The 230,037-nt window shown below is 50.0% G+C and overlaps 2 protein-coding genes, 1 long non-coding RNA gene and 2 other non-coding genes across 7 annotated transcripts; 1 reads left to right on the top strand and 4 right to left on the bottom strand.

The window, feature by feature from the left end:
* Positions 1-15,757: 15,757 nt before the first annotated feature.
* On the bottom strand, positions 15,758-27,674 carry LOC122701774. The gene is made up of 4 exons (XR_006343120.1): positions 27,445-27,674; positions 26,882-27,360; positions 25,124-25,406; positions 15,758-21,328 (listed from the first exon to the last, which is right to left on the bottom strand). It is a non-coding gene; the product is annotated as an uncharacterized LOC122701774 (long non-coding RNA).
* Positions 27,675-31,731: 4,057 nt separating this feature from the next.
* Positions 31,732-36,472, bottom strand: IFT22 (intraflagellar transport 22). Its single transcript, XM_043915067.1, has 5 exons — positions 36,332-36,472; positions 34,247-34,323; positions 34,032-34,121; positions 32,986-33,188; positions 31,732-32,207 (listed from the first exon to the last, which is right to left on the bottom strand). The coding sequence occupies exons 1-5, from the start codon at positions 36,368-36,370 to the stop codon at positions 32,059-32,061; spliced, it is 558 nt and encodes a 185-aa protein (XP_043771002.1). The 5' UTR covers positions 36,371-36,472; the 3' UTR covers positions 31,732-32,058.
* Positions 36,473-50,593: 14,121 nt separating this feature from the next.
* On the bottom strand, positions 50,594-50,666 carry TRNAE-CUC. Its single transcript has one exon. It is a non-coding gene; the product is annotated as a tRNA-Glu (tRNA).
* A 12,409-nt stretch (positions 50,667-63,075) lies between these two features.
* COL26A1 (collagen type XXVI alpha 1 chain) lies at positions 63,076-228,582 on the top strand. Of its 3 annotated transcripts, none has more exons than XM_043915066.1 (13): positions 63,076-63,470; positions 104,848-104,970; positions 132,518-132,615; positions 204,730-204,791; positions 212,729-212,885; positions 215,116-215,214; positions 215,852-216,004; positions 218,113-218,196; positions 219,975-220,027; positions 222,910-222,945; positions 224,249-224,296; positions 226,102-226,186; positions 226,955-228,582. In XM_043915066.1, exons 1-13 carry the CDS (start codon positions 63,313-63,315, stop codon positions 227,113-227,115), a joined length of 1,317 nt encoding a protein of 438 aa, XP_043771001.1. In that variant the 5' UTR covers positions 63,076-63,312; the 3' UTR covers positions 227,116-228,582. The 3 variants fall into 3 exon arrangements, with proteins under 3 accessions (XP_043771001.1, XP_043770999.1, XP_043771000.1); XM_043915064.1 differs by having other exon boundaries at positions 132,512-132,615; XM_043915065.1 differs by having other exon boundaries at positions 132,512-132,615; positions 215,852-216,008; positions 218,117-218,196.
* Positions 160,269-160,375, bottom strand: LOC122702387. Its single transcript, XR_006343247.1, has one exon. It is a non-coding gene; the product is annotated as a U6 spliceosomal RNA (small nuclear RNA).
* Positions 228,583-230,037: the final 1,455 nt, after the last annotated feature.

The raw sequence follows: 230,037 nt of genomic DNA, 5'->3' as shown, positions 1-230,037 counted from the left end.
GAGGACACTGATGCTGTGCCTTCTCTAACACACTTTGAGGAGCAAAGGTGTGAAACAGTGGTTCTTAGAGGTGGTCCCCGGACTAGCAGCTTGGACATCACCTGAGAATTGTTTAGAAATGCACATTATTGAGCCCGGCTCCACACCTGCGTAGCAGTCTGGGGTTGGGGCCCCGGCAGTCGGCTGTTTTTACAAGCCCTGTGGGTGATTCTGGTGCTCAGGCTCACCAGACTTTGAGAACCACTGAACAACAACAAAAAAATTGAGCCTCATTTCTCAACAGACTGTGACTGTGTTAGTTTGCTTTATCTAGTTAAGTCTCTTCAGCCGAAAACTCAGGGTGAAAATACTGGTGCCTTCCTAGTGAATCTCTTAGGAGGAAACGTGAGAATGACTGTAAATCACTTGGCGCACATAATAAACATTTTATAACGGTTATCAGAACATTAGTGTGAGGGGACAGAAAAAGCCTTTAAAAGGAATAAGGGATAGGGGGAGATCTCCTAAGCATATGCAGAAATGATTTTATTCTTGCAGGCCACTAAAGCGGAAAAGACGGCTGCAATGGTAGTTAACACAACAGTGATACCTCTCAACCGTGGTGATTATCCATAAAACCTTTCGTTTGGACAGCGAATAAATTCACTTATTTGGAGTGCCTCTTTCAGATGAGTGAATTTTAGAGAGCAATAACAGACAAAAAGAAAATTTTTGCTTTTGTTGGTTGTGTGCATGTGTGTGTTTTCAAACAACAGATGTGCCTTAAACTATCTAGGTGTGATTTTCCTATTTGTCTATTCTATCACCATTTACCGCTTTGGTTATAGGATGTAAAAAGGGGAATAAGGCAAAATCAGAAACAGGCAAGATAAATTTCTGGATCAGTTTTTATTCAGCAATGAATACAAGCTGCCAAAAGAACTAAAATATCTGTCATCCCTGCCTCATACACTGCTCTCATCCAACCATGAGCTGCCAGAGTACTGACTCTAGGAATGCTTTCAGAACTCATTGACCTTCCAGGATAAAGCTGTATACATTACCAAAGATGAATAGAGTTTCTTGGAACAGGGTCAGAGGGCCTCTTTCTAGACTGTCATGCTGCTGCTACACTGGAGTGGGTTGCTGTTTCCTTCTTCAAGGCATGAAAGTGAAAAGTGAAAGTGAAGTCGCTCAGTCATGTCTGACTCAGGGACCCCATGGACTGCAGCCTACCAGGTTCCTCCCTCAGTGGGATTTTCCAGGCAAGAGTACTAGAGTGGGGTACTATTGCCTTCTCCGAGACTGTCATGCTAAAGAATTTTAAAAATGTGGTTTTAGTTGGTAGGGATTCTGCCTTGTAGAGAGGAGGCCTTTTGAGTTTTTGTTCTAGTGAAGACATTGCTCTAATGACCACAACTCTTAATTTAGCCATTATGTGCATGTGCATGTAAATTCCATTTTGTTAATATTAGTGGGGGAGGTAAGGTAGCATCGTTCCTATGAAACTAGAAATCAATTACAAGAAAAATATGGGGAAATCACAAAAATGTGGGAATTAAACAACATGCTACTGATCAGCCAGTGTTATCAAAGTAGTCAAAGGAGATATCAAAACATACCTAGAGACAAATGAAAACCGAAATATAGCATACTAAAATTTATGGAGGAGGGGTACTTCCCTGGCAATCCAGTGGTTAGGATTTGGCGCTTTCACTATGACCCAGCTTTGGTCCCTGGTTGGGAAACTAAGATCCTGTAAGCTGTGCAGCCAAAAAATAAAGAGCAAAAAAAAAAAAAAAAAAAAGGGAATATTTGAGATGAGCAGTAGCTGGTAACTCTGCTGAAGGTCACAATTTAATCTGTATTTTTAGGGTAAATTAGGAGGATGCCAGTGTGATGAAAGCTGCATGTTTGTTTTACATCAAACCTTTAGAAAGGACTGAAGACCTTTAATTTAGCCACTCACGTTTTTTAAGTGAAAAACCAGGATTAAAGAAGTGAAGTAGCATTCTCAGTTCCTCGGTCTTCCGGTTCTTGATCCATAGCAGTTTTTCTATGCGCTACTATCTCTTTTGATATGTGGTAGATCAGCTTTTCTAAAAAAGTAATTCTGATGCACAATCATCAGTGTCTGGTAGAAAGTTAGGTAGCTTGATCATTCATGAAGAAGAATGTCTGCGTGAGCTAGATTACTCAAAATGTTCCGGTCTCAAAAACATCCCCTCCCACCACTTGGAAGTGTTCAGATGCTAGAAGGGATGTTGCAGAAGGTCAGCTGTGACTAAGAGCTGAACAGAGGCTGCTTCCTCTGAAAAAAATGATATCAAGCTCGCACATCTGAGAGCCAGCTAAGACACCAAACCTTCCTAAATGTCAAAATTGTTTAGGTATTTTTTAAAACGTTAAGACTTTTACTGACTTAATGGCTGAGACCAGATGAAAGCAGTGAAAGAGCCCAAGGAAACAGGAAGTTTAGATAAATCTGTGCTTGGAAGGTTTTTTTGTTCAATGTTGAATTGCCTGAGCTTTATGGACTGAAGGGTGAGCCCCCAAATTCCTGTGTTGAAAGCCTAACCTCCAGGCTCAAAGAATAAATGTATTTGGAGACAAGATCTTTAAAGAAGTAATTAATTTAAAATGAGGCCATTAGCCAGTATGACTGGTGTCCTCAGAAGACGAGGAAATTAGGACACAGACACACAGGGGGAAGGTCGTGTGAGGACGCAGGGGGAAGACACCCAACAGTGACTCAAGACGAGAAGCCTCAGACACCTGTGACCCCTTGATCTTGGACTTCCAGCCTCTAGAACTAGGAGGGAATAAACTATCGTTGTTTAAGACTCCCCCCTCCTCCCACCTCATTACACTCCCCTAGTTTGTGATGCTTTGTTAGGGCAGCCCTAGCAAAATAATACAACGTGCAAAAGTCATTTTGCATGAGAAAACTCATTTCTTTTTTCCAATCCTACAGAAATATTCTTTACACAATATTGGTAAATGCACAATGCAATCCTCCCTTGGGTTCTGTTCCAGAACTTTGTGGATCAGACTCCCAGGCAAGCCTTGTGCCTTCCTGGCCTCTCTGACAGCTTCTGCCATTTTCTCTGAGTCTGGAATGCAGAGAGTTTTTCAGATGTTGTTCAGACACTAAGTGGTGTCTGACTCTTTGGAACCCCATGGACGGTAGCCCGCCAGGCTCCTCGTCCATGGAACTTCCCAGGCAAGAATAGTGAGTGGGTTGCCATTTCCTCCTCCAGGGGATCTTCTTGACCCAGGAATCTGGGTCTCCTGCATTGGCAGGTGGATTCTTTACCACTGAGCCACTGGGAAAGCCCAGTCTTTCAGATACTGGAGCTTAACTCCAAAAGGCCCTGAGATAAAGGTCTTTGCATACCTCTTGTGATTGCCAGGGGTCTCCTGGCTTGCCCCGTTCCCATAACCATACACTTGGTGTTCTGCTGCATGGATTTGCAGTGTGGGAGGTGTCCCTCACTTGGTGAGTCTGGAGGGACGAGCCCAAAGCTGGGCTTCAGTGCCCTTCCTGAAGCAGGTGGGGTGGTAGTGCCCGTGCTCAGTGAGGGGCTAGACTTGAGGACCTGTGAGGCCCAACACACTTTCCTCCCATGCTCTGACCAGACCTGGGTCATCCTACTCCCCCTCAGCTGGCCCTTCGAGCCCTCCAGGGAGCTGGAGGGGTCTTTCTTCTGACTGCACAGCCTGCAGCCTCACAGTGCTGGTGGGGCAGGAGCCAGGTCCCTGTTGATTCAGATGAAATGTTAATTAAAATGTTTAGCCCTAAGGTGGGGTGGAGAGATCAACCTCCACGAACTATTACAGTCTAATAACAGGCATCATGTACTGAGCACTTAGTGTGTGCCAGCCTAGAGATAAATTCTCCCTGCATCCTTCCAGCAGCTCTCCATGGTGGCTCTTATTATACCCATTTTCCAGATAAGGACACAAACTCAAGATTAGAACATTGAGGCACAGAGAGGAGAAATAACTTTGCTAGGTCTCCACAAGCTAGCAGGTAGCAGAGTCAGGACCCAGCACATACCTGGTACAACGTCAGGTGGGAGAACTACAAAGGTAAAGAAAAATCCAGACCCTTCTCATGGGAAAGTCATTGATTTATGAGGGAACATGGGAAAGAAATTATTGCAAAATGATGGGCAGGGTATTCTCTTTCAATTATGCTGATGATGAGAGCACAGAGGGGAGGAGTCTTGAAGGCAAGACTGCAAAGTTGAAGATAAGTTTTGAAGAAGTGATGGCAGAACTGAGTTTTGAAAGCTGAGGAGTAGCTGGCCAGGCAGAGAAAAGGATGAAGCAGAGTTTAGGGCAAAAGCTAAGAATATGTCTTTGGAGTCCTGCCCCTACTTGGATACAGGTCCAGTACCTAATAGTTGAAAGACCTTGATCAAGTTTCTCAACATCTCTGCCTCTTTTTAAATCATATTTAAGATGAAAATAATAATAATAACCAGTTGATACTGTTGCTCTGAAGATCAAATGAAATAATGAGTTCTGCCTAAAAAAAAATAAAGTGAAAGTGTTAGTTGATCAGTTGTGTCCCGCTCTTTGCAATCCCATGGACTATAGCCCACCAGGTTCCTCTATCCATGGAATTCTCCAGGCAAGAATACTGGAGTGGATTGCTATGCCCTTCTCCAGGGGATCTTCCCAACCCATGGATCAAACCCGGGTTTCCCACATCGCAGGGAGATTCTTTATTGTCTGAGCCACCAAGAAAGCCCGAGGGGGAAAAAAAGGTGCTCAATAGATCATAAAGGGTTTCCATAAAAGACTGTTATAGGGGTATGGTAGGGGATGAGGGATGAAGCTAAAAGACAGCAAGGTCCAGAGAATGCAGGACCTGTGTGCTAAGTTAAAGGAGTTGGGCCTTCATCCCGTGGGCGGTGGGGAGCTGTTGAAAGTTTTAAGCAGGAGAATAGCATGATCATATATATGTCTTAACAGTCTCAGTCTGGCAGCACAAGGGAGAATGATATTGAGGGTAAGACCAGGAGATGCTTTGATCCTGGTGAGGCATGATTTAGGGAGGGTCTGGATTAAGCAGGGGATGAAGAATGGATGCCAGGGATATTTGATCATAGGATCACCAGGTCTGCTAAATAGAATGGATGCAGAGAGCAGAGGGAGGGGAATGTGCAGAGGAAGAAGAGCAAGAGGCCCAGTGCTGGGGATGATGGGCTTAACGATCAGGAGGATGTGCAGGGTGTGGGGATCCGAGGGGTATCAGCATCAGGATGGGCGAGAAAGCAGTTGCTCCCTTAGACTGGAGAGTGAGGAAAAGGTGAGCTTAGGGAAATATTCAGAAACCCATTTAAGAGAAGGTTGAAGAATAGCCTAAGAGGTGGGAGGCGAACAAGGAAGATGTGTGCCTACACCAAGGAAATAGAGTTTTAAGAAGAGCTGAGGACTTCCTGGTGGTCCAGTGGCTACTCTGCACTCCCAGTGCAGGGAGCCCCGGTTCGATCCCTGGTCAGGGAACTAGATCCCACATCCTGCAACTAAGACCCAGCTCAGCCAAATAAATAAACAAGTAAAAAGAAGAAGGGAAGGGTCCGTATTACCACACGCCGTGGAGATAGGTGAGAAACGAGATAGGAGAAATGAGATAGGTGGCGGGACACGTGGTTACAGGTTTGTATATGTACTTATTATAGTTAGTTGATTAATATCATTAATAAGTAATTGAAAGAGACCTGCACATGGTTAAGTCCCAGCTGGGAAGGTGGCAGCAGAGATGAGAGTGGCATACAGGACAGAAATGATTAATAACTTCCGCAGCACTTCTGCTATCGACTTGGTCTTTGTCTTGGGTCCCTTCCCGCCATACCTTGGGCTGTCTGCTCCCTGCTATCAGAAAAATCTCAATGGCAGACCTGTTCCTGACACAAATCAGTTTAAGATTTTCTTAGTCCTGTCTCACCTCTCACAGCTATTCTTCTTACACCAAGGTCTCTCACACTTCTGGGCCTCTGCATGGATAACTCCCATTGCTGAAGATGCTCGATTCCCTCTTTAGCCTGTTAACTCATAGACATCTTCCTAGATTCAACTCAAGCACCTTCTCCTAGACCCTTTTGGTCTCAGTGAAGTGTCTCTTCTGTGGATTTTGGCAGCCTCTTCTGCTCCCAACCCTCCTGGCTCTTATTGTGTATAATTATAAACCTATTTCTCCCTTAAAATTTATGACTTCTTTGAGGTAGGGGACTAAAGGTCATGTTTATATGTCCTCAACCAAACCCAGTGCCTGATGTATGCCGGCACTCAAGAAATATTTTATGAATGAAGAAGACACAGACTGCACTTCTTGAGACTCAATAAAAACAATAAAGACAAAACCTCTAATGGTGAAGTGTGTGCAGTGCTTTGGGAACTCTTCTTAGAAGATGTGGGTTTGATCCCTGAGTCGGGAAGATCCCTTGGAGAATGAAATGGGAACCCACGCCAGTGTTCTTGCTGGGAGAATCCCATGGACAGAGGAGCCTGGCAGGTTACAGTCCATGGGGTTTCAGAGTTGGATACAACTGAGGTTGACTAAGTGCACGCATGCACACACACACACACACATCACAGCTTCTTTATCCATTCATCCATCAAGGGACACTTTGGTTGTTTCCATGTCTTGGCTGTTGTAAATAATGCTGCAATGAACTTGGGGGTGTAGACATATTTTCAGGTTAGTGGTTTGTTTGTTTGTTTGTTTTTTCCAGATAAAGACCTAGAAGTGGAATTGCTGGATAATATAGTAGCTTTATTTTTAATTTTTTGAGGAACCACCATACTGTTTTCCATAGTGGCTGTACCAACTTACATTCTCCATAATGGTGCATGAGTGTTCACTTTTCTCCACATCCTTGCCAGCACTTGTTGTCTCTCATCTTTTTAATAATAACTATCTGACAGGTGTCAGATAATATCTCATTGTAGTTTTGATTTGCATTTTCCTGATATTGAGAAGTTTTTCATGTACCTGTTGGCCATTTGTTCTCTTGTTTGGAAAAATGTCTGATCAGGTCCTTTGTCCATTTTTTGATCAGTTTCTTTGCTTTTTGCAGTTGAGTTGTATAAGTAATTTATATATTTTGGGCATTAACCCCTTATCAGATACATGATTTGCAAATATTTTCTTCCATTCCATAGGTTGCCTTTTCATTTTGATAATGATTTCATTTGTTGTACAGAAACTTTTTACTTTGATGTAGTCTTGTTTATTTTTGCTTTCACTGCCTTTGCTTTAGTGTGTGAATGAGCTCTTAAAACTACTTTTGCCCTGAAGGCATTTACCAACTCAGCAGGGAACTGTTATGAAACTGATTACAGTTTCGATTACCTCATGGCTTGAGAGGGACAGAAGTGAAAGTCCAAGGGACATCTAAGGTGAGCGATAAGAGAAAGCCAACTCTCCCTAATCCAACTCATGTACTCAAGGTCAGGTTAGACAGAAGAGATGTAAACCTATGTTCTTACAGGGGTAAGATTCATGTGAGATGATAAACCAAACCTAGCCTCTCTGAGAAATGGTAGACTAAATTTGCATTTCAGAGATGATACAAGAAAACTCAAGCAGGAAATTTAGCTGAAAGTGGTTCCGGTTTTGATAGTGCTCCAGAGATATGGCAAAAGGGAATGTTCTATTGGAACAGTAGGGGAGATCTAGTTTCTTTGCATTCTTTCCTGTATTTGTTATATCAGTACTTTCATTTTAGTCATTCTAATGTTATTTGATATCATTGTATACATGTATTGTAATTTTGTATGTTGATCTTATATCCTGAGATCTTGTTGAAGTCACTTATTTTAGAAAGTTTTTTAAATTGTTGATTTTTTGAGGTTTTTTTTTTTGGTAGACAGTCATGTGTCATCTGAAAATAGGTATAATTTAATTTCTTCTTTTCCAATCTGTATGCTTTTAATTTCCTTTTCTTGCCTTATTGCATTGGTTATGGCTTATAGTATATTGAATAAGAGTGGTGAGAGCAGAAATCTTTGTTTTGTTCCCAGTATGAGGAGGAAAGCATTCAACGTTTCACTACTTAGGATAATGTTAACTGTAGGTCTTTAGTAGATGCTACTTTTTGGGTTGAAGAAGTTCCCTTCTATTCCTAGTTTGTGGAGAGTTTTTTTTTTTTAATCATGAATGGGTGTTGAATTTTGTCAAACACTTTTCTACATTGGTTGATATGATCATATGGCTTTTCTTCTTTAGCCTGTTAATGTGGTAGATTAAATTTTTAAAATTGAAGTATAGTTGATTTCAATGTTGTATTAATTTCTGCTATATATATATATATATATGAAAATGAAAGTGTTAGTTGCTCAGTCGTGTCCAACTCTTTGCAACCCCATGGACTGTAGCCCTCAACTTTTGCCTCCGAATGTTATTTTCCTGCTGTTCCTGCATTGCCTCCTTTGCTATAATAAATCTTAACCTTGAATATAACTTTATATGGCATCCTGGGAATCTGTTCAATGAGTCATCAAACTAGTTGTGGGAGCACTGAGACAGGAAGCTGTTTTTTTTTTTTTTTTGAAATTACAAATTCTATTTTTTTTAATTGTTACAAGATTAAAAACATAAACCATTTATGTGTGGCTGCACTGGGCCTTCGTTGCTGCGCAGGCTTCCTCCAGTCTTGGTGACCGGGGGCTGCTCTCTAGTTGTGGTGCATGGACTTCTCACTGCGGCGGCTGCTCTTGTTGCGGAGCACCGGCTCTAGACCTGTGGGCTTCAGTAGCGTCACGCGGGCTCTAGAGTGTGAGTTCAGTAGTTGTGGCTTAGTTGCTCTGAGGCATGTGGAATCTTCCTGAACCAGGGATTGGACCCATGTCCCCTGCATTGGCAGGCAGATTCTTCTCCACTGAGCCACCAGGGAAGTCCAAGATATATACTTTAAAAACACAAAAACAAAACTGAAATATAGTTGACATATGACGTTATGTTAGTTTTAGGTGTAAAACATAATGATTCAACATTTAAATATAATAAAAAGTGATTACCATGATAAGCCTAGTAACCGTCTGTCACCATACGGTTACTGTAGTATTATTGATTATATTCCTTATGTTATATATTCCCTCCCTGTGACTATTTTAAAACCGGAAGTTGGTATCTCTTAATCCCCTTCACCTATTTTGCCCATCCCCCACCCTCCTCTCTGTGGACAACCACCAATTTGTTCTCTGTATCTATGGGTCTGTTCCTGTAGGAAGACTATGTGGATAGGGAATTGCAGAGTTAATGTTAGAGCGCAGGGTTCCTATCTCCAAGTTTTTCTGTTGATAATAAGGTTCAGATATCACTCCCAAGGAGTTCTGTTTCCTTCCATACCGATCTCTCAGCTCTTGCTTAACTGGTTTCTTTATTCTCCACCTAACTTACCATGTCATGCTTTTCTTCTTCCCCCCCTTTTTTTTTTAAAAGCAAATCCTATCTTAGAGATCTTTTCCTTATTCTTTTCCAGACCTTCTTACTCCTGGCCCTCTCCTCTCTCTAGGTCAAATCATAACTTGCTCTTTTTGGAGACCCCAGCGTACTAATGTCTAACCCAGTGGTTCTCAACAGGGGAGATTTGTTCCCCTCAAGGGATACTGGGCAGTGCTTGGAGACGTTTTAAAAAATATCTTTTTGGCTACTTGAGTGGCATGTGGGATCTTAGTTCCCCGACCAGGGATCAAACCCACGCCCCCCTGCATTGAAGGCTCAGAGTCTTAACCACTGGACCACCAGAGAAGTCCCTGGAGGCATTTTCGACTGTCATAACTACAGGTTACTATTGGCATTTAATGGGAAGAGGCCAGAGATGCTGTTAAATATCCTACCATGCACAAGTCAGCCTTCCACGAGAGGGAATTATCCAACCCATAATGTCATAGCGCCAAAGTGAAGCAACCCTACTTTAAGCCTACGCCTGGGGAGACGGCATCTGACTCCTGACCGGCTCTTTGTAGTTGGAGCAGTTGTGCCAGGCCAGTCAAGGCTGAATTGTTTTGAATTTGTGGTGAATGACTTGACAATCCATGGCTTTGTGGGCTACATGGAGGGGAGTGGCTTCCTGCCACACAGCCAAAGGATAGGGCTGTGAACCTCTTTAGAATTCCACGGAGATTGAATTATAGTTGCCAGGATCTCACTGTGGGACGTGAAACCCAACAGCCTGGGTGGGTCACAGCCTTACCCACATGCTGGCCTGAGGCTTCAGTGGAGTGCTGGAGTGACAGGCGTCGTGATGATGGTGGTGATGGTTTCTTTCCCCGAATACTGGCCATCTGCTGCTTGTCCAGCATCGGCTGCCTGGTGCTTATGTTTTTACTGCTGGGTTTTGTGGCTGTGATTCTCATGTGTGTGCTTTGCAAATGACCTGGTTCGGTACAACTTGGATGAGATGATGACTGACCGGGGTGACAATGGCTGGAAAACTATCTATACAGATGTCTTCCGCTTTCCGCCATACTGTGGTCGGCTCTGTGTTGAGTTTGGCGTGGGTGCCCAGAAGTGTGGGGCATTGATTTCCTGATCTTTCTCTGGTGAAATGATGAGAATTTTTTAATTAAAATTTTTGGCTTCACTGGGTCTTCATTGCTTTGCGAGGGCATTCTATAGTTGCAGCGAGTGAGGGCTACTCTCTAAATGGCTGTGTGCTGGCTTCCCATTGCAGTGGCTTCGCTTTCAGAGCATAGATTCTACAATGCCTGGGCTTCAGTAGTTGCGGTACATGGGGTTAATTGCCCCTCAACATGTGGAATCTTCCCGGACCATGGATCAAACCTGTGTCCCCTGCATTGGTAGGCAGATTCCTTGTTGTTGTTATTTATTTACTTTGGCAGGCAGATTCTTAACCACTGGACCACCAGGGTAGACCGGTGATGAGAATTAATCAGGAATTTCTCTCAAGGGGTAGAAGTAAGTAGGTAGTTTGTTCAGAAAAGATTTGTGGATCTTCTTTTCCACCCAAGGTGAAGGGCAGACCTAAGACCATCACTCCAGCGGTGACAAGTATTATTTCATTTTAGGTTTTCTGTACCAAAGAACTGGGTGAGATCATTTTACTGGAATCCTGGCTCTGGGAGAATTGGGCTAATTCCTCTGAAATTGGTGGAAGCGGGACGTGTGACCTAATAAACTTTCCACTACTACCCCCAGGGTGCTGTATGGCTTGGTGTGTGTATCGTCAGGGGGCCGTTAGCTTGACACCATCTAGTTGTAGGTCCCAATTTGCTGCTTCTCTGGCTACACGTTCAGCCATCTCTTTTGGCAGACGGTAGGCCAGCGTTGGATGTGGTTCATCAATCTCTCCATTCATCAGTCTCTTCTCTGATGAGGATTTCTGGTTCCCTGGTGGGTAGGCCTTGACGTAGGAACTTAGAAATGTCATAGAACCTGGAAGAGAGTCAGTGTGAGGCTTCCTGCCTGGACCCTCACATGCCTGCTGGCTTGTCCAGGATCCACCATCCATCCAATGTCTTGTTCTTTTATTAAAAAAATTTTTTTTGGCTATGCTGCTGCGTGGCATATGGGATTGAGTCCATGCCCCCTACAGCACAAGTGTGGAGTCGTAACCCCTGGATTGTCAATGAAGTCCCCAATGTTTTATTCTTTATTTTTTTAAAAAAATTTATATTTATCTATTTATTTGATAAACAGTGCCAGGTCTTATTTGTGCCAGGTCTTAGTTGGGGCACACGGGGTCTTCTTTTAGTTGTGGCATGCAAACTCTTGTTGCAGCATGTGGGATCTAGTTCCCTGACCAGGGATTGAGCCCATGTCCCCTGCACTGCAAGGGGAATTCTTAACCGCTGGACCACCAAGGAGTCCCTCCCTGGCTTATTCTTAAATAAAGTTTTTATTTTATAATAGTTGTAGGTTTATAGAAAAGTTGCAAAGGTAGAGAATTCCCATATGCCCACACGTAGTTTCCCCTATTATTAACATTTAATGGTGCACTTGTTATAGTAACGAAACAATGCGCTGTGTTGTGCTAAGTGGCTTCAGGCATGTCCGACTCTTTGTGACTGATGGACTGTAGCCCGCCAGGCTCCTCTGTCCATGGTATTCTCCAGACAAGAATCCTGGAGTGGGTTGCCATGCCCTTCTCCAGGGGATCTTCCCAAGCCAGGGATCAAACCCACGTCTCTTGTGTCTTCTGTGTCGGCAGGCAGGTTCTTTACCACTAGCGCCACCTGGCAAACTCCAATGAACCAATACTAACATATTAGTAAATAAAGTTCATACTTCATCTAGATTCCCTTAGTTTTTACCCTGTGTTCTAAGATGCCATCCAGAGTAATTGCATTTCTTCATGTTTCTCAGGCTCTTCTTAGATATGACAGTTTCTCAGACTTCTCTTGTTTTTGATGACCTTGACAGTTGAGGACTCAAGACACTTTGCAGAATGTCCTCATCTGGGGTTTGTCTGAAGTTCTTCTCATGATAAGACTGGGGTTATGGACTTGGGGGGTAAAGGCCACAGACAGAGGCAAAGTACCGCTGTCATGACGTCATATCAAGGGCATCTCCTCTCAACATGTTGAATCACTGGTGATGTTGACCGTCACCTGGCTGAAGTCATGTATGTCCGGCTTCTCCACTATGAAGTCCCCCAACCCGTCCCATTTCCACACTGTGCTTTTTGGAAGGAAGTCACTATGTGCAGCCAACATAGTATCCTTTTTAACACATCAGATCTCGCTTTTCCTCTTATAAATTCTCACTTATTAGAGGCATTAATTGCTACTGAGTCCATATTTTCCCAAACATTTGATTTTAATGTTCTTTACACCAATACCAAACATTTATATAGCAAAGATGAATAATAAAGGCATGATTTGAGAGGCTAGTTCTCTTAATACTTCTGAGAACTCAAAACTAATGTCCTAAGAAGGCCTTTAAATACCATAATAGCCATTTTTTAGGAAAAACTTAAAACCATATTGCAGCTATAAGACCAAGGGAATTATTCTGAATGCTTCCCTTTGTCTCAAGGAAAGTTATCAGAAGAAATAGGATCATTTCAGTTCTCTTTAGAAAGCTTATTTTAAGAAGAGTCTTGGATCTTAAATATAATTTCCTCACGACTCTCTGAAGTTCCAAAAAGGGAAGCATGATTGTTAATGTTATATTTGTCCCTTTGTCATAGACAGGGCTATTTTCAGACTAGATAGAATGATCTGTGCTTTGTGCAGACTTCACAGTACATTGAGGGCTGTGGAAGAACCACCCTGAGTGCACACGTGGCCATATAATAGGACTTGAAACATGTTGTTACGCTTGTGTAGTACTGAAGACCATCTGAAGTTTTCTATTTTTGCTCTTATGACCTACTTATTAGAACCATGAGTTGTTTGATGCTGAGTTTCTGGACATGAGTAGTTATTAAGAGAAAATATGACTTTTTTTTTTTTTAACAAAATGGTTCCAGGAATACATTGTAGGGGAAAAGGATAAGTGTTTAAAATATATTGTTAAAATGCTCCCTGTGTTGAGAAACCTTTGTGCAATCCCTGACTTCATAATAAATAGGACATTTTGTGAGGATGTTCCATTGTTCTCCTTTTGCCCTTTTCCCTTTGATCAAATGCCACGGTCATATATGTGACTGGCCACATTGAGTCCAACATCTCTTGAGGACAGTGTTCCATCTCTGAGTGACTCTCACCAGCTCCAACTTACCCACCTTATTTTTACCCATGAGCATTTTGAAAAAGAAGAGTAATGAGGGAAGTAACCTTATCAGATGTTGAAACAACTTATACAGTAAAATAATTAAGATAATGATGTATTGGTGGAGATACAGACCGATAAATAGATTCAAGAAAGAACTCCAATTCAAATGGAATTTCACACATGATAAAGGTAGCATTTCAAAACAGCTGGGGAAAGATAGTTATTCACTAGACAATGTTGAGAGGTGGTGGGAGGGAGAAACCTGGATCTTGACCTAATTCCTTACACATAGTATTGAATTCCACTTGGATCCAAAATTTAAACTTAATAAAATGAAACCATGAGATACCATTATAAAGAGTTAGCATTTTAACAGTTCTGGAATGGAAAAGGTATAAAATTATGCAACATTTAGAAGCTAAAAAACAAAAATGCAGTAACCTCTGTTTGATTTAAAGACACACGTGCATGCACACACACAAACTCAAAAGACAAACGCCAAATCTGAAAGGCTTTCTGCAACCTTTTCATACACGAAGGGCTAACATTTTCAGAGGGTACAGATGTTCTTTGAGTGGGGAAAATAAAACAAAAAGGCAAAAAACACAGGAAAAGATGCCTAACCGTACAGTCAAATGTAAATCATTTCTGTCCCTCTAGGCTAAAAACAATGAAACTTCTGGAGGTGAGAAGTTCAAGGCCACCTGGGCCAGGCACCTTCTTAGGTTCACTGTGCCCTCTTTGGCATGTGGCCGTCCTCCTCCACGTGTTTATAGAATAGCTGCTGTAGCTCCAGGCATCATGACCACGATCTGGCAGAAACAAGGGGGCAGGTAGGGAAAAGGCCAAAGGCTCTTGCTCCAGAGTCTGCTCCTTGTCACATGTGTTTCTTGGAAGCCCAATTCTGATCCCATCTCCTTTGCTAGAACTGTCCTGGGGCTGCCTGGAAGGATGGGGAAGTGATTTTTTTTTTTAATTTTATACTAAAAAGTATACCACTTAGGGATTTTCACTAGGTGAACATGCCTGTCTGACCAGCACCCAGATCAAGAAACAGTGGCTCCTTGCAACTGCCCACATGCTCTCTCCCAGTCACTAGAGAAGGTGAGCATTTTTAATGGGCACCTTCGCACTGTGGCCAAAATTGGGTTAAGAAAGAAGACACCATGGAATATTACTCAGCCATTAAAAAGAATTCATTTGAATCAGTTCTAATGAGATGGATGAAACTGGAGCCCATTATACAGGGTGAAGTAAGCCAGAAAGATAAAGAACATTACAGCATACTAACACACATATATGGAATTTAGAAAGATGGTAATGATAACCCTATATGCAAAACAGAAAAAGAGACACAGAAATACAGAACAGACTTTTGAACTCTGTGGGAGAAGGTGAGGGTGGGATGTTTCGAAAGAACAGCATGTATACTATCTATGGTGAAACAGATCACCAGCCCAGGTGGGATGCATGAGACAAGTGCTCGGGCCTGGTGCACTGGGAAGACCCAGAGGAATCAGGTGGAGAGGGAGGTGGGAGGCGGGATCGGGATGGGGAATACGTGTAACTCTATGGCTGATTCATATCAATGTATGACAAAACCCACTGAAATGTTGTGAAGTAATTAGCCTCCAACTAATAAAAAAAAAAAAAACTATTAAAAAAAGAAAAGAACAAAAGAATATCAGAGACCAGCAGTCTGTCACACCCATCACTTTATATATTCGCCCCAAAGGCACTCTTATCATCGATCTACTCAAATCTTTCATTCTCAGTCCAAGAAATTTTATATTTTAAGAGACAATGGCTGAAATTTACATTTCCTCTAATTTCATAATGTGAGCCTGGGACCAGGAACACCTGGCCTGAATGGGAACTTTCTGCAGTCTTAGATTCATAGGCAGCTGCATCGAGATGGTCCCTGGGGGACACTGACCAGGTCTGAGTTTTGAGGTGTCCGTGAATACAGAGACATCCTGGAGAACCCGTCCCATGAATGGGATGAACATGAGAACATTTGCAATTCATACACATTTTTTAAGAGGTGAGAAAACCCACAAGTAAGATAGGTATGGCCAAATCTTAGAACAGAATTCAGAATTTATTCCTTATTACAGTACACATATTGGAGAAAACATCTTTCTTATGAAACAGAGGCCACTTTTCTCCGGGCACCCCACCTCCCCAACATTCTGATGTTCATCTTGGAGAGAATCCGTTTGCAGGAGGCATCCAGCAGCATCCTGATACCAGCTAATTCACATGCAGCAGAAACTCTACAAATGCCGTAACTGTAAGGGCTTTCGGGAAAAGCAAAGCCCATTCAACGTCAGAGAATTCACACTGGAGAAAAACCACATGCGCGTCATAGCTGTGAAAGCGCTTTTAGATGGTGCTCAGAGCTAATTAGACATCTGGGATTTCAGAGTGGATAGGAGCCCTGGGAGCAGAAGGGATGAGGAAGAACCTTCAATCAGAGTTCCAGCCTCGGACAATGTCGGCTGATTCACGGGGACGGGAAGCAGGCGTGTGTGCTGAATGGGGGAGGCCGTCCGGGGGAGGTGTGGGGTACACTGAACTCATTCACGCTGGAGAGCAGCCTGTGAGTGGAACCAACGTGGAGCATCATCTTTGGGGAATTTACAGGAAAGAAACACTCTTATTGGAAAGATTGTGGGAGAGCTTTTAGCCAGTAATCAGACTAATTCATTCTGGAGAAAAGCCTTGATTGTGGAGAATGAGGAAAAGCCTTCAGGTCTTTTCTTTATTGGATTTCAGAGAATCTTCAGTGATAAATGGGGAAACTTTGAGGAGGGGAGGGGGTTCAGGGTTTATTGTCAATTAAAGCATTAAGTAGGGGCTTAAACTTTATTGCTTCTTTCACTGCAACCAAGATTTCCATTTCATTCTCTGTCTCATAGAATATATATATATATTTTTTTTATTTATTTATTTATCTCTAATGACTTAGGAAGATAAGCTTATAAACTTGCTTTTATAAGCTTAACTTCTATTCCTGGTAGGTATTTAGTCCAGTTTTGCTGAATGAATGAGGTAATACAACAGGCAAACAGCAGAGTCAGCCTAGTCTGAACCTTCAAGGGCAGGACTCCATAAATTGTGGAGGGTGTGAAAGGACTGTGTGGAGGGGGCGAGGCTTACTGGCAGGATCTGGAGGTTGCAAATTCTACCCTAATTGCAACACATTCGTGTTCAGCCCCCATTAGCTTGAGAAACTTCTATGGGCCACGTCTCTTTACTGCTGAAGACTATTTTGAGATGGGAAAAGAGGGGGGCCAATTTTTTCTCCAGTTCTGAATGCATCTGACAGCTACATGAGGAGAATACCAGTTTCACTTTGTTTTATATTTAAAACTAGACATTTAAAGAGGAAGGGCTAGAGTTCATAAGTTCAATTTCTCTTTTCATGAAGCAAGGGTCAGGCACATTTTCTTGTGTTGAAGCAACACAAAAACCACATAGTGATGAAAATTGGATCAGAAGAAAGCTTCATCTAGTCCTTATCCACCGACTGCGTTCTCACCTCCCAACCAAACTCCTTATCCCTAGCCTGGGATTCTAAGTCTTCTAGGAGACATCCTTGCTCTTGCCACTATATCCATTCCCCAGTTGAGGAAGAAGTGATTCAGGTCCTGTGCGTTTCTGGCTCCTGACTTTGCTTAGAGAAGATAGGAAGGAAAGGTAAAGAAAAAAGGGCCAGGTGGCAAAGGGACAAAACATGGAGAATGTGGGAAGTGGCCTCAAGTCAGGGCACCCTATTCCCCAAAGGACATGAAATGTCACTTAGGCTGGCTGGAGAGTAACGAAAAAGCCTGGTTTTCCATCAGTTAAGTTCTGGCTGCCATACATTTCCTTTATCTAGTACATGGGGCTCATAAAACCCTGCTGTATGACAATGGCCTCCTCTAGAATTCATCCAACCTAACTCACCATTTGCCAATTCCAGCTTGCTTCTCCTTCTGCCACGGCCTTCTGACCCATGCTCAGGCTCTGCATCCAGAGACTAACACCCACCCCCCACCCCTTCCATGCTGATTTGTTGTAAAGTTCCTCATGGAGCCGCAATTTAGAAGACCCAGGCTCATACATCTGAAACTGTCCTGAATCTATCTTTCCTCATCAGTGCCCTGAAGGCTCTGGGAATCAGAAGTGCTCAAGCTGCTTGCCGGTGTGGGCTATGACCAATCTTGACCTGTATTTCCTACCATACAATTAAGGTTTCCAGCGGCTAAATTGGGCTGATTTTCCATTTGGAGCTGTACCAAGAGTCGTGGGGGCTCTGAGGAGTTGATGACAGGGAAGTTCAGAGGAGCACCATGTTGGCTAAGAATGCCTTAGGCTGCAAATAGCAGAAATGTGCTTAGAAAATAAAGACAGTTCAATTTAAAGATCAGTAAGACTGGAAGTAGGTGGTTCCAGGCTAGGTGTGGTGGCTCAGCGGTATCATCGAGGTCCTAGCCTTTTTTGGTCTGTCTACTCGGCCAACCTTGGTATGTTGGCTTTCTCCCTTGGTCTTGTTGACACCTGGTCTCAAAATGGCTGCCACAGCTCCAAGTATCAAATCTCAAACATCCCTGTTCAAAGCAGGAGGAAGAGACGGGCCTCTTCATTCTCCTTTAATCAGGAAGCAAAATCTTCCCAGAAGGTCCCCCAGCCACTTCCCTGTAAGTCATGTTGGCAGAACTGTCGCATGCCTGATTCTGAGCCGACAGACAGCAGAGGGACTAAGTCAGGAGTCTGCTGCAATGATACACATGGGGGAGGCAGGCCTGGCGAGCCCTGGGGAGGCTCTAGGGCTGGCTCCTCTCTCTGCCTTTCCTGGAGCCCTGCCTCTAATCTGGACATCCTTTGTCTTCTTCCCAAAGAGGCTCATTAATCCCCCAGCGATAAGTATTGTTTTGCCTTTCTTCAATCTCCAACCTTCCACCTCAATGTACTTCTGGCCTTACTTGCCCTCGAGACCTCCTGTCACACACTGCCTATGCAGTCTGATTTGGAGGTTCAAATTTCCTAAAAGAGGAATCTGCCTGGCCTGACTGGCTTTCCAAATATTCACTGAGTCAGGGGACTTCAAAAGTTGTTGACCAGTGTACACAGATCCTGGGTCACTGACCTGCATGAGTGTGTGAGTGTGTGTGTGAGTGTGTGTGTGTGTGTTTGTGTGTGTGGTTCGAGGAGGACAGAGGCAGAGTCATGTGATGCAACACAGCCACCTGGGCTGAACGAGGTGGGGTATGGGGGTGGGGCAGGACAGAGGGCGTGGACAGTGGCTCCTGGAGCCCAGGGCAACAAGATAAGGAAATTAGGCCAGTCTACTAGAGAGATGCCAGGTGGACACAAGAGGGAAAAGGCCATTTTGCACATTTCAGTCCCGTTTCAGTGGTTGCCAAGTGGAGAAGAGAGGAATCCGGCTGGCAGACGAAATCAAGGCCCTTGACCTGTGGCTGCAGCTGAACCTGCCCAGCTGGATCCAGTTGTTCAGGTCACTCACTCTGAGGGCCCGTTACTTGACTTACAGAATGAACAACATAATCAGTTTCTTGAGTCTGCCCTGATATATCCCCTGAATTCCCACAGGAGAAATTCCAGGGACTGCTAGTAGGAAGCCAGGCTTTCTCATGAACATGGCTTTAATAGGGCCTGGCAGCATCTGGTACCCGCTGGACTTAGAGCTTAGAAACCATTTTGTGGCTTTGGCAGGCCACGGAAGAGACTGGAGAAGCAGGACTAACTCAACATGATACCACGTAACGGGGACAGAAAATGGACTGGTGATTCCAGCAAAGGGAGTGAAAAGTCCCACAACACGAAAATGAGAACATGCAAGACCTGGGAAGCCTCGCTCCTCTACTTCTTAGTTGCATGCCCTTGGGCAGGTTACTGCACCTCTCTAGGTCTTAGTTTCTTCATCTGTAACGTGAGGATAGAAACATCCCATTTCAAGGGTTGTTGGGAGGATTAAATGAGACCCTGTGTGTAAAGCACTAAACGCATGTGAGTGACTGCTGTCCTCAGAGCCTGTCACATGCTCGGGTGGGGCCGAGCCCCAGGGGAGAGCCCGCTGGCTGGCACCCATCAAAAGAGCTGGCGTGGCGTGGCGGTTCTGATGGGGAGCTCCACTGGGGCCCTCCATGGTGGCGAGTGGGGCTGGGGGTGACTGGTGCACCCCATGAAGCACTTGACAGCTTTCCTTCTAGTTTCTTGAGCGATTTCCTAGAGGCCTTTGGAACAGCTTTCACCCAGCCCCCCAGGAGTTAAGAGTCTCTAACTTCGCAGAGCTTACAGTCCCTGTCCCTCCAGTCCCCTCTCTCCCAACAGCCTTCCCTGGTTTAGCCATTTCAATCTCCTCTGCCTGTTTCTATCACTTCCTACTCTATTTGTTCCTTGGATAGGCCCTTCAAGGAGTGATCTGAGAGGGTATCTGGAGATCTACTATAAGTGACGTTCCAGCTCTAAACTCCCAGGACAGGAGCACAGAAATCCAGTGACCAGCTGTCCTCCTGCCCAGAGACCGCCATGTGAGCTCATGAGCCTCTGGTACGCAGGCAAAGAGGCGGCTGGCAAGGACCCTCCCTTTTTCTCCTTAATTCTCCATGATCTACTCATCCTTTCACCGGGTTCAAGGCTTTACTGGGTTCAAGTTTCAGCTGTTCAGAGCAGCCTTGCCTTTCTAGGAAATGCAGTTCTGATGGGCAATGCCAGATCTAGGGACTAGCTCTTATCATCTCCACCTCCAACATTTCTAACTTACTAGATTTGAAAGACATTTAGAAGAGCACGCCATGGCTATATAAATCCATGGATATATACACAGAGTCTGTCCCTGTTTTGTTTTGTTTGTAGGGGAGATAGAGATTTTGCAGTTGACAAAAGACAAGAGATGTTCCTGCATTTTGTGCTTGGGACCCAGCGCTCTGTTTTATGGTAAAGGATGATACATTTGTGGCGGCCAGCACAGGTGGGACCTTTCAGTACAGTCGCTAACATCTGTTCTCCTGTTACCTCCTTGCTGGTAACTCTGGTTGCTGGCAGCTACAGGAGCGCCCAGTGTCGGATGAATAACTGCTACGTGCCAGGTGTTAATTGAGGCACTATGAATATAGAGATGCTTCAGACATAGGTCTTGATCTCAAAGAGCTCCAAGTTCATCTTCGGGGTGGACCCTGAGCCAGCTACCCTTAACCAGGACACTAGCCAGCTCTCCAACATACTAATTTCTTGCTTGTTCCCACCTCCCCAGTCAAGGTCACTCCCAAGGTTAGTGCAATGCATGACAGCCAGCAGTGCCCCCCAGACAGAGCCAAGGGCCTCTGCCACCTTATGGACATCAGCGCTAATCCAGCTTTCAGGTCAGGGATGGGGGAAGAGGTGGCAATAAAGATGAGATCACCTTCCTCCTGTGTGACCCGGAAGAGAATGGCCGACAGCCATCCCCGAGAAGGCAGGTCATGTCTTCAGTCAAGGGTAAGCGTGTCTCCATGCGTGATGACCCTGAGCCACAAATCCATCTGTCTGCGTCCACAGCTGTATGCAGTCACCGATCCCCATGGCATCCCAAGTCCCTCGGCGCTCAGAGGTGCTGTGAGTCCAAGGGACACTGGGTGGTTCTTCCTCAAAGAGCTTTACATCTGTCTGAGGAGGAAAATGCATGAGAAGGTCAGGAAGGACCAGAGCTTGGCTGGGTGCAAGAGGGGGCTCGGGGCCCAGTGGACCCAGTGAGCAGAGTGCAGGCTGGGAGCCCAACTGCAGGCCCGCAGGGTCCCAGGAAGCCTTCATGGAAGAGGTGGGCTTTGGGCCGTGTTTGGCAGGTGGGAAGCACTCCTGGGGTAGCTTCTTGTGAGCCAGAACTGTGGGTGCTCCAAACACAGTTCCTCTGTTGCCCCCTTGGGAAACAGAGGATCCAACCAGTGGTTCTGCTTCTGGCTGCTGTAATCCCAACAGCCAGAGGCTCAAGGGTCCGTGCCGGCACAGAGCTACAGAGCTTGGTTTGCCTGAACGGAGGTGCCTGTGACACTCTCATTTCCGACGGCGTCAACACAGTGTGAGGCCAGGGCCACGGCATGCTGTCGGAACCTATGCCCAGCCATTCTGCCAGAGCAGCATGGTGGGGGCTGTCCTGGGGGGACCGCCGCTCCTCAGAGGCCAGGATCTGGAGCCTTTACGCGGAAGGTAGCACGCTGGGACAGCACAGGCTCTAAGCCTGGCACAACGCACGTGGCCAAACACTTGCATCCGATTCTGGCAGAAGATCAATGAATTCACACGGCAGAGGAAATCTTTGAACATTCTGAATACGGGGAAATTTCCATTCATCTCGTAACTCATACTAGAGAGATTCCCCCATGAATGGCGTCAATGTAGGAAAATCCTCCGAGTGCGGCAGCAGCTATCAGAACTCACGGGGGAGGGACGGGGGCACGGACGCAGAGAGCGCGTTAACAAAGAGCTCAGCCTGGAGCCCAAAACACCGAAAAACCTGTATCTTCATTAGCGCAGTGGCGCTTTGAGAAAGCACAACTTGGCCGAGTCATTCTGGAGCTAAGTCTTTCACAGGTGATGAATCGGGGGTGATGATCAGTTCAGGAGAAATCAGCCCTCATTCATCACTCGAGGGCTCGGGCTGGAGAGAGGGCAGATGCTCATCGTGAATGAGGGGGACTCTTGGGAGTCCTCTGGCCTCGGGAAACTGGGAGGCCATGCAGGGCCCATGGGAGGACAGTCAGCGGTACCTCAGAGCACAGGTTGTATACAATGGTCATGGATGAGAAAGACATGGTGAGAGGGCCAATTTAGATAACGATTTTGTTGGAACTTGCACTTTTAGCACCTGTAATGGAACGACAGGCTTGGCCTAGAAGGAACGCAAACACCCTGTGGGGGAGGCTGGTTCGGTGACAAGGTCATGCCCCTGCGCCCCTGGGGTCCACTTGCCCCTGGGGGACCTGGTGCCTTTTGCAAGAGACAAGCAGAGGGGCTCCCAAGCTCTCAGCAGTATACTTTCCCACAGGGCCTCCGTGTCCCTGTTTCTTCACAGTCCCGCCTCCTTCCTCTCCTGGCAGGCAGTAAGTCCTGGCCTTGTGTCTGCCATGTGCCCACCTGACTCTGGTGTTTCCCAGGGGACAGCAGGCCACCTGCCCACGAAGAGGCTGGTGACCACCATTACCTTTGACAACTCACGAATGTGCCCCAGGGATGCTGCTGTACCTGGACCATTCATCCATCCATTCTACAAGTATCTTTCGAGCATCTGCTCAACTCTGTAGCTGGCACATTGTTTGTGCTGGGATCAAGGACAGGGGAGAAAGGAAGTGTCAGTCACAAGGGGCTTGGGCTACCCAGGGAAAGAGGGGAGTCAGGAAAACAGGAGTACCTTCGAGACTGCAGGGGTGTCTGTGTCCTGGCTTTCGGATGGGCCTTTGGAGAGAGTGCTGGGAAGGGAGGAGGAAGAACTCTGATCTAACGACTGCCTCCCACACGACAGGCTACCATGTGCTTCTCTGAGACCCCTGCCTGTGTGACCTGTGATCTCTACTTTGTAAAGAAAAGATGAGTGCACGGCTAGCAGGCGGCACAGCCGGTCTAGGTCTGTCTCACTCCTGATGCCACTGTCTGTCCATCAGCGCTGGGAGAGAAAGGGTCCTTTAGCACCACTGTTCCTTGGGTAATGTTTCCAGAGGCTTCAGGGACAGTGAGAGGCCCCTGGTGAAACAGGAAGAGAGGGGACGGAAGCGGGGAAGGGCATTGGCTTTTGTAGACTCTAGTGGGCAGGGAAAGACATTCATTCATTCACTCCTCTGTTCATCCATTAGGAAAATCTTCACTGAGCCCTATGGAGGGCCAGGTGCTGTGCTTCGGTGCTGGGGACGTGAGTGAGCAAGATGGACACACTCCTGCCTTCATGGAACTTCTAGGAGGAGGCAGGCGATCCAACAGGCTACGTGTTTGGAAAGGGGGAGCCCAGAGGAGAATCCTGACCCTTACTCGCATCACTGAGGCTGACTTCTGGGAAGGGGCGACATGTCAGGGAAGACCTGAAAGATAAGCATCAACCTGGTGTGTGCTGGGGAGCGTCTTCCAGAGAACGACGATGGCAGGTCTGTGGATGAGGAGCAGGACGGGACGGAGCTGACGTGGAGGGAGGGAGGCGAGGAGGGACCAGGTCACCTGGGGCTCCTAGAAGGCGCTCAGACTGGACCCAGCGAACAATAGGAAGCCGCGGAGAATGTTAATCTTGGGGAGGCCCTGGGCAGTCTTAGTCCATCCCTTCCCTGCAAGCCCGGGCCGTCCAAGGATTCTTCACACCAGGGCAGATATAGTCGGTGTGTGGGTTCTGTCCTTTTTCTTCACTAACTAAGGAGGTTTTCCATGAGGCGCCGCTAGCAGAGTGAGCGATAAAGCTCGAACTAAGTGCCGGTGCCTTGATCCCAAGGAGGAAACCTTTGGTGCGTGAAGGGCGGACCTGAGAGTCCAACGGATCTTCCGGGCAGACGTGCGTGGGTGGGCACTCCCCTCTTGTGGCCGAAGCGGGTACTGCACCCGTGTTCCCAAACAGGCCCGGCTCTAGGCTCTCCCTGGGGAAGCCCGGAAACAGGCCGCGGCGGCGGCACAGAGCTGGGGACTCCGGGAAGTTTCCCACCTGAAACCTTTTTTTGTTTGTTTGTTTTTGTTTTGCTTTTTAAATGAGAAACCTGAACGGTGGAGAAAATGTGTGTGTATATATATATATGTGTGTGTGTGTGTGTGTATATATATGCTTAAAATCACTGGTAACGCTGAGTGTCTTTCTAGCATTTTCTTTCTAAGCATAAAAAAAGACACTCAGCGTTATCAGTGATTCTGGAATACGTGACTAAAAATTTTCAATGTTGTTTATATGTATTTTAAAACTTGGACGTGTACTACTTTTGTTGATTAGAGGGTTGGGGGGGGGAAGTATTTTGTTGTTTTTAAAAAGAGCAGAAGTGACAGAAAAGTGCCCCAAGACGGGGGCTGAAGTGGAGGCCAGGTGGCTGAGAGCCGAGCCGAGCCACTGCCCCGGCAGCCCTGTGTCTTTCCGCAGCTGCAAAGCGCCAGCGTGGCTGCCGGGGACCAGGCTGCCTGGGGGCTGCCCGCCCGGCCGTTTCTGTCTAGCTGAGCCCTTCGGCTCACACAGACCTGGGCTCCGGGTGCCTGCCCCTCTGTCTTTGTCTCACGCGCTTGCCCTTCTCCCGTCAGGGTCGCACCCTCCCAGTCTGGTCTCACAGTGGCCCCGACCGCCCGCCGGGTTCTGGGTGACCCGGACGCATATTCCTCAGGCTCACCCTAGAGGATTCTCTGCTGTGTGAGCTCTGACGCAGGATGAGGGCTGGGTCGGCTCAGAAACTATAGAGCCACGCCTGATCCATCCACGGGGTCTCTGCCTTTGCCCGCCGAGGGCAAGGAGCTCACCTGGCTGGCTGTTCTGGTCTCTCTGGTCACCTTCCCGGCTCCTCTCTTGTCTCTCCTGCTCGAAACTCTTCTCTGGGGCAGGCCAGCTGCTCAACCTCCCCTCTGGGAGGTTCCCCGGACGCCGGTCTATGGGACTGGATCTGGGCGGAGGCCAAGGACACAGACCCCGCCATTGCTGGGGTCATTCATTCTTGACTGGAGAAGTCCCCAAGGAGGCTTAACTTGTGCCGTGGGAGGGTTATGTTTCAGATAAACTCTTCATGAGCTTAATTTCAGAAATGTTCTGAAATACACAAGTTTTTTGAAAAAAATAAAAGTCTCTTGATTATGGAAAATTTCAATCCCACTTTCTAGTTGGAGATACAATACTGTAGACTATTGTACAATATTACAACAAACTCTCATGTTCCCATCCCCCGACCTCCGTATTCATTTCCTGCCGTTCCTGTTTCTAGCTCGCCGCACCATACTTTTGTGTGTGTGTGTGTGTGTAGTATTTTTTTTTTCCCTTTCAGTATTTATTTATTTGGCTGCACTGGGTCTTAGCTGCAGCACATGGGATCTTTGATCTTGATTGCAGCATGAGAGATTTGTTTTAGTTTCGGCATTTGAACTTAGAGATCTACTTCCCTGACCAGGGATTGAACTTGGGCCCCTTGCATTGGGATCCTGGTTTTAGCTACTGGACCAGGGAAGTAGGGAACTCCATAGGGAAGTCCCTATGGAGTATTTTAAAAATAAATCTTAGACAGTATATCTTTTTGCCCCCCTGATATATAACTCAGTATGTATCTCTAGTAGATTCAAATTATATTACACTTGATGTTTTGGGGAATATATATAACAGAATAGTAATCTCCTGGACCTATCTCCATCTCCAGTAATTATATGGTGGTTTAGTCTCAAAGTCGCATCCACCTCTTGCGATCCCGTGGACTACATATAGCCTGCGAGGCTCCTCTGTCCATGGAATTCTCCAGGGAAGAATACTGGGGTGGGTAGCCACTTCCTTCTCCAGGGGATCTTCCCAACCCAGGAATTGAATCCTGGTCTCCTGCATTCCAGGAAGATTCTTTACCAACTGAGCTGGGAGGAAAGTAATCATGCCAATCTCCTTTCATCTACTGTCCCCTACCCCACCAGATCTGATGTTTTTCAAGGAAACCTCAGGCATCATTTCACCCATAAGATCTGCAGTGTGTGTCTTCAAAACACTTTTTCTTTGTAAAGAATAAACCCCAATAGCATTATCACAACTAAAAATTTTGAACAGTAATTCCTTAATATCATTCATGTTCACATTTCCTTGATTTAAAAAAAAAAAAAATCTTCAATTGGTTGTTAGAATCATGACCCAAATCAGGTCTACAGGTTGCATTTAGTTGACAGTCTCTTCAGGTTTACTTCCCTCTTAAAATTTTTTTTCCCATTTTTATCTTGTAATTTGTTGAAGTATTTCAGCAGTTTGTCCTTAGTACGAAGTGATACAAGTGATACTTAACAGACGCTCGAGCGCCAACTCTGTGCCAGGCACTGTGCTTTGTGCTGGAAATAAAGGCGTGAGCAGATCCGGGGCAAATCACTTGACACTCTCTGGACTTGGCTACCCCCTTCTCTAACAGTAAAGAGGGTTGGACTAGATGCTGTCTCTAAAGGCTCCAATCTGATCCACTCGGATCCCCCCTCTCATCACTACGATCCACTGTGTGAGTCTCCGCAAATTTCAACCAAACTTATTCCCAGGGGGCGGCCGCCCACCTGCCTGGGTGATCAGAGGCCAAGGTGACGGCGGGACGACGTCGCCCGGATGCCGCAAAGTCGTTCTGCCCGCGGTGGCCAGCGGCATAACAGCAACCCTTCTGACCTTGAGTACTGGCCGGCCCTGCCCAACTACACTTCCCACAGTTCTCTGCGGCCAGCCGGTTACCACGGAAACAGGCTGGGCTCGTCGGTTCACCAACCGTCGGGGGTCTGGGCCTGCGGGTGATCGTGTGCAGATGAGCCTCCACTCTCCGTGGCTTCCGAACGCCGGTCACGCGCCCTCGCCCCTTGGTTCTGGTGCCCGAGGAGGCCGAGCCATTTGACTGGGCCGCGGCCGTCGGGAGGCTGAACTACACTTCCCAGGAGTCTCCGGGCACACCCCGCTTCCGGTCGCGGGCCGCCGAAAAGATAACAAGGAGTTGTCAAGGAGACCGGTCCGGGGGTATTTGGGGCCCTTAAGTCCGTGGACAAAGGAGCTGGAGACAGAGAAGGACAAAAGAAATGAGGAGGATGGGAAAACTGGTTATAAAGCAACATAAGGTACACTCCCTCCTGTTTACCTTTTTAGTGTCCACGAATGCTCAGGGTCAACGCGGGCGTCGCACAGCCCTCTGGGAAGTGTGGGTGGTGCTGCCCTAAGGGCTATGGGAAATGTAGTCATTGATTAACAGCCACTACCTGGAGCATTCACAGTCGAGGATGTGGGATTGAGTCCTCCCTACCTCTCCCGTTTCCGCTCAAACACGTTTGTCTGGCCAATACTTACAGAATCTTTCCCTTTCTCTTCTTGCCAACCCTCAGTGCTGTATTTTAGACACACCTTTAAATCTATTCCCCGCGCGGCCACCAAAGTAATTGTCCCTGCTCGGCTTAGGACTCTTACACAGACAATAAAATCAAGTCCATGTTAACCGGCTGGCATGATATATTTGACCTCTCACCTATTGTCTCCCACAAGTCTCCTCATAGATAAGAACTGTTTTCTCTAGATTGTTCATCTCATTTGTGTTGATATCTTAAAGCCATTGCCACTTTTTTTCTTTTTTAATGCAGAGCACAACTTTTTGCTTTTAACAGTTGCCCTCCCAAAGAGGGTGATAAATTTCAAGAGTAGCTGGATTTGCAAAATATTCTTGAAAAAAGTACTTGAGTAGGTTTCTATCTGTAGAAACCATGTTCTTCATACTTTGATAAAATTAGAGTTTTATTTTTCCAAACAAAATATTTTATTACATGATCTGATTAACTCACACCTAGATGTTTTTCCAAGTCTTGTAAAGTCACCTGAAAGATTTATAAGATTTATTAAAAAAAAAAACAAAACATGATGGTTCTTACATAAATTACTTTACAAAGCTCTGATAAGACTCTAAATATAAAATAGATGTGTTTCTCCCCCCCGCCCCCCCAAACACTTTGAAAGTCTTAGGTTCTATATTTACGCTTGATCCAAAGAGCTGTAAGTGTGGAGTAAATCTGCCTGAGGCTTTAGAGAAAGGAGGCATACTTTTAAAGGCTATCAGAAAGCCTAGATAGGAATGAACTCTGTGGTGTAAAATGACAGATGAGGTGTTACTCACATCAAAGCACCAAGAACTTGCCTTTTGAAGTGGGAATACTTGGCAGACACAATATTTCCATTAGCTTTTAACTTTGGTAGGAAGAATGGCTCAGATCATAAACGTAGAGAGCTATTTACCTGATAAAGCAATTTAGAAGTCACAGTAAAAAATATGTAATCTCTTCTTAACATTCAAAAACAGAGAGTTTCCTCCTTCCTCATTTATTTAATTTCTTTGGTTTTGGTTTTTAAAACATAGACGCCTTCATGTCTTGCCTGAGGAAAGAGTACATTTGTTGAAAAAGCATCAGCCAAGGTCAGGATGATGCTGGGAAAGATTGAGGGCAGAAGGAGAATGGGGTGACAGGATGAGACAGTCAGATGGCATCACTGGCTCAATGGACATAAGTCTGAGCAAACTCTGAGAGATAGTGAAGGACAGGGAAGCCTGGCATGCTGCAGATCATCGGGTCACTGAGAGTCAGACATGACTTAGCAACTAAACAACAAGGCCAAGATGTTCATGTACTTCTCAGGAATCAGATGGGGAAGGCTGAAGTCAAGATCTAAAAGAACCATAATTCAGAATGGTTTTGAGTGGTGCAAATGCAGTTAGTTACCTTTTCCATGGATATCGGAGTACCGCTCTCATTAACTTTTACATGTTCCGAGTTGCCAGCAAAATTCTACTTGTTGTTATAGCCTACACTATGGATATAAGGGTCTTCTGGTGTTCCAGAAAACATATAATGATCTCCAGGAACATTCCTGGGCAATTTCAAGTTATGGACATTCAGGTTACAATGTGAGTTGTAGTTTTCTTTACAACCGAGAAAGCTTCAGAATGCTACTCGGTCATTTGATTGGTTTCAAGAAATATGATGCTAGATCTATGTGCCACATACTTGCAAACCATTTTCTGGATGGTTTAGCTTCAAAAGTGGTTGTTTTCCCTGCCGTTGTTGCCGTAGTTGTTGCTTTACTAAGTTCAGTCTCAAAGGGTGGCACTCTTGGCCAGGTCCACTTGTGGAACTCATCTGCCCAGTTACACGGGATAGTGGAAAGAGTTGGGGCATGGGGTCCAGTTCTGAGTCACTTGCTGAGTCACCTTGACCTAGTCATTTGCCACTACCCCCAAACCTACTCCTTTTCTTCCATAACGCCTCCTTTTTAGTCACTCAGTCAAGTCCAACTCTTGTGACCCCATGGACTGTAGTCCGCCAGGCTCCTCTGTCCATAGGATTTTTCCAGATAAGAATACTGGAGTGGGTTGCCGTGCCCTTCCCCAGGGGGTCTTCCAGACCTAAGGATCGAACCCGGGTCTCCTGCATTGCAGGCAATTCTTTACCATCTGATCCACCAGGGAAGCTCCCATAATGCCTCAGTGAACAGCGTATGTGGTAGGCTGAGTAATGGCCCCCAAAATATCAGACGTGACTCCCTGTAATGCACATATACTTTACTTGGAAAAAGCATCTTTGTAGATGTGACTAAATTAAGGATCTTTAGATGGGGAGATTATCCTTGATTTCATGGGTGGGCCCTAAATGCAATTGTAAGTGTCCTAATAAGAGTGCGGTAGAGGGAGATCTGAGTCAGGTACACAGGGGATTAGGCGATGTGAAGAAGGAGCAGAGAGAGATTTGAAGATGCTGGCCTTCAAGACTGGAGTGACCGCAGCTACAAATCAAGGAATGACGGCAGCCGCCTCTACACTTGTCTGCCTTCTGATCCAGCCCTCCTGCTGTGGTCAGAGGGGCTTTTCTACCATGGAGATCCTACATTGATCTGCAGTGATCATCCTTCAGCGGTGCCTCAAAGCCTGACTCCTTGGTCGGGTCTGAGAATCCTTTCACCATCTGACCCCTTGTCTGCTCACCCACACACGCACACCCAGCCACCTCCACACACTCCATCTCACTCACACACTCCCTTCTCCACCCACTGAGTGATGCTCCCACATGTCTAGGCTGTTTCACACATCTGTGGCTCCTCACATCTGTGATACAGAGAAAGGGATCTTTTTTAAATAGTATTTATTTTTGGCCATGTCAGTTCTTAGTTGCGGGATCTTTCACTGATGCATGTGGGGCTGAGTGGCGGCACCTGGGGCTTAGTTCCCTGACCAGGGATCGAACCCGCATCCTCTGCACCAGGAGGTGGCTTCTTAACCACTGGACCTTCAGGGAAGTTCCGATCAATTAGTATTATTGCAGTATTGCAGTTATGTAAATTAGTATTATTATGTAAATTAGTATTATTGCAGTATTACTGTTATGTAAAGAAGATTTAACTACAGTTTGAGTTAGTGTAATCCCCTGTTTGTGTTCTTGCAAAAGTTCCAACTGAGAGCAGGCCAGGAAGAAGGAACTCAAGCTAGGCTTAAAATGTGCTCAAGGATGATCCGGGCAGTTTACTACAAGTTTTGTTGTTGTTTAGTCGCTAAGTCGTGTCTGACTTTTTTGTGACCCTCATGGACTGTAGTCCGCCAGGCTCCTCTGTCCATGGGATTTCCCAGGCAAAAATACTGAAGTGAGTTGCTATTTCCTTCTCCAGGGGATCTTCCCAACCCAGGGATCGAACCCACATCTCCTGCATTAGTAGGTGGATTTTTTTTTTTTTTACCACTGAGCCACTAGGGAAGCCCTGAGTTACCAGAACTTTCATTATCTGCCAGTCTCACTCTCTCAACCAGACCACCCACATGGCCACATTTTATCCCCCTTCATTGTGAGAGTGAAACGCAGCCAAGCATATTTATTCACCTCTTAAGTGTCTCTACTTTTCTTCTACTTTGAGTTGAAATGATATACATTTAACTTTTGATCTACTTAATATATTTTTAGGTTGGCTATATTAAAAAATTCAGGAAGTAAAAATTATGAAAGAACAGTAATTCCCAAGATCATTAAAACACACTCACTGGTACAAATAAGCTGTAAACTCGCCATTATTTGGTTATTCTGAGCATTAACTCCTTTAACCATTTTTATAGATTAGGTGTTATGACAGCATAACATAGTTTTCCCCTGTATTACACAAAGTAATATTTAAGAAGTAAATTCCCCTAAGAAAATAAAAAACTTTTTAGAGACTGTATATGTATTCTACCATCCAATGTGATATGGTGTCCAGATAGCAAGGACATTGAAGTAAAAATACAATCTTGGAGGGGTTAAATGCTAGTATTTTTCTAAAATGTCCCTAGGCAAATTGTACAGATTAAGGAATGAAAATCATATTTAAACCAATTCACGTGAATTAAACTATGGTTATATCACTGGGCTATGACAGGTACAATTCCACAACTTTAATGATGTGACATATGGAAGGAGGCAAAAAAAAAAAAAAAGAAACCACCTTGGTTTTTCAGCTCTTTGGAGAGATCTGGGGCAAAGGAATCAGAATTCAACAACAGGATTTTCTCAGCTGAACTAAGGATGGAGAACAGATAGTACGGAGTCAATTCCCTGGCTGACTGGTCTTTGGGGCAAATAAAGAAAATGCCTTCTACAGCCAAAGGGCAATGAGAACCTTCTTAGGTGGATGGACTTCAGGCTCTGCACTGACATTAACTTCATTTGGGATGTGGAAGCTTCCAGATGGAGGCCGGTCAGGTAATAATGGACATCTCTTCCCGGTCTCTGCTCTCGGACACTGAGTTGATTATGCTTCTTAAATACTTTATGAATTCCATCCTGATCTCTTCCGGGTCGTCCTCAAGATTTGAGTGTACCAGCTTCAGCTTGTTCAAGGGTGGTGCTTAAAAAGGAAAATAATGTAATTAGGCATAAACTTTTAAAAAATGAATTACTTTATTTAGCTGCACCAGGTCTTAGTTGCAGCGTGGGGGATCTTTGATCTTGCTTGCAGCATGTGGGATCTCTAGTTCCCTGACCAGGCATCAAACCTGGGCCCTCTGCATTGGGAGCGCGGAGTCTTAGCCACTGGACCACCAGGGAAGTCCCTAGGCCATGAGCTTTCAATGAGGGGCTATTTCTAGCTCCAAAGGACCTGAGTCTTCCAGGAGCCAATTTATTTAACTTTCCCAAGTCCAAAAATAAAGTGGGGCCTCCGTGACACAATTTCACAGAGAAAGGTTTCATTACCCCCAGCAATAGGCTCACAGCTCTGCAAGCCACTTTTAGGCCCTCCTGGTTCTTATACCAGAGAGGAAGGTATTTCTGAATTTTCTGAGTTGTTTTCCATGATTACTTTGACACCTCTCTAATGGGTCTGTCGCATGCAGATTGGAGCTTAAAGGCAAGTCAGGAAAGAGTGTCCCTAATAGTATGGATGAGGGGTTAAAACCAGGTTTTTCTCCCCTCTTAGTGTCTTTCTGCTTTTAGTGTCTGCATCCTGGCCTGGGTGGTCTAGCAGATCTACTAACCCGGCAATTCTGGTTTACGTGGTGAGGAAGACAAATGGCTAGGGCACAGCAGGTGCTCAAACTACACAGAGCTGTTGGCTTCCAGGACACAGAGCAACATACAAATGCCCAGAGCATTTCAGACAAAAGCCAGAACTCCTGGCTCCTTACCCAAAGCTGGGTTTTCTTTGTCACTTCCGGAGCCTGGCTTGTGGTGTGCAATTAACAGACACTGAGTATTCTGTAGGAACTGCTGCTGGACGAAGCAGGAATACCACGTCTCAATTTCCTTCAGGTGACTTGGGATGTCGGCGTTGAAGACGATCACCACTCCGTGAGAGTCCTTCATCAGGGCTGGCCAGCAAGACTCGAACCTGCGTGGGGTGAAGGGTAGGTGGCTCTGGTTTCTGTGTCTTGTTTTTAATGTTTTATTAGAGTCTAGTTAATTTACACTGTTAAGTTTATGCTGTACAGAGAAGTGAATCAGTAATAAATATACCTATGTCCACTTTGTGTTAGATTCTTTTCCCATATAGGTCATTACAGAATATTGAGTTTCCTGTGCTAATACAGTAGGTCCTTGTTAGTTGATCTATTTTTTTTTTTTTTTTAGTTGATCTATTTTATATATGCACATTAAGTTGCTTTAGTCGTGTCTGACTCTTTGCGACCCTATGGACTGTAACCCGCCAGGTTTCTCTGTCCATGGGATTCTCCAGGCAAGAATAGTGGAGTGGATTGCTGTGCCCTCCTCCAGGGGGATCTTCACGACTCAGGGATGGAACCCGAGTCTCTTATGTCTTCTGCACTGGCAGGAGGGTTCTTTACCACTAGTGCCACCTGGGAAGCCCATTTTAGTGTGGGTATGTCAATCCCCAGCTCTCAACTTATCCAGCCCTCTTTCCCCACCTGCTAACCCTAAGTTTGTTTTTTCACATATGTGAATCTATTTTGTAAGTAAGTTCATTTGTACTTTTTTTTTTTTTTTTGGTAAGATTCCACATATAAACAGCAGTTCGAGTTTCTAATCATAGACTTTGAAAATAATGTCTAAGAACTAATCATGGATAGATGACCTCTCACTGTATCATAACCCCGTCACCGACATTTCAAGAGCAATGCATGTTACCAGTCATTGATCAAGCCCCAGACACATGCTAGGAAGGGTGCTAGGCCTTGAATCATTTGATGGAGCCAGTGCTCTAAAGGAAACGTACTTTGGATCGCCGCCACAATCCCAGAGCTCAATTTCACACCCCGTGCCTTTGTTGTTGCTGGTAACTTGTGGGTTCTCGAATTCCAGGATCCTAAAGATAAAACAAGAGCAGCACCTCTCCTTAGGAAACACTGTGCTTTGGGGATGCCACTGCCACCAAAGTCAGGAGGCGAGTGAGGAGCAGGGACTCTGGGACACGGGTTTGTCAGGGCTCACCTCACTCCTTGGGTTGGGTTGTATTCAGTGATGTCAGAAGATTCTGTCAGAAAGTTGGCCAACACGGTTTTTCCACTCTATGAAAACAAAGACAGTAAAAGATCTTGGACAGTAAAAGAAGAGCAGAAAAGTCAACCATAAGCAAGTCCTCCAAAAGCCAGCCTGGACCCAGGTGGGATGGAGTAGAGGCCACAGCCACCCTGAGATCACCCAGGGCAAGGGGTTCTCTCTGGTTGGGTGCCGTGCCCACTCTGGGTCGTGGGGAGCACAGATTTCAGTGCTGGCTCTGATGCTAGGTGACTTTACTCACTACCAAGCAGGGGGAATAGCTAGTTTAAAGGCAGCAGGGCAGGAATGGATGTGACACGTTTAAGGAACAGAAAGGCTGGTAAATTTGGAGAGCAGCAAGGGAGAAGGAGATACATAAATGCAGAAAGATATTTTGTTGTTGAAGTGAGATGATGGGTACTAGGATTCGTCATTCTTTCTCCCCTTGTATATGTTTGGGAATTTCCTTTAAAAAATGATATATCTATGCTTGTTTTGCTTTTCATAATTCTGAGCATATGTTATGACCTGCCTATTTAATAGTTGACGTCTTGGAGAGTTCTCTGTGTCAGTTTATTTGCCTTACTTTGTTTCACTCTTGCAGTATCTTCCAAAGTAAGAATGTACCTTAGTTTATTTAGACATTCTCTGATTTATGGGCACCTGGGGTGTTTCCACCTGTTCAATATTGTATAGACTCATGGGGAATGTGGATGGATCTTTAGTTTCAGAGATTGAGAAATGTAACTACTACACTATAAGCTATGCACATTTTAAACCTTAATAATTTGATCTCAGAAAAAAAAAGGTGTTATCAATTTATAGTCACATCCACAGAATCCTAGAATACTCCTTTCTCTCAAAGCATCCTAAGATTGCATGTTGCATGCCTGTGTGCTCGGTTGCTTCATTTATGTCCGACTCCCTGCAACCCCATGGACTGGAACCCACCAGGCTCCTCTGTCCATGGTGATTCTCCCGGCAAGAATCCTGGAGTGGGTTGTCAAGCCCTCCTCCACGGGGTCTTCCTGACCCAGGGATCAAACCTGCATTAGCAGGCAGGTTCTTTACCACTGGCACTACCGGGGGAGCCTGATGGGCAAACAAGTGTCATCTTTTTGTTTTGTGTTCCTGTGACTCTGAAGTCTTTTCATACTTCTCAGTCAGTTGTATTTCTTACACACAGACTTTGCTAGATTATCTATTGAGTTGCTTCTTACTTTCTTTACTGATTCTTAAACTTTCCTGTTTTTTTTTTGTCACGCATTCTGCTAATATGTTCCCCTGGCTTTAACTTTGCTGTCATTTCTTCTACAGTTTCTTCATGTTTGTGTTGTGTTTAAGACAACCTTCCCTGACTCCAGATTAAAAACATGTCTTTCCATATATTCACCTACTATCATGGTTCCCAGCGAGTGGTCCCTTGACAACCCGCATGGACAAAATACAAATTCTCAAGTCCCTCCCAGACCTACTGAATCAAGATAGGATAGGATAGGATCAGCAACTTGTACTTGTAACAGGCCTACCAGGCAGTTTTGACGGGTGCTGAAGTTGGAGAGTTATTTATTTACAACTTCCACAGTTGTTTTACACATTTAGCGTTTCAGTCCATCTTAATTTTATTCTTGTGTACGATGTGACCTACACATAGATTTAAACCCCGCCATCACCACCCACGTTAAAGGCTAATTGTTCCAAGACCAGGTAATGGTTCTGTCCTTCCTCCTGGTTTTCTTGTTCCGCTGATGTATTTCATTAGGGAAAGCCACAGGCGCAAAGCAAAGTCGTGAGATCTAGGCTCTGATCACAAACGCCACTCACTACCATGGGCCTTTGGGCCTCAGTCCAACAGGGTCAAGGTCTGGGAACGCTGAATTCCTGGTAAAGCCAGCAGCACACACCAGGGTGGGCGCGGTGGGAATGGGCTCCCAGCTCCTGGGGGGCTCCGGGTGCCAGGCACAACCCCGGGGGCGACCCCGTGCCCGCCCCCCCGCCCCCAGGCCCTGCTTGCCTCCCCGCCGGCCCTGGCCTCACCTCGCAGGGCCCCACAAAGAGGATCTTCGCCTTCAGCATCTCTCCCCGGGGCCCACTCAGGCGCCGCTCGAGCCCGCGCCGTAGTCTGGGCGGAGCGGAAGTCACCGCGCCGGTTGGCTACCTTCGTTCCCATGGAGACGGGAGCGGCCCCGGGGGCCGACGGGAGTGGGCGGGTTCTTGCCGGGGGCCGGGCGCCTAGAGGGCTCTGGGGTGGTATGCCGCCAGCGTGAAGCGAGGCGTGGGCTTTGGGTTAGAAGTGAGCAGCAAGGCAAGAAGGTAGGAGAGAAGCAGAAAATCCGGATGCAGATTCTCTTCTGAGTGGGGAAGCCCGTAGAGCTTGCGAGTCTGACCTCTCTTTGTGGGGAGGAGATCGACTGCAGGTCCCCGATCTCCTTTATTCCTCCTTGTAACCCCCAGAGCTCAAACGGGTCAAGTAGCTGGTGAGGTGGGGTTGGAACCAGGTATCTGACGCCTGTATCGCTCTGGCATGATACTGTCCATGTTGAGAACGGATTTATCATATCCCTAGCCCAGTCCAGGAAAGGTCAGGGAAAAAACGAATCTCTGTAAGGGGCCACTCACTGTCATTTGGATGATCTGGGAGAAACCAAAAGGCCCTGGCCTGACTTTCTGATAGTGCGGGGGTCGGAAGGCATTGCTGCTACATTCAGTTTATTTTTGGTGAGGTTTATTTCAGGTCAGTTTATTTTTGTCTGTGCTGGGTCTTTGTTCCTGCGCGGTCTTTCCTCTCCTTGCTGTGAGCAGGGGCTACTTACTCTTCCTTGCAGTGGGATGGCTCCTCTTATCATGCAACATAGGCTCTAGGGTCTCTGCTTCAGTAGTTTCAGCTCCAAGACTCTAGAGCTCAGGCTCAATAGTTGTGGCGCTCAGGGCTTAGTTGCTGGGCTGCATGTGGGATCTTCTCAGTTCAGGGATTGAACCCACGTCTCCTGCATTGGCAGGTAAAGTCTTTACCACTTAGCTACTAGGGGAGCCCCTTAGGTCAGTTTTAAATTACAGAGCCCTCCAGAATTTTGAGTGAGGCCCTGAAATTGTGTCTATATGCGGAGAGCGTCAATACAAAATATGCTAGTCCCCCGAAAGTGCTGTTAATAGTATGACAACAACAATAAAACCAAAATAAGTCCAATACCAAACTGCTTTCTTTTGCAATACAGGATGAACTGTAAAGAAGAGTCTACCTTAATTTTAAGATGTGGTACAGGTCTTCCTTGGCGGTCCAGCGGCTAAGACTCCGTGCTCTCAAGGCAGAGGCCTGGGTTCCATCCCTGGCCCAACAGTTGGATCCCACATGCCACAACTAAAGATCAGCTAAAGATTCCACATGCCACCAGGAAGATCGAAGATCCCAAGTGCTACAACTGGAAAGAAAAGAAAAAAGAACTCAGAAAGATGTCATTCAGTAAATATATTTTGAATACCTGCTGTCTTCTTCTAGATCTTAGGGATGTGCAGGTACCTCTTGAAGCTTTGATTCCAGTGGAGTAGATGGATATTAAGTAAAACAAAACTGTCTGCTCTCAGATAGAGACAATTTTAGATATTGACAAGTGCTATGAATAAAAATAAATCACTAAAGAGTTAAATTTTCCAAGTGTGGCTCAGTGATAAAGAATCTGCCTGCTCCAGGAGACGTGGGTTCGATCCCTGGGTCGGAAAGATCCCCTGGAGGAGGAAATGGCAACCACTCCAGTATTCTTAGCTGGGAAATCCCATGGACAGAGAAGCCTGGCAGGCTACAGTCCATGGGGTCGCAAACAGTCGGACACGGTGTAGCAACTCAACAACAACAACAAAGGAGTTAAAGTGTGTAAAGGAGCCAGTTTTGGATGGAGTAGTTAAGGCAAGACCTTGGTGCAGAGGTGACATTAGAGCAGAAAACTGGGTGAAGAGATGTCTCAAACGAAGCATATGAAAGATCTAGGGTAAGAACACTCCAGCAGAAGAAGAAGGGCAAAGCCATGGAGGTGGAAATACACTTGGCATGTTCCAAAAATAGCCGGGAACCTGGCTGGAACCCCGGTGCAGGAAGAAATAAGGGGAGAGTGGTAGGAGATGCTTTTGGAGAGACCATGTCAGACTTTGGGAATTCATCCTAAGGGTGATTGGAAGCCTGCGCCAGGGTTGTATTTGGCTCCGTGTCATAGAAACTTCACCACAGCGACTTAACCAAATAAGGGATTTATTATTTTCTCGCGTAACCAGGAGTCCAGGGACGGGCACACAGGGGCTGAGGCAGCTGCCTTCTCCTTACTTTGCTGACATCCTTGTTGTGGCTGCTCTCCTATTGTGTATCTGCTTTCTCGGCAGGAACAAAGGAGAAGAGCAAAGGTCGAAAGATACAGAGTGGGACTTCCCTGTGTAGCGCAGTGGATGGGAATCCGCCTGCAATGCAGGGGACCCGGGATCACTTTCTGGTCCAGGAGGATCCCACATGCCTTGGAGCAACTAGACCCTTGAGCCCCAACTATTGAGCCCATACTCTAGAGCCCATGAGTTGCAACTACTGAGCCCATGCTCTAGAGTCTGTGTTCTGCAACTGCTGAGCCCCTATGCCACAACTGCTGAAGCCCATATGCCCTGGAGTCAGCATGTTGCAACTACTGAGCCTGCAACTACTTCAGTGCTGCAACTACTGAAACCCATGCACCTAGAGCCTGCGCTCCACACCCAGAGAAGCCCGAGCACCGCAACTAGAGAGTAGACCCTGCTCTCTGCAACTAGAGAAAGCCCACATGCAGCATCGAAGACCCAGTGCAGCTAAAAATAAATAAATAAATAGTAAACAGATACAGCGGTGTGTACATATCCAAAAAAAGGTTAAAGCCAAATGAACTTTAAAAAAAAAATACAAAGGACAACAGACTCTGCTTTTCTAAGGAAAATAGTGGCTTCCTTAGAATCCCTATCCAGTAATTTCTCATGTCTCATTGGTCAGAACTGTGTCACGTGGCCTCCCTCACTGCAAAGGAAACTGGGAAATAGAGGTTGTAGCTTTGCACATTTCTCTTCCCAAGAAGTGGGGCACAGAATGGGAGTGAGGGTGGGCATGGGGATATGGGCTTGGTATTGGCTAGGAAACTGGCCAGCCAAAAAAGTCGTCATGGAGGATTCTGAGCAGTGGATTGACATGATCTGATTTATGTTTTGAAAGTGATCACTGGCTGCCGTGTGGAGCAGAGGGGTCAAATGTGACCGCACACATGACAATTAGGAGGGTATTCAGGTAGCTTAAGAGCGAGATGATGGTGGTTTGGCTAGGGTAGCAGTGGTGGTTGAATCTGTGACACATTTTTTTTTTAAAATTAATTAATTTATTTTTTCAGTGGGTTTTGTCATACATTGACATGAATCAGCAATAGATTTACACGTATTCCCCATCCCGATCCCCCCTCCCCCCTCCCTCTCTGTGACACATTTTCAAGGTAGAACTAACAGGAGCTGCTGGTAGATTAGATGTCAGGGAAAGAGGAGTTAAGAATGAGTCCCAGGACATTGACTCATGTGGTTGTGTGACTAATGTGCCATTTCCAGACTTGGGAAGGCTGGGGGAGGATTTGTGGTGTGAGATTGAAAGTTCTGTTTTGGTTGTGTTAGTTTTGAGATGCCCATTAGTTGTTGAGGGAAAAATGGGAGATAAGATTCTGTACCTGATGGGTGAGGTGAGGATTGGAGCTCGAATCTGGATGAGATATCAGTCAGCATGTGGAATGCCACTGAAGCCACGGGCTGTGGATGAGAACAAGTAGGGGGTAAGTGTCGGCAGAGAAGATAAGTGTAGACAGAGAGTGCCCTGGGACACTCTGCTATTTAGAGGAGAATCTAGCAAAGAAAGCTGAAGAAGAATGTCCAGAGAGGTAGGAAGAAAACTAGGAGGGTACGCCATCATGCAAGCCACGTCAGGACCGTGTTGCAAGACAGGGAGTGATCCATGTTATCAGATGCTGCCGAGAGATCCAGGGAAGTCAAGGAAGGTGAAGAATTGACCATTAGATGCAGTGACAGTCATGGATCACTTTTTAAAGCTACTTTTCACTTAATATCTTTGAACATGTGAACACACGCACACATATAGTTTTATAAAAATGGCTCAATGTGATCATGTGTTTCCTTTCATTTGGGGTAACTTCTTTTTCTTTGTTTGGCTCCCTTGGGCTTCCCTGGTGGCTCAGATGGTAAAGAATCCGCCTGCAATGCAGGAGACCTGGGTTTGATCCCTGGGTCAGGAAGATCCCCTAGAGAAGGAAATGGAAACCCACTCCAGTATTCTTGCCTGGGAAATCCCATGGACAGAGGAGCCTGGTGGGCTACAGTCCATGGAGTCAAAAAGAGTTGGACACAACTGAGCAACGAATACTTTGGCTCCCTTACCTCACCTTTGACCTCTCCTTTCCCCTCCTTACCTCTTGAAGTTTTCATTCTAGTGAAGAGATAGACAAAGAGTAAACTCCCAATGGAGAGGCTATGATTCCACCCTGGGGTGTATCCTTCACTGTTTTTCTCATACATCCCCATTCTACAAGACTCTAAGTACATAGAGATCCATAACAGGTTGCTAAAAGGTGACTCCAATTTTGGCTGAGGCTTTAAAGTCTGACAACAGGTGTTGAGTGTCTCCCAGAATCTAGTCCATTCTGTAGGACTTAGCATGTCACCTGGAAGTTATCAAAGTGTCATGAGGTTGCAGAGGGAGAGAGGGAGAATTTCTTTGGAGACTGTGCTGTTCGCTCATCTTGGGTCAAGTGAGAGATGGGGCTTCAGAGAACTTGTTCCCTGGCATTTGGACAGCCCTTGTTTTCTTTCCTTTTAAAATTTATTTATTTATTTATTTTTGGCAACACTGGGTCTTTGTTGCTGTGTGTGGACTTTCTCCAGTTGTGATGAGCAACTCTACTGTCTAGATGCTGTGCGAGGGCTTCTCATTGCGGTGGCTTCTCTTGTTGTGGAACACGGGCTCTAGTCTTGGGTGTCAGTAGTCGTGGCACATGGGCTTAGTTGCCCCGAGGCATGTGGAATCTTCCTGGACCAGGGATTGAACCCCTGTTCCCTGTGTTGGCAGGCAGACTCTCAACCACTGGACCACCAGACAAGTCCAACCCTCGTTTTCAAAATGCACCTTTGGAGATGATGTGCTTGAATTCTTAGTTTGGGGTTCTGGAGGAGGAGGGATGTATTCTCAGTTGATGAAAAAATGAAGATGAAGTGGAAATAATCTGGATGGAAGGACTTTGTATTCTGGGTGCAAATTAATTTGACTGAAATGACAAAATCCTATTCTAGTGGCAACAAGACAGTGTGAAGGTTGACAGTCTAGAGATGGTGTGGCAGCTGAAAAATGGCCTCATGGACCAGGATCTTTATACCTTTATGTCTCTGCTCTCCTAAGGTTTAGTCTTCGTCCTCATGCTTGTCACCTCATAGTCAGAAGGTGGCATTATGCTCGAAATTAAAGAAAGAAGAAGAGGGAAGAACAAGTGGCAGTTAGGAAGATATTCAGGTAGAAAGATGATGGTGATTTTCTGCTTGAGTCTGCATTTTTTAAAAAGTTAATATTATTTGATTATAATGTAACTGTAATAGATTGTAAGGCTTTGAGTTTTGAAAAATGCATAGACTCATATACATTTATCATCCTACCAACTTACACAAGATACAGAGCATTTCCATTACCCCCAAAGTCCCCTCATGTTTCTCTGAAGTTGACTCTTTCCTACCCCTCGTTCCCGGAAAACTGTTATACTTTGTGTCACTATAAATTAGTTTGCCTGTTCTAGAATTTTATACAAACAAAATCACACAACATTTACTCTTTTGTGTCTGGTTTCTTTCACTTAGGATAATATTTTTGATATTTATTCATATTGTGAGTAGGAATAGTTCATTCCTTTCTATTGCTGAGATGTATTTCATGTATAATTATACCAGGACTTGTGTATCTGCTCATCTGTTGATGGTGAATTTGGGTCGGGCTGTTTCTAGTCTGAGCCTATTATAAACATGACTGCTAGAAATAAAACGTTGTGTGGACATATGTTTACATATATGTTGGGTGAATACTTAGGAGTGGCCTTGCTGTGTAATATGGATATATATTTGTATTTCTATGTCTGTATCTATTGTCTATATCGGTATCTGTGTCTACATCTTGCACATACATAGTCTCTCTTAGTTCCTGGTTTCCTGTTTTTCTCTTTTTTAACTTTTTCTTTTATATTGGAGTGTAGCGAATTAACAGTGTTGTCACAATTTCAGGTACAGCATAGGGACTCAGCCATACATATCTATGTATCCATTCGCCCCCAAACTCCCCTCCCATCCAGGCTGTCACGTAGCATTGCTGATTTCCTGTTTTATTCAGTTGGTTATAATCTGTTATCATTATTGTTTAATTCTGATGTTCCAATTGTCCTTCCTTTGGTCATTGGGGCCCCATGAAACTGTGTCCTTTTGGCTACCTCTCTCCTTCTCTGAGTTCTGCCTTACTTTTTGAGCGCCATGACATGTTCCCTAGTGCTTATTTTGCTAATACTACTTCATAACCATCAAATATTACACACCTTCTTTTGTGTGTATTAAAAAAAACAACTAAAAGTCCAGGGAACCTCAAAGAAGTTGTTTCTTTTCGCACCTGAAAAATTGAGGGGAATTTCACACCGACCTCCTGGCTTTTGGGGGCACGTCTTAGATCTCTGGGTGGGGCTTTGGAAGAACCAATGCCTGGCACTTGGGTAGGCGCTGGGTTTCAGGGATGCATCTGTACAGTCCCTCTCCACCCAGGGAGCTCCAGTCTAGGTACGGAGACCATCCTGTCTACTGCTTTTTATATTGTGCTTTACCAAATATAATCATCTCATTTTAATTCACAACTGGAGCCATTATTAAAAGGCAGATGATGAGTCCATACCCTAAACTGATGTCAGGCAGGAGGCAGGAACCACGAGGCTTTATAGCAGTTCTCCTTCCCGTGTGAAGAGACGCTGTGTCTCCTCTGTGCGCAGAAAATGGCCTTGCCTCTCAGTCTGCACCAGCTGCGTTGGGTCCTGAGCCAGGGCTTCCTCAGCCTCCGCGTTTCCTGAGCCTCTCTGGGAGGTGCTCCATCCCTTTACAACCCGTGACTTCTCTGAAGAGTCTTCTTCGCATTTGGGTCCAGTGGACCCAGTTCAAAGCCTGGTACCCAGTAGGTACTCAATAAATTTCAGCTCTGTCTCCCTCTCTCCTGGCACATGCATGCAGACACACATACAAACACACATTCATTTACTCTGTAAATATGTAAGTTAATGAAAGTTCCCTTATACTTGCCTTGGGGGCTTTAGTTTCTGTTTCCAGGTGAGAGAAATAAAAAATGTGAACTGCTTTAGATTTCTTGGGTATAAGTACTATATAAATTTGGGATTATTATTATTATGGTAGATTATTGAAATACGTTGCTTTATGACTTTCATTTTAATTAGGGGAGGTTGACTTCAGATGGCTTAATATCTGGTCTTTGGTCCTGAAGGGAGCAATATGACATTGGCAGGGGCCAGGCCTGGATGACCTAAGAGTAATTTTTCTCCTGATTCTGTGACTTGATGCAATAAAACCTCTCAGTTGAAAAAACTTAAAGAAATACACTTGACATACTTCAAATCCTTTCTATAAATTGTTGAAAAGATTTAATATAACCGCCAGTCATAAAATCTTTAATTTGACTTGACCTTCCATGGTCTCAATTCTTACACATGCAGTTTTTATTACCAAAGAGTAAATGATGGATTTCTTGTTATTCGAGGGAATAAAAATGCCCTTCAATCACCTCCTCCTACAACACAGAGATCTGAACATGTTTGGTTCAACTCTAAAAGATAGGAATGATCACAAAATGGATTGTAATCTGGAAGTATTTTGTCTTCTATGAATGCAGGCATCCCTTATTTTTATTATTGTCTTTTAAAAAGCTCTAGCCAAGGATAAGGTTCAGCAAGTTTGGTTTAGGGCAAGATCAATAAAATAAAATTATTTTTCATCAATCCCCATTAGAAAGCCTGAGCTATGCTTTCAATATAAAAAAGTATTTCCCAGCGGGTTGAAGATAAAACTTTTGGCAAAAACAATGAAACAGGGATGTGGCTTAACTAGGACCTTTTGTCTTCATTTGGCAATGTCCTGCATGCAGGCTTTGGGGAGGCAGTTGTGTGGTGGAAAGAGCACTGATTTTGAAGTAGGGCGGAATTTGAAATTAGCTGACCGATCTTAAGAAGAATACTTATACTCTTGGGCTTAGTGGGAGCCAACATTCAAGATGGCCCCATGATGTTCACGTCTTGGTTTTCATACTCTTGGGTAGTTCCTCTGGCACTGAAGAGAGCTGACCTATGTAACCAACAGGATAGTAAGGGATATGTGACTTTCTGAAACTGGGTCATAAAAAAAGAGACATCGTAACTTCTGCCCTCCATTCTCGTTGACCAGTCATTCTGGGGCAGGTCAGCTGCCGTGTCTTAAGGACACAAGCCACCCTGTGCAGAACCTCATGGGGTAAGAAACTGAAGCCTCCTGTCTACCGACTGGCATCAACCTGCCAGCCACTGTGAGTGGAGCACCATCCTGGGTGGGTCCCCCCAGCTCCGATCCAGCCTTCAAATGACTTGCACCCTGGCCAACATCTTGTCTACAACCTCCTGCGAGATTCTGAACCAGAAACACCCAGCTAAGCTTCTCTCAAATCCCCAGCCCGCAGAAACAGATAGCAAGTGTTTATTGTTTTAAGTTTTGGGGTAATTTGTCATGTAGCAATAGATAGCACAGAACCTTAGTGTCTCACCCAGTGGAAGGATTCTAGACCAGTCCTCTAGGGTTGTAGAAAGTGAAAGTGGAAGTCGCTCAGTTATGTCTGACTCTTTGCAACGCCATGGATTATACAGTCCATGGAATTCTCCAGGCCAGAATACTAGAGTGGGTAGCCTTTCCCTTCTCCAAGGGATCTTCCCAACCCAGGGGTCGAACCCAGGTCTCCTGCATTGCAGGCAGATTCTTTACCAGCTGAGCCATAAGGGAAGCCCAAGAATACTGGAGTGGGTATCCCTTCTCCAGCGGATCTTCCCAACCCAGGAATAGAACCGGGGTCTCCTGTGTTGCAGGCGGATTCTTTACCAACTGAACTATCAGGGAAGCCCTGATAGGGTTGCTAGGAGGATTGAATGAGATGAGACATACAGGCAATCCAGTCTAGTTCCTGGTATGTTAGATGGTTGATAATGGACAATTACCATTACTTCTAATACTTTCAAATCTTTGTAACACGTGTGATGCCTTTTAAAAAATATTATTTCTTTGGCTGTGCTGGGTCTTAGTTGAGGCGTATGAGATATTTTAGTTTTGGCATGTGGGCTCTAGTTTCCTGACCAGGGAGCAAACCCAGGCCCCAGCTTTAGGAGCACCAGAGTCTTAGCCACTGGACCACCGAGAAAGTCCCTTGTGATACTTTTGATGCACTCTTTCCATCCCATTGATCACAAGAGTTTTCCCACTACACCAGTTGTACCTTTTGAACATTGATTTACCTTTTGAACTTTGCTGAGCCCCCTCTGCCCCTGTCTTTTGGAGGAAAGAGCATTCATATGCTTAACCTGTTGCAAATAAGTTAATGCCTTGACTAACACTTCTGATACACTTCGGATATACTTCTGTTAAAATTTCTTCTTAGAGAGTTACTTCACTCTTGCTGAACTTAGCTGGTTTCCTGCTTTTTTGTTCCAAATTCTGTATGTTTGCTGAAAATGAAGGCTACTGTTCATTCTAAAGGCTGGAGGGTGGAGGGGGATGGAGAAGAGAAAGTTCAGGAGACCTTGCGTTAAATGGGATACTCTGCTACCTGCTCACCAACTTTCTTCCAAAAAACCCTCAAGGCTAACTTTTGTTTTGTTTGTGCTTATTTGTGTGTTTAAACAGGTAACAAATTCACATGGTTAAAAATAAGAATGTTAGAAAAAGAAAATTCCTGAGGAAGTCTCTCTCCCACCTGTTCTCATCCACACCTCTCTGGGCCTCCTCCCCCAGATACAGAACCACTTTTCTTGGTTTTTCATGCATCGTATAAGCAAATATTATCAATAGCATGTGACCTTATTTCTCCCTTTATTGCAAAAAGGCATTAAGCTCTATATCTCCTCCTCTATGCCTTCCTCGTCTTCGCTTAGCAGAAGAGCCTGGAGATCTTTCCATATCAGTGTAGTGAGAGCTTTCATCTCCTTTTCTTGGATTCATCGTGTTCTGCCATGTGGATGTACCATACTTTAATTAACCAGATCCATTTTGATATATACTTGGTGGTTTCCAGCATGATATTATTGCAAACCGAGCCGCAATGAATAACACTGTATGTGTGCATCTCATTTCTGAAACATGCTCTAGGATAAATTCCCAGAAGTGTGATTACTGCTCAAAGGGTATATGGACTTTTGAATTGAATAAAGAGAGCTAATTTGACCTTTACCTAGACTGTGCCACTTTGTATTTCCATCAGCAATGTATAACAGCCTCTGTGTTCCTTCAGTGTCAACCACAGAGTATATTATAAAGTTAGTTTACAAAGGTCCCACCTTAATGATGCCTATGGCTTGGGAATAGGGATATTTATGTTGCAAACATCAGCTAATTTCTATGATGTGTTTCTTCTCTTACTTATCATCAGGGTAGTAATTCATATACCACCTGCTCAGTGGGCAAGGTGTTCAGATACAGGCTGGTGACTGCTTGACATGGAAGAGGGGAATAGACCACGGATGGGGCTGGACTAGGGCTTCACCAGTGGTTCAGTAAAGAATCGCCTGCAACGCAGGAGACACAGGAGACGCGGGTTCGATCTCAGGGTCAGGAAGATTCCCTGGAGGAGGGCATGGCAACCCACTCCAGTATTCTTGCCTGGAGAATCCCATGGACAGAAGAGCCTGGCGGGCTACCGTCCATGGGGTCACAAAGAGTCGACGTGACTGAAGCGACTGATCACAAATTTTGGGGTTGGACTAAATGTCCTGAGATGCTCCTTCCATCCTAATTATCTAGTCTGATGCTCTGTCTCATCCATTGATCTCATCTTCTTTTCTCCCAATAAAACTTACATATTGGAGTCGTGTTCTAAAAACATTTGGTAATTGTTTTCTCCAAAGGCATACTTTGATGTCTTAAGTACGCGTCAACATTTCACATACAAGCCCATGGTGGACCTGACCGTATGAGTTTCCTTTTCCTCGGGTGATGGCTAGGCTGGAGGAAGACTTGCCTGGGCGTGGAGCTGAGCCGGGTGATTTTGGCAGTCCCTCCAGGAGATGTGTTTGGGGAAACAATTTCTTTCCTACAAGAAACAGCCCAGCCACCAGAGCAGATCCAATTCATTGGCCTTAAGCACTGTCTAAAAGTCCTTTGGGAATCAACCCAAACACAAATACAAGATGTTTCCTCCTTTGCTTCCCTTCAAAGCTCTTTGCTCCTATTATCTAATCAATCTTCAGAGCAGGTTTGGAAAGGGAGATGGTTTTCCTCCTGTCATGGGGACTGCAAGTCCGGAAGCAGGAGGAGAAGGAGGCGGGTTTCCTGTAACTGTCCTCCCATTGGGGCCTCTGGGCGAGTCCTGGTCTGTGTCGACCTCTGCCTTCTCTGTCTCTGGGTGGATGTTTGGGGCTCATAGTCATGTTCTCGGGTCAAGTGGTCCCCAACCTTTTTGGCACCGGGGAGCAGTTTTGTTGAAAACCGTTTTTCCATGAACCAGAGGGTGGCGGGCGGTAATGGTTTCAGGATGATTCTCATAAGGAACAGGCAACTGAGATCCTCACATGCACGGTTCACAGCAGAGTTCGTGCTCCTGTGAGAATCTAATGCCACCACTGATCTGACAAAGAGGTGAAGCTCAGGTGGTTATTCGAGCAATGAGGAGTGGCTGCAGATACAGATGAAGCTTCTCTCACCGGCCTGCTGCTTACCTGCTATGCGGCCCAGTTCCTACCAGGCCATGGACCAGTACCAGTCTGTGGCCTGGGGGTTGGGAACCCCTGACCTACTCCATGAACTGAAGGCCCTCTCCCATTGCCGTTGGCAACTCAACTTTGTGAATTCTGTCTAAATGCTAGTAAGATGACTTTGGGTAAGCATGTCTTTGAGGCTCTGTTAGATAGGAATAGTAATCTGCATGTCATGGGATAATTGGGAAGATAAAATGAGATCATGTACATGAAGATGCTTGACATATCATAGCCAGGATTCATTGTCAGGGAAAATAACCGACCAACCAACCAAATAAACAAACACCATCATTATCATCGTCAACAACAAAATGATTTGATCCAATCAGTTCAGTAGCCCTCACGAAAACATCGCAGCCAATCAGACGAGACCTTTACAGTCCCTGGCTGTCCCTATTGGGTGAGTCACTGTTTGAAGCAGGGATACAAGGAGTTTGGGCTCTGCAGCTGGCTGGTCTGAGTTCAAAGCTTGGCTCCACCACTTCCTGGGTGGGTGACCTTGGAGGGGTTACTTAACTGCTTTGTGCTCCAGTATCCTTGCCTGTAAAATGGCCATAATAATAGCGACCTGCTTTGAAGGACTCTTGTGAGGATCAATGTGCTAACTCACCCCAGGAACTCAGCTCAGTTCCTGGTACCTGCCCTTGTTGAGCTCCATCACCATCAGATTTTAGAACTGTGCAAAGTTGGCCCAGCTCTAGGGTAATGCTGTTTCGTGGACTGGCCTTTATTCATAGCATGAAAAATTGCTAAGAAAGGTAGTTAAGATTACTATGAATTAGGACCACAAGAGGAGCCAGGAAGAGGCTTGATTGTGTTATGTAATGCCATCAAATGTAAACCGACTAGTTATGCATCTGTCCTGCAAAGAGCTGTTATGCTCAGATGAGGACCAATGGGTCAGCAGAAGACTCCTTTTAATGTCTTTCATGGACTTTCAGCTCACAGCACAGCAGTCATGCAAAGGCTGGACAGGAAGCTGGGCTGTAGGATAGCAGAGCAGATCATAAATCAGGCATGCTCACTCCTACACAGACGGCGGGAGAGCCTGGTGCCACAAGACGTGAAGTCCCTGCTCCCCCAGGAAAATGAAGTATCAAGGATCAACCATCACATCGCTTCTGTCATCAGCTAGTTATAAGGAAAGGTCAGAGAGTTTGGCAAATTCCTACTTGAAAAGAGATCTCTTTGACCCATCTGAAGACTCTCAAAATGGTGAAGGGGATTAATCAAATTGTTTCTGACAAAGACCATGAAAACAAGAGAATTTAATTTGAAAATTAGGAGCATGTGAAAACTAAAAGGCACAGTTCGAGCCAAACAATTTGAGGTGATTCTCAGCATTCATATGGATTACATTACGAAGTCCAGGAGAGTCTGGGGAGCAGGAGGCAGAAACACGATGGTCACCAAGTTATCATGGCTGGGGAATGCATGTTAATGGTGATGAAATCACCTAATGTGCGCTGAGTCCTTACAAGGTGCCACAAGGGAAGCCCAAAAATACTGTACTGGAAGGGGTAGCCTATCCCTTCTCCAGGGGATCTTCCAGACCCAGGAATCAAACTGGGGTCTCCTGCATTGCAGGTGGATTCTTTACCAACTGAGCTATCAGGGAAGCCCATACTGAGTGCCCCTTCTCAACAACCTCATAGGTACGTGCATGCTAAGTTGCTTTATTCATGTCTGACTTTTTGCGACTCTATGGACTGTAACCCACCAGACTCCTCTTTCCATGGGATTCTCCAGGCAGGAATATTGGAGTGGGTTGCCATGCCCTCTTTCAGGGGATCTTCCCCACCCAGGGATCAAACCTGGATCTCTTATGACTCTCCTGAACTGGCAGGCAAGTTCTTTACCACTAGCACCGCCTGGGGAGCAGCTAACAACAACCTCTTAGGTAGGTACTCTTTTTACCTTCATTTCTATTTTATAGAAGCTAGAACCAAGACACAGAGACTGACCTGGTAGAAGTCATCCATGATTTGAATGAAGGTTATGTGAGGCTGGGACCCAGCTCTCTGCCACTACCCTGCCCTGCTCCCTTGCTGGTGCCATCATTATGGTGGGATGTGTGTTGCTCGGTGGCTTGGCAATGAGTTTTTTTGTGGTATTTATTTATTTGAACATTCCGGTCTTAGTTGCAGCATGCAGGATCTTTGATCTTCATTGCCGCTTTCGGGATCTACATGATCTTTTAGTCGCTGCATGCGAACTCTTAGTTGTGGCATGTGGGATCTAGTTCCCTGACCAGGGATCGAACCTGGGCCCCCTGCATTGAGGGTTCAGAGTCTTAGCCACTGGACCACCAGGGAAGTCCCTTGGCAAGGAATCTTGATCTTGATCATTGACAATTTCTTGATCATTTCCCTTGATCAGGGAAACAAAGCAAGTTGGTGACCAGACTGTTGCATTTCAGGGGGATACCTCTAAACCCATTAACAGGGAAGAGAGGGTACAGACATCCTCCCCCCATCTCCTCCCCTGACCCTTGTCATCTTCCTTCCCTGCCCCTCCTTCCCCCTTCCTTCCTCTTCTTAACTTGTCAGTATGGACAACTTAAAATGCATACTCGTCATCTGCTTTAACCATTATCGACCATTTTCGACCTCATTTTATCTACCATCACCACTTTTTTTTTTCCTGGAGTATTTTACACTAAATCCCAGAAATCATATCATTTCACCAGTACATACATATGTTTAACAGATAGGGGCTTTTTAAAAAGCGTAACCACTATGTCATTATCACACCTAATAAAATGAACAACTAATCCTGAAAACATCATCTAATCTCCAGTCCATATTCAATTTTCCTCTATTATCTTAAAGACTTTTTTTTTTTAATGGATTTGTTCAAACCAGGATCCAAACAAGGGCCATCCATTGTATTTGGCTCTTGAACTTTCAAAGCCTCTCTCTCTCTTTTTTAAAAATTTATTTGTTTATTTGTCTGCCCTGCTCCAAGGATCCTAGTTCCCCAACCAGGGATCGAACATGCACCCTCTGCCTTGCAAGGTGGATTCTAAACCACTGGACCACCAGGGAAGTCCCAACCTTTTTATTTTGGAATAATTTTAGGTTTATAAAGAAGTTAAAAAGCTTGTATAAGAGTTCCTGTATATCCCTCACATCATTTTGCTTAATGTTAATCTCTTAGGCAAGCATGGTGCATTTGTCGAAAGTAAATTAATGTGAATACATTACTATTAACTAAATCTCAGAGTTAATTAAGATTTCATAATTTTTCCCCCCAACATCTTTTTTTTTTTTCCTGCCCCAGGATCCAATCCAAGATACCATATTGCATTTGGCAAATCTCTTTAATCTAATCTAAATTTTGACCTAATTTAATCACCTCATTTTTTTTTTTCCTTCTCATGCCAATTATGTTGGGAAGAAAGCAGGTTAATTGACCCAGGGAATGTCCTGCATTTGTACTTGGCTGATTGCCTCTGGTGTTTTTAAAAAGTATTTATTTTAATTTATTTATGTCACTTAGTTGTGGTATGCAGGATCTAGTTCCCTGACCAGGGTTCAAACTCAGGCTCCCTGCAGTGGAAGCCCCAGAGTCTTAACCACTGGACCACCAGAGAAGTCCGGGAATGAATTTTTCCGTATTTCTTTATATTGAAGGCAGTTGAACTGAGCTGTAATTTACATCAAGTGAAATCCATCCCTTTTAAAAAAACATAATGATTTTTATTTATTTATTTAGCTGTGGTGAGTCTTAGTTGTGGCACACAGGATCTTCAATCTTAGTTGCAGCACGTAGAATCTTGCTCCCTGAGCAAGGATCAAACCTGGGCCCCCTGCATTGGCAGTGCCAGAGGCTTAACCACTAGACCACAGGGAAGTCCTGCTCTCATATTGTTAAACATGTTCCTCTGTCTCGCATATTTCCTATAAATTCGTGATTAGACTTCGAGGCTTCATTAGATTGAGGTTCCATGTCTTTTCAAGACAGGGCTTCTTCGTGGATGATGCTGTGTATTTCCCATTACATCATCTTACGAGGCACATAATGACTGGAGGTCCCAATTTCAGTGATTTTTGGAGGGGCTTTTTGAACCCACATAGCATATTTACTTTATTTTCCAATGTACTTAAAAAAAAAAAAACCCATTTGCTCTCTTTGGATTAGTATCATTTGCATTAGACAGAGTTTCTTCTTCTTTTTTTAAGTCTTCATTGAATTTAGTGCAATATTGCTTCTGTTTTTTTTTTAATTTTTATTTTTTTTATTTATTTTTATTAGTTGGAGGCTAATTACTTCACAACATTGCAGTGGGTTTTGTCATACATTGACATGAATCAGCCATGGAGTTACATGTATTCCCCATCCCGGTGCTTCTGTTTTATGTTTTGGTTTTTTGGCTGAAAGGTATGTTGGATCTTAACCTCCGACCAGGGGTCAAACCCATATCTTCTGCATTGGAAGGTGAAGTCTTAACCACTGGACCACCGGTTCTCCTTAAGATGTTTTTCTAACCAGCTGTCACCGGAGGCAGAGGACCAGTGTGAGTCATTCTACTCTTAAGGATCTCCCCATTGTCAATGGGTTTCCCAGGTGGCTCTGTGGTAAAGAATCCGCCTGCCAATGCAGGAGATGCAGGAGATGCAAGTTCGATCCCTGGGTCAGGAAGATCCCCTGGAGGAGGATCTGGCAACCCACTCCATTATCCTTGCCTGGAAAATTCCATGGACAGAGGAGCCTGGCGGGCTACAGTCCATGGGGTCACAGAGTCAGACGCGACTGAGCACACACACGCTGTCAACGGCAAGAAGGCCCTCTTTGAACTGGCATTCAAAGCCTTCACGATGCGTCTGTGGCAGTCCAGCTATACTGGCCTCATCTTCTGCCCTCGCCCACGTCCTCTCTGTTCAGCCCGCCTCTGCTCCTTCTCCTTCTTTCCCCTTCTGGGCACTGCCCCCACTTTCTCTCCGGCGAACTCCTCCTCATCTCTCAGTCTTAGCTCTCAAAGGGCTCTTCTGTGACCTGTGACATCTTTAACTCCCACAGGCTGGTCTAGCCATCGGTCCCTCTCTTGGGACTCCCTACACACCCCTTGCAGGTGTCACACTGCTTGTACCTGTGGGTTTGCTTATTTGTCTACCCAAGTCCTCTGGGTCCTGGGCACCAAACCATGCACAATCCCATCTTAGCTCATGCAATTTCCCCACCCTGTGTATATGGCTTGCTCTGGGATATGTGCATGTAAGGAAGTAAGGAGTGAGAGATGATTCCAGAAGGGTAGTGAGGCCAGTTCATGAAGGGCTTTGAATGCCAGTTCAAAGAGAGTTCAGACTTTGTTCTGTAGGCAGTGTGGCGCCATAGCAGGTGTTTGAAGGAGACCAGCCAGGACAAGGGCTGAGGCCAAGAGGGCCGTTAGCTCTGAGTGTCAGGCTCAAAGCGAGGTCCAGTCTAAATCCTTGACATTCTCTGCAAAGTCCTGGAGGGCAATGGCATGATCTGCATTCTAGAACCATCTTTTCTGAATGTCACTTAGGGAAGAATTGGAGACAAAGTGAGGAAGAGAACCAACACACATGGAGCTTCCATAGACCTGTGTGCACGTGTGTGCTCTGTTGTGTCTGATTCTTTGCAACCCATGAACTATAGGCCACCAGTCTCCTCTGTGCATGGGAATCTCAGGCGAGAATACTGGAGTGGGTCCATATTTCCTCCTCTAGAGGATCTTCCCAACCCAGGGACTGAATCTGCATCTCCTGTGTCTCCTGCATTGCAGTCAGATTCTTCACCTGCTGAGCCATCATATTATATGTTGGAATGTAAATAGGTGTGGATGTTCCGACTGACCCTCAGTGGGAATATTCTTTCCGCCTCACAGAGAGAGTAGGAAACTGAAGTTCAGGGAGGTGAAGAAAGTTGCCTGAGGCACCCTGTAGTCAGTGTGAGCCGGGGTTCTGTTGGGCCTGGAGGCTTGCTGGAGGGTCGGGAGGCAGTGGTGGAATATCAGGGAGAGATTGAAGCAGGCCGGACTGGGGCGGCACCCTGAGCCCCACCCCCACACCAGCTGGATGGCAGTCTCTGGGGAGCACCAAGGGGTGCACGCTGGACTCGGGGGCCTGCTTCCCCATGGCAGGGCCCCTCTGGGTGGCTCTGTGAGGGGGCCCAGGCCAGCCTGAAAAATGCCCATGCAAGGAACCAGACAGCCGCACAGGCTTTGAAACAAAACGGGTCACTTACTTTGTCCCCCTCCTCCCCATAAGATTTTGATTAAATTGACAGGGTCATCTGGTCACCACCAACGCCTTAGCTTTAATAGTGCCTTAATGTTAAAACCCTTGAAATAATTTTTGGCTCTCCTTAAGCATGAAAAGATTTTCCCCCAAAGCCTTTAATTCTGCACTCATCTATTTTTCCAATCAAAGGCAACTCCGTGGCCTTTCATGGTCTTAATTAATGGCTCTGTAATCAGAGTTCCACTCCGGCTGCCTTCTCTCCCCCCTCCCCCCTTTATCCTGGTTTCTCAATGAAGAGCTTATCTAGAACTTGTCCCGACTTCAAACAGACACTTCATGATAGTAAATTGCAGTGAGGTTTTATCAAGTGGAACAACCTTTTCATTCTCTTTCTTTTGGGTCTGGGTATTGGTGCAAAACCTCCTTTAGGGCACATGGTCTGTCTTCCTCTCTGCTTTTCAGCAAAACATGCCTTCCAAGAAGTATGGGGAAGGTGTTTTTGATTATGTACAACAAAGACCTCATAAGATGTTGGTAAATCCTTATAAGACGTTGGCGGGCTGGTGTTTATGGGGTTATCTGGAGCCTTTTGGTTTGAAGGTTGTACCTGACAGCCCTTTATGAAGTACTAAACTCAATTTTGGATAGAGATGTGAGTAGGGAAGATATCAATCTCTCTTGAAATGAATGTCAAGTTCCTTCTTTGGTCTGGCCATCTATAGGACCCACCTGGCATTTTAATTTATGATTCTCTCTTTTTCTTTCCAACCTTTTTTTTTTTTTTTTTTTTAATGTATTAGACTGTGCTGGGTCTCAGTTGTGGCATGTGAGATCTTCAACCTTTGTTGCAGCATGTGAGATCTAGTTCCCTGACCAGGGATCGAGCCTGGGCCCCTTGCATTGAAAATATGGAGTTTTAGCCACTGGATCGCCAGAAAAGTCCCCATTTGTGGTTCTCTCCTTTGCTTTGTCACCTACAAGGAAGAAAGAATACAGAGTAAACAGCTGTGTTGCTCAGGTCCCCAACTTTAATGAATGTCCTCCAGAAACCACCCCTTGGAGGGCAGCTCTGTCCTTTGTTCTCTTCCTGGGGACTTTGGAGAACAAACCAAGTGGTTCACAGATTTACTCAGAAGCCCAGCCAATATTTATTAAGCTCGGACTGAGTGTGATGCTGTTAGGTCCAGGGAGACAGAAATGGGCGGGAAACTCCCCCTTGTTCTTAGAGTGTGTCGTATGGGAAATAAAAAATATGTTAAGAGGTAAGCACGGCAGGTGGAAGTGGGTGTGGACATAGAAGGATCTCTGGGAGCACAGCACGGGTATCAATCCTAGTTGGGGATTTGGTGAAGAGCTGTGTCCTGAAGAACGCTCACCAGGGGGAGCCTGGGTGAGGCAGGAAGAGTGTCTTTGTTCATTTGTGCTGAGATAATACCATGAATTGAGGTGGGTTTACAAGCAACAAAAGTGTATTTCTCATGGTTTCTGGAGGCTGGGAAGTCCAAGATCTAGGAGCCAGCAGATTTGGTGTCTGGCGAGGGCCTGGTTCTTGATTCATAGAGGGTCATCTTCTTGCTGTGTCCTCACATGGCCAAAGAGGGGAGGGAGCTCTCTGGGGTCTCTTTATTGGAGCACTAATCCCATTCATGAGGGCTCCACCCTCATGGCCTAATCATCTCCCAAAGGCGCCACCTCTAAATACCATCACACTGCTGATGTTCAGTTGCTCAGTCATGTCCGACTCTTTGCGACCCTGTGGACTGCTGCATGCCAGGCTTCCCTGTCCTTCACTATCTCCTGGAGTTTGCTCAAATTCAGGCTCATTGAGTTGGTGATGCCATCCAACCATCTCTTCCTCCGTTGCCCTGTTCTCCTCCTGCCATCAATCTTTCCCAGCATCAGTGTCTTTTCCAATGAGTCGGCTCTTCGCATCAGGTGGTCCAAGTATTGGAGTTTCAGCTTCAGCAACAGTCTTTCCAATGAATAGTCAGGGTTGATTTCCATTAGGATTGACTGGAGACAAACTAAGACATTTCCTTTCTTCATTGTTTCACCTAGTAATCTCATTAAAGGGGGCTTCCATGGTGGCTCAGATGGTAAAGAATCTGCCTGCAATGTGGGAGACCTGGGTTCGATCCGTGAGTTGGGAAGATCCCCTGGAGGAGGGCATGGCAACCCACTCCGGTATTCTTGCCTGGAGAATCCTCATGGACAGAGGAGCCTGGAGGGCTAGAGTCCAGGGGGTCGCAAAGAGTTGGACATGACTGAGCACGCACACACACACACACAATCTCATTAAGTTTTTAGGGGAGCGTTTATTTAGCTGTGGCTATCTCAGTCAGCAGTTTCTTCTTATCACCATATTTGAGTTGGGCCTTTGGTGTTGGCAGCTGGGCAGACTCCATGTTTTTAAGTGTTTTATTGTTGCTGTTGTGTTAGTTGGTCACTAGGGAAGCGTATTTTAGGTTTTGCTTTTTTTTTTTTTTTGGCCTCATTGCATGGTGGCATGTGGACCAGGGATGGGACCCGAGCTTCCTTGCAGTGGAAGTGTGGAGTCTTAACCACTGGACCACCAGGGAAGACCTAACTTTCACTTTTAATACTACTTTTTCCCCTTTCAAGCTTGTGTTTGTTTAAGATCCTGGGCTACTGTGGTAGCCATCTAATTTGCTGTTGTCCTTGTGTGTCTGATTATTTCTTTACTCCTTGTAAGAGAACACAGAGTTGACTCACTAAAGCCGTATGTAAATGTTAACAATGCTAAAAAGACCTAGATGTCTGCAGTTTTCTCCTAAACGTCTGTTTCACCGCCAATGTTTAGGGAAACCAGTAAGCTTACACTTGTATGTATGCTGAGCAAGGAGGTGTTCCCTTTTATGGGAGTGGGTGGAATGTTGTGGGTGTCCAGGTAAAGAAGAAAACAGAGTCAGCATCTTCCGTTCTACCCATGCTCTGCTCGTATTTTGCCCCTGGCGAAGCACAGAGAGCTTGGAACAAAACAAAGAAGCCCCTTTGTTGCGACTGTATAGCCACCTTGAGTCAATCCAGACCGGCACAGGAGCGGGATCTGGAACAGCTGGGAGGGAGGGCTGTTGGAGCAATCAGTATGAAAACCAGCCGGTCTCTACCATTGCTTCCCTGAACTTCTGGGAGAATTACAGGATCTGTGTCCTAGAAGGGGACTGGTGGGGGAGGGGGAGATTTCTGTTTTAGATTAACAGGAGGATTTATCATGCCAGAAGGTCAATATTTACCTTGGCTTCAGCTTGATGAGTATTTACTTCTCTGTTCAGTTGGTCTCTTTGCTGACTTCAGCAGAAGCGAAGCTCTGCTTTTTGTCTGCCCAAGAGGATGCTGACTGATATTTTCTTATCAGAAAGGCCTGGAAACATAGTTGCAGAGGAGCCCACTTCTCAAGGGTGTGTGTGTTTGTGTGTGTGTGTGTGTGTGTGTGTGTGTGTTGGGGGGCTTGTCTACTTCCACCAAGAAATCTGATCCCTCTTTGTACAAACAAGCCAGTTTCTAAGGCTCTTTTGAACTTACAGACCGGCGAGAGAGCACAAAATCACAGACAAATCACTTCTCTCGTCTCCTCGTATGAAAAATGGGGAGATTATGAGAAGCCTGATGGTCTGTGCCAGAGTTGTGGTGAGTGGTCAAGGAGTTAAGGGCTCAGTGGCACCCCGATGACCCTTATCTGTTCAGTTCCCATTTTATTGAGGTCCTGTTGGGGAGGGGCTAGGTGATGCCCCAAGATTGCCATGGCACTAGGGAGAGGGAGCCAGCAGTACGGGCTGGATGCCGACTCCAAGGCTTTCATGCATGACTTCTCGGACTCTCGGGAACAGTGGCTTCTGCCTCTCGTGAGACTTTAACACGTATTCGGTGAGTGCCGTGGGCATAGTTTAGAAATACAGAGATGAGTACTTGTGTGGAGTGTGAACCAGAGTCCCGCTGGGGTGGCTAGAATCTGAGGAGTCACTGGATCTTTCTGAGGACACCAGAAGGCCCTTTATTTCAAGGCTGCTCAAACTTCCCCACTTTTGCCGCCACCCACAATTATGTTTAAGCTTGAAAAATAATGCAAATATCACATTCTACTCAATGATGTTCCCGTATTTGTTTTAAAATGAAGTTTTGCTTTAAATTATTGACCACAGAGAACGATATACCAGATTTATTCCAGGCTCCAGATTCTTCTAAGAAAGCTCCCATCACTCCTGGGTTATGAGCCCACTTGGGAGTTTGAGAAGGGCAGGGGGGCATAGTTTAATTTTAATCTCTCACCAAAGCTCTGCAAATAATAACCATTAACATTTATTGAACATTGCAATGCATCAGACACATGATTCCAAGAACTTTGTGTAAAGAATTCATTGAATTCTTTTAGCAAACCCATACATTGGGTACCGTTATTCTGATTTTACAGATGTAGAAGCTCAGAGAGGTTAAGTAACTTGTCCAAGGTCACATAGCTGGTACCCTTTGGAATTGAACCCTATTACCTGGTGTCCTCTGGAGGTGAGGGAGGGGTTAGAATGTGATACCACACATTCCATGTGATACCACACGTTCTAAGAATGGAGAATTCTTCTCCGTTCTTCTTGGGTCCCATGCCCTCTTTGGAGGGGGGCCGGGTACTGGAAAAGACTTTAGAGACAAGCCAGTCCACTCTTCATTTTCCAAATGAAGATGCTGGGGAGGACCAGAGAGGGAAGGGATTTACTCCAGGTCACCCAGCAAGTCAGCAGGGGCACCAGGAGTAGACTTGTGTGATATCACATTTCTTTTCTTGATTTTCGGCATCTTTGCATTTTTATCCCTTGCCCTCTAAATGGAATCTCCTCTTGTTATCAGAGCATTTGTCCAGACTTCCAGCTGGCTTAAAAAGAGTTATTTATTTACTCATGGCTGTGCTGGATCTTCGTTGCTGCTCATCAGCTTTCATTAGTTGCTGCGGGTGCGGGCTCCTCTCTAGTTGCGGTACACGGGCTTCTCATCGTGGGGGCTTCTCTTGTTGCGGAGCACGGGATCTAGGGTGCATGGACTTAGTTGCTCCGCGGCATGTGGGATCTTCCTGGACTAGGAATTGAATCTGTGTTCTCTGCATTAGCAAGCAGATTCTTAACCACTAGACCACCAGGGAAGTCCATGCTGTTGAAGGGGAAAAAAAAAAGGTTATTTTAACTCTTCCTAAAAAATAATGTAAGCACCCTGAGGGTGAGAAATATGTTACTTGCTTCTCTTAGAGCATTCACTGCACCCAGCAGAGTGCTGCTGGGCATGCAGAAGTTTCTCAATATACATTCACGGGGCCAGAGTGAACTTTTTGTCTTAGAGGTGAAACAGAGGACCAAATTCAACCAACCGCCTTAGTCCTGAAGTTTCTGGGATGTATTAATTCTTTCCCTAAAGCTTTTCCTCCTAAAAGAATCATGCAGTTACAGAAGAGTGTTATCCCTTTCTCTCCTTGGTCCCTCTAGCTTGGGTGCTGCCCATGGCACTGGAAAAATGAGTTTAAGATAAAAAGTGAACTCTTGTTCCTCTACTGCAATGCCTACAGCATAAAGCCAATTTATAGCAACGTGGAATTCCTCTGGTCTTTAAGGTCTCATTATGCAAGTGAAGGAGGGAGAGGAGGAAGACAGATGCTCACAAATTCCTGGCGGGGGGGAGAAGAGGCGAGGGATGACCTCATCATTTATTGGGTGTTGGAAAACAGCCCAAGGAACACAGTTCAGATTCCTTTTGGGGGAGGCACTGAAAATCCCCTGATAACCCAAATTCTGCAAATCTTTTAGGCCTTGAGAAAGGGATGGAGGGCAAGATGAAGAAAGTGGTCCTTTGTCCAAGTGATGTTTCCCATTAGGGGGCTGTCCATTCGGAGATGGACTCTGTGCATCCTTATTCCTAGGTGCAAACTCCAGACTTGGGAAGTGTGGAAGTCCCATTTGAAAGGCTGAGGCATGGGGCTTCCCTGGTGGCCCAGTGTTAAGAATCCACCTTCCAATACAGGGGACACGGGTTTGATCCCTAGGTGGGGAACTAAGACCTCACAAGTGAGGGGCAACTAAGCCCGTGTGCCACAACTAGAGAAGCCCATGTGCCACATGTAAGACCTAATGCAGCCAAGGAAATAAATAAAATAAACCTGTATGCAGGTCAAGAAGCAACAGTTAGAACTGGACATGGAACAACAGACTGGTTCCAAATCGGGAAAGGAATACGTCAAGGCTGTATATTGTCACCCTGCTTTTTTAACTTAAATGCAGAGTACATCATGTGAAATGCTGGGCTGGATGAAGCACAAGCTAGAATCAAGATTGCTGGGAGAAATATCAATAACCTCGGATATGCAAATGACACCACCCTTATGTCAGAAAGTGAAGAAGAACTAAAGAGCCTCTTGGTGAAAGTGAAAGAAGAGAGTGAAAAAGTTGGTTTAAAGCTCAACATTCAGAAAACTAAGATCATGGCACTGAGTCCCATCACTTCATGGCAAATAGATGGGGAAACAGTGGAAACAGTGAGAGAAGATTTTAAAACTTCTTTATTTTGGGAGGCTCCAAAATCACTGCAGATGGTGACTGCAGCCATGAAATTAAGACGTTTGCTTCTTGGAAGAAAAGCTATAACCAACCTAGACAGCATTTTAAAAAGCAGAGACATTACTTTACCAACAAAGGTCCATCTAGTCAAAGCTATAGTTTTTCCAGTGGTCATGTATGGATGTGAGAGTTGAACTATAAAGAAATCTGAGCACTGAAGAATTGATGCTTTTGAGCTATGGTGTTGGAGAAGACTCTTGAGAGTCCCTTGGACTGCAAGGAGATCCAACCAGTCCATCCTAAAGGAAATCAGTCCTGAATATTCATTGGAAGGACTGATGCTGAAGCTGAAACTCCAATACTTTGGCCACCTGATTCGAAGAACCAACTCATTGGAAAAGACCCTGATGCTGGGAAAGATTGAAGGCGGGAGGAGAAGGGGACAACAGAGGATGAGATGGTTGGATGGCATCACCAACACGATAGACATGAGTCTTAGTAGGCTCCAGGAGTTGGTGATGGACAGGGAAGCCTGGTGTGTTGCAGTCCATGGGGTCGCCAAGAGCCGGACACGATTGAGTGACTGAACTGAACTGAACTGAAATAGTAAAAATAAATAAATAAATAAAAAGCCCAGGCAGGATTTGAGGGAATTGAGTGGATAAGGATGGGCAGTTTGGGGAAAGGGTGAAGGGGACTGGATATGAAATCTTGGGACTTGTACTCATGAGAGTGGTGGTGGTGGTTTAGTCGCTAAGTTGTGTCTGACTCTTGCCATCCCATGGACTGTAGCCTGCCAAGCTCCTCTGTCCATGGGATTCTCCAGGCGAGAATACTGGAGTGGGTTGCCATTTCCTTCTCCAGAGGATCTTCTGGACCCAGGAATAGAACCTGGGTCTCCTGCATTGCAGGCAGATTCTTTACCGACTGAGCTATGAGGGAAGCCCTCAAGAAGGTACATATGGGAATTGTATATATGGATATACACTTAGGTATGTAACAGGAGGGTAAGAGCCTTGGAGCCTGCGCTTTCCCTCCACATTTTCAACAGCATCTTCCTGTTCTTCTTCTAAAAACAATGCCACAGTTCTTCTATAAAATGGGTTGCAGTCCACCAAGCATTTCCACACTTGATGGCTTCTCTCCGGTTCTACCTGCATTTTAGGAACTAGGAGCTTCCCACTGTTAGCAGGCACAGAGCTGGCCTCAGGGCCTCTGCCAGCCCCTAGGATGCTGTGGGGAGAACTGGAAAAAGATGTTAACCTGGGGAGTGGGGCACAGGCTGGATTTCAGCTCCCACTGGCCCTTTGTGCTGGGTACAAGCCCCGAGGGGATAACACGGTCCAGAAAACACCTACTTGGGGTCAGGCTGGCCTTGGGCTCACTGTGTAGTCTGGGAACCCAGTTCTCACACCCGTAAAAGGTGGGATTGTGTCACGTCTTCCCCCAGCTCCTTCCCAGATATGGTGCTTCACAAATCTGTGAGTCTAGGGACAACTTTGCACCCCATACGGAATGCCTCTTCCTTCGAAGCATCTTCTTGACTTAGACAGCTGGTAGGTGACAGAGTCTGGAGGTAAAAATGGGAGATGATTCTGCAGACATCTGGGTGTGCAACGATTTGGTTCAAAGAGCCTTGGACAAGGAGCGTGTATCTTTCTTGCTTAACTTTTTTGAGCATCAGTTTCTACCTCTGAAAAATGGGAATGGCACCACCTAATACAGACAGCCATGCTGTAGGGATAAAGCCACGTTACCCAGGTGAGCATGCCCGGAACAGGGTGGGTGCTCCAGAAGGCTTGCGACCTGAAGAAGGTTTGGCTGGGAGCTTTCTAAAGAGCTTGTGTGCGGGGACCCAGGCACAAGGTCTGGCTTTCGGGGCGCGCGGCTCCCGGGACCCCCAGCGGAGCAGGAACCCCGCCCCTCCCGCCCCCCTCTCCCGGCTCGGCCTCCACTGCTGCCTCCTCGGCCCCGGACCGCCGAGGGTTAATGAGAAAGCCCCACGCCCCCTTTGACGGCGCAGAGCCCACCTCGCCGAATTTGAAAAGGCGGCCCTGAGAGGCGTGGGCGCCCCCCAGGCACTTCCAGCTCGGACCCGGGCTCAGCTCGCTTGTAGGCGCGTTCGCTCGGCTCCGGCGGGGGCCGCCGGTGCGCTGCCGACAGTCCTCCCGCCCGGGACTCCGGGTCCCAGCGGGCTGCCGCGCAAGATGAAGCTGGCTCTGCTCCTGCCCTGGGCGTGCTGCTGCCTCTGCGGGTCGGCGCTGGCCACCGGCTTCCTCTACCCCTTCCCGGCCGCGGCCCTGCAGCAGCACGGCTATCCTGACCCAGGCGCCGGCTCCCCCGGCAGCGGCTACGGGGGCCGCCGGTGAGTAGCCGGGGGGTGGGCGGCGGGCCCGGGGGGCTCGGGGAAGCCGGGGTCTGGAGGCGCGCGGGGGTGCGGGCTTAGGGGCTGCGGATCAAGGGGTTGGGGGGTTGGGGGCGCGGGCGGCCGGGGCTGGGGACGCCGGGGGTCGAGAACTGGTGGCCTAGGGACTCGGGGCGGTCCGGGGCTGGGGGCGCGGAGGTGGAGTTTGGGGCTTGGGAGGGTGGGATTGGGGGCTGGGGGCGCAGGACGGTCGAGGACTGGGGGGCTGAGGACATGGGGTGATCGCGTGCTAGGGGCACAGACTGTGGGGGCTGAGGGCGCGGGGCCTCGGGACCGGAGGTGCGGGGCTGAGACTGGGGTGGTCTCTGGCCGCGCCCCCCACCCCCGCTCCTTCGTTTCCTTGCTCTCCGAACCTTCGCCCCTTCGGCTCCCGAATCCGAGCGGAGGCGGCTCAAACCTGCGGCAGGGGTGCGCGGAGGGGGGCGACCGTGGCTGGCTGGGGCTCGCTGGCCCAGTTCCTGCAAGTTCACCGGCTCACGTGGCTCCGCCGCGCTCACCTGCGCGGCCGCGGCTTTGTGTTGGGGAGCAGGTTCCCGCGACGCCAAGGCCTTGCATCCGGGCCCCCCACTCGCATGCCGGCCGCCAGAGACACCGGAGGGCCGACTTCGTCCGGCCTTTGGGGCTGGGCCCGCGGAGCAGCCTGGGCTGCGGCTCCCCGGCCGTCCGGGGAACGAGGACCCGGCTCGGATCGCAAGAGTCGGCGGCGGGCTGGGAGAAGGGAGCTGGGTTCCCGAGCCCGCGGTGCCGGGACCCCCCCGCGGCCACCTCCTCCGCCGGCAGGTGGCGCTCTGGCCACCCCAGGAAGGTTCGGGCAGCGTCTCCTCAATCCATGATTGAATCCCCCCAGAAAACGCGTGAGCCCTCGAGTAGAAGTTGCCAAGTCTTTTCGTTTGCGCAGCTCGCTCGAATTTAGCCTTTCCCATTTACGACTGGCACAACTGTGTTACTGTTCTTGAACACATCCTGCGTTGGTGCCATCCGTCTCTTTTGATCCTAAAACCACGCCAGGGTTAGCTATTAGAATATCATATTGTCTTTTCTTTAACCGAGGAAACATGGGCTCTGAGAGAGGTCCCCAGGTTCAGCGGCAACTCAGGACTCACCTCCTGTCTTCTTTCTCCAAATCCTGTGCTTTCTAGGGTACCAAGGGGCTTATTGTTTACGGGGCTAGGCAAGTAGGGACAGGTCCTGGTTCTTTTGTCCTCCTTGGTGTTTACCAAGCCTGGCAGGGCTACCAGGGTGAATTCCGGCAGCGCCTTGTATTGAGGAGACCGGGATGTTTTTGTGTCGGTACACTGCATGGCTAGTTCAATCGGTTCTCAGAAAAGCATATAAAAAGTACTTCTGGAAAATTTTGCATGCAATTTTATTTCCTTCATTTTGTTTGGAAATGCTCCCCCAAGGCTTTTATCAGTATTTTTCTCCAAACGCCCAGAGTAGTGTGGAAATCTGCACACTTCCATAGGAGAATATTTTAAAAACTAAGTTTTTCAAGTTGAAAAATGGTATGTTTAAGATCTCACTTATGAAAAATTCAATCTATATGTAGATATATATATATATATATATATATATATATATGTATACAACTGGTAATACTTAATAATACTGTGTGTGCTCAGTCATGTCCGACTCTTTGCAACTCCGTGAACTGTAGCCTGCCAGGCTCCTCTGTCCATGGGATTTTTCAGGCCAGAATACTGGAGTGGGTTGCCATTTCCTCCTCCAGGGGATTTTCCCCACCCAGGGATTGAACCCACCTCTCCTGTGTCTCCTGCTTAAGCAGGTGGATCTTTTACCACTGTGCCACCTCGGGAACCTGTATAAAGTTGGTAGGAAACCATTTTTGGCAGTTTCCTGTATGGAGAGACCTGGCCTTGACCAGGTCCTAAGAGAGAGTGAAAGAGAACTCCCATTCCCTCCACCCCCCTCCTGGCTCTGTCTGCTTGTGTCTTGTTTGCATATTTTACACGTATACCCAGGTCTTACTTTTGTAATTCAAAAGTGTGTTTGTGTGTACTGGGGGTGGGGAGGGAGGTGGAAAAGGCTCCTACAGCCTGGACTGTGTGTGCTGAGAGGGACCAGATGGGAAGTCCATGCAGGGAGCCGGTGAATGGGGGATGCGGGTTCTGGCATTTGGTAGATTGGAACTCGGGGACTTCCAGAGATAATTTGGAAAGGATGGTTTTGGCACAAATAAAAAGAGTCCCCAACAAATGTCATCTCGCAGAACTCTTTCTACCAGGATGGGAGCAGGGAGAAGGTGTATTAAGTTCAGGGACGAACTGGATGAATGTGTAGAAAATGGGTTTCCAAATGGGATACTGGGAGGTGTTAAGGAGGCTTGGGGCAGGTTGAGGTAGATGCTTTGGAGCCTGACTGAGCCTTTCCACCCAAAGGCCTGTGTGGGCACTGCAGGCGTGAGATTCGGGTCTGGGCGAGTTGTGGGCTGGTGTCACACAGTCCCGAGTCTGATTCACTCCAGAAGCAGAAGGCTTGGGGACAGCGTTTGGCACCCGGCTCTTCACAGTGCTGGCCTCTGCTTGGCTCCAGCATGTGTTTATAGTGGCTTGGTTTCAGTTGATGGGCAGGATGACAGGGCTGTTTCTTGACAAGTGGTCTTCTCTTATTTCACCGTTATTGGTCCTGTGTTCTCTTTTCTCTGTGTGTATATGTGCCTGTGCCTGCCCTCCTGGACTGGGCATCTGGGTCTGACACGTTCTGGGTGCATCTTGCTTTTTACACAGGGATGCTCTGCTCTGGTCACCTCCATCACAAGCCCAGCGTGGGCCCCTCTGATGAAGCTATTTTGGCAGAAAGAAGAGGACATCAATTCCTTAGAGACCCATTTCCAGTAAAATCTTGCAGCCCTGTGTTTGGGCCACTAATGACTTTTGTCAGCCACAGAGGGTTCAGATGCCAAGTAAAAGCTAAAGGGAAATATAACATTAATTGACCGGGAGGGTTGCATAAGGATGGAGCCCCCAGCTCCACACCCTAGTCCTTCCATTGTACCTGAATAAGGCTAACACGTTGGTGAAGCTCTTTGAAGTGAAAATGAAAGTCACTCAGTCGTGTCTGCCTCTTCATGACCCCGTGGGCTATACAGTTCAAGAATTCTCCAGGCCAGAATACTGGAGTGGGTGACTGTTCCCTTCTCCAGGGTGTCTTCCCAACTCGGGGATTGAACCCAGGTCTCCCCCATGGCAGGTGGTTTCTTCACCATGGGGCCACCGGCATGTGTATTTCATTCTTCTTCCTGCCTCCCTCCCCGATCCTCCCCTCCCTCCCTTTCACAGATGGTGATTAGATGTCTCATCTGTTGTCACCTCCTCATCTCTGTATCCAACTCTAAAGGGTCCAACACAGCAGTGAGTGATCAGAGCGTGAGGAGTGAAAACCAGAGAAAGGGCCCCTCCACCCCATTCTGGATGCACAGTTCTCAGCTGGGGAGGGAGAGGTTTTAATTTGAATAAGAGTTTTAATATTCATTCTTGGAGTGAGAATGTTCTGCTAAGAGAAACCAGAAGAGTGGTGAAGATCTGCCCAGATTTTAGGCAGAGGAAGGAATGAATACACCCACAGAGTGGGGTCATGGGGCAGGGGTGAGGGACAGAGTTGCTTTTGCTTCTGCCCTGAAGAATGGCTCGCGTTCCATAAACCTGTTCCTTCTGTACAGGGTGTGAGGCTTGGGAGAGGACAAAGGGAGACCACATGCTGAATGTCTACCGGTTACACAGTAAGCTAATGGACGGTTAAATAAGTAGGTTTGATCTTCCAACCTTGATGAGTAATTACTCCGTATACTCAAAGGTCCGGATCGTCAAAGCTATGGTTTTTCCAGTAGTCATGTACAGATGTGAGAGTTGGTCCATAAAGAAGGCTGAGCGCCAAAGAATTGATGCTTTTGAATTGTGGTGCTGGAAAAGACTCTTGAGAGTTCCTTGGACTACAAGGGATCAAACCAGTTAATCCTGAAGGAAATCAACCTGGAAAGCCAAGTCCAAAGAGGAATTCTCAGATACTTTAGAATTTGCTGCTCTGGAAAATGGTGGTAGGAGGAAGGCTTCTCATGGACCAACTGTCTTCACTGCCTTTTTTTCTTAAACTTTTTGGGAGGGAGGCCTGGTGTGTGGCAGTCCATGGGGTCAGAAAGAGTCGGACAGGACCGAGAGACAGAACAACCTCTCCTTTGTTGTTTGGTCACTAAGTCATACCCAACTGTTTTCGAGGTCATGGACTGCAGCACGCCAGGCTCCTCTGTCTTCCACTGTCTCCTGGAGTTTGCTTAAATTCATGTCCATTGAGCTAGTGATGCTTTCTAACCGTCTCGTGCTCTGCCACCCTGTTCTCCTTTTGGTTCAGTCTTTCCCAGCATCAGGGTCTTTTCTAATGAGTGGGCTCTTCACATCAGGCACCCAAAGTATTGGAGCTTCAGCTACAGCAACAGTCCTTCCAATGAATAGTCAGGGTTAATTTCCTTTAGGATTGACTGGTTTGATTTCATTGCTCTCCAAGGGATTCTCAAGAGTCTTCTCCAGCACCACAACTTGAAAACATCAATTCTTTGGCATTCAGCCTTTTTTATGGACCAACTCACTCACATCCGTACATGACTACTGGAAAAACCAAAGCTTTGACTAGATGGGCTTTTGTCAGCAAAGTGATGTCTCTGCTTTTTGATATGCTGTCTAGGTTTGTCATAGCTTTTCTTCCAAGGAGCAAACATCTTCTAATTTCATGGCTGCAGTCACCATCCACAGTGATTTTGAAGCCCAAGAAAATAAAATCTGTCACTGCTTCCACTTTCCCCCCCTTCTGTTTGTCATGAAGTAATGGGACCAAATGCCATGATCTTAGTTTTTTTAATGTTGAGTTTCAAACCAGCTTTTTCACTCTCCTCTTTCACAGTCATCAAGAGACTCTTTAGTTCCTCTTCACTTTCTTCCATTAGAGTGGGATCATTTGCCTATATGTGAGGTTGTTGATATTTCTTCTGGCAATCTCGAGTCCAGCTTGTGATTCATCCAGCCCAGCATTTGGCATGATGTACATCACTGACTCGATGGGCATGAGTTTGAGTAAACTCCGGGAGTTTGTGATGGACAGGGAGGCCTGGCGTGCTGCGATTCACGGGGTCGCAGAGTTGGACACAACTGAGCGACTGAACTGAACTGAACTGAACTGAACTCGGCATATAAGTTAAATAAGCAGGCTGACAATATACTCCTTTTGCAGTTTTGAACCAGTCAGTTGTTCCATGTCTAGTTCTAACAGGAGGCAGTGACCAAAATTATCCTCTTCTTTAAAAGAAGGCTTTTCCCCTTCTGCCATTAACTTGGTGAAGAAGGCCAGTTGTCCTCTAGGATCCCAAGTTCTAGACTTGGCTGGCTACTCCTGAGTGGTGTAAATAATTTGATCCACTATCCCCTGTATCTCATCAATATTAGAGATTAGGTGTGAATGCTTGATTAGATTTAGGATCTTTTATTTGGGAGAATGGGGGAGGGCAAGAATGCTTCATAGTTGGTCCGGTGGATCTTGTTAGATCATGTGTTATGGATTGAATGTTTATGTTCCCTCCACCCCCCAATTCATATGTTGAAGCCCTAAATTTCAATGTGATGGTATTTAGAGGTGGGGCCTTTGGAAGATAATTATGAAGATGAAGATTTAGATGAGGTCATGAGAGTCGAGTCCCCATGATGGGAATAGTGTCCTTATAAGAAGAGGAAGAGAGACTAGAGTACCCTCTCTCACTTTCCCTTCCCATGTGTAGACACCGAAGTCGGCTGTCCACAAGCCAAAAAGATAGTCCTTATCAGGAACTGAATCGGGCACCTTGATCTTGGACTTCCCAGCCTCCAGATCTGAGAAATAAACGTCTGGAGTCTAAGCCACTCAGCCTATGGTATTTTGATAAGGCAGCCCGAGCTGACTAGTACTGGTGGACATGACTTTTTTTTCTCCTGGAGAATTGGGTTTTAAACCTCCACCAGAATACCACTCTCTACAGGTCCCCACTTCTTCCTCTCTCTTTTCTTCTCAATTCATTTTGAAGAAACTAGGCCTTGATAACATTCTCCTTGTTTAAGGTTTTGTTGATTATAGGGTTTCCCCGCTGGCTCAGTGGTAAAAAAAATCCGCCTGCAATGCAGGAGACTTGTGGGAGACGAGGGTTTGATCCCTGGGTCAGGAAGATCCCCCCGTGAAGAAAATAGCAACCCACTCCAGTAGTCTTGCCTGGAAATCCCCATGGACAGAGGAGCCTGGTGGGCTGCAGTCCATGGGGTCACAATGAGTAGGACATGACTGAGCAACTAAGTCTTATCCAGAGGTGGTGTACTAGTTATACTGTTCTGCACTTAGCTTCGTTGTTTCACGATGGACTGTGGAGATTGCTCTAGATCAGGGCATAGGTAGCTTTCTGCATTCATTTTGTTTTTCACAATTAAAAAATTTGTGATTAAAATTTTTTTAGCTACATAAACCATAAAATTTACCATCTTAACCATCTTGAAGTATAGCGTTCAGTGGCATTAAAAAGGTTGAGTATTGTCTACCCGTCACCACCATCCATCTCCAGAATGTTCATCTCGCCTGCATTCATTTTTGTAGCCCTATAGTTCTTGGTGGTGCCCACGACTGTAGTTTTTTTCAGCGAGTCCCCTGCTAATAGACATTGTGTTATTCTAACATTTTGTGTCACATGTAATGCCACAGTAAATAGCCTTGTGAGTCATTCATTTCATATTTTTAAATTTTTTTAAAACACTTTATTTTATTTTTGGCTGTGCTGGGTCCTCATTGCCGCACAGGCTTTTCTCTAGTTGCGGCGGGCGGAGGCGACTCGAGTTGTGGGGCGAGGACTTCTCATTGCAGTGGCTTCTCTAGATGCTGCACAAGCTCCAGGGTGTTTAGACTCAGTCGTTGTGGCTCCCAAGCCCTAAGGCACAGGCTTAGTAGCTCCCCGGCATGTGGGATCTTTGCAGACCAGGGATCGAACCCGTGTCTCCTGCATGGGCAGGGGATAAGCCGCTCCACTAGGGAAGCCCTCATTTCATATTTCTGCCAATGCCTCTTTAAGATACATTTTAAAAAGTGGGCTTTCGGAGTGAGAAGGTAAATACATGCATAATTCTGCCAGATTGGATCATAGAAGTTATACTGTTTTGTATTCCCATCAGCAGGTTTTTCTTGGGGTGTATTTGAAGATGACAGTTCAGTGATGCTGGGTCAAAATGCCCTTGGGGAGGGGATGAAAACGGCCTTCCCTGGCCAATACCCCCTGTCAGCTCCGCCCACCCCTCACATTTGTGAGGTCACAGATGGAAGGCTGAACATTTTATGTCTAAATGTTTAAAAGATAGAGTGGGCTTCCCTGGTGGCTCAGATGGTAAAGAATCTGCCTCCAGTGCAAGAGACCTGGGTTCAATCCCTGGGTCAGGAAGATCCCCTGGAGAAGGGAATGGCAACCCACTCCAGTATTCTTGCCTGGAGAATCCCATGGAAAGAGGAGCCTGGTGGGCCACAGTCCATGGGGTTGCAAAGAGTTGGACACCGAGGGTCTAAAAGTGTAAATCGTTAAAATAAATTCTGTCATTGACCTTGACAAACACACCCTCTTAATGACCTGGGGGTGGGGGTTGGGGCTCACGTTTAGAAATCTTGCCTCCGTGAATTTTGTGCGGGGACTTGGCGGTGCAGGAAAAACCACCCTTGTCTTCCCTCCTTGTGCCCTGGATACCTCACCCTGGTCTGGCCTCACCCACACACCCTGGACACTCCTGTCCATCCAGCCCGCCACCTGCTTCTCACCCAACCACTGCCAGCTGGCCATATCTCCTGCCTGAGTGTGTCTGGGGAGGAAGTTCTGGACTCCTGGGTACCCACACTTGCTTTCAGGGGGGCTGTGGGCTCTGGGGGTCATACCCCCTCAGCCCCATGGTCTCCTTGCCCTGTGGGGTGGGATGTGGCCAGAGGGGGCCAGCTTGGGGCTGCAATAGCTCACTGCCTAGGATGGGGCTCCTCTTGCCCAGGTTTAAGGCAGATCTGGGGGGATGTGGAGTGAGTCTTGGGGATGGAGCAAGGATGCATGTACCCCAAATCCTCAAAAGTTGGATGGCCTTTCCCCAGATGACCATGGCCACAAAAGGTTGCGGTGACTGAGCTAAGCTGTCTGTGTCCAGATATTCCCGTCCCATGCCTCTCTGCCTGGTCCCCTGTTAGACTGTGAGGGCCACAGGGGATGTCACCTGACTGCTGCGGGCCTGGGCCAGGGTCAGGAATAGGGTCGGACCCTGCCAGTTGTGTAGAGTGAACCAGATCGCATCCACCAAGGACCCGCTGAGGCTGTGAATTCAGAGCGGATGCGGGTCCTGCCAGGGGTCACTGTGCAGGCGAGTGGCATGGGACACGCAGTAGCTGGGAATGAAAAGATCCAGAGCTGACGGGGAGCTTCTGGGAAGGAGGGTCCAAGGTGGCTCACAGGGATTTTGTTCTGGCTCTTTTAGAAACACATCTGTATTCTGGCCTGACCTTCAGAGCCTTTACCGATTTTCACACTGTTCTAAGAAGTGACAGGATGGAATTCAAAACTTGTGACTGCTTTTGGTTTTAGAAACTCTGTGGCCAGTCAAGGTTTTGGAAAGGGTCTGATCCCTGATATGCTGACAGTGCTGGACCTGGGCTATTTCTTCCTTCTTCGCCCGGGCCTCCCACCTGCCTCCCTCCCGCCGGCTTCTCAGGCAGGGCCCTTGGACCAGTGCAGGGGCCCAGGTGCAGTGCCCAGCAGGGTCCACACTTGGAGTTCAGTGCTTTATGCTTACTGTCGCCCACTTGTCAATACTCATAGCCTTGAACGCGTGCTTTGTAAGGGAAGTCTGATGGGACCGTGAGGCAGCAGGGACTTGATCCTTAGCGCTGACCATGACCCACCTCTCAACGCCTCCTGCCACCTCCCTGGTGTTTGTTCTCCGCAGCCCACTCCCCACCCGCTGGCACCCCAGGTCCACCTGGCCGCCCCCTCTTCACTCCTGCGCAGTGACCACTGCCTCCCTCTGCCTCTGGCTGGAGCCTGGATGTGGGCTCCGAGAGGGCTGGGATCGGGCGCGTGCACCCTGTGACACCCTGGAGTGGGGCATGGCAGCTGTGTTGCCCGCCCTGGGCTGGCAAGAACATAGCGTGCTCAGCGGGTGACTCAGCAGGGCAGAGCCTCTGGCTACCCTGATCCTGGCATGTCCTGGGGAGAGATGGTAATACCCTGGAAGGGTGCCCATCCGCCGTATGATGATGGGCCCTTGGTAGGGGGAGATGCCTGGCTTGACTTCCCTGCCCCTGACCTGGGCAATGCTACAGCCTGCTGGCTAGCGGGAAGGATGGCGTGCGTGTGCATTTATACCCCGTGGAGTTGCAGGGAGGGGTCTGCCCTTGCTAACCACGAAGATCTCTGTGCATGAGGGAACACATGTGAAACACTAAACAAGTGACAGGTCGAGAAAGAGAGAGACAGAACTGCAGAAGAGAGGAAAACACTTTGTATTCTACTATCTTTACTGGTCCAGCTTTTTGAATGAGGGGTCCCGTAACTTCAGTTTGCACTGCATCCCACAGATTATTTAGCTGGTCTTCGATAGAGCATCCCTTACATAGCAGGGCACCGACTGGCTCATCAGGATGAACTGGGGAGATTGAAGAATTGGATAACCAGACCCATGCAGACTCTAAGGCCTGGAGAGCTGCTATCTAATGGCCTCCTGTATCTAATGGCCTCCCCAAGTGTTTTATTTTTCTTTTCTTTGATGCAGCCAGGTTTGAGGAGCACTGCATGGAGAACAGTTTTTTTTTTAGATTCTTTTATCATGAACCATAGTAGGAAATACCTTTTATATGGTGCTTGAGTCTGTGCGTGTGCACTTACACATGCACACACACACACCCACCCTTGAAATAAGTTTCACAAAATCGTGCTTACTGTTACCATATGTGATCCTTTCTTTTTTATCGTAGTCTATCTAGTTCATGAAAAACTGCTTGCCAAGACTCAGAAAATTGATCCCACAGCCCCTCTGACTTAGGGCCTGCAGTGAAAGACCTCTTGCTCTGGGGAAATGCAGAGATCTTTTGGCTTCCCACCCACCTCATCCCAGTTCCTGTGCCTTGTCCTCTAGGCTCATCTCTGGCTCTGAAATCTCTTTCTTGTTTCTGCTGAGCTGAGGTGCTTGTCCTGTCCACTCCCCACCTCATACCTTGGCTCCACCCTCTTCTGGGGTGGTCACAAAACCCCCTCCTTCAGGAAGTCTTCCAGGATTGCTTTGTTCCCCTCTCTTTGGATGGTTTCCTTTGCCTCCTGTATCTGTGGTTGCCTGTGGGCTTTGTACCAAGAACTCACTTCCTGTTCTCCTTTCCTGAAGATAGAATCATTTCTCCTAACTGTTTCCTCCGGAGCATGGCTCTGACTGGTCCACCAGGGACCAGAATGCGTGAGCCAGCCTGTGCCCTGAGCCCGGGCTGTCTACACACACCCATGTGAGTTTATCCAAGCTGGGAGTTTAACCACCCAACCTTCTCAGCCCATGGTCGGGGTCAGTCAGCAGGCTGGAGCTGGGGGGCTGAGCCTTGGGGGCAGGGGCTCTCTGCCCTGACCCTTGATTGGGAGAGGCTTTCTGCTGATTCCACAGGAGTGGATGGTCCTTTCCGCCTGCTCATGGGCCTCGTCCCTGCCACTGGATCCATGGTGCCTGGAGCCTTACCTTAAAGAAGTTACTAGCAAGTACCTACTGCATGCTTAGTGCTGGGGTAGTGAGATGACTGCTGATTCAGACTTAGCCTTTGCCCTTGAGGAGTTCAGAGGCTGGTTGGGGAAGCCCCCAGAGCAAGTCATGGAATTTGCTGTGACACAGATGTGTGCAAAGTGGGTCAGGTAGGCAAGGGGCATATGAGCAAGTACCCGTTTAAGGAAGCTAGGTGTGTGGGCGTTTGGGCATCTTTATGTCTAAGTTTTCTCCTCTATAAAATGGGGGTGATCAGATCTGCTTTGTGAGGTTGTTGTAGGCTTAGATGAGTGAAAGTTAAAAGTGCTTTGAGAAATATGTCATAAACGTTCTGTTCATGCTTGTAATGTGTATAGTGCGCTAACCTTGCAAAGAGTGCCAAGAAGGGGGGTGGTTCACAAACCTAGGAGGCCACAGACTCCTTTGGCTGGGATGGTGTTCCAGGCTCTGCTTGTGTGTGTGCTCAGTCACGTCTGACTGTCTGCCACCCCGTGGACTGTGGCCCACCAGGTTTCTCTGTCCGTGGGATTTCCCAGGCAAGAATACCAGAGTGGGTTAACATGCCGTCCTCCAGGGGATCTTCCCCAACCAGGGATCGAACCCTTGTCTCCTACAAGGCAGTCAGATTCTTTATGCAGTCATCAGGGAAGCCCGTTCCAGACTCCACACCTTGGGAGACGCTGGCCTGGTGGACCAGGGCTACGCGAGCGACTGGAAAGGGCGTTTCGGGTGACAGAACAGCTGCCTGAGGGCTGGGAGTGTGAGGCAGTTGGGGCCTTCAGAGTCTGAGGGCGAAGCCTCTTTTCTGCCACCCTAAGGAGCCTGGCGGAGAAGGCAATGGCACCCCACTCCAGTACTCTTGCCTGGAAAATCCCATGGATGGAAGAGCCTGGTAGGCTGAAGTCCATGGGGTCGCTAAGAGTCGGACATGACTGAGCGACTTCCCTTTCACTTGTCACTTTCATGCATTGGAGAAGGAAATGGCAACCTACTCCAGTGTTCTTGCCTGGAGAATCCCAGGGACGGGGGAGCCTGGTGGGCTGCCGTCTATGGGGTCGCACAGAGTCAGACATGACTGAAGCGACTTAGCAGCAGCAGCAGCAGCAAGGAGCCTTGGCTTTGTGTCAAGACTTGGTCACGGTGGGTCCCATGCCAGCTTCACTGGTGTGGAGGAGACAGGCAGAAGAAGGAGAATCAGAGGAGAGGAGCAGCTCACGGGCAGTGTCAGGAACCCTGAAACAGGGCTGGGGCGGTAGGGATGGAGTAGAGACAGGAGTGCTCCGAGTCTGTGCGGTTGGCAGCATCAAGCCCCTTGGTGGACGGAGGATCAGCAGGAGCAGATTGTGGCCTTGAGCTCCTGGCCTTTCCCAGAGCCCGAGGGAGGCCAGTAGCTGGCTGTTTAGCTCCCTGGGACCTGGCAAAGGCTCCACGGTGTTTTCTCAGCTTTGAAAAGCAACACGGCATGGTGTTCACGTACCTTGTGTTTTTGTCAAATACTTGTATTTGACAGGCTTGCACGCATCAGGTGTTCCACGGTTGCTTTTCGAGCAAGTGAATGAACAAGTGTCTTGATCTCCATCCTCCGGGAAGCTGAGGGGGTGGCCTCTGCCCCCGTGCAGGTCTGTCATTCTAAGAGGTCCTGGCGTGAGGTCCTTGTCTGCGCTTTGCCCCCACCAGACCAGTGCTAGAAGCCATGTTTAGGGGAGCCACAGAGGTCACCCTGCTTTAGGGGGTCCTGCTTCTTCCTTTGAAGTACGAAAGTGAAAAAGTGAAAGAGTTAGTCACTCAGTCATGTCCAACTCTTTGCGACCTCAGGGACAGTAGCCCACCGGGATCCTCTATCCATGGGATTCTCCAGGCAAGAATATTGGGGTGGGTTGCCAGTCTCTTCTCCAGGGGATCTTCCCGACCTAGAGATCCAACCTGGGTCTCCTGCATTGTAGGCAGATTCTTTACCATCTGAGCCAACTTTGAAGTAGGAGTGGGTGGAAATCACACAGAATGGCCTGAATGTGAATATCTGGTGAGGCCTTCCCCTCAGACCCCCGGGTTTTCTGCATCTCCTTGCCCTTCATCTCTCCTGTCCGGTCTCCCCCCTGCCCCCACCCACCCACCCCCCGCCCCGCCAGCCTCTCTGTTATTTTAAAATCCATTCCCAGAGAAACAATTCCTATGGCAATAAGAACACGACTCCAGGCTTCTCTTGGCTTGAACTGGTCCGACACTTCATTGCCGCTTCGAGTGTGCGAGCTGGACACGGACCAACTCTGCCTGGGGCGGGGGAATCGAGTAACAATAACTAACTGTTAGAGGATTTTCGGGAATCCTGCAGCGGATCCTGGGGTAGGAGACACACAGCACACTGTTCTCCTCTCTGAAGAATCAGGGGGTCCCCAGCCTCCTTGCCTGGTCCTTCCTTGCCCTGCCTCCCAGAAACATCCCAGGGTCGAGATGGTTCTTTGGTGGCCTGGACGAGACCACCTTGAGAGGAGCTGGATCCAGTCCAGGTTAATTCTGTAACACTCGGGTGAGAGGCAGGGGGCCCCCACCTCCTGGGCCTCCGTCTGCCCCACCCCTAGCCACCCCCAGAGTGATGGGTGGGAAGGTCAGAGCTGGCCACGCTGACTGCTGACCTCTGCCAGCTCCCCTGCCGCCCGTAGTGATGTTGCCAAGCTTGTTCTGTCAGGTGTTAATGGAAGTTATGAGAAGCAGCCTGGGAAGTGCTCGTGAACCAAGCTTGAGAGTTTCCTTCAGAATGAGGGAGGGAGTGAAGAGCAGGCTCTGAAGCCAGGCAGCCTGGCTCTGAATTCCGACTCTGGGTGGCCCTGACTGAATCACCTGACCTCTCTGTGCCTCAGTCTCCTTATCTGTAAAATGGGTCCTTCCTTGGGTCGTTCTGGGGCTTCAATGAGTTTATATTCACAAAGGGCTTGGAACAATATCTAGTAAATGCTCTGTGCAGCCCCATGAAGCGATAAAGGCTTTCCCAGAGGGAGCAGTGGACTGCTGGGCCTTGCAGAGCTTGGGAAGAAGTAGGGGTTTGCAGACATCTATGGCCACCAGATCCTTTTTTGGGGAGCATGTTTTTTGGGTGGGGTCCCAGATGCTGTGCTCTGGGGAAGGCTGGCCTAGTGGGTCAAGGTTAAATGCCTCAGTGGTTGTGGCAGCTTCCACCTTTTGCAGAGGACCTCTTTCGGGGGGTCATTTGCAACCTCACCCTGCAGTCGCCTCCATTGATGCTGTAGGGGAGCCAGAGAAATACAGAAGGGAGAAGCCAGTTGGTTTTTCTGAATGCCTTAGACCCCACTCAGGTTTTCACGACCAAGAGTGAAGGATGGGGGCCCATCTCCTCACTCCCAGCAGAACCTCAGCCACGAGTGGGGAGTGAGCACTGAGGTTTGCCCTTGAAATATGACTGGAATATTCCAAGGGCCCTTGGAATATGACTGGGGAGCAGGTTGGAGGATCTGGGGTCCTGAGATGCCCATGGTGAGTCAGAGGCAGAGGAGTTCTGAGGAGCTTCTTGTCCCGGGACTGTGACAGCTGAGGGGGCCTCATGTGGCCCCAGGATGGGGGAGAAGGGACCAGGGGATCCACAGTCAAGCCGGCCCTTCCCTTCATTGACTCAGTGCCTCACTTGTAACGTGAAAGTAACAGGATCGGGCTGAGATCAAATGAGGAACGTGTTTGTGAAATATGCAGACTAATTATTACTCAGTGTGGCCTGCTTACTGGCCGAGGGCCCCAGCTCTGCAGCTCTGTCTGGCCCAAGTCCACCCTCTGAATAAGACCAGGGGAACCAACACTTGCGGGAGGATGGATGTTTACTGTGTGTGTGTGTGTGTGTGTGTGTGCGCGCGCGGGCGTGCATCCGCGTGGTGTTTGCGGCCTTGCCTGGCTGCGGTTTGCAGTGGAAACATCTTTTGTCTTTGAAAGTATCTGGTCCCCTCCCCTTTCCTCCTCTGGAAGGTATGGGACTCTGTGGCATTTACCGGGAAGCCCCCTAGTTCCTAACACTTGGGAGGCCCAGCTGAAGGGCTGCTCTGCTTTGGAGCCCTTGTGAAGACTCAGGTTTTCCTCTTCCCCAGAAGGTAGCTTCTGGAATCCGGCCCTACTGCAGGCTGCAGGCTGCCTGCTGACCCTGCCACTCCTGCTGGCCCCCAGAGGCGCCAGGGCCTTTGGGGAGAAGGGTGGCAGTTTCCTTCTGATTTGGCTCCAGCTGTCTGCACCCCCACCAGTTGCCTCTGGCGTCTGACATTTTTGTCATTCCTGCAAGGGCTTATCTGGGGAGTCAGCATGTACCTCTTCCTGCCCCTCTGTGATGGACTTGGCTATGTGGCTGATTCTCCCTTCTGAGAGGTCTCAACCTGCCCAGACACTCTCTGTATGGGGGGGGGGGGGTCATGAGTTCCTGGGTCTCTTCGGGCTTTGCCAGGCTCCTTCTCTCTTTTGTCCCTTGGGTGATGATAATTAGCTCAGATCCTGAAAGTCTTCATGTAAGAAGTCTGAACATGTGCCTTCCTGGAGAGGCAGCTGAACAAGTGGGAGAGACCCCTGTATCAGGGGCTTGGAGGGAGCACAGTCTGACCCTGCCTAGCCTGCTTCTTGTCTCTCTGGGTGCTCCGCTCACCTCTGGCTACCCTTTAATCTCAAGCTGCTTCCTGCCCCTCAGCCTTTGCACTGCCTTGACCAGTCTTTGCTTTCTCTTAGCCTGGTTAGTTCCTGCCCAAAGCTTAGAGATCAACTTAAACATCACATCTTCAGGGAACCTTTTGCTGCCACCCCTTCAAGGTAAAGGTCAGGACCTTTTGTTAAATGCCCTCAGAGCTTACTCTCATACTTAGAATCTCATGATAACTGTAAGTCAATCCTACAATTAATTGATTGATAATTAGTTAATAGCTGTCCAAGACTATAAGTCCTCTGAGGACAGGGGTCCCTGCTGTATCTCTAGGTTCTTGCAGAGTGCCCAGGTTACAGAGAGCATCCAGGAAAGGACTAACTAACCACTTTGCAAGCTGTACTAGTTTCTTACTGGCTGGTGTAACAAATGACCATGAACTTTGTGACTTAAAACAGCCCAAATTTATTATCTTAGAGTTCCCAAGGTTAGACGTCTGAAGTGGGTCTCACTGGGATGAAAGGTATTCGCAGGATTGGTCCTTCTGGAAAAGAATCCATTTCCTTACTTTTTCCAGTTTCTGATCTCAGGTGGCCTCAGCCTGCAGCACCTTGGAGCAGGGCTCAGGTTCCTAGCCAAAGACTGAGGCTGGGTTGAGGTGCTCAGAATGCCAAATCTTAACCACTAGACCAGTGGTCAGTGACAAGGGCCCTGGCTCTTGGACTTTGCAGAAAAGAATTCCACAAAGACAGAAAGTAGTGAAACAAGTAAAGTGTTTATTAAAAGGGAAAAAAGGTACAGCATGTGTGCATGGACGCATGGGTAGATTCAGAGAGAGAGAGTTGCTGAGTTGTGCCCTCATGGCAGTTTGAATTACTTTTATGGGGCATTTCTTCAGTTTTCCTTTGGCCAATCATTTTGATTTGCCTGGTTCACAGCCCATATTTCGTTCATCTCAGGATCCTCCCATGTGTGTGCACACGTCTGTTAGCTAAGATGGATTTTACCAGAAAGGTGTCTGGGTAGGACGTGCCTCGGCATCATTTCCCTTTTGACCTCCAAGGAGCCTTTTCCAACCACATGTGTGGTTTGGGAGATCTCCTGACTTGGAGAATGAGAAATACATGGTCTGGGCGGGGCCCAGCCACCTCCCTTAACTGTCCTGCTGTTCTCATCTTGGAGTTTCAGGCCACAGAGAGTGAGTCTCCAGTGGCTTTACACTGGTGGTAGTGGTGGTGGTGGGGGGCCCATCTACCTCCTGCCTCAGTTCTAGAGGCTTCTGGCATTCCTTGACTTCTGGCTCCTTCCTCCATCTTCAAAAGTCATTCTCCAGCCCCTCTCTCTGGTTCTGATCCTCCTGCCTCCGTTATATAGCATCTTTGTGATTAGGTTGGGCCCACCTGGGTAACTGAGGCTCACTCCCCACTTCAAGATCCTCAATTTCATCACAGCTGCCAAGTCTCTTTCACCACGTGAGATAACATATTTGCAGGTTCCCAGGGTTAAGATAAGTACATCTTTTGGGCTGGGCATTATTTTGCCCCCCCACCACACAATGGAAATGAAAAGGGAATGATACGCCAGACAGTTGGAGCCTTGGAGAGTTGTATTGATCCTAGATTTCAGACAGTATTAAGATTGAAAGTGTCTTTGAGCTTCAAAAGCCTGTTAAGACTCAGCCTTGTGGGAAGAGTTGTGATAAAGACATGGCTTCCCACCTAAGTTTTTACATAGGTTGTGGGGTAGGGATTTAATTGTAGTTTTTTTCCCCCCCAAATCTCCCCTCACACTTCTACTGAATAATCCATCTATTCCCAATAATTTGAAATGCTTTTTTTTTAATCGCATACTAAATTTCGCTATATACACAGCTTTTTTTTTTCTGAACTCTTAATCTAATCTGGTGCCAAAAATCACACTATTTTAATTACTGTATCTTTATTCATTGTTTTGTTAGTTGATAGAGCAATTCCTCTTTCGCTGTTCATCTTTATCAAAATATTCTTAGCATGTGTTGTACATTTTTCTTTTGGGTGAATTTTAGAATCATGTTGTCTAGTTCTATAAAACATGCTGTTGGAGTTTTGATCTAGACTGTGTTGACTTAGTGGATTAATAGAATTCAATGTTTATAATATCGCATGTTTTTCGGGAACAAGGAACACTGCTCCATTTATCCAGACCTTGTTAGATTTATTCCGAGGCATTTTGTAGTTTTTATTGCTGTCATGAATGTGTTCTGTTTGTTCCTGACACTTGTAAATGTTTATATCTGGCAAATAGGAAAACTTGATTTGGAGCAGGTTGGTTGTATATGCTGCTACCTTCAGGCATTAAAACATGTTTTAATGGTTTTTCAGGTGGTCCTCTAGGATTTCTGAGGTAGAGAACCCTGTTGTCTTCCAGTGGGTATGTGTGTGTATTTGTTTGTTGGTCATGTGCAGGTCAGCATCTTGGTTGAGTTGGAAGAATGGGGATGATGAGGTCGAGGGCTCTGAGGAGAGAGAAGAGAAAGTGGGTTGTGGTTTGGTCTCACCCAGAATCATCTTCTCTGCTCCCTCTTCTCCTCCTTGTCTACAAAGATGATGATATATTCGCCTCACTTCTTGGTTTATAGGTAGAATGTTTTTGGAGTCAGAGGACCCAGGATTCACCTACCTTTCCCTCCACTTCACCCCCCTGTTTATTAAACAAACAGCCTAATAATGGACTGTGGTTTCTCGACTCCTTGTAGGGTCAATCATTCTGATTTGAGGCTAAATTTTTCTGCCATTATCACCCATCTGTCCTTTCCTCCCCCATCAGCAACAACTTATTCTTCCTGAGGACAGCCCTGGTCAGCTTCTGTTTGGTCTATATCTTTTTCTCTAACAAAGCCAGCATCTGTTTGAAGTGGGAGAGGAGGTGAATGCTAAGCTGGGGGTGGAGAGTATGTGAATTCCTCCCTTCCCCTGCCCAACTTGTCCTGTGCTGGGAAATTTGGTTACAAGGAAAACCAAAGGCCATCTTGATTAACAGAGGCAAGAACATGAACCTATGTCCTTCCACACAGGTATCCCAGGTATATGGTGTCCACTCCCCCCACCCCAAACCTCAGTTGTCGCAAAGCATTCCTAAGGGCCAGAGGGCAGTGTTTCAGACTGGCATGACATTCTCCTACAGACCGAAGCCAGCTGTATTTTAGTCTCTGTCCAGTTGCTTCATATGGACTACGGGCTGGCTGTGTGTGCCAGCTCTGGTCCCTCCATGACCATTGGTGATGAAATCACAGGGATAGGTAAGACTGAGTCGCAGCTGTGTCTCAGATAATACAGAAGGCCAAATCATCAATGCTTCAGATCTTGGCATGCCCTAGCAGGGAAGCTTCCGGGAGCCTGGGGTTGTCTGCCTTGGTTATCACAATATCCCTGGAATCTGTCCATTTAGAGTCAGAAATAGGTGATAAAGCCAAATAGGTTCATGCTGGGTGGGCATCGGCCATCTGTGAGTAGTTGGGCAGGTCAGTTTATAAAGTTTCAGCCAAGTTGGACTGTGGTGGATAGTCCCAAAAGCATAGACCTAATACTTTGGAGAAAGGCAAATTGATGTCAGAACCTTGGCCCCTCATCTAGCTGTGGGCAAGTTCCAATTACCTTGCATCAGTTTACACATCTGTGAGATGGGGCCAGTCCTAACCAGTTCCCGTGGAAGCTTTCAATGAGCCGTTTGAATCAGGGCCATGTGTTCCGCTTGGACTCTAGTGTGAACAGTGGCCCCTGGGGTGGGATGTGCTGCCTTCTGGATGCAGAGCACCTGGCCACGTGTCTGCTATGGGCTGTTTTCCCCAGGTTCTGTCTGGCTTGCTTTATTCTTATTTCATGCTCTTGTTCTGCAACTGGGCTCTGAGCCTCTTGGGGTCAGGAACCCCATCCTTGGTGGCTTTGTCTGCCCCAGCAAGTAACCCATGGCTGAGCATTTATTCAACCTGATTCAAGTGGCAGACCCAACTTGGACATTGCAGAGTTTACCTTCCAGGCTGAGAAGTTTAAGTCGCTCTGGAACTCAGGATCCTGGAGTTACATTCTAGCCTGGAATGAACCAGGGAGTGAACAGGGGGGCCCGGTGGACCCTAATGTGGTGTGAGGGTCCAGGCATTGCATGAGCAAGGCGTTTGGCAGGAAAAAGATCAATTCCCTGCCTGGCTGTTGGCAGGGAGGTGGGAGGGCTGGAAGTTGTCTGCCTGCAGGCCTGGGGCAGCTGCACGTGGGGACAGCTGTCTCAGCTTTGGACATAGGATCTGCCCCAAGATTAATAACAGAGCCTGGACCGTGCCCGTGGGGAGCGGAGAAGGGCTTGGGTTACCACGCACCAGGAAATTCGCCTGCCCCGCTGACAGTGGGTGGGTAGCCCGGCAGGATGGATGGGCTCTGGGGGTTCAGGGGGTGTCTGGGCAAGACAGCTCAGGGCTGGCCCAGCCAAATGCACCCCCATGGGATGCAAGCTGACCCTCCCAAGGGCCGCTCTCTTTCCGCTGGACCCGAAACCGGCAGGAGCCGATCTCCAAGAATTATGTGAAGAGTTGAGAATGGAAACCAAATGTTGGTGTCAGGTAGAGAGAGCTGATGGAAGCCCGGGGCCTGGCAGGCCTGGGAGCAGCAGGGTTGGGGCTCCAGTGGCCAGCACAGATGTTTAGGTGAAAGGAGCCTGACACATCTTCTTTCAAAAAAGCTTTATTTTTTTTCCCACTTGATTATATTTATCATAGATCATTTGGGAAATATGGAAAAATAGAAAGAAAGAAATCATTTATAGCTCTCTTTTTTTTTTTAGGTTTTGAATTTTTAATTCTTTATATTGTGATGGAATTCACACAACTTAAAACTTACCACCTTAACCACGTTTAAGTGTACAGTTCAGCGGCATTAAGTGTATTCACATTATTGTGCAACCATCAACGCCATCCATCTCCAGACCCTTTTTATCTTGCAGAAGAGAAACTATACACCCGCTAGACACTTAACTCCCTATTTCCCCCTGCCCGCATGCCCCAGCCCTTGGCGACTGCCATTCTGCTTTCTGTGTCCATGGTTTTGACTACTCTGGGTTCCTTGTGTAAGTGAAATCACACAGGATTGGTCCTTTGGTGACTGACTTATTTCACTCGGGCTTCTGTGATGGCTCAGATGGTAGAGAATCTGCATGCAATGCAGGAGACCCCTTTATTATTTTATTTTTTTTAAATGTCCTCAAAGCTCATCCATGCTATAGTGAGTGTCAAAATTTCTTCATTTTTTTAAAGACAGAATAATATTCCATTGTGTAGATGACCATATTTTGTGTATCCATTTACCTGTTGATGGACACTTGGGTTTCTTCCAAACCTTCTGCCTGTTGTAAATAATGCTGTTAAGGGACATGGGTGTACACATTTCTTTTTTTTTTTTTTTTACACATTTCTTTTGGCTAGATACTTGGAAGTAGAATTGCTGGGTCATATGGTGGTTCTATTTTTAACTTTTCTGAGGAAATATCACACTGTTTTCCATAGTGGCTGCACCATTTTACATTCCCAACAACAGTGTGAAAGGGTTCCAATTTCTCCACACCCTTGCCAACACTTGTTATTTTGTAGTTTTTTTTGTGTGTGATAATAGTTATCCTAATGGGTGTGAAATGGTATCTCATTGTGGTTTTAGTTTTTATTTGTCCAATGATTAGTGATAGTTAGCATCTCTTCATGCGCTTATTGTCCACTTGTTTGTCAACTTCAGAGACATGTCTAAGTCCTTTGCCGAATTTTTTTGCCTCTCTTTTTTAAAAAAGATATTTATTTTTGTATTTGACTGTGCCAGGTCTTAGTTGCTGCATGCAAACTCTGAGTGGTGGCATATGTGGGATCTAGTTCCCTGACCAGAGACCCAGTTTGGGCCCCCTGCCTTGGGAGCGTGGCGTTTTATATTGTGATGGAATTCACACAACTTAAAACTTACCACCTTAACCACGTTTAAGTGTACAGTTCAGCGGCATTAAGTGTATTCACATTATTGTGCAACCATCAACGCCATCCATCTCCAGACCCTTTTCATCTTGCAGAAGAGAAACTATACACCCCCTAGACCGCCAGGGCAGTCCCTTTGGCCCAATTTTGAATCACGATTCTCATGGTTGTTTTTGTTCCCTTAGCTTTTCTGAGTTTTTACCGAGTCATCTCCAAACTCTCCCCCACTTTGGGCAGATTTCCTCCTGACCCTGTACGAGCTGCTCCACAGCTCTCGCCTTCTGGGAGCAGCCGCCCCTGGAGCCTCTGACCCGCTGTGACCTGTTATCCTTGCAAGCCTGTGCTCCCTCTCCGTTTTCTCAGTTCAGTTCAGTTCAGTCGCTCAGTCGTGTCTGACTCTTCACGACCCCATAGACTGCGGCACACTGGGCTTCCCTGTCCATCACCAGCTCCCGGAGCCTACTCAAACTCGTGTCCATCAGGTTGGTGATGCCATCCCACCATCTTATCTTCTGTCATCCCCTTCTCCTGACCTCAATCTTTTCCAGCATCAGGGTCTTTTCTTAGGAGTTCTTTGCATCAGGTGGCCAAAGTATTGGAGTTTCAGCTTCAGCATCAGTCCTTCCAATGACTATTCAGGACTGATTTCCTTTAGGATGGACTGGTCTGATATTCTTGCAATCCAAGGGACTCTCAAGAGTCTCCTCCAACACCACAGTTCAAAAGCATCAATTCTTTGGTGCTCAGTTTTCTTTGTAGTCCAACTTTCACATCCATACATGACTACTGGAAAAACCATAGCTTTGACTAGATGGACCTTTGTCGGCAAAGTAATGTCTCTGCTTTTTAATATGCTGTCTAGGTTGGTCATAGCTTTCCTTCCAAGGAGCAAGCATCTTTTCATTTCATGACTGCAGTCAACATCTGCAATGATTAGTTTCTCGCCTCTTGTATAAATCCCTTTCCTTTCTCTCCAACTTAGCCATGCACTCAATAATATAATACATAGTTTTGATATTTTAGCCAGTCTGATCAGTTGTCCTGAACTGGAAAGGATTTTGTGAGCAAGAGAAGGGCCTCGGGTGAGGAAGGGAAAGAGGACCATTCAGGGAAGATGAGAACCAGAGCCTTTCTCCAGAGTCCCCAGAGCAGGGAGAAGACTGTGAATTCACACTCAGATGCTCTAAGTGGGCCCGTGAGTGCCAGGAACTGTGCGGTCGACTGAGGCAAAGTCAGCCTTGCCTGACTACAAGTCTACAGGTCAGACACCCATTGGGAGCAAAGACCCAAACTTCAGCCAGTCATGGGTGCAGATAACTGGGGACAAGAGCAAGGGACAAAAGTGAACCCACGAGCGAGTGCCTGATCCACCCTCTTCCGGGAAACTGAGGCATTGGCCTCCCCCCTCCCTCCAGGGCTGGTCTGGAATTCCGAGGGGTCCTGGAGCAGAGGCCTCTTCTGTGCTTTGTTCCCATCAGACCCACTTTCCAGAAGCCACTTTAAAGGAGCCACAGAGGCCACCAGCTTTAGGGGTCTGGCTTCTTCCTTTGAAGTGGGAGTGGGCGGAGAAGGAGGAGTTTTCCAGAAAATTCCTTGTGGCAGCCTCAATATAAATATCTGGTGAGGTCTCAGGAACTGGGAACTGCTTCTCTAGGGCTGAGAAGCTGCAGGGGGCTGTTCTGGGGTGGAGTGGGGGCTGATGGGGGTGGGGGGAAGGGCCTGGCCAGCTGGGGGTCCCCCAAAACCGCCCCCCAGAGCTCCTTACCCTTCTCTCTCTTCCCCTGTGGCTCCAGGGTTCCCTCCTAGAGCATCCCCCTCCATAGGTCTCCTCTTGGGCCTGTGCCCTTTGCCCCCCGCCCTGCGTCTCCAGCCTGACCCGCTAACCAAAGCCTTCTGTGCGTAGGTCAGCGCTGCCTGGCGGTGGTAACAGAAGCCACATGGGGGATGGGGCAGCGGAAGGAAAGGGGGAGGGGGAGGAGGGGAGAGCCCCAGCCTTGGGAGCCGGAGCAGATGGAGCAGATGGCGAAGAAAAGAAGCTTGTTTGCTTCGCCGGGGGCGTCCGGTTCCAGCACAAGATGGGAGCTTCTCCGGTCTTGGGTGTTTGCTTACACACAAGCCCACGTGGGAATGTGTGTGTGGGTCACTCCCTTTTTGCTGGAAGTGCTGGGGTCTGCTGGGGATCCTGGTTGTTGCTTACCTTCCTGAAGGGCTGACTGGGTCTGAGCCGTGAGCTCATCCCAGGCAGGGGCCATGACACGCCCCGCCCAAGGCCCTGCATATCCTGGGTGTGTGTTCACCCATCTGGCTGAGTGACAGCTGGACCCAGGAAACTGGAGAAGGACAGGAGAGTCTGCGTCCTCCTCTCCATCCTCCTCGGTGGTGCTCCTCAGATCTCCTCTAAGGCTCTCTGGGGCAGGGAGCCATCTCTGCATTTGGACCCAATTCTAGAGGCCTGAGAGCTTAGACACGGTCTCTCTTGCCCACTGCAGTTCCTGGAACATCCTTGACAACCAGTTACAATGGCAAAGCCTTCATTGATGCTTATTCTGGGCCAGCTGATCTACCTGTATCTCAACTCATTTATTCCCCACAGTGACCTACAGGTTGCGCTGTGCTAAGCCGCTTCAGTTGTGTCCTACTCTGCGACCCTATGGACTGTAGCCCACCAGGCTCCTCTGTCCATGGGGATTCTCCAGACAAGAATACTGGAGTGGGTTGCCATGCCCTCCTCCAGGGGATCTTCCTGACTCAGGAATCAAGCCTGTATCTTCTTAGGTCTCCTGCATTAACAGGTAGCTTCTTTACCTCTAGCGCTGCCTGGAAAGACCCACAAGTTAGGTGCTGGTATTATCTCCATTTTTTTAGGTAGGGAAACTGAGGCATTGGAAGAAGTGATGGATGTATTTGTGGCAGAGATTGTAGTGATCGTTTCCCTAACATATACTTGTCTCTGAATTCATCCGGTTGTATCCATTAGATAATGTACAGCTTTTCGTATGTCCATTGTACCTCAATAAAATGGTTTAGAGAAAAGAAAAGCAGTGGGTCTGCAGGCCTCGCCGTCATTTGATCCCCAGTGTCCTGTTGTGAGGTCTCTTTTGGAGAGGAGAAACCCTTATTCTGAGGAATTCTAACCAAAAGCTCAGCCATCCCACCACAGACCTGATGAAAAGAAACCTTTCTAGCAGGGAAACTGCAAGTCATTAGTTTTCAGCTTTGTCTCATGTGACCGACCGTTGGGTGGCCTGCTTCCTCGCATCCTGCAGCTTGTGATGGCTTTAATTTTCTGTCGCGATCTCACGGTAAAGCCCGCCTGTAGGAGTGCACTAGCCAGGCCAGCCCCTGAGGCCGTGCTCCCAGGACAGATGAGGTGCAGACGGAAGGGCCCTCCTGGGGGGCTCTGTGGGAGCCGCCTGTCTGCAGGGGTTCCTGGGAGGAAAGGCCTTTCATCAGCGGGACAGTGGGGGAATGGCTCTGCAGAAACAAACCAAGAACTTGAAAGAGTCTGTCTCCGCCGGGTTCCAGGGGAGAGGGGCAGTTCTTCTCCGGTGATCCTGTCTCTTTTTTTGTGGCTGACCCCACGGTGCCTGGAGGACTTGGGCAGAACAGCGGCGTGAGAGGGGAAAGGTGAGGGGAAGGTGGGCTGCCCGACGGGGGGGACATCTGCCTTCAGTCACAGTGGAGAACAAAGCGGGGCTGAGGGATTGCCTTCCACCCGGCTTCTCTGGAGGCTGCCGTCTTGGGGTGGGGTCTCAGCCCTGGGGTCGCGCATGCAGGGGCTGCTGGAGAAAACCTTCTGGAACTTAGCTGTGTTCACATCCTGCCCTGGCTTGCAGACTGTTTCGAGGGCTTCCCTGTACTCAGGCCAAGGCTGGAACCACATGACCCCTCCAGCCCCACGCAGCCGTTTCTCTGGCAGTTCTAGAACCTCCAGGCTTCTGCAAATGCCCGTCCTCCTCACGAACATTCCTCAGGCCTGACTGATGCTGATGCTGGATGCTAAGGATCATTTCCTGCCCCGGTGTTGGGGTGGGGGGCACTGGAGGAAGCAGAATAGTGTCCTGGGAGGGACCAGGAGGCGGGGACCAATGGCAGCAGGAGCCAGCAGGGGAGGCCCAGTGGGTGCTAAGGAGACAGCATAAAGCCCTGGTGCAGGCGAGGTGGCTGAGATGCCGGGGGACGTTTGCTGAGTGAAGGGCCGAGTCATGGGGAAGGGGAGCCGGTTTGGTGTGCAGGACGCTGGGTTCGCTTTTGAGCTTGGGAACAGTCCAGTGCCCGGATGGCCTGGAGACGATGACCAGGGGCCTTCCGTCTAGACACCTGGAGTAGACGAGCTCCCTAAAGGCGGGCATAGAGGGAGTGGGATGGATTCATGGGACCTGGGGGACCCCAACGTCTAGATGAGGCTCAGAGAGGAAGGAGGAAGAGGAGGTGTTGATGGGGCTCAGAGAGTCAGGAGGGAAGACTCGGGAGGCCGGGGCGTTGGGACTCCTCTTTTGAGAACTGTGGCCCCAAAGAAGCGAAGGAGAGAGAAGGATGAGCCTGGGCGTGGGGACTGGGGTCTGATGCGAGAGCCCGGAGCCTGTGGGTCGCTGGACGAAGATCCAGCGGAGGATGGACGTGAAAGCCTGGACTATATGGAGCTTGGGAGGCGGGGGGGACGGCTGGCACAGCCTCCTGATCCCAGGTGAGCTGAGAGGCGCAGAGGCCACCTCTTCCGGGTGAGTGGGAGGGGGAGGATGAGCCGGGTAAGCCTGGAGGAGGCTGGCGGGGGAGCCGAGGGAGTGCACACCGGGGGCCTCAGCATTCTCCGTGGATTGGGAGGTGGGCGGCCTGCAGGTGACAGGAAAGGAGGGGAGGGGGAGGCCAGCAGAACATCCTGGGGCGGGGGGACCAGGGAAGATGAACTGCCACCAGCAGGAGGGCCCCCGCCCAGGTGGGTGTGGTTCGAGGGGATCAGAGTCCCTGTGGGGTGGTGTGGGGGATTCTGCAGACTCAGGTGTTTGCAGAACTACCTGCCCGGAGAGGGTGTAGGTCAAGGCTTTCCCCGACACCGCCAGCCCCGTGGGCAGTAGAAGCCTGGCCCTGGCCGACTGGAGAATGTGGTACCTCTCTTGGCCAGTCTGGATTCCCAGCTGTCTGACTTCTAGGCGAGGGGCAGTGTTTCTCGGGCCCTTCTGCTGAGGTGAAGGGTGATGGCCTCGATAACAATCCCCCAGCTCGGAGGCTGTCTTGTCTGTTCCATCTGCTGCTGAGGAGGAGGTGGCGGCCCAGAGAGGGATGGGGCCCGAACAAGTCACACAGCAATTCCTGCAGCTGGATCCCCAAGTCAGGGCCCTGGAGGCTCCTGTGAGGAAGGTCCCTGGAACCCACTGGCTTGTCTTGGATGAAAAGTGCAGGATCCACTGGTTTTAACCCCTGTTTCCCTGCTGCCTGCTGGAGGGGGTGATGAGCTGCCAGTGAAGGGTGCTGAGAGCAAGAGACCGCTAAGAGATTAGGAAGCAAAGGCAGGTTTGAGAAGTGGGGATCCCAAAGAAAAGGCAGAGTTCACAAACAGCGGGATTTAATTCGGAAGGCGGCATTCCTTCTCCCGAATTCTGCCCTTTGCAGGGGAATTGAGGAATCCCTTAGAGGCTCCGACAACTGCAGGTTTCTGGGGTGTCATGGGCCACCCAGCTGGGCCCGGAGTTGAGAGCCCAAACCCTGTTCCTTTGGAAATGGATGCAGGTCCAGAAGGTGTTTGGCGCACGGGAGACTCGCTTGGTCGTGATTGTGTGTGATCCTCGGGCGGGTATCAAATGCAGATTCCACAGTCAGTCCCTTTCAGCCGTCACATTCTTCAGATTCTTATCAGCTTTTTTTTTTTCTTTTCCCTCAAGTGAACACTGGGAACCACTCGCCTGGCTGATTGTAGGAGGATGGGAGAAAATTAAAAACAGGAGTCCTGGCTTTTGTCCAGGCTCTGCCACCAGCATGCCATCCATCTTGGGTCCTTCCCTTTTCTTCTCACCTGTAAAGAGCCGGGGTAGGGACAGGATGATCTTTGCAAAACTTCTTGAGGGTACAAAGCTTTCTTAATCCTCCATCTAAGTCCATAGCAAGACGCTGTCCAGAAAAACACACCTAAACCACATTCCGACTACGTCACCAAGTGGGAGAGCCTTCCAGCACATCTACAGTGGTGGGGGTTGAGGAGAGGTGGGCTTCCCATGTGTCCGCTCCCTCGCGGGGTGCTGTTCCTCCCCCTGAACATTGCAGCAGGGATTCTCAGAGACGGGCACTCTTGAGTTCCAAGGGGCTGGGCCGTCAGGGAAGGCTCCAGTGAGTTTGCAGCCGCCGTCTTCCCAACAGTCTCGGTGATAATAACCATGGCAGTCACTCTTACTGATGCTCCTTAACAAGTGACAAACGGCTCTCACATTCATTTATTTTTTGTGGATCCCAGGCTGCATGTTATTATTCCCATTTTATAAAGGAGGTCACAGAGGCTCGGATGCCATGAAGCCTGTTCAGCGAGGCGGAACTGTAGCCTGATTCTCTTGACTCCCCAGGACCTGGGCATTTCCTGCATCCCAGAGTGCACAGGGCCACACGCAGCTCACTGGGGGACTTTGCATGAGGCAGGGGGCTCCATGGACATTGGTGGGATCAGCGAGTGATGCCCACTTGGGCCCACCAGGCAGAGTCAGCACCGTGGCTGGCACTCAGCTGTGGGAATCTTGGGGCATGTGCTACACTGATGTTTATGGAAGTGAAGCATTTACATCCCAGGGATCCTAAGACCCCAAACCAAGGTTGGTCAAACCACAGCAATGTAACCCTCACAGACCTAGACACAGCCTCTGAGACTGTTCATCATCTAGTGGAGGAAAAAAATGCAGATTCCAGGGACTTCCCTGATGGTTCAGTGGTTAAGAATTCACCTTCAGATGGGAGAGGAGTTTGGGGGAGTGGATACATGTATGGCTGAGTCCCTTCGCTGTTCACCTGAAACTGTCACAATATTGTTTGTTAGTCGGCTATACCTCAATACAAAATAAGAGGTTAAAAAACCAAAAGGATTTGTCTTCCAATGCAGGGGAGGCGGGTTTGATCCTTGGTCGGGGAAATAAGATCCCACATACCGAAAGGCAACTAAGTCCATGTGCCACAGCAAAAACTCAGCACAGCAAAAAAAATAAGCACATAAATATTTTTAAAATGCAGATACCACTGGGTAAAGAGCAAAGTCTTCTTTCATCCCAGAAGAGATCAAGCTAGTTCAGGACCATGATTTGCATTACGAAGTAAATCTTTATAGTTTGAAAGTAACACCTATTACCTCCCTAGAGGTTTGCAGTCTGCAGATTACATTCATACAGATGTTATTCCTCTTGAGACTTCTGGCAGTCCTTGGAAGGTGGGCTCCCATTTGCAGATGAGAAACTGAGACTCTGAAGTTGAGACTTGCCCAAGGTCACGCAGGTGGTAAGTGGTGCAGGTCGAGCACAAACTGGGCCTCCTGGTCTCATATTCTTATGTCTCAACAGTGTTGTTTGATAGCAGGTTTCCATTAGGTTGCTTTTAGGTGGTTGTAAAAAGCTACATGTTGTGTGATATGGGCTCACACAACAAGGTGATTTAATATTTTGAGTATTAAGAAGTGGGTGGCTCCAAGGTTAGCTGATTCAACAGCATCACATGCTCAAGGGCCCTGTCCTTTATAATGCCTTCCCCGGGCTATCTTTCCTCATGGCTCTAATATGGCTGCCACAGCTCCAGGCATCACGTTCTCATACAACTCTGTCTAGAAATAAGGATAAGCTTCCCTTCTTGCACTCCCTGCTTTCTCCCATAGGGGATAATGTTTTCCAGAAGCCCTTTAGCCAACTTCCTCTTGTCATTGACCAGAACTGGGTGAACGTGCCTGTGCCTCAACCAATGAGATTATGATTTTGCCTACTTTCCTTACTGATGCCCAGAGTCTGAAGAAACCCAGAGGTCTATGCCTAAGGAAGGAGGAGGAGGAGGAGATGATTACTTGGGACACACGTGTCACCTATGAGAGGTCAGCTTGGGCCTGCCTGTCTCAGAGTCTGTTCTAAAGGGACACAGTTCCCCAGAGTACCTGCTGTCGTGGTCCTGGGCCCCCTTGTTTTGTACCATGTAACTCCCCCTCCCCCGCAGCCACCTAGGAGTGAGCATCTGACCCAAAGCAACTAGACCTACTGGGGCGTGGTGTGGGTGAAGGAACTGGGCCAATCCGCGTCTCTCCAACCCAGGAAAGAGACTAGGGGAGAAAGAAGACTTTCTCGTTAGTGCCACTCCTTCCTACTCAGCATCACCTGGGAACCCATTACACCTGCCTGTTCCTGGGCCTGTCCCCACAGAATCTGAGTCAGGAGGTGGTTTTGAGAGATGATGCACTTGAGAAAGACGACAAAGGACTATGTCTTCTGAGAAAAACACTGCTGGGTCCATCCTGATCTTGGACACGAGAAGGCTCTACTCTCCACAGAGATCACTCACTGACCAAATGCATCCTGGTCCCCTGTGGATACCTAGGACCATTGGGAGGTCCAGAATGAATGAACAGCACCTTGTTGATGCACTGTGGGCACTCAGGAAAAGTGCTGGTCAGTTCCAGTGCTGGTCACTGGGGGGTTTCTTTGTGGCCAGAGAGCGTCTCAGCATGTGGTCCCCCTAAACATGTGCAGGAACGCTGATCCCACACAACGCATTTGGCCCCATCTTCTCACAACTCGCTGATTCTGGTGCTCCCATTAAGGGGAGTAGATGCGGATCGATATAAATGCTCAAAAACCACACGGTCGGTTCGGCCAAATCATATACTCCCTTAGCTGCCCTCCTCTGAATGAGAAATTCAACTCCTAAGTAGCTGATGTTCCGTGCAGGGCTCTCTCCAGCTTCCCTTCTGGTGGGGGAGGCCTCAAGAATTCCCCGCTGTGGAAGGTGCTAGAGGATGAGTGTAGACAATAATGAAGTGGGAGGAAGCCCAGAGGCTGCCTGCAGCACAGCCGAGATCCCCGGGGTCTGCTGGCTCTCCAGCACACCCCCCACCCGCCCATGAATCTGAATTACCCCTCGAAGTCTCTGTTTGGCACCCTGGAGTCTGTGCCAGCACGCTCCTTTCTTGCAGAAACATTTGGTCAGTTGCCACGGGACTTTCCGATCAGCATCCTTTCCCTCTGAAAGCCAGTGACCTCACATGTACTTAAATTCCTCCCCAGTGTTGCCTTGAAACGGAGAGTTCCAGTAAAAACGATTGGGAGGAGATGCATGCAAATTGATCTGCTTATCCAAACACTCCTATTGGTTTTTGTGCCCTGAAAACCCATCAGGCCTTAGTGTAACACACATTCAATTATCCTTACACAAACAAAGCCCTAACTCCAGACAGTGGTTTACGTGGATGAGAGATGAGAGATGGAGAGAAATGTCAGCCAGTTTCTTGGACGATTATTTGTTGCAAGATGCTGCATGGTAGCCCATGGATGGGCCCGGTTTCGACCTAGGTGGTAAAGGCCATTTCAGGGGGCTTCCGTGGGGCCTTGGCTGATGCTTTCAAGGACTGTGCCTGTTTATCCCGAATGGGCTCAGCCTCTGGCCTCTGCCACCAGCTGGTCTTCCTGGAACCCCACTGACCAGGTTCCCATCTCATTTGAAAATCTTCTGTGTCTTACCTCCTCTTTTCCAATAGGGTGAGTCTCCTCCAAGCTCTTTGAGGGCCAGTTGTGTATGTTCACCCTCCATCCACTGAGTGCGGGTCCTGCCTCTGCTCACCCATCACCTCTTAGGACAGGGCACCCACTACAACTATATGGGCAGCTCATTGCACCGTGGCCCACCCTTCTGGGAGCAGACACCTTTCCAGCCTGAGTGGAAGTCTACCTTCTGATGGTCTCCATATTCTGACCCTGCTCTGGGCCCTTGGTGGCCCCGCGAGCAAGGGTCATCTGGTTCCCCTGTACTTATCTCTGGGTGCAGAGCTGGGCTCCCAAGCTACCCCACTGTGGCCTTCAGCTTGTTTCTGCTCAATATATCTGAAGTCTTAGTTGCTCAGTCGTGTCTGACTCTTTGCAACCCCATGGACTATAACCCGCCAGGCTCCTTTGTCCAAGGGATTCTTCAGGCAAGAATACTGGAGTGGGTTGCCATGCCCTTCTCCAGGAGCTCTTTGCGACCCAGAGATTGAACCTGGGTCTCCTGCATTGCAGGAGGATTCTTTACCAACTGAACCTCCAGGGAAGCCCATATATCTGAATATGTCTGAATGATCCATTGCCAACAGGTCTCACCTACTGGAGAGGGCAGGTGGGAGCCTGGGGGGCATGGGGCCTTCCCCTCTCCCTCCCCAGATCGTGGGCCTCTGACCTGTCCTCTTCCCGTGGATGCTCACTGATCCTCAGCCCCGCCTCGCTCCCAGCCCTGTCGTCTCCTGCTCGCAGGACAGCGGCCAGCAGCCCTCTCCTCCCAGCGCACCGCCTCTCAATTTGCTCCTCTCCATGGGGGTCCAAGAGGGAGGATGTGTCTTAGGGCGGCTCTTAAGATTGATGCCTGTGGAAGCTGGGGCGGGGGGTGGGGTGGGCTGAAGCAGGAGTTAGAGGCAGAAGTTGAGCTGTGATGTGGACCCTGTACCTCCAATGGCCCTCCCACTTGTCCTGCGGTCCATATGACTGGGCCTTTCATCTTGTGCAGGGACCAGACACTGGATGGGGCCCCAGGAAGACCTGGGACCTGGGGGAGGTGGTTCTGGGCAGCCGAGGCTGAATGACCCCTGGCAGTGTTTCTAGCACCTGGGGCTAAAGGCCCTGCATTGAGGGGCTCTGGGTGGTGCAGCCCAGGGTCCGCCGTATTTGGGCCGGTGCAGAGGCGAGCAGGGATGTTCTCAACATTATTCTGCTGTTCAGACGGCCTGAGATCGCCTTTGCCTGCTGTGGACCGCACACTCTGCTGACTCATAGTGAACTTATTGTTGGCGAGAACCACTGCACCCCATCTGGGGCTCGTCCGCTGGGTTTTGGGGCTGCAGTGCTGGACTCCACGTTTGCCTGGTCGTGTTTCCTCTTGTTAGATTTGGCTCCTCGCTATGGGCTGGGGAGATCTAGCTTGGATCCCGACTCCCTCCCAGGACCTAGGCCTCTGCAAATGCCAGCTCCCGGGCTTCCACAGTTTCCGTCAGCAGCACGACCCCCACCCCCCAAGCCCCCCCGCCCACCCCGCTGCCTCTGTCTGGCCCTGTCCCCTCCTGGCAGCATGGCCCCAGGTGGACAGACCCCTGTATGCAGAGACCCACGCTCTCAGGGCGAGCTTCAGGTCAAGCCAGCAGGGTAGCCAGGTGACTAAGGGCTGCGCTTGAATCTGGGTTGTCCGTTGATTTGTTGGGTGGCCTTGGATATGCCTTGGCTTCCTTACCTGGAAAACTGGCGTGATAGCAGGTCTGACTGCCCAGGGTTGTGTGAGGAGGTCCCGATTAGGTAACCGCAGAGGGGAGGGGGCAGGGGACAGGACCCGCTCGGAGCCCACCCCGTGGGCTCTGCTGTGGCCCGAATCACCCTCAGCAATTGTCCCGATGGTTTCACACATGAGGCAGGGGCTGGCCCCTCTGCCTGCTGTTTGGCGTGTGAGGTGGTCCCCTGAGGGCCTGCCGGAGTATGCTGTATTTGCTAACAGTATGCGGTATTTACTAACTCTCCGTTGTCCTTCATGGCCACGTGGATACCAAACATGAGGTTTGGAATTAGAAGGCTGCCCTTCAAGACCCAAGATAAAAGGGATGAACTTACAGTTACAAAATAAATGAATCTCAGGGATAGAATGTACAGTCCGGAGAATATAATTCATGATATCGTGAAAACTTTGTATAGTGACAGATGGTCACAAGACTTATTATGGTGATCATTTTGTGAGGTGTAGAAATATTGAACCGCTCTGTTGTAAGCCGGAAACACATAGTATTGTAGGTTAATTATATTTCAATTAAAAAAAAAAAAGAAGAACCTACACTGATCACTTATCACTGCGTGACCTTGAATCTCCCCTGCAGTCTGGGTTCCTTCTTGGTAGAATTCCTACCTGAGACTTATTGAGAAGTTGAACGAAAGTAGAAGTTGAACAAGGTCATGTACGCGAGTGAGTTGACCGGGACAGCCATAACCGAGTACTGCACAGGGGGCAGCTGAAACAACAGAAATTACTTTCCTTATGGTTCTGGAAGCTGGAAGTCCAAGATCAGGGTCCTGGCAAAGGTACTTTCTCCTGAGGCCTCCTTCCCTCTGTTCATGAAAGTCAACAGTCGGGTCTGACTCTTTGAGACCCCTTGGACGGTAGCCCGCCAGGCCCCTTGGTCCATGGGGTTCTCCAGACAAGAACACTGGAGTGGGTTGCTGTTCCCTTCTCCAGGGGGTCTTCCTGACGCCGGGATCGAACCTGGGTCTCCCTCATTGCAGGCGGATTCTTTACCGTCTGAGCCACCAGAGAAACACCCCCCCCCACCCCGCCTCTGTTCATATCACATCCAAATTTCCTCTTTTGATAAAGACACCAGTCATATTGGATTAGAACCCACTGTAAGGACCTCACTTTAATGTAATTATCTCTTTAAAAGACCCTGTTGCCAATAGTCAGATTTTGAGGTAACTAGGGTTAGGGCTTCAGCATACGAATTTGGGGGGATACAAGTCATCCTATGACAATGTATGTGAAACTGCTTTGTCAACCAGGAAACCAGTCTTGAGGGGCTGGGCCCGACTCTGCAGGAGAAGGTCTCTATGTGCTCAGGACCCATGGGTTGTGGTTTAGGGATCGCCCTCTGGTGGCACCTGGAGGAGACTGCAGGGAGACTGGCAGACCAGCAGGGGCTGGACTGTGGGTATCAGGACCATGGGCCCAGGGCCAGGGTGCAGGTAGGACTCTGCTGATGCAGGGCTGGTCAGCCATGGAGCGTGAGGGAGGGAAAAGATGGAGGGTGGGGCAGCTTCCCCCTGGGGATTCTGGGTCAGGGGACCAGAAGCTTAGTGCAACTGGTCACCAAGATGGAGCGACAAGGGTTTGGAGAGCAATGGTCTCAGTCGTGGATAGGTTGCAGTGGTGTGTCTTGAGGTGTTCCATGGGCTGTGACGAGGTGTGTCCGTGCAAGTGGGGCACATATGTTGGGAGTTCAAGAGGAAGCATTGAGGTGATGCCACATGGAAGTGGAGCAGAGCGTGGGCCAGGAACATGGGGGCAGACTGTGTGGTCCTTGTGGGAAGGAGGGCACTGTCAATGCCCCCAGGCTTGGGTCAGGCTCAGGAGTCGGTGGGGGAGGCGAGATTAGGTCCCAAAGCAAAGCTCAGACAGGACTGGGGCTCAGGGGTCGGTGGGGGAGGCGGTCCCGGGGCTAAGGCGGGGAGGACTGCTGCAGTGGCATCTCCTGGGTAAAATAACATCAGAGACGGGTTAGTTAGTCCTGTTCAGAGGAGGGCATGGGCTGGGGGTGTTCTGAAGACCTCTCCGTTTCATCATGACATGGTTTCCTAAAGCCACTTAGCACTGGTTTTTCCCAAAGGACTCAACGAAGGATTTCACGATTCACCAAGTCAGAGAGCCAGACACTTAGTGTGGTGAAAGCTGCTTGGGAGCAGCCCCTCTGGGGGCCAGGTGGAGCAGGGCCACATCAGTTGCTCTTCTCCATTAGGGGTAGATTGGGCTTCCCTGGTGGCTCAGATGGTAAAGAATTCGCCTGCGATGTGGGAGACCTGGGTTCGATCCCAGGGTCAGGAAGATCCCTTGGAGGAGGGCATGGCAACCCACTCCAGTATTCTTGCCTGGAGAATCCCCATGGACAGAGGAGTCTGGCGGGCTACAGTCCATGGGGTCATAAAGAGCCGGACACGACTGAGAGACTAACACACATCAGAGGTGCAGTGTGTCTGTGTGTGTGTGTGTGTGTGTGTGTGCGTGCATGCTAATTCGCTTCAGTTGTGTCCTACTCTGTGTGACACCCTATAGACTGTAGCCCTGGGCCTCTCCTCCTAAGGAAACAAGCGTGGAGGAGAGCAGATTTGTTCCCAAATCTGGGAGTCAGTTTCCCATCCTGGACCCACCATGAAAGCTCAATTGGAGGGCGGGTGGCAATGGTGAACGGATATTGCTGAGATGATGTCCCCAAATAATGCCAGTCATCCCCCCTCCCCCGATCCTGATGGAGGCTGCTGAGGCCACCCTCACTTCCTAGGCAGTTTGAAGACCACCCCTGCCACTCCCAAATTCTGCGCCCCTGGCCAGTCCTTCCAGTGCAGTCCTTCCAGTGCAATCACGAGCTGTACTTCCACTGTCAAGCCGGTCTCTGGGTGGAGTCATTCTGTAGCCCATATAGCCTTGTTCACCAACCATTGTGCACTCATCATGGTCAGGGGTGGGGGTGAGGGTGGGCGGTGGTGTGATGCCACCTAGCAAGCAGAAGACATAGGTGTGATACCCAGGACCTGGGGATTCTAAGGGGGACCCCATGTGAGGGCAGAGTGTCTTCTCCCAAAATTCCCCAGAACCTCGGGAGCCTGGGGATGAACAGGGTTTAGAATTCCATCTGAAAAGACCCGGAGCCCTCCTTCCTTGTCTCTGCCTGCCTTCTTGGTTGTTTTTGGCCAGGTTTTGATTTTGGGAGGCCATTTACAGCCCATTAAAAGATCAAGTGTCTGGAGATGATGAATCGAGGCATTTGAAAATGTTTTCCAATTCATAGCTCATTTCCCTATAGAAAGCGCTGACCCAGAAGTGGCTGGACTTTGTTCCAGATCGCCAGGGGCAACTCTCGGGGTGGAGCATGGGCCTTGGAATGGGCAGCAGTTCGTCCCTCGAGATTCTTGCTGATGCCCCCTGGTAGACGTGGAGGAAGGGTCCAGGCCCGGCTTCCCTGCGTAACTGGCAGAGACAGTTGTTTGTACTGTGTAGGTACAAGCCCGGGCAGGAGAACTGGATTCCCTTCCCAACTCGGCCTCTGATTTGAGTCATGGGCAGTGGAAATTCACCTCCCACTACTTATTTTCCCATCTGTAAAAGTAGGAAGGACAATTCTTACACTTTTATGAACATTGTGGGGTTCAAGTGGCCAGCTAATCAGTCATGACACCTTGGGGTAGGTAGTGCCATGTCGTTCACACACCAGTAGCCTGGACCTGCTCATTTAATCCTCACAATGACCTTGAGAGGTAGACTTTATTTCACTGAGGCTCGGTTCAAGTTACGCAGCAGACTGGTGGCAGAACCAGGTTAATTGGTGCCTTTGGGGAAAGGGGTCGACTTCTGACTGCTTTTTCATGTTCTTTCATGGTATTTTTGACAGTGCCAATATATTTTCCTAGAAAATTGTCCAGTTGCCGAGATTTTGAAAAATTTTGATGTTACGATCAGACACAATATTTATTTACAATGTCTAATCTCTGTATGAAATTTTTTTCTTGTCCTCAGTGTCTACTTATGTATTTTGTTTGTCTCTCAACAATAATTATCCAAATTTTGTCTATTTGATTTTTTAAAAGCCTGTGTTTGATTTTGTTGATTCACTTTCATTCATTTCTTTGTTAATCTTGCTTAGCACTCAGTGGGCCCTTTCGAATTAAGAACTTATGTCTTATAAATATCATAGGATATCACTCATATGTAGAATCTAACAGCATTATATGAATGAACTTCTTAACAAAACAGTAATAGACTCACAGACATAGAAAACAAACTTGTGATTACCCAAACAGAAAGATAGGAGGGGGATAAATTAGGAATCTGGAATTAACAGATACACACTACTATACATAAATGAACTAAATAGTAAAGACCTACTATATAGCACAGGGAACTGTATTCAGTATCTGGTAATCACCTATAACGGAAAAGAATCTGAAAAAGAATATATATGTATGTATGTGTATATATATATATGTGTATATATATATATATAATACTGAATCCCTTTGCTGTGCCCTGAAACATTGTAAATCAACTGTACTTCAATAAAAATATTTAAAAATGAAAAAATTATTCACACACACACACACACAAGAATTCATGTCTTTTTCCAGCTCTGGGATGTATTCTTTATTATCGCTTCAAGTCTGTACATTCCTGTGCTGTCTCTGGTCTCCCCTCATAGATGTGTGTTGGAACTTGGTCTGTCCTCTGGGTACCTCACCTTTGCTCACACATTTTCCATCTCTGTGTCCCTTTGCAGTGCATCCTTGGAGAGGTCGTGGCTCACGTTATCCCTTCATCAGCTCATTCATTAATTTGTCTACTCTGTATTTTCAGCCCACCTGTTGAGCCTTTTTTCTTTTCCCAGTCATATTTCATTTCCAAGGTATCTAACTTTTTCATTTCATAGTATTTCTTATGTGTGAAAGATTATGTCTCCTTGAGGACATGAATTACACTGGAGACAACCATCTCCATAGGCAGCATCTCCAATTGCTTCATTCATTGTTTTTTCTTGAAGTGTGATTTATTCTCTGTTGAGTCAGTGCCTTTCAGGGTATTGGCCTTTTTTTCTTAAATAGTTTGAAATTCTTGGCATTTGGGGTTTTCCATTAGCTGTTTCTGTTTCCCGGTTCATTGCTGCTTTGCCTCTTGGTGGGTTGGTGGAATAGGTAGAGGATAAAGAATGTTCAAGAATTCAGCGGTCTGACCTTGAGAGAGTCCCAGTTTTTCCTGCAGGTCATCAGCCTCTGAGGCACCCATTCTGATCACACCCGCCATGAAACAGGAGAGTTCAATGCCTGATTCTTTTTTTTTTAATTAATTTTTTATTGAAGTATTGCTTTACAATGTTGTGTGAATTTCTACTGAACAGCAAGGTGAATCAGCCATATTTATACCTGCATCCCCTCCTTTTTGGACTTCCTTCCCGTTCAGGTCACCACAGTGCGTTAGAACTCCCCGCTCGTGGAGAGGGAGGTGGGAGGGGGGATCGGGATGGGGAATACGTGTAAATCTATGGCTGATTCATATCAATGTATGACAAAACCCACTGCAATGTTGTGAAGTAATTAGCCTCCAACTAATAAAAAAAAAAAAAAAAGATTGAAATAAAAAAAAAAGATTGAAATAAAAAAAGAGCTCCCCTCTCTGTACAGTATGTTCTCATTAGTCATCTATTTTATACCCAGTAGCAACAGTGTCTGTGTGTCAATTCTAGTCTCCCAATTCCAGCCCCCCCACCCCTCCGCTTTCCCCCTGGGTATCCGTGTATTTGTTCTCCACGTCTGTGTCTCTTTTTCTGCTTTGCAGATAAAATCATCTATATGCCGTTTTTCCAGATCCCACATACATGCGTTAATATACGTACTTGTTTTTCTCTTTCTAACTTACTTCATCTGTATGACACCAATGCCTGATTCTTGACACCAGCAAGGCTAGGAATCCTGGTCCTCCCTGTCTGGCTCCTTCTACTGTGGTCCTCTGATAGTCACCTCTGCACCCTTCCCCTCTCCCATTAGCCACATTTGCTGCTCCTACAGTGCGCCCACCTTGAGCCCATTCTTCCCTGTGTGTTTTGGACTGTGTTTCCTCCTTCCATTAAGTCCCTGGTGCTTTTAGCTCCTCAAATTCCTCAAAGTACCTGTCCCACTGCTTTTTGTTTTCCAAGGCTCCTAGGGACTTTTTTATTTGTATTATCTGCTTTATTGAATTCTGATTGACAAATTTAAAAAGTATTTAGATTGTACAACTTGATTTCTTTCAGTTTACAATGTGATGATTTAATTGCATATGCATTGTGAAATGATTACCATGGATTATTAACACACCTATCATTTCACATAGCTCCTTTCTTTATGTGTATAAGAGCATAAGTACAAACACTGAAGATCTATTCTCTTAGCAAACTTCAAGTGTATAGCATGGTATTATGAACCATAATCACCCTGTACAGATCTAAACTGTACATTAGATCCCCAGAACTTATTCATCTTATAAATGGAATTTTGTATCCTTTGACCAACATCTCCCCATCTCTCCCATCCCCCTCTCCCCTGACAACCACTGTCCTACTCTCTGGTTCTATGAGTTTGACATTTTCAGATTCTTCTTATAAATGAGATCATACAGATTTGTCTTTCTCTGTCTGACTTACACCCTTAGCATAATGTCCTCTAGATTCATCCATGTTGTCACAAATGGTAAGGTTTCCGTTCTTTTTTATGGTTGAATAATTGTATTCCCTTGTAAATGTACACTACATTTTCTTTATCCATTTATCTGTTGATGGACACTTACGTTGTTTCCATCTTGGCTATTGTGAATAATGCTGCAATGAACAAGGAGGTACAGATATTTCTTTGAGATACTGATTTTGTTTCCTTTGGATAGAAGTGACTGAGCTGAACTGAACTGGATAGATAAACCAGAAGTGAGATTCCTGGATCATATAATAATCCTATTTTTAATTTTTTTGAGGAACCTACCATAATGGGTGCACCGATTTACCTTCCTACCAACACTGTACCATGGTTCCCTTATTTCCCCACCTTCAACAATCCTTGTTGTCTCATGTCTTTTTGATAACAGCCATCCTAACAGGTGTGAGGTGATACCTTATTTTGATTTGCATTTCCCTGATGAGGCGTCCCTGGTAGCTCAGCTGGTAGAGAATCCGCCTGCAATGCAGAAGACCTGGGTTAGGATGATCTCCTGGACAAGGGAACTGCTACCCATTCCAGTATTCTTCCCTGGAGAATTCCATGGACTGTATAGTTCATAGGATCATGTCACAAAGAGTCGGACATGACTGAGCGACTTACACAAACTGATGTTGAGTACCTTTTCATGTGTCTGTTGGCCATCTGTATGTATTCTACATGTATTCTTTGGGAAAATGTCTATTCAGATTCTTTGGCCATTTTTTATGGATTGTTATTAATTTTTGCTATTGAGTTTTATGAGTTCCTTATATATTTTGATATCAATCCTTATCAGATAAATAGTTTGCAAAAATCCCAAAGCTCCCACAAAGGCATTTTTGTCTGAGGACAACTGCCAAATTATTGTTACTGGGGGGGTACTGAGTAAGGGACCTCCTCTGCCACTGTCTTGATGATTTCATGGGGGACTTACTTTTAGATTTTCAATTTCTAGGATCTGGAGATGGGAGGGGGGAGATGTCTGCCTTCTTGATCCAATCACCATATTGTTTGCACATGTTCTGCACCCCGAGCTCCCTGGGTCCCAGCTCAGGCCTCCTCAGCTCTTACACACTGTACCAGAGGGGCTTTTCTAAAATCAGAGCCATCTGAGTCATTGCCCACAGCTCAGAGTCTTTCAGTGGCTCCCACCAACGTCAGGATGAGACCCACTTCTAGCCTGGCAGCTTCCAGGCCTCTTCCTGTCTCCTGGCTCCTCCCCTTCCTCCAGTCTTCTGGCCGCAGGCAGGTCTCTGAACCCACGACGGTCCGTCTCAGCTCCTTGCCTTTGCTCACTCTGCTGTCTCTTCTGCGGATTGTCCCCACTCTTTGCCCCTACACTTAGGGTTGGCTGACTTGGATCTTTCAGTTCTCAGCCAGAGCCCTTTCTTAGGACCTGGGTTGGGGGCCCTGCTGGGTTCCCACAGTTTCATAGCCCAATGCTCATCCTGTGATTCTCCCTATGACCCCGCGTTCCATTGTGTTCTAATCATCTCCCCGACAGTCTTCCCTTCCAGAGGGGGATTTCCTGGCAGGGGTACAGCCCCATCCTGATTTCACACGGAGTTGTTGGAAGACTGGAATGATGCGGGGGGTGGGGCGGGGGGGGGGGCTTGATGGCTAAGGGGTGTGGCTACTCTCTCCCTTTGACCGGGCAGAGGGTCTCAGTGGGCCCCTTGCCCAGCAGCAGTGGCCCTGCAGGCATGTGGAGGGGCCCCTTCTGGCCTCGGACGGCCTTTTGATCCCCAGTCAGACGCCTGGGGAACGGGCGGGACTGACGTGACTGTTGCTCTCCCCACAGGCACTGGTGCCATCACACGGTGACACGCACGGTGTCCTGCCAGGTGCAGAACGGCTCGGAGACGGTGGTCCAGCGCGTGTACCAGAGCTGCCGGTGGCCTGGCCCCTGCGCGAACCTCGTGAGGTAACGGCCGCAGGGCTGGCCAGCTCTGCCTTTCCTTTCACTTCCTCTGGGTAAACCCAGCTCTAGCAGAGCTGCTGGGGTAGGAGGGCTGACGCCTGGAAACAGAGTCAGGCACGCATACATGGAGCACCTTTTGTGTTTGGGATATGGGGACAAGGTGTGTGCGAAGATGAAAGGGACTTACTCCCCAGCTGAAAGATCCTCATAATCCAGTGGATATTTGATGAGCAAAAGGGCCAGGCGAGGCCATTCACACACACACACACACACACAAAACCCCACAAGCCCCTCTTCTACACACACACACACACACACACACACAAAACCCCACAAGCCCCTCTTCTCAAGAGCTGCCCACCTCAAGCCCCACCTCTCACAACCCCACCCACCGCAAGCCCCGCCCAACTCACAGCCCCGCCCCTCAGGTCCCACCACACCACAGCCCCCGCCCCTTTCAAGCCACACCCACCCAAGCCCCGCCTCTGCCCAGCCCCACCCCACCACGCCCTGCCCCTTTCATGGCCCTGCCCACCTCAAGCCCCGCCCCCTCCACCGACTTGCTTCTGTCTCCAGTGTCCTCGGCATTCACAGAGAGAGGTCTGAATGGGTGACTAGACTCCAGGGACTCTGAGACCCAGCCTTGCCTGCCTCCTTGTCCTTCAGGTCTTGCTCCAGCTCCAGGAACTGGACTCCTTATCCCCTCACCCCTACTCCTCTCCAGCCCTAGGTTTCTGTTTCAAAGACCCTTCCTCATCTTCTGCCTGGGACCATCCTCCTCAAACTGCAAATCCCTCTCCTTTCTGTGTTAAGAGAACACTTTGTGCCCTCCAATAAGAGGACATTTGCATGGGGGGTCTGTTTTAGGCAAGGTTCTTCAAAGAAGCAGAACCAGTAATGTGTGGTAGTAGATTATATGGGAGATTTTTGAGGAATTGGCTAATGTGGTGGAGTGGGTTGGCACCCCCAAAAGCTGCAGGGTAGGCTCCAGAGACCCAGGGAAGAATTGCTGTTGCAGCTGGGGTCAGAAGGCAATCCACTGACAGAATTTCCTCTTTCTCAGGGGAGGTCAGTCTTTTTCTAAAGGCCTTCACCTGATTGAATGAGGCCCATCATATTATGGAGGGGTAATCTGCTTTACTCAAAGTTTACTCCCTCAGTGTTAATCTCATCTAAAGAAATACTTTCATGGCAACATCCATTCACATTTGACCAAAAAGCTAGGTACTGTGACTCTACCAAGTTGACACATAAAATTAACCATCACAGGGTCATCTTGAGTTGGATAAGTTTTCATCACCAAAGATGAAGAGTGAGCCCCTGAGTTGGGGCCTGTGCCCACACAGTGCTGCCCACTATAGGACTCAGCATGGAGCTGAACCCAGAATCAGCCTGCCGCATGAATTGGTGGGACCCACAGGAGTATGCTCCTAGGCCAGAATTATTATTGTTTGTTTTTATTATGAAGATAGTGATATATCCTTACTGCTAAAAAGAAGTTCAAGCATTTGGTAATAACTGAGTAAAGTAAAAAATGAACATTCTCTCCTCTTCCAGTGTCACCTCCATAATCCCATTGTTAAAATGTCATTCCAGATTTTTTCTCCACATATATGTATATCTGTGAATATATTTTCTTTTTCTTTTTTTGTGTTTTATTGAAGTATAGTTGAATTACAATGTGTTTGTTACTGCTGTGCAGCAAAGTGACTCAGTTATGCATATACATATATATATATATTCTTTTTCATATTCTTTTCCATTTTGGTTTATCACAGGATATTGAATATAGTTCCCTATGTGAAACAGTAGAACCTTGTTGTTTATCCTTTCTGTATATACCAGTTGGCATCTGCTAATCCCAAACTCCCAAGGCTCCCCACCCTTGGCTGCTACTATTCTCTTTGTCCCTGATTGTAAACATATTTTCTTAAACAAATATTAAATGATGTTATTTTGTTATATAACTTGGTTTTCCCCCAAGAAAATATTTTGCGATATATTCCCATAGAGACACCTCCTTTTTTTTTTTTTTTTTGAGACCCCTCCTTTTTAACAGCTGTGTAGTATTCCACTGTAGAAAAGCATAATTTATTTCCCATTCCCTCAATTGATGGATATTTAGGTGGTTTCCTAATATAGCCATTCCAGACCATGTTTCAATCACATTATCATACATATATATTTTAATAATTTTACAGGCTTTTTTCAAACTTTGTTTAAAGTTTAATTTTATATTTATATAAGTGTTACAAAAACTAGTAAATAGAGTTTTTGTGTAGCTTTTCCTTTCACCAACTTCCCTGTCTTAGTCCATTTTTTGGGCTGTTGTATCAAACCACCATAGACTGGGGGGCTTAAATGACAGACATTTATTTCTCACAGTTCTGGAGGCTGAGAAGTTTAAGATCAATGTGTTGCCAGATTCTTTATCTGGAGAGAGCTCTCTTCCTTGTTCATAGACAGCCCTCTTCTCAATGTATCTTCCCTGGGGTCTTTAAAGAGTGCTAATCCCATTCATGAGGGCTCCACCTTTATGACCTAATCACTTCCCCGAAGGCCCCACCTTTAAATACCATCACACTGGGGATTAGGTTTCAACATAAGAATTTAGAGGTGCGGTTGGGAGAAACACAGACATTGAATCTATAACATTTTCCTAAGGTTAATATCTTTTACAACCATAGTACAATTATCCAAGCCAGGAAATTAACCATGATATAATACTCTAAACTAAGACATTGTTTAAATTTTACCAACCATCCTATTCATCTCATTTTTCTGGTTTTATTTTCCCCATTTTACATATAAGTTGTCATATCTCCTTAGTTTCCTCCAGTCTGGGGCCATATCTTGGTCTTACTTTGTCTTTCATGACTTCAGCACTTGTGAAAGTACTAGCCAGTTATTTGATGGAGATTATGCATTCTTGGGAAGGAGATTGTGAAAGGCATGTTGTACCTCTCTTGGGGCACATATTAAGAGGTACATAGAATCAATACTGCTGATGTTAACTTTGATCACTTGGTTAAGGTGGTGTCTTAGCCAGGTTTCTCCCCTGTTGTGTAATTATTTCTCCCTTTGTCATTAATAAGTATATTGTGGGGAGATATTTGGAGTCTAGACAAATATGCTGTTCCTCCTCCTACTTTCTCCCAGTAATTTTAACATCCATTGATGATTCTTGCTTGCTATAATTATTATTATGGTGTTTGCCAATAGTGATTTTTGATTTTCATCGCTTTTTTAGTAGTAGAGGTTCTTTAATTGGGGTCTGCGTTGTATACAAGTGTTTTGATATACTCATTCTTCAGGAGGAATGGCTAAGTAAATGGATTCTGCTGCTGCTCCTTAGTTACTAGGTCATGTCCAACTCTTTGTGACCCCATGGACTGTATCCCACCAGGCCCCTCTGTTCATAGGATTCCCCAGGCAAGAATACTGGAGTGGGTAGCCATTTCCTTCTCCAGGGGAATCTTCCCGACTCAAGGATTGAACCTGCATCTGCTGCTTGGCAGGCAGATTCTTTACCACTGAGCCACCTGGGAAGCCCAAGTAAATGGATACATCCACTAAAAATCGAAGGCAAAAGGCTACTTTTAAATGTTGTGCTAGAGGATGACCAACGGATCGATAATGAAAAAAAGATTCTAGCCCCCCTTTCCTCTTTTAAACTATTATTTGTTTATTTACTTGGCTGCACTGAGTCGTAGTTGTGGCATGTGGGATCTAGTTCCCTGACCAGGGATCAAACCCCGGGCCCTCTGCATTGGGGGCACAGAGTCTTACCCATTGAACCACCAGGGAAGTTACCCCTAACTCCCTTTCCTTTTCAGCAGAGGGCACAGGGACCCCATTTTCCCTCCCTCCCTCACGTCCCAGGACCCAAATTCCAAGACTCTTCTGCCTTTCTCATCATCAGGGATCATCTGAGGACCAGGTCATCATCTCCCGATCCTGGGAGCATCTTCTGAGAAGAAGGGTCTTTGGAGTCTAATCTATAAGTGACCCTGACAGTGAGCGTCCTGCTCAGTGTGAAGAGTGACCACTCCAACAGGGAAGCTGCTGGTTGGGGCCGGAATTCAGGCCATGAGGAGCGAGGCTATACCTGTCTCACAGTGCCAACCCCACTAGTCTCTATTTCTGCAAGTAGGGAGCCAAGCTCGGAAACGGCTCTTTACAAGACATGGGATTTGACTTCAGGAAACTCATATTGTCTTCAGAGTTGAGGCGTAAACATGAGCAGTTGTATTTTTGTTTTTCCAAATTGGGCTTTAACTGCAGTCCCCTGTGTTGGGTACACTCCACGGTCAGCTCCCATGGTGGAAGCAAGGGCTTCCCAAGTGGCACTAGTGGTAAAGAATCCACCTGCCAATGCAGGAGACCCAAGAGACAGAGGTTCAATCCCTGGGTCGGGAAGACCCCATGGAGTGGGTCACTCCAGTATTTCTTGCCTGGAAAATCCCACGGACAAAGAAGCCTGGTGGGCTACAGTCCATGGGGTCACAAAGAATCAGACGTGACTGAGCACTTAGTGGGCTATGCATCAGAAAATCTGGAAAAACGCAGAGCACTGGAGGTGGAACAAAAAAGTTCATGCATGCAGACACACACACTTCACTGTGTTGTATTTGGGTTCAGAGAATGAACTGTCAGGATTGCCTTTACTAGAAAACCTTGGAAGGAAGGAAGCAGTGGGCTGGCTTTCTTAATGTCAAAATTACAGCCTGAGGTTTTTATATTTTCTAAATACATTAAGGCACCTTTCAGAAAAGCCAAGTGAGCTAAGTACTGAATCACTGACCTCAACTGAAAAAATGTCAAATGTTCATTGATTTTCACAAGGGCCCTTTGCTTTATGACTGAAGAAATAACAGGAACAATGGTTCAGGAGCATCAGGGCCTTGTCTTTGGAGTGGGTGTTTACAGGCCTTTCAGGGAGGGGTCTCCCTCCCCTTGGCATCAGGAGTCAAGAACAGGATGTTCAATCATGCGTCTGTCATGGGCCTGCCCTCTGTCTTCAAAACTTCAGCCAGCAGGAGCTTTGTGAAGTAAAACTCAATTCTCATTCTTTCAAGAAATACAGCATTTCTGTTGTAATTGTCCTCGCTACTTCTGTCACTGTTGTTTGTTAAGGAGGGAGGGTTTAACACCCTTTTCTTCCTCACCAGTAACTCATGTCTGAGTTAGAACTGGGGTGCACGCCCTCTGTGACCTCGGACTGCTGGCCGGGCAGGAGGGGTGGTGGGTCGCTGCCTGGTGACCTGGGGAACCAAGTGCAACCTGCATTCAGGTCCCAGTTCTGCAGTTTTCGCATCTAAGAGGCATAGTCCTGGTAGCAGCCACCACACTTGTGTCCCCTTCTAGCTCCTTCTGGCTGATCATGGCATGGCCCTCTTCCAGATCTTCCAGGAGCTCCCATCTCACTTAAAAGCCCATCCCCCTCTCTGTGGCTGACCATTCTCTTCCTGACGCCTTGAACGGTCTCGCTCCCTGGGCTCTGGGCACATGGACCAGGCTGGCCTGGAGGCTCCAGCTCTCCCCGGGGCATCACCTTTGCCATCCTTTAGTTTGGACTGTTTTCACTCTGGAGCAGCTGGAAACGCTGGATCGCCTTACGGGATTCCGTCCTCTGTTCCAGCATCTCTCTTCTCTCTCCCCTCCTTAACTTTCCAGCCCTTTATCCCACTTAATCTCATTCTTAGCATTTGCTGCTCTCTGACCCACAGCGTTCATTCCGTGGTCAGCCTGGTCATCGTCTGCCCAGCCCACCAGCCTGGGGGCCACCAGAGAGGGGGCTGTCTCAGTGCCTCTAGGCTCCCAGTGCCTGGCGTTTGGGGGCTCAAGAAACATAACCAAATTGACGATGCGATGTCGGGAGGATGAAATGAGATCAGAGTTGTCAGGACACTTAGAATTCGCGCACAGTGAGCTCGTGATGTTGAGCTGTGAATGCAGATCATTATGGAGCCAAGTTCTTGTCTGATAAACTGGTCCACAAACTTGCAATGAGGCAATGGAGGCTCAGAAAGGCAAAGTGATTTGCCCACGGTCACAGGGAGTCACAGGGTCTGGGTTGGGTTTGACTCTGGCCCATCAAACAGGCCCCATTGGGATGCTCCTGTGGTCTCAAGGCCCAGCTCCCCTTTCCTCCCAAATGAACATCTGTTGATCTCCTCCTTTGTACATGCCCCAAAGCTCCCGGGAGAGTGCAGGTGAGAACACAGACCAGTCCTTGACTTGGGGAGATGACAGTGGGGTGGGAAGGGAGGATGTTAGTCAAAGCACCACAGTAATAAGTGTAGTTACATCGTCACTGATGCTGTGTGGATACAGTGTGGGGGCCCAGACCCGTGGTGGGGGGGTGCTTTCCTGAGCTGGGGCTTTCTTCGAGGGGCATTTACCAAGGTAAGAAAAAGCTCCAGGGATGTCCCTGGTGGCCCAGTGGTTAAGACTCCAAGCTTCCAATTCGGGTGTGTGTGTGTTCGATTCCTGGTTGGGGAGCTGAGATCCCACATGCTGCACAGTGTGGCCAAAAAATTAGAAGAAAGAAAAAGCTCCAGATTGTATGGTGCTGTCTCGAGGTGCTTATTGTTTCTTAGACTAATTTTTCTAAAAACTTAAACATTTTATTTATTTATTTATTTTGGCTGCTCCGAGTCTTCATTGTGGCGTGGACTCTCTCTGGTTGCAGTGAGCGGAGGCTGTGATACAAGGGCCTCTCATTACGGTGGCCTCCCTTGTTGTGGAGCTTGGGCTTCAGCAGTAAGGGTATGTGGGCTTAGTTGCTCCTTGGCATGTGGGATCTTCCCGGACCAGGGATTGAACCAGTGTTCCCTGCATTGGCAGGTGGATTCTTAATCACTGGACCACCAGGGAAGTCCTGTAAAGCATCATTTTATAGTTTTCTTAAGAGTCTGCATGGTCACCCTCAGCAGAGCGGGCAGGAGGAGCCTGGGAGGTTCCTGGGGGCCTTTTGGGGCAGGCGCTATGTCTTATGTGTGTGTCCTCCCGTGTCTCTCGACACCTTGGGTCGAACGCAGGAGCCGGCGTTTGCAGCGTTTGCCAAAAGAGGCTTCAGTAACAGGAGCCTATTAACCTCACAGCAGTCTGGAAGAGGTGCTTCCACGTGGGGCCAACGATATGCTCGAGATCTCGGCCTCCTTTGACTTCCTCTCTGCCAGGTACCTCATCCTGATTGGGGGGGGATCTGGAAGTCTTCTGGGATGAGGTGACGTCGGAGCTGAGTCAGGGACTCACAGCAAAGAAGCAGTAACAGCTGGTGGTCATGATGGGAGGATCGCAGAGGCTCCGGGCCCCTGCATGGGGCTGGGTGATGACAGAAGGGACCTCTGCGCTGTCACACAGCTGAGGAGTTGGGGCTTAGCTGGTCCTTCCATAGATTTTGCAGCGTCTAGTCCAGGAGCCTTTGGTTAAATAGATTTATCTCCCCTACCCTTCCTGCCAAGACAACTGGCTGAGGCATTTCTTTCTCTTTGATGGGAGCACTTTGAGCAGTGAAGACCCAAAGCAGGAGGCTGGAGGCGGAAAGAAGGGTGAGCTGAGTGGAGCCCTCCACCTATCACTTTGTGCCTGGGAGTGTCCTGCTGGCTCAGAGCTCTGGGTTTTTTTCAGAGCAGCAGTCTCGCCATGTTCTCTTGCACCTGTGGAGCCGTAGGAGATGGACAGGCCTGAAGGGGGGGCCTGCCTGCACCCCTCCGCCACCCTGAGAGCAGAGTGCCTGGGGCAGATGGCCTTTCCACTCAGGTCAAGGGGACCCTTCAGGGAGGCCACTCTGGCCCTGCAGCCATGCCCATCCTCATGGAGTACAGAGTCCATGAGGCCAGGGGGACGTGTCCACGGAGCCCACGGCCTCTCCTAGACCATTCTCTGGGCACCTGGCTAAATAGCCTTGACTGGCTTCCAGGCCTGCACTGGCCTCTCCCTTGAATCTGGAGGACAGTGCCTATGCAAGCCTTAAGGGGGGTGCTGAAGGATGGCTCTTTGTGGGAATGAGAAGCATGGTTGGCGCATGAATGGAACTGGTGCATGCGGGCTGGCCCACACACCCTGCGTGGGATGGACTGAGGGTAGGAAGAGAAGGGAAGGGCGTTGGGGTTTGGCTTGATTCTTCTGTAAAAATGATGCGTCGTATGAAGTTATTGGGGGGATTTGGTGTTGGGGTGACAGCACGTCCAGGCCAGTCTTGCTGGTGGTATGCCCTTGGTACGTTGGCTCCGACGCCCAGAGAAGAGGTGTAAATATCCAGTGACTCATGAGCTGATGCGGAGCTGTTTTGCTGCCGAGTGCTTGGGGCACCTGCACTAGCCCCTCCTGCCGCCCAGCCGGCTCCGTGTGAAGTCTGGGCTGGGGCCACGGCAGGGAGGAGGGGTCTCCGCACGTCTGCAGAATGAGATTTGGGGATCAGCGGGGCTGTAATCCTTGGTGGGGCCTCTCTTTGCTGAGCACTATGAAGTCATCACATTATTTCATTACACCCTGATGACATTTTTATGACAAAACTGCGCAGGTGGGGGAAGGGAGGGTGTGGTTGTGAAAACATGAGTGTAACTGAATCTGGGCACAGTGAGGCTGATTTGGAATGCACCGGGGGACTGGCCTGTGTGTCCCCAGTCCCTCCCTGTGCCCCCACCCTCTCCCCCAGGAGCCCCGCGTAGGCCTCTTTCTCTGTGTTTGTTCATGCACTCAAGGGTCGCAGCAAATGTTTATAAAGGAACTTACTTTGTGCCAGGGGACAGGGGTGGAATATGATGGTGAATAAGACTAAATCCTCTCTCTGATGGAGTTGGAAAAAGTGAAAGCGAAAGTCGCTCAGTCATATCCGACTTTTTGCGACCCCACGGACTGTAGCTGCCAGGCTCCTCTGTCCGTGGGATTCTCCCAGCAAGAATACTGGAGTGGGTTGCTATGCCCTTCTCCAGGGGATCTTCCCAACCCAGGGATCAAACCTGGGTCCTCCTGCATTGCAGGCAGGTTCTTTACTGTCTGACCACCAGGGAAGTCCCCCAGTGGAGTTTATATTCACCTAAATATGAAAACAAGAAAAAAATATACCCTCCTAATGAGTTCAGGAAATTTAAAAAGGGTATCGTGACTGATTAAGACTCAGGAACTTTAGAGGACGTGGGAGAGATTCTTTGAAGAGATGACGTGAATGCTGAGTCATGAATGGGGAGAAAGAGCCTCCGTGTGAAGATGGGGTGGAAACAGTTGGTGCCAAGGCCCTAAGGCAGCAAGGTCCTGGATGAAGGACCTTGAGAGAGAAAGGTCCGTGTCCAGAAGCAGAGCAGGTGAGGACAGTACAGAGGCAGAGACTGATCTCAGCAAGGGTCAGTGTGGAATTTATTGTAAGAGAGTGTTGGGAAGCCACTGAAGGTTTTATTTTTAACACATTTATTATTGATTTATTTGGCTGGGTCTGGTCTTAGTTGTGGCCTGCAGGATCTGTGTTGTGTTGTGCAGGCTCTTTCATTGCAGCGCCTGGACTCTGTAGTTGCGGTGCTTGGGCTCACAAGGCACTGTTGCCGTGAGCTTAGACGCTCCGCAGCATGTGGGATCTTAGTTCCCTGACCTGGGATCGAACCTGCATCCCATGCATTGGAAGGTGGATTCTTCACTACTGAACTACCAGGGAAGTCCCCATTGAAAGTTTAGGTAGTGATGATAAATGACTTGCTTTAGAATTTTCTTTTACATTAAACTTTATTTCAAGGTCATTGTAAATTCACATTGTGTTAAGATACACATAATATAAAGTTTGCCATCTTAACCATTTTAAGTGTACAAATCAGAAGTATTTGTACACAGTATCTATACTGTGTAACAGGATCTATACTGTCGTGTCAAGATCCCACACGCTGTGCTCAGTACAAAAAAAAAAAAAAGGACTTCTTCCTTTTTATAGCTGAGTAGTATTTTGTAATATGGATGTGCCGCAGTTAGTTTAACCATTTGTCTGTTAATTTAAAAAACAACTGGGTCATTTCCAGTTTGGGGCTGTAATGAATTAAGCTGCTATAAACATTTGTGTACATTCAAGTTTTTGTGTGAACATCGGTGTTTACTTCTCTGGGTAGATGCCCAGGAGTGTAATTGTTGGGTCATGTGGTACTTGCATGCTTAGTTTTTAAAGAAACTGCCAGACCGTTTCCAGAGTGACTGTACCATTTTACATTCCCACCAGCAATGTCTGAGTGATCCAGTTTCGTGTATCCTGGCCAGCATTTGGTGTTGTCACTGCATTTTATTTTAGCCATTCTGTGTAGTCTGTTTCACTGTGGTTTTAATTTGCATTTCCCTAGGGGCTAATAATGTTGAACATCTTTTCATGTGCTTGTTTGCCATCTGTGTATCTTCTTAAATTAACTGTCTCTTCATGTCACTTGCCCACTTTCTAGTTGGATTTTTTTCTTTACTGTAGAGGTTTGAGGTGTCTTTATATATTCTAGGTGCTAACACAGTGTCAGGTATATGGTTTGCAAATATCTTCTCCCTCTCTGTGGCTTGCCTTTTCATCCTCTTATGACAGTCTTTTGCAGAGCAAAAGTTTTTAATTTCAACGAAGTCCAGTGGATCAGTTTTTCATTTTATGGACTGTGCTTTTGGTGTCAAGTCTAAGAAGATTTTCTCCTATGTTTTTTTCTAGAAATTTTATAGTTTTTTACTTGGCACAGGAGTCTGTGGTCCAGGTTAGATTGATTTTTGCACAACGTGTGTAATTTAGGGCAAGCTTCATTTTACTGGTCTATGGGATGTCCCAGCTATTTTGGTACCATTTGTTGAAAACATCCTTCCTTCATCAAGTTGCTTTTGTATGTTTGTCAAAAATCATTTGGGTACAGTCAAGTCCGGCTCTTTCTAGGTTCTATTTTCTATTCTATTGATATGTGTGTCTATAGTTCTGCCAATATCACACAGTCTCGATTTCTGTAGCTGTGTAAGACTTGGAATCAGGTTGACTGATTTCTTCCACTTTCTTCTTCTCTCTCTTTTTAAATTTTTTTTTGGGGGTTGGGGGCTGGGCCATGTGGAATCTTAGTTCCCCAACCAGGGATGGAACCTGTGCCCCTTGCATTGGAAGCTTGGAGTCTTAACCACTGGATAGCAGGGAAGTCCCTGTTCTTCTCTTTTGAAACTGTTTTAGCTACTGTAGTTCCTATGTCTTTTCATATAAACTTTAGATTAATTTTGTCTCTATCTACCAAAAATCTTGATGAAATTTTAATAGAAATTGCGTTAAACCTGTATATCCAAGTGAGGAAAATTGATATCTTTACTATGTTGACTGTTCCAATCCAGAAATATGGATTTCATTTATTTAGATAATTTTTGATTTCTTTCATCTTTCTTCATTGATTTCTTGGATTTCTTATAGGTTTTTGGCATATAAATTTTCTTCTTTTTTTTGGAATGCTTGTAAATAGGGTTTTTTAAAAAATACATTTGGTAAAATTGAGTTTAAAATTTTGATATCCATGTGTTCACGGATAGTACATAGAAACACAATTACTCTTCTGGGATCCTATAACCTTGCTGAACCCATGCATTGGTTCTGGGAGTTTGGGTATAGATTCCTGGAGATTTTCTACAAAGACAATCATGTCATCTGTAAATAGAAACACTCCTGTTTATTCCTTTCTAACCTGTATGTCTGTTATTTCCTTTTCTTGCCCTTTCACTGGCGAGAACTTCCAGAACTCATAAATAAGAGTGGAGAGAATGCTTTGTTCCCAATTATAGAGGGAAAGCATTTCACCTTCAACTGTAATATTTACTGTAAAATTTTTGTATCATCCATGTTCTTTATCAGATTGAGGAAGTTCTCTCTATTACTGTTTTTATCAGAGTTTTTATCATGGGCACTGAATTTGGTAAAAAAAAATTTTCTTTTGCATTGATTGACATGGTCATGGGATGTCTTTAGCTGGTGAATATGGTGATTACATTGAGTGGTTTTGGGATATTGAACTAACATCACATCCCTGGAATAAACTCCAGTTGGCTGTGATGTATAATTTTTAAAAATGTAATACAAATTCTGTTTGCTAATATTTTGCTAAGGATTTTTGTGTCTATATTCATGATGGATATTGGTCTGCAGGCTTCTGGTTTTGTACTGTCTTTGTCTGACGTTGGTATCAAGGTCTCATATAAGTTGGGAAGTGCTCCCTCCTCTTTTATTTTCTGGAAGAGATTATGTACAATTGCTATTAATTCTTCTGAAACATTTGGAAGAAGTCTCCAGTGAACATCTGGGCCTGGAGATTTCTTTATGGGGAGTTTTTCAGCTACAAATTCAATTTCCTTAATAGTTATGGGGCTATTCAAATGATCTATTTCATATTGAGTCAGTTGGGGGTAATTTGTGTTTTTTGATGAACTGGTCCCTTTTTTCTAAGTTGTTAAATTGATGTGTGTCATGCTCTTCTCTGTGTCATTCCTGATATTAATCATTTGTGTCTTCTTTCCTTTTTTCTTTGTCAGTCTTGCTAGAGGTTTGTCATTTTTGTGAACTTTACAGAAAACCGGCTTTTTGGTTTCATTGATTTTTCTCTATCGTTTTTCTCTTTTCCATTTGATTCCTGCTCTTCTGTATACTTTGTCTTTCCTTGTGCTTGCTGTTAAGTCGCTCAGTTGTGTCTAGCTCTTTGCGACCCCGTGAACTGCAACACACCAGGCTTCCCTGTCCTTCTGTCTCCCAGAGTTTGTTCAAACTCATATCCACTGAGTCAGTGATGCCATCCAACCATCTCATCCTCTGCTGTCCCCTTCTCCTTTTGTCTTCGATCTTTTCCAGCGTCAGGGTCTTTTTCAGTGAGTCGGCTCTTCGCTTCAGGTGGCCAAAGTATTGGAGCTTCAGCTTCAGCATCAGTCCTTCCAATGAATATTCAGGGTTGATCTCCCTTAGGATTGACTGGTTTGGTCCCCTTGCTGTCCAAGAAACTCTCAAGAGTCTTCTCCAGCACCACAATTCAAAAGCATCAGTTATTCATTGATGCATTCAGCCTTCTTTATGGTCCAAGTCTCACATCCATACATGACTATGGGAAAAACCACCATAGCTTTAACTATATGGACCTTTGTTGGCAAAGTGATGTTTCTGCTTTTTTGTAGGCTGTCTAGGTTTGTCATAGCTTTCCTTCTAAGAAGCAAGCATCTTTTAATTTCACATCCGAGTGACTTTGGACCCCAGGAAAATACAGTCGGTCACTATTTCCTTTCCTTGTGCTTGCTTTGGGTTTATAGTTTCTCTGCTTTTTGGAGGTCCCTGAGATGGGTTGATTTAGGTTCTGAAATGATCGCTGGCTGCTGAGGGAAAAATGGACACAGGCTCAAGATGAGAGTGGGTGAGAGCTGGGGAAGTGAAGAGAAGTGGGTGGATTCAGGGGGTGCTCTGGAAGCTGAGATGACCAGAGTGTCTGATCACTTATGGGTGGGAGCAACTAGGGATAACCCTAAATTTTTGGTGTGAGAGGCTTGCTGGTTGGGCATGCCATTCACTGAACTGGGGACACTGACCAGAGATCATCCCCAGGAGGTAGAAACTAACAGCTCTACTTGGGCCAAGTGAGGTCTGAGATGCCTGTGGGGGATCCATGGGGAGCAGGGTATCAGGTAAGTGGTTGAGTAAGGAAGTTTGGAGTCCCAGGAAGACTCTGGAGCCATATTGAATTTCAGGGATTCTCATATGCCATTGGTAGGAAGAAATGCATTATACTATGACCCCTAAGAATGTTTCAAATTAAGCCATAGCACACTATCAACTGTTACATGAATTTCAGTATCAGAGGTGTTAAAATGTAACAGTATGGGCGAACTTCCCTGGCAGCTCAATGGTAAAGAATCCGCCTGCCAATGGAGGAGCCGCAGAACACGTGGGTTCGATTGCTGGGTCAGGAAGATCCCCTGGAGGCGGGCATGGCAACCCACTCCAGTTTTCTTGCCTGGAGAATCCCATGGACAGAAGGGCCTGGCAGGCTACACAGTCCATGGGGTTGCAAAGAGTTGGTTGGACACGACTGAGGCGACTTAGCATGCATGTGCAATGGCATGTGCATGTGAACATGATATAATTGAGAATCACAAGCATTCTGATGGTATTTAAAGCTATGAGGCTGGAGGTGAACTTAGGGATGAATAGATGGAGAAGGGGTGGTGATCCCAGAAGAGTCTGGGAGGTAGGGCTAAGGATATGAGAAGCAGCAGCCAGGTCAGAAGGGACATCAGAAAACCCGGCGTCCTGGGAGGAGAGTTTTGGGAGGGAGAGTAGGAGTCTCTCAGTGCTTCTGGGTGGCCGATGGGATGAGGGCCAAGGAGTGACCATTGGGTTTGGCAACATGAAGTCACTGGGGACCGTGGCAAGGGCAGTTTTGGGGAGTGGTAAGGATGGATGCTGAGATGGCATGGGTGGAGGAGGAAAATGAGAGGTGAGGGAATGAAGACTGGAGAACAGAACACTCTTTCCAGAAGTTTTGCTGTGAGGGAAGCAAGAAATGGGGCATGGATGCTGGAGGCGGAGCACGAGGCCCAGGCAGGTGTATGTTTGGTTTTTAAGACAGGAGACACAGGAGCATGTTTGTAAACTGCCAGCAATGAGTGGGGAGAGCGGGGAGGCGGCTGGTGAAGATGGGCAGACAGCCACAGGAGTAAAAGTGCTGAGGAGCCCGGGGCGGGGGGTGGGTGGCAGTGGGGGAGGTGGGGAAATGAGAGAGTGGGGGGGTTGGGGTTTGGACCCCAGAAGGGAGTGGGGGCGCCTTGTCAGAGCAGCACTAGGCGAGAAGGCCAGGGCAGGGGGCACCCATCCCCCGAGCAGGTCCAAGCACGTGACCAAGCCAGGCGGTCTGATTTCAGGGCTGACTTTCCCAGCCACCCACGAATGCATCACTGTGGCAGGACCACAGTGTCCTCATCCCAGAGCCTGGGCACATGAAGGTGCTCAGCAAATATTCAGTAAAGAAACGAATCCATCCTCTTAAATGAAGGAAAAAAATTGTATTACAACTGTGTCCGGTGGATTTTCCCATTCTATGATTTTTCTATGTAGGATTTTTGTAATGTGTGTGTGTTGGGGGGGGGTGGCACCCGAAACTAATGTTCACAGACAAACGTGAGGCCTGGAGGACTGAGCCTGGGGCCCAGTCTGTCCACGCTAGTGTGGAGCCGGGTCCTGTGATGCCTGCTTTGGCTTCGTGACCCGCAGGCCTGACTCAGGTTTCTCTGATCCTGTGTTTGGTCTGTTCAGCTGTTTGGGTATGAGTGAGCACTTAAGTGCCAGGCACTAGTGTGCAAAAAGATCAGGACCCCTCCCTCTCAGAGATGGGGGTGGGGCGGGGGCGTGAGGGCCATGTCCATCCAAGACTCACAGACAATGGAGGGAAGGCTGTCTCTGCTGTGAGCCCTGGTTCTGGGGCTTCCCTGGGGGACACTTGAGCTGAGATCTGGGGAAGCAGGATGGGGAGAGGGAACAGCAGGACCGAAGACCCTGGAGGCGGGCAGCCTCCTCCCTCGTGGCCTTTCCTTCTGGCTTGTAATGAGGGGGCTGGACCCGGACCCTTGCCCACGGAGGGCCCTCAGAACCAGTCCAGAGGACGAGGGGTGCTGCCAGCTCCCCGTGCCTCAGTTTCCCTACCTGGGAAATGGGGATAAACGGCCCCATCTTGCTCCCGGGTGGGAATCACAGCCCTGGCCTGCAGCCGGATGTCGGGGTGTTGTCAGCCACCGCCCTCCCGCCCTCCAGAGTCCCTGGTCAGAGGCTGGACGGGGTGGTCGCAGGGCCAGACAGATTCGGAAGGAGGAGCCCCGGGGCTGTGGGGGTTAAGTTTTCCTCGGCCTGCCCTCAACTCTCTGCCTGGCCCCTCCGAGCTCTTTGATGGCATTAGAGCCAACCTCTTCCAGATGTGCTGAGCCGAGGGGTTTGCCGGAACTTCTGCCTCCTTCATTCCTCTCGGCCAGACGGCCCCCTGCCAGCCAGCCTCCCACCTCGGGCTGGGCTGCCTGCAGCCCACAAGGCCACAGGAAGTCCTGGACCTAGCGCTTTCTTAGAACACGGCCTTCTTCCCTGCCCCTCCTCAGCCGGCCTGGGCGGGTCTAGAAGCTTGGATGTGTCCACCTCCCCCGCCTGGGCGACCCCCACCATCTCCCCGTCCCCCACCAGTGGACTCTGGCCCCAGGCTCAAGTGCGAGGGACGAGGGATGACCTGGGGGGGGGACACTGCCCTCTGGGCCTGCTGTTCCTCCCGTCTGCACTTGGGAACGCCTGGCGGGGACTGTGGCGGGGCCAGCGCCGGGAGGACCCTGCCTCCTGCGGAAGAACTGCGGTGGGACCGCCCCTGCCCCGCCTCCTCCCCGCCGGCCCCGCTGCTATTAATCAAGAGATTAATAATCTCCTGCCTCCCTTTCTGAAACCCCCACTCCCGTTTCCTGTTGAGTCTCCAGTCTGTCTCGGTACCTCCCAGTCTGGTCCTCCTCGTGGTGGTCCCCGGTGACGAAGCGGGGTCGGGGCAGGAGCTGCGGTGCCCAGTGAGGGAGGGGGCGCCTGCCTCCCCCAGATGAGGTCATTGGTAGAGTCATTCCCAGCGGACCCTGTCCAGGACGATGGCCCTGTCGTCGCACCCACTCAAGGACCTCACGGTGCTGTAGGGACATTGCCTTTGGAGGCCAGAGAGCCATGACCTTGGCTTGCACACCTCCAGTGATGGGCATCTCATCCCTCTCTGGAGCTCTTCCTTCATATTCCCTCTCGTGTGATCTTGGGCACCCAGGGCCACCTTTGGGGACACACAGGACTCATCTGCCCCCTATCCAGGACAGTCTTTGAGTGGCTGCTGAAGGACTGTGGCCAGGTGTCTCCAAGGACCTCATGACTGCTCTGCTCACTGAGTGGGTCCCGGGGGGCTGCAGAGGGCAAGGCCCTCCTCCAATTCCTGGGAGAGAACATGGGGTCCCTTCAGGAGATCAGGTTTGGTCCAGCCTCTGCCACTTTATAACCTGGAATCTGACCCCGTGCTCCTCTTTGGCCTCAGTTTCCTCTCTGTCACCTGCAGTCATTCATCCCTGCCGGCCCCACCCTCTTTCTTGGCCATCAGCCTCCTGGCTCGCCCCCCCACCTCCCATCTCTTCTGTCCCATCCGGCTGCCTTGCCAACGCAGGTGGGGTCTCTCTTGATAGCAGATCTGATCACGATGTTCCTCTGAGCCACAGTGCCTGGGTGGCTTCCCCACAGTCTGGAAGGGTGGTCTCCCTGTGGGTACACAAGACTCTCTTGTCGAGGGGTGGAAAAACCACATCAAACCTCCTGTTTATTTTTTAATCTACAAAATAAGAGAGAAATTAAGCTTTACTGTTTTTTTTATGTATGCAAAGATGGTAAATAATACGTGTTTATGTACATGTATAAATTAATATGATCTCATGCAGGCTCAGAAATATTTTCCTGATCAGCATCCTTGGATGCCTGGAGAGCATGGCCAGTCTCCAGGGACACAGTCCAGACTCCTTGCCTGCACTCCAGGCTTTCACAGCCGCCCCGAGTGCTGTCTGCCTGTCAAAGCCTTCTGCCCCCGAACGTCATCCAAATCTCCTAGTTCTGCTGATGCTGGCTGCCTCCTCACCTTGTCAGCTCAGCAGGCCTCCCTCCAGTCTCCCCTCACGTGGGCAGTCTGTTCTGGGCCCTCCTGGTGGGTGGAAGTGGCCATGCCCTGTTCCCCATCCCTGCACCCATCAGTTTCCACGAATGTCACCCTGGGCTCCTCCCGGGGGCTACCCTGTCTTGGTTAACACTGAAGTTCCCAGCCTGGGACTCCATCTGGTGCAAATTATTCATGGATTGTTTCATTCATTCCACCAATTTTTACTGAGCACATATGATATGCCAAACCCTGAACTAGGCCTGGGGGTTAGTGGAGGAGACTGATGTCAGACAAGTGATCGCCCAGGTAGGTGTATACTTATAAGGGTGATAAGAGTTTAGGAGAGAAGTCAGGGCTCTATAAAGGTTCTATGACGTGAAAGTCAAAGGGGTTCAGCCTGTGGTGGAGTGTGCGGAACTGAGGGGTGGACTGATCAAGGAGGGCTTCTCAGGAGGCAACACTGGGGGCTGCATTGGTGTTAGTGGGTGTCTTGGGCAGAAGGAACAGTGGATGCTGAGCCCTGATGTGGGAAAGAGCCCTGTGGGTTCAGAAATTCAAAAGCCAGTGACTGCTGGAGTTCCTGGGGAGGGGAGAGGGTGGGGAGGTGGTGGATGTGGGCATGAGCAAGGGCGGGCAGCCAGGAAGCACAGTGGCCGGATCTTAGAAGTCTATGTGGTCATACTAAGGATTTGGTTTTTGTCCTGAGATTGAAGGGAAGCTGGGAAGGGTTCATGGAGGAGACCTGTGCTTTGAAAACATCACTGGAGCCAGCTGCTGAGTGGAAGGTGGAATACCAGGGGTGGGGGTGGAAACTGGGGCACCAGTCAGGGCCCATTGCTGCTATCTGGGAGGGTGTTGATGGAGGCTGGGCCAGGGCAGGGTGAGGGAGTGCAGTGGGAAGGTAGGATCTACTTGGTGGAACTAATCTCCCTGGACTTGTTGATAGGAGGGGCCAGAGAAGGGTAGGGTCAAGGTTTCCATGGATATCTGTTGAGTGAATAACCACCCCCTGGAAAATGTATGTCCTTGAATGTGCCGAGTGGCAGTGAAGGAACTCCAAGGATGTGCCCTATGAAGGGAGTGAAAATAGAGAGACCAGAAGTCCCTAGAATTAGTCTGTCTTGGGAAAAAACAGCAACAGCAACTACCAGGGTCAGTGAGACATAGATGGGAGACTCCACATCATATTTGGAGAGTCTCAGGGTAGCAAGAGATCTGTATGCCGCTGCATCTTAGCCCAGACTTCACAGGGGGCTCAGAGAGGCAAGGACAGACTTCATAGGGGGCTCAGAGAGGCAGGACTTGCTCAATCAGTGGCTCACAGATGGGCAGGGATATATTGGGATCAAGTGTTGGTGAGGATGTTTTAAACCATCCAGTCTACTATATTTTAATATGGCAGCCTGAGCAGAGGAGTACAAATACCTAGGGGTAAATTTAACAAAAGATGGTACTCTGCTGAGAAAAATTAAAGAAGACTTATATTAATGGAAACTTATGCTGTGTTTGGGCTTCTCTTGTGACTCAGATGAAGAATCCATCTGCAATGCAGGAGACCTGGGTTCGATCCCTGGGTTGGGAAGATCCCCTGGAGGAGGACATGGCAACCCACTCCAGTGTTCTTGCCTGGAGAATCCCCATGGACAGAGGAGCCTGGCGGGCTAGAGTCTATGGGGTTGCAAAGAGTCAAACATGACTGATCGACTAAGCACAGCACAGCATGTGCTATATTTATAGATAAGAAGACTGGAATTATTAAGATGTCAATTCCCTACAAATTGATCTATAGATTCCATATAATCGTATCAACATTATAGTGGGTTTTTTTTTTTTTTTTTGCAGAAATTGATAAGACAATTTAAAAAGGCAATGGGAATATAAAGGACCTAGGTGCCAAGACAACCTTGAAGGAGAACAAGATTGGAGGATTTACATGACCATATTTCAAGACTTATTAGTAAGCTACATTAATTTAGACAATGTGGTTTTGGTGCAAGAATGGACAAACGGATCAATGGAACAGAACAGAGTCAAGAAATAGACTCACATTTAAACACTCGTTTGATTTTTTTCAACAAGGCACTGCTGCTGCTGCTGCTAAGTCACTTCAGCCGTGTCTGACTCTGTGCGACCCCATAGACGGCAGCCCACCAGGCTCCCCCATCCCTGGGATTCTCCAGGCAAGAACACTGGAGTGGGTTGCCATTTCCTTCTCCAGTGCATGAAAGTGAAAAGTGAAAGTTTAGTCTCTCAGTCGTGTCCGACCGACTCTTTGCGACCCCATGGACTGCAGCCTACCAGGCTCCTCCGTCCATGAGATTTTCCAGGCAAGAGTACTGGAGTGGGGTGCCATTGCCTTCTCCACAACAAGGCACTAAGATAATTTAATTTTAGTGGGAAAATTTGGGCAAAAAGAAGGTCTTTTCAACAACTGGTGCTGTAGCAAGTGGACATTCAAATGGAAAATGATGAACTTTGACTCCTGCCCAGCAGATAGTAAAAATTTTAAAATGATAATTGAACTTGATAAAAATTTACAACTGATCAGTAAAGATATACTTTAAGAAAATGAAAAGGCAAACCACGGGTTGGGGAAAAAACATTCAGAATACATACATTTGAAAAAGGTCTCTCTTGTATATCTTACAAACCGATAAAAAAGACCCAAAACCCAATTTAAAAGTGGGCAAAAGACCTGAGCAGACACTTCACAAAAGGAGATATCTAAATGGCAAACATGAAAAACGGGTTCAACTGTGGTTAAAACTATAATGAAAGAGTTCTGCATACGCCTTAGAATGACTGAAATGAAAATGACTGACAACATCAAATGTTAGCAAGGTTATGGAGAAACTGGAACTCATATACTATTGCTGGGCATGTGAATCTTGTTCATTCAAATAGGTTTGGGACATGTGTTTGTAGCATCTACTAAAGTTAAACATATATCCGTCCTATGGCCCATCAATTCTATTTCTAAGTACATACCTTAGCGAAGTGGAAATTTGTCCACAAAGACTTGTATAAAAACACTCATAGCATGTTTATTCACCAACAGTGAGACTGGAAATAACCCCAAGTCCATGAACAGGAGAACAGATACACTGTGGTATGTTTATATAATGAAGTATTTTTTAGGAATAAAAAGAAACAAAAGAGTGCTACCCTTAACAATATAGACGAACCTCACAGACATGATGGTTGAGAGAAAGAATGCAGACAAACGAGTGCATGCTGTATGATTCCATTCATATGAAATTCTACAACCGGCAAAGCTAATCTCTAGTGAGAAGTCAGAATGGTTATGCCTGGGGGCTAGAGAATCAACTTGGAAGGGGTTCAAAAGGACTTTGGAGCAATAGAAATGTTGGGGTATACATAGGTTCAGAGTTCATTGAGCTAAACACTAGATTTATCTACAGATCCTCCTTGACTTACAATGGGGTTACATCACCATAAACCCATTGCAAGTTGAAAATACCTTAAGTCAAAAATGCATTAGATGCACCTAACCTATTGAACATTGTAGCTTTGCCTAGTCTACCTGAAACATGCTGAGGACACTTCCATTAGCCTACAGTTGGGCAAACTCACCTAACACAAAGCCTGTTTTATAATGAAATGTTGGCCATCTCATGTAATTTATTACACGAGGGTGAGAAGGTGAAAAGTGAGAAGCAGCATGGGAGGGTACTCACCGTTAGCCTACCCCACTGAAGGCACATTGAAGAATGATTGCAGTGCTGAACTAAGGTTAATCGCTGGATGATGGGGAAGCTACAGAGACAGGGTCGTCCATTCCTCTCTTCGGATGAGGCTCAAGAATAGCTTGGGAGAAGGCACCAGGTCATCAACAGTTGATGGCTCAGCAGGTGGAGTGTTCTTGGGGAAGATACCAAGTTTTGACTATACAGCGAGTTTCTTCTCTCCATTGTATATTTCTCTAGAGCAAGCAAGAACATCTTGTATCTGCCTGTCAGCTCTTGGGGACCTCCCGTAATTGACATGCATTTCTTCTAACATCCTTCCACCACTGCTGATGGCAGCAAACATCTCTGCCAGTTTCTTTGCTGTGAACTTTCCTGGTGCCCCGGGCATAACTTCTTCCTCTGCCTCAACTTCTCTCCCTCTTTCTTTCTCCAGTTCAAACAGCTCCTCATTGGAGAGTTCTTCACCCTCGGTACCAACAACGAATATCCTCTTCTTCAAATGTCCAATTCTAGGTGTTTCCCAAGCACTCATATCTCAGGACTGTTTCATCCACAAGAGAATTCTTGGTTAAAACTTTTGAACGTGTTCACATATGTCTTTAAAACTCTCTGCAAAATGCAGTTCACTGTTCACTCACTGCTGTGTGACTTCTTCCCATGGACAGTAATGGATGGTCTGGGTAGCATTTTTATGTTAAAACCTTTCCAAAACTCTCAGAGCGTTCGACCAGTTCCCGTTGCTTCAAGGGCCTGCACAGACATTTGGTGTCAAGAGTATGGTTTGGACGTGGCTGTGGTGCCTTGGTCCTTGGGTGCAATGAGTGCACTTGTGTTCAGTGGCAGCTACACAACCTTGACATCAGGATGCCTGTCCTGATAGGCTGTGGATGCCCGGGAGCCTCGTCTGAGATCAGCCGAATCTTGAATGGGATGTTGTTTTGCCTCCAGTATTCTCTTGCCTGAGGGATAAAACACTTAAAGAAGCCAGGCTTCAAACAATGTTAATGTCATCCAGGCTTTCTTGTTACGGCCATAACAAACGGGAAGTGAGTACCTGGCTCACATACTTGAATGTTCTGGGGTTCTCCCACTGGTGGATTAGGAAAAACTTTCATTTGAGCCCTGTAACATATCCACCCCCAAAGCAGCCTTCCTCACGGTCTCTGAAAGCCTTGAATCCTGGCATTGTCCTGGACTCCTGATGAATGTATGTTCGCTCCAGCACACACTTCCAGAACAAGCTCATTTCATCGACATTCAATATTTGTTCTGGCAAATATTTCTCATCCACAATTATCCTCTGCAGCTCTTCTTTAAAAGCTTTGGCACCTTCAGTATTGGCACTTGCTGCCTCACTGCTGACTTTCACATTATGAAAATTATGATCCCTTTTGAAGCATTGGAACCAGCCATGACTTGGTATAAACATGTGTGTTACTTATAGGATCATGGGCATGCTTTTTTAGTGTATTGAAAGACGTCTTGCCTTAGCCTGGATTGTCAGTTTGCTAAGTGGTATGAGCTTCTGAACCTGGTCTTCCATCCACATGGCAAGATATTTTTGTTTCTTTCCTTTTTAAATATTCATTTGTTTATTTGGCTGCACCAGGTCTTAGTTGCATCATGCAGGATCTTTGATCTTTGTTGCGGCATGAGGGAACTAGTTGCCTGATTAGGGATGGAACCCCCTTCTTTGGGAGCTTGGAGTCTTAGCCACACTGGACCACCAGGGAAGTCCCTGTAAATTATATTTTAATTTAAAAAAAAGAAAACTAATCCATTGCAATGTGAGGAGTGAACTCAGTGCTTTCTTCCCTGGCACTTACCATCCTGTGTGTGTTAGTGGTTCAGTTGTATCTGACTCTTTGCGACCCCATGGACTGTAGCCTGCCAGGCTCTTCTGCCTGTGGAATTCTCCAGGCGAGAATACTGGAGCGAGTTGCCATTTCCTTCTCCAGGGGATCTTCCCGGATCCCCTGAATTGCAGGCAGATTCTTTACCATCTGAAACACCAGGGAAGCACCGTGCATAGGCACGTATTCACACCTATGATCCAGAAGTTGTGCCGCCAGCTCTAGCCCCGTGAGAGCTCTTGCAGCCTCCTTTATTCTTGTAATTCCAGTGCTTGGTATACAGCGGGCACCCTGCATGAAAAGCCAAGCTCTGTACAGGGTGTGGGGGTGCTGGTAAGGGAGCCCATCCACTCTGGCCAGGACTGGGGGTGCTTCACAGGGAGGAGGATGTTGGCATCACGCCCTGAAGGCTCTTGGGGGCTTTTCTCTGCCGAGTACAGGAGGAAGGGCCAGTAGGCAGAGGAACCTGCACGTGCAAAGGCCGGGAGGCAGGAAGAGCTGCTTGTTGTGTTGTGGTGGGAGGAGCCTTGCTGCTGGTTGTGCAGGGAGGGGAGGGGAGGACGCTAGGTGGGGCCTTACTCGCTGACCTGGAGAGTGTGGTCTTTGGTCTATGGGAGCCGCGGAAAGTTTTGAGAGAGGTCAGCCACAAAACAGAATCATTTTAGAAAGATCAATGGATCTGTGGACTGGACCCCAGTGGAAGGGCTGGGAGTTCTTCATGGATGTAGGAGGGCAAAGTGGTGGGAATAAGCCCATGGACACTTGCACCTGCCCTGGCCATTCAGGGGAGGGCGGAGGGTCTGAGCCCTGGCCTGCTGGGCTGGTGAAGCAGCGCCACCTACTGGCGGACCCTGCTCCTGGACTTCACAGCCACCCAGATGCTTCTGGTCCCACAGGGGACAGACCAGCCCATGGCCCTCGCTCGGAAAGAGGGGCAGAACAAGACCTTCTCTGGGGACTGAGCTCGCTCTCTGGTTCAGGGGCCACGTCTCAGTACCTTGGCCAGATGCAGAGAGGAACAGGGTGCCCTGGTACTGCATGCACACAAGTTAGTATTCCTAGGTTCTGCCAGTTCTGCCTGGGTTTGGAATCTAGTTCCACCACCTTCTCGCAGTGTGACCCTGATAGAGTTACTGAAGCTCTCAGTAAATTAGGAATGGTGGTAGCATCCCCCTGTTAGGGTTGTTATATGTCAGAACCGTGCCTGCCACATGGCAAGTACTCAAAGCTCTCATTGTATCTGCTATCGCTTTGTCACCATCACCACTCAAGGCAGAGTGAAGAGCCCTTTGGAGGGCGCCTGGCCTGGAGGCCGAGGGGCAGCCAATGGCACAAGGGGCCTGGGGGCAGCCATGGCAGCTGGGGAAGGGCTGGCCCCTGGGGCTAAATAGCTCAGACCCTCTCCTGGCCACAGTGGGGATGGCCAAAGGGTGCGGGCTAGGAGGAATGAGGTCAGGTCTGTATTTTGCAAACCTAGCGTCTACACACCCCTTTCTGCTCTCACACTTGCCCTTCCACCGAGCCTCACGCCCAGCATCCTGGTCCTCAGCGTGCAAACCAGGAAACAGGCTCAGGGAGGTTCAGGAACATGAGCAACTCCATTGTGAATTAGGGTCAGGACCCTGAATTCTCAGCTGGTGCCCCCACCGCCCGGGGCTCCATCTACTCCATGGTGCTGTGGTTATGGGAGGGGTTCCGTCGCTTTCCCGGCCCCTCTTAGCCAGAGCAACAACCTGCCTTTAAGAATTGATTTTAGAACTGAGATTGGGATTGGCATGCAGGCGTGTGTGCCAAGCCACTTCAGTTGTGCCCGACTCTTTGAGACCCCATGGACTGTAGTTCACCAGGCTCCTCTGTCCGTGGGATTCTCCAGGCAAGAATACTGGAGTGGATTGCCATGCCCTCCTCTGGGGGGATTGGCATATATACACTATTAATGTGTAAAATAGATAACTAATGAGAACCGAGGGACTTCCCTGGCAGTTCAGTGGTTAAGACTCTGCACTTTCAATTCGGGGGACATGGTCAGGGAACTAAGATCCGGTATGCCATGCAGTGTGGCCAAAAAAAAAAAAAAAAAAGGGAGAACCAATTGTGTAGCCCAGGGAACTCTACTCAATGTTCTGTCATGACCTAAATGGGAAGGAAATCCAAGGAAGAGGGGATGTATGTTTACATATATATGGATCAGTGTGGCTGATTTCACTTTGCTATATAGCAGAAACTAACACAACTTTGTAAAGCAACTGTGGTGGTCAGTTTAGTAGCTCAGTTGTGTCCAACTCTTGTGACCCCATGGACTGTATGTAGCCGGCCAGGCTCCTCTGTCCATGGGATTCTCCAGGCAAGAATACTGGAGTGGGTTGCCATTTCCTTCTCCAAGGGATCTTCCAGACCCAGGAATCAAACCCAGGTTTCCTGCATTGCAGGCAGATTCTTTACCTACTGAGCTATGAGGGAAGTCCCAGAGCAACTATATACTCCAATTTTTAAAAAAATGACATTTTAAATAGATATTAAAGCATCTTCCTTTTCCCAGCTGGGCCTGTTTCTGGCTGGGAGAGCTGCAGCAAGAAGCAGCTGTGAGCGTGTGAGTGTGTATGTGTGTGTGTGTGAGCATGTGAGTGAACGCGTGGGTGAGAAATGGTGTATGTTTCTTATCAGTTCAGTTCAGTCGCTCAGTCGTGTCTGACTGTTTGCGACCCCATGGACTGCAGCACGCTAGGCCTCCCTGTCCATCACCGACTCCCAGAGTCTGCTCAGACTCATGTCCGTTGAGTCAGTGATGCCATGTTGCTTATGCAGACAGTCTATTCGGACTCCTTGGACCCAGGCTCACCTACCCCGCTGTGTCTCATCAGGTCCCTTGCTGTGAGGGGTGGTGACAATGACTGGTCCTCTGCCCTCCCACCCCCCACCCCAGTGGCCTGTGCCAGCTGCTTCCTGAGATCTTCCTGCCATGGATCTGAGAGTCCCCAAGGCCTGGGTTTGCCCCTGGGCACCGCTCCCTGCAGACTCCCATCCCCTCACTTTGAAGGTTCTAGCCCTTGGCTGTGCTGCGCCCTGCCAACCCTTCCTCCTCCCCCATCCCCAGCTTAGAGCTCCAGGGGGAAGCGGCTTTGCTGGAATGTTTACGAAACACAAGGGAGAGGATTTTTTTTTTTTTTTTAAAGAAAAATTAGTGTAACAGGATTTTTCAGATTTAGCATACTATTTCTGAAATTCAAAACATGACTTATGTGTTTTCCTGTCAACAGTGCGCCTAAAAACATCACGCCTGCTGCTCTCAATTAATTCATAATTTTCCCATTCATGATTAAGTTGCTTGGTGTCAGCAGACGCAAGTTCTGTGAAGTCATGCAGTTTTGCTTTCAAGAGGAAGCTGTGCAGACTTGATCAAGCAGTGATGGAAATTGAATAATAAAGCTGGATTTTTGCCCCTTGTGAAAATCAATCATATGTATGTTTTCCTTTTTTAAACTATAGTTGATTTCCAGTGTGTAAATTACAATATGTTAGTTTCAGGTATATAGCAAAGTGATTCAGTTTTATATGTATGTGTGTGTGCTCAGCCATGTCTGACTCTGCGATCCCATTGTAGTCTGCCAGGCTTCTTTTTCCATAGGATTTCCCAGGCAGGAATGCTGGAGTGGATTGCCATTTCCTGCTCTGTGGGATCTTCCCAACCCAGGGATTGAACCCCCGTCTCCTGTGTCTCCTGCATTGGCAGGTGAAGTCTTTACCGCTGTGCCACTTGGGAAGCCCGTACATACATTCTTTTTCAGATTCTTTTCCCTTAGAAGTTATTACAAAATATTGAGTGTAGTTCCCTGTGCTATAAAGTAGCTCCTTGTTGGTTATCTATTTTATTTGTAGTAGTGTGTATCTGTTAATCCTAAACTCCTAATTTATCCCTCCATCCCCTTTGTGTGTGTGTATGTGTATTAGTTGCTTTGTTATGTCCAACTCTTTGTGACCCCATGGACTGTAACCCACCAGGTTCCTCTGTCCATAGGGTTCTCTGAGCAAGAATATTGGCGTGGATTGCCAGATCCTTCTCCAGGCAATCTTCCTGTCCCAGGGATCGAAGCTGGGTCTCCCACATTTCAGGCAGATTTCTTACCGTCTGAGCCAACCGTAAATTTAGTTTCTATGCGTGTGGGTCTGTTTCTGTTTTATAAATAAGTTCATTTCTTTTAGATTCCATATAAAAGCGATATCATATGATATTTGTGTTTCTGTATCTGGATGGGCTGGGTGGTCTCTGCAGGAGTGGGGTCTGTGGTGGGCGGAGGGGGGTCCTCACACTGTCCTGATGCTGCCCTTGTGTTAGTTACAGGACTCTGATCAGACCCACGTACAGAGTGTCCTACCGCACGGTGACGGCGCTGGAATGGAGGTGCTGCCCTGGCTTTACCGGGAGCAACTGTGATGAAGGTGAGTCTCTGGGGAAAATTTGGGTTTGGAGAAAATAAAATTGATAAAAATTCTGGGATGCCAGAAGACTTTGACTACATGGACTAAAATGATCGATGTTGATGAAGGAGCTATATGCTTGTGAATATGTAAATTTTTATATTATCCAGCTAAATGTACTGAATTGTCATTTACCTGTAACTGTGTTTATCATTTTATTAATTTTAAATAAGGGGGTTGGGGGATGGCTGCTGGCCAGGCTGGTCCTCAGAGTCTCTGGATGCTCCTCTCCCGCCTGCCCTCCTCTGGGGAGGAGTTCCTCTCTTTTTCACATTCTTTCTTTCTCCCAAGCTTCTCTGAACTAAACACTCGGGACCGGCCAGCTGGGGTGAGCCTGACACCCTTCCCCGGGAGGCACCGAGGTGGGGTCTGTGTGTGCACTGCTCGGGCCAGGCCTGGAGGAGAATTGTAAGCCCCAGCCTGGGGAGGAAATTCAATGCACAGCCTATTTCTTCTGCTCTGGCTCCGACTCACGCAGCAGCTGGGGCAGGCAGGGCTGGGTATGTGCTCTGAGTAAAGGCAGATGAGCGCGTGTGAGCCGTGAAGCCGCACCTGTTGTAGAAGAAGGCAGATGGACCTGGTAGGTGGAAGGAGCAGGAGGGCCTCACCCCACTGACCCCTCTGCCCGGCCGGTGCTCAGAGGAGGGCGGGGCCCAGGGCCAGGTGTCCCTTCCGAGCCCCGGGCCCTGGGCTCAGTCTGGCTCTGGAGCCCGAAGGGGCCGGACAGCAGTGCTCAGGCGGGAATCAAAGCGGGTGACAGAGCCCACTGCCACGCCGCTCATGTCCAGCGAAGGTTGGGTCCAGCCTGATGAGCAGGTTTGCAGCTCACCCAGTTCTCCAGAAGAGCTGGGCTGTCCCCCCGCTCAGGGGTCGGTTTTGTATTTGGAAACAGTAGCTGTCCTCAACCTTGACTTTCTGACATGATCCTCCCTTGTCTTTTTTCTTATTCCCTGACTTACTGATTTTAGTTTTGTGTGTATGCACTGTCACTCCAGTCGTGTCTGGCTCTTTGTGACCCCATGGACTGTAGCCCGCCAGGCTCCTCTGTCCCTGGAGATTCTCCAGGCAAGAATACTGGAGTGGAAGCCCATGCCCTTCTCCAGGGGATCTTCCTGGCCCAGGGATTGAACCCGAGTCTCTTGCATCTCTTTCATTGTAGGTGGATTCTTTACCCACTGAACCACCAGGAAGCCTGATTTTAGTTACATGTATGTTAAAATACTATTTGTTGTTGTTTCGTCACTAAGTTGTGTCCGACTCTTTGTGACCCCATGGACTGTAGCTTGCCAAGTTCCTCTGTCTCTTGTACTGTCAAGCGGGTTCTTTACCACCAAGCTACCTGGGAAGCCCAAGTTAGATCCTACAGAATAATAAAAACAAAACCCTTGGGCTTTTCCTCTCTACTGAGAAATCGTTTACGTCTCTACAGTTTTGTACAAGTTAACATCCAACTTCCCAGAACCTGAGCTATAACCTGTGGTAAATGGCAAGGAAACAAAGTGACCTTCTCCCAGGATGACCCGTGGCCCTGAAATGGGCTCCATGACATTGAAAGGTTGGGCCATCACCTTTTGGGCCCACGCGCATGTTTTGGGTAATTCTTGCAGACTGCACAGACGAAGCACAACATTTGGCAAGCGGCAGCAGGCCAGGGGTGTTTGAGGGTCGAGCTTTGTTCTCAGGGAGGTTCTGCCCACCAGGACAGCAGTAGGTTCAAGCAGGGCCAGGGGCCCCCCCTTCCTGGGAGAGGAGATGGGGTGACTCTGACCTGGGCAAATGCCCCCAGAGGCGCCTGCCCTTGAGAGCACGTGGCACCTCCCCTCCGGAAGAAAGATCATCCCTGGTCAACCGCACCGATGTGGGTTATCAGCGCGCTCACCAGAAACATCTGGGTGTCCTGAGCTAATTAGTAAGAGGTGCTGGCACCTTGCAAGACACTCTCAGCCTCAGAGCCTCTGCCAGAGCTCTGGAAGGATCTTCCAGACTTGCCTATCTCGATGAGGACATGTGTGCGTCTTAGGACTTGGGATGAGGCTTGCCTTTTTCAGGGAGACTTGGGGTTGAGCAGTTCCTATCCATCTGTGAGTGTGAGGGTCCTGGGAACGCTATGGGCTTGAGGGGTTTCTGGGAGCAGGAGGCCCCCGGCTGAGGTTGGGACTGGCTCCTGGAAGCCCTGGTAACGACTTTACATTCCCAAGGAGGAACCCATAATGACCGAAGGCAAAGCCAGGGCGGTGTCTGTGACGTCAGACACATTCCTGAGATGGTTATGGAGGGGCCTGGACCGTGACCTCCCCCTCGGCTCCCAGGCTGACCTCTCTGGAAAGCCCGCAGGTCAGAGAGGCCCTCCTCCGTGGTTTCGCTTTGCCTCAGATGAGATTCCCCAGGAGGAGCATCTTTTTTTCTGATGCGTCTGGCCTTCCTTCCAAGCTGTCGGGTCTCTGGTTTTACGACTTGGGCTGGGATTGCCGGGGGGTAGCTGGCTCCCGCCTCCCTGATGGCCTGTCTCTGGACCTGTTTCCCTCTCCTCGGTCTCCGCTTCTATTTCCTCCCTGGATGCCCCAGGAGTGCTGGCCCGAGGCTTGAGAATGCTCTCCTTCATAGACGTGTCTCCTACATCGCAGGAGAATTCTTTACCGACTGAACCACCAGGGAAGCCTCATGTCTATATACCGTCGATCCTAATTATTTAAAAATATGTATTTTTATTTAATTATTTGCCTGTGCCGGATCTTAGTTTCAGCATGTGGGATCTTTAGTTGCAGCATGCAAACTCTCACTTGTGGCATGTGGGATCTAGTTCCCTTGCCAAGAATTGAACCCAGGCCCCCTTCTTTGGGAGCGTGGAATCTTAGCCACCCAGACCACCAGGGAACTCCCCCATCCTAATTATTTGATGAGTCTGCATTTGTGAATCTTACTAAAATTTACTTGTAACCCAAATTAATACCTGAAGCACTTTTGTGGCCATTCAGAGCTGTGTGCAGAGAGAGAAAAAATTTGAGTCGCCTCATGTGTGTTCCCATGTTAGGAGGTTGAACCAAATGGCTCCCTGCGTCTTGGTTTCAATTCTCATGCAAACAAGCATCCTTTTCACAGCCTGTTTAATGCCGTGTTTTTCGCATTTTTGTGCCTTTCTTTTTTGGGTGGAGGGGAGTGATATTCTTGTCTAAAATGTCCCCAAGCATAGTGGGCCAATGTTCTTAGTGCAAAAAGACGCTGATGTGACCTCCTGAGAAAATAACATGTGTTAAGTAAGCTTTGTTTGGCATGAGTTATAGTGCTGCTATTGGCTGTGGGTTAAATGTTAACGAATCTACAATGTAGATTCAATAAGATGTCTTTAGATGGAAGCCCACATAAAACAAGCTTATGTATTGATCGTATTGATCCGTTGACGAACATGTTGTGACCTGATATTCACAGGAATCTAATCCTGTATTTCCCCCACAAGCGATGGTTCAGTGGTCACTGATTCAGGATTCCCTGGGGACTTGATGAAATGTGGCTACCCTGAATAAGGAGAATTAACTGTAATATCTGCATCTATCTAGAAATATTTTTTTCTTATTGCACAAGCAAGTACGTGTTGGGTGTAGAAAAGTGAAAACATCCAGAATTTTACCTCTCAAGGTGACCCCCAGTCTCACTTTGAAGGAAAACCTCCAGATCCTTTATTTTGTTGGGGAAGGACTGCACTGGGTCTTTGCTGTGGCACGCAGGCTTCTCTTATTGCAGAGCGGGGCTCTCTAGTTGTGGTGTGGGCTTAGTTGCCCAGAGGCTTGTGAGATCTTAGTTCCCGGACCAGGGGAACACCCTGGGTCCCACACCCCCTGCATTGGAAGGCGAATCTCAACCACTGGACTGCCAGGGTAGTTCCACAGACCTTTTTCTGTGCTTTCGTGTCTGTTATACTCTGCACACCATTCGATAACTTTTTTTTTTCACATCAATTGTCATGAACACGTCTCCTTGTCAATAGATTGCTTTCTCTATTATCATTTTCAATGGCTGTGGAATTTGGGTACACACTTTATTAACTAACCCCCTACTAGAAAATATTTAACTTGTTTCCGTTTAAAAATTTTTCATAATCTTGCTGCAAGCATCTCTCTCTGACTGACATAAAATTTACATATACCAGCGGATACCCATTTTAAGTGTACAATTTGATGAATTTTGATACATGCATATATCACCTCACAGAAAATCCCCACCCCTTAACAACCTCTGTTCTGATTTCTAACATCATAGCTCAGTTTTATCCATGCTTGAACTTCATGTAAAAGGAGTCCTACAGTATATACTCCTTTGGGCATGCTTTCTTTCACTTAGGATAATGTTTTTGAGATTTATTCATGTCCTTATATGTGTATCAGTAGTTTCTTTGTTACTGAGGATTGTTCCATTGTATGCGTGTGTACGTGCTAAGTCACTTCAGTTGTGTCCGACTCTTTGTGACCCTGTGGATGGTAGCCCATCAGGCTCCTCTGACCATGGGATTCTCCAGGCAAGAATGCTGGAGTGGGTTGCCATTCCCTTCTCCAGGGTACCTTTCTGACCCAGGTGATGAACCCACGTCTCTTATGTCTCCTTCACTGGCAGGCAGACTCCTCACTACTACTGCCACCTGGGAAGCCCATCCAATTGTAAAAATAACCGGTTTTATTCACCCATTTTCCTGTGGATAGATGTTTGAGTTGTTTATAGTTTTGCCTTTATGAAGAAAGCTTCTGTCAACAGTCTTGTTTATGTCTTTCTATCAACATGTCTGTTTTTATTTCCCTTGGGTAGATCGCTAGAAGTGGAATTGCTAGGTTGCGATGTATGCTTAACTTTTTAAGAGTCAACCTGTTTTCTAAAGTGGTTTTACCATGTTACACTCTTATCAGCAAAGTATGTTCTAATTGCTCCACATCCTTGTCAACAGTTGGTGGTGTCAGCGTTTAATTTTAGCCATTTTAGTGGGTATGAAGCGAGGCTTCCCCAGTAGCTCAGCTGGTAAAGAATCCACCTACAATGCAGGAGACCCTGGTTCTATTCCTGAGTTGGGAAGATCCCCTGGAGAATGGATAGGCTACCCACTCCAGTATTCTTGGGCTTCCCTGGAGGCCCAGATGGTAGAGAATCCGTCTGCAATGCAGGAGACCTGGGTTTGATCCCTGGGTTGGGAAGATCTCTTGGAGTAGGGCATGGCAACCCACTCCAGTATTCTTGCCTGGAGAATCCCCATGGACAGAGGAGCCTGGCGGGCTACAGTCCATGAGTTCACACAGAGTCAGACACGACTGAAGCGACTAAGCAGCAGCAGCAATGGGTATGAAACGCTTTCTAATTTGCTCTTGCCTGTTGACTTATGATGTTGAGCATCTTTCCGTATGCCTATCTGAGTGCTTACTAACCATTCTTAGATCTTCTTTTGTGTCTCTTCAAGACTTTTGCTCATTTTTGAGTTGTTTAATAATAATAATAAAACCAGCCAAACTGTTTCCAAAGAAGTGTTAACACGTTGTACTCCTACAAGCAGAGTGTTTTCCAATTGTCCCCCTTTCTCACCAACATTTGGTGGTGTTAGTTTTTTTTAACCTGAACTGTTCTAGTAAGGATGGAATGATATGTAATTCTAGTTTTCTTCTTTTTTAAGTCTGTTTTGGCCACTCTGGTTCTTTTGCATTTCCGTAAAAATTTTACAGTCCATTTATTAATGTCTACAAAAATGTCTACTGGGTTGAGATTAGGATTGTGATGAATTTGCAGACCCAGTTTGGGGAGAATGGATCTCTTACTGGTGAATCTTCTGATTCATGAACATGATATTGCTCTGCATTTATATAAGGCTTTAATTTTTCTAGCAATATTTTGTAGTTTTCACAGTAGATGGCTTTCTTATCTTTTATTAGATGTGTTTATAAGTATTTCTATTTTTTTGGTGCTTCTAAAAAATGGGATTAAAGTTTTCGTGTTATAATTATTTTGCTGATAGTATATAGAAACATATTTGATTTTTTATTATTGACTTTGTGTCTGAAACCCATGCTAAATCCATTTTTTAATTCTTATATATTGATTAGCTTATATATTGATTATAGCTTACATATTGATTTGTTTGGATTTTCTACATAAACTCTCATGTCTTCTGTGACTAAAAACATTTTTGCTTTTTCTTTTCAAATATTTTGCTTTTAATTCCTTTTTCTTGTCTTATTGGACTGACTAGAATGTCTAATAAAATGTTTAATAGAAGTTGTGAGAATAGATATACTTGTTCCTGATCATAGGGGAGAAGTTCTCAATATTTAAAAATTTATTATTAAATATGTTATTAGCAGTAGGTTTTCTATGTATTGGAGAAGGAAATGGCAACACACTCTAGTATTCTTGCCTGGAGAGTTCCGTGGATGGAGGAGGCTGGCGGGCTATCCATGGGGTCACAAAGAGTTGGACACGACTGAGCGACTAATACTTTCTATGTGTGCTATTTATCAGATGAGGACAGTCACTTCCAAGTTGGTTGAGAGTATTCATCAGGAATAGGAATAGGTGCTAAATCTTATCAAATGCTTTTTCTGCATCTATATTCAGGTGATTATATTTTTATCCTTTGTTATGTTAATGCAGCACATTGATTAATTTGGAATACTAAACCAATCTTTTGTTCCTGGGAGTAGCCTTATTATTACTGGAATGAACTTCGTTTGGATACTTTATTCTTTTTTATATTTCCATATTTGATGTCTATCTGTAGTTTTCTTTCCTTCTACTATGTATCAATTTTTAACTATGAGGGTTAAGCTGTTCTCATAAAAGGAATTGGGAAATTTTCCCTCCTCTGTTTTCTGAAAGCTCTTTTTTTTTGAAGATCGTATTGCTTTTTCAAGTGTTTAATTAAACTTTGAATTCACAGGGAAACCATCTGGACCTGTAGTTTTATTTGTGGGGAAATTTTTGATAACAAATTCATTCCCTTTCATCTATATAGGGCCACACATGTTTTCTATTTCTTATGTTAATAATTATTTGCACATTTTAAATCAACTTTATAGAAGTGTAATTTACATACAACTCATTACATGTATTTAATTCACATACACCAGAAGTATACAGTTCAATAACTTTTGACCCCCATGAATGAATAATTGTCTGTATAATTCTCTTTTCTCCGGTATTCCACCCACCAGATTTGCCTTAGCCTGGCCGTACTCTCATTTCTCTTTCTTCAGTTCAGACGGATTGCTGTGTGCTACTTGTTACCACCATCATGCGCTCCAGTCCAGAAAGTGCTCCCAGGAATCACCTTGTTTGTTTTCCTTCTCTCAGGAATCACTGCTCCACGTGGTTCCATGTCTGTGAACATTCATTTCATAAATTTCATCTCATGTTCTAGTTGTTCATGATGGGAGGGCAAGTTCAATATGACTTAGTCTATCATGACTGGAATCAGAAGTTGCATATTTTCCTTTACCGGCTTTTAGTTATACTTCTTCGTATGATATACTAGTGCTCCAAAGGGTTACAATCTGTAGCCTTAACTTATCATAGCAAACTTAGCGTAAATATGGGACTATTCCATGTACAGTGAAAGAAAATTTTAACAGTTCATTTATCTACTCCCTCCATTCTTTGTGCTATTGTTGTCATATGCTTTAAATGTGAATGTGTTAGAAATTTTACAATTCAACATTGTGCTTTTTGCATTAACAGTCAGATTACTATTTAAGAAATGAAGAGAAGGAAAAACAGTCTTCCCTTTGTTCTGTAGTTATCATTTCCAATGATCTTTATTTCTTCCTGAAGCTCTGAGCTTTCTTCTAGATTCCTTTTTCCTCAGCGCCAAGAAGTTCTTTCAGCAATTCTCATAGTACAGATCTACTTGTGGTGAATTCTCTGAACTCAAAAAGAATGTTTTAGTATCTATTTTGTGTTAATGTTTATCTTTCTATCATCTATCTGTCTATAAAGCTATAGATATTTGTATCTATAGAAACATACATTTGTTGTTGTTTGGTTGCTAAGCAATGTTTGATTCTTCATGACCCCATGGACTGTAGCATGCCAGGCTCCTCTGTCCTCCATTATCCCCAGAGTTTGCTTAAATTCATGTCCATTGAATCAGTGACTTAACATAAAATTTACCATTTCAGCCATTTTAAAGCATATGATTCAGTGGTATTAAATATGTTCACAGTGTTTTGCAACCATCATGCTATCTAATTCCAGAATTTTTTATCACCCCAAAGGGAAACCCTACACCCATTAAGCAGTCATTCCTCATTGTCTCCTTCCCTTAGTGCTTGGCAACCACGAATCTGCTTCCTGTCTCTACTGCTTTACCTATTCTAGATATTTCATATAAATGGAATCATTCAATATGAGGCCTTTGTGTCTGGCTTCTTTTACTTAACATAATGTTTTGAAGCTTCATCCAAGTTGTGGCATGTATCTGAATAATGAATAATATTCCATTAGATGGATACACTGCTTTTGTTTATTCATTCATCAGTTGATGGACAATTTGGGTTGTTTCCAACTTTCGACTATTGTGATTAGTGCTGCTATGCACATTCACGTACAAGTTTTTGTTTGAACACCTGTTTTCGATTCTTTTTGATATATAGTTAGGATTGGGGTTTCTGAGTCATATGGTAATTTTCTGTTTAACTAGCTGAGGGACTGCAAGACTGTTTTCATAGTGGCTGCACCATTTCACATTTCCACCTGCAATGTACAAGGGCTGTAGTTTCTCCATATCATCTACCATACTTCATTTTCCATTAATTTTTTGAATATTTTTATTGAGCTTATAATTGTGGATTGATCTTTTTTTCTTTCAGTTATTTTAAACAGCTTGGTCATTCTATTGTCTTCTTGCATCCATTATTTCAGGTGAGAAGTCTGCTGTCATCAGGTTTCCCCACTAAGAATGCTTCCTTTTTTCCTTTGGTCATTTTCAAGATTTTTCTTCATCTTTGCCTTTTAGCAGTTTGACTATGGTGTTACCAAGTGAGATCTTAAAAGTCTTGCTTGGGTTTCTTTGAACATCTTGGATCTGTAAGTCCGTGTTTCTGACCAAGTTTGGAAAATTTTTGTCCATTATTTCTTCAAATGTATTTTTCTGCCTTATTCTCTCCCCTCCTCTTACGATTCCATTTGCATCCATGTTAGATTGCTTGAGACTGTCATTGAGGATCTGTGTTTTTTCCCCTCTTTTCTTCAGGTTGGATAATTCTACTGATCTGTCGTCAAGTTCATTGACTCTTTCTTATGACTTTACAAGCTTCTGTTAAGCCCTCCAGTGAAATTTTCACTTCAGATATTATGCTTTTCAGTTCTGAAATTTCCATGTGGGTATATATGTGTGGTTTTTTGTTTTGTTTATATTTCCCTGATAAGCTTTCCCCATCTGTTCACTCATTATGACCATAATTTATTTTTGTATCCAAGGATGTGTATGTAATAGCTGCTTTTAAGTCCCTGTCTTCTATTTCCAACATCTGGGTCATCTTATGGTTTGTTTGTATTGACACTTTTGACTTGAGTAGCGTTTACTTCTTTCTCTATCTCTTTCTCTTTCATTCCCCTTCCTTCCTTCCATGTTAATAGCTTTTGCTTGTCTCTGGACACTTTGAAAAATATACTTCAGAGATTAAGATTTTTGGGGGAGAGTGTGGACTTCTGTGTAGCAAACTGTTAAATCACTGTACATTTGTGAAAGCTTGGTTTTTTTAACTTTATTGGGGTGGATATGTAAATCAGACTTGGGATACAGCTTTTTCACCTAAGGTGTAGCCTTTCTGTGGTTTCAAAGGCAAGCTATAATAATAAACACCTAACTGAGGTTTTTATTAAGCCCCCTAACTTGGAGAGACTGAAGCTCTAGATCACCTTCCTTTTATTAGACAGCAGCTGATACATCTGCTCAGCTTTTGTAGCTTTCCCACTGTTGTTTTCTGCTAAGCTCATTGGAATCTCCCCTACACATGCACAGTTCAGGGGTCAGCCAAGGATTTCAGGGTAGTTTGTACACAGAGTTTAAGGCTCTCAGCTCCGTGTTGTTCTTCTCTAATTAGATTTCTTCCCCCAGTTTCCAGGTTCTCTGGCAGCCTTAAGACTCAACAACTGCAGTTTTTGATTTGCATTCTGGCCACCCTGCATTGCCTGAACTGGGGTATGACCTTGAGGGAAAAACCATGTAATGTGGTATTCACTCAGTGGTGTTCTCTTGTTTGCAAGTTTTGGATTCCCACCAGTTTCTGCTGGCTTTTTGTTATTCTCTAGTGCCTCCAAATAGTTGTTTAAAATTTTTATCTAGAATGTGTTGTTTTTATCTTAAGTGGAATTAGTCTGACACAAGCTACTCCATCCGGCTGGCACTCGGAACTTTGTGACCATCTTTTTAGTTAGATCTTTGTCCACATCTTTAGTGATTTCCTTAGAATAAACTCCTAAGCAGAATTATTGGGTCAAGGAGCATGTACACCACATCAAGGTTTATGAATCATACTGCCAAACAAGTCCCTAGAAAGGTTGCTTATTACAGTGTTGTGGACAGGTTGAGAAATTCTGGAGGGTAGTGTTGTCATGACTAACTTCCCATTGTGGTACCCGACACAGTGCTGACACTTAGTATCTGCAAAGGCCGTTGACCAGCTTTGTACCTGGAATATGATTGCTGCCAGTGCTGATCAAAGGAGTCGGCTGTAATCTTGGGACAGAGGACCATTACTTCATCACTAGAGGTACATTTAAAAGTGTTCCTTCAGCCACCTTCTGCCAACAGATGGCCCTTTAAGTGAGTTCAACTGGCTGGCAGCAGAGATGATACCAACACCTTTATCAACATCATATAATCACGTCAGTATTCCTCACGTCTGAAATTTTATACTTTCAGAAGGCCTTTCAGTCATGTTATTTTATATTTCCACAGTACAGACGCTGCTACAGACCATCTGTGTCTACCCCCCAGATGTATATGTTGAAATCTATTCCTCAAGATATAGGTATATTAGGGGCCTTTGGAAGGTAATTGAGAGAAGCCTGGTGGGCTTTGGTCTATAGGGTTGCAGAGAGTCAGACACCACTGAAGCAATCTAGCATGGGAGGTAATTAGGTCATGAAGGTAGAGCCCTTATGAATGGTATTGTTGTTGGTTGTTGTTGAGTTGCTAAGTTGTGTCTGACTCTTTTGCAACCCTATGGACTGTAGCTCACCAGGCTCCTCTGTCCATGGGATTTCCCAAGCAAGAATACTGGGGTGGGTTGCCATTTCCTTCTCCACAGGATCTTCCTGACCCAGGGATCGAACCCATGTCTCCTGCATTGGCAGGAGGATTCTTTACCGCTGAGCCACCTGGGAAGCCCTGTGAATGGGATTAGTGACCTTATAAGAGACTCCAGAGAGCTCCCTCACCCTTTCTGCCACGTGAGGACACGTGAAGAAGACAGATGCCTGCGAACCAGGAACTTGGCCAAGGTCATCCAGCTGAGCAGTTGCTGATACAGAGCTGAAACCTGAATCTTGTGCTCCTGATTAAATGCTCCTTACTCTAAATTACCCGCGACCTTTAAGGTACTGGGAAATCCCACTCAAAGCTTCCCCAGCACAAAGGACAGATCAGCCGGACTCTCACCTGGCTCCTTCACGCAATACCTGCTGTGTGTGGTCTGGTCCCTGGTGTTTTATAGGCGAGATCTCATGTTGCTTTGGTGTCATGGAGGAGCTTTGCCACAAACTCATCAGGAGATGACAAGTTTAATTCAACCAGGGAATGCTTCCTGTGTGTGGTGGTGTGTGTGTGTGTGTGTGTGTGCATGCGTGCACATGCGTGTTGGAGTCCTGGCCAGGACAGGAAATGAATCCTCTGGGCCTCCATATGGGCTAGGGCAGGCCCGGGGCGAGGTAGCTCAGCTAGTGCATCCAAGCACTGAACTGACTGATTTGAGTCCAAGACGATGCTGACATTTCACCTCTGGCTAGAGCTCTGTGTATGAGTGTGTTTGTGTTTTAAATGGCTGAGTGTTCAAAGCCAGAAGGAGTTCTCCTGGGAGAAGGCTGTAGCCTCCTGGCTAATTTGCAGAGCTCAGCATTTTAGGGAAATGATTCTTAGTGAATCTGATGATGTTTCCAAGACCTGCTACCACGGCTGCCATTAAAGGGAGGGGGACAAGCCATATATTCAAATTAGCCTGGGGGTTCTAGACACTGTGCAAGATGCTTGGGTCACATTGACGAAAAGGAGACCTGAGGAGCTCCTAAATGGAGGGGGCAGGAGTATGTTGGAGGGTGCTGGGGATAGAGGTGTGAGCAGATCATCATAATACTGCCAAGTAAAGGGCTTTGCTAAAGGCGTGTTAGGGACTTCCCTGGTGGCTCAGTGGTAAAGAATCCGTCTGCCGATGTAGGAGACGTGGGCTAAATCCCTGGGTTGGGAAGATCCCCTGGAGGAGGAAAGGGCAACCCACTCCAAGTATTCTTGCCTGGGAAATCCCATGGACAGAGGAGCCTGGTGGACTACAGTCCATGGGGGTCACAAAAGAGTGGGCCACGACTAAAAAACAACAGCAAAAGGCAAGTTAGAGGTGCTGTGTGACCCCCAGAGGGTAGAAATTGGGGAGGGAGTCTTCCTCCAGCTCACGACCTCACCCTCTATGTCCAGCTCGGCTCACTTTCTCAGATCTACACTCCGCTGAGCATCCCCTCGCCCTCATAAGCTCCATCCTTCTCACCCACTGGTTTCTTCCCATCAGCACATGAAGCATCTCTCATCTTTGAGAAAACAGTCTTACTGAATCTGCGTCACCCTTTAGCCACAGTCCCGTTTTGGGCTTCCTTTCTTGGCCAAGCCTTTTGGGAGAACTACCTTCCCATCCTCAGCTTCCTTGCTTCCAGGGTCTTCTGGCAACTTGCAAGGTAAAGCCTTAGCCCCACTTACCACTCAGAGGGTCTTTTCACCATCCACTGGCCAGGAGCTGGAACCCAATACATTTCTTGAATGAATGAATGAAAGATTAGAAAGGCAGTTTTCACAGGTGTGTGATAAGAGGTTCAGATGATGGATGGCTGATTCTCCCCATTGTAGAGACGAGTAACTGAGGCTTAGAGAAATGTTATTATCTATGTGAGGCCTTGCTGGAGCCCATGGGGAAGCAGAAGACCAAGTGATGGAAAGAAGAAAGGGCCACTGCTTTCCGACTGGCTGAGCTGGAGAGGACCGCTTGGGCACTGACCACTTAGCCGCTTCTAACACCTGCTTCTTTGCTGGCCTCTTTGGTAGACTTCTGACCCTGGCCTGTTGGGGAGAGTGAGCTGAGAATCTGTTCTGTTCAGCATCTGCTCCTGCTCACAGCCTCAACAGACAGCGTGGCCTCACTGATGAGATTCGGGGCCCTTTGATACTCCGTCCCAGCCTGGAGTGGTTCCAGCCGTCGAGATGGGTTTTGTTGTCAGGCAAGCATCTTTCGGCACCTCCCGTCATGCTGTGTGGGGCTGTAAATATCCACAGATGTCACCTGCCTGTTCTTTCTCTGGAAAGCGCTTGCACGGGGGCTGGCCCAGGTCGCAGGCGCAGCGCTCAGCTGCTGGGCTCTCTGCACGTCCAGAGGGCTCCCAGCACTCCCTGTGGCCGCTGCCGGTGGCGGGCACTTTGCAGGGCGTGGCTGGGGCCACCATGGTGCCACGGGAGATGGTTGCTAAGCTGGTTAATTTTCTGAGACTCTCCTGGCTGGAGTTACATGACCTCTAGGGGAACCCGGATGTTTCCCCCTGGCCGCAGAGGTCCAGAGTCTCTCCAGGGCAGAGGCTCCGGGTGCAAGACAAGGCTCTCCTGTCACTCCCTCTGATGTGCTGAACACGAGGAGGGAGATGGGGGCCTCCACAGAGATCTAGGAAAGGCTGGTAGAGCCCAGGACAGTCAGGCTCTGTCTCTCTGCAGTCAGTCACCTCCTCAAGAGGTGAGTATCGGCCAGCCCAGAGACCAGGGGGTGGGCCACGTGTGCCTGGAATGGCACAAACACGCTGCAGTGAGATGCCATGCTAGAGGGGGCTGTGCATGGGTGAGGAGGAGGGGCTGAGCAAAGGATAGCAGATGTGCGTTCCACCCGCCGGGCGCAGCCTTTGGCGGGGGGTGGGGGGAGGACCGGGTCCCTCAATTAGTGTCTGATGCTCCAGGGAGAACATGTTCATCCCCTAAGCGACCTGAGAGATGCCAGTGGGCTTCTTTCCAGAGCACTCAGGAAAGGAGTGGAAGGGCTGTCTAGCACATGGCCTGCGTGTTGGCGGGGAGACGTCAGCAGTGCGGGTGGGTGCTGATGTTAAGAGAAGAGGGGAAAGTATAAGGAGAGGAGGAGTCTCATGAATTCAGCAGATCCAGGAGCTGGTCTTCCTCTTCCTCCTGCTTTGCGTTAGGATCCTCTCTGGGGCCAAGTTCACACACCAGGGCTCAAGGTCACACACTTCGGCTTTGGGTGACTGGGGGCGGCTCCAGTGCCCTGGAGAGGATGGGTGGGCCATCAGCCTGCTGCAGGAAAGCATTTCCAGAACCTTCCAGCTGGGGCTGGGGTCTCAGGGACTGAGCACATCACACCCATGCTGTGGCCGGGAGAGAGGAAGCGGGGCCTTGGCCAATGTCATCAACTGTAAACTCATCCACATGATACTAGCTCAGACTGGGTGGAGCCAGTGGCTGGCAGAGGCGACTGGTCTACCCCAGTCCCACCCACAGAGTCTATGCAGTTGACTGTTTGGGACGTACCTGTGCTTGGCAGAAGCCTTGGCCTGTCATGGTGGGTGGTGCTGGATGGGCCCCATTCAGGGATCCCTTTCAACTCGACAGCCTCGTCTTCTAGATACTTCTGCTTCTCTCCCCGGGACCTCCAGGACTGCAGTATTATCAACAGCTCCTCATGTTCTCATCTCATGCTCTCATCCCTCTGTGTCTTGACCCCAGGTGACAGACGGGGAGGGTGGGGGAGGTCTGGACCCATCACGACAGTCCTAGAACCGGGATGTACTGAGGACTGGAGAATGTAGGCGTCTGCTGGGTGAGACGGAGTGAAGCAAACCAGGAGCCTCCCGCTGAGGAGGGGCTTCCAGGGAGGGTGTCCCACGTGACCCAGGTGCTTAAGGAGTGACATGACCCTGCTACCATCCTCTCCTTCCCCAGGAGAGTGGACCGGACAGCTCTGCAGACAGCAAGGACAGACCAGGATTGACAGGCAGAAATGAGTTCCCTGGACCAGGCTTTCTCTGCTGAAGCCTGCTGCCGTCCTGATTCTCAGCTCAGTCTTTTCCCGAAAGAGGATGGAGGTGGGTGGGATCCAGCCCTTCCGAAGACTGGACAGGACATTTTCTCACAGTTGCTCCTAAGGTGGGGCTGAGAGAGCCCAGCTCTCAGGATGGGAGGTTGAGAGCCTTCCTGGAGAGGAAGGGGTGGTGGGCGCTGAGTCTCCTGGAATCACGGGAGCAGCTGCCCTGTGCAAAGCACCGGCAGAGCTTGCAGGAGTCCGTGCTCAGGGCCTCGCCGTAATCCTCACCGGCCACACTAGAGCCATGGCAGGAGGTGGTGCGGGTGCCAGGGTCCTGCCCGGCGTCTCCAGGCTCACTCTTCCCACCTCCGCAGGCAATGTCCAGGGTCCCCCAAGGAGGCACGAGGCTGCCCCCCGCCCCCAGGCACTGTTCTGTGAGCTGTGGCCAGGCTGTTCTCCTCCATGCGGCCACCCTTGGGCTGCATGCGTGCCCCAGAGATAGGCTGGACCCACTTTACCTGTACGAGCTGACGGCACACTTTGTGTTCTCATGTCCTCGATGACGGGCTCATTGGATCTGCTTGCTTAGCTCAGACTGTTGTAACAGAATTCCACAGACTGGGGGCATTAGTGAAAGTGAAAGTCGCTCAGTCATGTCCAGCTCTTTGCCACCCCATGGACTGCAGCCTGCCAGGCTCCTCTGTTCATGGAATTCTCCAGGCCAGAATACTGGAGTGGGTAGTGATTCCCTTCTCTAGGGGATCCTCCCGAACCAGGGATCAAGCCCCAGATCTCCCGCATTGCAGGCAGATTCTTTACTGTCTGAGCCACCAGGGAAACAAGGGGACTTAAACCACAGACATTTGTTTTACAAATGTTCTGGAAGCCGTGCAGTCCAAGATCAAGATACTGGCAGATTTGGTTTCCAGTGAAAGCTGTCTTTCTGATCACCTTCTCGCTGTGTCCCCAAAGGGAGGTGGGGACACAGGGACAAGGAGAGAGCTCTCCGGTGTCTCTTTATGTGAAAGTCGCTCAGTCGTGTCCAACTCTTTGCGACCCCATGGACTGTAGCCCGCCAGGCTCCTCTGTCCATGGGATTCTCCAGGCAAGAATACTGGAGTGGGTTGCCATGCCTTCTTCCAGGGAATCTTTCCAACCCAGGGATAGAACCTGGGTCTCCTGCATTGAAGGCAGATTTTTTACCATCTGAGCCACCAGGGAAGCCCCTCTTCTTGTAAAGGCACTCACTAATCCCATCATGGGGCCCACCCCCAAGATTTGCTTGGTGACGTATCTACCCATTCCTCTATCCCTCTCTCCATCTTACTTTTTGGTACCTGGGTCCTCGTGTCCTGGGTGGACGGGTTCAGAGAGGCAGCTTCGTCTTCTTTTAAAATATTTATTTATTTATTTGGCTGCACTGGGGTGTAGTTGCTTCGTGCAGGATCTTTGCTTTTGGCATGTAAGCTCTTAGTTGTGGCACATGGAGTCTTAGTTGCAGCATGTGGAATCTGGTTCCTTGACCAGGGATCAAACCAGGACCCCCTGCATTGGGAGTGCAGAATCTTACCACTGACCACCAGGGAAGTCCTGACAGTCAGCTTCTTTAATATCTCATCTGCACCTCACCCCAGGCTCCCCAGGTGGCACAGTGATAAAGAACCTGCCTGCCAATGCAGGAGATGCAAGAGACTCAGGTTTGATGCCTGGATCAGGAAGATACCCTGAAGCAGAGATTTGCAACCCACTCCAGTATCCATGCCTGGAGAATCCCATGGACAGAGAAACCAGCCGGGCTGCAGTCCATGGGATCGCAAAGAGTCCAACACGACTGAGCATGCACACATACATTTATACTGCATCTCATCCTGGGCCTGTGTCTGTGAGCCCTGCTGTGTATTTTTAGTTTCCCATCATATAGTATCTCTGCCTCTCTCTTGCTGAGCAGACTCGGTTTCCCGAATCCTCCTCCAGATCAGACAGGCCACCGTGGCCGCCATCCTCGCTGCCCTGTCTGGTTCTTCTGTCCCTGGGGACAGTGGTGGATGAGCTATACCCGAATCAGTGGGTGGGACCTCCGTCTGATTTGCTTTATGGGCTCCATTTAAATATTTTTCTTCCAGTGCCATGTGACCAACAAAGGCCAGCTTGGGGTCCACTGGGAGCTCAGGAAGGTTCTCTCTGAACCATTTTAACAGAGTTAGCTCCTGGGCTTGGGCTGGGGAGGGGAGAGGAGGGGAGAACCCCAGCCCACACAGATATGAGGAAGTGCCTTGCAGTGATAAAAGCATCAGGGCCCTTCCCATGTAACTGGAAACCCATGGGCAGAGTGTGGTCATGTTACAACAGGACAAGCAGAGTGGAGAACAGTGTCTTACCTCCCCAAGGGCCCACCCATGATCCCCTGGAGTGTGGGGTGAGCCAGGCCAGCTGGCTGAGGGCAAGGGTACCCTGGGCAGCGTGGGACGATGGCTTTCCACCCATCCTGGAGGAAAGGAAGGGTTGGTCACGCACACCCTGCTTCCTGTGATCCTGCTTTGCCCAGGGTGGCCGTTTCCCAGTTAGAGTTCCCAGACAGGGGGTCTGGGCTTGGTGCCCAGCACCATGAAACGATCCATCTCTCCCTGTAGAAGGATTCCGTATCTCTCATTCTCCCGGACAGTGGAAATACCACAGACGTCAACCCAGGCCAGGAGCTGAAATGCTGTCTCCACACCCTCGCTCTGTGGGCAAGTCACTTCCTATCTCTGAACCTCAGTTTCCTCATCTGTAAAGTGGGCTCAATGGTGCGTGTCTTGCAGACTTATTAATTCTATTGTACATCAAATGAGATGAATTAAAAAGTACCTGATGGGCACAAGCAGCCCTTAATAAGTGGCTCTTGTTACTATTATTGTTCTCTCAACTTGCCCTCTGTTGGGTACAATGCCAAGTGCTAGGTATCAGAAATATACATCGACTGATCATGGTGTCCTTTCCTTCTGAATATGGGTGCTTTAGGGCTGAAATGGACCTGAAAATATCTATTAGGTCCTTGTGTGTGTGTGTGTGTGTGTGTGTGTGTGTGTATGTGTGTGTGAGAAACGTGAGGGGAGGAGGTTGATTTAATCTCTGCTGTTTTTGAACGTGACTGATGTCTGAGCTGGAAGAAGCACAAGCTGGAATCAAGATTGACGGGAGAAATATCAATAACCTCAGATATGCAGATGACACCACCCTTATGGCAGAAAGTGAAGAGGAATAAAAAAGCCTCTTGATGAAAGTGAAAGAGGAGAGTGAAAAAGTTGGCTTAAAGCTCAACATTCAGAAAACTAAGATCATGGCATCTGGTCCCATCACTTCATGGCAAATAGATGGGGAAACAGTGGAAACAGTGTCAGACTTTATTTTTTTGGGCTCCAAAATCACTGCAGATGGTGACTGCAGCCATGAAATCAAAAGACGCTTACTCCTGGAAGGAAAGTTATGACCAACCTAGACAGCATATTAAAAAGCAGAGACATTACTTTGCCAACAAAGGTCCGTCTAGTTGGGCTATGGTTTTTCCAGTGGTCATGTATGGATGTGAAAGTTGGACTGTGAAGAAAGCAGAGCACTGAAAAAATGATGTTTTTGAACTGTGGTGTTGGAGGAGACTCTTGAGAATCCCTTGGACTGCAAGGAGATCCAACCAGTCCATCCTAAAGGAGATCAGTCCTGGGTGTTCATTGGAAGGACTGATGCTGAAGCTGAAATGCCAATACTTTGGTCACCTCATGTGAAGAGTTGACTCATTGGAAAAGACCTTGGTGCTGGGAGGGACTGGGGGCAGGAGGAGAAGGGGACGACAGAGGATGAAATGGCTGGATGGCATCACTGACTCGATGGACATGAGTTTGGGTAAACTCCAGGAATTGGTGATGGACAGGGAGGCCGGGTGTGCTGCGGTTCATGGGGTCGCAGAGTTGGACACGACTGAGCGACTGAACTGAACTGAACTGAGGTCTGAGCACAATGTGAGGTTTAACCCGTAGACTCCCAGGCACCAGGGGCCACGGAAGTGGGGTTCAGTCAGCTGCCAGAGACGCTGAGCGGCCCCAAGAGGGAGAGGGCATCAGGGTCCTTAGTCCTGCTGCCGGGGCTGGGTGTCCTGCGTCGACTGCCAGGTGTGATCTCACCCGCCGAGGTGCTGTTCTCCTTGAGGGAGAGGAGGTCTGCAGCCAGGGGCTGGGCTCCGACCGATTCCCCTTCAAGGCAGCTGATCAGCACCAATGTTGCTCGGAATGGAAGCTGGGAGGTGGCAGGTGGTGTGGACAGAACTGGGAGCGTGAGGCCAGAAGCCGAGACTGTTCCTGGGTATGTGACCTTCATTAAGTCACCTGCCCGTCAGTTTCTCCTCTGGAAACCGGGTTGTTCTGCTGGCGAGGGGTGAGCCTTTGAGGTCTGCGAGCCTGTGGTTCTGGGCTCTCCTCCGCAGGAGCAAGGCTGTTGTAACAACGAGGCGGAGCTCTGGTTATTGTAAACTTCCCGCAGAACGAGGCATACCTTACCATGATGTCATGTCTAGACACCCAGGTCAGGTATAAATTATGGAGACAAAGTAGCATGTTCAGTGGTTAGACTGTAAAACTTTAACGAGAGATTTCTGTGACTCCAGCATGTGCTGGGGAAGACTGCTTTCAGAGGAGGAGAAGGAGGAGAGGCCCTTTCTTCCTTTTTCACTTCCTTTCCGGCATCTGTGCTTGGGGCAAGGCCCTCAGGGCTCACGGAGACTCTGGTCCCAGGTGGCAGCTTCCTCCAGTGCAGGAAGTGACCAGTGCTGGTTTCCGGACACCCGGGAGCTGGATTGCTGCCCTGCTGAGCTGGGTGGACCTGGGGCAAGTCTCAACCTCACAGGGCCTCAGTTTCCTTATCTGTAAAATGGGGATGGAAGAGAGAGAGAACGTTCCAGCACAAACGTTTCCATCTCCTGATCTTTAAGGACCTGGCAGAGCAAAGCAGTAGACACGTGTGTTGAGCAGAAGGAATGCCTTTTTGCATTTTAAGACCAACCTCCTGCAGCTTTGGTGATGAGAAATGTGGCAAGGCAAAGGAGCAGCTTCAGAGGCTGTGAAGTGCCGTGCTGTCAAGAGGGGGCCTCTGGGGTCTCCTCTGGAGATCCTGGGGTCTCCTCTGAAAAGGGCTGAAAGTTAAGCCAGTAGCAATTGAGGGGAAGGGGACAACAGAGGGTGAGATGGTTGGATGGCATCACCGACTCAATGGACATGAGTTTTAGCAAACTCTGGTGATGGACAGGGAAGCCTGGCATGCTGCAGTCCAAGGGGTCGCAAAGAGTCAGACACGACTGAGCGACTGAACAACAAATTGAGGGGATGTCTTTGTGGAAAAGATGGACACTGTTGTGCTTTTGTTTTTTTCTTTCTGATACCAAATACATTGTTCCAACAGCAGTTCTCCAATTCTCTGACCGCTACTGGGGGTTTGACACTCCCAATTCCTATTCTGATACCTACTGCCCGGAGTTAGAGGACACCCCACACATGAAGGGCTCCGTCACACAAGACTGCTCCCCACTTCAGGTGCCAGCTGCACTGAGGTCCCTAGGCCACATGGCCTTCTCTGCCACCCTGCTGACTACACATCTGTGGGTTCCCATGACACCCCTTCGAGTGTGATAATTCACTAGAGTGACTCACAGAACTCAGGAAAGCACTGTACTTACCACTACAGTTTTATCATAAAGGATACAACTCAGGAACAGCCAAATGGAACAGCCGCAGGTTGAGGGATGGGGAGGGTGCTGAGCTTCCGCACCCTCTGGGGTGCACCGCCCTCCCAAGCACCTCTGTGTGTTTACCCACCCAGCTCTCTAAGCCCCATCCTCTGGGATCTTTATGGAAATTCCATTACATAGACACGGTTGCTTTAGTCATGGTCACTGGTGACTGCAGTCAGTCTCTAGCCCCTCTCCCCTCTCCAGTGGTCTGGGCTGAGGCTGAAAGTTCCAACCTCCTAACCAGATGGTTGGTTCCTTTGGCCACCAGCCCCCAACCTAAAGCCCTCTAGGAACCCACCTGGAGTCACCTGATTAGCATGAACTCAGGTGTGCTTGAAAGGGGCTCTTTGTGAATAATAAAAGAGGCTCCCATCACTCTGGAAATTCCAAGGGTTTTGGGAGCTTGATTCCAGGAACTGGGGACGAAGGTCAAACATAAACATTTTATAATACCGCCTCTGTAAGCTGGTGGTACTGAATACACTGAGGATGCCTACCTTGGCCCTAGATCTGAGGCAGGGGAGGCCCTGGCATCTGGTAATGACACACTGCGGCTCCAGCAGCTGTTGCTCACAACGCAGGCGTCTGTTTCCAGATGCCCCGGTGTGCATCACGGCAGGAGTCACGCGCGTGGCAGAGGGATGACCGAGCATTTGAACGGGGCGGCTGGCATTGCAGGATGCTCAGGCCTTTGCCTGTGGATGGAGCCATTCAGTCTCAGAAGGCATCGGTGCCACAGGGCAGTATATACCGCGTGAATGAAGGATACAGGCTCTGTGATCCCAGGATGTGTGGACCAGGGTCATGTTCATCCCGTCACAGGAGAATGACCCCCAGGGGACCGCGGAGCAGCTGGGGTGAGGACGGTCTGTCCTCAGCCAACTGTTTCACCATTTTGTCGCATTTATGAAGTGCCCACCTGCTCTGCGGAGCCCATAAACACTGGAGGATGTGCGCAAACCCTCATTCCTTACCACTGAAGTGTCGTGGGGAGGAGAGGCCTCCCGGGGACCCTCGGGCTCTGCAGAGGGAGTACATTTGGCTCTGGGTCCCCTGTTCCCACAAGAACCTCCCACATGTTCTTTAGGGCCAAGCGTTGCCTGAACTTCCCCTCAGAGGGGGCTGTATTTCCTGACTTGGGTTGGAATGTTCCAGAACCCCCGTGCCTTGCTCTGCTTTGAACAGTTATTTATTGCCTGGGCCTCTCCTTCAGCACTTCTCTCCCAGGCTTGGGGTTTCCTCCTCCTGCCCCTCCCCACTCTCTCCCTCCCACCCTTCTCCTCCTCTCAATTGCCTACATGTTCATTTTTCCAACTATTCTCTGAGCTGCCTGGGGGTTGCATCTTTCTCTGCTGCTTTTTGGTCTGCAAGGATGCCACCCTAAGGAAAAAAATGTGGGGTTTCACCTACAGTCAAATCTGCCCCCACCACTTCCTAGCTACGAAATGCTGGACAAGCAAATGATTTCCTGGAGCCTCACTTTCCCCATCAATGAATGGGAAAATTGGGGCTTACCCTGCAGGGGTCTTAGGAGGTTCTCAAGGCTCCTGAGAAGTGCCCAGCTCCTGGGAGCACCCAGGGAACCAGACCAGGGCCTGGCCCATGAGAAACACGTGCTGCCTGGTACCTGGCCCTGGGACATGATTTCCTTTTACCTTCCCAGTAACCCCAGGGAACAGGCAAGCATCACAGTGCTCCCATTTTACAGATGAGAAAGGTGAGGCTAAGTGCTTAAGTGGGTAGATGAAAGCCACATGGTTGGTAAGTGATTGATCTTGGAGCAAGTCACTTTGCTCCAAGAGCAAATCACACCCAGGTCCTGCCTTTGGACTTACGCCACACTCAGTAAGGAATAAATGAATGAATGGACGATTATATACAGGGTTGGTCCATGGCTGTAGCCAGCTCTGGGATCCCCGAGCTGTGAGGGAGAAGCCCTGGGCAGGGTGAAGAAAAGCAGGTCATCAGCTGGGTTGGCTTGGCAGAAGGATAGGTCTCCAGAGGCCTCATTCAGAGACCAAGGGCCAGGGTCGAGGTCACAGGGTGGACTCACAGAGCAGGGCTGTTTGCATATATCGTGTGCATCTGTGTTTATGATGCGTGCGTGTGCCTTGTGAGTATGGGATATGTGTGGTGACTATGCATATGGTCCGTGTATGCACAGCACTGGTGCAGGTGCAGACGTGTGTGAGGGGTAGGGGTGCTGTCTGTGCGTGGTGGGTGCATGTGACACGCGTGAGCACGTGGGGGATATGTGTGTTGGTGAGTGGACTGTGTGTCATATGTGTGCTGTGTGTAGTGATGTGTGTAAAGTCGGTGCACATGTGTGCGTTAGTGTGTGAGGTTTGTGTGTGAGTGTGCAGATGTGCAGTGAGTGTGTAATAAACCCTCTGTGATGTTCTTGGGCACTGGTTAGATTCCCCTGAGATAATCTGTCTGATCTTGAACTTGGAGGCTGTACGTCTGGCCACCTGCACAAAGGAAGCTGAGACGGCGGGGAGGGGTGGGTGGGGCGGGTCTGACCCTTTGAGTGTTAACTTGCACTTAACCCACGAGCTTTCAGCATGGCTCCCTCACCCCGCTTCACACCTGGTATCGTTCCATCACAAGATCCTTTTTTTTCTCTCCAGAGAATAAGTCTCCAGTTTTCTGCCTGAGTGATGTGAGTACCTTGAAATGTCTTCCTCCTTGTAGACTTCACATCTGTCCTATTTTTAGCACCTCCACAGAACTTCCCTTTTCTCAGTACCTGATGCACTGCCCTTTGCAGGAGGGAACCGAGCTTTTCTCAGCCCATCTCCCTGCTGACTCGGGACTCAACACTTGGGTCAGCAAAGGCTGCTCCCGTTTCTGCATTTGTTTTGCAGTTTTCACATTTCTGCTGCAGTCAGTTTCTTTCCTCTTTTCTTTATCCTTGTCAGTTTATATCTTTAAAAAACCAAACCCCCAAAAGCTTCCTGTCACTTCAGTGGGGTTTCAGGAGAGTGTTTATTTATTTGTTTGTTTTTTGGCTGTACCAGGTCTTAGTTGTGGCACAGGGCATCTTTTTGTTGAGGCATGCAAACTCAGTTGTGGCAGGTGGGATCTACTTCCCTGACCAAGGATCAAACCTGCATTGGGAACGTGGAGTCTTAGCCACTAAACCACCAAAGAAGTCCTCAGAGAGTGTTGACAAATGTGTACCTTACATCTCTGCAGAAAACACATAAGCCAAGGAAAACAGAGTGCTGTTCCTTTGTGGAGGCAGGTGAACTTGGCTCAGTAACCCTTAGTACCTCTTACCATCCACATGGTCAAGTTAAACTCTTAATTTAAAAATTGTACATAGGAACTGTTTCAAACTAACTAAAAAGTGCATAAAAAGTACCCCATAAGAGACATAGGTACCCACTACTGAGATTTAACAGTGATTGTCAGCATTATGTCCTATTTGCCTCAAAACAATTTTTTTAACTTTAAAATTTTTTATTTTAAAATAATTCAAAACAGTGTCTTAAAGACATGAAATATTAACAAGTATGACTAAAGCCAGGTACAGCTGAAGTCCCACCATCCATGCCTTTTCTCTTTTTCCTTCCCAGACAAAACACTAACCTCAAATTGGTGTGTGCCCTTCTGAGGCAAATTTCTGTGTTATTATTTTACATATATATACTTCCCTTGTGGCTCAGATGGTAAAGAATCTGTCTGCAATGCAGGAGACCCAGGTTTGATCCCTGAGTCAGGAAAATCCCTTGAAGAAGGGGATGGCTACCCATTCCAGTGTTCTTGCCTGGAGAATTCCATGGACAGAGGAGCCTGGTTGGCTATACAGTCCATGGGGCCACAAAGAGTCAGACATGACTGGGTGACTAACACATAGAATATCTATAAAAGTATATATGATTGCATGTTTTTAAATTTGCATACATAATATTCTGCTGAATGCATGCTTTTACAGTTTGCTTTTTCACTTAAATCTGTGAACTCAGTTTGTAACAGTCTTTATTTGTTTATTTGGCTGCCCTGGGTCTTTGTTGTGGCATGTGAAATCTTTAGTTGCTGCATGCAAACTCTTAGTTGCAGTATGTGGGATCTAGTTCCCTAACCAGGGATTGAACTCATACCCCTTGCATTGGGAGCTTGGAGTCTTATCTGCTGGACCACCAGGGAAGTCCCCATGATGACCTTTTAACCTCTAGTTCATTGATCACTCTCTAGGAGTCTCCTGCATGAATGTACTACAGTTTATTTATTATCCTCCCACTGAAAGACATACTGCTTTCACTTTTTCACAAATACAAATAGAGAATGCCCTCAGATCATCCTGCACACAGGCACGGGCTTGCCCAGACTGAGAAAGCTGATCTTTAATTCTCCTGCTGTGGTGCTGGTTTAGTTGCTAAGTTGTGTCTGACTCTTTGCAACCCCATGGACTGCAGCCCACCAGGCTCCTCTGTCCATGGGGTTTCCCACGCAGAAATACTGGGTGGTCTGCCATTTTCCCTCTCCAGTGGACCTTCCTGAGCCAGTGTTTGGACCTGGGTCTCCTGCATTGCAGGCAGATTCTTTACTATCTGAGCCACCAGAGAAGCACCTCAGTTCAGTTCAGTCCAACTCTTTGTGACCCCATGGACTGCAGCACGCCAGGCTTCCCTGTCCATCACCAACGCCTGGAGCTTGCTCAAACTAGAGCAAGCCCCTAGACAGTGTTTTGCTGTTTTGCTCTCCAATCCCATTCTTTCCTTTCCATTCCACCAGCACCGTATGAAAGTTCCCCATTACTCTATATTTTTACCAATATTCGGTGTTGCCAAATGTGATTTTTTTTTTTTTGTACTCTGGTAGATGAGATACTGTATATTGATTTAAAGATCTTCATTCCCCTAGTATATCTTAGTTTCAGCTTCTTTTGTTTGTCCAAAAATGTTTGTATGTTGTCCCGACTCTTGAATGATAGTTTAGTTGGGTATAAAATTCTAGGTTGGTAATCATGTTCCCCTGCACATTGGAGCTACTATACCATTATTTTCTGGACTATTGTTGCTATTGAGAGGTCTACTGAAGATGTCTTTGGAGATAGTTCATCCTTTTGCTTTGGCTGGTTATAAGATTTTGTCTGCAGATTCACTGTATGGATCAGCTTATTTATCTGTTTATGACCCCCTACAATCCTTGAACCCTTGATATATGAAGATCCATATATTTTAAAATCAGTTCTAGAAAATTCTGGGTCATAATCTCTCCAGATTTTTCTTCTTTATCATTTTCTCTATTTGTTGCTTCTGGAACTCTTTTTAGAAAGATAGGGTCCTCATTCTGTCATCCATGTCTCTTAACCACTCCTTCTTTGTGTTTCACTTTTGCACTTTGGACAAAATTTCCTCAGATACAACTTTTATTAATATTCTTCTCAGCAATATCCAATATGCCTTTTTACCTGTCCATTTCATTTTTATTTTTAATTAGCATATTTTTAATTCCCATAGGTTATATTTTGTTCTTTTCCATTTCTATCCAATTTTTAGCATTTTTCTTTTAGCTCTCTAATATTTTATTTTTAAAAAATCTTATTTATTTTTGGCTGTGGCACTATGTAGCATGTGGTATCTTAGTTCCCTGACCAGGGATCAAACCCATGCCCCTTGCTTTGGAAGTGCAGAATTTTAACCACTGGACCACCAAAGAAACCCCCACTCTCTAATATTTTAAAACATATGTATATATATTTCTTTTTTTACATTTAAAAAAATTTATTTATTTATTTTTAAATATTCTTTATTTATTTTTTAATTGAAGGATAATTGTTTTACATAATTTTGTTGTTTTCTGTCAAACTTCAGCTTGAATCGGCCATTTCATATTTTCTTTATTATTGTTATTTTATTTTCTCCTGTTGTTGGGATTTAATCTTCCTGGCTGTCTTCTTTGCTCTCTCCCTTATAATAGCTGTTTTCCTTGTTTTTTATGTATCTTTTTTTAATAGGGAGCTCTTCTTTGTTACAGCTTTTTTTTTTTTTTTTTTGTAAGAATCCCCTGTAGCCTGGATTATGGAACCATTCTCCCATAGAGTGTTATAAGGCACTCCAGAATATCACTAGCTAGGAATGGATTTTTATGTTAATTTCTTGGTTTGTGGATTTCTGGTAAATTGTTCTGGGTTTATAATATCAGTTCAAACCCCAGGTCCACACAAGGCACAGGCTTGAGATTTGGCTGCATCAGTAGAAATTTTCTGTTTAAATCTAGGGAAAAGAGAGAAGCTTCATTGTTCCCTCCCTGTGCTGACTGACAGATAGTCTTCTAGAAAACCTTTCATGGGGCATGCTGCCCTTTCCCCCTTCATGGACACTGAAAGCAGAATGGTGTGTAAACATCACAGTGAAGCAGCCAGTGTTACTGTAGTGATAACCCCCTCCCTCATTTCCCAAGTCCAGTTAGAGCATCTGCTCATATAGTATCTACTCTATTTTCAGTTTCCTCTTTATTCTTGTAAATACTTCCTTTCTTTCTTCGGAACTCAGCTGTGCATTTAAAATAATTTGCATTGTGTTTTATCCAGCATTTCTTCTTTAATCCAGTATTTCTAAGTGCTTATAGAAAGAAGTTTTTCTGATTTTCTTTTTCTTTTTTTTTCTTTTTAAAATATGGAACGCTTCACGAATCTGCGTGTCATCCTTGCGCAGGGGCCATGCTAATCTTCTCTGTATCGTTCCAATTTTAGTATATGTGCTGCCGAAGCGAGCACTGATTTTCTTATATACCATCTATTAGAACCTGAAATCCATTCTTAATTTCCTTTTGTCTCAATTTCTCCACTTAGGATGTAGGAATAATGTTGCCTTCTACAAAGAGTAATCAGAATCAGTTAAGGATTTACATAATTGATCTAGCCATAGAACAAGTGCTCAATAAATGCTAGCAGTGATTATTACTGTTACATTGATACCATATGTGTTTTTTCTTTTTCTTTTTGATATTTGTGGGTAGCCTAGTTGGAGGTCTTTGAAAATAAAATAACTAATTTTCTCCCAGTGCAGATTGTAATCTTTAGTTGTGCTAAATTTATTCTAAGAGGGAATAAATTAAGGAAGAAAACAATAAACTAAAAGTTAGTGTTCACATGGTATGCTAGTTGTTTGTTGTTCAGTTGCTAAGTCCTGTCTGACTCTCTGTGACCCCACGGACTGCAGCACGCCAGGCTTTCCTGTCCTTCACCGTCTCCTGGAGCTCACTCAAACTCATGTTCATCGAGTCAGTGATGCCATCCAACCATCTCATCCTCTGTCGTCCCCTTCTCCTCCTGCCTTCAATCTTTCCCAGCATCAGAATCTTTTCCAGTGAGTCAGCTCTTCGAATCAGGTGGCCAGAGTATTAGAGCTTCAGCTTCAGCATCAGTCCTTCCAATGAATATTCAGGGTTGATTTCCTTTAGTATTGACTGGTTTGACCCCTTTGCTGTCCAAGGGACTCTCAAGGGTCTTCTCCAGCACCACAATTTGAAAGCATCAGTTCTTTGGTGCTCAGCCTTCTTTATGGTCCAACTCTCACATCCTTACATAACTAGGGAAAAAATCATAGCTTTGACTATACATATCTTTGTTTTCAAAGGTATGCTAGTTACAATAATATATATTATTTCATACCATCCATATAACCCCATGACATAGGATATTGTGACAGTCAGAATAGACCAGGTTATACTTGGTAACAAACAGCCCCATGATCTTAGAGGGGAGTTGATCCAACAAAAGTTACTTTCTTGCTCGAGCTGCATGTCTGGTGCAGGGCAGTGGAGGGCTCAGCATGTCAGAGACCCTAAGGGCCCCAAGTTGACAGAAGTTCCACCATCTTGCACCTGCACCCAGTATAAGTGGGGAATTGAAAAGCCGTGGACTTTTCACTGCCTCAACCTCTTATAGCTTACTGTCCGAAGCTAGTCATGTGGCCCTGGTCAACTCCAAAGGGTCAAGGAAATGTAGGGATATGGGGTGATTATATCTGTCTCTGCCTCAGGCAGGATAGAAAGGTAGGAACTTTTCTCAGACACCTTCTAAGTGTCCGGCACTATGCCAGGAAAGTGTCCTATTTCTTGAAAAAAAAAAGTGTTGATTGCTCAGTCATGTCCGACTCTTTGCAACCCCATGGACTGACTGTAGCCTACCAGACTCCTCTGTCCATGGAATTCTCCAGGCAAGAATACTGGAGTGGGTAGCCATTTCCTTCTCTAGGGGATCTTTCCAACCCAGGGATCGAACCAGGGTCTCCTGCATCGCAGGCAGGTTCTTTACCATCTGAGTCACTATGAAGCCTGTCCTACTTTCTCAATTCTCGGCAATGCTTCAAGGTAGCGTTGCATGTGAAGAAACGGGAGCAGAAGAGATTAAGGAACTCGTGTGAGATGCCACTTCTCATCTAGTAGAGCCAAAATTTGGATTCTGCCTTCTGAGTCACATTGTCTGTTTCTACCAGGGGAGGAAAAGGGCCAGAGACCCGCAGGGAGGTGGGAGGCAGCCAGAGGTCAGCTCTAGACACATTGGCCCTGAGAGGTGATGCTGCTTCTGCCAGAGCCCCAACAGCAGGGGAGCCCAATCAGCCTTTCAGCTCCCCTGTGTGAGGGGTTCTCCCCTTGGCTTCAGGGGCTAGTCATGTCATGCCATACCAGACACGTGTGTAGTTGTAGACACATTCTAAAGTCGGGTGTGAGTGCTCTGTGATAAGTGTGAGTTTGGATCCTTTGTGCCATAGGCAACTGTGTTTTCAGAGGACACCCAGGCTCCACTGGGACATACAGTTGGGAGCTCATGGACCAGCACAGATGTGGTCCTCATGGTCCCAGCCTCTGTCCCCTGACCTGTTTCTGAATGACTACTTTGGCCAGAATGTTGGGATCATCATCTGATTTATCTCAGTATCTCGGACAGAGCCTGACCTTGAAGAGGGCTCGGGAAAGGCTCTTTGGTGGGACAGAACTGTCAAGACAGACAGACTGTCTTGACACTCTTGTGAGCAGGCTGTTACAAACCTGTATTGCCTGGGCTGTTGGGGAGTGGACAGGGGAGGCTTGGGGTGGGTCCACTCCTGGCCGCTGTGTTCGTGTGACTCTGGAATGGCTCCATGCTCTTGCTCAGCCTCTGACTCCCATCCTGGATGGTGCTGTGGGTGCCTAAGTCATCCCAGGGGGTCTGAGATTCTCTGATGTTCTGGCATCCTTCCTCACCTTCCAGCATGCCTGAACTTGGGAAACGTTTGGTCAGGGATCAAACCCCGCAGAGGACCTTAATGAATTCTCAATTCCAATTCTCCTTCAGAACCCAAGCCTGCATGTATCTGCCTTACTGCAGTCTTGGGGGTTGCCTCAGGCCTTGGGGTTCACATACCAGGCTCAGCAGAGACCTTGAGATATGAGGAGGCTGGGGGCTCTGACCCTGAGCTGGGGGCCCCCCACAGGCGATTCTGAGGGGAAGGGCTGGAGCCAGACCCCCACCCCTCCAGCCGACCGCTGTCTCTGTCCCCAGCAGCTGTGGGGAATAGGACCCCGGCTGCATTTATAGCATTTCTGTCTGCAAAGGCCATGCAGTTGTTTTAGATTAGCATACAAATCGACATTAGTGTAGTACATCTGTTGTTAATCCACGTCCCGGTGGAAGGGGGATGCCAACACGTCGTTTATAAGGCACGTCGATCCCATAATGTCCCTTTTTTTTTTGCTGCCTTTGTCTTCTATCAGAGTCCGTAATGGGTTCCAGGATGTCTTTTATTTTGCTACAGACCACGTTTCCTCCTGCCTAACAGATCAGAACGTAATGGATTCCAGGATGTAATTTATGCTATTTTGGAATCAGACTCCATACTATTAATTCTAAAGCCTTTGGGCAATCTCCAGGGAGGCCGGAGTTCTCTGTTTGCCCCCGTGGTCATCAGACAGGCACTGGGAACTCAACACAGTCCAGGGGCTGGAGGGGGAGGGAGCCCAGGCCGACAGCTCCCAATTAAGGGAATTCCAGGCAGGCGTGGGAGAGGAGGCCAGAGGGTGCTGGGGGAGACAGACGAAGGGAGCCGAGAGGATGCAGGGCCGGGAGGAGGAGGCACAGATGTTCGAAAAACCCAGAGATGAGCAGAACCTCTGTGGGGAAGAGAACTTGGACTCTGGACGTTTAGGAGGGACGAAGCCCCAAGGAGGTGTCTCCCGGACAAGGGCAAGGCCACGTGAGCAGGAACACTGCCCTCAGAGCCGCTGGGCCTGGACCCGAGGCCAAACTTGGTGACCTGAGTCCTCTTGCTCATGGCTGACCCCGGGATGGTGACTGCCCCTCGCTGAGTCTGGCATTCTCTGCCCAGCACCACCACTGAGCCCGAGAGAGACAACAGAGGTGTTGCAGGCATGTGCAAGTCCTGGACAAGCCTGTGGATCTCGCTCCTGAAGGCTGAGTGTGTCCAGGGCACAGGGCAGCCTGTCCCAGCTCCACCAGGTCTCCTGCCCCCACGGTGCTTTCTGTGACTCAGGGAAAGAGCCTCTAGGAGCACGGGTTCTGGGGACTTCTCTTCCTCCAGGCGCTGGGAGTGGGGGAGACCCAAAGGTCTCTTTGGTACCCTGTGCCTCAGGGCTATACACAGTCCAGACTCTCAGCCCAGGGGTGCACAGCCTGCCAGACCTCAGGGGCTTTCCCGTCCCCAGGGCAGTTGGTACCCAGGAGGCCGAGGAAGAGGCAGCTGTCTGCATCCTGAGCCCTCTCCTCACCGGGCAGCCTGGGCTGTAGTCTGAGTGCCCCGACCCCATGTTGGGCTCCCCAGCCATGCCTGCCCCCTCTGCCTGCTGCCAGGCTTGGGGGCTGGAGGTTGACCTGGCACCCGGGGCTGGGATGGGGGAGCGTCCTCCACGTGACCTTCACCTTTTCCCTTCTGAGCAAGCGTTCGGTGCTCTTCCCCACCATCCTGGACACCTTCTTGGGCGCACTTGATAAGAAAGGAAGGGGCTAGGACCAGCCGCCCTGCCTGGGGATAAGCTTTGAAGGGGCTTCAAGGAGAGTGGAGTCCAGGGCTCCTCTCCCTCCTCCAGTGCCGAGGTCCAGCCTCAGCAGGATCCAGGGGTACCCTCAGGATGAATGGCGTCGGCGAGAGAGAGAGAGAGAGAGAAAGAGAGAGAGAGAGAGAGAGAGAGAAAGAGAGAGAGAGAGAGAGAAAGAGAGAGAAAAAGAGAGAGAGAAAGAGAGACCAGACTGGGGATGTGCAGCAGGGCCTGGCAATGCTTTATTTTTCACTGTAGCCTTTATACCCTAAGTTGGTACATTTCTAAGGGGAAGATAGTTTAACATCCATCAGCTTGTCCTTCATGAAACCAGGGTGTTTTCTGCATACTTCTTTGTTTATGAGAGTCTTGTACATTATCTTCTGGCCTGGAGGCCTATTGACATTTTATGACCTAGGTGAGTACAAAGCTGTTTTCTGTAATCTATTCTTTATTGAACACAAAGGTCAGTCCTTTTGCAGAAGTTATCAGTTAAATTTATCTAAAAGGTTTACCACACACAGACTCTGCAGCTCCGGTGAGGCAGCCCCTGTTTAGCATTCCTGGTTAAAATTAACAATTCTAAACTCTTATTTTTCTAAATCTTTAACTATAACCACTTTTAGAATAATATTTTTGTGTTCTCTAATAGGGCTTTCTCACCCCGCGAAGGGCTCTGTGCCTATTAGGGCCTCTTGTGTAATCAGGTTTTTTATGCTGTTTATGATTAAGGTGTTGTGAGCAGTCATGTACATTAGTACGCATTTGCCAAGCAGGCTAGAATGCCAGCAAAGGGGTCTAAATTGAAACACTCCTTTCATCCTGGATAATCTTATAGGATACCACCATCCGGGGGACATATTGATTAAAGTTCTAAGTTGATTCTGCTTGGAAAGAGATCGGGGAAGGCCTTCTACCCGTGTCACAGAAATTAGGGAGTAGTCTAATATAGCAAGCATCAGAAAGACAGATGTCATCTTTAAGGTGAGCGCCGGGGCAGCTTTTCGAAATCCCTGAAGTCCTGACTTGCCTTGCTTGTCAGGTCTTCTCCTCATGACCTTGTCATGGGCGGGATCTCGTGTGCTGGCTCCCGGCATTCTGGGATGGTCAAGTTCACGTGTAGGCCTGAGGTCTCCAGCCCACACCCGAGCCCTTGAGTTGCCCATCCCCTGTAAGGGATGCCTACCCTCTAAAGCTGGGTATGAAGGGGCTCTGGGCAGAAAGGAGCCCCCGGGGCAGGTCAAAGCCCTTCACAGCACTGGTCTCTGTGGCCACAAAGTGAACCCACCATGTCACTGATGGGGTTGGTACAGTATCTTTTACATGGAAGCCTTTAAAAAAAAAAAAAAGAAAATGTGGTAAAAATGTACATAAGAACAAATTGACCATTTTAACTAGTTTTAAGCACACAGGGCCATGATATTAAGTCCGTTCACGTTTGTTGTGCAACCATCGCCTGGCATTGGTCTCCAGAGCTTTTCCATCATCCCAGCGAAGCTGCAGACTTTGAAAGGGGGAAAAAGTTGACCATGTCTCCTGTCCAGTGTGTTCTTCTGGGTGATCCCCACCTCCCGATGTCTCTGAGGTATTTTACAGCCCTGTAAAGCTGTACCACACCAGGAATAACGCGAACAGTCCTTGTCCGTATTAACGTAAATTAATGGAGTCCAGTGGAATGCAGCTGGTTATGGCCCTCGGGATGGGCCTGTTTGCGTTTCTTTGTAAATTCATCCCAGCATCCCTTGTTTGCCTACATGGTCTTGTGGCTGTAAAGAACTTTCCTTTGAAATGCTTGTAGTGTCTTACTGGTTTGTTCCCCCTTTAATTAATATGTTAAATAAAATCTTTGACACGTGCTCATTTAATGTTTGTACGAGAACCATATTTTTTTTCCCCCTTTTGTGAGAATGGGTCCTTTAGCAAAAGATTTTAGTCTGTGGAGCTGGGGGCGCTGTGGTTTAAACCCTGGAATTTCTCAGCCAAAGTCACGTTTCCTCATGGGATTGGAACGTGTGGACACTCAGCTGGGCTGGGGATGTTCTCTGTTGTAGCCTCACTGGGAATCTGTGAGCTCAGGTCTGACAGGTGAGAAAGTCGGGTGGGGGTGGGGGTGCTGGGGGTGTGTGAGCCTTGACCCAGCTGTAGGAAGTGCAAAGCTGGGGGTCTTCTCAGTTGTCAGAGCCAGGGAAAGAGGTGCCAGATACATTCCATCCTTTGTCACCCTGGGAGAAAATGACAGTAAGCCACCCAGGGCTCGACACGACCCTGAGACCAAGTCACCTGCCAATTTGCTCATGTCCCTGCCGAGGCCCCAGGGCCAGTTTGGACCCTGCAGGGCTCCGAGCAATTCCCTGTGTGCCAGCGCCCACCCTGAGCCCATCACGTCTGCTCTCGCTGACCCTTGGGCATCCCTGTGAGGTGTGGGGATGAACGTACCAAGGATGGTCAGGTGAGCAGCCCAAGGTCACACCGCGGCCAGGTCCCAGCCTCCAGCTCTGTCCTCCCACTGACTGTCCAGAGGCAGATGGACCCATGTGGTCCCTGGGGGAGCAGACAACATTCCAGGGTGCCTGGGACTGCTTGGACAAAAGAGTTTTTGTTTGGTTCAGAAGAAAGGCGGTCGTTAAAGAAAAAACCAAAACAATAAAAAGCATTTGCAGGGAAAATGTAAATACTGCCTGCTGGGTGGCTGCTCATGTGGTTAAAAAAAATGTATCTGTCACTGGGGGGAATTGCAGGCTTGGTCCCTTCTGCAAGCTGTGTGAGCCGGCAGGTCACCTGGGGCTCAGGGCTGCAGGGGGCACGGTGGGACAGGGGCGGGCTGAGCCCCTCTGCCCAGGGGTCTGTGGATGGTGGAGCTCCCCTTGCAGCTGGCTCCTGGCAGTCACAGCATCCCCCATAGTCTCTCTGTCAATCTCTCCTCTGCCAGCTCTCCAGGGCAGTTCTGAGAAGAATGCGCTTTTCCGGGAGGCCTTGTGGTAAAGTGGAAATACATCAATTCCGAGTCTCCAGGGAAGCTCTTCGAGCCTCAGTTTCCTCGTCTGTGAAATGGGGGCAGCAGAGTTTTTCCCCTGTGTGGTCTTGTCAGCTGTGCTCCAGAGCCCCTGCCTGCTCGCTCATGAGCACTCTCCCACCTTTGCATTCAGTGATGTAGTTTTGGTGGCTTGGGGCACAGTGGGAATATTTCCGCCACGTGTGTGTGTGTGTGTGTGTGTGTGCACGCGCGTGTGTTTGTGCAAGCTCAAACACTCGGTCTTGTCCAACTCTTTGCGACTCCGTGGACGGTAACCCTCCAGGCTCCTCTATCCATGGGGGTTCTCCAGGCAAGAATACTAGAGCTTGCTGCCATTCCTTTCTCCAGGGGATCTTCCTGACCCAGCGATAGAACCCTGGGTCTCCCACATTGTGGGCAGATTCTTTACCATCTGAGCCACCAGGGAAGCCCTTAAGAGGATAAGAACTGAACTTTTGCGGAAGTGACATTTTTTTCCTCTCTCTTCTTGCTCAGACAGTGGGACCTTCTAGGAAAAGCCTCCTTTGTTTTTTCTTAAGAGCAAAAACAAGGACTGGTCCCTGATGGTTCAATGGCCAAGACTCCGTGCTCCCAATGCAGGGGGCCCGGGTTCCATTCACGGTCAGGGAACTAGATCCCACATGTTGCAGCTAAGACCCGGCACAGCCAAATAAGTAAGTATATATATGTATGTGTGATATTTCTACCTCTGCATTGTTCATGTTGCTGTTAATGTGATCACTGTGGAAAGAAATGCTGAATTTCAGCTAGAGGCTGGTGAAAATAAGGCTTCCTTGGTGGCTCAGTGGTAAAGAATCAGTCTACAGTGCAGGAGACACAGGTTCGACCCCTGATCCAGCAAGATCCCACATACGGTAGAGCAGCTCGGCCCATGCCCCACAACTACTGAGCCTGTGCTCTGGAGCCCGGGAGCTGCAGCTACTGAGCCCACACGCCTTAGATCCCATGCTCCCCTATAAGAGAAACCACCTCAGTGAAAAGCCGGAGAACTCAACTAGAGAGTATCCCTCACTCGCCGCAACTAGAGAAAAGCCTGTGCAACAACAAAGACCCAGCACAGCCAAAAATAAATTTAAAAATAAAAGTTTTTAAAGTTCTAATTCTATTTCCCATCACAGTTCACAAACTCCTGGTTTCTATCCTTAGACCTTGGCTAAGAACCTGTGCTCCAGAGTCAGGGTTCCTTGAGGGCCAAGATGGTCTGTAAGTTCCAGGACGTTGAGTTGTGCCTGATTTGAGTTGTGGGCCCGAGTCAAATCTAGCAAACGGCTGGTTTGTTGAATGAGTGAGTGAGTGAGTGAATTAAGCGAAGGGAGGCGTGGCGGGGGGTCAGGCCTCACTCCTCCCCAGGCTATGGTTCCCCAGCTGCACTGATTTAATGGCGTGAACGTGACTTGGCTTGGCCCTGCTCCGTGATGGCGAGCATACGTCAGCTGTCCAGATCACCGCAGGTTGCAAGCAAGACCCCCTCTCGGAATCAGAACTTGTCACTTGCTGCCCCGCACTGGCTGTGATTCGTCTTATCTCTGGGGGAGGGGGATGCTGCTCATCACGCCCCACCGTCCCCGCTGCCTCTAAACCTGCCCTCTGGCACGTGCAGCCTGAAGGAGCTGCCATGGTTGGAGAAATTAATTGACCTGATACTCTTCTGGCCCAGAGAAGAAAAGATTTCAAGGGCTGTCTTAAAGAGGCATTACACTATCCGCTGAGAATGTCAGACTGTCAGGGAGCTGTCTGGGAAGAGGAGTCGCCACCCCTCGCTGTCACCGGCACGCAGCGCCGGGCCATAATGTTACCCGAGCTTTCACAGCTCGGGGCATTGCGAAGCACGTGGCCTCAATTTCCCTTTTTCCCCAAGAGAAGCTCGCCAAGTTCCCAGGGGACTTCTGGCATTGGGATTCGGCTCAAGGGCACAAGCAGGCTCTGTGGACAGGCTCGGGGCTGTCCACAGCCCCCCGCAGGCTGAGCACCCCATCCACTCTGGGCCTGGGGCCTTCCGAGATCCCCTGCATAAACCAGAAAGTGGCTCGGCGTCCCTTGATGTGACCCGGCTCCCAGCATCCCTGTGTCTCCGGGCAGAATTGCCATGACACTTTCCAAGATAATTTGCTACTGTCTGGAATGGAGCAAGGTCTCAAACCAGCTGACTTCTGGACCAATAGACTGTGGCCAGGTCCACGGATCTCATGGCAGGCCACATCCAGCAGGAGCCGTTCAGGTCTCAGGAGCAGAGTGGCTTTGGCTGTTGACCTCTGTTGGGGGTTAGCAGGAAGGAACGTACACCCTGGTAGCTCAGCTGGTAAAGAACCCACCTACACTGCAGGAGACCTAGGTCAATTCCTGGGTTGGCAAGTTCCCCTAGAGAAGGGATAGGCTACCCACTCCAGTATTCTTGGGTTTCCCTGGTGACCCAGACAGTAAAGAATCCACCTGCAATGCGGGAGACCTGGGTTCAGTCCCTGGGTTGGGAAGATCCGCTGGAGGAGGGCATGGGAACCCACTCGAGTATTCTTGCCTGAAGAATCCCCAAGGACAGAGGAGCCTGGCGGACTACAGTCCATGGGGTCGCAAAGAGTCGGACAGGACGCCAGTAAGCACACACACTCACAATGTATACCTGCCGGGTACCAGAGGCAGCGTGGCCTCATCACAGTAAGATGCCCCCAAGGGGTGGGTGCTCATGGCTCACAGTATGCTGTCTGGCCTTCTGGAAAACTTTCATCATCTTTAGCCTTCGTTTTTTTTTTTTTTTCTCTTCTTCTTAATCTAGTTTGCTACCAAAATGGGTCTGCAGCATTTGGGAAGCGAAGTAGGGCGTTGACAGTGTGGCTGCTGGCGGGCAAGGCAGGCGATCGCTCCGCACTCCCAGGATTTCGAGCTGCGCTCTGGGGCAAGGGCGGTAGGAAATTCATCCCATTTCATGTTCCTCTCATTCCAGTTGTCCTGTGCCGAGCACCTCGCATGCGAGGAACTGGGCTCAGCCTTATAAAGACATTGAATCTTCACTGAATCCCCAGCTACTGTGAGAGGCTGGCATCACTTTGTAGCCAGGGAAGCTCATCTCTCAAGGTCGAGAGAAGTTGAATAGCTTGCTTGAGCTCACCCAGCACCTAAGCACCAGGGCCAGGACCTGAACTCATAACCTGTCATGATCTATATGGCCCAAAGCACTAAGGCAGCAAGTAGAAAATTTAGGAAAATAAGACCCAGTCCTTGTCCTTGAGGAGCTCACGTTAGTCAGCAGGGAGACAGAGAGACAGGTAAACTACATATGGCTTTCCACGCATGAGTGTTCAGTCATGTCCGACTCTTTGCGACCCCATGGACTGTAGCCCACCAGGCTCCTCTGTCCATGGGGTTTTCCTTGCAAAAGTACTGGAGTGGGTTGCCATTTCCTTCTCCAGGGGATCTTCCCGAATCAGGGATCGAAACTATGCCTCCTGCTTTGCAGGAGCAGATTCTTTACGTCTTGAGCCATCAAAGAAGCCCTTTATAGCTTTATATGTACCATAGCAGAGGAGGACGCAGGGACCTGAAAGGGCTTCCTTGAGGAGGCGGGCCTGGAAAGAGGAGGAGGAATTGGCCAGGTGAAATGCTTTGGGAAAGTCCTCTTGGTGGGGGAACAGTGAATGCAGAAACATGGACGCAGATTCCAGGAGAACTGAGTGGTTCTCTGGGTGTGTGGAGTGCATGGCCGCACACCGTGATGCCGCCTGCCCAGGCTGACTTGAACTGTCAGCGATGGGGAGCCATTCAAGACTGATGAGCAGGGATCGAGCGGAACTCAGACCCATGTTTCAGAAAGAAGCCATGGAGTTCCAAGAGGAGGATTCCAGATTGGGGAGGGGATTCAGGGACAGTGGGCGTCACTGCTCTGCTCTTTAATCTCCCTCACCATGTCCATTTGAAAAGAGCCATGTGGTGGAAGGAAGCTTCTAGTCTAGAAATTGCTGCAAACTAAAGCCCTCCGATTGCTTTATAGGAAAACTAAATCCCGGGGCTGCCTCCTAGGCTGGGTTCCCTGGTGCTTCCCAGGGCATCCATCCTCGGGGACCATCCAAGTTGCGTCAGAGTGATTGAGATTCCAGGTGTGAGATCTGGGCATGGGGTTGGGAGCTCTGGATTCTCAGGCTGGCTCTGAGCAACCTGGTGTGCCTTGGGGAGCATCCTACGCCACGAAGCTTCATGTGTGTATCTGCAACATGCTTGGTGTCCTCCACACACTGCCCACCCACGAGTTCCCTCCTGATGCCAGTTTGAGTTCAGCGAAGACTCTTGGAGGCTAATGAGCAGTAGTGTGTCTTCTTTGACTTGTTTGTCACCGGCTTTGGTGAAATCCCCAGTGGACGTGTTCCCAGGGCGAAGGCTATTTAAGAGACACAGACTGGAGATGTATTCTTTGGGGTTTGCAAACTCGAGGAGGACAGAGAGGCCGGGCGCTGGCTCCCTGCACGCGGCACCCCTGAGGATCTGGTCTCCATCGAGCGCTCGCAGGCACGGGTGTAAGCTGATCCGCGCACAGCGACGGCGCATTAATGAAAGTTTTGACAGAGAGATTTCATTTTGGAACTCACATTCCCTGAAGGGTTTGTAATAATTGCACTTGAAATGGAGCCATAGGTCTCAATGCTTTCCAGATTGGGGGAGCAGAGGTATGCTTGTTTCTGGGAAGGTCGGGCTGGGGAAGGGGGAGCCCCTCTCCCTGCATGGATCCAGGGCCACTGGCTGACCCCGAGACCTGGCATCCCCAGCTGTGGTCTCCGCGCCCTCCCGGCCATCCCGGAAGGTGGGCTTTAGGACTTGGTTTACAGCTGAGCCGTGGCGGTAATGGACCTCGCAGGGGTGGGGACAGACTGGGGGCTCCTGTCTCCTCCCGGGCCCCTCACTTCTGGCCCTAGATATGCTTCAGGAAATGCCTCGCAGAGCCCAACTCTTGTGTGATCTGTTGTCAGGTACGTGGGGGCCATTCTCCAACTGGCCTCCGCCCACCCTGGGAATCAGCCACAGGAAAGGGCAACTTCTGGCATCTGCCTCCTACCCCCCCCACCTCTCAGCCCGCCTTGCTCTCTCCATCTCAGCCCCGCTGACCCCCTGGTTTTACCTTAACACCACAAGCCTCCTTCCACCTCAAGGCCTTTGCACTCACCGTTTCTTCTAGCCAGGACACTCTCCCATCTAAGCTATCTGATGAGAGTGGCCCCTGCCCCACCTCACTTTCTCTTTTGCTCCGCTTTATTTCTCCCCATGGCGTGTATCACCCCCGACAAATGTTGTGTGCCACATAACTGACTATTATTAACTAATTGCTAGTTAATTATCTTGCTAATTCTCTTTCTCCACTGGAATGTTGCTCATCCCTCTAGGGATGCTGGAAAACAAGCGGTGGACATGCCCTCCCATGGGGCAGACGCCTTTATCCTGGAAGGTGTGAGAAGTGGGACTTTTGGGTGTGGTCGGGGAGCGCCTTGATTATTGTCTCTCATGCTCCATCCTGGGTTTCCCCGGTAGCTCAGTGGTAAAGAATCTGCCTGCAAAGCAAGAGACACAGGAGATGCCGGGTTGATCCCTGGGTCGGGAAGATCCCTGGAGGAGGACATGGCAACCCACTCCAGTACTCTTGCCTGGAGAATCCCATGGACAGAGGAGCCTGGCGGGCTACAGTCTATAGGGTCACAAAGAGTCAGAGATGACTGAGCGACTGAGCTTGCATGCATGCTCCATCATTGATGTTTTCATGTTTTTACAGATAACCATTTTTTTGTTTGTTTTTTGCTGTTTTTATTTTATTGGCCACACAGCGAGGCACTTGGGATCTTAGAACTCTGACCGGGGATGGATCCTGCATCCCCTGTACTGGAAGCGTAAAGTCTTAGCCAGTAGACTGCCAGGGAAGTCCCCATGCTCCCTCTAGAATGTATTCAAAGTGGGAGTTCTGTCCCAGCCCTTGACCGGCTCAGAGTGGGGTAGGCGTTCTCACCTTATCTGCCTCATCGCCACACCCCCACCTCTCTCAGCCTCTCCAGGGTGGGGCGGAAGCAGGGGTTCAGGGTGGAGGCAAAGCCAGAAGGGCAGGAGGGTGGCTACCTGTGGGATACACATCAGTGGCCTCTTCGTGTGGGGCCACCGTGCTTGGAGTGGCCTCTCTCTTTGGAGGGGCATGCCCCCATCCCATCACCTGGATAGGTCCACTCTCTCCTGACAGCTGCAGCTGCCTTTTGAACAGCCAGGCATTCGGAGGCCACCTCTGACTTCTGCTGAGGTTTGTTCATCCACAATGGATGGATAAGAGCTGAAATGATGCCCACGCAGGCTGATCCTACAATTCCTGTTGGTGTCACCACCAAAGCGACCAACCAGCCAACCAGCCTTCTAGATTTCCAGGGCAAAGACCGTCCAACAGCCTCAGTGTCCTGTGATGACAGGGAACCCCCCTTGAACTCTTCAAGTGGCCGGACCACTGGTCCTGTGGAAGCCTCCTCACCAGTCTTGAGTGAGAGGTCAGCACTTCTGGGTTCCCCCCGCATGCCCCATCCTCTCTGAATGAAACTTCAAAAACCCTCTCAACCCTTGGATAGCTCTGATGGAGGCAAGCTGAGAAGCTCTCCATCACAGAGCATCGTACATGATGGCTTGTTTGTAAATTCACTTTGGTGTTTGACAGTTTGGTGGTTTAGTGGAGACTTCCAGTGGGAATATTCACAGTGGAAACATCACCACAGTGAGTGAATTCTTTCTCACTGCCAGCCACTGTGCAAAGCACTCTGCCGAGACTCTCTCACGAAATCCTCCCAACAATGCCATGAAGCAGGCTATTCTATGTTATATCATTTCATCCCAGTAATATATGTGTAATTACACAACCTAACAATGAAAGTGTTAGTTGCTCAATCTTGTCCGACTCTGCCACCCCACGGACTGTAGCCTGCCAGGCTCCTCTGTCCATGGAATTCTCCAGGCAAGAATGCTGATATGCATAGTCATTCCCTTCTCCAGGAGATCTTCCCAACCCAGGGATCCAACCTGAGCCTCCTGCATTGCAGACAGATTCTTTACTGTCTGAGCCACCAGAAAGCCCCAACATAATAATATATATAATCATTTATTATTTAAATTTTTTTAAACCTTTCATTTTATTTGCTTATCGATTTTTGGCCAGACCGCACGGCATATGGCTTTAGTTTCCCAACCAGGGATCAAACCCATGCCCTCTGTATTGGAAGCACGGAGTCTTAACCGCTGAACTGCCAGGGAAGTCCCTATCATATATGATTGTTATCCCCATTTACTGATGACAAAACTGAGGCTCAGAGAGATCAAGTAACTTGCCAAAGGCTACATAGCCAGCACGTGGCCAGTCGCAGCCAGGCCTTTGTTTGCCCACCGGGCTTGTCTGCCTCGATCCAGGTGTAAGGACCAGAAGGAAATCTGCCTCTTTCCATAGTTCATGTGCAGGAACCACTCATGCCCACGAGGGCAGAGGCAGCCTGGAGACACTAGCACAGCTGAGCTGCTGACCCGCACCTTGCCAGAAGGAGCAGGACTGTTCTTGCAAGCCTCTCTCTTCCCTCCTTAGTATCTGAGCATCTCAGGCTCTGCTGGGAGTTGGTGTGTTTGGGAGGGTGTGTAAAAATGCCCAGTGGGTGAAGTAGGAAATGGCAACCCACTCCAGGATTCTTGCCTGGAGAATCCCATGGACAGAGGAGCCTGGCGGGCTACATCCATGGAGTCGCAAAAAGTCTGACTGGACTGAGTGACTGAACACACACACGTACATAAAAGGACAGACAAATCAACAACACTTGACAGAGAAATAGTGATAGAATACTTCCGGTCCTCCCACAAGACTCCGTGTGCTCCTTGGTTCAGTGGTAGAATTCTCGCCTCCCACCCACTCACTACCCCACAAAGGGAATCACTATCCTGACTTCTAAAACTACAGATTGACTTTGCAAGTTCTAGTGCTAAGTCGCTGCTGCTGCTGCTGCTAAGTCACTTCAGTCGTGTCCGACTCTGTGTGACCCCATAGACGGAAGCCCACCAGGCTCCCCCGTCCCTGGGATTCTCCAGGCAAGAACACTGGAGTGAGTTGCCATTTCCTTCTCCAATGCATGAAAGTGAAAAGTGAAAGGGAAGTTGCTCATTCGTGTCCAACTCTTTGCGACCCTATGGACCATGACCTGCCAGGCTCCACTGTCCAAGGGGTTCTCCAGGCAAGAGTACTGGAGTGGGTTGCCATTGCAATTTCTAGACTATCATATATAATTGGAATTTTGCAGTATGTCATCTTTCATATAGGACTCGATTCATTCGGTGTCTGTGTCCATGTTGTTGCATGTATTTAGAAGTTTGTTTATGTGATTACGGAGTGACATTCCATTGTATGAAGGAACCACAGTTTATCCATTCACCTGTTGAAGGACATTTACCTTTGGGGTATTTCCAGGTTTTCCAGGTTTTGGTCATTGTGAATGGAGCTGTTGTGAGCATTTGGGTACAAAAATGAAATGCCCAGTGGGGGCTTTCTTTCCACCAGCTGACATGCCCAGGGCTTAGGTATCTGAGGTTCCGGGAACCACATAGTAGATAGATGGCCCAGTGGGCATGGAACAGGGCCTGGTGAGCTGATGGCATCCCTTCCAGATCACAGTGAGGCTCAAGGAGCATGCTGCACCTGGCCTTATCCAGAGACCCCCTGATCTGGGGCGGAAGGGGGTCTTCGGACAAAGCCTATGATGACAGACATCCAGGGTCATCCTGTGTCACTGACACTCATCTTTAACATCCTCCGTGTGAGCCGACCATCTGCTCACACTGGTCCAGCAGCATCGGTTCTGGGATGAAGCCAGGCCTCTGGGGCGGGGCCATCAGCTTCATTAGAACCAGACCTTCACTGCAGGGCTCAGGAGTTGGGGCTCGTACCCGGAGGTGTTTTATTTTTATTCTTATTAAAAAGAAAATCGCCCTGATCATTTAAACGCGGCCGTTAAATATCACACAGGGACTTGCCAACTGAAATAAGCCTGCAGTATTAGGGAGGAAATGGGTTGGTGGCCGTAGGAGCTGTGGGCCTCATGGCCGGCCCTGCTCCATCTCCCACTGCCGCCCCGTTGGGTCTGGAGGTGGTGGTGGTGGTGGGGCAAGGCCAGGAGGGGCTGTGAACTCAGAGGTGACTCTCCTTGGAGATGGCCCATCTCTTTGGGCCCCAGATCATCCACTGTTTCGTTCACGTTCACTGGGCACCCCCTGCAAGACATCTACCTGGGTCTCTCCAGGTGGAAGCCCAGCTCTCTCTAGCAGTTGCCCCTCTTTTTGGCTCTTTCACTCTCTGCCTGTTATTTCTGCCCCAGGTCAGGATCCCTGCTCAGCCGCACGCTCCATTTTGGCAAGATGGTCCTTGGGTTCATCCCCACAGGGCCTGCCACAGACCCTGGTCCACGGTGGTACTCAGACTCTAGGTGTGTGTGCAGATGTGTGTAAAATGTGTGTGCCTAAGCCAGGTGTGTACCTGCACCTCGTGTGCAAGCCTGGGCTGTGCGCCTAGTGTGTGCCTGCCTGGGAGGCGTGTGGCCTTAGGATGTAGGTACATACACAAGCTCTGTGTGAGCTGGTATGTGAGCTGTGTGTACCTGGTTCTGCGATCTTAGTTCAAACAGCTCTTTAGAAAAGTACACGTGGGATGTATTATCCCTGAAAAGCCTTAGAGGTCATTTGGCCCAACCTACTTTGTGTTCAGGTGGAGAAACCGAGGTTCAGAGGGGGGCGGTTGAGCTTTCCACACGAACTGGCCCTGATTCCAAAACGCCTTCAAAACTGGAGGCTGAGCCTTCTAATGGGCTGGAGGCTGCCAGGGAGGAGACGGGATTTGGGAAGGAGTTGAGCGGGAGCCCCACCATCCTTGGGGACCCATGAACAGGGCCTGGCAACTGCAACCTGGGAGGGCGGCTTGGCTGGAAGCCCCCTTCCCTGGCCCCGTGTGGGGGCGTGGCTCAGCCCATGCATTCTTGGGGAACCAGTCCTCCCCTGGGCATGCCCTCTTGTGGCTGTCTACCCTCTTCCTGGGCACTTCTAGGGATGGGCACTCCCCCCTCCCTCCTGGCACAGCCCCCAGCCCTCTGTGGGGTGCATCTCCTTGGTGGGGCTGGGACCCTGCGTGGTGTCTGCACACTCACTCTGGTTGTCCCCAGGGCCCATCTGCTGGCCCGGTGCCTCCTGTGGCTCCCTAGGACCCCACCTGCCTGCTCCCCCCAGGATCATCCCAATTTTCCCTTCACCCCCAAAGAATCGGGCCTGGGTTATATGTACTCGGTCCCTCCTGTCACACACCTTTTTTATTACTTCTCTCATCAGCGATGGAACCCGGGCCTAGGGTCCTGGGAGCAGAGGCTCTGCAGGGCTCCCCTTCTCCTCTGTTCCTGAACGCTTTCCTTCCTGAGGCTTCAGGGGCGCAGGGTATTGGTGGCAGCACGGCTGTCACCACCCTGTTCCTGGTTTTTTGTATCTCAGAAACCAAGGCTGGAAAATCAGGCGTGAACCAGATCTTCCCAGCCCAGGGATCGAACCTGGGTCTCCTGTATTGCAGGCAGATTCTTTGCTATCTGAGCCACCAGGGAAGCCCGAGTGAGCCAGGACCCCTTCTTTGTCTCCAACTGGCCCCTCATCACGCTTTAAGATTTAGGAATCCAGGCTGTGTGCCCTCCTTCGTAGGCAGCTCCCAATTTGGGGGGTTCCACCACACTCCCCTCCACATCTGAGATGCCAGTGTTTCTGTCTGTCTGGGCGATGCTGGTGCTGGGCACTGCTGTGTGTGCTGGAGTCTGTGATTCATAAAATGTCCCTGTTTGCTGCCTTCTCCCTGCGTCCCGAGAAGCCATCAGGGCACAGAGGGTTTTTATGATCTTTTCTGTTACACCCATGAGGTTCCGGGGCTCTGAGGAATTCAGCGACTTGCCCGCAGCCCCCGCCACCAAGCGTCACAGCCTGGGCTCTTAATTGCTGTTCAGATTCTCTGACTCCAGCCCTGCCCACTGTGTGTGTGTGTGTGTGTGTGTGTGGCCTGTGTGTGTACTTGTGTGTCCAATCACGTGTATGGATGGGCCTGAGTGGGTCTGGAAGTGGCCGTGTGTGTGAGCCTGCTGTGTGTGCTCCTGAGTGCGTGTGTGTGTGTGTGTGTGCAAGCATGTGTGTGAGTGTTTGTACACAGCACGTGTGTGGCATTGTCCTTCCCCGGCCATGAAGAAATGGCCCGGGGACAGGGGGTGATCACGGGAAGGCCACCAACTGTGCAGTATTTGCTTTTCTCTTTATTTGCAACCCACCCTGGAACCCTTTTGCAGCCACGGCAAGTGTGTCTCCCTCGGAGCCAGGCCCCCGAAGGTTCTCGTAAGCTGGGGCAGGGCATCCAGAGAACAACGGGGAGGTGAACAAGGAGAAAGGACCAGACCTGTGACTGGGCTCCCACTGCTGGTCTGAGCCTCCCGGGTGGGGAGTGTGGGGCGTGGCTGATGGCCGGGGGAACAGGGGCTCCGATAATGAATCGGTGCTTCCGATTCTTGGAAGCCTTCTAAAATCTGTAGGGATTTGTCATTTCTCAGAGAAACAAATGCAGCCTTCACCCCCTCCCCCAAAGGGGTCTTTTGCGAGGTGGCTGGTGGTCCCCCCGCATCCTGGTCGAGTCCGATGGAGCCGGGTCACGTGGCGCCTCAGCATGGCACTGACACCCCTGTGCAATGCTCTGCTTTACGTGAACTGGACCCCACCACCGCCCAAGGAAGTGGCCCCTGTTCTACACGTGAGGCCACTGAGGCTCAGAGAAGTTAAGCGACCGGCCTGGACTCACCCAGCTGAATAGCGGTGAGGCCGGACTCGGACTTGGGTCCTAACCACTGGGTTCCACGGCCGCCTAATACTTCTGGGTGCTACAGACGGATCAGGTGACTTTGGGCAAGTCACAAGACTGTGAAACAGGGGTCTGGAAGTGTGCCTGGCACATCCTAGGTGCTCAAGAGGTGCGCTGCCCTCTGCTGCCTTGTCTCTCTGGATGCGCCCGCTAGGTGGGGTGGCTGTTAGCAGAACGGGCCGTTGTCTGCACGAGCCTGCCGTGGGTGGACACCAGACCTACAGGTGGAGGGCAGAGAGAGGGCTGTTGGGCCAAGGATACGGGTTCAGAGGAGACTTGTCCTTGCTCCCCTGACATCTGAAGGGCTGAGTCATGGATCGGGAAGGAGGACCAGTGAGCACACCTGGGACCAGGGGGGAGAGAGGGAGAGATGACCAGCTGGTAGGTTCCCAGAGAGGCAGTGACTTCCTCTTGGTGGAGGGGCATTGAGGCCAAGAGTCATGTGCCACACCGGGGTGGGCTCGATTGTCTTTAAGTCACCTTCTGACTCTACAGGATTGCAAGGACTCCCCCCGCTGCCAGGTCCAATCAGGATGGGGGCCACACCTCCAGCCCTGCTTCACTCTCCTCCCTCCCTATATCCCCTTCGAACCAAGAGAAACCAGGGAACATCAGAGATGAAAGTCACCTTTTGACATCTAGGTCAGGCACCTTCTCTTAATAAAATTTCTTTGTGGCGGCTGTGGGTCTTCGTTGCTGCGCCTGGGCTTCCTCTCTTTGCAGCAAGTGGGGGCTGCTCTCTAGTTGCGGTGTGTGGGCTTCTCTTGTTGCAGAGCACCAGCTCTAGGGTGTGTGGGCTTCAGTAGTTTTGGCTCCTGGGCTCCAGAGTGCGGTCTCAGTAGTTGTGACTCTCCGGCTTGGTTGCCCCTTGGCATCTGGGATTTTAGTTCCCAAACCAGGGATCGAACCTGTGTCCCCTGCATTGGCAGGCAGATTCTTAATCACTGGACCACCAGGAAGTCCCACCAACTCTTAATAGATGAGGAGACTGAGGCCCAGCAGCCGAGAGTCGAACAGGCACTTGCCCAAGATAACACAGCCTGGATAGAGGCTAACCTTCCGTCTCCTGATCGCCTGCTGCAGCGCTCTCCCCTCCCTACCTTGTCCACGTCTGAGGACCTGAAGACAGGAAAAGCCAGACCCGGGACTGTCCCCCCACCTCCCTGTCTTTTCCCCTCCCCTCTGCCAGGCTCCAGAAAGCCTTGGTTTTATAAGGGGAAAGGACACGGTGAAGGTGGACCCGTTCAGAGCCTCGAGGACAAATAGTTGAGAGTCACCAATTACCTGATCCTCAAAGACATGCCTTCGACTTCCTTCCTGCTTGTCTTGATTGCGCGGCCCGGCGGCCTCCCGGGATCCCGGCTGTGACAGCCATATTGCACACACATGTTCTCTAATAAGCCGATGCCGAAAACCACATTAAAATGAGCCGGGGAGAGGGAGTCACTTTGTAACATGCTTTCTTTTATTTTATTTTTGACTTGGAAAGAAGCATGTCTTGGCTGCTAATCAAAGAGCCGGTGGGGGCCTCTTAGCAGAAACCAAACCCATCCCAGGCCAGACCTGCCCGCCCAACCCCCACGGACAGTGACAGGGCCTCAGGCTCAAGGGCCCTGAGAAGGGGACCCCAGACCTTGAGCGGGCCAGACGTTGGGGGCCGGTCCTCGGTGCCAGCCTGTGTCTGCTGCATCCAGGCTGTGGGTCTCTGGATCGCTTTGTTCTTTCGGTTCAGCTGCAGCAATCTGGGGTGTCAGAACTCTGTGTGTTCCCAGAAACACGGACTCCTTCCTATTAGTAAGTGGGTTCTGCAGCCCTCATGGAGAGAGTATGTTTAAGGATCTTCTTGGCATAGGAGCGGGGACAGTGACTCAGGGTCCCACTCAGACGGGACAGAAGTGTAACCCTGGCTTCATCTCGACTTGCTCCAAGACCCCAGAAAGATCCTACTTCCTCCCAGGTTTCCCGCGATAACTCTGCAAGATGGTTGAGACCCGATGGGATTCCCAGCCAGAGCGCCAGCGTCTCAAATTGAAGGGTCGTGCACTGAGATTCACTCCTTTTCGTCCAGCCACCCTCTGGATGTCCCTCTTAGATTCCCATGATCCCCTCACCCCCTACATGTCCAAAAACCAATTCATCAACACTCCCTAGAACCACTTCAGTTTCTCTCTCCTCTTTTTTTAAAAAAAAAATATGTTTTCTTGGCTGCACTGCACAGCATGAGGGATCTTTGTTTCCTAACCGGGGATCAAACCCAACCCCCTTGCACTGCAAGTTCAGAGGCTCAACTACTGGACGGCCAGGGGAATCCCAGATTCTCCTTGCTTAAGGATGAATGTTACTCTATTGACTGTCGAGTCCAGAAACCTCAAAACCCCAATACTTGCCTTTGCAACAGTTCCAGGGATCCCCAAGTCCGTGTATTCACAGCCCTTGAACCCATCTTCTCTTCTCTGGCCCCTGGTTGGACCTCACCCACCTATCACCTGGACCGCCCCACCAGCCTGCAGTCCAAGATGGAAATTGAACATCCCCCCTTCCCTGTTTGAGATCCTTCTGGACACAAGCCAAATGGCACCACCGCTAGACGCGTCTTTGTGCAGATTAGGAAAAGGTGCTTCTTTCTCAAGGCACTTGACCGCCATCTGCTGGGAAATGGTGGTAATGAATATACAAATCTCGGCTGACTGGGTAGTGATGGCACCGCCTACGGTTGTGCACGCAGTCTCCCGAATCCAGACATCTAAGGGCCCTCATATGTCCCATGCCTCTGACCCTCTCACATCTTACCCTCCAAGGATATTGAGCTGTCTGAGGCTCCAAATGCACGGTGGTTAAAGAGGATTTGGGAGACAGGATACAGCTCAGCCACGCACCTGCTGTCAACTTCTGTAACCTCTGCATCCAATCAGTTTCCTCGTCTGTAAAATGGAGATGAGGGGGAGACCATCATCATTGGGTTTTGGGGGGGATTAAGTGAGTTAATATTTGTAAAATGTTTAAAACAGGGCTTGGTGCATTGACATGTTTTACTAGTGTCTTTTATCATCACCATCATCATCACCAGCATCATGGTTGTCTCACATCTCTGTCCTTTGCATGCATTCTTCTGCTGAGAGAGGGCCTCTCTCCCACTGCACTCTGCCCTTCTTTGCTTGGTCGGCCACTCATACTTCAAGGCTTAGAAAGCCTTTCCTGACCAAGGCCAGGCAGGTCCCCTCCCTTCCCTGCTCCAGGCTCCCCCAGCCCCTGAGTGACCCTCAGGCATAGCCTTTACCCCTTAGATGTCCCTGAGCTGTGAGCACCTTGCCAGCAGGAATGAGGTCTTACTAGGCTGTGAATGTTGAGGTCCTGGCTCAGTGCAGGCTTCAGAGCGGGAACTTCCTGGAGTTTGTCCTGAAAATCACTTCCGGCTCATTTTGAGCATTTTACTATTCCACACTGGGTTTTTTTGTGTGTGTGCGTTGTTTTTTGGCTGTGCCCTGTAGCGTGTGGGATGTGAGATCTTAGTTCCCTGATCAGGAATTGAACCTGTACCTCCTTAACCAATTATTTTCCACCTTGCACCGCCCCCTTCTACCTGCCTCTGGCACCCACCGATCTATGCTTTGTCTCTGAGGATTTATCATATTTATTCCTATAAATAGAATCACACAATATCTATCTAGAATCACATATCAATATCTATATAGAATCTATCTATAGAACCACACCTTTTCTATCTGGCTTCTTTCACTTAGCATAATGTTTTGAAGTTTGTCCACTTTGTAACCTTTATCAGTACATTATTCATTTTTATGGCTGAAGAGTATTCCATCCTTTGTTTATCCATTCATCTGTTGATGAATATTTAAGCTATTTCTACCTTTTGGAAGTAGTGCTGCTGTGAATAGCCTATATGTATGTCTGGTTGTCTGAGGACCTGTTTTTAGTTCTTGGCTAAAACCTTTAGTTATCTAAGGGTAGAATTGCTAAATCATAGGGTAGTTCAATGTTTACCTTAATGAATAACTACCAAACTGTTTTCCATAGCAACTGGACCATTTGTTCAGTCCCAGCAGCAATATACAAGAGTTCCATATTTCTCCACATCCTCATACATACTTGCTATTTTCTGTTTTTTTTTTTCCCCAAAAAAATATTTTTGTCGTTAACTATCATAGAGGGTGTGCAGTGGTAGCTCACTGTGGTCTTGATGCATATTTTCCTAACAACTCATGACGTTGAGAATCTTTTCGTGTGTTTGCTGGCCATTCTTAAACAGAGAATAGGCTTCCCCGATAGCTCAGTTGGTAAAGAATCCACTGTCAATGAGGCAGACCCCAGTTCGATTCCTGAGTCAGGAAGATCCGCTGGAGAAAGGATAGCCCCCCCAACTCCAGTATTCTTGGAGCTTCCCTTGTGGCAATTCTCTATACAGAGAATAGAGAATTGTCTATTCAAGTTCTTTGCTCTTTTTAAATTGAGTTGTTTGTCTTTTTGTTGCCACACTGTAAGATATTTTGGACACTAGACCCTTTTCAGATACAGGATTTGCAAATATTTTCTCCATTCTGTCAGTAGCCTTTTCATATTCTTGATAATGCCCTTTGATGCACAAACAGTTTTAATTGTGGTGAAATCCAATTTATCTATTTTTTCTTCTGCTGCTTATGCTTTTGGTGTACTTTCTAAGAATTAATTGCCAAATCTAAGGTCACAAGGGGCTTCCCTTGTGGCTCAGCTGGTAAAGAATCTGCCTGCAATGTGGGAGACTGGGGTTCGATCCCTGGGTTGGGAAGATCCCCTGGAGAAGGGAAAGGCTACCCACTCCAGTATTCTGGCCTGGAGAATCCCATGGACTCTATAGTCCACGGGGTCGCAAAGAGTCGGACATGACTGAGCAACTGAAATGAACTGAACTGAACTGAAGGTCACAAAGCCTTACCCTGTGTTTTCTCCTATGAGTTTTATGATTTCAGCTTTACATTTAGGTTGTTGACCCATTTCAGGTTAACTTTTGTGTATAGTGTGAGGTAGGGGTCTCACTTCATTCTTTGCGTATGGATATCCAGTGTTCCCAGCACCATTTATGGGAAAGACTCTTCTTTCTCCATTGAGCGATCTTGGAAAGCTTGATAAAAATCAGTTGGTCAAGATACAGAGTTCTGACCTTTTTAAAAAAAAAATTATTTCTTTGGCCGCACCTGGTCTCCGTCGCGGCATGCAGGGTCTTCAGCGTGGCATACAAGCTCCTCATTGCAGCACGTGGGATCTCCTTCCCTGGCCAGGGATTGGACCTTGCCCCCCGCCCCCTGCATTGGGAGCGCAGAGTCTCAGCCACTGGACCACCAGGGAAGTCCCAGTTCTGGCGTTTCTAAAAGCCTGGGCTCCTTCCTTGGCTTTGCTGCTTCCCAGTGTGTGCTGTGGGGAGGGCCTGTCTCTCTGAGCCTCCGTTTCCTTGTCTGGGAGATGAATCCTCGGGTCTGCTCAGCACTCAGGTGGCGGCAGCTTCAGGGGCTCCGCGTTCCGAGTTGCAATCGCCGTGGGCGGGCCGGTTCTGGGCTGGCTCTGCCTGCGCCGCACGGGGGTCGCCCTCTCCTGGCCCCCGTGCATTGCCGATCCCTCTGTGGCTTCTCTTTCCCGTGGGTGGGGCTACTGCAGATCTTCCCGGTCTGCACAGACTCACAGCACCCTCGTGTTGAAATCAGACTTTCAACCTCCTATTTGGGGTGGAGGGGGATGCTAGTTTTCCCGTCCAGCTTCCTGTTTATTTATTCTGCAACTCTGAAAGCATTTGCCCAGTACGTCAGAAATGAAATCCCCAAAGCAGACCCGAGTCTTTGCTGTGTTGCCAGGGGTACACTCGGAATACCACGATCCTGAAGATACCAGAAAATTCCTCACCGATGCCCACCCAGCATTTCCCTCCCTCTCAACAGTTCTTAATGGTGACGTGTCCTGTTCTTTTCTTTCTTTTTTTAAATTAACTTTTATTGAAGTGTAGTTGCTTCATAGCATTGTGTTAGTTTCTACTGCACAGCAAAGTGAATCAGCTATCCGTATACATACATCCCCTCTTTTTTGGATTTCCTTCCCATTCAGGTCACTGTCCTGTTCTTTTCATTTCAAGGAGGAAAACTCACATCTGTGTCGAGTTCCTGCCTACTCTGGGCCTGGCTCTGTGTAGGGTGGAGCAGGTTTCAGGCCAGCTTGCTCCTGTAATTCCCACCACGGCCATGTGAGGGCAGTATAATGGCCCACAGGACACGTGAGGGCGCTGCCTCTCCCAGACTTGCTCTTGGAAGCCTCTGGAGGTCCTGGGAGAGGCTCCTTGTGCGCTGATGTGGTTTTCTGCTGTGGAGGTGTTGGGGACATCACGTTTCCACTTACCCTTCTTTTTAGGAGGCCCCTGAAGGAGCTCCTCAGACTTTTGCCAGAAGTGCAAGTTCCCTTTTTCCTCCAGCAGTTAGTGGTTTCTATTCTAGGGATGTGATTCTCTGCCTCTCCTTTTAAAAAGCCTAGCGCCCCATTTGTATCGGATGGTTGACAATTGTGGCAATTTTCCCAGTTCCATTTCTTCATCCCCTCACTCACCCCTGGTTTCTCTCTCTCTTTTTTTTGGCTGCACTTAGTCTTCGTTGCTGAGTGGGGGCTACTCTCTAGGTGCGGTGTGTGGACTTTACATGGAGGCGGCTTCCCTTGTTGCAGAGCATGGGCTCTAGGACGTGTGGGCTCAGGAGCTGTGGTGCGCGGGCTTAGTGACCCTGCGGCATGTGGGATCTTCCTGGACCAGGGATTGAACCCTTGTCCCCTGCCCTGGCAGGTGGATTCTTAACCACCAAGGTGGACTCTGAACCACCAAAGAAACCTACCTCCAGTTTCTTGACTTTTCTGCGCAGGAATTTCCCCTCCTCCATCTTTCCACCCACTTTTGACTTGCTGCACTGCGTGTGTGTGTCAGCATCTCCAGCCAGTCTTCCCTCTCTCCTCATCTGTCAGGGGTGGAACTGAACTGCAACGTCAAGGCCGTGGTTTTGACATTTAGAGGAGTTATGGATCCCCAACTCTGAGAATTGGACAGAACTTCAGACAGTTTCTCCCAAAACATGCCCAGGAGCAATCATCTTGCTTCTAGATTCCAAGTGTTCCCTGATCTCTCAGTAAGAAACCTGTATCGAAGGTCCTTCAGCCTTGGTGGGAAAACAAGGAGACACCCCCTAATCCTTGCCAGGTCCCATTCCACTTGGGACAGGGGTCACTTCTCAAATTCTCAGGTCCAGAGTAGCCTGGACCTTTCTCAGCTGATCCCTGGGTATAAACACTTTATTCTAATGGAGCAGCAGGACTTTGGGGACCCTCCTCATCCCTCATAACTGGGGAAGAAACTGAATGTCCTTGGTGGGGGCAGAGGATTGTATCAAGCAGTTGGGTTCAAGGTGAGCCCCGCCAGCTGCTGGCTGACCCTGGACAGGGCCTGGTGTCTGTCTGATCCGAAGAAGAAAAAGTGAAAGCATGTCTCTCAGTCATGTCCGACTCTTTGCGACCCCATGGACTGTGGCACGCTAGGCTCCTCTGTCCATGGGAAGTCTCCAGGCAAGAATACTGGAATGGGTAGCCATTCCCTTCTCCAGGGGATATTCCCAATCCAGGGATCGAACCCAGGTCTCCTGCATCACAGGCAGATTCTTTACCATCTGAGCCACTAAGGAAGCCATTGATGAAATGGAGCTAAACCAGGAAACCGCTAGTGGGAGCGTGCTAGCTCAGAGAGTTTGGGTCTCCCTTTATAGTGAATGGATAAAAGGTTCCTCTGCCTCTTCCCATAAGTGGAGCTCATGGCTGTTTTCCCTAGCTGGGACTGAGTCACAAAAATTCTTTTATGATCCATTTTCTGGCCCCCACCCCTGTTTTTTTTGGAAATTCGAAGCAGCATCCTAAATTTCCTCGGCCTAATTTTAGTCTCTGGAAACCGCGGCCAGATGATGTCAGATTGAATATTAGATGCCATTGGTCTTCCCAGGCCAGGGTCTGCCACCAGCTCCCTGCAGCTGCCCCGTCCCAGGGGGTCATGTGTGGGCCTGGGAGATGTCAGGATCACCAGCCACAAGTGATGGGAGTCTTGCTTCTCCATAGGAAATGCCCTCAGCATTTGGATCCCACTCAGGGCAGGCCAGGAAAGGTTTTCCCAAAGGGACAGGGCAGTTCTCACTCCATCAGCAAGCTTTCCCAGAATAACCTATTGTGTGTCCAGAAAAAGCGGGCAGGATCCTCTTCTAAGAAAATGGACCCTGTCCACCTCCCACACGCAGCCCGGCACCACCTTCCAACAGCAACTTTTAAAAAAATGAGTTCATTTATTTGTGGTCACCCTGCCCTGGCTCCTTTTAGGTGATCTTGTCTAATTCCCATCTCCTCTCTGAGTCTCTGTGTCCATTTCTTTCTTTAAATCTTATTTTATTGAAATACAGTTGATTTACGATGTTGCGTGAATGTGTGCTGGACAGCAAAGTGATTCGGGTACACAAACGTAAATATGTATTCCTTTTTCATATTCTTTTCCATTATGGTTCATCATAGGATATTGAATGTCATTCCCTGTGCTATACAGTGCATGCTTAGTCATTCAGTCATGTCCGACTCTTTGTGACCCTTTGGACTGCAGCTCGCCAGGCTCCTCTGTCCATGGGATTCTCCAGGCAAGAATACTGGAGTGGGCTGCCATTTCCTCCTCCAAGGGATCTTCCCCACCTAAGAATCAAACCCGAGTCTCCTCTGTCTCTTGCATTGCAGGTGGATTCTTTACCTGCTGAGCCACTGGGGAAGCTAGTGCTATGCAGTAGGACCTTGTTATTTATCCATCTCATATGTATATAATAGTTTACACCTGCGATCTGCATCCCTCTCTTTATCTTTATTCAGGGTAAACAGTCCTTTTTCACAAAGGAAACGATGCTTTGCTCCCTCCTGGCATTTGCACTTGGCCTGGATTCTGTAGCCTTTGATCAAACCTGCAGTCCCCATGTCCTGTCCCAGGGTGGGGCTGCAGTTAGCTCATGAACAGTGGTTCTAAATATGGGCACAGTCCAGCCCTGCCCAAAGCATCAAGGAACAATGGTTTCCTCGAAGTCCCCCAGGACCCCCAACCTCCCCACATGGGCCCCCAGTCCTTCCACACCCACTGCTTGGCCGCGATGGAGGAGTCTGTCAATGGGGACAAGGAGGCCCCTGCCGCAGAGATGATGTGCAAAGTTCAGGAGCCAGAGAAGGGCACGGTCTGTTTTGGGGACCACAGGCCATGCGATGTGGTGCAGAGGGAGGCTGTGGAGAAGGGGAGAGGTGAAGGAGATGGACTGGAGGGTCCAGAGGCCACTCTGTGAGGGTCTTTTTATGGGACTCTATCTTTTTTAAAAAATAATTAATCAGTTTTGGCTATGCTAAGTCTTAGTTGCAGTTTGCGACTCCTTTGCTGTGGCATGCATGCAGGATCCAGTTCCCCAGCTGGGGATCGAACCCACACCCCTTCTACTGGAAGGTGGAGTCGTAACCACGGGACAGCTGGAGACGTCCCCCCGAGTGACCTCTCGCCCTTAGAAGACTATGAGTTCTCCCAGCTCTTACCTACCATGTACCTGTGCTTGGGTCAGCTGGCGGACCAGTAGGAAGATGGTATCTATCCATTTGCCGTTTTCATCAGCATTTTCAAGAACCATTCCTTTTACATTTTAAATTGAACTTCAACTTGGAAAAAATCAGGGAAGAGGTTGTCAGTCCTTCTGTACCTCCCCTCCAGGGCAGGGACCAAGTGGGGGCCCCCAGGACTTACCCAGGCACTGTGACCCCCTGACGTTCCGGTGGCCAGTAAGCCAAAGCAGCAGAGGGTTCTGACCCTGTGGCTATGGTTGCCCTTTGGTAGGTGGGGATGTGGACCAAAGTTTATACCTGAACCAGAAGAGGGGGATGGGGTGGGCTCCTGTGTTAAGTGATAGCTGAGACGTGGTGAAAGAGGAGACTGGAAAAGTCTACCCCTGGTTCATGACAACAAGGGAGCTTGTGTGTCTGGACTCAGGAAAGGAAAAAAAACAAGCCTGAGAAATCAAAGCCTTGGGCCTCAACCTCCCACAAATTCAAGACTGAAATTTACCCTCCGTCTGGGGCCACCAGGTTGGTTCCGGGTTGGAACTATAGATGAGTCAAGTGAAAAATCCTTAATATTAGTTATTTTAAATCCAGTCATGCATGAAAAGAAATAGATCGTGACCAAGGAGAATTTAGAAAATCTATTCATGTGATTCAGCTCACGAACAGTTTAAGGATACAATTCAACACCTCTTCATGATGGAAACTCCTGGCAAACAAGACAGAGGAAGGAACTTATGACCGCACAGACCTCCGCTACCGATCCGACAGCCAACATCACGTGCTGGTATGAGTGAGTCAGTAGACTTGCCCCCCTTTGAAAGTTGTGAGTGGGATACGGAGGTACCTGTTACGACTCCACACCATACCTTTAAAGGAATTAAAAGCAAATGGTTTGGGAAACTTCTGTCTGAGAAAAAAGACAGCGTTACCAAATGCAAAAAAAAAAAAAAAAACACCAAAAAAAGCCCCACAGGCCACGACTGGGAGGAGATATTTGCAGTGCCGAAAACTGACAACACATTGACATCGGAAATAAAGAACTCCCCTGAATCAACAAGAAATAGCCAATAGAGAAATGGGTCAGAACATGGACAGGCCTTTCACAGGCTGGAGGGGAGGTGGTGGGGACACATGGCTCAAAAACTTATGAAAAGATGTTCAGCCTCATTAGCAGTGTGGAACATGCAAATTCAAACCACAGTGCGGGGGCGTTTCACACCCACTAGACTGGCAGACTTCTGTAGTCTTGGATCGCTCCAAGGGTGCAGGGCTGAGAGGGTGGTGTTGGAGGAAGGGGGACCAGATGCCCCCACTAATAGGGAGGCTCAATTCTGGATTCCTGTTGTCCTTCAGGGCTTGGCTGAGGCTGGGCCAGCAAGGGATCCTGAGCTGTTTGGGTCCTACCCCAGCCCCTCCTCCCCACCCCCTGCCCCCACCCCAGGCCCTTGGGGTCTCCGAGACTGTTTCCTTGGACTCTGCTGGCGTCAGGGCCCCTTCCCAGGCAGCCAGATGTGTCTCTGGCTGCAGCGCCCGGGTCTGGTGTGCAGAGCTGGGTGGAAGAAGAGAGAGAGAAAGGAACTGGGGGTAACTGGGTCAGACTGCCCCTCCCTGGCACTTGGACTGACCCCTCCCCTGAGAGAATCTGCACCCCAGACCCCACCACTGCATCCCTAAAGCTTGGAGGGGCTGGAGGGAGGAGGGCGGGGCTCTCTTTCCCCCACACAGGGCAGCCCAGCTGTGAGCAGGGCGCAAGCATCAGACTCCAAGGTCCGCCTCGGGCTGTCCCCTCACCTCCCCTGCAGTGGCCCGGGCCTTCTCACATCTGCCACTTGGTGAGTCCAGCTGGGCTCCCAGGAGCCTGGGGTAGGACCAGTGTGGACGAGAGCCCTGCTCATGGAACAGAAGCTTCTCCCGCGGCTCTAGCCTAGCATCTGGATGCGGGGAAAACGGCCAGTAGGAGCCTGGATCCAGGAACCACGCTCTGTGCCTGAGCAGAAGGTTTCTCGTCCCTTCCTCTAATCTGCACACACGTGGAGCAGGTGACCAGGGAGTCTTGGCATTTCCAGATCCTGGGCCACGTTTTACCTTTGGGGGCTGAACCGTCTCTCGCCCCTCCTTAATTATGGCGATAACATTATCTCCCTGCTGGGCTCTCCTGGCAGGAGAGAGGGACGGCAGAACTCTTTGTATGGTGTTGGGCTTCCAGTGGTGGCGTATGGATTCGTTCTTACTATGGTGTAAATGACTAACGGGGAGTAGTGGCGTGCCTGCCCTGCAATGGTGAGAAGGACTGGGTTTTAGCCCTGGGTGGACCATCACCTCAAACATGTGGCTATGGCCATGAGCGACGTACCACCTCCGATCTATTTTCTCACCTGTTAAAAGAAAGGGCCCAATGAGGTAGGCCTAAGGCTCTTCTGGTCTTTACAATGGTATAGGAGGTTTGTTTTCTAATATGGGTACAAGTATAGCTGCCCCTTCTCTGTCCGAGAAGGTGGCCTTGATTACCCTCATCCTCCGGGCCAAAGCAGCTGACGTTCAGAGAGTTAAGTCACTTCCCCAAGGTCACACAGCTTGTCGAGGTGGAGGGCCCAGAGAGATGACTAAGCCTTGAGCTATTAGGCAAACACAGTAAATCCTGAACAAATGCCTCTCTGTTGCTCGAATGTGTTTTAAACTATCAGGTCAGTCGGGGGAGGGAAAATGTCTCTAAGAAAGAGCCAGATTGTGTCCGAGTGATTGTCCAGGCTGGAAAATACAGGCAATGATCAGAAAACTCCACCCTCAGTGAAGGTCTGTGTCTGATGTGGGGACTGGCTCTGTCAAGTGGTCCTTTAGTTGCCATGACAACCTCCTCCTGTGGGGAAGGATGCAGTCCAGGTTTGACCCTGGGAATCTGGAGTCTTGTCACCTGCCCACTCCTCCTCCTTCTTGGTTTCCCTCATCCCCTGTCTCAACAGGAGGCCAGGTGGCCTGGGCTAGGAGGGGGCAGCTGACCAGTGCAAGGTGGTCCCTGAGAGATAGGTATGCAGGGAGGGAGCAGGTCAGACCTGAAAGAATATAAACCGCAGACATTGTCTAGGGGAGCTGAGCCCAGACTGCCCCATGTTGTGAAGCAGGAACCTTCTGTGTGGTCACTACATCCCCCGCTGGACGTGGGGTGGGTCTCATCACGTGCTGTTCCCTTGAGTGGCCGAGAACTGGGGGTGGGGGCACCAAGACCCGTCTCCCTCTTGCCCACCTTGAGCCGAGGGGTAGGCGGTGCTTGATGCCGGGGCTCTGGGCTCCCACCCCATGCAGTCAGAGCAACGTCTCTTTGACTTGTTATCTTTTGATGGCTCCAGAAGCCGTGTGTATAGGAAAAGAAACAAAACCTCGTCCTTTTAAAAAGGCATTTGAGGGACTTCCCTGGTGGTCCAGTGGCTAAGACTTCACACTCCCAATGCTGGGGGCGTGGGTTCTATCCCTGGTCAAGGAACTAGATCCCACATGCCGCAACTATGACCTGGCATGGCCAAAATAAAGAAAATTATTATTATTATTATTTTATAAAAAGAACATTTGAAAACTGCTGCTCTGAGCCCTTCTTTGGTAGGAGGTCAGGCCTGTGGTCTCTCCAGCCTGGGATTCATCCTCTGATAGAGAACTTGGGAGCCTTTTGGGAATTCCTTGGTGGTCCGGTGGTTAGGACTCTGTGCTCTCACTGCCGAGGGTGCAGGTTCAGTCCTTGGTTGGGGAACTAAGATCCCGTGAGCCATGCAGAGCGACCAACAGAAAAGAGAGATTGGGAGACCTGGTGTCAGAGGAAGCACCCCGCACTCGCATCCCAGCTCCCCTGAACAACCTTTGAGACGTAGACGATGCTGTTAAGAGACCAAGGGCTTCCCTGGAGCCCAGCTGATCCTTGAATTAAAGCTGAAGCCACCTTGGGCCTTCCCGTACCTTCGGAGGAGTAGAGACCCTGAGAGGGGAAGGGGTCTGCCCAAGTGCACACAGGGAAAGATCAGAGCTGCTCCCAGGGGGTCCTCCAATGCCTGGGGGTCCCCCAGACCTCCCGCCTGGGGACTTTGAACTCTACCGCCATTTTCCCCTGAAAGCCCCAAACCCCCAAGTGACTCTGCCCACTTCTGGCTGTCTTTGGGGCACCTCGTCTGTTTCCCTAAGATTAGAGCTCATCACCCGCCTGAGCCCGGACCAGTGATGCAGGAGGGGGAGGCCCTGCCTTGGGTCCAAGACTGTGGGTGATCTGCCCAGCAGAATCAGGCAGCCTCTCCCATATTCTGGAGGCCCTCAGTCAGCCTGCTTTGCTTTAGGGCTCCTGAACGTTGACCTTGAGCTCGGAGCCCTGTTAAAAAGGATCCTTTCCTGCTGATATGGAATGATGGTGGCATGTCCACCGATGCCACATGTCCATGGGGAGGGGGAGGGGAGTCAGAGCTGGTCTCCCTGGGCTGCGCCTGGTGTCATCTTTCAGACCCAGGCAGGGCCGCCTGCCAGCGTTCTGGGACCCTGGAGATATTTATGGTTTTGTTTTGGATGAGGGAAAAAGAAAGAGAGCACTTCAGACAATAACTTCAGATTAACAATGCAAACCTCAGAAATCCACCCAAGAGAAGCAGCCAGATCGGTGAACCCTGAAAAATAAAATGTATGCAGGGGTGTCCTCCGCTTTCTCAACCCCTCAAATGGCTGCAGAGACTGGATCTCTTACTTCTTTTTTAATTTATTTGGCTGCCCTGGGTCTTCGTTGCTGCACGGGATTTTCTCTAGTTTCGGCGAGTCAGGGCTACTCTGAATTTGCAGTGTGTGGGCTTCTCATTGCAGTGGCTCCTCTGTTTCGGAGCACAGACTCCAGGGCACATGGGCTTCCCCTGCTGAGGCACGTGGGCTCAGTAGTTGCAGCTCCCGGGATTAGTTGCTCCAAGGCTTATGGGATCTTCCCGGATCAGGGATCGAACCCGTGTCTCCACATTGGCAGGCGGATTCTTTACCACTGAGCCTTCAGGGAAGCCCCTGAATCTCTTACTTCTGGATAAAACACCCCTCGAGTCCTGTGGGACAGTCCTAGGAGACTGGAAGTCTCTCCACTGAGCAAACGGGTACATGACCCCTTTAATCCAAGTACCCCCAGCTGTGGGAACCCCACTCCAGCAGAATTCTGAGTAGGACCAAGAAGACCTTGACCTTGCAGAATTCTGGCTGCTGCATACTCATGGATTTCTGGAGACTTCTCCCAGCTGTGCCAGTCAGTCTGAAGGGGAGTCCCTCCGCAGTCCACTGGAAACAGTGCTGATGAGAAAGATGTTGCCTCAAACAAACGTGGGTTCAGTCCCTGGCTGGGGAACTAAGATCCAGCATGCGAGGTGCAACTAAGCCGGCTAAGAGCCAGCGGTATCCCCCCACCACCGCCACCACCCGACTGCCTGCTTTGAATCCAGCCGTGGGCACTTGCTAGCTGTGTGACTTTGGGCAAATTACCTAATCTCTCTGTGCCTGGGTTGCTTCATCTGCAAAGCAGAGATAACAAAGGTTCTTCCCTCACTGGGTTGTTGTAGGAATCAGGCAAGTATCCGTGAAAAGTGGTGCCTCGGGTCTCGTCCTTCCGTGAGCGGCTGGCAGAGTGAGCACTCCGTGAACGCCAGCTGCTCTTTCTTCTTTTGATCATTATTGTGACCCGCGTGGCTCCACACGGGCCAGACCCTCTCTGCTATTGTGAAATCGGAAGAGAGCATTTCCTCCCTTCTTCTCCTCCCACCGAGACATGAGCCAGAAGGTAATGACCTTCAGCGTCCAAACGGCTTTCTTATCTCTACCTTAAGCCCCTTCCACTTCTCCTGGCCTCGGTGGAAATGGAAACCAGCTGCTCAGGGTGGCGGGGGCGGGGAGCAGGGAGGAAGCTCCCGGCACAGAGTTGCCAGGGTTCGCTTGGGACACACGACCCCTGCCCGCTGAGGGAGGAGAACGGTCCCTTCCCTCCCCTGCCCAAGTTCCCTGAGGTCCTCCAAGGTGGGCCACCTGGACAATGAGCTGAGGGTCTCCTCAAGATCTGCTTACCCCCTCCCCCAAGGTGGTGCTGCCTCTGTCCGAGAGGACACATGAGCTTCTTTGCAACCCCGTGTGACAGAGGGGTATGCCTGCCCCACTTCTCAGAATACGAGAATGGATGAGACATGGACCCACGGGGAAGAGGGGTACACAAGATGTTCCCCAGCCAGGCTGCTGTGTGCTCTTAGCAAGGTGCATATTGCACTCTTGGCAATTAATAGGAAGCTGGCTGCCTGGGTCCTCCTGGAGTGGTCAAGGAAGGCTCCCTGGAGGAGGTGGTGCTTCAGTAGGAATTTACTCATCATTGAAGTGGGTTAGAATCTATTTCTGGATATGATAACAAGACAGGCAAATGCCAAAGAACTAGAAGAGTGAGGGGTGCTCAGATCATGGCAAGCAGCCTGTTCAGGGGGGACGGGGGTTTTCCTCAGGGCGATGGGGAACACTGGAGGGTGACATGTCAGATTGGTGGTTTAGGATGAGCAAGGTTAGGGTTAGACATGTTTTACACAGACCACGCCTGTGTACCAGCAATCTTGTCAAGAAAGAGACTATTTTCATCATCTTCGAAGTCCTCCCCCTGCCTCTTCTGTAACTGCTGACCCACAGGCCACCGCCTTCGAGCTGTCCTGCCTGTGATGGAACTTTCAGTAAATGGACTGACATGGGTGTGTGCTCTCTGGGGTCTGTCATTTCTGTGAGTTCATCCACTGGGTATGTGGTTCCTGTGCACTTCTTACTGTGTAATATTCCATTTTGTGAATATTTAGTTTATCCCATCAGCCACCAATGGGAATTCAGATTATTAAAATTTTTGGTTATTTGGAGCAACACTGCTTATTCTTACACAAGCCTTTTGGTGAAATTATTCATTTTTGTACCTAGAGATGGAATTGCTCCTATCAGAGGAAATTGCTCATCCCTATTAGAAACAGCCACAATGTCCGTGGCTATTTCATGGACATTGCATTGATACTGTCTTAGAGTTCCAGTGGCTAACACCCTCTTGGATACTCAGATGCTTGCATTGTTAGTCTTGCATTTTCAGCTGTCCTGGTGGGTGTAGTTTAATTTGCATTTCCTGATAGAGCTAGGGAGTTGAGCCCCTCTACGAATGACTCAGCCATTTGGCATCTTATTTTGTGGTTTTATGTATTCCAAGGACCTCTTCTACTTGATGATAGGCTTCTTCATTCTCTTAATGCTGTCTTCTGATGAAAAGAAATTCTTACATTTAATGCACTTCATCTTATCAAAGCTTTCCTTAATGTTAGTGCTTTTTGTATTAGAAGAAATCTTTGTCTATTCTGAGGTCATGAAGGTAAGTTACCTATATTTTATTAAAATTGTATTGGGTTTTTTTTTTGGTTTGTTTTCGTTTCGTGTTTTTGTATTGCTGTTTTGGCGAAATTTGGCATGGCGTGCGAGATCTTAGTTCCCCAACCGGGGATTGAACCTGTGCCCTCTGCAGTGAAAGCACGGAGTCCTAACCACCGGACCATCAGGGAATTTCCAAAAAACTGTGGTTTCTCTTTTGACAGTTAGATCTACAATGTATCTGGAATCGACTGTCGTGTGTGGTATGGGTTGGGGGGTCAGATTCTTTTATTTTACTTCTCCATTTTGATATCCAATTGAGCCAGTACTCTTTACTGAAGTCCTTCCTTTCTCTCCTGTACTCATATATACCTTTTTTATAAACCAGGTGACTGTGTTAAGTGTGAATCTATTTGTCTGTCTTTGCACCAATAATACAGTGTCTTAATTACTGTAGTTTTATAATAGATCTCAGTTCTGGTTGTATAAGTCTTCCACATTTGTTCTACTTCATCTTTGCATTTGGCTATTCTTGGACCTTTGCGTTTTTGTATATATTTTAGAAACAACCTGAGACACACACACAGAACATACAAAAAAACCTTCTGAGATTTTGAATGGGGTTGCATTGAATGGATAGATCAACTGGGAGAAAATTAACATATATAGTATGGCACCTTCCAATCCATAAGTATAGTGTATCTTTTCATTTATTTAAGTCTACTTTAATTTCTCTCAGTGATGTTTTATAATTTTCAGTAGATTTATTCCTAGATAATTTGATGCTGTGTGAATGGTATTTTAACATTTCATTTTCTACGTGGTTTATTGTCAATGTATAGGAATATGGTTGATTTTTGAAAACTCTATAATCCTTGCTAAATTAACTTAGTAATTCCAATAATTCCTCTTTAGATTTTTTGAGGGCAAAGATGTTTTGGGGTGTGGTCCAGCCATGGTACAAGACCCAACAATCCTGAACTCTGGGCTGGATTTGGAGGTTGAGAGGGAAGAAGACAGACTTGACCAGTCAGATTGGCAGAGTCTGTAGGGCCACGTGCACATGCTAAGTCACTCCAGTCGTGTCTGACTCTTTGTGACCCTGTGGTCTATAGCCCACCACGCTCCTCTGTCCATGGCATTCTCCAGGGAAGAATACTGAAGTGGGTTGCCATGCCCTCCTCCAGGGGATCTTCCCAAGGATCGAACCCACGTCTTTTATGTCTCCTGCATTGGTGGGTGGGTTCTTTACCACTCGCACCACCTGGGAAACTGGGGGGATGCAAAAATCACAGACTTCACCCATGTCTAGTCATGGTCCAGGCACTGTTTTCACATCGCGTGGAGAGTTCTTCCCCCAACCAGGGCATCTAGCCTCGCCCACCATGGCCTTCTGGGAAGGGAAGGCTGCCTTTAATCAACAAGCTGGGTGACCTTGACTACGTTGTTAAACCTCTCTTGAGTCTCATCTTCCTCACTCACAAAGAGAGGGACACATACCAGGGTATTTCTGCCTCTCACCTCATAGGTGACTGATGAACCTTGGTGAATAGTTTTCACTCACCCATGTTGTCTCTTTTCCCCATGGGGTTTTTCTGAACATTGCTGGAAATTTCTGCAGTCCAGAGGATGCTGGTGTGGGGGGGTGGGGGGGTAGGTTGCCAGCTCCCACTGTGCTTTGAGCAGCTTCAGTGCAGCTGGTCCTTTGGGGATTTTTATTTCCATGGTGAGGACACCCATGCAAGGCTGCCCCTCTTCAAGAAGGAACTCAAATTACTTTTCAATAAAAACTCTTGGCAGAAGTTCCTGAAAAAGTTCCTGGCCTTCTCTGTGATCCCTGATATAGAAAAGGGATGGAATTTAATTATTCTGTCCTGTCCACGAGCCCCACGGCAGGGCCTGGCATGCAGCCATTGCTCTGTCCGACCAGCAGGCCCCCCGCCCCCGCTGGGGTTCATTGCCCTGGCATGTGTGAGGGAGCACAGAGGAGACCCAGGGCAGGGCCCCCACCTTCGGCCTGGCCTCGCCCTTTCCACCCTTCCTTTTGGGGTCTGTGTCTTAGAAAAATCCCATCTGTCTGCGGTCACCTGGACAAGAGGCTCTCTACAAGTTAACTGGAGAGGTGACTTCCCAGGTCCAGGAGAGATATTGATATTTTACAAAATTCCCATCAGGGCCTCTCTGCTACCCACGAGGCTCGGCTCCAGAGCACCAGAGGGCGGTTAAGAGCCTCAGGCTGAATTGGAAACATCAGGATTGGAAAAATCTAGAATGATCACCTCTTGGTGGCCCCAGGAGCCTGGGGATCCCTAGGGACTCGGGAACTCCAGCCTGCAGCTGGCTTGTCTCCTGCCAGCTCATGAAGAGACACAGTTTTGTATATTTTCCACGCAGCATCATAAGCACGTTCTGTGTTTTTACCCAGTTAAACATTTAAATCAAAGATCCCCTAGAGAAGGGCAGGGCAGCCTGCTCCAGTGTTCTTGCCTGGAGAATCCCGTGGACAGTGGAGGCTGGCGGGCCACAGCCTGTAGGTTTGCAGAGTCGGACTTGACTGAAGCAATAAGAACGCACTCATGTATTCAATATGTTAAATATGTATATTGTTTTAAAAAGGCCACTAGCCCTTCAAGGCTTCCCATGAGAGAGGAGAGTTCTCAGTACCCCTCTTTGCCGCCAGCTTTCATTCCCGATAGTCAGGCTTTTTGGGGTGGGAGTGGAACGCTTACCTCCACCACTCTCGTCACGTCAGGGACACTGAGGCCGCTCAGGACCCTCTTGTTCCTGCAGCGCCCTGTAGGCACTCACAGTCGGTCTAGCTGGCCTGCCCCACCCCTGTCCCCGCAGCATCTTACCCTGCTGACCTCCGTGGAACTGTCTTCCCCTGCAGTCTTGGCTAGGGTCAGGGGTCTCCCAGGGGATGTGGGGGTCTCCTCCAGCCGGGCCCCACTGGGTGGGCTGCGGGTGACACCCACCCTGTGTATGCCCCCTGCCTGCAGACCACCTCTGAGAGGGTCGATGGGCCTCGGGCAGGGCCACCCTGGCTGCCTCCATCAGCGTCTCAGCCGCAAAGTGGACCGACTCTGCCTCTTTAGGAGTCCCTGCAGTAGCCAACCCCTGCCCTGTCAGCAAAGCCCAGACCTTGGGAATCCGATCTCATTCAGGGGGAGGCTCCTGACTTCAGGATTCAGAGCCACGACCGGAAGCAGTGCTGGCCAAAGGCACGTGGTGGGTTGGCCCCACCTACCCTCTGCAGTGGGCGGTGCGAGCCCAGCAGTGAGAGGCCGAGGGGGCAGGGGGCAGGAGCAGAGAGCCTGGGGCCCCTGGAGCTGGTCAGTGTAAACCCCTTTAGGGCTTCCCTGGTGGCCCAGTGGTAAAGAACCTGTCTGCCGATGCAGGAGACATGGGTTCGATCCCTGGTCCAGGAAGATCCCACATGCCTCGGAGCAGCTAAGCCCGTGCCTTAGAACTAGTGAGCCTGTACTTGAGAGCCCAGGAACCGCAACTACTGAAGCCTGCTCACCCGAGAGCCTGTGCTCCACGACAGGAAAAGCCACCGCGAGGGGAAGCCCCCCACTCGCCGTGAGAGTAGCTCCCGCTTCCTGCGACTAGCGAAAACCCTCATGCAGCAACAAAGACCCCGCAGGGTCAAAAATATATACAGAAATAAAACTCACTTTTAAAAAAGTATAGACCCCTTTTACAGATGGAGAAACTGAGGTACAGAGAGAAAGCGGGCCCCAAGCCCCACAGTGAGCCAGCGGCCTCCCTAGCTCTCTCTCTGCTGGCCACACTGAGCAGTCAGTCCTCTGTCTCAGCCACACACCCACCCCTCACCTCCAATCCACACATACTGGCAAAGATCTCCAAGCCCAAGTTCTGCCTCTATGTCCTAGACTCTAGGAAACACTCGCGGGCCCGCGTGTGCTGGGAACGTGGGAATCCTCGGAACCCCAGAAAGGGAAGAGTCTGCCTCTCAGGGAGGGGAAACCGAGGCCCGGAGCCAGGCGGGCAGGGCCTCGGCCGGTCACACAGCCAGCATCGCCCCGCCAGGCCCGTTTCCATAGTTCCGCCGCCCTGAGAAATAATTAGAGAAAGTTAAACACACATAATTTAATTGCTTGTCGATGACAGGATGCCAGGGGAGCCATAAAACCCGCCCAGCCTCAGAGTGCCTGCCCGGGCAGGTGGCACGGGAGGCCGGGCTGGCAGCCTGGGGCCCTGCCCGCTGGCTGGGCCTCTCTCTGCGGCTGGGGCGCCAGACCCCTCCCTACCCCTGCCCAGGCCGGCTGACAGCCAAGCCGCTCCCCGCGGGCCGAGCAGGGTGCCCGGTGCCAGCGCAGACAAGGCCCGGGGACCCGCACGCTTTCCAGAAACAGGTTCCTATGTGAGCCCCAGGCGAGCCCCTCTCTCTGCTGACCAGCCCCCCTGCAGGGCGTCCTGTGTGCTGCCTCAGACCCTGGAAATGTGTTCACGGGTCCCGGACGCCTCGGGAACGTTCACTGCGTGGAGCTGAGGCCCGACGGACACCTCACCCGTGGCCATCCTGCCCCACCTTCTTCCTTCGGGAGGTGGTCCCCAGGGTGGGGTGGCGCCCTCCTGTGTATGCAGGGAACAGATGAAGCTCAAGCCGGAAAGTTCTCCGGACCAGCCCGCTTCCAGAGTCGACGCCCTTTTTGTCCCATAAGATGCTCTTGGGCCTCTGCTGCGAGGGCAGGCACCCCATTCCCGCTACCCTACCCCCTGCGCATCAGCATTAGCACAGGGTGGGGCCCCCCTGGCGGTCTGGTGGTTGGTTGAGACTTCGTCTTCCCATGCAGGGGTTGCTGGTTCGATCCCTGGTGGAGGAGCTAAGATCCCACATGCCTCGTGGCCGAAGTGCCAAGACATGAAAAGCGAAGAAATGTTGTAACAGATTCGATGAAGACTTTAAAAAATGGTCCACATTTAGAACAAAAGCAAAAGGATATGAGCACAGGGTCACCAAGGGGCCCACGGTCACCCACCAGGCCTCCAGGTGGAGGAGGGGGTGGCCGGGGATGGGTAGGGGACGGGGTGTGAATGTCGGGCTGGAGGACGGATGAGTGGGTGGATGGATGGGCGGGAGTGGGTGGGTGGAGGTGGGGTGGGTGGCATGACACATGGCTTGTTTTGCTTCGATGTCTGTCTTTCCCACGAAAGGCCGCTTTCAGAGGCACCAGGATCCTGCCGTATTTAGGAGGGAGGCACTGAATGTCCCCTGGGGATCTTTCCGTGTGTCTGGCCTTGTAGACTGGGGGCCTAGGGGCACCTGGCCATTGTACAGGGTATGTGTGCGTGCTCAGTCGTGTCCGACTCTGTGCGACCCTCTGGACTCTAGCTCGCCAGGGTCCTCTGTCCATGGGGTCTTTCAGGCAAGAATACTATAGTGAGTTGCCACTTCCTCCTCCAGGGCATCTTCCCAACCTAGGATCGAACCTGCGTCTCCTGCATCTCCTGCATTGCAGGTGGATTCTTTACCCGTAGAGCCATTCCAGAGAGCTGCCCTCCTCCCACCTCCAAATTGTACAGAGGGCCCCCCCAAATTTCAGTGCCTGTGGGCCTTTCCCCTGGGGTGTATCCCTGAGCCCAGAGAGGACCATCAGCCCTCCCTGTTCTCCAAGCCCTCCTGTGTCTGCCAGCCTGGGACTCGGCCCCTCTCTGCCTTTCCCCTAGTGACTCATCCTTGAGAAGTCCCCTCTGCCCGTCTCTCTGCTCTGTGCCTTGTACCTTTTACTTTCTTTACCATCCCTTTTGCTGGGAGGAGTTGGAGGGAAACATGTGTGTTCAACCCCCCGCATTTAACCAGAAAACCACCTCCGTTCCTGCTGGTCCTTTGTGAAGTCCTGCCCCGTCCCTGAGTCAGACATTCTTCTAGTTGTTTTAAAGTTCCAGTGTTTATACCTCAGTCTTTAATCTCTTTTATGTATCCGGGTTACTGACAAGGTTTTATTGGGGGAAGAAAAAGAGTTCTGTTTCTAAAAATTAAAAAAAAAGGCTTATAAACCATGAACTGGGCATAGCCCAGGGTGGATGGGGAAGGAGATGAGGATGAGGGTGTCCCCGCCGGCCCACAGAAACCAGGGTAGGGCTGGTGAGCAGAAAGTAAGGGGCTGTCAGCCCCCAGGGACCCGAGGCTGGGCACCCCTGGGGAAGACACAGCTTGAACCATCTGTTCCCAAGGTCCTAAGATCCTGGAGTTTCGTTGCATCTCTCACAGGACAAGCGTTATTGTAAAACAGGGACATTTCCAAGGTGGTTCATGTTCAGTGATAAAGATACAGGACTTCTCCAAAGACAGACAGGGCTGATGATGGGGGGCGGAGACCCTGCCAGTGAGCATGGGGTCCTCGCCGCAGCCAAGGGGCCTCTGGACGCCAAGTGGGACATGCTGAGTTACCCTAATCCCTCTCATGTGTCTGCTTGACCAGAAAGGGGGGCCTGTGGGGTCAGGCTTTGAACTGAGGGAGGAATCTATCTCTTGACTTCCAGAGCAATAAAAGCTCTTAGGAAGAGCTTTGAACCATCTATTTCCTCATTAAACAGCTCTGGGTCTCTGGGGGAGACAGACATAAATAGATGATTACAGCCCAGGGAGATGTGTGCCTGGGAGGTTAACCATTACTAGTCTCCTAATTGGCCTTCCGGCTCCGGGGCCCTCCCACAGCCTCCCACGGTACACTCTGCTGCCAGAGCAAGCTTTTAAAAATGCAAATCTGACCTTGGCTTTCACCCCCTCCAACAGCTGCCCATTGGTCTCAGGACACTGCCAGGCTCCTCCCCACTGTCCTCCTGCTCCAGCCTTGGTGGTCCCCAGGTGTGCTCTGGCCCGCTAGGCTGCTGGAAGACCCTCCCCGTTCTGTTCCCCTCTGGTGTCAGCACTAATTCTTCCTTCTGTGGAATCTGATTAATCACTGTGCATCCCTCAGGCCTCACCTTAGATGCCACTGCCTCCAGGAAGCCCTCCTGGACCACCCCCAGCCCAGATGGGCTTTGGCAACCCCAGATAGGCTACCCACTCCAGTATTCTTGGGCTTCCCTGATGGCTCAGCTGGGTAAGAATCCGCCTGCAATGTGGGAGACCTGGATTTGATCCCTGATTTGGGAAGATCCACTGGAGAGGGGAATGGCTCCCACTCCATTATTCTGGCCTGGAGAATTCCATCGACAATATATCCACAGGGTCTCAAAGAGTTGGACACAACTGAACAACTTTCACTTTCACGTTGCTCTTTTACACGTTCTGTTCTTACAGCCCTTAGCAGCCTGTGTCTTTTTACCTGTCCCCTTCCTCAGACTGTAGTTCTCAAAGGCAGGGAGTGTGTCTCATTTACTACCCATTCATTAACTATCAGATTTTTTTTTTTAAATGGTGGAGTTTATTTCAAAAAAATATTTTTCGACATGTACACACTGCTCTATTTATTTATTTTTTATTTATCTTTGGCTGCACTGGGTTTTTGTTCCTGCACAGGCTTTTCTTTAGTTGTGGCAAGCAGGGGCCATTCTCTAGTTGCAGTGCACGGGCTTCTCATTGCAGTGGCTTCTCTTGTTGTGGAACACAGGCTCTAGGCACACGGGCTTCAGTAGTTGCAGCATGTAGGCTCAGTAGTTGCGACTTGCCGGCCCTAGGGTGCGGGCTTTAGTAGTTTTGGCACAGGAGCTCATTAGTTACAGCTTGAGGGCCCTAGAGCTTGCAGGCTTCAGTAGTTGAGGTGTACAGGCTTAGTAGCTTGCGGCATGTGGAATCCTCCCAGACCAGGGATCGAACCAGGTCCCCTGCACTGGCAAGGGAATTCCCATCCACTGTGCCACCAGGGAAGTCCTCCTTTTTTGAGCCACTACTCTGTGCCAGGTACTGAAATTCATAAACAAACAAAATAGACAAAGACCCTGCACATATAACACTCACAGGCTGATGAGGCATCCCAGGTCGTAGCTCAGACGATTCGCAATACTCTGCTGTGGATGCCCAGAAAGGAGGCTCGGAGGTCAGGCAGGCTGCCTGGAGGAGGGGGCACTAAAGATAGGGCTCTGAAGGATGTGTAGGAGTTTTCCAGGCAGCAACTCAGAGATTTCCCTGCCTGCCTGAGCAGAGGCTATCCTGCCTGGCCAGGCTGCTCTCTCCCCAGGATCCACTCCACTCTCACCTCTTCTCTTTCAGAATGTATGAACTGTACCCGGCTCAGCGACATGAGCGAGCGGCTGACCACGCTGGAGGCCAAGGTCAGATGGTCTGGGGATCCTGGGCCTAGGGAGTTGAAGAGGGAGGAGCTGGTGTCAGCCCCAGGGAGCCCAGCAGGCCTGAGCAGCCTGGTCCCGGGGGCTGGGTGCTATCTGGGGCCTCAGTGGCTCTAGGTAACTTTCTCTAGGCCGGGACAGCCTCCTGGGGTGGGAGAGGGGAGTGGGATGTGTAAGAAACCCGAGGGCCCCAGGCAGCAGGCTGGTCTGTGTGTAGGCCGCGATGGCTGGGAGACCAGAAGCCCAGATGCTGACCCCTCAGTGGAAAGAGGAGGGAAGTCGCTGTCCCCCCAGGGCTGCTGACCCCCACTCTGGCTCCTCCTTCCTGGTCTTGCATGGGGCTGGGCTCAGGAGCTGATGGAGGAGGAGCCGCCTGGCCCCTGCGAGCTTTCTCCCCGCCTACATCAAGGGGCAGCGGGGTGGAGCAGCCCACTGCCCAGAGGCAGAAGGGCTCAGTAAAGCCCAGGTCACTTATCTGGGAGTGGCCCCAGGCAGCAGCGTGAGGAGGACAGGGCTCAGAGAAGGGTAGGATGTGAGAGGTGCGGGTGTGTCAGGGAAGCGGCCCCGGGGGGACACCTGGGGCTCTGGCCCCCGGGAGACAGTGCAGAGCCTGCCTGGGGGCCGGCCTGGCCCTCGCTGGGACGCGCTTCTGCGTGCTGCCCGTCCCCACGTGCCCCTGCGGACAAGCCCCACCGCCTTCACCTGGAAAGCAGCGCGGGGCGACTGGTCTGGGGGAGGCAGGCTTGGGAGCTGCGGCTGCTGTGCCTCCAACCTCCAAGGAGCCTCTGGGGGCAGCGGGACTGCCGGGGGCTCCTGGCCCAGGGCAGAGCCAGCATGGGGGGCTGGACTGACCTGAGCCGAGACAGCGCTCTCTCAAGGGCAGACTGCAACAGCTGGGCCAGGGCGCTGCCCGGGAGGGCGCTGTGAGCATGGCCGGCCGGCAGGGAGGCCGGAGTGGGGACAGGGCGCCGAGGTGGGCTGCGAGACCCCCACGGCGGGAACACAGAGCAGACCCAGAGGTCGGACCCCAGCCCAGGGGAGCCTGACAGGCAGGGCCTCCCTGCAGACACACACACACAGACACACACATAGACAGATAACGCGCACAGACACACATAGAGAGATACACACACACACACAGATACACACACAGACACACAGACAGATACACACACAGACAGATACACACACATAGACACACACACAGACACACACACAGACACACAGAGATACACACACACACAGACACACACATAGACAGATACGCGCACAGACACACATAGAGAGATACACACACACACACAGATACACACACAGACACACAGACAGATACACACACACACAGACACACACAGATACACACACACACAGACACACACACAGACACACACATAGATAGACACACACACAGACACACACACAGAGACATAGACAGATACACACACAGACACATAGACAGATACACACACAGATACACAGACACACATAGCCACACATATAAATACACACACAGAGAGACACATACAGACATATACATAAACACACATACACACGCACAGATGCACACAGACGCACGCAGCCCTGGCCAATGCTGCGTCACCCTTCGGCCGTGCCTCCTGCCCTGAAGCCTGACCGTGGGGACGTCTGCCCAGTGCAATGGGGGCTGCGGTGACTGGCAGCTGGAGCCGGGCACGTGTGGGACCACCCCCCACCCGCCTGCTGGGTGACCCACTGAGCCCCACCTCCTCCTCTGTGGAGTGCGCGGGGGTGCCAGCCTCGCAGGACCGCTCTGGGCCTCAGGGGCCAGGGTGGGGGCCCCGTGCTGGACAGGTGTGAGGTTCTCTGTTCCCATATCTGCCACCTCGCTGTGGCCTCTTCTGATGGAGGCACGGGTACATGGGAGGAGCCCCACGGCAGAAGCGTGAATGGCCTCCCTTGTCCCCGCAGGCAGGAGGGTCCCCCAGCAGCCCAGGTGCCTGGGCAGAGGCCGGGGGTGGAGACCCCGTGCCCTCCCTGGGTCAGCGGCTCTGCAGGGTGGGGGCGGAAGGCTTCAGGGAGCGGATGCTGCCACATGAGCCAAGCTGGGGCTGGGGCAGCCCTGGCAGGGATGAGAGATGCTGGGGAAGATGCTAGAAGGAACTCATGGTACCCGAGACTCTAGAAAAGGCGGGCTCCCCAGGCTCGCTGGCCTGACAGACATTTTCCAGACACCTGAAACCTCCGCGTGGTTTGGCAGAGCGCCGGCCTAGCACCTCGGGGTGTTACAAGTCACAGCTCTGAGGCAGGACTGGCACCATGCCCGCTGTCCCCCCGCCCCAGCCCTCACCCATGCCCGCCCGCCATGGGCAAGTCCTCCCTTGGTGCCCCCACCCTGTGCCGCCCTCTGCCTGGGGATGACACACCCCGGCCCGGCCAAAGCGGAGGGCTGGAGGTGAGCTTACTCTCTGGCCCCGAGGGTGAGGGTCGTGACTCCTCCGCAGACCTCAGGGGGTCTCCTCCGCAGACTGTGGGGATCAGGCTGTCCCAGTGATGACCCAGTGATAACAGGGCCCTTCTCAGCTCTGGGCCTCAGCCTGCTGCCCTGAAAGGTGGAAGCGGAAGGGGTCACTTCCTGGCCCCTCCCTGGCTCATAGAGAGATGACCTCAGGTGACCCTTGGGTGGGGAGATAGACGAGGGAGCTTGAGACAGGTGTCCAGAAAGGTGGCAGCCATGGAAATCCATCCATTCTGGATTTCCCGATGGCGGTGGGAGGCTCCTGTCTCAGCCCCTGTGTCCAGTCTGGGTCACCTCCCAGCTGCCCACCTGCCTGCTGGGTGCCCACGTGTCCCCTGGAGAAGCAGGGCTCCTCGGAGCTTCACCCGCCCCATCAGAGGGCCCTGAGGGGCAGCAGCCTAGAGAGGGTGGGGGACACAGGCCAGGCTAGCAGCCAGGACAGCCCCACAGCCTCAGGGGCGTGTGAGGTCAGGGGAGCCCACAGGGTCAGAGAGAGCACGGAGCTGGGGTCAGGTGGGTGAAGGCAGAAGCGGGCAGGCAGATCCCCGAAGGGGAGTCAGAACCTGGGCAGCCAGCAGTAAGTCCAAGGCCTGGAAACTTCGACCTCTGCTTCCTCAAGACGAGAAGCCTGTTTTGACATGTCAAGAGGGATGCATTCAGTGGCCAGCAATGCGAACCCAGCCATTGGCAGCTTATTTCTTAGCATTTATTGTTAGTTCAATAGAAGTCCAGACTCTGTGGTCTTGGGATTGGTTTGGTGACTCAAGAAACCAGACTCGCTCCACAGCCTTCCTCTCCACCTTCTTAGTGAATTGGCTTTTGTCCTCATGTCAGTTAGTGCTAAAGGATCGTTACTCAGTCGTGTCCAACTCTCTGCGACCCCAAGAACTGTAGCCTGCCAGGCTCCTCTGTCCATGGAATTCTCCAGGCAAGAATACTGGAGTGGGCTGCCATGCCCTTCTCCAGGGGATCTTCCTGACCCAGGGACTGAACCCTGGTCTCCTGCACTGCAGACAGACTCTTTACCGTCTGAGTCACCAGAGTGCCTCATGGTCAGTGCCTCATGATTACAAAGTGGCTGCTGCAGCTCAAAGCCTCACATCCTTATACATTGTTCAAAGGCAGGTAGTAGAGGGTGAAGCAAAGTATCTCAAGAAATTCATTATGTCTCATTGGCCAACACTAGGCTATATGCCCACCTCCTAGGTACAAGGGAGCTGGGAAAATGAGTAATTGGCCAGTGGTGATTCCTTCTCTGGGGCATACTCACTGGCTCACAGTAAGGGTTCTAGAGCCAAGGAAGAGGAGGTGGTTGGAGGCCAGGCAACCGCAAAGGACTGCTCCACCTTCACTCCCTGCAGTGCCCGAGTTGCCTAAGGATCCAAACCTAGGAGCTGATCTAGATTCCTCCCACCCCCTTCCTAGGATAGGCTAGAGCAGCTGTTGGGGGATCATGGGGTAGAAAGCCAGCAGAAAAAAAGTTTCCTGCCTGCCTTCCTCTCCTCCCCTCAGTTTACACTCTGACTCCAAGGACCAGAGTGGGAGGGAGCCCGAGGGGATTTCCCTGGGTGAGGCCTGGTCTTTGGTGCAGGAGGGTGGTGTCCTGGCCAATCAGCCAGGCCACAAGGACGTCATCAGAGCCCCTGAGATGGAAGGCTGGCTGGCGTCTGGTTTTCTCAGCTGAGTCCCCACGCCGCCCATTGCACCCCGGTGAGCTCAGCCTGGCAGAGACGGGTCAGTTTCTCCAGGAGGCTGGCCACGGCCAGACCACGGGGGCTTGAACTCTGGAGTGGGCTGCTTCTAACTTGACGGTGCCCATGGCTTCTCTGCCTTGGTCCATGGTCTCTGTGGGCCTTGATGTCTGTGAGGGAGGTGCCCCAGGAAGGAGTGAGCTTGATCTTTTGTGCAGGGGTGAGGTTGTAGGCAGAGGGTCCCTTCAGGGAGCCCGGGAGCCCTACCACGAAAGGAGCCCAGGAGCCCAGTCTGGCTGCCCCCACCCTGATCCCGCCAAGCCACACTCCCCCTGCTCCTGGCGCCCCCCTGCCCCCGTTACCTGTGTTCACCCGGAGGAGTCCTCCACACCCCCACCAAGATGCTGTATCTCAACTCATCCCCCCAACTGGGGACCTTCACCCCCAAACCTGTCCTCTCCTGTGCCGCTGTTTGAATGGTGGCGATCCTACCCACCCCCCAAGCCAGGCTAGAGACAGGGCCACCCCCTGCCTTCACGTCCTGCCCCCAAGTCCTGGCCTCCAGGTCCTGACATTTCGCACCCCCAGCCTCTCGCTCATGGCCCCGGGCGCCCATCCCCGACACCGACAGCCAAGTCTCCTTGCCCTGTCCCCACCCCCCCCAGCTCCACCCCTTGGCCATGGCCGGTCAGCATCCCAGTGGACGGCGCCTCCGTGGCGGGGGCAGGCATTGTAACCCTCCCCTCCGCGAGGAGTTCCACCCCCGAGCCGCTATGCGGTCTGAGCCCGCCGCTCCCCTGCTCAGGGCCTCCGTGACGCTCCACTGAGGCCAGGGCAGCAGCCCAGCAGTGGAGAGGTGGATGAGGCGCCACGCGGGGCCCTGGCCCCACCGCCAACTGGCTGGGTGACCTTGGGCAAGTCCCTTGCGGTCTCTGAGCCTCTCTTTCCTTCTCGCCTCTGGCGTGGCTGCAGTGGCCCTTCCTGTTTCATGAGCCCTTTAAGGATCAGGAAGGAGAGGGGCTGAGAGACAGGGGCCCTGGGGGTCGCCAGAGCCTCACAGGTCAGGAGCCCACCCAATACAGACGGGGACCTGAGATCTGGGGTGCCACTTTGTTCCCAAGGGTCTTGGGAAACTTTGTCACCCAGGCCGGGGGATGCTGCAGAGCTGGTGGGAGGAGGCGCTCAGAAGGACCCTTTCTGTGCCCCCAGAAAACCTCAGCCCAGCCCAGGCCTGGGCGCTGTGAAGGCAGCCGTTTGTTCCCGTGACTCCCCTCCCGAACGCCACCCCAGCATCAGCAGGAGTAACCGGGTGCCCACGTGCTGTGCGCCCCTGATCTTCTGTGGCCCTGCAGGGTCAGTGTTATCATCCCCATTTTGCTGATGGGAAAACTGAGGCCCACAAAGATCACGATGCTTGCATATCATGGCTATCTAGTGGGAGAGCCGGGATTTGACCCAGCCTGGCTGGTGGCAGGGCCTGAGCCTCCTCCCCCATCACATGGTACTTCACGTGGGCAGGGGCCTGGCGACCAGACCGAGCAGGGCGCCCCTCCCCAGGTGGTCCTGACTCCCAAAGGCGGGCGGTCTGCGTTGCTCCAGAGTGACTGTACAGGGGCTGGGGGGATACCCTTTCTGCCCAGAGGGTCAGACAGACTCAGCGAGGAGGGGACAGCTCTCCGGAGTCTCAGAATCTTCCAGGGGCTGAGGGCGGGGGCAGCGCTGGCGGAGGGCTCGGCCTGAGGGGGCTGGGCGAGCTCAGGGCGGCTGGAGCAGAGCCGGGTGGAGGAGATGCAGGGGAGGCTGAGCTGGTCACCTGTGTACGCACCGTGTGGCGTCTCTGGTGGTTTTTTTTGGGGGTGGGGGGGGAGTTCCGCCGGGTTTACCTGCATGAGGTCCTCACCCACGGCCGTTGTGGGGGGCTGCAGGAGGGGACTGGGGGCAGGTGGAGGGGAGGGGCAGCGGGCTCCAGGCAGGCCGAAGGGCCCGGGGAGAGGCCCGGGGGCCCATGGGGTCCTCCTGTAATTAAGGTGCGCCAGGACTCTGGTGGTTGGGGTGGCGCAGGGTAGGGTGGGGTGGGGTATAGGCCAGGCGCTGGAGCTTGGACGTCTTCAGGCAGCAGCATCTGCAGAATTAGACGCCAGCGATTCCGCTCCCAGCGGCCTCCAGACAGGCCCACCCTCAGCCCCGCGTCCTCGGAACGCTTTCATCTCACGGCGCTGAGTCTGGAGAATCTAGCCGGATGTGGAGTTTCTAAGAGCCGGGTTGGGGGGCGGGGCAGGGGGGTTGGGGAACGTGAGACGCTGGACTTCTTCCTTCCTGTCTGGCAGATCGGGACGGGAAGTCGGGCTCCATCTGATATGGGGGGGAACCCCAGTGCCCCCCTCTTCTGGGGCGCGTAGGTCCAGGTGGGTGAGCACCTGCCCGCCTGCCCTCTGCAGATCCCGGTGTGCGGCGCCCCCTGCTGGTCTCTTTGGGAACAGCCGGACCTCCGGCTCCCTGTGCTGCGGGGCGCTGAGTGGCTTCAGTCCTGTTCGGCTCTCTGTGACCCCACGGACTGGAGCCCACCAGGTTCCTGTGTCCATGGAATTCTTCAGGAAAGAAGACTGGAGTGGGTTGATATTTCTTCCTCCAGGGAATCTCCCCAATCCAGAGATCGGATGCACCTCTCCTGCACTGGCAGGCAGATTCTTTACCACTGTGCCACTGGGAAGCCCCAAGTGCAATTTTGATCAGTGAAAGTGTTAGTTACTCAGCCGTGTCTGACTATTTGCACCCCGTGGACCGTAGCCTGCCAGGCTCCTCTGTCCATGGGACTCTCCAGGCAAGAATGCTGGAGTCGGTTGCCATGCCCTCTTCCATGGGATCTTCCCAACCCAGGGATCGAACCCATGTCTCCTGTGGCTCCTGCATTAGTAGGCGTATTCGTTACCATCTGAGCTACCAGGGAAGCCCAGGAATACTGGAGTGGGCAGCCCATCCCTTCTCCAGGGGATCTTCCCAACCCAGGAATCAAACTGGGGTCTCCCACACTGCAGGCGGATTCTTTACCAGCTGAGCCACCAGGGAAGCCCTCCTGGCTCCCAGGTGCCGTGAATTAGGAAGAGTCTCCCTACTGAGGCCCTGTGTTCTTTTGGGTTTTAACCCCTGCTCTCCTCCGGGGGAGAGGATGGGCTGCTTTCCAGGCGGGCCCTAAGTGACCATGGCCCCCTTTGTTTCCCTGGAGCTCCTGCTAAACTCACGCACCGAGTTGGGCCCGCTTTTTCTTTCTCCTTTTTTTTTCCTTTTCTTCTCTTCTTTCCTTCCTTTCCCTTTCCTTTTCTTTCTTTCCCTCTGCCCATCTCTCCCTCCTTGCACCCATCCATCCTGCCACAAATATTCCTTGACCACACTGTGCCCTGAGCCAGACAGTGTGGGGGACAAGCCTGCCTGGTCCCTCTCTAGGGAAGGACCAGTGAAGTGGGGGTGACCGTGGTCATTATTCAGACAAGCACTGTCTAATCCCAGTGACGGCCACTCTAGGAGAAAAGTATGGTGACTCTGAACATGTCTGCAGGGGCCCTGCCTGAGCCCGAGGGTCGGAGGGCTTTCTGAGATGGGAAGGGCTGGGGGTGGGGTGGGAGAACATTCCAGCGAGGGGACGGTGGTCTCATGAGCAGCGGGCAGCTGCTGGTCCCCTGGGGCTCACATCCCCGTTCACCCCTGCCCTGGGGCTGACCCTCTGCCCTTCTGCGGTCCAGGTTCTCCTTCTGGAAGCAGCAGAGCGGCCCTCAGGCCAAGACAATGACTTGCCGACGCCCCAGAGCACCCCACCGCCCTGGAATGAGGGTGTCCTCCCTGACGCCATCCCGCTTGCCCACCCCGGGCCCCAGAGGAGAAGGCCCACAGGCCCGGCCGGTGAGTGAGGCCTGGGGGTGGGGGGTGGGGGGTGGGATGGGCAGGGAGGCCTCGCAGGGCCTCCACCAGTAGGTCATACACACCCAAAGGGCATTTTGGAAAACTGAGCTAACATTTAAAACCTGGGGGATTTCACAGAAAAGTCAGGATTTCTCATTTCTCTTAGAAAAATGGAAGAGCTGGCCATTGGGGTTGGCAGTCCCTTATAGAAACAGTTGGCTGGGACTTCCCTGGTGTTTTGAGTGTAAGGGGTGCAGGTTCAGTCCCTAAGATCCCATGTGTCGTGTGATGTGGCCAAAAAAATATTGGAAAAAAAAAAAAGAAAGAAACAGTTGGCTGCAGCTAAGTCATGGCCGCCCCCACAGATCTCATTCGAGCTCTGCAGTTTGCCACCGTCCTCACAATTCCCTACTGTCTCACAGTCCAGCTGCTGTCTTCACTGGCTGTCTAAACTGGCTTCACCGTTTAGCATCTACACGTAGGCCCCCAGCCCAGCTCCATCCCTGACTGGCTCGATTTTACAGCAGGCCCTGCCTGCACACCCCCAGGGGTGGGGAGCTTGCTGCCTCCCCCCAGCCTCCCGGGGGATCCTCTCTGAATTCTCTGACCAGAGCTGGGGGACACCCACTGGTCTGTTGCTTTCACTCTTCCCACTACGTTTTGAAGTCAGGGGTAAATTTCTCTCTGCAGTCTCTCTCCACTGGACTGCGCTCTCTGGGACTGCAGAACCGTAATAGTAACTGTAATACTATAGTTAGGATTGCTGAATGCCTGCCGTGTGCCTGGCACTGTGCTGGGACTTTACCCTGAGTGGAGGTGTAGCTGCCATCATCCGTGTGGCTGAACTCCAGGATTCAAGGCTGAGGTCTCATCTGACTGGTGAGGATCTGTGCTGTGCCAGTTATTCAGTATTTTTATATCACTCTAGTCTCTACACATATCATGGCTAATCATTCCAGTGAGCTCGTAAAGCTCAAGTTACAGGAGAGAGAACCAAGGCTCAGAGAAGTGACCCCTGGGGTCATCCAGCGATCCAGTGCCGTTTTGACTCAATAATTCACAGCCTCACCGGAGCCCTTTGCAGGGGACACTCTTCCTCCTACTGTCCTCCAGTTTAGCCCCCAGCGTCTTAGCAATCCCGCCCAGACCCAACTCTGACCCCTCCCTGCCTGCTAACCCCCAGCAGTGGGAGAGTTGACCGCTAGTGGCCAGTCCCGAGGCCAGGGAAGCAGCAGATACTCTGCAAGCTTCTGAGGGGCCTGGAGGCCGTGTGGAGGGTGAGCTTGGGCTGCTGTGGGAGGAGGGGGTGTCTTACTTGCCCCGGGTCCCCAGCCCACCTCTCTAGCCATTCTCCCCAAAGTCTCACTCCCAGAAGACCTGTCTTCTTCAAATCCTTCTTCTGGGACTGAAGAGGGAGCAGAGGTCAGGGGGAAGTGGGGGGGCGGGGCGCGGTTCTCCTCTTCTGAAGGCCCCAGGCCCCAGTGCCCGCTGGAGGGGAGGGAGGACGCTGGAAGGGGCTTCTGTTCTCCCAAGGCAACTTTCTTATGGGGGCATGTCATTCCCAATATGGCCACCAGGTGGAGCACAAACCCTACAAATGGTTACACCTGGGTGCGTCCTGGAATCCCAGGTGCCAAGTGGGAATCCCTAGAAACTGGCAGCCCCATCGGGGTCCCCAAAGAGCCCTCCATCTGTTCAGCAAGCATTTTTTGAGCATCCTCCCCGGGTCCAGGCCTTTCTGAGGGAGAAGGGGCTGTCTGCAGGCCACACAGTGGGCCTCCTGCCTCTCCATCTACTCTTGCCCACCCTTGGGACCTGGAGATCCCCAGAGGGCAGGCAAGTCTTTCAGGGCTTCCTGGGGTCTCTAAGGAGGCCTTATTGGGACGATCTTTGCCTGAATCCCAGTCCCCAAGCCTGAGCAAAGAAACAGCAGGACGTGGAAAGAGGGTTCTGACTCATTTACAGCCTGGCACTGCTACCTTGAGCAAGGGGCCACACCTTTCTGAGCCTCAGTTTACCCCACCTGTCAAATGGGAACACAAGTAGCTCTTGAGATCATAGAAGTGAACAGGAACAAAACTGGTTTGTATACTGTGATGAATGATGTGGTCCCTTTGCCCATGGCAGGTGAGGGGGCAGGTCTGACCAGACAGCAAGGTCGTTTAGCCTGGAGCCAATGGAGGCAGCTCAGCCCACAATGTTCTCAGGCCTCACTTCATTCTATCCCCAGGGCCCCCTGGACAGACGGGACCACCAGGGCCTGCAGGTCCCCCAGGCTCCAAAGGTGACCGTGGTCAGGCAGGAGAAAAGGGCCCAGCGGGGCCTCCTGGTAAGGACACCCGCCCACACACACACCCCGACGTGACTTCGTCCACTGGGGGAAGGGGGTTGGGGTTTCTCCCCTGTCCGAGCAGGTGAGGCACCCCAGACGCCCTCTTTCTTGGTGGGGCTGATGACTGCCATCTAGCAGGGCTCCAGGTTCCCTCCCTCCCACCACCACCTCCCGGGGCAGCCTCCTTCCAAGCACTTTGGGGCCTGGTCTCACCCGGGACTATGGGAAGAGGAGGCTCCAGCTGTGGGGGCGGGGCTGCTGGGGGCTGGAGGTTGTGCTCCGCCATGTAAACAACGTCGAGAGGTCACGCAGCTGCTCCTGGACCCTGCCGGGGCAGGTACGGGGCTGGGCCAGGCTGGCAGCCACCCTCGCTGCCCCTACCCCAGGGCTGAGGTCATCTGGCCACAGCGCCCACTGACTTCACTGACCAGACCTCCCTGACCTCCCGCCTGGCTGTCTGGGGTCCCCTCTGCACTGGCTGGAGAAGGGAAGTCATTTCATTATATCCCAGGACAACCCTCCAGTGAGTCTCTGGGACTAAAGGCCATCACCTTGCCCTCCCGGGTCTATTTCTCACCTCTGTAATGTCAGTCATGAGGCCCGGCCCTCCTGTGACTCCTCTTTTCCCCTGCAGGCCTCTTGGGGCCGCCAGGGCCCCGTGGGCTTCCTGGAGAGATGGGGCGCCCTGGCCCCCCCGGCCCCCCTGGCCCAGCAGGCAGCCCGGGCCTCCCTCCAAACGGCCCCCAAGGCGTCCTCTACTCCCTGCAGCCACCGACGGACAAGGACAGTGAGTGTCACGCTTGAGGGCTGGGGTGGGAGGGCGGGCCAGAATTCAGAGGGTCCACTCCCCCAAAAGGACCCCGTGAAGCAGACTGTCCGTGAGTAGGGCCTCGGCTTTGCCAGGCGGGGGGACGGGGTAGCCTAGGTGGGGGGTGGTCCCCCAAACCCCACTGTTGGCCCCAGGGGCCTGTCCCTGCCTCTGTGCTCAGCTCCTGCCCCTGGGGTCTGACCCCCTGATGTCCCTCTGCTCTCTGGCCTGGCCTTGGGGTCCCCCCTGGTGACAGTACCACCACCAAGGTCATCCGTCACCCCTGTGCTCTTCACAAATCCCCTCACTGTAGGCCACTGGACAGGCGCTGATGGATGGAGCACCTCCCACGTGTGGGACTGTGTGCTGTAACCTCCGGGATACAGCAGTGAGCAAAACAAGTCTCCTGCCTGCAGCAGCCACAGCCTAGCACAAGAGGGCGCCCTTGAGCACACACAGAACCCGCCGCCGGGAGCATGGGGGGAGGGCGGGTCCAGGGAGGGCGCCCCAGAGATGGGGTGGGGGTGGGGCCTGCGGCCCATGGAGGGCGTGGCTTTGGCTAAGGGCCCTGGGAAAAGAGAAAGGTTTTAAGAAGCGGGTGATGAGATTGACTTGGCATTCTGAGTGGGTGACATCCCGGGCACCGTGGGGGCACAGGGACCTCTTGGTCAGCCGTCAGAGAAACCCAAGCCCCCTCCCGCCCCGCGCCCCGCGCCCGCCTCCGCCCTGTCCCCCCGGCTCCCCGGGCAGCGCCGCTCTGCCCCGAGCGTTAGACCTGGGCCTGAATCACAGGGTCCCGCTCCTTGCAACCTCCGTTTCCCCATCCCTAGAGCAGGAGTGGTAATACATCCGGACGGAGTTGCTCTGGGGTACACAGCCCCCAGCCACGAGGGAAGGACTCATTCCCAAGGGGATCAGGGCGCCTGGGCTGCCCTCCGCGTGTGCGGGGGCCGGAGCAAAGAAGTCACTGGCGACCCAGCCTCACTGTCGTGGTGGGCTCAGTGGTGCCCCCTGGTGGAGGAGAAAGGGTGATGCTTGTTTAGTACCTTGGGGGTCTAAGGGTTCCACCGCCCGGCATCGCCGGGCCACGAGAGTTCACCCGGCCCCAGCCTGGGCGTGATGCCCGGCGTCTGCCGCTGACGGCCTCCAGTGCTCAGATCCCCTCTTCAGACAGGACCCTCCTTCCCCAGCCCTGGGGTCCCCAAGAGAGGGCAGACTGCCTGGAGGGCGCAGATGTGAACGTTTAGGAAGAGTGGGGGGGGCGGGTCCCTGTGGAGGCACCTGGTTAGCCTGCACTGAGCAGCTATAGCAGGCCCACCAGCCGCGAGGCCTATGGAAGGGCTGCCCAGGCTTCCGTGGTGGGGGTAAGGGGGTAAAGGCAGAGGCGAACACCCCCAGCCCAGAGGTTTCCAAGCCTGGCTGTCTGCTTCTGGGTCAGGACAGCGCGGGGTGAGGTCACATGGGGCTCACTCTGGAGGGACCCAGGCCACGAGACAGACCCCATCCGGCCCGGGGTCCTGTGGCTCAGACGAGTGGTCAGGGAGGGCTTCCTGGAGGAGGTCCCACAAGAGTTAGCTAGTCAGGAGTGTCGGGATGGGCATGTGGAGGGGAGCCTGGAAGAGAGTCCGGCCTGGACAGCGGGGAGGTGAGCAAGGCAGAGCCGGAGCCTAAGGGCCTGGAATTTTCAGGAAGAAGTTTGTACTTTAAACAGAGCCCACAGGGCTTTCCCGTTCTCTGATTTGGCCTCTGTGTTGGCTCGTCAGTAAAGAATCTGCCTGCAATGCAGGAGACCCGTTTTCGATCCCTGGATCGGGAAGATCTCCCAGAGAAGGAACTGGCAACCCACTCCAATACTCTTGCCTGGAGAATCCCATGGACAGAGGAGCCTGGCGGGCCCCAGTCTATGGGGTCACAAAGAGTCGGACACGACTGAGTGACTACACACGAGGGAGCTCCTCTGAGCCGAGGGGGCAGGCGCTGCAGTGAGGCCCAGCAGGGTCGGGGCCGCTCTTCCTGGCTCTGGGGGACTCAGCTCTAGCCCCCCAGCCCCGCCCCACGGGTCACAGGCCACTCTGCCCTTCCCACAGATGGAGACGTGCAGCTGGCCTCCGCGGCTGTGGACACAGTGTTGGCGGGCGTCCCAGGGCCCCGGGGTCCCCCTGGCCCCCCAGGTGAGTGCAGAGGGCAGCAGCAGCAGCTGGTCTCCACTGGTACCCACTCCTGGGCTTCACCTGGGCCGGGGGTCCTGAAGGGGCCGGTTGGGGGCTCATGGCCTTGGCAGGGCACTGGGTCTGCCCCAGCCAGCAGCGGCTTGAGGGGGGGCTCATGGGTGGCAGCTCCCCTGCGACTGGACACAGTGTTTCTGGGTGGCCTGACACCCACATGAAGCAGCCCCAGGCCGCCCTCGAGCAAGCCAGAGCAGGGGTACTCCGGGTGCTGGAGGCCTAGGTCCAGGAGGTCTGCGTAGGGGATGGTGGGTGGGAAGACCGAGGGAGCTGGTAGGGCAGGTGCCTGGGCGAGACAGGGGGCCCGGGGCCTTCAGGCAGAAATCGGGGTCCTGGGAGAGGGGATGGGACCCTCACTGGGGGAGGGGGTGGTGTGGGGTGGGGCGGGAGCCCAGATGTGTGGCCGTCTCCTCTGACAGGTTCTACTCCTGAATGAAAGCAACAGAGGCGCTGGGCACCTGTGGGCTGGGGGCGCCTCTTGATTCGGCTCCAGGCCAGGCAGTCATTCCCCGCCAGTAGTTCAGTGTCTCACGCAGTCAGGAAACACCCACTGAGCACCTCCTACAGGCTGGCCAGTGTCCTGGGTTCCTGGGATCCTTAGATAAACAAAAGATTTCTGTCCTCCCGGTACTTACATTCTAGTGGAGAAGGCGGGCGGTGCCCTCCTGCTGTCGGTGAATCCTCCCAGAAAGCAGGGCTGGGCTCGCGGCTGGGCCAGGGTGCCCCCATTTAAAAGGTAGCATTGAGGAGGGTGCTGGGAGGGTGTTTGCCTTTTAGCTAGACCAAGTCCAAACCATTACCCCCCACAGGGGTGCACTTTGCTGTAGGTCCTCCCTAGGTATGTCAGGGGGCACTCTGGTACAGACTAGCAGTCCAGGGGGCACAGAGACCTCACTCTTCCAAATATTCGAGGCATTTAGTCACGAACACCATGCCCTGCACTGCACCCATTGGGCCTGGCCTGATCCTCTGGGCGCTCCCTGGCCCAGAGGGGAGGCTGGCATTCAAACCAGCAGTGGCCCAAGGCAGTGGCTGGTCACTGTCAGGGATTTGCCTAGGGAAGAGGCGGGGGTAGGTGCCTGGAAGGCTTCCTGGAGGAGGTGACGCTCAGCCTGAGACTGGTGGGAGTTGGCTGGGATGTGGAGGGGATGGGGACACTCCAGGAGGAAGGAACAGCCACCACAAAGGCATGGACCCAGAGGGACTTTCCAGGAGGGTGTTTGACCAATGAAGGTGGAGGAGGCTGGGCAGAGAGGGACCTGTCTGAAAAGTCACTTGGGGAGGGGGGTTGTGCTGCGTGGATGGGTGACCAGCACTCCGGGTGGTAGGCAGCAGTTGTAACCCAGGCAAGGAGGATGGTCTCAGGGAGGTGAGGTCTGAGGTCCCGAGGCAGGGCAGGCTCGAGGGAGATTTGCCCGAGGACTGACCGGCTGGGGAGAGGCTGCAGGGTGCCCCCCGGCCCCGTGGATGAGGCTGTGGGAGCAGCAGCGAGCTGTGGTCTAGGGATTGCAGGCAGCGAGAGGGGCTTGCAGTGGGCTCTCCGCTCTGGGGGTGGGCAGGGGGCCGGGGAGCCCATGCCCCCTCCCTCACCATTTATTCACCTCCCCTTTCTGCGCTGCCCAAGGAGACAGACCCAGGGTGGGTAGGAGGGCCCCTCTCCAGAGCCGATGAGGGGGCAGGGGGAGTCTCTGGCTCCAGGTGACCATCTGTGACTCTGCCGGCAGGTCCCCCTGGACCACACGGCCCCCCTGGCCCCCCGGGTGCACCTGGATCCCAGGTAAGGTCTCGTCCATCTCTGGGGAGGGTGAGGGCACTGTCTCCCCAGGAAGAAAGGGGCCGGGCTTCTTAGCAGCACAGTTGCTCAGGAAGGAACCAGCCCAACTAGCTGGTCCCCACCTGGGTCCAGGTGGGCCCCAGGGGAAGGCAGGCGTGGAATCCTGTTTTCTTAGCAACAGCCCTTTGCTGCCCACCCTACCTGGGCCCCATGGCAACCCACTCCAGTACTCTTGCCTGGAAAATCCCATGGATGGAGGAGCCTGGTAGGCTGCAGTCCGTGGGGTCGCTAAGAGTTGGACACAGCTTCACTTGCACTTCTCACTTTCATGCATTGGAGAAGGAAATGGCAACCCACTCCAGTGTTCTTGCCTGGAGAATCCCAGGGACGGCAGAGCCTGGTGGGCTGCCGTCTATGGGGTCGCACAGAGTCGGACACGACTGAAGTGAGTTAGCAGCAGCAGCAGCAGCTACCTGGGCCCCAGAGAAGTTAGCATCGTTCCCATTTCATAGATGAGGTAACCCGAGGTCATGCAGGCGGTGTGTGGAGCTGGGCCAGGATCACAGCCATGGCCCCTCTTTGATGAGAATTGCCTGGGTGGGGGGGCAATGGCTTTGCCTCCTCAGCTGTGTGATGTTGGGCAGAAAGACAGCCTCTCTGGGCTCCGGCTCCTTGGCTGCTGAGACGGAGTGGATTGTAACAGGGAGTAAGAGAGAAATAAAGTGTCAGGGGGGAGTGACTTGTGCTGCAGGGCCCCAGGGGTCTGGGGGGGATGTCATACGGAGGAGGAGGGGACTTTGGACACCAAGGCAGGCAGGGTTTTGTTTGGGGGTGTCTGCACAGAGCTTCCTGCAGCTCATCCAGGCCGAGGGCTTCAGGTTCCCTGGAACTCGGGCCTGGGTGGGAGGGGGGGCGGGGGTGACTGAAAAGCCGGGCTCCCACTGCAAGGCTGGACAGCTCACCCCTGACAGAAGGGCAGGAGGGGGTGTGAGGCTGACAGAGGCTCTCGTGAGAAGGGCTGGGGGCAGTAGGACCCCCCTCTAGAGGCCCAAGCCCACAACAACAGGCAAGGTCAGAGATGATGGTGTCCCTGACCCTTCCCCCCACCTGCTCGTGCCAACTCCTTTCAGGGTCCCCACTGTGTTATCCCCGCAGTGACAGGGACGCAGAGGCTCAGAGAGGTTCTGTCATTTGCCAGAGTCACCCAGCAGGGGGGTAGATCGGGGGTCCCGGCAAGGCTGAGGTCACTCTAGGCCCCACTCCAGCTTTCTTGGGGTCCCTGCCCTCTGCGAGCAGGTAGTCTGATGGGGGAGGCAGATGTGATAGAGAGTAACTGGGGCGGGACCTACAGCAACAGGAGCGGGGTGACAGATAGGAGAAGGTGACGCTTTGGCTGAGACCCGAGGACCCAGAAAGGAGCAGTCACGCAAAGATGTCAAGAGCGTTTCAGGTAAAGGGAAGCATAAGTGCAAAGATCCTGAGGCTGGGAAACACCAGGCAGGTCCTGAGCGAAGAAGCGTGTCGGGGGAGGTGAGGTGGGAGGGAAGTGGGCAGGGCGGTACCTGCAGAGCCCATGCACGGACCCGGGTCACGGTGAAAGGGGGCCTTACCGAGTGTCAGGGAGGGGGAGTCCAGGGCCCCATTTTCGTCTTTTCAGGGCCCCTCTGGCTGTGGCTTGAGGAGCGGAAGGCGGGGGCGGGGGAGTGGAGCAGGGAGATCAGGGAGGAGGCTGGGGCAGCGCAGAGGACACAGATGTATCTAGAAAGTGGACCTGACAGGTCTGGCTGATGGAATAAATTCGGTGAGGGCGGGAAGGGGAAGGTTAGCTGCGAGGTGCGTATAGGAGCGGCTGTGGACCGCAGAGCCATTTCATGGAAAAGAGAGACCGCCGGGTTGGGGGCCGGACGGCTGGGCCGGGGGGAGACCAGGAGTTCCACTTTGGAGAGGGTGAGCAGGGGCGCCTCCTGGCCAGCCAGGTCAGGGTGCTGGGGGACGGCTTGATGCACAGGTCTGGGGCTCCAGGGAGCCTTCTGACCGGGCCTCAATGCTGATGGGGAGCCCACGCGGGGACCCTCGCCTTCACCACTAGTAGGAGTCGCGTTAGTGGCTCAGTCGTGTCTGATTCCTTGTGACCCTTCATGGGTGACCTGTGACTCTTCATGGCTCCTCCAGGCTTCTCTGTCCGTGGGATTCCCCAGCAAGAGTACTGGAGGGGGTTGCCATTCCCTTCTCCAGGGGATCTTCGCGACCCCGGGATCGAACCCGGGTCTCCTGCATTGGCAGGTGGATTCTTTACCGTCTGAGCCTCCAGGGAAGCCTGAGACCAGCACTGCTGTCACTCATTCTAGGAGGGCCCTTTCCGAGTGCTGGGGGGATGTGTGCGCGGCCATCCGGTCCCCTTCTCCAAGGGCCTCCCCGGTAGCTCAGACTGTGAAGAATCTGCCTGCCAATGCAGGAGACACAGGAGACTCGAGTTTGATCCCTGGAGAAGGCGATGGCAACCCTCTCTAGTGTTCTTGTCTGGAGAATCCCAGGGACAGGGGAGCCCAGGGGGCTACAGTCCATGAGGTCGCAGAGAGTCGGACATGACTGAGCATGCACGCACGCACGTGCCTTCTCCAAGTGATGACCATACTTGGCATTGGCCCATTTCACAGACGAGAAGATGGAGGACTCAGTGGAAGCCCACGGTCATCCACTGGCCAGTGGGGGGGCTCCAGGAGCAGACAGGCCCCCCGCCGCGGCACCCCCCCATTTCCTCTCCCGCCCACCCTCCTCCTGTCCTGTTTTTCAGATTTCCAGAGCCCAGAGCAGGGCGAGGGCATGCAGAGGACTAAGGGGTTGTGAAGGGCAAAGCCTAACTTACTTTGTCTGATTTTCTGCAGGGCCTGGCTGGAGAGCGGGGCGCCACGGGGCCGTCTGTAAGTATGGGGCTGTGTGTGGGGGCCACCCCCAGGGTGATGGGCTGGGATGCAGGCGCCGGGTACCAACTGGGTGGGTGTCTGCCACAGGCAGCCTGACTGAGCTCAGGCCCCCAGCCTCCCCGGGCATGGCCAGATCCAGCCCAGCCAGGACGGAGCAGAGGGAGAGAACTGGGCAACCTGGGTGCAGTGCCAGCTGCCCAAGTTGGGAAGGGGTGACTTTGGGAAGTGGGACACTCCCCCCGTCCCCGGGTATATGAAGTAAGGACTGAAATAGCCACCCGTCGAGGGGCTTGGATGAGAGTCCTAAGGTCTTTGCCAGGAGCCCAGGCCCCTGGGTTAATGTGCTATGTGACCTGCAGAGTCCCTTGCTTTCTCTGAACTTCCCAGGAATAGATATAGACGGCTGACCACTCATTTCCCATCTTAAAAATAAGAATTCACAAGACTCAGCCCCATCTTCAGGGCCAAGGAAGTGGGCAGGTGCCCAAGTCTTATGTCAGAGGCACACGGCTGGGGGAGAAGGGGGAGCATCTTCTATGTGGAGGCCCTCTTCATCCTTAGTGGGTTTAAGCTTCACAGTGCCCCCGTGAGATGGTGCTTTATTTTCCCTCTTTGCCAGAACTGGCAGCTGAGGCCCAGAGAGGTTAAGCAACTTGCCCAAGGTCACACAGCTATACCAAAGTAGAGCCAAGATTTAAACTGAGGAGTGTTAGCCTCCAAAGGCAGGCCTTCCCCAAGCTTGTCATCGACAGTGATTTATTTAATCCTCCTAATAGCTCTGTGAGGCAGGCACTGTTATTATCCCCATTTTGGAGACGGAAAAACCGAGGCACAGAGAGGTAAAGTCACATAAGAGTAAGTGGCCTCCTAGGTGTTATTGTGAGGCTGATATTACTGGCCCCGTTTTACTTATTTATTTAAATTTTAATTTTTTTACATTTCATTTATTTTGGCTGCTCTGGGTCTCTGTTGCCATGCATAGGTTCTCTAATTGCAGTGCGGCATGTGAGATCCTAGTTCCTTGACCAGGAACTGAACCCACGTCCCGCCGCCCTGGAAGGTGGCTTCTCAACCACTGGACCAACCGGGGAAGTCCCTGGCCCCAATTTTAGAGTCAGGGAAACAGAGGGGAAAGGCAGGGGGCCTGATCCCTGGAAGGGCCGGAACCTGAGTTCCAACCTGACCACTCCCTCCCTAGAAACAGAATTAAGCCCCTAAAGTCAAGCCCATGCCGGCCTGTGCAGGGGTCCCAGGTAGAGAAGCTGAGCACCCATCACTGACCACGTGACTTTCTTCCCAGGGGGAGCCTGGCGGGAAAGGGGAAGAGGAGGAGAAAGCCGCCACTGAGGTAACTGTGCCCCTGGGCCTGTGCTTCCCTCCTGCCCCCTGGCTGTGTCCTTGCGGGACAGTCCAGTAGAGCTGGACCGACACCTTCATCCTGAGTGGGGCGTCAGCCGCAGTGCGAGTGGGGGCTCACCCGGCGGGGGAGGCAGTGGAGTGGATCGTGACTGCGGCCCGGTGTGAAGTCAGCTGCAGTGGGGGAGCGCAGATGGGATGACTGGCCCGGGGCCTGAGGGTGGGGGCGACCCCGCCGGAGAGGGCGGAGGAGCCACGGACCAGCGGGCAAGACCCTCTGTTTGAAGGAGGCCTCGGGCTGTGGGGTCTTTCTCCAGGGCTAGGACCCTCCCATGACAGCGCCCGGCACATGGACGTGCCCAAGGTCACAGTGCCACTGGACTGAAGGGTGTATGGGCAGGCGGAGAGCTGGCTGGTGGATGTGGGAGAGGACGGATGGAAGAAGGGGGTTGGGAGCTCACAGCAGCCAGAGCAAGTCGGGGCAGGGCAGGGACACAGATGGAGCGCGAGCGCGGCTGTAGGGACCATACCTTCTGGGAAGCGGAGGGGAGGCTGGGGGCCAGGGTGATGCGTGAAGGGAACGAGGGCGGTGGGGCAAGCTGGAATGAGTCACCTGGTGTGACAGGGCTCGGCCAGATGTCCAGCACAGCGGGCACGCTGCACCCCGAGTGAGCTTGGGGAGATGCTAAGCCAGGGGTGGGGGTGTCTGGAGAGGTGGGCGATGGGCATTGGAGGTGGGCAGCTGTGTGAGGCAGGCTGGGCTGGAGGGGGTAAAGCTGGGATCAGGGGACCTTCCAGAGGTCCTTATGGGATTGAAGGGGGAAGAGGCTGGAACCATGGCAGCCATGGTGGGCAAGAGAGACAGTGGGAGGAAGATGTGGATGCTGGGGTCATTTGCGATGGATGACTGGGAGGGTACCCACGACTTCCCCCTGTCCAGTTTCATCAGCATGGCCCGGGCACCCGGGCTTAACTGGGTCCTGACAGAGGGGGCCTGGAGCCCCTGCTCCTCACCGCGGACACCCCCATCCCAGACACTACCCACAGCACGGCTTCTCACGGTCTTTGACGGGAAGGGCTCTCTTGTGTAACTCAGTAGCATGCTCTCCGGTTTTCTTTTGCTTTAAGCGCAATTAATCTAAGTGTCATGACAGAGCTGTCATGTTCCACCAGCCAAAAAGGTTCCTGTTTGCTGCTGCCGCCGGGGCGGAGCCTAGCCTCTCTACCATCACTTTTTTTTTTTCAAAGTGACCTTGTCATCTTGTCTTCTCCATTAATCAGCCTATTCACGTGTCCTGACACCCGAGGTCCTTCGCCGTGTGTAGGCCGGTTCCCAGGAACGCAGAGGCGCCATCTTTGTGCCCTCCCACGGGCCTTCCGGCAGCCTCGGCTCTGCCCTCGGATGGGTGGGACCGGGACGGAGACCAGCAAAGCGCCTCCCACCCATGGGCCCGTATGAGGTGCTCTGCCCACAGCAGGATATCTTCTAGAAAGAAGGGTGCACAGGGAGGCAGCTGGCGGCCATGGGAGCAGCAAGCTCAGGCCGGAGGCAGCCAGGGCTGTGTGAAGCCCCGGGCTTGGCCACTTCCGGCTTGGCCACTTCCGGGCTGTGGGGCCGGCTCGTCTGGGCTTCAAGTTCCGTGTCTGTGAACTGGAGTTCGAACCCCAGCCCTGGTGCCGGGGTGTCTCTAGCCTGTGGTGGCCGTTGCGTTGACGATGGTGACAAGAGGGAAGTGGCGGGCTGGGACAGGACGCTGGAGCAGGGCGGCCCTGACCCCACGGCTTCCTCCACCCCAGGGCGAGGGGGTGCAGCAGCTGCGGGAGGCCCTGAAGATTTTGGCCGAGAGAGTGCTCATCCTGGAACACATGATTGGCATCCACGGTGAGCAGTGACCCGGGCCGCCGAGTCCAGCATCTCCCTCCGCCCCGCCTCCCCTGCTGCCCTCGCCCGTGCTGCCTCTGGTCCCCTCTCTCCCTGCCCTGATGGCCCCGCACCTGGCGGCCAGTCTGCCCCTGTGCCACCCCTGCTCAAGAACCCTCCGTGGCTCCCTGCTGCCTGAGACGAGGTACAGCTCCCAAGTCCCTCCCCTAGCACAGCCTGGTGTCCGGTGACTCAGAGCCGTCATCCAGGCGCCCCGGGCCCCTCCCACCGCCACACCTCTGCTCAGACTGGTCGCTCCGCCTCCTGAACACCAGCTCTGGCCTCAGGGCCTGTTCTAGGATCTCTTCCTCTGGGAAGCCGCCCTCCTGTCTCCTCCCTGTTCTCCACCGAGCCTTCTATTCCCTTACGGGTTGGGGTGTCTATATCTCTCCCTGGGACCTCTGCAGTGCCTGGAACCTGGCCCTGGTCAGCATTGTTTGAAGAATGAATGAATGAGTGAATGGTGAATAAGTAGATGAGTGAGTGGGAGACTGAATGAATGAGTGAATGAATGGATGAGTGGATGAGTGAATGAATGGATGAATGAATGAGTGAATGAATGGATGAATAAATGAGTGAGGGAATGAATGCATGAAGACTAGACGCTGGCAGCTGCTTTGTCCCACCCTCACTGGGCACAGAGGTTCCTTGGCTGGCAGGACTGGAAGTGAAGGGGCTTCGCGGGCTCCTGAGGCCTTGTGTGAGCCCACCCTCCTGCTTTCCTTCCAGATCCCCAGGCCACCCCTGAGGGGGGCTCTGGCCAGGACGCCGCCCTGAGAGCCAACCTCAAGATGAAGCGCGGAGGCCCCCCACCTGACGGCTCCCTGGCTGCCCTGCTCGGGCCCGACCCCGGGCAGAGGAGCGCTGGCCGGGCCAGCAGTGGGAAGTAGGAGGCCAGCTCTCCCGGAGGAGCCCCGGCTCCACCAGAGACCCCGCCCCGAGGCCTGTGCTGCCGTCAGCACTGAGGGCACCCCGAATGGGACTGGGCTCCAGACCTGCACGACCGTCAGGGACACTGGCTCCCGGGGGCCTTGGGAACAGATGGCAACGCCAGGGGCCGGGGCCAGAGGGGCCCAGCGCCCCCGGCCGAGCTCTGCCCTGGTCCCTGCCCTCCCCACCCCCACTCCCTGCTGGAGACGGGGTCTGGTGGCTGGGTGGGGCGCGGGAATCGTCATAATACTCGCCATTTACTGGGTCCCTGAGTCGTCTGGGCCCATCCGAGGAACTTCCCTACATTGTCTCATTTAACCCTTAGGACGTAGGTTTGTTTCTCCCACTTTACTTGGGGGCAGAGGCTGGGAGAGGATAAATTACCTGCCCGAGGCCCCTGGACCGTGGAGGACCGGGGCAGGATTTGAACCCGTGTTCTCTCTACCTGCCAGCTCCCCCTCTTCACGGGGACACTCACACAGGGCAGGCGCTGGGCCAGACGGCCCCGGAGGCTCCAGCCGGGAAGGAGGGCAGGCCCTGCCCAGCTCGAGACCCTGGGGGCCCTCCAGCCTCCTTCCTTGACATCCCTCCCTGGGCTCGGGGGTCTACTTCACAGGTGGGGAGGTGGGCAGCTTGGCCTGTAGCTGCTCTTGAAGGCCAGGGAGACCTTGAATAAACCCCTGACAGTCAGTGGACTTGGAGACCGTGAGAGAGGAGCGTTGGGCTGCCAGGCTCCTCAGACTGAACTGGCATCGCCCCCTGCTGCATCCTGATCCCTCTGACCCCACCCACCCTCCCAGGGCCTCCCACCGCTGAGCAGCGAGGAGGAGGATTGAATGGGACGGTGCACCCGCTGAGGGTGTCCCTGCAGCCCCGGCCTCTCCCAGACTCGCTGAGAACCGGCAGGGTTAGGGTTAGGGTGGCCCCTTCAAGTTACAAGGCAAGTCCTGTGTCCCAAGGAGAAGGAGTGGTCGCCACCTGATTCCCAGGCCCTGCTGGGGAGAGACGCTCTGCACTCAGTCCTGTGGGCCCAGCCTGGCTCCGGTCCTGGGTCCCGGTGCCCTAGAGCAGCTCAGACCAGGGCCCTCAAGGCCTCTTGGGCGTTGGGTCCTCTGTGGCCTGGACCTGCCCTGGTGCTCCTCTCTCGCTGTCTCAGCCACGGCAGCAAACGCAGACACTCCCAGGTGCTGGCGCCGCCCCCGTGGTCTCCCCTTGTGGCATGAGTGACTTGTCCCACCACCCTTGGTGCTACTGGGAGGCTGTGCTCCATCCCTCTGGGCCCTGATAACCTCTCCCTGCCCTCGAGGCCTGGACTGCCCCTCGGGAGGCAGGGCTGGCTGGGTGGGGGGCCAGGATGTGGCTTCTTGCAGGCCTGTCTTCATGGAGGGGTGGTCACCCTCTGACAATAAAGGTGCTCTCCCCCTGTGGTCGGGCGTCGCATGGTAGCGGCCGTCGGGGAGGCCGGGCCCAGCCCTGGGGGATCTGATGGGAGCCCCCGGGAGGAGGGGACCGCAAGGGCCCGAGGCAGGGCAGCCTGGCTCTGCCCCCTGGGAGCCCCACGTGGGGGCCTAGGAGAGCGAGGGGTGCTCTTCGGAGGCCACCCCACCCTCCAGTCTAGGCTGGGCCCTGGGCCAGCTCTGCTAGAGGGAGTGAGGTGGGAGGGTTCCCGGTGCTGGGCAGAAGGACCCCTCCCCACCATGCTCCTGCCCCGGGCCTGGGGTCCTGGACTTTTTCGTCCAGGCCCAAGTCCAGGTGGGGGCCCTGGGACCGTCCCCTGAGTCCTCAGCTGAGGTCGGGGACTGGCTGAATGCCGCCCAGGGCTTCCTGCAGGCCGTGTCCCACCAGAACTCAGAGACTTGCTGGGCCCACCACCACCACACACACTCTGACGGCAGCCCCCTTCTCACGGCAAGACGGTGTGTTTCCAGCTGGAAGTGTCGGGCTGAAGCAGGAGCCAGGGGCCCGGTCTGGGAGGACCCTAAACACTGGATGGGGAGAAGCTGACCCAGTGGGGCTGGGCGGCTGTGGCCGCTTCTCACCGTCAGTCCAGCCTCCCCCTTCCACCTGGATGGTGGAACGACCTTTCTGATGTGCACGTGGGCAGCACCCCCTTTACTCATGAAGCAGCAGTGGCCCCTTGTTCCTGGTCCCCAGCCTGCTCTGTGACTTGTCACTGTCATCCAAGCCTCCGTCCCCGTGGCTGCTAGCCACACGGAGGAACCACCTGGTCTTGTCTCTGTAACGCCTGTGGGTGCGGATGCCCCGCAAGGCGTTTCGTGCCTGCAGGGTGTGGGAGAGAACAGGACATGGGGCCGGGGTGACTGGTACTCATAACCCTGGGGGAATCACAGCTCTTGGCTTGGGGCGAGAGCCTCAGACGCATTGCCTCCTCTGACGCCCACAGCCCACAGCTGGCTCGGGCCCCTCTGGTCCTTGGTTCCGTCGTGACCATGAATGTCTGTGCTGATGGGTGGAGGCCCTGACCTGCTCAGCCTGCAGGTCCTGCGATGGATTCGGACAGTGAGGCACGTCACCTGGAGTGCCCCTGCTATCTGGGATGGGGCTTCCATGGTGTGGGCCCCCCTCCTCTGCCCAAAACTGCACATCTCCCTGCAGACCCTGGGGAGGGGGTTCCTAAGGGTCAGCCCAGTGCAGGGGGCAGGCATCCCTGAGCCCCCATCCCACCACCCACCTGCAGGGTCCACCCAGAGGGATAAGGAGGGAGAATCAGCTCAGCCTCTCCCCCTGCCACGCTACCCTGCCCCTCCCCATCTCCTCCCCGAGCCTGCTCAGCTCGCCATCCCCCTGCCACCCTCAGGGCACACCCACCCTCTCTCCAGGCACTGCCTCCTGTGCCCTGGTGTCCAGATCAAATCAGAACA

The sequence above is a fragment of the Cervus elaphus genome, chromosome 10 (genome assembly GCF_910594005.1).
Source record: "Cervus elaphus chromosome 10, mCerEla1.1, whole genome shotgun sequence".
In the NCBI taxonomy this organism is placed as follows: domain Eukaryota; kingdom Metazoa; phylum Chordata; class Mammalia; order Artiodactyla; family Cervidae; genus Cervus; species Cervus elaphus.
Note: the sequence above shows the minus strand (reverse complement) of the source record. Positions and strands in the feature narration are given on the sequence as shown.

What these genes read in the sequence shown, in the direction of transcription:
- IFT22 (XM_043915067.1), bottom strand. Translation starts at nt 36,370, where the DNA reads ATGCTGAAGGCGAAGATCCTCTTTGTGGGGCCCTGCGAG. An exon ending in TCTTTGTGGGGCCCTGCGAG is followed by an intron (nt 34,324 to 36,331) that starts GTGAGGCCAGGG and finishes TTGTTTTCATAG; the next exon opens with AGTGGAAAAACCGTGTTGGC. An exon ending in GATTGTGGCGGCGATCCAAA is followed by an intron (nt 33,189 to 34,031) that starts GTACGTTTCCTT and finishes CACCCCACGCAG; the next exon opens with GTTCGAGTCTTGCTGGCCAG.
- COL26A1 (XM_043915064.1), top strand. Translation starts at nt 63,313, where the DNA reads ATGAAGCTGGCTCTGCTCCTGCCCTGGGCGTGCTGCTGCCTCTGCGGG. An exon ending in TGACCACGCTGGAGGCCAAG is followed by an intron (nt 204,792 to 212,728) that starts GTCAGATGGTCT and finishes TCTGCGGTCCAG; the next exon opens with GTTCTCCTTCTGGAAGCAGC. An exon ending in ACACATGATTGGCATCCACG is followed by an intron (nt 226,187 to 226,954) that starts GTGAGCAGTGAC and finishes CTTTCCTTCCAG; the next exon opens with ATCCCCAGGCCACCCCTGAG.